Below are 239,260 nucleotides of genomic sequence, written 5' to 3'. Positions count from 1 at the left end.
GTTGAGAACTCAACCTGTTCCTGCTCGAAGGTGCAGAGGCCTTAACCCCCACCATACCTCTGCTTTTTAGCTGGGATTAAGGTTTTATTCACATGAACGTATACCGGACGATATACTCTACCACCTGCTGCATTGAATTCCAATGCATCAGATTACACAGGCGTATTCCCCTGCTGTAAAAGCGCCCGGCCGGGCAGGAAGGATAGTGCTGGAAGTATCTTCCTGGCCGGACTACGGCCGCTGCCCTAGACTCTTATGGGAGCCAATGACAGCGGCGGCAGAAGGGAGGTAGTTTAGCAGCGCGACTGCTCAACTCCGTCCCCCTTCTCCTCTCCGCCCTTTGCCGTTGTTTGCAATGGTGGTGGTGTGTGTGTGTGTGTGAAGGAGCATGGGTGGGGTTGAGAAGCTAAGCTCTGCCCCATCCCCTCCCGTTGCTGGCTGCCGAGAGTGGGTGGGAGCTTAGCTCCGCCCCTATCCCACCCCCTCCCATTGCAAACAGCCGAAGGGAAGGGGACAGGAGGTGAGCCCGCGAGAGGGAGCAAGCTTAGCAGAGCTAAACTATCTTGCCCCGCCCGACGGCATATACGCCGAGCCCATGCATCACATGATCACATGGTAGCTTATATCGGACGGCTGATATACACTCGTGTGAATAAGCCCTAAAGCCCAGGAGCAGGCGCCGTATATATTTACCGCTCTTGGTCTTTAAGTGGTTAATGAACCAGTGTCCTCCATGTGAATAGGATGGCTGCCACCTTACTTACAAACCTCGAACCGATGCAGAACAAGGTTTTCACACAGAAATGGACTTGCGGTGCAGATGCTTAGGTTACATCCACAAGGGCGGAAACACTACAGCATATCTACATGGGAAATCTACAGCTTCCCATTCTTGCTCCAGACTCTGCGCCGATTCCACAGCCAATCCACATCTCTTTACCTGCGCCGTCATCTATGCAGCGTTGAATTTTTTTAGCGTGTGGATTTTAGATCCACGGGCTGAAAAAGAAGTGACGTCCCTTTTTGCCCTCCGCACACAGACCTGTCTGTTGGAAAGAGATAAATCTACATGCGGATCTGCGCATATTTTCCACTGCTGATGTGTGGAGAATGCACAGTAAATCGGCTCCATGTGAACGTACCCTTACACTCACAGCAGACCAATTTATGTTGGGTGATCTTCTAGCTAAGGCCGGCTTCACACTGGTGATGGGCTAAGAGTAAGTGAAAACGCATGAAAATGAAACCAATGATTTTCAATGGTTTCATTCTCATTTGCCATGTCTTCACTTTACACTCATTGACCAATCACAGGCAGCACTCACCTGTCAATCAATGACGGCTGGGTGCTGCCCCTGATTGGTTAGAGTGCTCAGCCAATCAGGGGCAGCGTTTTCTGGAGGCGGGGATTTTTCAATACCCAGCCTCCAGAAGACAGAAGACGTCTGCCGGGGCCGGAGAGAATAATAATAATAATAATCTTTATTTGTATAGCGCCAACATATTCCGCAGCGCTTAGACAGGGGGAATACAGAAAGACAAAAATGACAGAACCACGGTTACATAGTAATCAGTTGATGGAAACAATAGGGGTGAGGGTCCTGCTCTAACGAGCTTACATACTACAAGTAGTGGAGTGATACAGAAGGTAAAGGGCTGGAGATGTGCACAGTATGGCGAGGTGGAGAGTGAGTGATGCTATACACATAGACAATGGTCAGACATTTAGCCGTGTGACAGCAGAAACGGTATGATTGCAGGAGCGGTTTATGATGGCTAGCAGGGATTGCAGTCAGTAGGTCAGGGAGCATGTTATCAGGCGGAGTACAGAGGGCTTTGTTTAGGATATGCGGTACGCCTCCCTGAAGAGGTGCGTTTTTAGAGCACGCCTGAAGTTCTGCGAGTCCTGGATTGCTCGGGTAGCCTTTTGTAGTGCGTTCCAGAGGACTGGTGCTGCTCTGGAGAAGTCTTGGAGGCGGGAATGAGAAGTTCGAATTAAAGGGGCACTCAGTCTGGTTTCGTTAGCAGAGCGGAGAGCCTGGGCTGGGTGATGGATTGACATGAGGGAGGCAATATAGGGGGGCGCTGCACTGTGGAGGGCTTTGTGGATGAAGGTAGTGAGTTTAAATTGAATTCTGTATTTAACGGGCAGCCAGTGCAGTGATTGGCACAGGGCAGAGGCGTGCGAGTAGCAGCTGGACAGGAAGATGAGCCTGGCTGCCGCATTCAGGATGAATTGGAGGGGGTAGAGTCTGGTGCAGGGGAGGCCGATCAGCAACGAGTTGCAATAATTGAGCCGAGAGTGGATGAGGGCAACAGTGAGTGTTTAAGCGTGTCTACAGTGAGAAAAGAGCGGATTCTTGCTATGTTCTTGAGGTGCAGCTGACATGTTCGGGCCAGAGATTGGATGTAGGGGGTAAAGGATAGATCAGAGTCGAATATGACCCCAAGAGAATAGACCTAAAAAACTGGCAGTGAAGAAGGCGCAACACTCAAGGTTAAAGCAAAATAGGAAGTGACCAAAGGTTTGGGAAACTTCTCCTTTTATTTAATAAAGTACGTGATCAGCTTATGAAAACGCGTTTCCGGGATAACCCCTTCGTTAGATCACCTGGTGTTTAAAACATACAAGCAATTGGTGGGTCCCAAAAGGGTTAATGATTAGATCTGTTTGCCTGTGGGGTGCGGGTCAGCCAGGGCAGGAGCAGGAGAAGTTCTTTCGTCACTTCCTATTTTGCTTTAACCTAGAGTGTTGCGCCTTCTCCACTGCCAGTTTTTTAGTCCTATTCTCTTACTCTATCACGCCCACCCAGGTGGGGCATCATCTGGTCAGGCAGCACCTCCACTATTGAAGTTACCACTTCACTCTTTTCACCACTTTTACAGTATCATTTTTCACAACAAACACAACTGTACGGGTTTTGCTCCACCCCTCTTTTTCCTCCTCGAATATGACCCCAAGGCAGCGGGCATGGTCTTTGGGAGTTATGGCACCACACACTGAGGTGGAGATGTCAGGATGAGGTCGGTTAGTGGAGGGTGGAAATACCAGTAAGTCAGTTTTAGAGAGGTTTAGTTTTAGGTAGAGAAAGGACATAGTATTAGAGACAGCGGACAGACAGTCGGTGATGTTTTGGAGGAATGGTGCAGAGATGTCACGGGAAGAGGTGTAGAGCTAGGTGTTGTCAGCATACAGGTGGTATTGGAGGCCAAAACTCCTGATGGTTTGTCCAATAGGGGCTGTGTAGATAGAGAAAAGAAGGGGGCTGAGGACCGAGCCCTGGGGGACCCCAACAGCAAGGGGAAGAAGAGGGAAGGTAGAGCCAGCAAAGGAGACACTGAAAGAGCGGTCAGATAGGTAGGAGGAGAACCAGGAGAGAGCAGTGGCCTTTAGGCCGATGGAGTAAAGCAGACTTAGGAGGACTTTGTGGTCAACAGTGTCAAATGCTGTGGAGAGGTCAAGGAGGATCAGTAGAGAGTAATTGCCCCTCGATTTGGCTGTCAGTAGGTCATTGGATACCCTTGTAAGGGCAGTTTCTGTCGAGTGTTGGGTTCGGAAGCCAGACTGTAGGGGGTCTAGAAGAGAGTTCTCTGATAGGTATCTTACAAGGTGGGAGTAAACTAGGCGTTCTAGTAGTTTGGAGATGAAGGGGAGATTAGAGATGGGTCCGTAGTTGGCAGCATTGGTCGCGTCCAGAGTCGGCTTCTTTAGCAGTGGGGATATGATGCCGTGTTTGAAAGAAGAGGGAAAGATGCCAGAGGTCAGAGAGAGGTTGAATATAGTGGTGAGATGAGAGATGACCACTGGGGAGAGGGATCGGAGGAGGTGTGAGGGGAGGGGGTCGCTAGCGCAGGTGGTGGGGCGAGCAGAGAAGAGCAATTTGGAGACTTCTTCCTCTGTCGCTGGTCTGAGTACAGACAGTGAGCAGGAGTTAGATGCAGTGCTGACAAGACTAGGGTCAGGGCTAGTCTGGGATTGGGAGGTTATTTCCTGACGGATGTCATTAATTTTCATTTTGAAGTAAGCAGCCAACTCTCCAGCACTGAGATCTGTCACCGGGGGCTGCAGTTTAGGGCTGAGAAGGGAGTGAAAAGTATCAAAGAGCCGTTTAGGGTTGTGTGATAGTGAGGAGACTAGAGAGGGGAAGTAGACTTGTTTGGCATGATGGAGGGCGAGGTTGTAGGTTCTGAGCATGAATTTGTAGTGGAGGAAGTCTGCGGCGATTTCCTCCACAGCCGTTCAGCACTTCTAGAGCACCGCCGGATGAAGTGTGTTTGAGGCGTGAGCCAGGGTTGCCGCGTTCTACATCGGATGGCTTGGTCATGGTGGCGCCGTTTCATCCAGGGCATGTTTAAGAGTGGTGTTGTAGTGAGCGGCAGCCAGGTTGGGGCAGGAGATGAGAGAGATAGGGGACAAAGAGGACTGTAGTGATTCAGCAAAGTCCTGGGTGTGAGTGGCCTTAAGGTTCCTGTAGGTACGGTAGGTAGGTCTGGAGAGATGTTAGGGAGTGTGACAGAGAAAGGGAGGAGGCTCTTCTAGGTGAGTTAATTTTTTTTTTTCCACTTTTTTTTACAGCTAGAGAGGATTTTCAGGGAAGGGCTTATAGTTCAAGCCCTTCTCCGAAAATCATTGCTGCTGTGATTGCCTGTAACCCACTGTTTTCAATGGGGCTGCAGCAGCTGTGACAGGGGAGCGCAATGTACTGCCTAGGTTTTCAATGAGGCTAGCGCTGCTGCCACCGGTCCTATTAAAAAAGCAATGGTCGATAGCGCTGCTTTTTCTTAGCGCTGCAAGTGTGCAATGAAGGCATCACAAATGAGAATGAAAGCATTGAAAATCATTGGTTGCATTTTCATGCGTTTTCACTCACTCTCGCAACGCAAAATAGCCCATCACCAGTGTGAAGCCGGCCTAAGGGCTCCAGCAGACGAGCGTGACATAATTGCACTCTGAATGGAGCCCTATCACATCCTCTCGCGAGCGGATCCACGCTCTTCACTGTACTTTTTTCTACCGCTGGGCCTATTCACATCGGCGTGGGACACACACACGCCATGCTTGTACAGGCGGAGCAGCCTACTTAGTCCCAGGTGTAATCAATCTGCTCAGTAAAACTGCACATTTTACTGTGCGATTTTGTGCAGACGGGGTGCACATTTGCACAACCCCCATAGACTTATACTGAGCACAAAAATAGCGCATGTCGCGTATTTTGTCGCCCGCAAAAAGAGAAAACAATGGAACGCATGTTTTTTTGGGATGTGGCTTGCACAAGCAATTTTGCATGCATGAAAAAAAACATGCGCAAAATCATCTGTGTGAAGGAGCTTAAAAACAGGCTGCCCATGTGGAAAAATGTAAAAATAACAAACATCTCATACTCCTCTCTCCTGGCTGCCCGCTTTTCCAGCACCACCGCTCCGGGCCTCAACCATGACATATTGTTTATTGGTTGCAGCAGACTCCGTAGGGGACGTCACAGGATGCTGTAGCCAATCTCAGTGATTGCCGTGGGGAAGCCCACAAGCTGAGCGCCAGACACGGCGGGGAGCCAGGAGAGAAAAGGACTAGCTGCTTTATTACTTTTACATTTTATTCCATGAGTGGTCTGTTTAGCTAAAAAATAAAATACGTCGGAATACCAAGAAAACATCAAATCCCACTGCAATCCGGACATTACTACCATGTAAAGTTCAAAAAATACCCCAATAGAGTACTAACCTCCCTAATGCAGTACAAACCCCCCATGCAGTACTCAAATAATATCCCTCTAGAGTATCCAATCTATACAAAACACAGTTTATTGGTACCGTATTATGGGGTGTACCGGCTACAAACTGCAGCTCGTCACGAAAAAGAAAAACCCTCACAGAGCGCTGTCTATGGAAAAATAAAAAAGTTATGGGATTTGGAATGCAGTGATGTAAAAAAATTAAAAAAAATTATATAATTTTGGTTTTGTTGTAAACTCTGATATAATTTATGCTGTATGATTAACGCTGTAAAAAACAATTGTGGTATTGCTGTGTTTTTCTCCATGCCCTCCCAATAAAACTTATAGAAGTTTTGTGATACATTATATGTACCCCAAAAAATGGTACCAAAAGAAACTACACATAAAAAAATAAGCCCTCCTACGGCCATGTGGATGGAAAAATGAAAAAGCTACGGCTTTTGAAAAGTGGAGATGAAAATCCCCCCAAAATTGTCACATACTTCTGCCCAAAATTGGCCTTTCACTAAAGGGTTAAAAAGAATGTTCCACAATATTAAAGAGTACTTACTTTTTTTATTTCGGAGCTCTCTTGCTTTGTCAACCATTTTCGTGTCCTTTCGGCAGCTAAAGATGGCCCCACAGCGCATTATATTGGGGGCCACCTTCAGCTGCTGGAAGGAGTCAAAAATGGACAATGGAGCAGGAGCGCTCTGAAGTGAGAGAATATTTAGGCTATTTATCAGATAGGGCTGACTGGCGGAGATTCGGCGGCGGCTCCTGCTCCCGGGCGGAGATCTGCCATGGGACTTCGCAACGCCCGTGGACAGGGGGCCGTACTCTGTAAGCAAGTCGCAATCCTCATGCAATATGGGGAGGAAGAAAGACCTTCCTGAAGATGAAAAGTGTGAAATAATCCAATGTCTTGCAAAAGGCATGAAAACTAAAGCGAGGGCATCAAACAGTGAAAAGATATGTGAGTGATTCACAGCACGGGCGAATAAGATCTGATAAAGGCCGCCTGCAGACATCTGGGTCGGATCCCATTGCGAAAATTCTCACAGAGGGACCCGACCCGCGCCCCTGCAGGGACCAGTGCGGGTCTCACCTGCTCCCATAGCTCCGGCTTTCTGATGTACTGGCTGCTGTCCAGCTGGTGTATGCGCAGAGCGGAGTCGGCGGACCAGGAGTGACATTTCTGTGCGGGCCTCTGCGAGACCTGCACAGAAATAGAACATGCCACGATTTGTTTTCAGTGTGTTATTTCACGCGGACAAATCGCGGCCGTCTGCCTAGGATTGCGTTTTCTAATGTAATCCTACGGCAGCTTCCACGGGCGGAAATTCTGCAGGAAATCCCGTCGTGGAATTTCCGCCCGTGTGCACGGGGCCAAAGGCTTAAAGGGGTTGTCCCGAGGCAGCAAGTGGGTCTATACACTTCTGCATGGCCATAATAATGCACTTTGTAATGTACATTGTGCATTAATTATGAGCCATACAGAAGTTATAAAAAGTTTTATACTTACCTGCTCCGTTGCTAGCGTCCTCGTCTCCATGGTGCCGACTAATTTTCGCCCTCCGATGGCCAAATTAGCCGCGCTTGCGCAGTCCGGGTCTTCTCCTCTTCTCTATGGGGCTCCGTGTAGCTCCGCCCCGTCACGTGCCGATTCCAGCCAATCAGGAGGCTGGAATCGGCAATGGACCGCACAGAAGCCCTGCGGTCCATGAAGATAGAGGATCCCGGCGGCCATCTTCAGCAGGTGAGTATGAAGACGCCGGACCGCCGGGATTCAGGTAAGCGCTGTGCGGGTGGTTTTTTTAACCCCTGCATCGGGGTTGTCTCGCGCCGAACGGGGGGGGGGTTTAAAAAAAAAAAAAAAACCCGTTTCGGCGCGGGACATCTCCTTTAATAAGGAACGTTTCTGGCAGACCAATTAATCTTACTAGATTGACCCGATGTTCGCTATGTGAACATAAAATGTTTGGAAAAATGGTTGTAAATGTTTTAAGAACCGTCGAAGCCTCAGAACTGAGTTTATGACATGAATACAGCACCAGAATGAAGCTCATAACATAAATACAGCACCAGAGTCAAGCTCAGTACATACAGACAGTACCAGAACCAAACTCATAACATGAATACAGCACAAGAACCAAGCGTATAAACAAATACAGCACAAACCAACCTCAGTACATAGATACAATACCAGAACCAAGCCTGGTACATAAATACAGCATCAAAATCCCTTTAAAAAAATTTAACTATATTCTACAAGATGCCCCCCCCCCCTATAATGCGACAGGCTTAGATATAGCAGCTTAGCTCTAGTTACCATATAATGTACTAAAATACTGTCTCTACACAGTAATAATGATCGCAGCGGTTACCTCCAGTGATCGCAGGCGATGGGGTCTGTTTCTGAAGTTGTCCGCATTCAGTTTTCTTCTCTCTGGGCTCAAACTGCCAGTAAGACTTCTAAGACCCATGACTCGCCTCTGCAGCCTTTTTAGTGCCTTTTCCATGTGCCCGCTGTGATCTAGATCATTAACCCTTAGTGACTGGCCTTAATTTTGCACCTTAAAGGGGTTTTCCAGGGACAATATTATTGATGGCAAATCATCAGGATAGGTCATCAATAGTTGATCGGCTGGGGTCCGTCGCCGTGAATCCCGCCCCCATATCACGCTCGCCATCCATGTGAAAGCCCTGAGGATGCGTGGCACTTTCTTGTGAAAATAGCCCTGCATCATTTTGGGGATGTAAGGAACCCCATAGTTTTCAATGTGAGACTTCGCATTGCGTGCACTTTGCACGTGGCGTAATTGGAAACAATGAGCGATGCGGGAGCATGCACAAGACAGGGCGTGCCGCGATTGGATTCCCACATTGCATTGCAGTGCCGTGTGTGTGTGGGGGGGAAATCGCTCATGGGGTTCATATTTGTGCATCTCGCAAAGCACAAATCTTGCATGATTTTCTCACGCGGGTGAAGACAGCCTTAGGCTAATTTTACACGGGTGAGTGCGATAGCGGGCCACGAAACTGGGCCCAATATCACACTCGGGAACGTGTGATGAAGGCCTCACATCACCTCAGGGAAGTGGCAGTTCTCCAGCGTCGCAGACAGCGTGCGATGCTTTTGCCGGCCCCATTGAAAAAAATGGGCAAGGTGTTCTGAGGCAGCGCCAAAAGATATGCTGGGATTTTTGTGTCATCCCTTCAGCACAGTTGCGATTTTCAGCCACAATGGCGGACCGGCAAGTGTTTCCCATTGTTTTCAAAAAGCGCTCATGTGTGCAGATCACAAAACACAAATCTCGCACGATTTTCTCGGCCGTGTAAAAGCGACTTTAGACTACATTCACACAAGCGAGCGCAATATCTCGCATGTCAGCGTGCGTTTTACCTTCGAGGTGTTTTTCATGCAAAAACGCCTTACATCACTTCGGTAAAATTGCGATCCCCCGGCGCTTGAAGCCTATTCAGGTCAGATAGGCTGACAGACATGGCAGATAGAGGCTTTTCTCCGGCTTCCATGGGAACCTATTGGCACCTCGCACTCACATCATGGGGAGCCCTTCTCCTTCATTAACCGCTTCCATATCATGTTCACTATTGATTGCGGCGTGGAAGTGGTTAAACAGTTGGCAACGGAGCTCTTCACCGATACAGCAGGAACCTGGCTGTCAATAAGCAGCCAACCTACTTCTGTCAAGATAGGAGGAGCTTACGGGCGCCTTCAGACGACCGTATATCGGCCAAGTTTTCATGCCCGGCCGATATACGGTCATCTGAATAAGCCCTATAACCCGTATCAGGTATTTACGATGGGGCAGGTTTAAAGCCCAGGACCAAGCGCCATATATTATACATACAGAGCTTGGTCACAAAAAAGTTAATAGCGCCCCCTATGTGATCCCATTTAGTAATAGAAGCTCCCTGGTTGCCCACATTTAAGGGCCTTTTACACGGAACGATTGGCGTTCAAAAAAATAATTCAAACGAGCGAAAGTGAATGATAATCGTTCGGTGTAAACACGGCCAACGATTAAATGACAAACTATAAATAGTTCGCTTTTCGTTGGCTCGTTCACTAATCGGTCGGCTTAAATAGCGATCATTCAATCGTTTTCAGTCACTTATACAGTGAATGTGAATGACTGAACGATTTGTTTGAATGAGCCAACGATGTTAAACAGGCTGTCCGCGGAAACTCTGAAATTGTTCAAATGGGCAGGTCTAAACGGACCCTTGGTTATAAGACCCCCTCGATGCCCCCACTTAGTAACAGGACCTCTTCTGTGGCCCCAAATAGAAAGTGACCTCCCCTGTGGCCCCACTTAGTAATAGGACCAGGTCAGTGGCCGCACTTAGTAGGATCCCCCTCAGTGCCCCCATGCACGATTAGGGCCTCCGCTCCTAATGCTCAGCCAGCTGGAGAGGGTTACACTCTTGAACACTCTCACACTTGGACTGCTGTATGCTCGGAGACTCTGTAGCTCGCATAGCAGCTTCTTCATTCCTCCCCCAGCCAGCACCAGCGCTCCGAGTACAGAGAGCCCTGAGGAAAGAAGCTGCTATGCAAGATACAGGAGCGCAGAGTCTCAGAGCAGAGGGCAGCCCAAGTGTCAGATTGTTCAAGAGCTTAACCCTTTCAAGCAGGCAGAGTTTCAGAAGTGGGCCGGGCGGCCCTGGATCAGTACAGGGCACCTGCTGGTGCTCCCTTTACCTAGGTGGTGTCATGCACCCTGTGCGCTCGCACAGGTCACCCACCCCAAAGGATTGCCCTGGGCATTAGTATACCTCAAAACAGCAGCTCTGGGTGACAATGAATACAAGGAAATACAAGCAGGAACTATACGTGGACTTACAATTCCAATGGCTAAGAGAGTTGTAAAAGTCATTTCATAGAAGAGCTCATATATCAATGTGTAACTTGATCTGGAAATATAAACTTTAGGTATAAGGCCCCCTTCACACGAGCGGAAGCACATTTACGCACACACGTATTTTACTGTACTTTCTCCACCAGAAAGGTATATTCATTTGCACTCGGCACACAAAGACGCACCAAATGAAACGGCTACTTCGTCTAATGAGTTCCAGATGTGTTGTCTCTCCAGCGGAATTACGCAGCGTATCATGCATCTCCTTGAGTATTTGCGCACCTCCCATTGACTTCTATGGGGACCTTCAGTATGCGCAGGAAAGTAGAGCGTGCAGCTTTTTTTTGCAACACCGAAATGTGCAAAAAATATGCGCATGTAAACGAACCCATTGAAATCAAAAGGGTTGTATTCTCTGCATATTGCGCATGCACATTTTGCAAGGGCATATACGCAGACGGGAAGGGGGCCTTAAGAGGGGTTTGTTTTTTGCTAAATTACCTGTGCAGGCAGCAAATAACAGATTCAGGGCTTATTTAGATGACCGTATATCGGCTCGGTTTTCAAGCCGAGCAGATATACAGTGTCCTTGTCTGCAGGGGGGGGGGGGGATGGAAGAGCCAGGAGAAGGAACTGAGCTCCCGCCCCTTCCCACAATTTGCAAATAGGAGGGGCGGGGCTAAGCGGTGTTACTTAGCTCCGCCCCTTCTATTGCAAATAGTGGAGGGGCGGAGACGGGGCGGGAGCTCAGTGCACCGCTCCCAGCTCTTCTAGCCTCCTCCCCCTGCAGAGAGGGACACCGTATATCGGCTCAGCGTGAAAACCGAGCCGATATACGGTCGTCTGAAATAGCCCTCATGTTGGAAATGATATGCATGTCATTAGGTGTTCAAAAACGGAATTCTGCATAATAATTTGGAACAACATATTTTGTGGTCATTTCAAAATATGAATAACGCCATCACCATTATCAGGACTTCCACTAATAACATCCACATTGTAATAAACCTGCGGAGGATAAATAAACTCCTTGCACATACTGTCCATTTTTGAAGAATAAACAAAAATGGCGTGCACAATAATTAGGAACACAGGGCAATGTGCACCAGTTTTTGGCCTACATTATCCTAAACCTCTCCGTCTGTGACTGCCCCCCCCCCCCCCCCCACTGGACCCAGCCTACATTTATCACAAGTAGCAAGAGAGGCATTAAATAGCAAAAAAGTCAAGAATTATTGCACAAATGTGGCTTTTCGATGCCAGAGTTGAGGCTCAAATCTTCAATTTCCCCTTTTTCACAGATGAGAGAAAGTTACAAGTTACATCACAGGTAGTCAAAGAATATGTTTAATAAAAAATAATTAAACTTCCATTTGCTCTATAGAACATCATAGAAAGTAATTCAATAAATTACAAAGGACTTTTCTTTGAAGACGCATGTTGAACTACAAGCCGATTCAGACCACACAGAACACGACCGGCATATTGCAGGTATCTGGAAACATAATAGACACGCAGATCGTAAAGCCGGAAACATGGGCTATAAATACGAGTCGTAAAACAGCTAACATTCTCATACTACCTACCGACACACATTGTAAAAATATCCGGGGACAGAGACTTGCTACTGCTAGTGGGGTTCATTTATTCCTTAAGAAAAGTGCATCGCCGATCCTCCCGATAGATCCTGCCCTTCCTGTGCTTCCCTAGAAAAGCAGGTGGAATGCCCGCTGTAGTGTCACCTTTTTGCAAGTGCTTCAAGTTCTCCAATTTCATTCCTACGGGTGAAGTTTCAATGCCGACAATGTGATGCAAACACTTTCTAAAACATAAAAGTTGGTTAAGGCGAGAGTTTCGTTTAGGCGTCTAACAAACCATAGAATATCTGAATATGTAAGGCGAAAAGAAATCCTAGGAAGCTCAAAACTTATTACCCACTGACAACCAGTAGGAGGCCTGTTCACTAATGTCAATGTGATGCGTAGAAAGCCAGTGACTTCACTAACATAGCCCTGCTGGAAAACTGCATGAAACAAATGTGATTGCGGCTTCCCATTACACCAGCTCCATATCCTAGTACAGCAATAGCTACTTCTCTAATATGTGATAAGAACGCAGCTCTGTGGATGCAATGTATGGGAGAAGAATTCTGCAGCCCCCCCGGTAGCTGTGACACCCAAGATCAACCCTCAATGACAAAAAGGGGAAAGAATATTATAGCTTGCCGCGCCCTGTGCCATGATCAAGGAGGTTTTCGGAGATTAATAAACTGTAAAACACAAAAAAAAAACTAATATTGAACTCAATATTTGAAATGTTTCTGCTGCTTCGGTTCCAGAGGTTCCATGAAGGATGAACATGCCGTCCGTCAGTCATGTGACCGCTGCAGGGGCTTCCGGGACCGCAGCAGTGAAGACCAAACTGCCAGAACATTTAGAATTCAGGTTGGCAATCTTTTTTTACATCTTGGAAAACTCCTTTAAAACCGAGAAATACTGTTTAGATTTCCTTCACACAAACATTTTTGTAGGCTTCTCTATTGCCTAATCCATTACAAGGCGGCGCTTCTGCATGGTGCAGAGTACAGGTCTCCAGTATGTGCTCAGGGATCGCCATGTGGTAGGAAGGCTCCATGGCACCATATTGATGCACCAGAATGAGTATGTGGTTGTACAACAATATACGGGTGTGACCGACATTACCGTCATCTCACTGCACACCAACACTTTGGGAAATTACTAGTGAGGTTGTTTCTACATGGCGTTCCCATAGAATAAACCTCCGCACTGATGAGGGCGACACCTAGGGGGGACACTGATGTAGGTTTAGCCTTTGTATATTTTTGGGGGAATGGGTCAAAGATGTATATAGAACTAGAACATGAAGTGTGGACACAAGAAAGTAGCTATTAAGTCTCAACTATCAAAATTAGGAGCTTAGCTTTTCTTTATTGTGAAACTCCAGTCCTGGACAAACAAAGCTGGCCGAACTAGCTTCCCCGAGTACATGATGCACACAGTGGATTAAGAAGCAGCGTTAGGGCTTGTGTACACAAGTGTATTTGCACCACAGTGAATAGAACCCATTGCGTTCACTGGTTTTCTTCACGAGTGTACTTTTTCTTGCGATGTGCGATCGCGTGAAAAAATACACATAACATGATCTATATTGGTGCACAACTGCAAGAGGCCATTGAAATTAATGGGCATGTGTAAATGTCCATGACATGCGCAGAAAACCAGTGGAAACTGGCCTATACACATAAAATCAACGTGATTTTGTGCGTATGTTATTGTGTGTGCACACACTTGGTGCCTTTGCGCATACAAAAACACACTGGGGTGGACAAAAATACGTGGGCGTAAGCACATTTGGTTGTGCAAACACATGGCGTATTTGCATGGCCAAAATGTGCTTATGTCTATGTCAACAAGCCCTTAGTCTAAAACACTTTACCTACTTTGCTTAACTAGGGCTGCACACTTCAGCATCAGAGCAGCATGTACTAATGACGCACACTTAGGGCTCAGTCAGACGAGCGTTTTTTCGCGCGTTTTGCGCATGCGCATGCGTTTCGCGCATATATGGAACCAATGGTTCGCTATGGCATCGGTCACATGTCCGCTTTTGCGAAAAATTATAGGACACGGCGATTCGCAAATCGCGCCTATCGGCGTTTTGCGATTAATGTGCGCACCAAAATCATTTTTTTCGTCGGTCAGACGAAGTTTCATGCGCATTTTGATGCGCACGGCGATTTTTTTCCGGTCAGACGGGCATTTTTCTGCGACGATTAACGCGGCTAGGTGCAGATTTTTCCCGCGATTTTTCGCCTCCGGTCACGCGATTTGCGCATGCGACATGCGATGCGCAAAACGCGCGAAAAAACGCCCGTCTGACTGAGGCCTAATGGCTCATTGTGCGATTTTGCACGGCTAAGTTGCACGCGTAAAAAAATCACAAGTAATAGAACCAATGGTTTTCTATGATACAAATGTTCAGATGAACAATTTTAAGCCACGCCCAAAAATAAAAAAAAATCGCACCTAGAAAGATAGGACATCAGCAACTGAACTCCCCGACCGCAATTCCCTGCTGTGCAAAAAGATAGGTCTTGAGCTGTCTTTTGACTGTAAAATGCAACTACTTGACAAAGTACTATAGAAGTGTATGTGAGGGGAGTGAGATTAAACATTCCATTGTTTAGCAAACACTGCTAAACAATGGCAATGGGAGGGGTAGTGAGATTAGCAGCAGGGAGTGATGATACAGAATGTCAGATGAGTGTTTATAGTGAGTAACAGGTTTGTGTTGCCAGGAGGAAATAAAAATCTTTCAGCATCGCATTTTTCTGGCAACATGCCGCCCCCCAATTGTGTGAATGGGTGATTTTAATGCTAATGAGGCTTGGGACTTTATCACAGAAAATCGTCCATTTGTACGATTTTCGGGTGATTTTGTGCAAATTTTATTGCGCGGCAACCTTCTGCAAGATTTTGATGCCCATGTGAACGAGCCCTAATACACAGTGCACATCCTGTAGTCAGAGAAGCGGCTCAGGCATCTCTGTTTATCCAGGCCTGAAGGTTGCTTTAAATCAGCAGCCACTAGAATAGAAAGCCGGTATAAAACAGAAATGACCCTTGTGGAATAAACAATGGGAGGCTTCATCTTTCATGTCAAAGTGAGAGCCAGTATGATCAGGACTAAAGATCAATTTAGGAGTCAATTTGGCTTTTGTTTTAGTGGCCAAAGAACAGAGGGGGAGGGTATATTACCTGCTGTTGTTCTTCTATGTCCCGCTGCTCTTGGATTGGCCAGTGCTGATCATGTGATCAGTGCTAGCTAATCAGAGAGTAGGTTAGTGAATTGGCGATTTACCACTACTAACACACTGTGGGGATTAGGTAGTCTGAAGATTGCGTGACTTTTTATGGGGGAACATTGATTATTTTTCTTTTTGGGATTCAGGAACTGCAAGAAGAAAAAGGTGGCCTGATCCAAGACATTGCATATTACAGAGATATCCTCCCCTGGAAGCGGAGCTTGTAGAGCAGAATACCGTGCCTCACGGAGGCACCTTACAACGGTGAGTGCCCACGGCTCTGTAATCCTTAGGCACTATGGGGGAAATTTACTAGAACCGGCGTTTCCTGCACCAGGCTTAGTATAATTCTCCCTGATGCACAGAATACATGAAGGGTCAAAGGCATCTTCATGTATTCAATGCATTCTGGCAGGTCCATGCTCCTTTTCAGAAATGTACACCAGGTCTGACCAGACGTATATGTATGGTATAATTTACATCACCTTCTGGCATAAATTATAGATAAAGCTGTCGGTCTGGGGTGGCCACGCCCCTTCCAACAAGCCTCGCCCAGTTAAAAAAAAAAAATGGCAGGAATGGTGCAGAATGAAGAAAAAAACACATTTTTTGTGCAAACACCCTGATATGCAAAGATTTGTTACTTTGTGATGCCAGAAACGGGCGCAAAAGAGTTTATAAAGGTGTCCTTATGTGTGCCACCCCACAGAGGATGTGACTTCGCTGTGTGCAAGGACACATCCTGTGCCACACACGGTCACAGAATACCTCTCTGCAGCCAAATGATCTACAATTAAATACACTTCCATAGTAAACATATGCACATTCCCACAAAACCCAATATAAACCAAAACTGATGGACCATGCAACGTTTACAAGCTGGTAGGCCTAAGGACTGAATCAACCTGGAGTGGCCACATGATAATAGTCTTTTCCAGTTGTGTATTAACTAATATATATATGCATGACAAAACTTTCATGACCAGGTATTAATGTATTTTTTTTAATATGTAAATGTACTATTGCTGATTAAAGACGACCTGTCATGTCCTCTGGTCAGCGGGACGCGTTTCATACCTTTATAACAGTGTCCCCTCTGACTCCAACACCATTTTTTTTCTATGCCCCATCCACTGGCAACCATTATAGAGCCAGGCACTAGTCTTCTGTTAAGTGGGCAGGCATGATGTCTGACAACAAAAACCACCCACTTGAAAGAGAGCTAGTGCCGGGCTCCATATATGTAACTGGGTGAGCCTAGAAGAAAACCAGTGCAGAGTCATTGGGGATGTGGCTGTAGAGGCATGCAGCCAGCCCAGTGATCAGAGGTCCTCTTTAAACACTACGGTCATAGTGTTTAGATCAGCTCTTTCACTCGATCATATGTGTACAGCAAATTAAATGCAGATCATTCTGATTAAGAAACTTTCTTACAACGTATTCACTTTTAATGACCACTAGAGATGAGCGAGCCTACTCAGTAAGGCAGTTACTCGAGCGAGCATCGCTCTTCTGGAGTAACTGCTTAGTGATCCTAGCAGGCTCGGGTGGGCTGCGGGGGTAAGAGAGAGAGAAAGCGAGATCTCTCTCTCTTTCTCCCGCTCCGCTCCTCCCGCCCCACGCAGCCCACCCGAGCCTGCTCGGATCACTAAGCAGTTACTCCAGAAGAGCGATGCTCGCTCGAGTAACTGCCTTACCGAGAAGGCTCGCTCATCTCTAATGACCAGCATCACAATAGTGAAAACGAGTGAGGAAACCGAAACAGTCCAATCCCGTTTCAAGTCACACTTTGCGAAAAGTTCAGTGCGAACCTGAACCTCGGGTGCATCGTCTTGACCGAACCCACTAAAATTTCTCCTCATCCTCAAATGTGGCTCACTGGTTAGATTGCCGCTTTGCATCACTGAGGTCTTAGCCTGCTAGGTTCAAATCCGGCGGAGAAGAAGAAGAAAGCAAAGAAACACAAACGCAGGAAGAATACAAAAGCTCCATGCTGATGCTGTTCTTGGTCACATGTAACCTAGGATCCCAACACTGCAAGGCAACAGTGCTAACCACTGAGCCACCGTACGTCTTCGAGGAAGAGGAGGAAAAGAAGAAAGTTTTCAAAAGTTTGCTTAACAGTAGTGAAAACTATCAGAATGCTGCATGGATCATACAAACCACAGCCGTTTTGTGCTGTGGTTTGCATGGTTGTTACCCTGCAAAGTGTCAAAACGCTGCGTTTGGGTTTACAAATATCGGATGTAGTTATTAAAAAAATCCCAAAGTAGTGACAGAAAACTGACATCCATTATAAGGTACTGCACTACAAAAATGAAGGGACTAGTGTCAAACAAATGTAAGGGCATATCTGAGGCACGCCAGTGCGCTGGCAAACACATATTCAGACCGTCACTATAACTGCACACTACAGAAGGGGACGGCTGCTTTTTCTTCCGCCGGGCCATAAGGGGGCTTTTGGTTTTAAAATATAATACTGGAAAAAAGAACACAAAAAAAATTGTCTGGATAGCAAATTTAATAAATAAGGTTAAATAAAACTGCTGTACGTTTATCAGTTGGGTGATAAATATGGCCGTCTGCAAACAGAACAACAGAACGCCGCGGTACCTGAGAGTGCATCTTCCATACTGACAGTAATGATCGTGTAAAGGGAGGCAGCATACACATTGGCACCTGGTATATACACTGACGTTTGGAGATGCCAACCTTGTGGAGGACTCACTGTTTAAATACTGATAGTGAACGGGACTCATGATTGTATCAATTCTTATACTGATCTGCATTAAAGGGGTTGTCCAACTGTAAACTACTGGTGGCCTACCCACAGCATAGGTGATCAGTAGCAGATCAAGGGAAATCTGCTGCCCGGTTTGTAGCGCTGCTGTGCTTGTGCACGTAACTGATTTCTACAGGAAGCAGACAGCTCTGTTCCCACCCCAGTGGCCAGTCTTGGTATTACAGGCAAGTGAATGGCATGCAATACCAAGTCTGACCACTACCGTGAGAAAGGGGCTGCCTGTAGAAATCAGCTCAGGGCATGAGCAGACTGGTCCGACGCACAGCAGATCAGTGGCGGGCCCCTGCTGATTTACTATTGACAGCCTATCCTGCAGATTGGTCATCAATAGTTTACAACTGGATAACCCCCTTTAATAGTTTTTAATGCTGAAATGCATTTTCTTACTGCTTTACTGCACCAGTGATCTAATTGGCGCCAACAACTGATGGCACCGAGAGGTAAAAGAAAAAAAAAAAAAGAAGTAGCCGTACAAGATGCGGGAATAATCTCTAGCTAACACCCTTTCTGCACACACCGCACAATATTCTCCTAAAATGTAAAGGGTGATATCGGGAAGATACGGAGGAATTGCGCAAGACACCCTGTTCGGTGATTTTCACATGATGTAGCCCAAATCTTATGTCCAGCTTCCCGTTATGGGGCTCTTTGTACTCTGTGGAGGAGAGGGTAAAATAGAATGAACTAGTAGGGCATCGGGTAGCTTTCATCACTTGTGCTTTCACATGGGCGAGGCATAAACAAGGCTCTCACAGAGTCAAAAAGTATCTGAAAACTCTTGAAATAAATACTGGTGTTCCTTATTTCATGTACCAGTAGACTACATGATGCGGTCAGAACTTACAAAAATAAAATAAAATCCTATTTTCATGATCCTTTCCCTTTAAAAGGTGAAATAAAAACAGGGCCGCTGAAACAACATTCGGAAATTGCCCCAAATTATTGCTGAGTTCTGTAAATGATGCGCATGAGTAAATCGTAAAAAACTAAAGGCAGAAATGAAAACCACAATATACTTAGAGGATTCTGTGTTTCACTGCAAATATATTATTTATATACAGCTCTTAGAGAGCAGGTTTTTTATTTTCCTTTTTTTTCGGTTTGTTTTTTTTTCTATTTTTTCCATAAAATTACCCCCCTCCCGACTTCCCTCAAACAAAATTAATGCCTTTTGCTGTAATTTCCTTACAGTGCGATGTCTATTTTCTCATATTACATACAAGTTCATCTCTGCGAGAGCATGACATGCAAAACGTTTTCTTAAAACGCTGCTTGCATCTTCAGAACAAATACTGAAATGTCCGCCGGTCCGGAAAATCCTTTGATGCGGTAATTACACAGATATTTACAATTAAAATTATTTTAGGCAGGAGGATCCAAAAGGTTTTTTTGTTTTTTTAAATATAATTTAAGTGCAGGTTCAGTAAGGTTTAGTCTTCTTCTGAAGAGTCCGAGTCTTCAGATGAAGACGACGAAGGGCTGTTTGATCCTGATGAAGGGTCTGCCTTCTCAGATCCTTCGTCTGTGCTGTTCTCGTTATGGGAGGCCACCTCGTTTCCAGGTTTTTCTTCTTTACTTTGGGCAGGCGGAGGTGGTTCTGCTGCAGGATCCGAGGCCGGAACGGGATCGGGGTTCTTATTGTTATTTGTATTTTGTACATCAAAAACGTTATGCTGGGGCACAGCTGGGATGTGAAGATTAAGGCTTGGAGTGAGGAGCATCCCTGGGTAGAGTATGTTGGGTAACAACAATGGGTTAATAGCTAGCGAGCCTGTTTGTAGCGCAGCTCCCATGGATGTGGATGGAGGGCTCGAGTTCTGCTTGGTTTTGGGACCGCTGGGAGATATCGTCCTCTCTTTGTTATCAGCTTTTTTGCTATTCTTTGTGCAGTTCTTCTCCTTCCCTTCGGCGCCGGGGTCTGAGGACTTATTCAAGAGGCTTCCCATACCCAGTAGATTGGGCAATCCAGCCATACCAGACAGCAACATAGGGAACATGGCAGCCATGTTCTTTGCATCGCCACCAGTTGTGGAGAGGCCAGCAGGTAAACCAATTAATCCAGTAGTTAACTGCAGAGACTGGAGGTTCTGGAAGTTCTGCTGTAGGGCCTGGTAGCTGCTTAGATCCATACTCTGGATCAGCCCATTAGCTAGCAGTGGGTTGACATTCACGGAGTTGCCTGCAGATACCGCAGCAGCGGCTGTGGCTTTGGCAATCTCGCTTTTTGGCCTCCTCCCTCTCCTACTCACTTCTTCCCGCACCACGGGGCCCGTTAGGATACGGTCAAACATGCTATCTGGGAGAAAGCCCTGCAAGAGAGAGAAGAGCGCGGAGCATTTAGTTCAACTGGTCGGTCACTTTCAGGGGTAACAATCAAGTACTGTATTTGGATTGCTTTCAGATCACCTTTTTTCATTTCTCAGCAACTATATACAATATGGTATAAACTGTCCGACTTAAAGCGGAAAGGTCAGCAACCCTTTAGAGATAGCGAGGGCACCACCAAACGCAACACTTGGGTAAATAGAGCTTCTTACTGAAATTGATTGCAGTATACAGTCAAATAGGGACAACTATTTTTTACTAGAGGGGTGTTTAGTATAAACCGCTCAGAGAGGACTTTTGATTAAACTTGTGACTATGAGGCCTTAGTCAGACGGGCGTTTTTTCGCGCGATTTGCGCATGCGATTCGCGCATATATAGAACCAATGGTTCGCTATGGTATCGGTCACATGTCCGCTTTTTATGCGGATATGCGATAAATTATAGGACACGACGATTCGCAGATCGCGCCTATCTGCGTTCGGCGTTTTATGTGCGCACCAAAATCATTTTTTTCGCCGGCCAGTCTAAGTTTTTATGCGCATTTTGATGCGCACGGCGATTTTTCTCCGGTCAGACGGGCGTTTTGCTGCGACGATTAACGAGGCTAGGTGCAGATTTTTCCCGCGATTTTTCGCCCCCGGTCACGTGATTTGCGCATGCGACGCGCAAATCGCGCGAAAAAACGCCCGTCTGACTAAGGCCTGACAGTGTTACGTGATACGCATGTTTGACGTGCTGGCAAGGACCAGAGCCCATGATCACGCAACACTGGTCTGGAGAGGAAGATGGCATATGTGCTACTCATTGCTCCATGTAGAATACCGGGCAGGTATTTAATTAGTTATTTCAAGCACACAGGGAATCAATCTTTTAAAGTGGTTGTATCAAAACCTAAAAGTGATTCCCTGCCCACAGGATAGGGGATGACTTCATGATCCCAAGAACGGAGATCCTGGCGGTCACTACATGAATACAGTGAAGGATACGCATGTGCGCTGCCACTCCGTGTATTCCAATGACAGCGCTAGAGATTACCGAGCACTTCTACTTGTCATTAAAATGAATGTAATTGCAGCATTCCACCACTCTATTCATACGAGGACCGTCAGGACCCCTTTCTCAGGATTGGTGGGGGTCCCTGTGGTCAGACCCCCACCGATCATAAAGTTATCCCCTATTGTGTCGTTAGGGAATAACTTTTGGTTTTGGCACAACCTCATCAATTGGTTACTATGGTGGTTTTGTAATGAGATGACAAAATCTAGCTTATACCTGATAAAGGGCATCGAACCGAAATATGTGTTGGGGGTAGACACCATCCTGGTGGTCTGAAGATGTGGGTTTGTTACTGCATAAAGCCAACTTTTTGGGGATGTTACATCTTGGTTTATTTTATATGCACTTAATCATCTGGAATGTAAAGTGACTTACCGTATATGTAAAAGGGGCCATGTGCAGCACGCTATCCTGTATATTAATCATTACTATGTACTGGCCCTGCAGTCCCATCTTTTTTTCTGTGGGACTATTCTTTTTTCATGTAGTATCCCAAGTCTAATATTAATAAAGATTTGTCTTATTTTTTTGACCCTTTGGCTTTTTGGCATATTTTTAATGGATGATTTTGTCAAGCATAATAAAGATTTTAGTTCACTTATTAGACTATCAGGTTTGATCTTAGAATGGATTTTATTGGCTTAAAAGGGCTTCTGTGGTTTAGATCCATTTTCATACATATTATTAGGGAGCTCTGAGGTAATAGAGGGCATCCCCTAGTCAGGACTATCATCTCTTGACAAAGTAGAGGGAGGTTACGAAGAGTGTCTGTTGCTCTGGAGGACCTGCCCTGTCCTGCGTTACATAGACAACCCATTGATTCTTATGGGCATTGTGCAATGTTTCATTTCTCCTGTGGTGGCGCTGCAGGGAAACTAAACAATTACTGCAAAATGTCTGCACAAATATCAGAATATTACTAGGGGATCAGTTTACGGTTAATGTAGTTTTGTAATAAGCCGAGAACTACTTTAATAAGCATTAATAGAGGATGTCCAAGCTGTATGCCCTGCTAGGTACACTGAAATAGAGGCTTAGAACCCCCTTTTATTAGCTAAAGTGTAGAGCAGCAGCAAAGACTGGCTGTCATTCTAGAGGGCTTTGTAACAGGCATGTTTATTATACGTTGCAAGAGGGTCCATTTTCAGTAAATAATAGTATTCAGGGTCTTATTTTTGCAGACGCAGTCACCTGAAGTTTACGTTACACAACCCAACTAGATATTATAATAGGACACTCACATTGCAGCAGCTCAGTTAGGTACTACAGGCACAAGCCCCATTGAATTCGATGGCAGACGAGCTTGCAGTACTAAACTGGGCTGCAGCAATACGGGCAGCGCTATCTGCTTTCAGCACAGCCCACCTCAATAGTGGGCCTGGCAATCAACTGACTGGCGGGGGATCCAGAGTGGCAGATCTCTTTCAATCAACGATTGAGGATATATCTCGAGGATACTCAAGTAAAAGTCTTGGATAGTCCTTTTAATTACTTGACTCCGATGATGCACTTTGTTCATGATCACGTATGTTTATAATGCGAGCAGTAAAAGTGGCATTGGATGATCTATCAATTGTCCAACACTACCATCAGTTTCCACTTCATGTCTGTGGCTTACTGTAGGCTATGTTTACATCTGTGTCATGGCTTCCGATCATGACAGATCCGATGTACAATAAATAGCAATGGGATGTATTGGACCCCACTGACTTATATTGTGGTCTGTTGGAAAGCCACTGTGGTCCCTGTCATTTTGACAGTAAGAATAGTGCTGCCTATTCCTGCCATCAAATCTGATGGATCTGCCGCCGAAGGCTCCGAGCATAGCCTCTAACACAGGTATAAGTAAAGCATTAGTATCATTGGCACAATGTGCTCTTCGCCTGCGAAGGGTGCCAAACTGCACAACAGTATTGCATATAATTCATTACTACTGAAGATTTAATGCTGGGACCTCCACCCTGTGCCTCGCCAGATGTTGCAAGAACATAAGGCCCAGCCATAGGGTATATAGAGTATATCAAGAATATCAGTACTTACGGATTGCTTTACAACATCTCCCCACTCAGGAGCCACGCCATACTCTGGATTTTCCTTCAGGAAACGGCACAGGTCCTTCAGAGGAGGAGCAAATGCACCTCCAACCTAAACAGACATAAGGGTTAATGCATGCACTACAAATGCAAAAAGGATCCAATTATGTCAGGTGTGAAGCAAATACATCATTCTACAGAAGGATCATCAGACTAAGAATAAAATATGGCGCTGCTGGTTTGGTTTCATCACAGACAGCTCCTTTGATGCGCTGATCTGTTGGTATAACAAGTCAGACTCCTGACACCCTGAATGGTTTTACTGGTTTTGTCAGATGGAGAATCACTCTTCGTGAGCGTCCCTCTGCCCCGGCTCAAAAGGAGTGTATAGTCTTGAGTCAAAGTCACCAATTTATGGCAGATGGAAAGGGGCAACGAAAACCCTTATAACTGTATGAATTTACACATTTCTGCACAGATTGGTAGACACAGTGGACTAAAACACATCAACAGCAGCATTAAAGTGTGATATAAAATTATATTATAGCTCCTCTTTTAGCATCAAGATTAACAACCACTTATTAGCTGTGCATTCTTAAAGTAATGTATTATATTTTTTGGACTATAAGACACACTTTTGCTAAAGCATTTGTGCAATATACAGACAAAGTTAGGAGGGTCCAGCAATGCCAGACTCCCCTCACCACTGCTTTACTAATTGGGGGAGAACTCTGATAAAGTGCCTGCAGACTAATCTATGTGATCTGTGCTGGGAAGGTGAGGAAGCCAGCCAACTAGCTAAATCAAACTTGCTCACTAATAGAGAAGTAAGAGAAGTTAATCCCCTGCTGCACACAAAGAGCAAGAAAAACTGAGACTAACAGGGACCCTGAATTAAAAACCTATAACAGCCCCCCGACAAGATGTCATCAGAAGCCCCTGGGGCTACAGTTAACTCACTACCTTATCAAACATGGTCAGACATGTGCTAATAAACATTTAGACTTCCAGAATGACCCTGTTATTTCTATTTGAGCCTTGTAAGAGGTTATTATTTATGAATAAAGGTTACATTTTATATATTTTTTCTTTGTAGGAATATATATTATTTGGTTTGCCTTTTTGGCAAATTAGGTGTTTGGTCTAAGAGGGTGCCCTTCATCCTATGGTTTATATTTGGATCTGGCCTGGAAGCTCTGAATGGAGCCTCTATTGCAGAGATGGATGAAGTCTAAACAAAACAGAATAAAGCAGGATAAGCAGACAAAAGAAGAATCAAGTGACAGGAGAAACATTTATGTGGCTAGCTGAACATCATGCAGTATCTACATGCGCCACTGAAATTTGTTTTGAAGGTTAAAATAATGAGGACACAGCAAGTTTAACAGGACTGAACTCTTAGCTACTAACTGCTTCACCTACTGCCGAATTCCAAACATGGAAGATCTACCCTAAACCGCCTTATAACATTGAACCCTCCACCTGCTTTTTCCCCTATTTTTTTTTGTTTAGGCCTTGGGTCTACGTCTTATAGTCCGAACAATACGGGTATATGCACAGAGCTGAGACGCTTGCCTTCCTGGCGTTCCTCTTGTTGATGAGCTGCACACGCTCCTCTCCCGTAAGGCTGTTCACGTCCAGCTTGGTAGGATTCCTGCACCGATGCCTCTTCTGCTTAGGCCTGCCATCATGAAGCGGCATTCTCTATGCAGGGACACAAATAATAAGGCAGCGATATATTAAATAATGCTACATCGCTGACATTCGCTGCTATAAAGCTGGTGCTTACACTAATTACACATCAGACACAAGTCCATAGGATATAGAAGACATCTTACAGGAATGAATGCTCCCAAGTCTTTCACATATCCAGGGTGGGCCTTCAGCCAGTTTTCCAGATCCTTTCTTTTTGGAGCATCGTCTCCTGCAAGCCTTGTGCCATCTTTCAAATTAATGACGGGGACCGGGCTGTCGGCATCTGGTGCTCCGTGAAGTTGGGGGGCAGATTGCAACAGCGGGCAAGATGCAGGTTGTGACAGGGAGGGAGTCACAGCTTGGTTAACCTGGAATAAAGGGAATGCCATGAATTACTTTCACACCAAAAGCCCTGAACGGTCCCTAATATTCGGTTTACGTTTACAGTGTCTCCAGCATAAAATACACCTTTTTCATCATTCTTCACTTCCCTGCGTCTCCCTTGGTGCTGCTGTTAATCTGTGCCTACACTGCAGCATCTTGGTTTGGTACTACAGACACAGCTGCCATTGAATTCAATGCCTGCACTGACAAAACGGGCCAGGGCAATAGGCCGGACGTCCGCTTCAATGGTCAGGGCCAGAGGCGTAATATAAGGCATATATCTCTCTGATTTCTATGGCAGTGAAGTCATCTATTACACTTCTGGGTTTGACCTCTGATCTAGATGAGGATCGGCTGATCAGTGGGGATCACAAGTGGCAGATCCTCGCTGATGGGTTACTGATGGCTTATCCTGAGGATAGGTCATCATTAGTAAAAAGTGAGAAAATATTCTTCATTATTTCTGGTCTGTGAATATGGGAATGAATAAATGAATGAGATTTATTAATGTGACAACCCATTTAAAATTGTTTCTAATAGCGAATTACCAAATAAACAGTAAAATGATATTTAGAGTTCATTTAAGCAATGAAAAGCAGAGAACGGACCCTCCTATCCTCCAGCCTGTATCCTGCATGTATGATAATATGGCAACAATCACTGCTGAATCAACTCATAAAACATCCCCAAGCATTATTCTGCCACCAGACTGAAAGCTCGGTGGAACGGATACTGATGCCAACCACCATCTGAATATCTCAATATCCCAAATCCATTAATGCCCCCCCCCCCCCCCCCAAAAAAAACCCCAAACAACACAAAAAAAAACAGCGATCTTCTAGGACTTACATGATTGAGTAGCTTATTCCTGTTCATATAAAGGATATCAACACCCTCCACGTTCTTCCTTCGTCCCCTTCTTCTCTTGATGACAGGCTGTGCATCTGTTCCCATGCCGTTCACATTGGCACTTTGCACCGTATTGGGCGTACCTTATATGAATTAAGCTTCTATTAGAGTGCATCATAGGTCACAGTACAGAATACTTCATGTCAGCTACTACCTTTAAAGTGATTCCATGCACTGTACAAATATATTACAGCTTACTTACTATTGAACATTTGACAGCGTTCAAATGCAAGTTGCGCGAAAAAACCTGTTAAAAATGCTTTATACCAACTTTACTATGTGTTTTGGACACTTTTGGAAACTTTTTGCTGTATCTGTCAAAGAGGCGTTCCTTTGAAAAATGGAATGACCTGAATTGTGCAAACCTTTTGGTGCAATTTTTAGTGTTAGCCAAGCCAAGTAAAATGTAGCCTAAACTTAGACTAGACAGTCTTAAAATTCAACAGCTATCATTCAGCATAGTTACTGCGATAGATAGGGCACATTTTAAGACTGTCTAGTCTACGTTTGCGCTGTCTAACCTTGAGACAGTATTGTTAAATAACCCTCACTGCATCTTTGTGATTCAAAGGCCTGTGATGTTCTAGTAGAAAAGGTTCTCTGAAGTGCGAGATCCTCTGAGGTCATTGTCATCTTCTCTGTAATTCTACACTGCAAGGTGCTGCATTGCACCCTACTATGGTCTGTTTAAAGGAATCTGTCAGCTCAAACATGCTTTCCAAACTACGGACATCATGTTCTAGAGCAGGAGGAGCCGAGCAGACTGATATATAGTTTATGGGGAAAGATTCAGTGTAACTTGTGTTTTACTCATTTATATATCTGTTCGTTCTGAGCTGAACAGTCCAATGGGTGGAGCCATCAGTGATTGACAGCTACCTGTATATGACTGTACATACAGGGAAGGCTGCCAATCACTGATAGGACCGCCCATTGGACTGTTTAGCTCAGAATGAGCAAAGGTTTAAATGCATAAAATACAAGTTATACTGAATCTTTCCCCATAAAACTACATACATTAATGTGTTCAGCTCCTCCTGCTCTTGCCTTTGATAGACCAGTTCTTGTTCAGCCAGACCTTCTGCTCTCCTTGTATTACTGAATGGTCATCCTGTAATCCTACATAATGCCTGGCTAATCAGCTGTTGCTGGGAACAAGACCTGGGGTGATCAGCTATTCACTTTGGGCCCAGAATTTAGAAAGGGGTTGTGTATCTTTGCACAACCCCTTTAAATCACTGCAGAAACAAGTCAACGAGAGCTGAAGTAGCCTCTTGCACAGGATGGTGCGGTCTCAGAGCCTGGGTCTCCACTGAAGAAAACTTCTTTTCTATGACACATAAGACATTTCCTAGAACCGGTGATACTCTTTACAATATTTATGTATTGTAAAATACTGTTACCCTCTAGTAAATTCACAACTACCACGTTTCTCAAAAATAAAACCTAGCCCTAAAATAAACCCTAGTCCGATTTTCGGGGAGGCCTTGAAATATAAACCCTACCCCAAAAATAAGCCCTAGCTATACTACATGGGGAAAAAAAGCAATACATTACCTAGCAGGTGCCGTCTGGGTCCCTCACGCTGGTCTCTGCAGTTTCGGCAGGCTTCCTTGTAGTTCTCAGTCACCGCCAGAAGATCGCTTGCTGGTTACGGGGTTTGTAAACCCCACCTCCAGCAATCAATTGCTCTGATTGGTTCATCGAGCGCTGCAGTGATTGGCTGAGACGCGGTGCTCGAGAACCAATCATAGCCATCGCATTTGTTCATCGAGCGTTGCATTGATTGGTTCTCGAGCGCAGTGTCCCATCTAATCAGAGCAATTGCTTGCTGGAGGCAGGGTTTACAAACCCCGTTACCACCAAGCGATGATCTTTTAGCGGCTGAGAACTGCAAGGAAGCCTGCCGGAACTGTGGAGACCAGCGGGAGGGACCCGGACGGCGCCTGCTAGGCAAGTATTATGCCTCTTTTTGGGTTGGAATTATATATATATATATATATATATATATATATATATATATATATATATATAATTTTTTTTTTGCCCTCGGAAAAACATGGTAGTGGAAAATATTCTGTAGGCTGGGAAGACTATGGTCCAAGCACTATTTCTGTTAATATCCTGACACGTAACTCTTGCATTCATGAAATACATCTCCAGTGACCCAGCTAGAAGTTCAGAAGGTTCCCATTTGACGACTTACCTGACGCTGCAGTAGACTTGGGGAAAGTTACAAGACTGGCCTCTGAAGCATTCTGGAGATCTTGCAGTCGAGCCAAATACTGCTGCTGCCCCATTCCTTCTTCACTGTCCAGCGGCCGCTTCTGAGGTATCCCTTGTTTCTGAAATGTCAATTTCAAGCCGCCTTCCTGAAAAGGGAACGGGTCTATGTTATCAGAAGGCTACACAAAAGGCGGCATCATATCATCCATCCATCATATTAATCCCTGTGACAAAACCTCAAGCTGGAAGCTCCACAATACTCCACAGATAACAAGCAGGAAGCAAGGACTTCTCCAAACACAAGTGTTACTCCCCCTCGCCTCTTCATATCACCCTACCACTACACACTTCACAACCAGTTTTAGGTTACGCTACCAATTCTTTCAGTTAGGACTGAGAGGTTCTCCAGTTTTATGTAAATACAATGGTAGATAAAAACACTGCTTCCTGTCAGTGAACAGAAGCATTCTTGTTTACACCCAGAGCCTGAGAAAAAACCTGATTATGTCCAATTCCTATGTGTCCATAGCTTGTTAAAGGGATTGCACCCAAATCAGAAGTTATCCCCTATCCACAGGACAGGGAATAGTTTGTTGATCAGCGTGGGATCTCACCGCTGAGACCTTCCCCGATCCCAAAAATGGGGGGCCCGTTTCCTATATCCTTCTCAATGTGGACTTAATGGAGAGCGGCATTCTATTTATTTCCAATGTAACTTTCAGAGATGGCTGAGTGGCAAGCACTCTGTTATTTCCGTCAGCCCCATTGAAATGAGTGGAGTGCCAACCGCACGTGCTCAGCCTGCGCTCCATTCATTCTGACGTCCCTGTGGGGGGTAAAGCAACCCTGTAGTGACAGGCAGAGGGGAACACTAGTCTCCTATTCTGGATCTCAGCGGTGAGACCCCCACCAATCAGCAAGTTATCCCATACTATGGATAGGGGATAACTTGTGATTTTGGTGCAACCCCTTTAGGAGTACCCGCGCTTTGTCTTGTACTGGAGTCAAACTGTGTTCACCAGGGGCGATTTACCTGTACGAGTTCCGTCCGATTCCAAGGTGGACAGAACTGGTACGAGAAAAGAACTCATTCCTTTGAATGGGTTAATTCATACAAGTGAGTTTTCTCTCTGACCAATAGGCTGAGTTGGAAAACTCGCTGCGTGGGTACCACATGTAAAAAGAACCAGGGGGCGCAGAGCGGAAAAAAACACGTGAAAAAAAACACGCAAGAAAGAAAACTGCACGAAAATGGTATCTAAAATGGTCAGTCTTTGAATAGTCGAAATCACAGTCGCCCGTGTAATTACAGCCTAAGCTACACTTGTCAGGAAAGGTTTTCACTCTCTGGATGTAAACATGGCAGCAAGCAGAGATCTTAAAAATGTTAAGGAATTAAAACTAAATATTTGCTTATTTTACCTTTAATTATACAATTAAGTAGCCAGAAAACACCTCCTAAATAGCGCTGGTGCCCACGCCATCACCAGGTGTTTTCTGGTGCCACTCATGCTTGTACAAGGCCTTACCACAAACACCAGGGGCCTTTAGAATGGAGCGGCCACTTAAGGAAGGCTTTGGAATTGGGATGAGCACCCCAACTTAGGACAAGCATGCTGCAGTCTTCTTCACTTGCGTACCTCCACACAGCGAATACACGTTAATGTCAATGGATCCATGAAAATCAATGTGCTTTCAATGACTCCATTCACCACGTATCACGTGGGCGTGATATGTGGTCAAATCACGGTTGTGTGAATGAGCCCTTAGCCTTGGAGCTCAACTTCTCTCATTCCCACCTATGGGAGGCAAGCAGCCGGATAACCATTGGGTGGTTCCTACTTTTAACCCTTGTGTTACTGACCTAGGTAAAACCAATCCTTGATTGTAGTGGAATCAAGGATGGCAGAATCTTGAGCCATCTGCACCTACTTGTCAGTGGGTGGACTTGGTATCATTTTTTATTTAAGCTGGCACTACTTTGTTTCCCCCTACTACTGTATGTAAGGTATAATCAGAGTATCTGGGTATAACATGGGTGCTATACAGCATGCACTCCCTGGACAGCCTTCACTGAAGGATTCCTGCTTGTTAATTAGTAAAACACAGGTCACTGCAAAGCATGTGGATGCGCACGCCAAAAATAGTCAGAACAGCCAAATGTAGGAAAGGAAAACACACAAAAAACATTTTTTTTAACTTGAGCCAGTGCAATAAAAAAGCACCTTACGAAAGCACAAAATTACCAGCAGATCCAAAAGAGCTGGAGAAGTAGCCTTAATTTTTGCATTTTATATATTAATATTTGGCAAGTCCAAAGCGCAATGAGCTTAAAATTGGCAAAAAAAAAAAAATCTGCAAGATCCGCCTTGAAAAATAGGTGTTAAATAGGAAGAAAGAGCAGCCAGCCAATCTGAGAATGAGCATGCTGCACACAGCAACCAGGTCCCAGGGCAAGAAAAAAGGAAAAATAAACATACGTCATTGATTTTCACTGTAAACTCCTTTTCTTGTACATGCTTCTTCACCTTTGACATCTGCTGCGGCTGGCTGTTTTCTTCCTTGATGGCAGCACACGTGGGCGGCTGTGTTCCTGGGTCATTGTACTCGGTGGCGGCCCCAGGACTATCTAGTAGTTTGGTGGTATAGAAGGACGCCACACTGGTGCCATCATAGTTCCTTCGGGTAGTGGGCCATTTTCCTTTCAATACTACCTGGCAGATGCTGTCCAGCCTGTTGATTATCACCCGGTCCTGCAAGAAGAATGGCTGTTAGCATAGAAGTTAGTCAAAGTACAAATACCCGCAAGCCAAATACCCAAAGCATGGTGGTCACGCTCTGACAGGTCACCCTGTGGAGGGGGTAACGTGATCACCTATTGGAAATGGTGTAGGTAGTTTGTGTGAGGCCAGCCGTGCCGTGTGCATATCCCTTGCAATGACAAGCATACTTGCTGCGTGCCAACCAATCCCCATACACTATCTTTGGCGTAATACGTGCATGCTGCCATTTTTTTGCATGCGTATTTCCTGCGGCTCCTGCGAGCGGCACAATTAAGGTGTATGGGAGATTGCTACTGCATAATATATGCGCAAAAACTGTGCGGGTAATATGCGATGAGCATATGGCAGTGTGAGCCCATCGTAATGACCCATTCACATTAGTGTTATGTATCAGTTTTTAAAAGAGTCGTTATAAAATTAACCCCTTAAGGACCAGATACTTTTAGGGATTTTACCCATGTGGTGGTTTAACTGCCCTATTTTTTTTCCTTTTGCTACCAAAATTATTTTTGCTGCGTTTTTTTTTCTGGTGACATATAGGGAAATTTTTTAAAAATATCTTTTTCACTGACTTTTTTTTCATGTTTTTTTAGTTTTATTGGGGGTAAAAAGTTTTAAAAATAAACTTTTTTTTAACATTTGCAGATGCGGCTAGGTTGCGGCAAATCCGCAACAGAAAAACCACAATAAATACGCGGTAAATACGCCCTGTGTGAACCCAGCCTTATAGTTATTTTTTAAAAATTAGTATCTTTATGCTCAAATAAAGTATGGGAATGGGTTCTTCATGCTCTTTCGGGCGTTTTGATATATAATGTGTATGGTTTTGGATTACAGGACGCATACGGCGACGGTTTGGGGTTATTTTTTTTTTTATGTATACTGTATATTTTTATTTTATTCTTACTATCTATGTCCCCATGATATCATACAAGACCTCTAGGGGACATTCACACATCTTTTTTTTTAGTTTCTTAATTTGAAACTTTCCCACTGTAGCATCCATAGGAGCCCCAGAGAGAACATCCCCTGTAGTGACATTAGTCACTGGCAGAGCTGATCAGGGTCTGCTATGACCCTGCAGCTCTGCTGTAGCACGGGATCCCGGCGGTCATGTGACTGGCGGCTCGTGTAGTGGAAGTTATACTTCCACTTTCACTCTTTAGTACATAGTGCTCATTGAGCGCTGTGTACTCAAGAAAGGAGAAGACAGAAAGGGTTAAAAAACCCCTCCTGTCTTCTCCTCCCAATTATCTGCTGTTACTAACAGCTGACAACCTGATATGCTTCTCATCGATTGCAGAAGCTGGAGGCTTTAAACCCCTACACCCTGTATTGACATTAGTCCTAGTGAAAGCTGATCTGGCGTCTGCTAAAACCATGCAGCTCTGTGAGGGTTAGCCAGTGATCATGTGATCCCATGCAGGAAAGGACATTGCCGCTTCCTGCATTCTTAACATAGCGCTTATTGAGTGCTATATAGTCTGTAAAAGAGAAGGCAGAAGAGGCTAAAAAACGATTTTACCTTCTCTTTCAGGTCTGCAGCGATGTCTGACAGCCGAGCATCTGACCTACTCTTGATCGATTGCTTTAATCCCACACCGTATTTTTACTATGGTGGAGGAGTAAAGCCCAGGACCACGCACCTTATAGTCATAGCGCTTGGTCCTTAGGGGGTTCATCTTATTAATTTATAACTTATCACTTGAAGACCTTTTAGAAGACTACAGGCTACATTTTTGGTTTATTATCTACCACTTTATACCAGTCCAAGAACACTTCCACTACCCGTACCTCTGTAACAGCAGTGTAATATATCAGTCACCTTAGGCCAATGGGCGGCAGCAGCAAACATGTATCCTCCTGGTAACAGATAGTTGGAGTTTGGGGTTCCATTATCTAGCTGGAAGCTGTCCTGAGTTTCGTCCTGCAGCGTGCTCATAGAGGCCACACTCTCCTCGTCATAGGCCTTCACGTGGGCCACCAGCTCTGTAGGGAAAGCAATACAATGAGAACGGCCAGCACTGGATCAACAGGGCAAACAAAAACTACAGAAATTGTCATTCAACTTTAACCTTTAAAATCCCTATCCCGTATCTGTAGGATCTATCCCATAAATGTATGATCTACAGGCGTCTGACTACTGGGACCCTCAGGCCTCATGTCCACAGAATAATTGTCATTTAAAATCCGCAGCGTTTTTCCCGCACGTGGATCCGCGCCCCATAGGGATGCATTGGACACCCGCAGGTAGTTAAATACCTGTGGATGTCATTTTCCCTTCAGGCGCGGATTGCGTGTGCGGGAAAAATAGCAACATGCTCCATTTTCGTGCGGGTCTCCCGCAGGCTTCTATTTAAGCCTATGGAAGCCGTCCAGATCCGCGGAACACCCGTACCTGAATTAAAACTTACCTATCCAGACGCTGCGGATCTTCCCTCCGTCGCGGACGGATCTTCTTTCTTCGGCCCGGCGGATGTGCCTGGCGTGTGCGCGCGGCACGCTGCCGGCGCGCCAAGCACATCCGCCGGGCTGAAGAAAGAAGATCCGGCCGCGACGGAGGGAAGATCCGCAGCGTCCGGACAGGTAAGTTTAATCTTATTTTCAGCCTCATGTCCCCGGGAAAGGAGGGACCCGCTGGGGGATTCTGCATGGAGAATCCACGACGGGCCTTATTTTCCCCGTGGACATGAGGCCTCAATGGTCATAAAACCTGCGCTACCTGTCAACAGGGGACAAGTGGTCGGCACATAGTAACCCATGCAGAGCACTGTCAACAGGAGCCAAATGTGTAAGCGCCGCCGTCCCTCCATTTATATGATTGGTGGGGTCTGAGAAGTCAACCCCTTCACGGATGATACATTATAGCTAAAGATGAGCGAGCATACTCGCTAAGGACAATTACTCGAGCGAGTATTGTACTTAGTGAGTACCTGCCCGCTCGGAAGAAAAGATTCGTGTGCCGGCGCGGGTGAGCGGTGAGTTGCAGGAGTGAGCAGGGGGGAGCGGGAAGGGGGGGAGAGAGATATCTCCCCTTCGTTCCCCCCTGCTCTCCCCCGCCGCTCCCCAAATGTTTTCTTCCGAGCGGGCAGGTACTCACTAAGGACAATTAGTCGTATCTCTAATTATAGCATTTCCTAGGAAAAAAATAGGCAAATTTGGCTACTTTCACATTTTTCATTTTCTTGCTCCACTATGGGAATCCCCCGTCTTGTGATGGAACCAAACAGCATCAAACGGACCTCACTGACTATAACGGGGGTCACTTTAGTTTCTGCTCAGCTGCCCAGCATTTTACTGGACAAAGAAGTCCTGCATGCAGGACTTTTCTTCCAGTATTTTGTGCCAAATCGGCGACAGAACTGCCAAACGGAGTTAGCAGCGCAAATGTGAGAGCAGCCTTTCTGACTTAAGCACAAATGTACTTTCTTCACAACGTTGTTGCAGTTAACCCTTTGCTTCGGGTTGGGGCTGCAGGTTGCACATAACTAGCGGTGAGCTGCACAATGCGCTGACGGCGAACAACCCGCAAGAGATAATTTCACTTCTCATCTCGAATAGCTGGAGAGAAGAGAGATATCCGTTTCCCCTTACTACAGACAGCAGACATCAGTCCCAACACGATCAATTATAGAGAAGTCCTAATGTTATACCATCTGCCATTTATCTCCTGTATTAACCCTTTCCAATCCGATTTCCCTCCCCAGCTCTTATTTATTTTGGGTGGGAAAGCGCTTTGTGGATTACTTGGAATTATTCAACAAAAACACATAAAATAATGCATGATTTTATTGGAAATTTAATGAAACTTATATGTGAGTTATGAGTGTTTCACGTCAGGAAGATCATTTGCAATAATCCTAAAAATATACGTATATTAATATAATATGCATCTATACTAAAAGACTCTATTCATTTCTCAGATTGGAAAGGGTTAAAGGGTAATGCCCACTAATGTACATGCAACGTATGAGAACAGTTGATATTTTTTTAGTTTGTTTGCTTCAATGTACAGAACCAAGACCTTGCAGTTGCATCTCAGTCAGGTCCTCATGACAACACTTCTTGTTCTGCGCTCTGGACTTGTTCAAACCTATTATAGGGTCATTATGTGGATCCAACTCGCCATCCACGTAAACGTCCTCCAGACTGGCTTGTATAGTGGTAGTTACTGTATATTTGTATACATATGGATTTGGATTCACACAATGCCCCTATGAGCAAGGCCAAAGGATAGACAAGAAATATATTTGTGGCAGTAGAAGCGCACATCTGTTCTGTAACTCGTATTCACGCAGGCAATTTTTAAGTGCGAGTCATTTGAATGGGTAAATTCACACATGCGATTTTTCACTCAGTTCAATAGTCAACCAGTACTCCAAACGTCCTCCTTTTGAGCCATTTGTAAAACTTTCCAAAGGTTTTATTTGTTCATGGGTTCTTACCCAGCAGGGTGGTTACTCACTATTTTGCACTTTTAGAGAGGTGGAGACATATATATCGATCACCTCTTTTACGCTGCCAGAAACAAGTCCACACTGGCACCGTAGTGATTATTACATAGGTGCAGGGGAGAGTTCTGTAGGCTATTGTCAGCACCTTTAGGGCTCCAGCACACTTGCGTTTTTTTCACGCGATATCGCTGCTTTTTTTTTCACGCAATTGTCAATGGGACTTTCTAATGTTAAAATCGCACCAACTTGCAAAGCTTTTTTAACATTAGAAAGTCCCATTGACAATTGCGTGAAAAAAAAGCAGCGATATCGCTTGAAAAAAAAAGCCAGCTATAACACATGAAAAAAACGCAAGTGTGCAGGAGCCCTTATTGTAGGAGCTCAAGATAGTACATAGCCTACCGCTAGTGTATATGCACGTGGGGGATGCAATTTTCTTGCATCAGCTTCACTTGATACATGTTTGTTGGTCTTTTGCTACTGGTCCTAAAAAAACATATATAAAGTTTTTAAATTGTATTTAATGAAGGTTATATTTTAAAGGGATCCTCTCCCGTGACACCGGAACAATAGTCCTATTTTTTGTGAGATTCTTTATAGAAGAATCGCCCATTATGATGCCATGCAATAGCGATCAGTTATTAAAGCAGGAAGCGAAAAGCAGTGAAAAATACGCAGGAAAAAAACATAGCAAAAGTTAGAAAAATCACATGGAAAACAGTCAAATTTTCCATGACCAGAATCGTACTTGCCCATATGAATAAAGCCTTAAAGCGCTACTAAAAGTGGGTATCCCACCAAAAACATCTATAGGACAAGTGATGTGTTCTCTGAGGGTCCAATCGTTGGTACCCTCAAGAATCATTCGAATGGCACAATCCAAGTTCTCCTAGTGAAAGGAGCAGTGGTCATGCATACACACAGCTGCTCCGTTCACTAGGGGGCGCCATTCTTACGATCCTGTGTGTCCAAGGGATCACACCCCAGCGATCACATATTTACTGCTTATCCTGTGCACAGTGTAATGGTCGGATAACCTTTTTTAAGGTGGTTTCACATGGGACAACTATCGTTGATCGATGCTTAATAGAGCGAATGTAAGCAACAGTTATTTCATGAAACTTCTACCACCAACCAGGTGATGAGTGAGAATTCATTCACTAGTCGCTTAGTTTCAGGTGAAAATATTAAGTGGTTGATTAATTATTGCCCGATGTAAACGGGCAAACATTGTTTTTCCAACAACTAGCCAACAACTTTGCAAGGAGGTAAGCGCTTGTTCAGTGTGCACCTCCCACCAAATACTAATTGGCCACAGTAGCGAGTGTTCACTCAAAGACCACATACTCTATGTATGTGCATTCTGTAACCAATGAGCATTTATTGGAGAGGGGTCGAAATTTCAAATACATGCCGGCAAAGAATCTCACGTGTTCTAACCAGTCGAAGAACGATATTTCCGATCCGGTAAATCTCCCCCCCACCAACAATTCATTGTGAAACTGAGCAACAAATCACTCAAAGAAGAGTCATCCGTAAGCTTACCGACCAACTATTCAGATGATAGTTGACCTGTGTAAAAACACCCTAACTGAGCCCAGAAATAAGCCATTGACCCGTTTTTCAAGCACATCGGAGGATCATTCGTATTTTTTCTGGTAATTACACTCTAAGACGGGACTGGAAAAACAATGCATCATAATTAAAAACTGGAAATAAAAAAGAGTAACTATGAAGCTCAGAATAGCAACTTTCGAGCCTTGTACGTACCGCATTTTTGTCCATCCCCATCATCACTGTCACTGTCCTCAGATGAAGACGATGAAGATGAAGAAGAGGAAGAAGACGACGAGGATGATGATGAACATGAAGAGGAAGAGGAGGAAGAAGAGCTGGATCCTGAGCGAGAGCAAGAGGAGGACGACGAAGATGATGAAGAGGAAGATCTGGATGAGCAAGAAGATCGATTCGTGTCAGAATCAGAGTCCGAACTGGAGGCTGACCCTCGCTTGCCGGTTCTCGGCTTCTTGGAAGTTAGATTGGGTGTTAGCGGCTCAGTCCTCGCTGCTACCATACGCCTGTCTGTCTCAGGCTTACCAACTGGCTTATGCTCTCCAGGGAGAGACAATGGGCCATTAGCAAGACTTACTGCCTCCAACTTTAGTTTCACAGACTCTACAGCCGGTAAAAGAGTTTCATCCTTTCCTTCTTCATCTTTCACTTTGACCTCTTCATTGGGGCTGCCTTTTAGATCTTGAGTCCGAGACTGAGGAGTAAGAGGGGATGCAGATAATAGCAGCTGGCTTTGTGGTGCTGAGAGTGGAGTAGAAGGGGTCCCTTTATTCTGGTTATAATTTTTCTGAGATGCCATAAAAGAAAGTTCTGGATCCCGCAGAATGTGATAATCTGTTCTGCTTACACCATGCTTAGCAGCTCCGATTAACAAATCCCTATCATGGTTACCGCATTCCCACCACACTGGTAAATCTGGGTTTGGCTGGCAGAGCTTAAGGCGCTCAAACAGCTGCGGGTGGTGGATCGCCTGCTCGCGAATCTTTCTCAGAAGCTCAATACGATACAAGGTTCTGGAAGCTCTCTCTTCTGTGATTGGCTGGATGGAGATGGATGAGTCCGCAAGGTCTGCTTAAATAAAACAGCTGTGTTAGTTATATTATTCCCTAAAAGCAAGAATTTCCAGAAAAACAGTAATTTAAAAATCAATACAAAATAAGTAAAATATTCAACTTTTGGATAATATAATGGTTTAATTTAACTCATTTGTGAACCTGTCATCACCTTTGAGTCCTATAAAGTACAATATGGGGCTCACAGGTAGGAGAATAGGGAGTCCAGGGAGCAGTGTTTCACACTCACCAAGTCCTGCACTGTGTCACGGTGAAGTTGGCACACAGAGTACCACTCTTGTCAGACAGCTCTGTGCAATGCTCTGCCATTCATCTCTATGGAAGAGAGTGCGCACAGAGTGGTCTGCAAAGTCACTGTGCAGGAATGGGGCATCTAGTGAGTACGAAACACAGTCTGGAATTCCCTTTCCTCACCGTTGAGCTCATAACAGTGTATGTGGCTCAAAGGTGATGACAGTTTCCTTCTATATAGGGTTCGTCACGCGATAAAATCAGTAAAGCCATGGAGCAGACTCTCTTTAAGGATTGTCCAGGCATTCTCTTCTTCCAACCTGACATGAGGCATGGAGATAAGCAACAGCACGCGGTCTCCATTCTAATTTACACGACCCATAAGTCATGCTCTCTGGTCCTTTGATGGTTGCTTTAGCATGCAATTATTCCTCTGTACACGTGATGTCAGATTGGGTGGTACAGTATGCCTGGACAACCCATTTAACTCTGCTCATTTATAAGGCCCTGTTATCAGAGGTAACAGACAGGATATTACTAAAACACAAGTTGTACAGGATTTAGAAAAGTCCTCAGAAAACTCCTAGTACCCACCTTCTTTAGAAGGCAATCGACACACCCTTCGGCACATTGCTATAAAGGCATAAAGGTACTTCTCAAGGCTCTCGTCTGTCTTCTTATGGAGTCTTGCCATAGCTCGAAACTTGGTCCAATCAAACTGTCCCCTTCCTGGATCAAACACAACTCCGAAAGTGGAAACTACGCGGTAAAAGTCAGCTTCCTCCCTTCGAGTCCATCTGTACGAGAATGTATGTACAATGAAGAAAGGATAAGGTAACCACATAACTTCTCACACGGATTACTCTTTGGATCACTTTAGTAACACTGGGGTGACTCAGAGGCTAAAGGGATCCTCCAGCTACAGAAAACTTCCAAGATGTTAGAGGGAATTTACTTAGAGTACGCAGCCTGCATTTTCTCAGGAGGGTCTTGATGCACAGACCCCCACTAGAAACATCTGAAATTTATCAAACACAATTTAGGAAATATTTAATATTTATATATCCTTGTGCTGTAATGAACTTGGCCTGCCTGACCAATTAAAAACTTCTCTGTGTTGCATCCGCAAAAAAATATGAGATCTTTGTACATACTGTAAAAACTTTTTCTTGCCTCATTCATTGGGGCACACAGCTTGGACCAGGGGTATAGCTACTGCCACTAGAAGGTGGACACGGAGCAGAAAAAGTGTTCACTCCTCCTATCAGCTATACCCCTCCTGCAGGCACCAAGCTCGTCAGTTTGTATGCAAGCAGTAGGAGCTGAAAAGGAGGATATTAAAAAAAGGTACAACAGGTAGTGTAACATATAAACCATTAAGAATTAAAACATAACACAGTGAAGAACTCAGAGGAAAACGCTCCAACAAGGAGGGAGATAGCAAACAATTCTCAAAATAGAAAAAAACTGGGTGGGTGCAGTGTTCCCCAATGAACACAACAAGAAAAAAATTTTATGGCAAGTATAAAAAATCTCATATTTTTGTCCGTGTCATTGGAAAACACAGCTTAGACCGTTTGGTTGTTCTAGAGCAGTCCCCCAGGGGTGGGAAAAATATGTAAAAAGACATGCAGTCAGTTATATGGCTGTCTGTAAAATGCGCTGACGGAGAGAGGAGTCAGTGAATGTCAAATTGTGAACCTTGTAAAATTTTGTAAATGTGTGTAAAGAGGTCCACATGGATCTGAATGGCAGAAGCGCCATTACACACTGCCCGAATCAAATGTGCATTAATGTGAAGGGAGGATCTCTGCCCTTTGCACAGTATGCTTCTACCACTGCTGACCTGATCCAACGTGAAATGATCACCTCATAAGCCACGAATCTGCAGGGTACAAAGATGGTAGTACAATGTCCTCATTGATGTGGAATGATGCTACCACCCTCGGTCAGAAGGAAGCTACAGGAACAACTTGTCCTGGTGTACTACAGTGAAGAGAGGCTTGGCTGACAGAGCTGCGAGCTCTGAGACTCAGTGAATGGAGGTGACAGTCACCAAAAGCGCCACGTGGACGTGATTGAGGTTAAGGTCCTATGGTGGAATTGGCGAACGATAGGAAGGAGCTGTATGGGTAACTCCCTGTATGAAGGTGTGAACAGCTGCTTTCGACACTAAAGAGTGATAGAAAAGAATGGACAGGGCTAATACTTGTCCTTTCAGGGAGCTGAGGCCCAAGCCCATGTCTAGACCTGCCTGGAGAAAAGAGTAGCCAAGAAAGGGAAAAACACATGGGGTGAAAACCACGCTGTTCACACCAGAGGAAGAAAGCTTTCCACACTTGGTTGCAATCCCAAGAGGAGGAGGATTTCCTAGCTTTCATCATGGTCTTGATGACAGGTTCAATAAGACCCTAATATGTGAGCCTGTGGACAGGGACGCCAGGAGGGTTGGGGTCTGAAGGAAGGCTTCTTTCAGGGTGTTTTCCTTGGTATCCGTGGTACGCTGAGTGGAGCACTGAAAGGAATTAAATTGAGGGCGCCTCTTCTGATGTTGGGCTAGACCTGTTCTGAGGTAGGTGGGAAATCTTACCACCCGTGGTTACGAAACAATCCTGTCTTGCTGAGCGTTGAAGAGGCAGAAACCTACAAGTGGAAGTCCAGCTAAGGACCTTTTAGACGCTGCATCAGCGTCCTTTGTGTTGCTATAAAGGCCACCAAAGTTTGAGCTACTAGTCTGGCCACATCCAGGGAGGCCTTGCAGAGGTATTTGCCTGCATGGCCAATTTGTTGCGCAGTATTTGTGAGTTCTTCTGGGAAAGAACCAGAGAGAATACTGTGGCACAATTGCTTAGCCTACTCAGAAGTAGCCCTGCTGACCTTAGAAGCAAAGGGAGGTCATAGGGCAGAACCTACCACCTCAAAAGACGTTTTGGCCAGTGATTCTAGTTTCTTATTGCTGGTGTCCGCAAAAGAAGAGGAGTCCGCCATAAGCAGAGTGGTGTGTTTTGCCATGCCTGACATTGTAAGGTCTACCGACGGAGATAATGCCCATTTCTTTATGGACTCCTCCGGAAAGGGGTACATAATGTCTAAGTGCTTCTGTTTAGTGAAACGTTTGGCAGGGAGATTCCATTCCTTGGTCAAGACGTCTTTAAATTCCTTATGGGAAGGAAAGGCCTAAGGGGAACGTCTTGTGGATGCTTCTGGCTCCAGATCTTTTACCTGCAGGGTGTCCTTTACTGCAGTTATCAAACTATAGTTTGAACGATTGTTCCTCGTTCAGATCTAATTTAGAGAGAGACTCAGACACCTCCCCACGTCCCACGGGGGAGTGGCGACTAAGGATTGTTGCAAATGAGATGGCCTACTACGCTTACTGGTTCTTCCACGGGAGAGGCCATGGGCTAGGGAACAGGTGATGGGAAGACCTATCAACAATAGTCTTGGAACCTTTAGTGAGGTCCAGGGCTGAACGAAACAGAGAGTATGCTGATTCCTTGTCAGTGGTCGATGGGGTTGTAGCTGGGAGGGGGCCGGTAGGCAGATCGTTGGGAACCTGTGTCAATGGGAGGTGATCAGCGCAGAGTGGTTCAGACCGCATGCATGAAAGTTTGGTACAACGTCCAAAGAATGCAAAAGGTGTGACTCTGACTCCAGCCTGTCTGGAGCATTCTGCCCTAGGGTCAGACATGGTGACCAGGCCCAATTTGCTTGCTGCTATGGGTGCAATGGGGAGGGCACCCGGATATATACTAGGGTCCTCTTGATATGCAGTCTAATGCTCTTCCGCCTCCTGAAGAAGGAGCACAAGTGAAAAGGAGCGAGCCACCAGGCAGAGCTTACCCTACTCTGTGCTGGTCGTCCCAGGCCTTGCTGCTGTGAGAAGAAGATCCACAAGAGGTATCACAGGTCTCAGTCGAGGAGAGGATGCCGAGATCAGGAGGAAAAGGACATGAAGAAAAGGGCCAGAGAGCGGGCTTTAAGCCCTGGGAAGCGCAAGAATCAATGGGAGCGCCGGAATTGGGCCCCCAGAGCAGTGATTGGAGGATTCTCCCACAAGCAAATGTTCCCTGTAGGGGCACCCTAATAGGCTGAAGAGAGCCCGTGAGCCCACTCCTAAAAGTATAACCACCAATCGGGTGACTAAAAGAGTAGGTCGCCCCCTAAGGTCCGAGTAATATTACTGCTGACAACCTGTCCCCAGGGAGGACCGAGTGGAGGTCCTGCATTGCCTGCAGTGAACAAAGTTCTGCTGGGGTAGGAGGGAGAGAGGTTTCTGTCTAGCCCCCAGCAGCAGGCACCCGAGGGAGAAAGTAGTAAAGAGGCACCGATGGGGTAACAGTCCCCCATTGGTGTAAAATAAAAAGAAAATACGCAGTGGAGCACCAGGAAGGGAGCGCTGAAGAGGGGATAAACTGAGAAGGAGAGCCTCGAGCAGGTATGATGGGGGTTGTAGTAGAGGCCTTATCAGGAGAGGTGGGCAGACTCCCATCCAGTGGGTGAGAGGTTAGGAGTGAGGAGGTGGAGAATACTTACCTCAAAGTGAAGTATACTCACCCATCCATAGATTGACTCCTATACTCCAGCAGCCTGCACCCTAGCGCTTGCCTACTCTTTGTGGAGGGAGGGTGCAAGCTACGACTGGCTGTTCACAGTCAAAATGGTGTAAGACTGTATCTCCTTTTCGAATGAGGGGTGGGCATACAATAGGGTGGTTGACTCCATGATGTGAGCCCTCCTTGGTAGAGCATCCAGGGAGAGTCTAGTGCCTGCATTGTATTCTCAAAAGCAGTCGTAAAAAAGGAGCGAAGACCGGTAACTGAGAGGCAACTAAAACGGATTAGCTTGGTGCCTGCAGGAGGGGTATAGTTGGTAGGAGAAGCTAACACTTTTTTTGCTTAGTGTCCGCCTCCTAGTGGTGGTAGCTATACCCACGGTCCAAGCTGTGTCCCCCAGTAACATGGACTAGAAGGGGTATTTGTCCATCAGTTAGCAGTTCTATATGGCATCCGTATGTCCATTTTTTTGTAAAAACTCTTGCATGTAATCTGTTTTCACATCCTCAAAAAAACAGAAACAGGCTCCAGTCCTTTTATTGCCATCTCTTAGTAAAAGACCTGTGAAATATGGATAGCACACAGATGGTGTCTACGTGCTGTCTCTATTGAAAAGAATGAGGAAAATCGGATCAGGATAGGGCATGCTCCGATTTCTTACACATAATCCATGTGAAAATAATGGATGTGTGAATTGACACTTGACACTTCTTTGGGTTTGTGTGCTGTCCGAGCCTGGTCCATTGTAGACTTGGACAGCACACGGACCAAAAGTATACTCATGTGAATTAACTCTTGGTTTGCTTCCCTGGCCTCTGTACTTGTGCATTACTACTCTGATCCATTAGGTCCCTGACTACTACCGAATTATCCTGTGTACTGCAGACTTGTTTCTGCTGCATGGTTTACCAAACCCTGGCTTACCCGATTGCTCCCCTGACCTTAGTCTACTAACCTTTGTTGTCGTTCAATCTTTGCAGCTACTTTTGGATTCAGAGAAACATCTTCATAAGGTGTTTGCGTCACAGTTGCATGAACGGGAAACATGTGCGGGATTTGTTGAACCTGCCTAAATTTCGAAGTACGCTGGAATGTTGTTATAAGTCGTCGGAGGCGGGTGGTTAGTGCCGACTGTGTAGGCCAGTAGACTTTGTCTCCTTCAAGCACCTGTCCATCTGGTTAAACATGAAAAATTAGGGATTTACATATATTTGTAAATCATAGCAAGAATAAAAGATTGAAGTGAAGCTCCAGCTTCACCATCATCTCTAATTACACATTGTAGAATTACATTAATAGCTATGGACCAAGTGGCTTTATATGATGGAAAAACTGCAGCAAAACAGTCCAATTTTAAAAATGACAGCATACAGAACAGGGTCATGTATTTAATTTCACGACATATTCCTGTTTTTAAACCTAAGTCACAGGGAATCACACTTGGAAACTACTTCACACCCAAGTACTTGACCTAACCAGTATTCCAAGGCAAGGCCTACAATATGTTCCTAAAAGTGTCAACGGGGTGGAGCTTCTCTTTAGGAAGTTGAGTTGATGGCTATTTTGGTTAGTTTTTGCCATTAGCGTTAGTATAAATAAAGACAGGAATTTCTTACCTCCATCTGCTATAACCAGGTCACCGGGGGAGGATGCATCATCCTGCAGCGAGGGCATAAGATAACATCCAATGAAATAAAGGTCACATTTCAATACCATCCTGTTAAAATGGATCTGTCCTATTGCACACATTGCACTACCTGCTGGCAGCTGCTTTCTGATCAAAAACTGCACTGACGTGGGGTTTTATTGCAAATTGGCGCAGTCTTGAATGCTTTTTAATTGGATGCATTTCCAATAAAGCTGGATATTGGCGTAGTGTAGACATTGCATTGCAGATGCTGCATGTGGCCTTAATCTATAAATTCCTTGTACTCTATAGAGGTATTCCCATCTCAAGCATTTATGACATATACACAGGACTTGTTATAAACCCCTGATAAGTGGGACTGCTACCTCTAGGACCCCCCACCTACAGGGAGAGCGTGCGCCCCCCGACTCTCATTTTCCAATGCAAAGTGGCCACTTGCAAGCTGCTCTCTCTGCTTTTGTCTATGGAAGTTACAGGAAGAGTCAAGTGTAGCATGATTGTCTGGGGATATGGCAATATCACTAGGGGATAAGCAGCAGGACAGATGGACAGGAATCCTTGTAACTGCACAATTCAAACATTTAGCTTTCTTACTTCCATATCATCTTTAAATAGGGCAGGGGCAGGCTTGTACTCCGGATCTTCAACATCGCTGTCGAGAACAAAAGGATTGACCATTATTAGGACATGGGCTTTCAGTGATAGGCTTACTGCAGTAACTGTCGTGGGTCCTGTAACCTACCCATCCATGTAATCATTGGCTCTCTGTTCTGCTGCAACAGCTTTTTCATCTGGCTTTCCAGCTCGTTCAAGAAAACAAAAAGCCGGATCTGCTCGGATTGTGTTGTATTTTTCATACCCTGAGAGGAAACGAACAATGTTTCCGTAAATAAATAACAGCGCTGTTTTCTGCCACTGTTACATAAACCATCGCTGTCTGCATAATCAAAAAGGTTGTTTAAAATGAAAGTGGCAAATGTTACAAAAGTGAGTGGTGATGCTAGCAGTATGGCACGGGGCTACTAAGGCTACTGATTGGCTGCAGCGGTTACATAAAGCCATGGTACATCATTGCTGGCAGCCTGTAAATAAAGACCTGCAGGGAACCGACAGGATATCTGCACAGGATCGGTACAGTTTTAAGAGATAATGCTTTTTGTACTTGATTTATAACATTTTCAACACCTTTTAAACAGCTGGATTCTATGGAATTCCTCAACACAAACACATAAAAATGACCCGTCATGATGGTTTTATTAGCAGTTTTTTGAAAATTAAGCATGAGTTATGAGTGTTTCACATTGAGAAGATCATTTGTAATAATCCTGTAAATATATGTATATTGATATAACATACATCTATATAATAAAACTATTAGTTTTTAATTCCTCTAACGATCGATAGTCATTAGAGAAATTAGAAATGAATAAAGTATGCAGGACAGAGCTCCGATGTCAATGGATGTTCTAGACATGTATACAATACTATGCAAAACAGCGCTGCTCTGACATCGGACCCTGTTCTGCATATGTATATTACACTTGACAGGACAGTTCTCTGATGTAGGAGTTGTGCTGTCCTGCATAGTGTAATATTCATATGCAGAACAGCCTCCGCCATCAGAGCTGCACTGTCCTGCATAGTGTAATATATATATGCTGAACAGCCTCTGACTTCGGAGCGCTGTCCTGCCTAGTGTAAGAAACAAGTCAAACCTCACTCAATATGCAGGGAAATCAGATGAGGTCCAACACGGCATTAGAAAGGGTTAAATGAAGTAGCAAATAGAAAAAAGATACACAAAGGACCACATTTGTTCTTTATCAACCTCTCACAATTGAGTTAAACCTTGGTGTTGGTGGGTGCACATACCAAACCTCAAGAGCTTTCTCTACTCACCATGCTTGTACACTCCAATTAAAAGTGACTTGTCCGCATCTGCATCCCACCAATCCACTGGTAATTCAGAGTGATCGGGCTCAGGAATCCATAAATCAATTTCACTAAAAAGCAAACAAAAATGACATAAGGACTCTATATATTAACCCCTTAGTGACGGAGCTTTTTTGCTTTTTTCCATTTTTGTTTTTTCCTACTCCCTTTTAAAAAATCGTAGCTCCTTTATTTATCCATCGTCGTCGCTGTATGAGGGCTTGTTTTTTGCGGGACGAGTTGTATTTTTTAATGGCACTATTTATTATGGTACCATTTATCCATCGTCGTCGCTGTATGAGGGCTTGTTTTTTGCGGGACGAGTTGAATTTTTTAATGGCACTATTTATTATGGTACCATATAATTTACTGAAAAACTTTTTAAAAATTCTTAGCAGAGAGAAATGGAAAAAACCCCGACATTCCACCATCTTTCGGTGCGTCCTGTTTCTACGGCGCACAAACTGCAACAAAAACGACCTGATATTTTTATTCTATGGGTCAGTACGATTACTACGATACCAAACTTATATAGTATTTTTTTTGCTGTAGTACTTGTATTTTTTTTAAAGATATTTAATTTTTTTCAATTATTTTCTGCCGTCATTTTGTGCGCGCAATAACTTTTTTATTTTTTTGTCGACGTAGTTGTGCAAGGGCTCATTTTTTGCGGGATGTCCTGTAGTTTCCGATAGTATCAATTTGGAATACATACGACTTTTTGATCGCTTTTTATTGCATTTTTTCTGGAAGACAGGGTAACTAAAAAAGTGTAATTCTGGCGTTCTTTATTTTTTTTTTTTGGACGACGTTCACCTTGCAGGAAAAATAATGCACTACTTTGATAGATCGGACTTTTACGGACGCGGCGATACCAAATACATATTTTTATTTTATGATTTAGATTTTTTAGTAATTGATATGGCAAAAGGGGGGTGATTTAAACTTTTATAACTTTTTTTTTTTTTACAATTTAAAAAACTTTATTGATCTTTTTCTTACTTTACTTTGAAGACTTTAACATGCGATGCTTTGATCGCTCCTGCAGTATGACGTAATGCTATAGCATTACGTCATACTGCTTTTTTACAGGCAGTCTTTCAAGCCACCCTGTTAGGCCCCCCAGCTGCCATGACACCTGCACAGCTCCCCCGATCTCACCGCGGGGGGGCCGTGCGGGACCCCCAAACAGCGTTCGGGGGATTTAAATGCCGCTGTCAGAATTGACAGCGGCATTTAAAGGGTTAATAGCCGCGATTGGCCGAACAGTGCGGCTATTGCCCGCGGGTGTCAGCTGTAATAAACAGCTGACGCCCGCGCTGTATGGAGGGAGATAGCGGCTCTACCTCCCTCCATACACGTCCTGCAACAGCAGGACGTAGTTTTACGATAGCGCCGTCACTAAGGGGTTAATAATACTATTAAGAAAATCACTTTGCAGAATGCAACACTGGGAGAGGTTCATACGGTGAGCCTTGCCTATTTGTAGCATGCCGAGGAATCTGCACACAGATTAGCCCCAACCCCAATGTGCGTGTGGCTGCCCACCCCGGCTTTAGCAGTTTCTGTATGGAAACCTCGCCAAGAAATGACATGGTGCTTCTAATTTTTCTGCACTGCAGATTTCAAATCAGCACTGCATAAACTTTGCAGCTGATATCCATGCAGACAATCCGCCACGTGAATATGCCATAAGAAAGAAAATATACGAGAAAACAGTTACCTGGCATCCACTCCTTCCAGAACTCTCTTGCTGTGGGCCCCAATTACTTCTTGCTTGAGATAGTACAACATTCTCACTCTGAGCAACACCCTGAAAGGAGCACATTAGACCGTAAGAAGAAGAAATGGCTTGAGAAGTCTACTGGTAATTCCAGAAAACTGACATTCTAAATATACAATGGAATGTTTGGACCAATGAATGATAGTGAAGCAGACTCTTACTTGTTGCAGTGATGTTTTAAGTGCTTTTTATACCCGTCGTCTTGTAGAAGATGTTCTGGGTTATATTTACGCAACCAATCGGCCTTGTGGATGTCAAAAGTGCTAGCCTGAGTCTTCACCTTCTTCCCCTTGCGGCCTCGTGGCACTGGAGCAGATAAACCTAAAACAGAGTGCATACACGAATATAAAATAAGGAAACCAATGCAGATCTGTACTTGTAGTATATCCTAGTTAGTGGTTGTCGTGAAGAGAGAATACTGTAAGCAGAGAGGATGTTGGGAAGAGTTAGGTCTGTAGCCTGCAGACTCGTAAAAGGGCCTCTGGAGTATATTATGAGCTGAGACTCAGGATCAGCACAAAAGAAAATATATAATCAAAATACTAACGACCGCCTGTCCGTCCGTGAGTGAGTTACATGCTCATGATGTCATCACAGATCCTTCATCCCGAGTAAGTTACATGCTCCACCCCTGATCACATGACTTTGATGTCATCACAGGTCCTGGTAGCACACGGCTACTGTCCAGCTAGGTGTTTGTTAGTATTCCATAGCAACTGAGGCCGCAGGGGGTTTGTAGGGGATGTAGTCCACTCTTAATCTGCAAAGGGATGAAGAAGCTGTGATGATGTCACCATAATGTGATCAGGGGAGGAGCATGTAACTCACTCAGGATGAAGGACCTGTCATGTCACTGTCATGTGATCAGGGGCGGAGCATGACTGATTTCATCACGGGTCCTCTATTCCAAGTGCTGTGCTGCTTGTGATCCTGTTGTATGGGATGAAGAATGTATGTAGCTATGCTGTATGTGATGTACATGTATTAGAGCTGTGTATGTAACGTGCATGTAGCAGAGTTGTGTGGCACATTGTGCCACCAGATACACTGGTACTATAATTTCCTAATAATACTACTATATACAAATGCAACACATTTTACCTTCCTTGCGATATCATGTCGCAGGACTTTGTCTAATCTTAATCCATTAAAAAGGTACTGTTCTCTTATCCTAACACAACAAAATCCATTGTAAAGTAATTCGAATTGTAAATAAGCCAACTTGATAGCACAGCACACCATGAAATGCCGTTGCATTATGGCCCTTTTACACGGTCTGAGTTGTTAAAACTACTGCATGAGTGCTGACGTCACCGCTAAGGTAGTCAGCATTTGTGCAGAGCGTTTAGACTGAAAGAAATTATTGGCTTCTCACTTACGCTTCATCACAACGAGAAGCCAGTGATCCAGCGAATGAATAGTGAGCGATTTTTTGCATTTACACTGAACAATTATCGCTTAAATTCGTTACGTCTAAATGGGCCTTAAAGTGTGGTTTTTCCACAAAGCGAGAAATCGTTCACCCGAGCTAACGAGCAAACAATGATGCCACAGTTTGCTCATTCACTGGGGGGAGTCAGTTTAAACACACAGATACATTATTTATTTTTATTTTTTAAACATGATCGCTCAGCCGTTCCCTGTACCTGTGAATGAGAACGACTAAACAATCGTGTTTAAACCGAACGATACTGAACAAGCCAACGATGATCTTTAGGCTTGCATAAAATAAATGATGAACGATAAGTGAACACACTATCAGTCAACGTTCAATTTGAACGATCCAGCAATTTTTTGAGCGATAATCATCCAGTGTAAAAACACAAAGTCAGGCTAAAGAAAGTCCCATCTTTTAGACAGTCTGTAATACGCTGGCCGATCCAGCCTGGTATGGTCCAGTCCATACACCAGCCAATATTACACACACACACACATATATACAAGTGAAAGGACAGTAAACTGATGATCCCATTGTGGACACTTCATATGACAGCAGCTTGCATGGTTTGGTGTCAAGTCCAAAGGGGCTCATACACCTTCAAGAGCCATTGGCTAAACGCTTGTTTGGCTGAACGCTAATTCTCCCGAGCCCCCCACATACATGTACACTTGCGTTGACCAAGTATTCAAGTGACTTCATGGAGACAGTTTAGAAAGTCACCGCCAAACTCTCCAAGGATTGGATGATGAAATTCCATATTTCCGATCCTCCTTCCCCGCAACATCATGTCTGGGGAAAGTCAGGAGGCCACCATACATATTCGACAATCGGCTGGTTCACCGAAATTGACACATTTGGATAACTAATGTATTTAGGGGCCTCTAATTTCCAATCCTAATGGCTACAACAGCACTGCTTGACACCTACCTTGTGGATGCCGCAGGGTCATGATAGAGGGAATTATATTTAGGAACGTTACGATTAAAGATCTACTTCCTCTGGAAAACCTGGCAGCCAAAGTCATTCCCATGACATACAATATTTCAGTTATGTATAATTTTGTAAAGCATAAGGACATGTAATCTTCAAATACATAACATAAAGACAAAACGTCTCTATATCCTTAAAAGAGGTTTAGATGACAGGATTAAAGTTTACATTCTTCGTCAATATGTAATATTTCCAATTTCCAGATAAGCATGGATCAAACATCCAACACAAAACGTCCAGAATTTCAACACTACTCCAAGGGTTTAACATAGATTTTATGGTTAACCTGTGACTTAATGCAAACATAATTAATTTTTGTAAAATTCTCTTTTTAGTATCTCAGAACCAGTGCAGAAAAATGTAAGGCCATACACATACCGAGATGGTTCTGCAGCTCCCGTGTCCTCCCGTCCTCCGTTGGAGTGATGAGGTCCCAGATGAAGCTCTTGATCTTCTCATCTCCTCTGTAGTGCACTAGGCAGTAAGCCAGCAATGCTCGGCAGATTATTTCCACGTCCTGCTCATTAAGCTGTCTCTTGAATCGGCCGTGTGATAATATGTCTCGCCACCTTCCCCACCTACAATGGATGACAGACAACAGATGTCCAATACAATATTGCAATGTTTATTTCATTCTAGGATACATTAACTCCATCCTGCTTCTTACCCGTAAACCAGAAGATTCTTTTCGACTCGGAAGCATTCCGTTCTACCATATCCATTTAACCGGTCATAGGGTCTTCGCAGCTTAGGCTTATCATCTCCTTCACTTTCTGCTTCCGAAAGCTCCGCAAGTTCATCTTTGGTGGCACTAAAAGGTCGGGTTTGCTTACGAATCCTTGGTGTATCAATGACCAGGCTGTTCTGCAGGTGGATGTAAAGCATGGCCGAGCTCTGAATACAATGCTTGGACAGTAACATTCAACTAAATGTTTTTTAACTGTGTAGATTGATAAAAAATGAACTGATTTCTCTTGTTTACATATAGGTTTCAGTTTACTATTTAACCTCTCAGTGACCAAGCCTGTTTGTGCTTTAGTGACGGAGCCAAACTTTGGAAATCTGGTATGTGTCACCTTAACATAGAATAACTCTGTAAAGGTTTTCGGACATTGTGTTGTTTTTTTTGCCACATATTATAATTCATTTAGGTGGTAAAAATAGACCGATGGAATTTGCGTATATTTATTAAAAGTACCAAAATTGTGGAGAATTTTTTACAAATTGTCATTTTTTCATATTTTCAACTGCAATATGTCAAATATGTGCAAACATACTGTACAAAGTTTTGATTAAATACATATTTCCATCTGTTAACTTTATTCTAGAAGCACACTTAAAAAGCTTTACGTTTTTCTATGCAATATAGGAGACGTGTAAAATTTAACATTTAATTAAATTTCATATATTTTAAAGACATTTTTCTAAAAGTGCAAATGAAAATGAGCATGTGCACCAGAATTGATACCTCCTGTCTGCCCTGTGTTCAGAAAAATGCCCATTGTGGCCCTAATCTTATGTCTGAATGCATACCAGGGCCCAAAAAGGAAAGGAGCAGCCGGTGGCTTTCAGAACAGACATTTTGCTTGTGTGCCCTTGAGATGCCAAAATGATGGAAATCCCCCACAAATTACCCCATTTAGAAAACTAGGGGTGGACAAGCACTACACTATTAGAAAGCCTGTTTGAGACAGGCTGTCCACACCAGATGTGTCCTACATCTTCACAGTTTTCTTGTTTTTATTCACCTTCTCTGGGTGCTGTCCTGAACTGATTTGTGTGTCTCAGTCAGTCAGTCAATCTGATGTCACTGTGGGTGGGAGAAGCAACCTCGCAGTGACAAGAAGAGGGGAATATGGGTCTCCCATTCTCGGGATTAGTAGGGGTCTCAGTGATGAGACTCCTACCTATCAGACTTTTATTACCTATTGTGGGAGTGAAGTACACAGAAGGGCCTGTAGAGGGCTGCAGACAGGACTTCTGGGACTGCAGTGAAAGGGTTAACGCCTATGGGTGTGGCAGGAAGCTACATAAAAGTCTGCTCCTGTCACACTCAAAGGGGGAATGCTGACTGCTAGCCAGAGAAGCTGTAGGAGCAGCCATCAGGACTGTGAGCCTGAGATCCGTGTGGACCAGTTTGGGGACAGTCAGAGGAGGACGTCCTCTAGACATCTCAGGTGGGGTAGTGATGGTGGCACTATGGTTATATGGACTGAAATGAATGCGCTATTTATATAGAATGTTTCCCATTGAACTATATATTAGAGTGCTTTTATATTCCGTTACATGAACACATTCAGCCTATGAACCTGGAAGGCTCCCATCAAATACACGGAACGTAGACACAGGCTCCCACTGACAAGTGTTCTTTGGCCCTTTGTCAAGCAGGTATACCCTTTATCTTTTTACCATATAGAAAGTACAACACACGTTGCTCTCCTATAGACTGTCCCACCTAAAAAAGTATAGTGGGCAGTATGCATTTTTATACCACTGTGCCCAATAGAGGACAAGTGCCACAGTATGGCATTGCTCCAGAGTAATACCACTTTAGCTGACATTTGGTACAATATATGGTAATCTCAGGCTTGTGAGTTGAAGCTGTACTCTAATATACGAACATCATAACACTTAAGTGATGAAAGAATATACTTACTCTGCCGCTCACTGAATCTATATCAATTTCAGCCTTTTTAGCCCATTTTTGCCAGAAGTTGGGATCATCCAATGAGATGTCAGTTCTGTTACCAGAAGCCACAAAACTCGCCTGGAAGAAGGATACCAAATTTTAGAAAAACACATATTTTCTGGTCCATGTGAGGCAGGTTTTAATTACCTTAAAGAAGTTATCCAGGACTTTTACCAGTGATGATCTATCCTCAACTGTTGATCAGCAGTGGTCCCACCAATCGGCTAATTCCCAGCAGTGCAGACAGCACTGGAAGCAGACAGTGTTGTCAACATTGGAGGGGAAGCTGTGCCTGCGTTGTCAAACCATGCCGCTTCAATATTGACAGCATATTTGCTTCCGGCACCATCTGTACTAAAATCTACCCTGGAGATCAGCAGGAATGCCAAGCGGTGGACCCACACCAACAAACTCTTGATAGCCTATATGAGGATACATGATCAACAGTAAAAGTTCTGGACAACCCCTTTAATAGGATTACAGTACAACACATGCTTTAGACATGGCTCTCTATTAGATACTGCACTTCTTGCATACCTTGGCAAACGTTGACCCTCTTCCTTCAGACTCTATAGTTATGGTCTTTGTCCTCCTCTGAAGGATTTGGTCAATGTCTTCCTCACAGAACTTTGAGCCCTCATCTTCCTCATCCATGATTGCTCCATAAGCCCCCCGTCTGAGAAGGTCTTCTATCTCTTTCTTTGAGAGCTGCTGAATCTGTCCAGGAAGGGAAAATAATCATACCATTAAATGTAGAGCATGCAAAGAACTGAACATCCCAAACGCTGCATTATTATGGACTGCAATGTGGTATGGCGGGGTTCTCAACTCCTATTTCTACACTATGTATGTTATAACTATCTGTGTATGTCAGTAATTTTATGGCTTTCCATTTCAGAACTAGAACTGTCAATTACACTGTGCAATACAATTTTTGTAACTTTAGTGCGCTGAATTCAAATATGATATCTATTTTTTTCTGCCACGTAAGGTTTTCCGATTATGGGGAATAATGTAATCCAATTGCCGTATTGTATTTTTTGGAAATATGCTTATACAATTAATCCAGCAGGCTCGCCATTAACCTTGCTTAATAAAAAGAACAGAAGTGATTGCGCAACTATTTCGCAATCACCGTTACACACCGCGCGCTGACTGAACACTATAAGGGTAGGTTTATGCAACATATAGGATATGTTTCCACGTGGCATAAATACTGCGGATCATCCACCAGTAAGTTGTAATTAATGAACTGTTTTTTTACAGGTCATTGGTTAGACTAAATAAAGGAATCAAAATCATAAAACAAAAATACATGTTTTGTATTGCCGCGTCCATAAAAGTCTGATCTATCAAAGTAATGCATTATTTACCCTGCGCGGTGAATGTCACCTGAAAAATAAAATTAAGAACGCCAGAATCTCGCTTTTTTCAGTCATTCTATCTCCAAGAAAAAAAAGCAATAAAAAGTGATCAAAAAGTTGTATGTATTCCAAAATGGTAATAACGCAAACTACAGGACGTCCAGCAAGAAATGAGCCCTTGGACGAAAAAAGTTATTGTGCACAGAAGATGGCGGCAAAAAAGAATTTTAAAAAAATTAACGTCTTTGAAAAGAAATAAAAGTAGTACAGCAAAAAAAAAAAAAAAAAAAACTACATAAGTTTGGTATCGTAGTAATCGTAGTGACCCATAAATTGATGTCATTTTTGTTACAGTTTGTGCGCCGTAGAAAGAAGACGCACTGAAAGATGGCAGATTTTTTCTTTTCCCATTTTACTCCACTTAGAACTTTTTAAATGTTTTTCAGTACATTATATGGTACATTAAATAGTGCCATTGAAAAATACAACTCGGCGCGCAAAAAACAGCCCTGATACAGCGACGTCGATGGATAAATAAAGGAGTTACGATTTTTTTAAATGAAAAAAAAAGCTTGGTCACTAAGGGGTTAAATAACTTGAAAATGAGACGTGCTGCTATTATTCCATTTTACCAGTGTAATCAGCATGTTTAATTTTACAGAAACATGTCAATTACTTTCTGTTACGAAATGTAACACATTTGTTATCAATGCAGATATCAGTTATCAGGAATACTTCACTACATCATATCTGAAAATGTGAACATGTTAATAGGGAAGCTAAGAGATAAATGTCCCTTACCCCTCCAACGCTATTTTCTCTTCCACTCATACTCTGTAGAACGGCTTTGTCTAAACCCAATTTGAGGCTCGCTCGGTCAAACATCTCTCGCTCATAGGAGTTTCTTGTTATTAATCGATAAACCTTCACAGCTTTGTTCTGACCGATTCGGTGACATCGGGCTTGAGCCTATGAAGAAAATACACAACCGGTAAAATCAAAATGACGAACCAATCATAATAGCTATAATGCGGTCATGCTAGAAGTCATTATAAAAATGTATTCCCAAAGAACCACAAGAGCTCCTCCCACTTGTCTCTAATACAACGAGCCACATTCAACAGCACTGACAGGACCACTGAACAATCCCAATGGTTTCAGTAGCCACATCGTCATACACTGCTGCAACTACTTTGCAAATAACACTCAGGCGAACCTTCCGTATGAGAAGGGGGCTGTACAACGGGGTAACCTCTTTAAAAGGGTTATCCCATGAAATTAAGTTATGTCGTATCCACAGGATAGGGGAGAACTAGCAGACTATTGGGGGCCTGACCTCTGGATCCCCACTGATCCCAAGTTTGGTGGTCCAGATCATCCTCGAATGAATGAAAAGATGATCGCACATGCACAGCAATGCTCCATACTCCATTTATTTTAATGACACAACTGGAGATAATGGAGCGCTTGAAACAAATGGAGTGGTGGCATGTATAAGTGACCATGGCTCCAGTCATTCGGTGATGTTCCAGACTCTTAATGGGTGGGGTTCTCTGCTGTCAGTTAGTTATCAACAATCAGTTATCTACTATCCCGTGGATAAGGTATAACAGGATTTTGTACTTACCGTAAAATCTTTCTTGTCACAATAATTGGGGGACACAGCTTAGACCATGGGTATAGCTACCACCATTAGTAGGCGAACACTAAGCAAAAAAAATGTTAGCTCTTCCTACTAGCTATACCCCTCCTGCAGGCACCAAGCCAGTCAGTTTGTATGCAAGCCGTAGGATATGAGAGAAAAAACAATCAATCAATGGAAAGAATAAAATGTTAAGAACATTTTAAACTGCTGTTTCGAGCCTTTAGAATCATGTGAACCTCCAGAGAGAAAGTCTCAACAAGGCTAAAAATCATGAAAATGTCAGTCAAAGTACTTGGGTGCTGTGTCCCCAATGAAAGCGATGAGAAAGAAATGCTACGGTAAGTACAAAAATCTTTTTGCATTGGGGGACATAACTTAGACCGCAGAGATGTTCCCAGGGTTTGGGAAAGGTATACAGTGACGATGCAGCCAGTTGATGGCCATCTGCAAAACTCTTCGACCGAGAGAAGCATCTGTAGATGCAAAAGTGTACACACGATAGAATTTGGAGAAGGTGTGTAGAGAGGCCCAAGTGGCTGTCTTACACACTTAAAGGGTGGGAGCACACATCAGCCACCCCACTGCTTCAGTCAAACGAGCAGTAATCCAGAACCTTTGCTACTATTGATCTGATCCAGTGAGAAATAACTGCTTTGGAAGCCGCCAGGCCGCATCTCAAACCATCTGGGATCACACACAAAGAGTCATCTCGTCTAAAGGCAGACGTCTAGGAGATGTATATTCTCAAGGCTTGAACCAAATCCAAATTTGTGAATAAAGTATGAGTGGCTAATGGGCAGAATGAAGGTAAAACAGGGTCCTTGGTAATGTGGTAGGTCAACACCACCGTAGGAAAAAAGAATGGCACAGGACGCAGGACCACCAACTTCTATGTCCTGATGGAAGATGGTTAATGAAGGTTTAGCTGACAATGCTGCCAATTCAAGAGACAGAGTATCTAGAGTGATGTAAATGCTTCTCAAATTGTCCAACTGAGTCGTGGCCTTCACCAAGACGATATCGAGATAGGGGATGGCTACTATCTCCTTGAACTAGAGGAAAGCCATCACTGATGCCAGAACCTTCATGAAGACTCAGAAGGTCATGGCCAACCCGAACAGAAGGGCTGTGACTTGGTAGTGTTCCAAGTGAATGGCAAAGCCTAGGGATTGCTGATGCACTGGACATATGGGGATATAAAGATTTGCATCCTTGGTGTCGATTAATGACAGGAACTCCCCCAGTTCAATGGACGCACTGACGGATCTCGACTACTCCATGGGGCAGTGTTGAACCATGACATATTGATTCAACCGCTTCAGATACAGAACGGGTCAGACAATGCCGGCCTTCTTGTGCACCACGAAGAGATTGGAATAGAAACTGAGACCATTACACCCTGGGAGGTTAGAACATAAATCGCATGAGCCAAAGCATTGGCCTTTTGAGGAAACACCGGAATTCTTGAGCTGAAAAAACAATCCATCAGACGGCCGGAAAACCTCTATGACCTAACTCGAAGAGGTGACTTCCCGAGTCCAGGGCTTCTGGGGCAAGGGCAAGCCAAGATTCCCTGGATAGGGAAAGAGACCCCCCACCCTGAATAGCTTGGGTGGGAACAACTCTTCATAGGGAGGATTTAGTAGAGGCAGACCTGGAGGATTGTGGTGGTAGATGCTAGGGAGTTTTTAGGAAGGCCTTTGGATTTGGTCCTGCAAAGATATTCGAGGACTGGAATCTGGAGTGTCAAAAGGAACAAAACTGAGGTGGCGTCTTCTGCACAGAACTTGCACATCTGCCTGCGTTTTGTGGTAAATGAGAACTTTTTCCACCAGTGGCCTCAGAAATAATCTCGTTCAGTTTAGCACCGAAGTGGCGCGGGACAATTAAGGATGAAAGGAACACGTGTTAAAGACTGCTTAGAGGTGGACTCTGAGGCCACAAAGTCCGGAGACATAACCAAAGAGGCTGATGCACAAGCTATTAGCCTGGCTGCATCTAGAAAGGCTTCACAGAGAAACTTTCCCACTTTGCCTATCTCCCACTTTGCCTATCTGTTGCGCTATGTCTGATAGTTTTCCCAGAGAAGAGTCAGAAAGAATGCTGTGAAGTTATTGTTTAGCCCATTTAGAAGTAACACTACTGACCCAAGTAGAAGCAAAGACAGGGTGAAGTATTGAACCCACTGCTTCAAAGGGAGTTTTGTCTAGGGATTCTGTTTTTTTCTCCTGTACATCTCTAAAGGATGAGGCATCTGCCATTAGCAGGCTGGTGGTATTCGATAAACAGGGTACTGGGGGTTCCAATACTGGGGAAGACTACCACTTCTTAACTAAGTCTTCAGAAAAAGAGTACATGATGTCCAAACACTTTCGTATGGTTAAGTGTTTGTCGGGAAGGTTCCATTCTTTGACTAACACCTCTTCGAATTCTGAATGAGACCTTTGAAGAACTATTTGGGCATTTGAAAGAAAAGGCTTCCATAGTTGAAGAGGGTGCCTGATCCTTTACCTGAAGTGTCTTTCACCACCACTATTAGCTTTGCTGTCTGGTCGATAGTCTTATATGCCTGTTCCGCATCCTGGTCAGAATTTGAGAGAGATGCCGAAAGTTCCTCTCTAAAGAGCTCCGAACACGTTGTTACAGGGACTAAAGGAGATGATTATGCAGGGGAGCTAGAAGATTGCCTCGAATGAGAGGACTAGCCCATTTCCTGGACCTACCCGAGAGACATCAGGCGTGGCAAATTTGCCATCGTCAGACACATAGATCGGTTCAGCCTGTCTATGATAGCGGTGGACGCTTTAGTAAAGTACAACACCACTCGAAAGGCAGAGCATGCCGTTCTGGTTTAGCAGTCGACGAGGGCTGGATAGGAGCAACGTCTGTAGGCGGTTCACCAGTGGCTGATCTCAAGGGAAGACAGTTGTAGCACAACAGCTCAGGCTGCCTAGTATGGGAACTTGGTACTGAAGCAAGAGCACACCAAATATGTGGCTCTGGCTGGGTCTTGTCTGGAGCCTTCAGCTCTGGAGTTAGACATGATACCGAGGGCCTGCTGACAGCAGTCAGTAAAGCTACTACTAGGGGCACTGCAGAAGGAGCAATAGAGAAGGGGAGCTAACCGCCAGGTAGAGCTTACCCGGTCCAGAGCTGCTCCTGAACTGCCAGTTGGTAGATGTGTGAGAAGCATGTCAGAACAACACTGATCTCAGGAGGTGAGCAGAGAAATATGCAGGAAGGAAGAAGTAAGGCCGGGAGGTGGGAACCAATAGGAAGTCCGATCTAGAAGCGTTTGAGGAGAATAGGAGGAAAAGCAGAAGGAATTCTCTCTTCCAGAAAAAACTGCGAATAGACCCCAGTGTAGCCTGCACTACTAGAAGTGCCGCGGCTAGGCTGAAGGCTCAATTAGTGATGGAGCCTGGAAAATTTCAGTGGCGGTGAAACCCGCAAGCAAGTGCAGGAGCAACTGCTCAGTCTCCCTCTCTGTGCCACAAGTTCCGCATGGGTGAGCCTGCAACACGCCGGCACCTTCAACTCACATCAGCAGGCCGCGAGCAAGCAGTGACAAAACAGCACCGCCTGGGTGTAAGACCCAGAAGACATTCTCCAGCTAACCAAGGGCTCTCCGCAAGAAACACCACTAGAACACCCCCCTCCGAGTCGGAAAGCAGCAGTGGGATGCTTAAGGTAAAAGACCAGCAAGGAAGTGTGTGGGTCTGACTCCCAAAAGGAAGCCCCCTTCAAGTTATGCTGCTGAAAGAACATCTGCCAGGAGGTGCTCAGGAGAGTAGAGGGCTCCCTGTGGCGGAGGGGGGAAAGAGCAAACATGGAAGGGAGTTGTAGTGCCAATGGTGGTGGTGGGAAGAAAGGATTTTTACCTGAAGAAGTAATACTTAACTTTCTGCTATGGACCACAGAGCTTCTGGACGCCTCAGTGATCGCCTGGTTTTTTGAAAAGGAAGGAAGTGCTCCAACAGAGGGGTCACTATAGCTGGCAGTTCAGGGTCAAACTGAAATGGACCATGCCCCCTTGTCTTCTGAGCTTAAATACCAATGGTTCAGTCGTTCTCCTTTACTAACAGACTGAATGTGACCGACTGAACGATTTCTCGTTTGAACGAGCCAACAGAGTGAACTCTGACATTGTTGGTGCGTTCACATACTTTCTGAGTGGAAGGGCTCTCTATGCAATAGTTAACCCCTTCCTCTCCTATTTTTGATCTAACTCTATTGGTTAACTAGAATTTTGGAGTTACTTCAAGGAAGAAGATACTTAACTAGGAGAGAAAAACCAGCTCATTCTTTGTATTCATCGCTGGTCTTTCCTATCCACTCTTCTATGGCACTATTTAACCCCTTGCTAACTGGACCTTCTAAATCTTAAACTGGGCCTCACATCGCACATCTACACTGGTATTTTAAGTGGAGGATTTCAATCACTCCACCTTGATTAATACCAGTTATTGGCTCTTTTTGTTGGTCCTTTCTTGACACTTAACCCTTTCCTTCCCTCTAGTGGTGAATAACCGCTATTTACCACACTTGAATAAAGGGATATTTAAGGAGCATTAAAATACTGTGCTCACAACTTAATCCTCCTTCTTTTATATCCTAAGGAGGGTCTCAACTGAACTCTATAAAAGCACAGCTTTGTGTCTAAGCAACACGTATAACACCTCTTCTTCTATCTGGAACTTCTGTCTGATCTGGGGACCCAACATAAGGGCAACCCCATAATTTATTTATCAGCAGGAGGAGGGTTAAACCCCACTCATTTCAATGACCATACCACACTAATAAAGGAAGGTTGTCATCCCATGTACTCTATAAACTTGCACATGAGAACTGAGACACCTAATAGTTACTAGTGGGGTCATTGTTAAGAGACCTACTTGGAATCAGAGAAGTGAAGGGTTTTCCCTAACACCTCAACTAAAGATATATGTTTTGTTCTGTCCAGTTTGATTTTAATCCTTATTAATAAAGTTAGTTTTTTAATTAATTCTTCTTCAGTGATTACCCTTATACTTGTTTGTGAAGACTTTCTGCCTCGGTGACGTGCGTTTAAAAGAGAAATCATTTGGTGTAAATGGACCCTTAGTCAAGTTGCAATAAACTGCAAAAAGTATTCCAACCAAAAGCATTTATGGTACATTAACAGGATACCATATGTTTGAATGTGACCATTGGACACTTGACTAATCTGAAGAACTGGTTCCGTTTTTCACATAGGAATAGTCATGGCATTATTCTCCATGGGAAAAACAGCTGTAAAGACTCCAGTGTTTCCCTATTAAGGCCGCTATGGACACAGCTGGGAAGCAACAATTGCTGCCTTACAAACGTGCATCTTAATAGTCGTAAATGGTGTGCAGCTCAGGTCTAAGGAACCTTTCCAATAATGCCATATCAGCTACTAACCTGGAGGTCATTCTGTGGATTCCAGTCTGAGTCAAAGATAATACAGGTGTCAGCAGCAGTCAGATTTATCCCCAGACCTCCCGCTCGGGTACAAAGGAGGAACACAAACCGATCAGAATCTGGTTTACTGAAGCGATCAATGGCTGCTTGCCGGAGATTCCCTCGGACTCGACCATCAATGCGTTCATACAGATATCTGAGAAGGATTGAAGTACCAGAATGGGTAAAACATGACTATATAGAGGTTTTAGAGAGACTTGGGTAGTGACATACACTAACAGCAATATTAACACACTGAAGGCCAAAATAACCAATCAACTTTATTACAGATGGCGTATATGTGTTATTTATATATGAATCTCATTTTCTGTGGATGGTATTGACTTCTGTAGGGTCATTAAGCTAAGGTCTATCAATTACAATCACCTCTGGTGTCGGGTTATCTCCTCCTCTTGGATAAACATGTCTTTTTTCAACTTTACTATCTAAATATGTCAAATAGTAATAGCATCTTGTACCCCATTTTAAGAATACAAAGAATGACCTATTGCTAATTGCAGATTAGCAAGAGTCATGCAGTTAGAAATCTAGGTGTATCTGCATTTTTATGCCTGGAAATAAAAGGCATTATTACGAGCCTGCTAAAAAAAAATCAAAGACCCCTGTCCTGGAAAAGCATTTATGCCTCTTCATTGGTCACCAATCATTTGTACCAAATGCCAATCTAAACCAACACAGGCCATATCTTCAATTGATGACAGGATTCTATATAATTCTTTGTGTGCAGTTCATTAAAGGGGTTTGATGAATGCGTGATTGGTGGTGGGCGTTCAATTCATCTGGCGCCCAACGGTCAGACTGATATACTGACATGTCACCGCTGCCGCCATGTAAACAAAGAGCAGAGAAGAAAAGCGAAGCAACGACACTGGAGCGGAGTGGGATTTAATGCGTAAGTAATGGTTCCTTTATTCCTTTCTCACCCCCCCTCCCCTCTCCATTAGCTAAGTTTTTGAACAACCCTTTTAAAGTAGTGAGGAGTAAGCAATACTGCAGTTATGGCTCCTTCTACAATGACAGTGCGTCAAATACATGTCCTCACCTCTTGTGCATGAGATAGTCCTCCAATATGTCCAAACAACGCACCATCTGGGAGAAGATGAGCACCTTGTGGCCTCCAGCTTTCATTTTTGGCAATAACTTATCAATGAGGACGAGCTTCCCAGCAGACTGGATCATGCCCTGGAGGTAGAAGTCTGCAGCCATTGGGTTGTGCGTCTCTCTGAACTCTCCAAGGATCTTTTCTTCGGCCCCTGCATGATCATTTAATGCAAAGTTTAAGAACGCATCTAAATATTTATTTTGTTCCAAAGAACGGATTATTACATTACCTGTATATGGATAAATGCCAACATACAAAGTACTTTGCTCCTACTAGAACTATTTTCTCAGAGGCGACGTGTAATAAATGTTATGAAGCTTGAACGCAGGGCTGCACTTGTTTGCTACTTAGCTTTCACCTCCTCACAAGCAGTCTCTCTTGGTTTAGTGTTCATATAGAGCATACCCTGCGGCACTTCATTCTGGTTTATATACAGCTCACCCTCTCTATATGTTCATTCAGCACATGTGATGAACAGCAAAAAATGCCCACTCTTAATTTGTGATCTTTTCTTCAGGAATCGCAAATAAAAGCTCCCACTGTGGCAGAATTGGACATGTATTACATAATCACCCATTAATTTGAACAGGTCCCCGATTCCCTCTATTCACTATTGATGACCTATCCTGAGAATAGGATCCACCATGGAATCTGCTGTAGTGAATCCCTAATCACAACCGGATTGCCTTGCCCGGCTGTCAGTGCAGTGGGCCGGACATGTGTCACAGTAGATGGGGCCGGAAGTAGCCTTAAAATCAATGGGAGCTGAAGCGGCTTATACACTTCTGCGCCTGTTCTTGTGTTGGAAGTAAAAGGGTAATAGCTGCTTCAGCTACCATTAATTTCAATGGGAGTGATGTCAGCTAGGCCACTTCTGGTTCCATCTCCTATGATGCATATCCGACCTGCTGTACTTACAAGCCTGACCAGGCAATCAGGCAATTACTGGGAATCCCAAGCGGCAGGTCCCTGGTGATTATTGATGACCTATCCTGAGGATAGGTCATCAATTTTTGCCAGAAAAACTCCTTTAATCATGGCATAGTTAAAAGCCCTACAGCATTCTTGGTATGGCACGCCAGTATTGTCAGATCACAACCGGAGTATGTAACGTCACGCCATCAACCACTGTCTACGTGATCCACACACCATGCGCAGTGTCATTCTGGTTTTGGACACTTCTCTGCTGGTGTGTGAAGGGATTGGTTGGTTTGAAGGCATGTGTTCCAGCCTACCAATCAGCCCTCGTCACATTTACTCCAGCTCATTGAGGATGCCAGTTAAACTCCTACTCCGAAGGTGTATTTGCTCAAGTCGATGGCTCCTGTCCTGCTCCACTGTCAGATATGTCAGTTTGGTGTTAAGGATATTTGGTGTGTTTTAAAATCTATCTCGCAATTGATTATTCTGTATTGGTATTTCATCTGCTTCATTATGTGCTTGTTTTACATCAATGCAGTCTATGTTGTTATTAAACATTTTCCAACTACAGAGAGTCAGGGCTGCCCCAGGTTCCTGACATGGGTTCACTCTCATCGGGGTGAGTGCTCCACTTTTAGGTAGGGTTCTTAACTCATTAGTAGGTTACAGCTAGATTTCCTGTTCCTTGTGTTATAAATATTATGTATATATCTGTCCATTTAGGACAACAAATTCCGTCCGATCTGGACAAGGTGTTTTCTGCCCAGCTAGGAAGTAACATTTTTAATGTTTCAAATGCTTCCCATTCTCAAAGTCTCTATTTCAATAGACTGTCAATGAATGGGAACAATCTTTAATATATAGAGCTTGAGCATCTATAAAGGAGAGTTCATACAGAGCGGAGTTGATGCATAGTTTTGGCCGTGGCATGTGAGCCCAAATTCAGCAGCAGTCTACAGTACAGTGTAAGGGACTGGGGTTTTAATAAACCACATTCACTTACAGTTGAAAGCATTCAAAGTGGAAAATAGTTATGCTGCGGATTTTAAAATCCACATCATGCTCCACTTGTTGCAGAAATGCAGTGGATTTTCACCACGGAATTCATTCACTGCAGTGCAATTAGTGAATTCCACAGTGAAAAGCTGAACCAAAACCCGTATCAAAATCCGACGTGCAGATCTTGGTGCGGATTTACTCCCTGATGTGTGATCACACTGTAACAGACCTAATACTTGTCACTTGTGAGAGTTTCTAACAATTTCATCCAGTCTGGACAATCCACAGAGAACTAAACAGCCTGAAGATTCTCCATCCTACCTCCACTGAGTTATGGTGGAAGCTATTAGAACAGGAGACAGATTTGTGCCGATTAGTATTTAGCTCACATATTTACTTAACTGGGCATAACTGTAGCAAAGTCAGCTGTGAAAAGTATTAGACCCGTAGAAGTTTTCATCCTCTACATGTGAACAAATGTTTCAATTCACTGACAGCAATCAGATATTCAAAATAAGGAACTGAAGCATAAACTATTTAAAAATTAAAAAAAAGTTTTATTTACATTGAGCAGAAAACTCCTTTGCTGCAATCGTGTTTGTCTAATTGTTTAAGCATGTTGCAAAGCCTGCCCCGCTGTGTGTGGCACACAATGCACAGTTCATCTTACCTTTGATAAGGTATGGATGGTTACAGCACTTGCGGAGCTCCATCATTGTGTTTACTAGGTTGGGGACGTTTGCTTGGCCGGCCCCTTTAGATAAAAAGGCAAAATTCTTTTCCAAGATGGCTCTATAATATTTCTTCTGGATGTTGGTCAGTTCCACTTCTATGATCGTTTCTTCCTTAGGTGCTAGTTTTTTTTCCACATCTTCTTTCAGCCTTCGTAGCATCATGGGCTTTAGGATAGCCTGCAGTTTTTGGACCTGAATTAAAAGAAACAGAAAGACATGAATGCAAAAAGCACAGAAAAGTCAACAATACCAACTACAAGCAATAATGTGTATTCATCACTTTGCTGGTATAATACATGTGGGAAGCTGAATACGTATCTCTCAGCAACGCTGTCACTTATCTGAATTGCTGTATAGGCATTTTCTATGACAAATGTACAGAATAGGCTGATAAAACATATTAACACGGTAGGTTTATCCAAAAAAAGACATGTCAATCCTGTTTAGCCCCCCCCCCCCTTCAATGTTGATCCAAAGGAAGACAAAAAACAAAAACAAAATGAGGTAGAAGCGAATTTTTCCTATTTCAGGGAAAATAAATTAGTTCCTGATTCCAATCTGGCAATCAGAATAATCCCCAGATGACCGACGCTTCTGAAGTAATCAGTGGCTATAACATGTAATATTGATAGATTCAAGAAAGGTGTCCAGGCCCCTATTAAAAACTTTTATCTAGTTCGCCATCACTACATCCTCAGGCAGAGAGTTCCTTAGTCTCACTGCTCTTACAGTAAAGAACTCCCTTCTATGTTGGTGTAGAAACCTTCTTTCTACACCCTGTTTGCCCCTGTTTGTTCCTGCCCCACCCTGTTTGCCTTCTAATAAATGATCTGTACATGAAATTTCCTATTGCCTGTATTCCTCAACCCCTGCACCTCCTGTACCACCCTCAACCCATTTGTGTCTTTGTTGTATTGTTTTGCATTTATCCATGCCTGAAAGCGCTGCGGAATAAGTTGGCGCTATACAAATAAAAGATTATTATTATTATCTTTCCTCTAGACATAGAGGGCGCTCCCTTGTTACAGTCACAGTCCTGGGTATAAATAGATGGGAGAGATCTCTGTATTGTCCCTGATATATTTATACATAGTTATTAGGTTGCCCCTCAGACGGCTTTTTTCTAAACTAAATGACCCCAATTTTGATAGCCTCTCTGGGTATAGTAGTTCCATTTATTACTTTAGTTTGCCCACCTTTGTACCCGCTTAAGCTCTGATATGTCCTTCTTGAGAATCGGTGCCCAAAACTGTACACAATATTCCATGTGTGGTCTGACCAGTGACTTGCAAAAATGCTTATTATCACCTATTCTCTACAGTATAGTTAATATAAAGTGTGGTCACTCTTGAAATGTGAAGGCTGATGACGGTGCGGAGCATTCTGCTTATACGTATATATGATCTCATTCATATACTGTAGATAATACACCAATGTCCCCAATCTACACATGTAAACTAGGCCTTCTTCTAGGTCAGGGCTTCTAAGTATTCATACTGCACCCAGGACTATTAGTGAGTGAATCCAGTACCTGCTCCTCCGTCTTCAGGTCCCCAAATTCCTGCATGAATGTAGACTCGGAGGGGAAGCGCAGAGGCTCCAGAAAGTGTAGCAGGCTGAAAAGCTCCTCCACTGTGTTCTGCAGAGGAGTTCCTGTTAGTAGCACCTTGTGTTCCTGTGGGATGGAGAACATGACGATCACACCACTGCAGCAAGACAACATTAACCCATTACAGACCACTGTGTTTTGGTCCTAAAGGATTTTACCCATGTGGTGGTTTTAAGGCCCTTTTTCTTCAGCTACCAAAACTATTTTTGTTGTGAAATATGGGGCTTTTTTAATATATTTTTCATAGATTGTTTTCTTTCCATATTTTGCGTAGGCGTAAAAAGCAAAAATAAATAAATATATACACATACATACACACCGTATATACTAGAGTATAAGCAAAGTTTTTCATCACTTTTTTATGCTGAAAAACCCCACCTCGGGTTATACTCAAGTGAGGTAAGAAAAAGTTCTGCAGTGTCAGGGGCACCCGGCGATCATGTGATCACAAGTCGAATTGCGGAAGCAGCACTTCTGCTTTCCTTATTTCCTTACTTTGGTGCAGGACCGACGCCGTATATTTACTACACTTGGTCCATATTGGGTTAAAAGAAGACAAGTTATGTTAAACTAAACCTAAAACAAAAAGTTAACATGCAGATTTTATTACAAAGTGGCATTTCCTTGGGAGTGCAGCGACAACTGAATAGTGCGTTCACAGACATGCCCGGGTTCTTCTGCCAAGGAAACAGCATGTTTCACACTACTTATGATTATCTGCCAAACTCGTGCTTATAATGGAAAATGTCAGCATCGCATGTGCCACATAATCAGAGGCGTAAATAGGAGGCCTATATTTAGTGCCAATGTGGGTACAACTTGTCAGGCAGAACAAGACTACGGCTCTGTTCATGCTAGTGTTCAGCTCCGTCCCGTTTAGTATCTATCGCTTTGTGACAGTAAGAATAGCAAATGCCACCTGACGGATCTATTACAAGTGAATGTAATTTGTAATGATTCATTAGTCAAAGCTGTCATGTTCCACTGATGATGCACACCATAACACATCCTATCTTAATGACACCATGTGGCCAACCATCCCCATCACTTCAAGTATATGTATAGGGCTCCTACTATCCATGGCCGTTTAGAGGGAATTGGTCACTTAGTTTTAGCCGCATGAGCTAAGCTTATGGGCTGAAAGTAGGTGACGGATACGTCCTGGGATGTAAGTGCTATACTTACTTCCCCCATTACTACTCCAGTGTCAGCGCTTATGAGATGGAGACCTAAGACGTCTTATATGTTCACCCCTATGATGCCATCCAGGTTCTGTTCCTGGTTTCTATGTAAAAGATGTAAACCAAGACAGATCCAGCATCGGATTTACAAAATGCAATGTGAAACCTGCCTGATGGCTCCCTTAACACGGGCCAATTACTGGGCCTGAGTATTCTTCACACGACAATTGTGCCGTGTAAAAGGAGTCAACGATCAGCCAACAGATTCCATTATGCAAACATAAAAATGCCCGCTACTTGGTGCACATCTACCCATGTAAATGGGAGACATGCAAATCAGTGACAGCTGTATGGTAATGAATTATGGTAACGAGTGCTGACCAGCATGCTCATTGTGTGTCAGTGGTCATTAGCACAAGCAGATTACTTGCTCATGAGGCTCCTGTTCCTAAAGGTGTCAAAGCTTCTACTTTCTCCAGTATCACAAATCTATCATGATCAGTTTCTTTTTTGCCATCATTAATCTAACAGATTTTTCGGATATCCATTTCTTTTTACTGGGCAGGAAACATCATGCTACGCTAATCTGACCTTCAAAGCAGCAAAAACCTGAAAGACAGGACTAAACTAAGTGCAAACAGAACACACCCAAAATGTCCCATAGTATACAGCTGTGGGGTTGCAATGGTGATATCGAACCTCTGTGGATAGAGCGGAGATATGCATGTAATAGGGGGTTGGGATGTTTCACCCGTAGTGTTAAACATAATAAAACCTTTGTAAAAGAAAGGACTATGGTGGCTAGAACCCGTCATCAGCTATAAGCACCATAAACTAAGTTTAGATGATGTAGAACTGTGCCTCATACTCACCCGGTCCCCCGGAAGAGTCAGCTCACCCAGCAGCTTGACTTTCAGAAGGCTTTGTGAGCACACTCCCATTCATCTCTATAAAGGGGCACGCACAGACTTTTGAACAGTCACGTTGCTATACGAACGCCGATTCTGCCGCAGGAGTGGGAAAATCGGGTGAATATGAGAAAAAAACTCCCCATCACCTAGACTATAAGCACCATGATTTAGTTTCTGGCGCCTACAGTTGATGACAGGTTCCCTTTAACACTAAATATAATTAATGTGACTTCACCTGTGTCCGGACTCTGTACCTACCAAGTTCATGAGTTTCAATCCCTCCAGTAGTTTGCAGTTCTTGTTCTTCAGCCTATGTGCTTCATCAATGATAACACACCTCCACTCAATGGCGTTGAGCTCTGGGCAGCCCCCCAAAATCATCTCAAAGGTGGTGATGATGGCATGAAACTTGTATGTCCCTCGGATAACACGACCCTGTCAATTTAATAATGTCTTCATTATCCTATTCATGTAATCTGAACCAGTGAGATATTAAAAAAGAGAGTATGTTTTACACACCTATCAGGCCCCAAGCAAATGTTAAAATGTCTCATAAAATCCCTTTAAAAGGAGTCTGTCACCATTGAACCCCTTCCATTGAACAAGGTTTTTTTTGTACTTACCGTAAAATCTCTTCCTCGTCTCGTTCATTAGGGTTGAGGGGGGTGGAAGGACAGCTAAATATCGTGGGTATAGCTACTGCCTCTAGGAGGTGGACACTAAGCAGAAAGTGCGTTAGCTCCTCCTCCTGCAGGCACCAAGCTAACCAGTTTATATGCAAAGAGTATGAGCAGCCAAGTAGCATATGAAAAAAACAGTCAATAAAAAAAAATATGACAAACTATTAAAACTGAGTAGCACCAATGTGCAACTTTAAAAAGAACTCTCCAATAAGGAGGAATATATGCGAAAGTACTGAAAACACACTGGGTGGGTGCTGTGTCCTCCAATGAATGTGTCGGGAAAGAGATTTTATGGCAAGTACAAAAATATAAGGTTTTCTCATCTGTATCATTGGAGGACACAGCTGAAGACCGTGGGACGTTCCAGGGCAGTCCCTTGGAGGTGGGTAGAGTATAGTAGGACACATAGGTCAGTTTATAGATGTCTGTTAGACTCTTTGACTAAGAGAGGCAGCCACAGATGCAAGCACCCTGTAAAACTCTGAAAATGCCTTGTACGATGAGATTTCGCAGAATACCTCCCTAGCCAAAGAGGCTAGCATCTGTAGTGAGCCATTGGAGGATGAGAAAGGATCGTCCCATATGGATCTGTAGGGAATCCAGCAACCAACGAAGCGAGTACTAAAGATACAGGGGTATTCGGAGATTTCAATCAAGAGAATCCATAGATTTGTCCTACCTCGAGAAAATGATTCACTGACGAGGGAGAGAGTGAAATTGGCTCAAAAGGAGGATGCCATCAGCAATAGCACTCTTACGCAGTGAGGACATCTGCCCGAGTTGCGTCAAATCATAGCCCCAGAAAGTCTAGATGTTGCGACGGTGTGAGGGAAGACTTGGGTTGGTTGATGATCCATCCGAACCTGGAAAGGGTGTCCAGAGTGATGTAGAGACTCTCCAAGTTGGCCGACTGGGTGGGAGCTTTTACCTTCATGTCATCAAGATTGATAGTGATGGGACCAGATGCCGAAGCAAGGAAAATGCTGATGCGCTTGACAAGGAGGAGCAGAAAATTCTGTGCCATAGCCAGAAGAAACAACCTTCTGAACTTAGGCATCTGAGATGTGTGCTAGCCAAGTCTCCTTGAATAAGAAAAGTCGTCCCCGCACCCTGCATAAATTGGGTGGGGACCACTCTTCATGCAGAAGATTTAGTAGAAGCTGACTTAGAGGGCTGTGGTCAGAGTGCTAGGAGTGTCTGGTTTACAAGAGGGCCTTCATTTTTGTTTCTGTGTGGGTTTTCTTACTATCAGAGCTCCGTGGGTGGGAGCGTCAAAAGGCGCGAAATTCAGGTCTTTTAGTCGGCGGGGCTCTCGAGCGCTTGGATCTGTTCTGTGGTAGGTTAAAAACTCTTCCCAGCACTAACCTCAGAGATGATCTCAGTCTGGCACCAAAGAGTCTTGAACCAACAGAAGGAAGGCTTATTAAGGACCCTTTAGAGGAGGCAATTGTGTCCCAAGATTTCAGCCACAGGGTGCGGTGTGTGGCTACGGAGGGCACCGCAGTGCAAACTAGGAGTTTAGCTGTAACTAGGGAAGCTTCACAAAAAAACATCCCTGCCTGGCTTATCTGATGAACAATGCCTGTCAATTCTTCAAGAAGAGAGTTGAAGAGAAAACATCTATGTTGTTGCTTAGCCCATTCACTAATGACCAAAGTAGAGGCGAAAACAGACCTAAATGAAGAATCCGCTGCTTTAAAGGAGGTTTTAGCTAGAGATTCCATTTTTCTATTACACGCGTCTTGAAAAAGAGTAAGTGTTTACCATAGGAAGTGTGGTGTGTTACCAAACAACACACTGGTAGATCTATTGCTGGTGAAGACGCTCACTTTTTCAATAATTCCTCTAGAAAAGGATACAAGAGGTCCAGAGACTTAGGTTTAGAGAAGCGTTTGTCAGGAATATTCCATCCCCTGTTCAAGACGTCGCTGAACTCTTCATGAGGAGGGAAGGCCTTTGGAGAACGTTTTTGGGAAGAGCCGCTGATGACATAGTAGGTTTCTGATCCAATACATGAAGGGTATTCTTTGTGGCGACTATCAGGCTATCTACCATAGAGGAGATTTTAGAGGCTAATTCTTCAATCAGATAATAATCAGAAAGGGACTCCGACAATTCATCTGTGACTATTGTCTCTGGATGGAGGCTTGAAAGTGTCCCAGGAAAGGCTGGACAGGATGACGATGCCAGGAATATGGATGACTGCCTTGAAAGAGAAGGCCTAGTTCACTTCCGTGGTCTACCAGAGGACACAAATAGAAACGTTTGACTGGAAAAAGGTCTAGCCTATCTAGAATTGCAGTAAATGCCCTAATAAGGTCAGAGATCGGCATTTTGTGTGGAATGGGTGGGTGGGGTACCAGTAGTCGGATCTATGGCCGTTTGCCATACTAAAATGCAGATAGAACAAAACTGCTCGCATGTAAACGTAAGTGTTTTTAGCGAGCGCACGCATTGTATGTGGCTCTGGTTGCTCTCTGTCTGGAGTCGAACATGGCTTTATAAAAAGGCTGCAGACAGTAAATAAAATACTTCTGTATAGGCCTATTGCTAGGGGTACTGCGGGAGGAGCAATATAACAGGGGAGCTAGCCACCAGGAAGAGCTTACCTGGTCCTAAGCAGTCTGGGGAATGATGGATCAATAGATTGCTGTTGTGGAATCATCTATGACAAAGGACGTTCTGTGAAATGTAAAAGAGGTCCTCAATAGAGATGCGTAGCCTGAGCAACAGAAAAAGAGGAAGCAGGGGTGGTCCTAGGTAAAAAAAAAAGGTGTGCTGGGCCGTGATTTGTGGAAAGCGGTAAGGAAACCCTCCCCTCTACAGAGAACTGGTACTCAGACTGGCGTGACTGGCCTGGGGAAGTGGCCTGACAAGGCCTAAATTCGGCGACTCAATTTCGCTGGTGGTTCGCTGCCACAGGAGTCTCTCTCCACACTGGAAGAATATAGAGGCAGAGGGAGAAAGGCCGGCGGCGGTCAACGTGTGGGAAACGGCTATAGGACTGGGAGTACCCATGCAGCACACGGTACACACAGCATACTATTCCAAGCAGAAGAAACAACAGCGGCAGGCGCACATCTCTTGGTGGCTGCCGATTGAGCTTGGGTTATCCGAGAAAAAAAAATGCTGAGGGAGTGCATTTACCAATTCCATCACCTGGAGTCGAGCTTTCACCCACCGTGGGGTTCACTTTACAAATAGATGCCCATGCGGCAGCCGATGGAAGCACTGTGAAAGAGGTAAAACGGGGGTTGTAGTGAGTGGGGAATTGTAGTTACCCACCCCGAAAAGGGATCCCATACTTTTCTCACTGTAGATTGTGGGAAATACGTACTCTTACTTCGAGAGAAAAAAGTTCTCTCCACTTCTAGAAGTGTAAACCCCTGTACTCGCCTGCCTTTAATGAGGAAGGGAATGCTCCTGAAATGGGGAACACTAATGCTAGGGCTTGAAAGTGCCTCTTTTACTTTTGAGGTTAGGGCAGGCAACAGAACAGTTAACTCCGTTCTGTTCTTCCTCCAAGGTGGGGAAACAGGAGAACCCTGTCCATGTGTTTAGGCCCTTTTGGACCACTGCACGAGTGCTGACGTCCCCGCTAAGGTCATCAGCGCTCATGCTGGGCATTCAAACAAATAGTTGCTGGTGGCTTGCTGGCTTCTCGCTCAGCGCTTCATCTTCTATAGGAAGCACTGATCGAGAAACATTTAAACGGAACGACAAGCCATCGAGCTAACAAGGTTTTTTAGGCTGACTGAAAAGTCAACTTGAACAACCGCTAACGACAAGTGAGTGATTTTTTTTTTCCGGCTTCACACTGAACGATTATCGCGCAAATTCATTTGTTTGAACGAATTTTGAATGATAATCGTTACGTGTAAATGGGCCTTTTCTGGAAGATGATAAAAACAGGTCTGCCTCCTATGGACACTAAGCTAAAACTGGTTAGCCTGGTGTGTGCAGAAGAAGTATAGCTAGCAGGATGAGCTAAAACTCTTTCAGCTTAATGTTCGCCTCCTAGTTGCAGTAGCTATACCCATGGTCTTCAGCTGTGTCACTAATGTTACAGACGAGAAAACTGAAATTGCAGGATAGGTGAAAACACAGATTCAAAATATATAACCATTTTTACATAAGCCTGCAAACAATCTCTGTGCCATATGTATCTATGTACAGAGGATTTCCAATCTTTGGTATATTAGACAAAACTCCTCAGAGCTTCACTGCAGGATTACAGCAGGGGAATGTTAGAGAGTACTCGAACAATGGATTGCATAATCTTAATCAGCACTTTTTTGCTTATCGGCCACCAAAGCAGTTTATGAAGATTTCAGTGGTCACAAAATTCCCTTTAACCCTTTCCAATCCAATTTGTATCCTGGTTTTCCTAGGGGGCTTACTCTTTTTCTGCCATTATACAACGGCGCTATCTGCTGGCTAAAGCAAGTACTGCATGAGGTGACATGTTGGATAGGCTCCGACAGCAGAGAGGCTGGCAATATACAGTAAGAGAACCCCGATGGCCATCTTTCAACATCGGAGCTGTACAGCCTGAAATCATAATGTCTTTAGACGTCAGACAGTGGATTGGAAAGGGTTAAAACATTAGTGTTATTAGCCATTCCATTATTAGACAAAATAGCTTTTTGACTGAATTCATTTTTTATTATTTATTGCTGTTGTTTTTGTGCATAAAAGCAAATCAAATGATTCACAGCAAAACTTCTCATTTCAATGCACTGTTTGTTGCTTTTCAATAGAAAACTCATACCTGAGAATCCCGAAAATACATCTCATACTGCTGGATCATCTGCCGGCTGATCATGCTGCCATGGTACACAACCACATTGAGATCTGTCCAGTTACGAAATTCTCGCTCCCAGTTGGTGATCGTGGAGAGAGGAGCAATGATGAGGAAAGGGCTATGGATCCCGGAGAGGTATATCTCATGCAGAAAAGTGATGCTCTGAATTGTTTTACCTAAACCCATTTCATCTGCCAAAATACAGTTCCGCCTGTGAATTTGGGGATGGAGAGAAGAAAGAAAAATCTGTGAAAATAATGCTAGAGAAGTCATACATTTGGTTTTCAAATACTTTTTATACAAGGGCTAGTAAAGGATTTGATCGTTCTTCACTTTGCCTCTCGCAGTTATTTAAAGGGAATGTGTCATGTATTCAAAAAGCTAAGGAACCCTGTTTTTCTTACTTAAAGCATACCTGACTCTTTATCGTATGTGTGCATGAGGAATAACACCATTTCTGGGCATTACATGACTCGTTTCCTGCAGTGATCACAATTTTTCCCTTCTACAGGGTGTATATTTGATTCTCAGTTCTCTAAGTGGGGAATGCCTGCCTGGCAAAAATGGCACTCTGCTCTCTAATTCTCTATAGCACACACACTGAGGCATAACAAAATCATGAAGAGACTAGAGAAATATTGAGCAGTGTACATGTGAGTTCAGTAGCTAAAGCACAACAAACAATCACTTACTAATAGCTGCAGGCAGTGTCTGTGCAAGTCTCTGCTTGTTTCCTCCTCCCTCTCCTCTGCTCTCTATACATGTCAGTGAGCAAGAGGACTCATCAACCTTGCCTGCTTCTGTGGTCTGATGTGTCCAAGAACAGAGATAACATCACAGGCAGTGGATAGCAAGGAAGGAGGAAAGGAGACCCTTAGTAGCCAGCACTTGAATTTTAGGTGAATGAAGTGATTTGCACTTTAGCTAGTTATCATACTGGCTATCATATTTGCACAAGTTGCTTGAAAAGTTAGTGACTATTTAAATTTAGGGCTGAAAATTATTTTTGCCACAGGGTTTTCTTCTATATATTATTGTATATAGCAACCTGCAGAAAGCATCTCCCTTCACATCAGTCATTGAGGCTGGACTGATGGTTTTCAGCTTTTATCTCCCCCTCCTGGACACTCTTTTGAGCTAACATATGACCATAAATGTGATCATAATTAGCTGATGAGATCTTTCTGGAGAGGAGAGAGAAACTAAAGCTGTTCCTAAACAATCGGGTGTATTCACATGGGTGATGCTCCCATGAGGTGCTGTCCAATTACAAGATAGACAGAACTTGCACAGGTAAAGAACTCTTTCATTAGAATGGGTTAAGTCACACCAGCGATTTTTCTCTCAGGCCGATAGTTTGAGCGGGGGTGCAGGGAAGGCGAGTACGTATTGTTATTACAGCAGACTGAGCAGGTTTGTGAAAGTAATTTGTCCTCAGATAACCCTGATGTGTAAAGTCCATTTATCTACGTTGCAATTTACACAATCTTTGTAGAATTTCTATACAAATAGTGCAACAGAAATTTTGCAACAAATGCACTGTGTGTGACCACAGAAATCTCCAGGAAAAGATGAAGTACAGTTCCTCCTTCAGAGACGAGGGACTGACAGAGACTATTTGTGTGTATAGTATTATTCTGCCCCATCTAGGCCTCTAGCAGTACAATACAGAAGTCCCTCTGCTGGCCCTGTCCCAGTCTTACACAGCAAAGCTGTGAAAACGTAAAACTGCAATTTCTCGTCCGTATCATTGGGGGATGTAGTGAAGACCTTGGGTATAGCTTCTGCCACTAAGAAGCAATTCTAGGTAGAAAGTGTTAACTCCTCCTACTAGCTATACCCCATAAGCACCACGACGGGGGTTTCAGCGGTCCCCGTGACCATTGGGGACTCCTGCTGCTGTATGGGGGGCCATGGCACTGTCCGGACGGCGTGGCAATGTACTCCAGGCCCGGCCTCCTCTCGGCACCCTGGCCCTCTTCTAGAGTAACCGCTGCGGTCAGGGACTGGTCTCGGCCGGCGTGGCTGTAAATTTAGGCGGCAGCTTATCAGGCATAACTCTTCTGAAGCGGCAGTCTGGGGAGTTTGCAGCAGCCAGCGTGGCCCTAGAGAGTACGCTTGGCGCCCTCCTGCAGTGAGAGTGGGGTGGCCGGCTTCACATAAATTTAGGTCCCAGCTAAGGACACGAGAAACTTGGCAGAAGAGCCCTTGCAGTTCAAGGCCGTCCAACCCCCCCTTCCATGTGCTGGCTGGTGCCAGCCTCTCCCCCGTCCTCTCCTCACCCTTCCTCTTTGGCTGTTATTGTTCTCCGCTTTCTGCTCCACTCGGACGTGTGTGAGCAGAGCTGCTGCATTTGAGAAGCACTGATTCAGAAGCTCCAGCTATGATCTGTGGGTCCACGTGGATTGGGTAAGCCCTGCCTGAGGCAACTTCCCCTGCGTTGTATCTCTCCTGCAGTTACCCTCGCGCCAATACTACCTAGCAACTCTGTGCGCAATATTGTGCTAACGTCATCTCCGATCCCAGACCGGAAGGTTTTGGACAAGCTACAGTCAGAGCCAAGTTTTACGCCTGTGGTTGATGTAATGAAAAATTTCCATGGGGTCATGGCAGACTGCCTCCCATCTTGGCAGGCTCCAGTAGGGACGATCTCTGCTCCTCCTGCCGCTCCAGTTGGCCAAACCTGAATGGGAACGCTCGCTTGCTGTGGCAGTCTCGGGCCTTGCTAGCACGTCAGCTACCAACTGGATAGGGATGGTGACGATTCCCCAACTCAAAGTTAGTCTCGTGGCAGATCACACAAGAGACGTAGAACCCAGCTGTCCAGGGGGTGCTCGCCTAGCGTTTCATGTAGGAGAACTAGATCCTCTCAGTCCCGCCATTCATCCGCCTGCCAGCCCTTTACCTACAGGGCTCATGGGTATCTGGCTATGACGTCTAGGGACAGCAGCTGGTTGGAAGGGGAACGGTCTTGCTCCACATCCTCCTCGGACATAGATGAGGAGCAAGCCTCTAAGCCATCCAGTCTCGTGGACAGCCTGATTGTCGAACTCAGAGAGTCTCTCCACGTGGTGGAGGGTGTTCCGGTAGCCCCAGCCGTGACGGTATCTTTTAGACGGCATAGGCGCCCATATCAGCTATTCCCTTCTCAAGAGAAATTGGAGGGCATTCTGGATAAGGAGTGGGAATGTCCCGACAAGCGCTACAGGGGACCTGGCAAAGTCTGGCAGGTGATGTATCCCTTTCCGTAAGAACTTGTTAAAAAGTGATCATACAGTTGTACTATTTGCGGTCTCTCCTGCGGTAGATCCCCCAATGTCCCGATTGTCTAAACACACCCCTCTTCCCATGGCTGATGCTGCATCGCTTTCCGATCCACAGGATATGAAAAGATAGACTCTCTATCGAAATCAAGCGGTAAAGGCTGCGCTACGCCCCATATTTGCCTCTAATTGGGTCAGTAAGGCCTCCATGGCATGGGCGAAGCAGTTACGCCGAGACATTCTTGCGAGTGCTCTACCAGAAGAATTGGCAGACGTGGCAGAGAACATTATTCAGGCTGGAAAATTTTGGTGTGCGGCCTCTTTGCATCTGGAGAAGTTCCTGGGCCGGGCGTCCACAGTATCCGTGGTTTATCATCATACACTCTGGCTGAAGAACTGGAATGGTGATGCGGCTTCTAAAAAGGTGCTAACGAAGCTTCCCTTTGTTGGTAACAGACTCTTCAGGGCCAGACTAGACAAGATCATTAAGGAAGTGATGGGCGGAAAAAGCACGCTTCTTCCCCCAGAGCAGAGCTAAAAGGGAAAAAGCTCCAATACGGAATAAATCCTCGTTCCAGCCTTTTCGCCACTACAGCCCACGTGGGTGATACAGGACATGGACACAAGGCAAGAAGACTTTGCAGGAGCACAAGAGGGGACCCTCTTTCAAGACTAGGACATTCTGGCGACTCCATCCTCAGTTGTCCAAGTCTGCAGGTGCGAAGTCTTCCGCATGAAGATCAGCTCCCACCCGATCTCACCAGGGCGGGGGCGGCTCTCCCTGTTCAGGGACACGTGCCTAGCTCACGTGTCCGATTTTTGGGTATGAGAGCTTGTTTCCCTTAGGCTTTTTTTTCAGGTCAAAGTTCCCCAAGGCGCCAGAAAGGGCATCACAGCTTCTTCTGTCGACTACCTGCTCGCTCAGAGTCGTCGTACGAGTACCTCATTCTCAGCATGGTCAGTGTTTTTATTCAAACTTGTTCGTGGTACCCAAAAAGGACGGCACAGTCAGACCAGTTCTCGACTTGAAGCGCCCAAATTGCTGTGTGGTGGCAAGACATTTTCGCATGGAATCCCTGAGATCGGTCATCGCATCCATAGAGCCGGGAGATTTTTCCTCGATCGATATCAAGGACGCTTATCTTCACATTCCTATATATGGGGCTCATCAGAGGTTTCTCCGTTTCGTGATACAGGACAACCATTATCAGTTTGCCGCTCTGCCTTTTGGTTTGGCCACGGCACCCCGAGTGTTAACATAGGTACTTGCGACAGTGATGGCTCTCCTCCATGCCAGAGGTATCGTCGCCATCCTGAACCTGGATGACATATACTCGTAACAGCCCAGTCTCGAGCAGACAACTAGTAGAGCCTCCAGATTACACTATAGACATCTGCCAGCAATTTCGGCACTTTACATACCATGAGTGGAGAACTGGATCACAAATTTTCTCAGCCAAGAAAGGATCTTGGAGAATGGGAGTTGCATCCTGAAGTGTTCCAGGCGATCTGTCAGTGGTGGGGACAACTAGATGTGGACATGATGCCATTCATATTCAACTACAAGATGCAGCGATTTGTGGCCAGGTCTCAAGATCCTCGAGCTCTGGTGGTGGATGCACTGGTAACTCAGTGGACTGCATCCCACTTCCTGCATCCCGTACAGCTTTCCTCACATTTCCACTCCTATCGAGAGTGCTCAAGAAAATCAGGATGGAGGGTCGTTCGGTAATCCTGATAGAACCAGACTGGCTGCGCAGAGCTTGGTACGTGAACCTTATAGACCTACTTGTCGATGCTCTGTGGCGTTTGCCGCAGAGAGTGGATCTGCTCTGGCAGAGTCCACTCTTCCACCTGAATTTAGCGTTGATTCATTTGACGGCATGGCTGTTGAAGCCGCGGTTCTGAGGGCACATGGGTTTGCGGAGCTGGTCATTCAAACAATGATCAAGGCCAGAAAACCCTTATCTTCTAGGATTTACCATCGGTTTTGGAAACGGTTTTTCGTTTGGTGCGAGTAATGTAGTTTATATCCAATCCGTTTCTCCCTGATCCATGTTTTAGCCTTCCTGGAAACGGGATTGGACATGGGGTTGTTTGAGCTCCTTGAAAGGTGAAGTATCGGCTTTGTCTGTTCTCTTCCAGAGACCACTAGCCACCAAGTCAGCTGTCCGTACTATTCTTCAGGGGTCTCTCATTCTACTCCACTGTACTGTTCGACGAACCCTAATTGGGATCTGAATCTCGTGCTGGACCCTCTTCAGTCTCATCCATTTGAACCGCTGAGCGAGGTACCGCTGCACCTGTTTTCCTGGAAAGTGGCCTTCCTGGTGGCAATCAAATCTATATGGAGGCTTTCTGAGCTGGCTGCGCTGTCAGTCAAATCCTCTTTTATTGCTTTCCATCAGGACAAAGTGGTGTTGCGTCCGGTATAGTCGTTCCTGCCGAAGGTGATGTCCTCGTTCCACCTCAATAAGGACATTGTCCTTCCCTCGTTCTGCCCTTCTTCGGCTCATCCGAGGAAACGGGCTTTGCACAAGTGGAACCTGGTGCGGGTTTAGAGGACATACGTCTCAGGAAGACATGAGCTGCGTCAGGTTGATGTTTGCAGTTCCTAAGGGACCGCGGCGGGGATCCTGGGCATCCAAGGTGACCATCTCCAGATAGATCGGTATGGCGGTGGTCGAAGCCTATCATACCAAGGGTAAAGCACCCCCTTTCTGTGTGACTGCACACTTGATAAGGGCAGTGGGGGCTTTCTTGGCGATTCACCATGGGGCTTTTGCCCTCCAGGTGTGCAAGGCAGCAAATTGGTCGTCCCTGCATACATTTTCTAGGTTTTATAGAGTGCATATTTTTGCATTGGTGGGCGCCTTCCTTGGTTGGAGGGTCTTGCAGGCGGCCATTCTCTGTTTGCATAGGTTCTATTATAGGTAACCAACCCCCTTTTGGGTGACTGCTCTAGAATGGCCCAAGTTCTTTGCTGTGTCCCCTAATGATACGGATGAGAAATCAGGATTTTTGGTATAACTTACGGTAAAATCACTTTTTTGTCATGTTCATTGAGGGATACAGCACCCACCCATTTTGCGGTTACCTATTTTTCCTGTTGGAACTTTCGTTTTCTGTGGTCGCATATGGCCTTAATATACATGCCATACAGTTTATGCTCCTTGCATATTGCTAATTTAACTCTTTCCAATCCAATTTGTATCCTGATTTTCCTAGGGGGCTTTCTCTTTTTCTGCTGTTATACAACGGCGCTATCTGCTGGCTAGAGCCAGTACTGCATAAGGTGACACGTTGGATAGACTCCGACAGCAGAGAGGCTGGCAATATACAGTAAGAGAACCCCGACGGACGACTTCCAACATCAAAGCTGTACAGCTTAAATAATAATGTCTTCAGAGGTCAGACAGTGGATTGGAAAGGGTTAATGTTATGTTGTATCCTACTGGACAGCATCTACTGCTTGCATACAAAACTGATCAGCATGGTATAGCTAGTAGGAGGAGCTAACACTTTCTACTAGTGTCGCCTCCTAGTAGCAGAAGCTATACCCAAGGTCTTTGCTGTTTCCCCCAATGAACGTGACGAGAAAGTGATTTTACAGTAAGTTATACCAAAAATCCTGTTATTTCATTACTGGGTTTAATATGGATAATAAGTTAAAAACTTTCTATAAATCTGTTTGTAATAAAACTCAGATTTAAATCATTTATCATTTTCCTTTGAATTCTGTTTCAAGACATCACAGCAGCTATTAGCTCCCCTCACAGAATACAGAAGTTGTTGATAATCTGACTTTCCTATGTCCCCAATGTAGAGCCTTCATTGGCAATGAGTACAACTCCAATGGCGGTGATGTCAGGGGTGATGGGGCTGTAAAGGCAAGCCGCCCATCCTGTTGATCAAGGGCCGTGACTGGTCCTCTTTAACTCACCTATTATACCAGTTGAAAAGCAGCCAATTCAGTCCTTCCAGTTGGTATTCTCGGAGCTGATTACCAGTCTTATATTCTCGTGACTGATTGATTTTCTTCCAATTGTTAGGCGGTGGTCGATCCTAATAAAGAAAACATGAAACGATGAAATCTTTTGCTGGGCACTGCTGAAATTGCTGAGACTTTTTGTGCCAGACCACCAGTTGCTCATGTTGTCTGCATAGAGTGAGCTATTTTACAGTAACTATAAAGGGGTTGTGTGAATACATTAAGTTATCCCTTATCCACCGGATAAGGGAAACCTTTATGATTGTTGAGTGTCTGACCACTGATCACCCACCGATCCCAAAAGGTACCAGCATGAATGGAGCAGAGGTTACACAGCAATTTTCGGCACTTCCATTAAAATGAATGGAGCAGCAGCACTCATGCGTGACCTCTGCTCCATTCATTTGGGGACCTTTAAGACCCCTGTTCTCGGGATCAATGTGGGGTCCTAGTAGTATGACCATAACGTTGTCCCCTAGCCTGTGGATAGGTGATAGCTTTATAACTTGGCACAACCGTGTTAAGGGTATATTCAAACATGGCAGATTTGTAGTAGAAATTCCTGTGACAATTTCTACAACAATTCTGCCACGTTTAAATATAACCTAAGGTTTTCTATGTAATAAAATGAGGCTCTACTTTTGGAGCATTTCATCTCCATAGCTGATATTATGTTGCAGATGGCTTATAGAGGACTTACCAGTCGCCTAGTATCAGGTCTAAGAGCCTGCAGTTGCTCAAATTCCTCTATTTTTGCCTGGTCAACATCTTCCTTCAGTTCCCATGTACTGTCTTCGTATGGCAGTGAGCACCACTTCACTAAATAATAAATAACAGGCTGAAAAGGCGAAAAACACACAGCATTAAATCAAGGCTTAATACGTCTAATATACAAAGTCTGTTCAATGCTAAATGCGTAAACTATCTTTAGAGTTACCTCCCCGGTGTCATTATCTTCACAGAAGGAAACTTCTAACACGCGATCCACCTCCACATAGTCTGGGTTAAACATTTCTTCTTCCATCTACAATTCAGCAGAAAAGAATTAGAATCAGAATTCAGATGTGACCGTGGCAGGTACGAAGTAACGGCTGCTTGACGGATGTCCAGGTTGACAAAGTTTAAAACGGTAAAACAGGGTCAGCAAGCGGAACAATTCTTTCTATAAGAAAAAGTTATACAATTTTCCAAAATAATTCCTGTATCAAATCCAAACAGTTTTTCCAAGATCTCAGCTTGCAGTGATTAACCCTTTCCAATCCACTGTCTGACGTCTTCCAACATTCTGATTGAAGCCTGTACAGCTCTGATTTCGGAAGACGTCCGGCAGGGTATTCTTACTGTACATTACTGGCCGCTCTGTTGTCAGGGGCCTCTCCGGCATGTCACATACTTCAGTACTGGCTGTAGCCAGCAGATGGCGCCATGGTAAAATGACAGAAAAAGAAAGCCCCCTAGGAAACCCTGAATTTAAAATTAGATTGCAAAGGGTTAATACGATCCAGTCAACAAAAATCAGCTCTCATCAGGTGAGACGCAGGTACCCAGGATAGGGTAGCTGCTCAGTTTAAGGCCCTTTACACAGAACGACTATCATGAAAATGAGCAATAATTGTTCGATCAAACAACAAATCATTCGCTTTTCGTGCATCGTTCATGTTATGAAGGCATAAAAATGATCATTGGCTCATTCATTAATTGTTCAGTTTAAACAGTGATTGTTCAGTTGTTCTCATTCACTTATACAGTTAAGGTGAATGACTGAACTATTACTTGTTTGAACGAGCCATCAATGTATCTACCTATTTAAACAGGCTGCCCAAGTGAACACTGACATTGTTTGATGTACACTGCCCCTTACTGGTGACCAAGTCCTACAGTACTGCAGAATATGTGGGCCCTGTACAAATAACACGTACTTAAGGGGTTGTAGCACAATTGACTTTTATCACTTATCCATAGGACAGATGATAAAAGTCTGATCCGTCGGGGGTCTCATCTCTGACACCCCACACATCCCAACAACAGGGGGTCCATGACCCCTCTCCACCCACTACAGCTATATACACCCACCCACGGTGGGTGAGCAGATTTAATGGAGATGCAGTCATTTCTATGGGGCTAACTGAAAAAGCAGTGCACAAAAGCAAAGATATCTCTGGTAGCCCCATTGAAAATTAATGGAGCGGCGCCATTCAATCTCCTCCCCACTGGAGGGAGGGCCTTTAAAGAGGACATATCCACTCCTCTGACATTTTGGGGCATATAAGTAAAGAAAACCTTATTTCTTCTGAAAATATATAAATACATGGATAACTCGGTGTCACCATTCCCCTTGTCTAATCAAGGCTGACAGTGTTAAATATGTAGGGATACACCCTAATGACAATGATAACACCCAATTGTCAATTTATTTACACATTTCCAGGAAGAACTAAAGAGGAAACCAAATGATAATCCCAAATTGTTATTTCACAGGGAATACAAATATTTACTAAAACAGACATGTTAGCAGAGCGGACTGCTTCTCTTTGAGAGTTCAATCATCCGATGTTTTGTTTACTCACATCAGCAAAGAAGTGTGCCCTCTGCGCCTGTCTGATCTTGAAACGCTTGATCTTCTGCTGAATCCTCTTGTCCTTCAGCAGCTGCTGCTCGTTGGCCCATTCACAGTGCAGGTAAGAGCTTCGAGAGGGAAGAAAGGCACGGCTCAGTGGTGAACAACTATTCTAGGGACAATGACGTATAACTGGATGGGGGGGGGTCAAACGCATTAATGAACAAGAGGACTTAGAGATCCTTTTACATGGAACTATGATTGTTGAAAACATCATTCAAACGAGTGAAAATGAACTGTAGGCACGGTTCTCATTGAAAGCAACGCGAGCTATGTCTACAGTTACCACTACACAAAGGTTGGTGCGGAGAGTTCAGCTCTGACCTCTGTGTATTTGTGGCGCTGACAGCATGCGCCCGCTCGGCTGAGGTCCTGAGCAACGGACCCCAATCAACTATTGATGACTTATTCTGAGGATAGGTCATCAATAGTATTCTCCCTGGAAAACCCCTTTAATGGACTTGTCCCATCACACAACACCACCTTTCAAAATGTGTCCCCCAGGGGTTCAGTCCCCAGCAACCAGACAATTTTTCCAGATGAAGTCCTAACCAGCCAGTTCCTCTGCAGAAAGTGTAGTATTACATGGTAGCCATTCCCATCACAATCCATACACCTTAATAGGATGTCTGGGATGATTTAGTGAATCCTGCACTGAGAAGGGGGTTGGACCCGATGACCCTGGAGGTCCCTTCCAACTCTACCAGTCTATGATTCTATGATAATAGGGCACACGGGTGGAGGTTGTCTTCATGAGTCAATCCTTCTAACTAAATTCAACTAAATGGGGTTATTCTCAGTCCACAGGATAAGTCATAACTATGTGATCGTGGGGGTACGACCACTAGGACCCCACCAATCCAAAGCACAGGGGTCCCTAAAAATGAAGGGAGCGGTGGTTGATCATTCACACGGTCGCTGCATTCATTTCAATACAACTGGCAGAAATAGCAGAGTTCAGGCGCTTGGGAATCTCCAATGGCCTCACTGAAATGAACGGAGAGGCAGTGTGCAAGCTCGACCAATGCTCCATTCATTCAGGCACCTCCGGATCCTCGTGATCCCTTATCGGACCCCACTGAGCAGACAGTTATCGCCTATACTGTGGGTACGGAATAACCTCATTGGGTGGGACATCCCTTTAAGTGCATCTTTAATAAATTAAAGTAATGTTTTTTTACTCACACATCTATAAGGGCTTTAGTTTGGTTAAGTATATAACATTTTATTAAATGGAACACGCTAGAAAAAAATAAGGGAAAAGGCCTGTGCCATGTCCAGGGAGCGGTGATAGTTATTCCAAGACAGAATCCCCATTTTATGCACCATCTTCCCAGATCCTGCCTCAGACATAACAGTCTATTCTCTCCGAATGTTGGCCTTGGACCCCAGAAAGGGAAGGAATAAAGAAGATACCGTTTCTGTTTTACTTACTAGTTTTTGTACTTCACATAAAATTCTTCTACTTCAACTAACATCCCAGATGTAGTCTGAAATCACAAAAAATAAGGTATATGATGGCATCTTGTATATTTATGATGGAGATTATCATACACTGAATGGCCACTTTATTACAGGCATCGGCCCTTTGGAACTTCCCTGTATGATTAGACCCCGGAGTGCGGCATAAAATCAAATGAGCACGTTTGCTGTGGATCAGTTTCAGTGTGAATCCACATTAGAATGGGAAAAATCGAGCGATCTGATTGACGTCCAACAAGGACCATAAAGTGTGGCCATGATTGCTAGACTAGCTGGGGTCAGGATTTCATACACGGCCAGGCTTGTGGGGGTGTTCTCATGGGACAATGTGGAGAGTAGACTGAGAAGTTTCCTTGCAGTCTTGTGAACTGAACCGGCTGAACTGAATTAAGAAGAGTGGGAGTCTGTTTGATATAATCTAGTATATTGCAGCGGAATACAATGCTGGAGCACCAACTAATCATGTCTGGATTCTTCTTCTTTGTACAGATGGGCTATAACAGCAGATGACCGGTTCCAGCGCCACTGCTGTCTAAGGTACAGAAACATAAAACTCTTAGTATCTAAAAGAAGACAAGAACTGGATCACTGAGCAGTGGAAAACCATAGTTTGGTCAGATGAATCCAGATTTCTGCTACATCATGCTGATGGGAGGTCAGAATTTGGAGAAAGCAGAATTAATCCATGAACCCTTACAGTCAGGCGTCAATAGTTTAGGTTGGTGGAGGTGAAGTAATGGTGGGGAGAATGTTTTCTTAGCAAACCCTGGGTCCAAATTTCCTGCAGAATGGTATCATCACCTCAGTGAATCTATGCGATTCGGAAGGCCAAAGAAGGTCCAACGTTCTACTAGATGGGTGTCTCTGATAAACTGGCTATTCCAGGTATAGCTGAAGATTTGACTATTTCTCACCTCCTTCTTTACAATCCTCGAGGATAAGATTTTGTCTACAATGGCAGCATCCTCTTCACTTGGGTTTTCCTGCAGAAAAAAAAAATATGATTCTTGGTTATACCTGCTCTTCTGCTGGTCACTAGTGGAAATATGTCTTTTCCGAGGTCTTTTCCGGCCCAATGATTGCTGTGGGGACGGCAGATATTATCGTTGGGAGAACTAGCATCATGCTATACATCAAATGAACAGCTGCCCATGTAATACATGATTATCCAAGAACCCCCCAAATGGAAGACCCTCAGGTAGCAGCTCTCCAATGTGGCTCATAGTGAGGGTACTGAATGGAACCCACTATATATGTTGTATTTGGAAATCAACCCCATTTCCCCTTTAGCTATCAGGCCAATTTTCCCACTTTTCACAAACAAAACTAAAACCTCAAATGTTATACAAAAAACCTATTATACACCAATATCCAGATATTTTATGAAAGTAGACACACGCCACATTGTAAAAATGACACCCAGCACTTTATAATCATGGGGGCCTTCATGGAATATTACACCAAAATGCAAAAGGGCACAAAACCTTTAAGCAAAGCTCTGTATCCAGCACCCTGACTTCAACTTGGTGCTGCACCTAAATATTGCACCAAGAGTACCGAGCCTGGCATCATCTAAAAGATTGTACAATGGTCTTTAACCCCTTAGTGACGGAGCTTTTTTGCTTTTTTCCATTTTTGTTTTTTCCTACTCTCTTTTAAAAAATCGTAGCTCCTTAATTTATCCATTGACGTCGCTGTATGTGGGCTTGCAGGATGAGTTGTATTTTTCAATGGCACTATTTATTGCACCATATAATTTACTGAAAAACTTTTTAAAAATTCTTAGCGGAGAGAAATGGAAAAAAAACGACATTCCACCATCTTTCGGTGCGTCCCGTTTCTACAGCACACAAATTGCAACAAAAACGACCTGATATTTTTATTCTATGGGTCAGTACGATTACTACGATACCAAACTTGTATAGTATTTTTTTTGCTGTAGTACTTTTATATTTTTTTCAATTATTTTCTGCCGTCATTTTGTGCGCGCGATAACTTTTTTATTTTTCCGTCGATGTAGTTGAGCAAGGGCTCATTTTTTGCGGGATGTCCTGAAGTTTCCGATAGTATCAATTTGGAATACATACACTTTTTGATCACTTTTTATTGAGTTTTTTCTGGGAGACAGGGTAACTAAAAAAGTGTATTTCTGGCGTTCTTTTTTTTTTTTTTTTTCAGACGACGTTCACCATGCGGAAAAAATAATGTGCTACTTTGATAGATCGGACTTTTACGGACGCGGCGATATCAAATACATATTTTTATTTTATGATTTTGATTTTTTAGTAATTGATATGGCAAAAGGGGGGTGATTTAAACTTTTATAACTTTTTTTTTTTTTTAACAATTAAAAAAACTTCATTGATTATTTTTTTTACATTACTTTGAAGTCCCCCTGGGGGACTTTAACATGCGATGCTTTGATCGCTCCTGCAGTATGACGTAATGCTATAGCATTACGTCATACTGCTTTTTTACAGGCAGTCTTTCAAGCCACCCTGTGTGGATGGCTTGATAGGCAGTCTGCTAAGGCAGCCCTGGGGCCATTCATTAGGCCCCCGGCTGCCATGACACCTGCACGGCTCCCCCAATCTCACCGCGGGGGGGCCGTGCGGGACCCCCGAACAGCGTTTGGGGGATTTAAATGCCGCTGTCAGAATTGCCAGCGGCATTTAAAGGGTTAATAGCCGCGATCGGCCGAGCGCAGCTATTGCCCGCGGGTGTCAGCTGTAATAAACAGCTGATGCCCGCGCTGTATGGAGGGAGATAGCGCCGCTACCTCCCTCCATACACGTCCTGCGACAGCAGGACGTAGTTTTACGATAGGGCTGTCACTAAGGGGTTAAAGAATAGGTCATCAATAGTTGATTGGCAAGTGTAATCTGCTTGGGACCCCCAGGGACATTACCAAGTCAGGGCGCTGCAACGTGGGTGATGTAGGTGGAGCAGTTAGCCTCCGGCTCCATCCGCGCTGACAGAAATCTGAACAGCTGAATGCTGGGGATGACGAGCGTCAGAACCCTCCAGCCGATCAACTATTGATAACCTATCCTGAAGATAGCTCGTCAATAGTTCACACCTGGAATACCCCTTTAACAAGAGCTAATTGCAGCCCTAGCATTTTTGCAACAGCAATCTTTAAAAGTCATAATGTATGGATATATGTCCTTGGTAGTGGAAGGGTTAAAGGAGAACTCCTCTCTCATGGCTCGTTAGGGAGTTCTTAAAATAAAGTTTTATGAATGATTGAAATTACAGGTTCAATATCTACTGATAACATGTCCTCTTCTAATTTACATCAAGCACAGGGTTACCATAAAGACCTTCTCTCAATCAAATCTCACAAGACCAATGCGCAGAAGTCCCATCAGACGCTACACAGACAGCACTGCTCATCTCACCGTCACTACTGCACACACATACAAGGGGTGGACAAAAATATGGAAACGCTGTACGAAATGCATGCCTTAAATTACATGGGATTATCAATCATATTTCAATAAGACATATACAGACGGATTTTAAGTGGAGGTAGTAAGACACAGATGCTGCCGGGCAGAAGTGAACATCTGCCTGAGCCACAAGGTTCCATTAGTCAGGGGTTTGAACCACTCAGCTGCTGTTAGCAAAACCACCCAGAGCAGGGCAAGAGGTGAAGTAAACACAAATTTGGTGGGAAAGCTCTTAGCCAAGCAGGGGTCAAAAGAGCAGCTCAGTGCTAATGATTACAATCCATGCATTTTGTATGTTGTTTCCAAATTTTTGTCCACCCTATGTATGTTACAAAGGATGCCAAATTATTATTAGCAGGCTACTAGTTCTGCAAGGCAGGACGCATACACATTGGTAAAGAAAATCTGTTTGGTTTGATCCCCAAAAACTACTTTATGGGGCTCAAAAGTAAGGGATCGGGGAGTCTGGGGAGCTGTGTTTAACACTCATTGGCTCCCCGATCCAGCATTGTATTCCTGTGCACACACAGCAGGGCACTTTTCAGCCAGCTATCCCATTCATCTCTACGGCAGTGTACGCACAGCCAGCTCAAAAGTCATGCTGTGCGAGTGCGCAAACTTCGCAGGGACACCGTGCCGGAATCGGGGACCCGGTGAGTATCCAACACAGATAGCTCCCTGTGTTCCCCTCACTTTTGAGTGATATAATGAAGTTTTTGGGGCTCAAACATGATGACAGGTTCCCTTCAACAATGTTTTTGCATCCTGCTGCAGAACTAGTTTGCTGCTAGTAATACTTTTGCGTCCCGTGTTGCTCAGGTTCCCATTATCCTCAGGACGAAGGCGATGTCATAAGGCCAGAGAAGAGGCTGCAGCACTACAGGGCCCTTCATTGGTGGGGATGCCGTAAGTCGGCCCCTCGACGATCTGATACGAATGACGTATCCTGAGGATACATCACTTATGTTTTAGTCCCAAATAACCCTTTAAATGCTGTACAATATGCAGTCAGCCCGCACTGGTAGACATACCACAAACAGTTGCAGAGGCTGCTCTGCCGGCAGGGAGGTGGCACTCTTTTTGTTTTTAACACTGGCCTTTGGTTCTTCCTCGCTTTGCTTCCCTTCTCCCTCCTCTACATACTTCTTCCGCTTTACTTGCCGATTTGATCTTCGTTTCTACAAAACATAAATCAAATAAAACTGTAACTCATAAGAGGTGAAATCAGATTTCAGAAACCGGCCAACATCTTAGACGGAGAAGTCATGGTGTCGCTCAAAGTTCAGCACGCTTCAGCTGCAGATTGCCTTCACAGATTACTCTGAAAATTTACAGATTTCCTCAATGCAAAACCTGCATGGGCCTCTGATTAGGGGTATTTGTTGCACTATTGTTTATGGGCTACTATGGTGATTGCAGTTCAGCGAGACGTGGGAGGTCCGGTTGTGAAAGAAGTTGAAGGCCACGTTGGGGAGTCGCGGATGTTTGGTGCGGATTCTGCTTTTTATGGCTTGTAACAGAAATCTGCATTTAACACGAGACTCCGGAAGATGAAGATGAATAGTGGTAGAAGTAAGACCCATTTACGCTGACAGATGATCGCTCAAAAGTCGCTCAAACGATAGTTTAAATGACAGTTTTGAGCGATCATCTTTTCATAGACTATAGTTACTAAGTAGCTACTTAAGAGCTATGCAAGTGGAGTGGGACACTGCCGCTATCACTAGGTGAACAATACAGCTGTTCTGCATAAGCAAACAGCTGTATTGTTCTCTGCGATTACAGCTGACGTACCTCTGTGAACTTTCAGTGGGACACTGGCTGTAAGAATCTTATCAGCGCTGCCGACTGTGATAACAACCTGCACCACTGATAAGAGTTCATCACTTAATTCAAGAAAACTAGAACTGAGCGAGGAACAACGTGTGCATAAAAACTGCACGATGTCCGTGCATTTAGACCCAACGATTCTCGCACAAAAGACAGCTTTGAGCGAATTTTGAGAGAGAATAATTGTGTCTAAATGGGCCATTACTCAATAACTCCCAGATATTATTAAATTCCTTTGTGACACATAAACACTGACACTGATAGTCAACTGATAGTCAACTGCAACTAGACAAACTCTTTAAAGTTACCAAACTATTAACGGCCGGGCCATCATTAGTAGATCGGCAGTGCTCTGTTGCCTGGGATCTCTGTGAATCAGCTGTTCACCAAGCCTTTGTGCTCATGCACTGAACTGATTTCTGTAGGAAGCAGACTGCTCTGTTTCCGCTGCAGTGGCCAGATGTGGTATTGCAGGCAGTGTTACCATTCATTTTAATGTGGACTTTGACTGTGAAACCAACACCGCCTGCAATACCACATGTGGCCACTGCAGTGGAGACAGAGTTGCCTGCTTCCTGCAGAAATCAGTTCAGTGCATGAGCACAAAGGCTCGGTGAACAACTGATTCATGGAGATCCCACGCAGCAGAGCACTGCCAATCTACTACTAATGGCCTATCATTAGACCGTCAATAGTTTGCAACCAGACAAAGCCTTTAATCAAGTGGTGGATTATACCAAGGATTGAACACAGAATCCACGTTGATTTAGTGCGAATGTAACATCCAGTCTGCATCGTTGAATAGCCCATTCATCTGAATAGGAATCTGCATGGTAGTTTATACGGAACAAATTTTTTTACTAATGCCTGCCAGCAGAAAACGTAAATGAGTCACATGTCACTTCTTGGTGCAGAATCAGCGTTGGGGTTTTCTAAGGATGGATTAGCTGCACTCAGCATGCGGATCCTTGGCAGTAAATAAGTCATCGAAATCCACACCCGAATTTTCTGCGGCCGATCTCATTGTATGGACATGCCCTAATAGGTGATTCCTGTAAACATGCATAAATGCATTCCAGAGCTACACCGTTGCCAGCGGAGTCTTACTGGAAATGTGAGAGTACATTTGTCAGTCCACAGCTGCCATCCCCAGATCCTCAGAACCATCCATTATAATGACGGATGTCAAAGAACACAAAAGAGGCAGGTATCCCATTGTACTCGTTAACGGGTGCTATTTTACTGCTCATTTCCAGCCCCGCTCAGGACTTCCAGGTTCTTCTATGCGTGGGTAGACTCTGACAGGTGTCAGAAATTAGGCCATTATTCTTAGAAAATTACTGTTACAAATGACACAAGAGGCAAAAAGAGATGAAAGAACGATCCCCAGCGTGGTGGCGGCACTGCCGAGTGCAAGTCACCAAAGCCTTTTGCATAAAGTATAATGTCCCGCTTACACCAAATAAGTTCAGAAAACTACGAAGGAGAAGCGAATTGTCGGGCTGCAGGGAAAACGGACTAGTACTAGACTGCGGTGGGGTCGGCAGAAGGAGATGTGGAGATGTAAGGCACATTAAGTTTGACAAAAGCTTAAAATACATGTGAAAAGTCCAGTTCTTATACTTGAAGAGCCAATAGATTGGCATCTGGGGAGAGAAGGAAATAGAGAGGGCTGAACATAAAGGATAAGGCTGCCGGTCCACGGGCGATTTTGCATTGCGTTCCCTGCGGCGATAATTCGGCCGCGGGAACTGCAGTGCACGCTTTCCATAGCGTTGCTATGGAAAGCGCAGCCCCCCCTGTCCACGAGGGGAGAATTATAGCGATTCTCTGCTCACAGTCGGCAAATTGCAGCATGCTGCGAATTGCCACAATTCTCCACGGTGAGCCTATCTGTCGGATAGGCTCACCGCGGAGATCCGTATGCTGGCTCCTGGTCCCTGGCGGCGGCTACCGCGGCAGATACCGCAAGGCCCGTGGACAGGCAGCCTAAAGCACCAATGGTGTCACCAGCTCTATAGGTGACCGGAGGACTCCTCAAGCATAGGGCTGGGTGTAAGAGGATGGCTTTACAATGGGGCATGAAATATGCAGACGGTACCAAGATACACTACATGCCTTTACATGGACCCTGGCACATCCCCTAAACTAAGTTATGGTGGTGTTAGCGGATATGACAAGGAACCGGGTGATTTATTTTCTATACCCACCTGCTCTCGCGATCCATCGGTGCCCACCTCTGAAGTTGGCACATGGCACAAAAATCTGGCTCTTTCCAGAATCCCATGCTTGCGTTCTCCTATACAAGCCTATGGGACAGCACATGCATAGGACTCGGAAAAAAGCCAGATTTTCGTGTCGTGCACCAACTTCAGAGGGGGACACCACTGGATCCCAGGAGTGGGGGAGTAGAACAAAAATATATCACCCGGCTCCCTGTCATGTCCCCTAACAGCACCGTAACTTAGTTAGACAGGTTCCTTTTAAAGCAATTATCCAAAACCTATAATACATAGCGGTATTGAGTCCATCTGAGATTGGCACAAAACACTTTGTCCATGATCTAACACAATATAGTATCACAGAGAACACAAAATATATGTATGTATAATATTATATTATATATCGGAACCCAAAAGTGGGCAATGGGAAATCTGACCCTAAACTACAATAGAGAACAATATGTACGGTATCCATGTTAGACCAGTGCATAATGACCCTGGTGAAAGAACAATCGCGAAATAGCAACAGTCAGGAGATAGATGCCAAAACACCCCAAATATCCTTAAAGGGGTTGTCCCGCGGCAGCAAGTGGGTCTATACACTTCTGTATGGCCATATTAATGCACTTTGTAATGTACATTGTGCATTAATTATGAGCCATACAGAAGTTATAAAAAGTTTTTTACTTACCTGCTCCGTTGCTAGCGTCCTCGTTCCCATGGAGCCGACTAATTTTCGCCCTCCGATGGCCAAATTAGCCGCGCTTGCGCAGTCCGGGTCTTCTCCTGTCTTCAATGGGGCCGTTCGTGCAGAATGCCGGCTCCGTGTAGCTCCGCCCCGTCACGTGCCGATTCCAGCCAATCAGGAGGCTGGAATCGGCAATGGACCGCACAGAAGAGCTGCGGTCCACGGAGGAAGAGGATCCCGGCGGCCATCTTCAGCCGGTAAGTATAGAAGTCATCGGAGCGCGGGGATTAAGGTAAGCGCTGAGCGGTTTTTTTTTTTTACGTCCCTGCATCGGGGTTGTCTCGCGCCGAACGGGGGGGGGGTTTGAAAAAAAAAAAAACCCGTTTCGGCGCAGGACAACCCCTTTAAAACCAAACAGACCAATCTGACAGTTTGACAGGACAGGAGCTGCCAAATTGACCGCCTAGAAGTATAATCAGGTTCATCAAGAAGGAGGAGCCGGAATGAATATGAACAGACGAGTGCTGATTGGTCGGCTGGGACACGCACCTCTTAACCGACCAATCCATCCACACACCAACAGAGAAGTGCTCATGTCGGCGTCGCACCACAGAATGACACCGAGCATGCACCGGCATGTGGATGTCCAACTGCTAATGTCTAACGCCTCTATCTAGCTTAAAGGGACACTAACCGAGTATTGTTTCCTACTTCTGAATTCATCATCATCACTGGAATAGTCAATGACAGGTAATGACTCCACACTTTCTCCACCAGTCCTCTGCCTCTGGGAAGCCTTTGATTCTGCCCTGTTTTACAAAGCACCCATTCAAGCCCTCAGCTGAATACTGGGTTAAATTATTCCCCAGGATTTATGCATGAATGGGAGGTGTGAGACATTTATTGCACAGATAAGACCCCCATCAACAGTAATTCAGGGACCATAAACGTTCACTCCCTTATTAGTGTTTAGCTAAAAATGTTTGTGCACCTCTTGTAGCATTTCTAGCCTGACGACCTTCCCCCCCCAACAGTAATTTAGGGACCATAAAACTTTCACTCCGCTATCAGTGCCTAGACAAAAAAAGTTTGTTTGTTGTTGCAGAATTCTTTTTAAGTGCGAACCAATCACATCCATATCTGTGCCTTGTCATAAGTATGTATGTTATAAGTGTGTATAAATATCCATGCCTCTTCAGATCCAATCCATAAGCCTGAAGAAGAACCCTGCGTTGGTTCGCAAGCTCGCTATTATTACATCATGTATTTTTGTTAGCCATTAAAAGGTATCATATCTACAAGATTACGTCGTTTCTCTTGCTGAGAACAATCACATTTTGTGTCATAATTGTCGCGCACCTACGGTATGTGATTAGCCAGGCAGATAATAGACTAAAATGAGCTACACAAATGGCGTAAGGTGCTGAAAAGATATCCGGCGTGCCAAGTGCAGAACATCTGTTTGGCAAAGGATACATCTGTACTCCTCCTTGGCCTGCTACCCAACCCTCTTGAGCCCCTCCAGTCCACCCTCAACTCTGCTGCCTGACTAATCCACCTCTCCCCTCGTTCCACCTCTGTTTCTCCCCTACAATCTCTTCATTGGCATCCCATTCTTCAATGCCTTCAGTTCAAACTATTCGGCGTGGTCATGTTTATTGTACTTGTTTTCATCATATGTAATGTTCTTAAACCTCTTTTTTCACATGCACAGTTCCTGGAATTAATGGTACTTTAAGATAATAATCTTTATTTCCAGTCTGCACTTTAGCACATCTAGATACAGCTTTAAATCATGTTTACCAGAAGCGCAACTGATGGAGTGAGGGATCCGGTGAGGCTTTAGCTCCATATGCCGGGTGCCAGTAGGTGCCAGTAAGTCAGGGCAGTGAACTGAATCTTAGTCCCAGGTAAAAGAAAACCTTCTTACAACCACTGAGATATATTTGTGACTTTATTACCCATAGATAATGACTATGCAAAGAACTTACTATGGAAATAGCACACACCTGAGCGTCTTCGTCTTTTAGAATCCGTGAAGCAGTTTCAGAATCGGAGATTTCATCTGAGGATTCAATCTTTCGTTTTTGCTTTTTGCCTAGAGTAATAATTAATTTGCTGTTGAAAAGAAGGAAATCCAACAGTTAGAAAAGGAAATTTGTGAGAAAATTGAAAAAGAACTCGACATTTTTATAAAATGATCTGGGAGGAGGGAATTGAGAGGAAATTGATCAATTATGCCGACGATACAAATCTAGGAGCGATAGCTAACACTAGAGATGAGAGCAAGAGAATTCAAAAAGGTCTAGGCAGGCTTAAATAATGGGCGGCGACTAACAGAACGATATTTAACAAGGAGAAATGCAAAGCCCTACAACTGGGCAAGAAAAAAGGCACATACAGAATGGGAGGAATTGAGCTAAGCAGCAGTACATGTGAAAAAGACTTTTGGGGTATACATATCAATCACAGACTGAACATGAGTCAACAGTGTGATGTAGCAGCAAAAAAAGGTAAACACAATTCTGGGATGTATTAAAGGGGTTGTCTCGCGAAATCAAGTGGGTCTATACACTTCTGTATGGCCATATTAATGCACTTTGTAATATACATCGTGCATTAAATATGAGCCATACAGAAGTTATTCACTTACCTGCTCCGTTGCTAGCGTCCCCGTCGCCATGGTTCCGTCTAATTTCGGTGTCTTCTTGCCTTTTTAGACGCGCTTGCGCAGATCCTTCTTCTCCCTTCGGCTCCGCTCGGCAGCATCGGCATTTTGGCTCCGCCCCTTGTACGCATCGTCGCGTAGCTCCGCCCCCGTCACGTGCCGATTCCAGCCAATCAGGAGGCTGGAACCGGCACACATCATGGGGCGGAGCTACGCGACGATGCGTACAAGGGGGCGGAGCCAAAATGCTGATGCTGCCGAGCGGAGCCGAAGGGAGAAGAAGGATCTGCGCAAGCGCGTCTAAAAAGGCAAGAAGACACCGAAATTAGACGGATCCATGGCGACGGGGACGCTAGCAACGGAGCAGGTAAGTGAATAACTTCTGTATGGCTCATATTCAATGCACGATGTATATTACAAAGTGCATTAATATGGCCATACAGAAGTGTATAACCCCACTTGCTGCCGCGAGACAACCCCTTTAAAAGAAGCATAGAGTCTAGATCACATGAGGTCATTATCCCCCTCTACTCTTCCTTCTTCAGACCTCATCTGGAATACTGTGTCCAGTTCTGGGCACCCCACTTTAAAAAAAGACATAGACAAACTGGAGCAAGTTCAGAGAGGAGTTACCAAGACGGTGAGCCATCTGCAAATCATCTCCTATGAGGAACGGTTAAAGGATCTGGGAATGTTTAGCTCGTAAAAAAGAAGGCTGAGAGGAGACTTAATAGCCGTCTACAAATATCTGAAGGGATGTCACAGTGCAGAGGGATCAGTCCTATTCTCATTTGCATAAGGGAAGACTAGAAGCAATGGGATGAAACAAAAAGGGAGGAGACACAAATTAGATATTAGAATAAACTTGGGGTCCTTTTACACAGGAGAACAGTGCGACACTTGTCCCAACAATTATCTACCATTTGTTTACACACACTCACTCAATGGAGGCAGAGCAAACTGGAGATCTCTTCAGGCCACCCATGTCCATTCAGAAAAACAGTCAGTCATTCAAACATGAACAACTGCCTGTTTACACGGGCCGATTATCATCAGGCTTTTATGCCTGCATAAACTGAACAACGAAAGAAAAGTGAATGAATTCTTGGTCAGTGTAAACATGTCCAACGATTGAACGCCAAACAATTATCGTTCACATTCGCATAACCCAGCAAATAATGAATGATAATCTAATTGTTCCATAAAAGGGCCCTTAGTCTAAGAACAATGGCAGAATGCAGAGCATAGGTAGGGTTGTAGACAGAGATGAGGGACAAGATATAGGGTGGTGCAGCACTATAGAGAGCTGTATGGATGCGAATGAGTTTAAAGCGTACCTAACCTTTCAGATGACTTGTTAGGATGAACTGCCATGTATGTATGGGTATTGATGTATCTTGTCGACACCGGAAGCAAGGGGCTGACCAGCCTTAGATGGAGTTGACACCCCTAGATTCCAATTGGCTGATGGTTTGTGTGGATGGTCTTTCTGAATTTATCCCTCTGCAATCCTTCTCCGCTCGTGGCTCCTGCACTGACACTCACCCCTGCAGCCACTCTCCCTTCTTCCCTCCCGGCTCCTGCGCTAATAGTGACCCCCCTGGAATGCCATATAAGCTGAAATGCGTGTTGGGGGTAGTATTCCGCCACTAAAGGTGACTGCGCGCTGTCTCTCTCTTCCCATTCCCCGCCGGCTGTGACATGTCCCCATCGCCCTGCGCCTAGCAGCGGTACTAACTCGGACACAGCGGGGAGCACGCTCCTCCACAGTGGTAAGCGGACAGCATCCTGACAGCGGGGTCCAGAGAAACACCGTTGGTGGAGAAAATAGGGTAAGTGTTTTGGACTAAGTAGTCCAGCGGGACAAGGAAAAGGAGGAACATTCCCTAATTGCCAGAGGTTAGCAGAGCGGGACCCAGAAAAGAACCTTATCAAAATATCGTCAGCAGCTCAGGGAAGGTGTGTAGCCGGCATCCAATCCAGAGCTGTGGGTGTGAGCTGTAGCTACGGCAAGCCAGTCTATGTCTCCACCCATAAGTTTGGTGGAGACAAGATACACCAGTACTGTATGTATGTACATGAAGAGTAACACTATTATGCCCATCATATGTCTTGTATCCTATATTTGTCCCCATTTTCCCCTCTGCAGTTGTGCGTCTGATTCTCAATCACCCAGAACTAGTTGAAGTGGCCTGGCTTCTGTGTTGCGTTTTTATAGACCGCATACAAAGAACTGCAGATCCTGGTCTCTAAAGTTCTGTAACACAGACATAAAATCATCAGTGTACAGCAAGAGTGAGCAGTGGAGCTGTGGTTTCTGTGGCTAAAACAGACTGCCACAGATACTGCCTGCAGTGTCTGTTGGAGTCTGTTCTTCCCTCCTCCCCTATAAAATTCAATGAGCATTGTGAGTCACCCCCCTTCCCTACCCTGTTCTACCATCATTGTGCCTCCTATCAAGCATTTAACAGCAAGCTAGGAGGAAGAGAGACCCCTAGTGGCCATCACTTTAAAAAAAATGAACAAATACTCCATTTTAATAGGTAACTATCAATATGTGGATATATGGGGGTCCCAGCAGTCAGATCTCAACTGACGAGCAAGTTATCCCCTATCCTATGGCTAGAGGATAACTTGTCAACTTGCTCAGATGGAAATATCCTTTAACCCCTTGAGTGGCGGGTTTCCTACCACCCTGTCGTGCCCACCAGGGCAGGTTTTTTAAAATGGTCTAATCATTGAATTTCAACTAGTTTTGCAGTTGCGTCTCAAGAGCCATAACTTTTTCATTTTTCCATTGACATGGCCATATAAGGGCTTGTTTTTTGCGGGGCAAGTTGTGATTTTTTAAACAGGGGGGAGGAAAAAAAGAAATGGGGAAAAAAGAAAAAAAGGGGCCATGTCATTAAGGGGTTAAATAATGTATTAACTTCCTTCTCTGTGTCATTATGACGCACGGATACCACATGTGTGATTGTATTTTTGATTTTTTACAAAGTAAAGGGAGACAAGTGTTTTTTTTATTTTTTTAATAATTTTTTTACTTTTTTTTTTTTTAATTTTTTTTTTAATTTTTTTTTTTTTTGTCCCTTTAGGGGACTTCCACAGGGACCCATCAGGACCCCTGATCACATTCCAGGGGTCCGATGGTGACAGCCCTTTACATGCTGCAGTGACAGCCCTTTACATGCTGCAGTCACATAGACTGCAGCATGTAAAGGGTTAACACAGCAGAGATCGGAGGTTTTCTCTGATCTCTGCTGTAAGAGCTGGTACCTAGGTGTCCTCTCACAGCCAAGCACCAAGCTCTCCCTGTCACAGAGACCATCGGCTTGCTTCTGACAAGCCGATGGTCTCTATGGCAACCTGTAAACAAAGCAGGACATTGCCGACATGTCGGCAATATCTTCTGCTGGTTTTTCAAAGCCCTTGCTTTGTTCTCTGTGGGTCTGTGCAGGCAGAGCACACTGCCACAGCTTGTGGCATTGTGCTCTGCAGCTCCCATAGTGATACATAGCCCGGAAATCTTCCGGGGTATATCACTATGGGCAGTGGAGCTCGTCACGGAACTTTTCCGGGCGTGCCACTCAAGGGGTTAAATGAGGAGAAGACCGATTAGTAATGAGTTAAGAGTAGTCAAATGAGACTGGATCAGAGCAACAAGAAGGGTTTTTGCCATCTCCACATTCAGTAAATTCGGGAGATCTATCCTAGGCGTAGGTGACATGGGCATGCAAGGGACTGAATACAGGGAGTGAAGGAATGGAACATACATGCAATTAGTTCTCCTATGGGGAGAAAGTGCTCATTTTAGATGGCGCTAGATGAGCACTGATTGAGAAGACCAAGTATCCTCTACCGGACCTTTAAACTGGCCGATTCAGACCCTATTAGGGAATGAACGATCCTTCATACGATTGGTTGTCTCCATAGGGCATGGATATGATCAGCAGAACATCCCCAGTCACTGATCATTTTTATGTGCTGCATTAGTAATATCCTTGGTTGCAAAGTATATTGTGATCAAATGATAGCGGAATGGAAAAAGGAAGAAGAGGAATGTAAACTAAAAAGACCAACAGAGATCTGCGTGAACCTTGATGTTCTCGAGTCTACATAATAAATGGATGGGATGTCCTTGTGACTCCATCTCTATAACAAAGAGCGTGCATCTATACATAACTGAACACAAGCCAGGAAGCAGGCACGTTGGGTGCGCCTAATGAAGATGCGACACTCCGACGGACTGTCACTACTCTAATCTAACAGCCCCCCTGCAGTGTTGTGGCGGGCAGGGAAAGGAGAGGTTAACCCAATCGCTACAAAATAGCTTCTGATCCTCTCGGGAAAAAGACGGAAGACTTAAGAGGATAATCACAGGACTACCATTCTAGGGAACCTGAGGAAATCACGGGAGCGGGCCGCTCACACATTGCAGATTCGTTAATTACCAGCTGCAATAGGAATCTGAAAAGGCTGCCCGGATACAAATGGCTGAGCTACGCCCGCCTGTTCACATGAGAGCGGGGAGGCTGGCGTTCTTGTGTAGACGAGGCAATTAGTTTACATCAATGCAGCGACTCTGGCACTGCGGGCACCTGAACGGATCACCCCCCTCCTCTTGGAGGCATTATCAATCTTCTAACTGCATTGCTGTGTGCGGAGATAATATGAAGCCGCCGACGAAGGAAGGTCTATTTCTGCTCTGCAATCTGCTCCCGGCACTCACACATTTCGGAATCTACAAGACGCCTTAATAGACGGATGAAGATTCCCCTAAATAGACCGGCACCCCGTGTACGTCTGCCCTGGCCCTTACCGCATGGGGATATGTTCATTACATGGGGGAACTGAAAAATAATTCACAGTATTGTATAATAATGCACATCCATTCCCCAAATATCTACCGTCAACATCCAAGTGCTCTTTTTTTTAATTATCATTACCATCAGGTCATATTAATACCGTTAAATGGGAAAACCCTGCTGCCCACTTACATGCCACAATTAAAGGGGTATTCTCATGGGCAGCATACTTTAGGATTGGAGTGAGAACAGAGGAGGGGGGGACAGCGTAGAGTTAGCCCTTTAAACACCGTATACTAGCCTCTGTGTCACGAGGAGTACCATTCACATTTACTTAACCCTTTAATGACCACAGTATTTCAGTCCTACAGGAACAGGCACTTTTCAGTGATTTTATGGCCGTAGTTTTTTTTTCTTGGACTACTAAAATTATTCTTGCTGCTTTTTTTCATGACCTATTGCTGTTTTTTAAATAACAAAAAAAGTTAAAACAATGTTTTTAAAATTAGTACATTAAGGCCCGATGTCCACGGGCAGATTTGATTTACGGAATCCACATGGGGCACCTGATTCGCAAATCAAACCGCCCATAGGGAAGCATGGGCGTCCGCACCTCAATTAAAACATGCGGATTTGTTTTCTGGATTCCACATGCGGAAAACAAATAGCACCATGCTCCATTTTAAGGCGGATTCCGTGCGGACGGCTCCCATTGAAGTCAATGGAAGCTGTATGATCCGCGACCCATCCGCAATTGACATTGCAGATGGGCAGTGGAATCCACAGGAAAGAAGTAGTTTAAAAAAAAAAAATTGTACTGCGTGTGTGCCGGGGCTTATGCACACATTTGCAGTACGAAAAATAGAAGACCTGGACAGGCATGCAGGGTCACCGCCCGCAGGCAGGGTCGGATTCCGTTGTGGGCTCCTGCATGCAGAATCCGTGCCGTCCGTGTACATGAGGCCTAATGCTAAAATAAGGTACAGGAATGGGTTCCTCATTTTGTCATGTGAGTGATGTCCCCTTTCAGCAGGGACCGGAGGGGACTGGGTAGGTGGCACTGGACTGGAGGCATAGTAAGCGGGTGAATACTGGCCTTCAATTTTTTTTTTTAACGCCATTGCCTACCCTAGTACAAGTTGTTTTTTGTCTTTTTTTTGTTAAAGGTCAAAAAGCCCTTTAAGGTGATATTAATATTTACAATACAGTGTATGTTCTTCATCCACATTGGCCAATTATTATAACGATAGGTGAAAAACAAGAGGCGGTGATAATGATTGGTCCTCACAGGGATAATGACCCAATTTCTCAATCTAAACTATTCTGTATAAACGGCCAATTTAATCTGACTGCAATCTATCATCGGTAAAACATTTATTCAACATGCTCAAGTACATGTCTGACATCGCATCATCATCACATCTGTAGCACGTAAACATCGAGATGAAAGCCGATAATATGGTGGGAAACAGGAGAGTTTTATTCTTCTCAGCATAAAAAAAGATGGGAATCAACATTTCCTTGGCTCAGTTCCAGGATCTGTCTGTGAATGGCCTGTCAGTGACTGATATTCAGCTGAGCGGCCTTATAGAGGACCCAACAGGGCCGGCTGCGTGACCTTACAGACGCATCCCCACCGGCTCCAACGCTGGTTTCCTTTTCTTTCTACCTCGCCAGTTAGCCGGAAGCAGCTGCCAGGAGCTACAGGGCCTGGCACTAATATGTGTTATGTGGGCAGCCTCCACATCAGCCATTGATACCCAACTGTGGAAACCGTCCACATGACAATATTAGTGCTGGGCTCTTTATCTAATAGTAACTAGTGAGGTGAATGGAGGGGGTATAGAAGAAAAGAAAACCGGCACTGGAGTCATAGTCTTAAAAAAGCGTCATTGGAGTCATAGTCATAGGAAAGCAGCATTGGAGTCCTGGAAAAGCAGCATTGGAGTCCTAGAAAAGCAGCATTTGAGTCATAGTCCTAGAAAAGTGGCATTGGAGTCATAGAAAAGCAGCATTGGAGTCCTAGAAAAGTGCCACTAGAGTCATAGTCCTAGAAAAGCGTCATTGGCGTCCTAGAAAAGCATCATCGGAGTCCTAGAAAACCGGCATTGGAGTCCTAGAAAACAGGCATTGGAGTCCTAGAAAACAGTCAGCTAAAGATCATGTTAAAACCAGTTTGTGTAAACTTAGTCCAAAGCTGCCCATACACAGACTCTGATCACCCAAAATTGCCATTTTGGCCTACCATCATTTTGAGAGAAAGAAAATGCAAACCATTGCTGGCGACAGCCTTTCAAAAATGTGATTTACTAAGGTTGGGAAATTTTGGGCACAGTCGGCTAAAAACAGAAGTGTACAGCATGATCGGCTGAATTTAGCCAACCTTTTGCCACTTTGTGCAAGTCCATTTTTTTTTTCAGAACTTCTTAGTCCCTTCTTAGTCAGCTTAAAGGGGTTGTCTCACGCCGAAACGTTTTTTTTTTTATTCAATAGGCCCCCCGTTCGGCGCGAGACAAACCCAAGAGATGGGTTAAAAAAAAAAAAAAAAGTTTATTACTTACCCGAATCCCCGCGCTGCGGCGACTTCTTTCTTCCTTTACCAAGATGGCCACCGGGATCTTCACCCACGATGCACCGCGGGTCTTCTCCCATGGTGCACCGTGGGCTCTGTGCGGTCCATTGCCGATTCCAGCCTCCTGATTGGCTGGAATCGGCACACGTGACGGGGCGGAGCTACGAGGACCAGCTCTCCGGCACGAGCGGCCCCATTCACCAGGGAGAAGACCGGACTGCGCAAGCGCGTCTAAAAACGCCAGAAGACAGCGAATTTAGACGGATCCATGGCGACGGGGACGCTAGCAACGGAGCAGGTAAGTGAATAACTTCTGTATGGCTCATAATTAATGCACGATGTATATTACTTGTCAGGCCTCACATGGAATACTGCGTACAATTCTGGTCACCGGTGCTCAGGAAAGATGTCACAGTGCTTGAGGGGGTTCAAAGAAGGGCAACTAAACTAATACATGGAATGACGGGACTGGAATACCCAGAGAGGCTATCCAAATTGGGACCATTTACTCTAGAAAAAAGAAGGTTAAGAGGCGACCAAATAACCATGTATAAGTACATGAGGGGACAACACATGGATCTCTCCCGCGATCTGTTTACACCCAGGACCACGACGGTAACAAGAGGACATCCGCTACGATTAGAGGAAAGTAGGTTTCATCACCAACATAGAAGGGGATTCTTTACTGTAAGAGCAGTTAGACTGTGGAACTCTCTACCAGAGGAAGTGGTGATGGCAAAATCCATAGAGGAGTTTAAAAGGGGGCTTGATGTCTGTCTGGAGAGGAAGGATATTACAGGATATAAATCTTGGGTTAATTGTCAATCTGGGTATACAGGCAGGTAGGAACTATTAGGGGTTGATCCAGGGATTAGTCTGATTGCCATTAGGGAGTCGGGAAGGAATTTTTTCCCCAAAAGGGCTAATTGGCTTCTGGCCTTGGGGTTTTTTGCCTTCCTCTGGATCAACTCAGTAGGATAGACAGGCTGGACTAGATGGACATTGTCTTCATTCAGCCTTACATACTATGTTACTATGTTACTATGTATTACAAAGTGCATTAATATGGCCATACAGAAGTGCTGAACCCCACTTGATTTCACAAGACGACCCCTTTAAAGGGGTTGTCCAGTTACAGGACAACAGTCCCCTAAATCTACCAACTTTGCTAAAATAAAATCAACTGTACTTCCTGGTCCTCTTCCGCCACGATCCAGCACTGTAGCCCTGCTGTCCTCCCCGTGTTTGTTGCTCAGGTGATGTCACGTGACCGCTGAAGTCAGAGGCGCAAATATATTATATGTATGACAGTTTTAGGCAGGAACCACATATTTAAGTTTTGGGCAATTTTCTGAGCCACACACACGAAGAGATCCAAAATCAAAGAACGGAAAGACTGATACGCTTCCTCTTTTTCGTATTTACCCCTGTTTTTGGCACAAAAAACTGCCACAAAACTACAGGTATGATTGCAGCCTAAGCTTGGTCATATAATGACGATTTCAGACTGCCCTCAACATGGTTGGTCTTTGAAGTTTGTCACTTTGGATGTTAATGCCATAAGTTAAGAACAAATCGATGCTTCATCTCTGCCATGATTGGTGGCCTTGTCTGAGATTCAAGGGCATGAACAACTTTCAAAGAGCCGTTGCTGACAACTACTTCAAAATCCAAGATGGCAGGTCAACTTTCCAACTGATATCTACTCTCAGTTTCCATTTGTCACCCTTGTTCGAATCCTTAAAAGGCACAGTCAACAATTGTCTAAATCATCCTTTTCTGCCATCCCAACTCTCTAGTATACGGCCAGCTTCAGCATAATGTAATCAACCAAAGATAATAGTAAAACACAGAGGCACTTTACGGGTGTCAAAATGCATCGATACTACAAGCATCGGAAACTAGCCCGATCCAGGTTTACTTCCCCTTGCTGTAGAAAAATCCACAGTGTCACATATTGTTGGCATTGTACTTTTTTCATCAATACAAAAAGAAGAGGAAAAGTGGAGAAAGAGGAAGAATGGAAAGAAGGAAGGAAGCAAGGGGGAAGTGGGGGCTAGTGCCAACAAAAACTCTTCTAGAAAGGGTGGACAAGTTTTAGGTCTATCAGTCACTATCCAGTGTCTACTAAATATTATTACTGCACAACCTCCTTCCATTCACTTGGGAACCAACCGGACCCCTGTTCTTAGGATCAGTGGGGATCCCAGCATTCAAATCCTCATCGATCATACAGTTATTCCCTATCCTGTGGCCAGGGAATAACTTTATAACTTGGCCCAAGGGCTTTAAACCCAGCACAGACTTTATGGTATATCCACAGGTTTCTGCAACCTGCATCTATGTCAAAAATGGAGTCCCTCAATCGCTTGCTTGACTGTTTCCATAAGAAAACATCAGTCCATTCATCTTTGGCATGGACGCAGTGGCAGGTTGTACTTCACAGAAGATCCCTGTTCTCCACATGCTGTGGAAATGTCATGATCATCTATCATGGGAATAACGTGTTGGTGAGAATACAATTACTGTAGATCTCTTACCCAATTTTCTTCTTCTCTTTGAGTTTGGAGGTCAGTCCAGCTTTGGTTTTCTTGCTCTCCTTTTCCTTGGGTTTGGACTTTGCTTTTCTTCCCCGTTTTTCCTCTTTACCCTCTGAAGAGGACACACTAGGGAAGTTCTCAGGGCTCATGACCCGAGGAATGTTCCTCTCGCCCCTTTCCTTAGCTTTGGCAATTGCTTCAGAAATAATCCGATTAGCCTTCTCCTGCTTGCTCTCCGAATCAGCCTTTTTTTTGGGACGCTTCTCGGATGCGGACCTCACCTTAGAATTCGGCAGCTTGTGGTAGGTCCGAGAACCATCAAGCTTTTTAGAGGAGGGAGGCTGAAAAAAAAACAGTGAATGACAATATATTAATATGTAACATCAGTAAAGCAGCACTTATGTAGAAAAATCACAAACCAACCAATGTGATCAATGTGAGGGTGCAAGGGTAAGTTCGTGCGAGGCAGAAATTTTAAGAAATTGCAAATGGCAATACGTTTAAGCCGTGTTTGCGGCACATTTTTGTCCTCTGTTTAGCGGTTTTCAATAGCTCTTCATGACGTATATGTTAAACATGCCATTATACCCGATGGGTAACGGATGTCACATTTAGGTCGTCACCTATATGTTGTAATGCTATATGCTTAAAGGGGTATTTTGATGACATTGTTATCCCCTATCTGCAAAATTAGGGATAACTTGCTGACTTGTGGGGTTCCAACTGCTAGGACCCCTACCGATCTCCAGAATGCTCTCCCATAGACTTGTATAAGAGAGTGTGCGTACGGGACTCTGAAAAAGGTCTCATTTTCGTGCCGCGGCAACCTCAGATGGGAACACCACTGGCTCGCAAGAGTGGGCAAGTAAGAAAAAATAGTTTATGGTGCTATGAAGACGTGACCAATTCCCTATAAACTAACAGAGCCCACACACCTTCAACAGCTGTCGACAGCCATTTCTTCTGACTTCCCTATCAACATGCAATTCAGAACAAAAGTATTGGATGTTGAAATTCGTCACGCCAAAGGTTTCTTTCCTTTGTCATCTTCGGAATAAAGTGGGAAGTCTCTCATACACATATGATCGTAAACCAGGCTCAATGAAACTGTTGGGTTTAGACTATTTTGCCTAATGTGCATGGGGGTCTTAACTATCTCAGCTGGAAACGAAACCTCTTGTCCATATTGGATGTAATCTGTTGTCTTAAAAGGACGGCTATACATATAATATTTTGCGCTCTCTGCGTTAGTCTATTGTAACAAAACCAAAAGTGGGGAAAACAGGAAATCTGACCCTAATCTACTAGTGCAATGAAACCCTACCTAAAAGTAGATAGAGCACTTACCCTGATAAGGGCAACCCCACGTAAGGAACCTGAAGCAACCCTGACTCTCCCTAGTTGGACTACAGGTACAATAATTGCTACAATGAACAAATAGATGTTACACAAGCACACAATGAACCAAATGTAATACAAGTGCTAAAATAACAATTAATCAGGAGATCGATGTTACAACACTCCCAAATAGCCTCAACACCAAACAGACCTATCTGACAGTGCAACAGGACAGGAGCCGCCAACTTGACCCAGATGAGTTAGTGGCGATCTCTATCTACAGGTAAGTGCTGATTGGCCAGTGGGACACATGCCTGCCAGCCAACAAATCCATCCACATACCAGCAGAGAAGTGCCCATGCTGGTATCCAATGGCAAAATGACACTGACCATGGGTCATGTGGGCCAAGGCCATTGCTGGTCCTGGTTTGACCAGGCTGGTGAGTCGTTACACTAGGAAAAATATCTTTGTACCGTGTCAGCCAGTAGATAGGGAAGATAAAAATTGGCATTCCTTGGTTGTTAACACACTTTAATGGATAACTGAAAAGATGATGAGAAATAGCAAGCTTCGGAGACTACTTAGAATTGTTCATCCAGCATGGATGCAACCCTGGTAGTGTTGAAAGATTGTTACCTGCCATTATCTTGGATAGGTAGAATGTTTTTTTCTAAGAATTCTATTCTAATGGTTTTTATGCATTTTTCAGTAACGGCAATGTTCGTGTTGTCTGCATTCTCTACCCAACTTGCTACCTTGTACAGTAAAGGCGGAGGATGGAGACTATTAAACCCATTAATCCACAATTTTCTACCAGAGCCTCAGTGTGTAAACTACTGCATTCTCCGCCAGTTTTCTTATCTTCTATGAAAGAGAGAAAAAAACCTATATTAAAACCATTAATTAATAATTTTATTGCAACGTTGCACTGCAAATATATTTGAGCGCATTCATTCAAAGCCTCTGGGACACATAAATCATGGAATAGCATTTGCCAGTGTTTGGCAAGTTTATCACATCAGCATGTGCCTACATGAAATAGGGATAATGTAAAAGCCAACCGCAGTCTAAGAACTACTGGATGTCTGGGAGGGAACACACAAATGCATTGCAGTCATCTGCAGTCCAAATGATGGAAGGCCAAAATAGCCCTGGGGCACTTTAATGTCCTTTGAGTAGATTCACCTGACTTCTTCATATCTTCGTCATCTCTTAACTTGGTCCTTTTCAGAATAAGCTGCCATATGTGTACATGAGGAGAGACATTATGTGTCTTGTATATAACATTTTTGCAGTTTCTCCTTTGTAGGCTCCAACACTAATTCTCAGTTGGTGGGTGTAGACTGGCTGCTATGATGTCTCCCATACACAGCACATAGAGAAGAGAATATCCTGCTCTCTTATCACTATCTCTCTTGGGGATAGAAGATGCAAAATATAAAGAAGTACTAAGAACTGTAGATGTGATTCCAGTGGCTGTGAGACAGTAAAACACTTACTAATAGCTACTGCAGCAGCGTCTGTGTGTGGGGCTTCCTGTGCCTCTCTTAATTGGCTCCTCCCTACCCCCTCTATAGACATCTATGGTCAGCATGCAATCTGATCTGTCAGGAACCCGATAGCTTATCTCACCTATGAAGTTGAATTTAGAAGTGACTGAACAGTTTAGGAGGGAGGGGCAGAGGAAAAGAAGCCTGATTAGTGGAAAAAGAAGCAATTTCCTCTAATTAGATATATTACAAAGTTTCTTTGCTTTCATTATTGATTTATGCAACATTTGCTGAAAGTAAAGTGACTATTTAAAGTGAACCTCTGGTCCTGGACAAACCAAGAAGCTTGTACTGCTTCTCTGACTACCTGATGCACAGTGTGCATTAGTATATAATTAGTATATATATCATTAGTCTAAATCACTGCGATTGGCCGGTGCTGCCCATGTGAGCAGTACTGGCCAATCAGAGCAGCATGTAACGTCTTAGACTACTAAGTAGTTAGAGACCTGATACTGTCATCTTTGTTTATGCAAGATCAGAGGGTCACTTTAAAGGGAACCTATCATGTCTCCACAACACCCAAACTAAGTTATGATTCTGTTAGGAGAGGTGACAGGGAGCCGGGTGATATAAATTTTATACTCCCCGCTCTCGCAATCCAGTGGTGTCCCTCTCCGAAATCGTCGAGAGTAATGAAAATCTGACTCTTTCACAGTCCTGTGTGCGTACAAGTCTACGGGGAAGTGCGGGCACAGAACTCTGAGAGGAGTCAGATTTTTGGCCAGCCCATGGACTTCGCAGGCGGGCACTGTATATTAAAAATGCAGCTCCCGCCTCCCTGTCACCTCACCTAACAGTGCTAGGAGTTATTTTACGGTGCATTAGGCAGGTGACAGTTTCCCTTTAACACAACATTTTTTGCTCCTTTATTAGCAGGAAAGGAAAATCACCTGACCAAATAGATCCGTCTTATGATGGAATCAAAAAGCACTAAAGGACCCCATTGACTATAAAGGGGTCCATTTGGTTTCTCTTCAGTAGTCCGGCATTTTGCCGAACTTTTTCCTCAGGTATGTCTTTCGGATCTGCAACGGTACCTCTGAGCGGAGGTTCCAACGCAGATGTGACAGCAGCCAAACACATACTTTTTTTTTTACTGGATATCTATCACAGATGCCTTCAAAATATAGCATGTGTTGGGCATCCTTCACCCCTAGGCCTCTACATAGAAAGAAAAATTGTGTACATTAAATGCGTCTTTACTGGACGTACCAAGAATGTATCATTTTTATAGCACAGGAAATCTGAATCCTTAAACCTCATGTCCACGGGGACAGATCCGCAGCGGGTCCCCCACATGAGTGATCCGCACCCCATAGGGATGCATTGGACACCCGCAGGTAGTTAAATACCTGCAGATGTCATTTTTCCTTGAGGCGCGGATTGCGTGTGCGGGAAACCACCTGCAGCATACTCCATTTTAGTGCAGGTCTCCCGCAGGCTTCTATTGAAGCCTATGGAAGCCGTCGGGATCCGCGGCACACCGGCAGCTGAATTCCTGCTCTCCGGCGCGGGTGAGCAGGAGTTCAAAAAAAAGAAAGGAAAGAGTGCACGGCGCATGCGCGCGGCACGCTGCCGGCGTGCCGAGCACATCCACCGGGCCGAAGAAAGAAGATCCGGCCGCGACGGAGGGCAGATCCGCAGCGTCCGAACAGGTAAGTAATTCTTATTTTCAGGCCTCATGTCCGCGGGAAAGGAAGGACCCGCTGTGGGATTCTGCATGAAGAATCCGCGGCGGGCCTGATTTTCCCCGTGGACATGAGGCCTTAAAGGGCTATTCTGCATTGATATGTCTGACATTGGCATTTACGCCCAATTCTAGAATGGGGGTCCCCATGCTCCGTGCCTGAAGGTGGCCAGGACTGCAGAAACAGCCGTGTACACCGTGCTGTGCGGTTTTCGTAAACCCTATTCCCTTCTATAGGAGATTTCTCCCCCACAGCCAGCAATAAGAGCCTTCATCGATTTAAAAGATAAAAGGCAGTAGCAAAGGTTTACCCTTATTTAAACCCGTCCTTTGAGGAGAGGTTAGTAAAATGTAGGGATCTTTCCTTAATAAAGGCATATTCACACGTCAGTATTCTTCATCAGTGTTTTCTAAGCCAAAACCAGAAGCGGGTCCAAAATACGGAAAAAATACAATTCTCCCAGTATACTTTCTCTCTCTGCGCTCCACTCCTGGTTTTGGCTCGCAAACTCCTGATGTGTGAATACGCTCCAAGGGTACAATCACACACAGCGGAATTGGTACAGATGCGCACGGAAATCCGCACCATTGGTGTGAACTTTGACGCAAACCCGCAGCGGACTTTTAGCCCTGCAATTGAAAGGGTGAAATATGCTGTGGAAATGCATTGTGAACTGCGACAAAACTCACATCAAAAGCTGTGAACGTACTTTATAACACACAAATTACATTACTGAGGGGGTTTTCGCCACATATAAAGCTTTTAGGAGAACAGGCTACTTTTTTTGCTGGCTTTCTTATCATTTTTCCCAGCAAATAAGGGTATATTTACATGGAGCAACTGCTGAAAGATCAGTCACCCAGAAAAACGTTGTTGGAGCCGGTGAACTATAGTGGGCAGAAAGAGAGCGAGGGCGCAGAAAGAGAGCGAGGGCGCAGAAAGAGAGCGAGGGCGCAGAAAGAGAGCGGGGGCGCAGAAAGAGAGCGGGGGAGCAGAAAGAGAGCGGGGGCGCAGAAAGAGAGCGGGGGCGCAGAAAGAGAGCGGGGACGGAGAAAGAGAGCGGGGACGGAGAAAGAGAGCGGGGACGGAGAAAGAGAGCGGGGACGGAGAAAGAGAGCGGGGACGGAGAAAGAGAGCGGGGACGGAGAAAGAGAGCGGGGACGGAGAAAGAGAGCGGAGACGGAGAAAGAGAGCGGGGACGGAGAAAGAGAGCGGGGACGGAGAAAGAGAGCGGGGACGGAGAAAGAGAGCGGGGACGTAGAAAGAGAGCGGGGACGTAGAAAGAGAGCGGGGACGGAGAAAGAGAGCGAGGACGGAGAAAGAGAGCGAGGACGGAGAAAGAGAGCGAGGACGGAGAAAGAGAGCGGGGACGGAGAAAGAGAGCGGGGACGGAGAAAGAGAGCGGGGACGGAGAAAGAGAGCGGGGACGGAGAAAGAGAGCGAGGGCGCAGAAAGAGAGCGAGGGCGCAGAAAGAGAGCGGGGACGGAGAAAGAGAGCGGGGACGGAGAAAGAGAGCGGGGACGGAGAAAGAGAGCGGGGACGGAGAAAGAGAGCGAGGGCGCAGAAAGAGAGCGAGGGCGCAGAAAGAGAGCGGGGACGGAGAAAGAGCGGGGACGGAGAAAGAGAGCGGGGGTCGCAGAAAGAGAGCGGGGTCGCAAAAAGAGAGCGGGGCCGCAGAAAGAGAGCGGGGCCGCAGAAAGAGAGCGGGGCCGCAGAAAGAGAGCGGGGCCGCAGAAAGAGCGAGGACGCAGAAAGAGAGCGAGGACGCAGAAAGAGAGCGAGGACGCAGAAAGAGAGCGAGGACGCAGAAAGAGAGCGAGGACGCAGAAAGAGAGCGAGGACCCAGAAAGAGAGCGAGGACCCAGAAAGAGAGCGAGGACCCAGAAAGAGAGCGAGGACCCAGAAAGAGAGCGAGGACCCAGAAAGAGAGCGAGGACCCAGAAAGAGAGCGAGGACCCAGAAAGAGAGCGAGGACCCAGAGAGAGAGCGAGGACCCAGAGAGAGAGCGAGGACCCAGAGAGAGAGCGAGGACCCAGAGAGAGAGCGAGGACCCAGAGAGAGAGCGAGGACCCAGAGAGAGAGCGAGGACCCAGAGAGAGAGCGAGGACCCAGAAAGAGAGCGAAGATGCAGAAAGAAAGAGAGCGAAGACGCAGAAAGAAAGAGAGCGAAGACGAAGACGCAGAAAGAGCGCGAGGACGCAGTAAGTTGGAATGAAACAAGGAATGAATTCTCGCTTGTCCCCTGGTTGGTGGCGGGTTGGTGTTTACATGGGACAACTGTGTGATTGTTCGCAGCAAGAGAAACCAAGTAATCTTGTAGATATGATACCTTTTAATGGCTAACAAATATATGATGTTAGCCATTTGTTTTCCGTTTTACCTAATGGGACAACTGTCATTTGCATTCGCTCATTCGAGTGATTATTCAGTTGATAGTTCCTAGAGATGAGTGAGCACCCAAATGCTCGGGTCCTCGCTATTTGAGTCGAGCTTTTTGTAAAATTTGAGAGCTGTATTCAAGTAACGAACCCCATTCACTTCAATGGGAGACTCAAGCATTTTTGTATGTGGGACGCCGGTTGCCGAGCTTTTTTCCCCCCTGTGTTCGTGTCCTCTCCTCCTCTCCCTCTGCCTGCAAAAACGGGTGAAATTTATGGCAATTTGTTTTACTCAAAAGTCATAACAGAACATAGAGGTTTTCTACAGCAATACATTGTACCCCGCGCATAGGATCACAGACCCCGGGCGGATGGCTCTGTAGAGACTCTGCACATGCCTTCTGGGTTTCATGCAATTCATGCAGAGGTCTTCGCCAAGAAAAGGGTGAAAACAAAAACATAGAGCTCTACAAGTTTGCACAATTTATGTTGAACGGCGCGCCACGTGGGGCTGAGCTCCACCAAACCCTCAACTCCAACATGCAACAAAGTGAAGTGTGTTTGAAGATTTATTTGAGAAGCGTAAAAAAGCAAAACTTCTCAGCACACTGGCCTTCTTCAGATTGTGTAGAAGGTTACGTCTGGGGCTACATGGTGACCAAAACGTCACCATTATAGGCTCTGCTCACATTTGTGTCGATCACTCCATTTTTCTGCTCTATCATAGGAAGACAAAAACGGAATACAAGCTAGGGGAGGAAAGGCGTCGCATGACGGACACGAACAGAACCCGACGGACTCCTAGTAACGTAGCATAGTATGTAAGGCCGAAAAAAAACACGTCCAGCCAGTTCAGCCTATTACCCCCCAATGCTGACTCCACAGACTAGAAGGATTTCCATCATTTTATTGGAAAAATATAACAGCAAGCTGCGCTACTTTTTCCTGCTTTTTATTTTTGAATTCCCAACAGCGGCTTCTAACAGCCTCCAATGCTCTTAAACAGTTTTTAAAAATAACGTTGATGCAGCAACACTTTACGTACATTTCCCAGTGTACTACGCCATTATCGTAGCGCCTACATGATTTGTGCCGCCCAACAGTCATTATCCATTAGTGGCTACGGATAGTGTTAGGCACCAGGCAAATGTTCAGCACATTAAACAGATGTAGCGTACTAAACATTCGCTTTGCACCGGCTACATCTTTATGGCTTTTTTTTAAATCTGGGAAACGCCTAGGGAACTACAATACATTTTTTGCCGATTTACGGTATCCGATAGGGGCGTATTTTGCATCTATGTGTTGTATGGGTATTATTTCATGGACAACATTAACGCCTACAACATTATACGCACACGTGATTTTTTCACAGTGGTCCTATGGGGAAAAAAAATTTGTTGCAGGATAGCAATGTCTGCACGGATCAGACAGTTGGAGTGTCCGTGTCTCCCGCGTTACTTATGTGCGCTCGTCTGTAGGCGGATCCGTTTGGAATATTAAAAAAACAATATTTCAACAATTTACATAAATGCGATATGAAAAGGCCCTTTAAGGTGCTCCGGCATGTGCAGAAGTGACAATGACATTTATCAAGACAGGCCAGGAGCCCTTCCAAGTGATCACCACCACCGCGGAGAGATGACGTCATTACCCAGAGTCCGAGTTGTATGTGTCGATAAACTATCTCTTGGGCATAAAAATAGTTTAACGCATCTCTATGTCGTTCGGATGACTTCCACCAAATCTTTCTGGATGGTGGAAGGGGGGGAGGGGGTTGGGAAGAGGGCGTCACATCCACGTAAAACATTTAGACGGGTTTCGCACAGGCGACAAAATCATTCGATTTTCACATGTATGTGAAGCCCATGTTTGTCTATGGTTTCTTTCACATTAGTGATGTTTTGTAGGCTGCTATTGCGAGACAATTTGCGCTGTTTTGTAGCCCATGTTTCCCTATGGATGTGGTTTTCATGCAATGCGATACAACTTTTAGAGTAAGAAATCCTACTGTAAAAGCCCTAAAATAAGGCCTATCTGCATAAAAAAACAATAGATCACCTGACAGCTGCTGTCTGCTCCGCCGCGCGTCTCCTCTGCAGTTTTGCCCCAGCGCTTCCTAGTTTGGAGGTTCAAAAATCGACGCCTCTAGGATCGCTGGCTGTGATTGGTTTTCGAGTGCCGCGGCTCAGCCAATCACTGCAGCGTTCGATGAACCAATCACAGGCATTGTGTGCCAGCGCTTCCTGGAGTCGGTGATTTTGAACCTCTGACCAGGAAGTGCTGGGTGAAAACTACAAGCGAGTCTGCCGGAGGTGCAGAGGAGTCGCGCGTCGGAGAAAACAGCGACTGTTAGGTGATATATTGTTGTTTGGGTTTTTTTTATGCAGCCAGGACTTATTTTCGGGGTAGGACTTATATTTCAAGACACCTTAAAAAATCCGGGCAAAAGAGTGCTACAAATTCACGCATCTTTGTAGCGACACAAAAACGCGATACTGCCGCGAGACAACGCAGTGATATCACACAGAACACAGATGCGATATTGCTGCCGTTCTCTCGCTGCAATATCCCTGTTGCCCGTGTAAAACAGGCCTTAAAGACCTCTAAGAAATGGTTATCCCATGCAATCCTGCATATCATCCTTCCCTTGGGGAATATTTCCCTGTATCCATCACACAACACTACACCGGGGAAGGAGATAATGACGAGGTTCTTAAAGAGTCCCGGCGATTCCTTAGTCAAGGAACCATAATAAGGGCTCGTGTGACTTTACGGCCGTCGGTCCTGTGACAACGTCTTATGTATAGCGGGTCATCGGACGCACGCTCTATTTTTAACTACATGAAAATGACGCTAACGATCTCCTGATTCTTGCTGGAATCCGGATTTCCATAAATCTATATATAAAAGCCATGTAGACCCCCCCCCCCCACACACACACACACACACTGACGGGTTACAGACTGGCATCACATTTCTGCTTATCCCGGCACAATTATTTCACGGACAATGCCCGCCGTCTATTTATTCCTGACGGAGAAGCGTAATCTACGCAGCGTAATGTACAAAATGATGATTAACGGCCGCCTCTGCAATGAAGGCTCCTTCCGAAACTTGTGCTATACCGTATATACCTACGGAGACACACAAAGACACGCAGACAAAAACACTGATATCCGGACGCCTGACTTGTGCCGGCCATCCCACTGACCAGATTAGGACGGAGCTGGGAGGGGGCAGGATCCCTCTTTGCACTTTCTCACCTAGCCCTGAGCTCCCATGGGCAGTCGGTAGGGGTATCCACCAGCATCCTGACTCCCTACGGCAGTGAGCGCCACCGAGTCTTGCGGCAAGGATAAGAACGAGTGTGCTCCTCCGTCTCAGGGGCCTGAGAACTACGGCAGCACCACCGGCTTAAGATGGCGATGGAGCAAGGCCAGTTCCAAGGGAGGTTAGGCAGCCCCCCCTCGTTCACTCTCATTCAGCCTCTCACTTACCCTTCCTCTTGGCCTCTTCGCTGAAGACATTCTTAATCTCCAAGGATTTTTTTTTTCTCTCTGCACCCCCTTCCTTCCAAAAGTAACCCCCCCCTCGCCACAAAGCAGCCGTCAGACGCCGGCCAGAATCAGGCTTCTCCCATTCAGGAGCATCAACCTTACACAGCAACTATACATTGTGGATCCTGAATGTTATTATATTTTTTTCTTCCTCCTGATGAAGCTGGAAGGGGGGATGGAAGAAAGGAGGGAGAGGGGGGATTCCGCTCCGCAGCTCCGTACGGAAGGGTCGAAAACAACAAGAAACAAGGAAAGCCGAGGAAAATGAAAGCTCGCTTGCATCAAAATGCATCAGCATGAATATTAGAGATGCCGATAAAAAAAAGAAAAAATATACACACAGAGCACAGCACAACGCCAGCGGCCAGCAGAGGGCGCCGAGCGACATCATTTTATTCTGCGAGGAACTGACGTTTAACGCCTTCACTGCCGCTCTGCTTTTTATACAGCCCTATTTAAAGGCATACCGGCTAAAAGCAGAAGTCAAAAATAGAGCCGCACGGCGACAGACTTGCATGTTTTTAGATTTACGGTCCCATATTTGGCGCCGCAGTACGAACATCGCAATCAGGCAGCGGCCACACTGCATTTTCTGTTTTCCCTAAACAGTTTTACGTTGTTAAAAAAAAATAATTATACTTTGACGTAAACACAGAGCTTTATAGGAAAACTGTAGACCGCTGTATGGTTCGCTGGTCTGCGTTTCACAGGTTTGCGCTTTGGTGTATTTTGCGGTACATTGTGGCGTAGTTGATGAGGTTCTCCTATACTGTAAGTGAAGTGGAAACAAATGGAAACCTCGTAAAGGAAAGAGCTTCCGTTTCCTTTTGTTTCTGTTCAGGAATCCCGTCGCATCTGCGCAAGGGGCGTTGCGTATTTACAAGTGCATGTGCTCCCTTTTATTAAAATGGGCAATTAAGTTAATTAGTTGCATATTGTTGTGCATGTGTAAAATACGTAAATGATCCCATTCAAGTCAATGGGTTCAATTTGTTGGGTAATGTGCGTGCAAAATGCTGCGCAAATACGTTCGTGAGATGCAGGCCAAAGGCCCCTCTCACACATGCCGCTTTTTACTGTGATTAGCGCGGTATCCCGAGCGCTGTGCTAACCGCAGTACAACGCTACCGTTAATTTGAATGGGGCCTCGCAGACATGCGCTCCAACGCGGCGATTTTTGAGCGGTCTGTTTTATTTCCGTGCTTCTTAGCACTTTTTAACGCACCTCATTACCCATCGCAATGATGGGGTGTTAAAAAGCGCTGTCAAATGCTGTGACATGCATTCAAAAATGGCACGATTTCGAGCAGCGTTTTCCGAACGCATGTGTGAAAGCGGCCTTACGCAGTCACTCCCCACCGCTGATGCCGACAATCTAATTTTCTAATTAGTGGTAAAATCAGCTCTCGATAGGTTTCTGGAGCGACGCCAATGCTGGAAGGTATTGCTGACGGAGCTACTCTAGGGCGTCTGGACGTGATGCAGGCTCTTCTGCTCAGGACCCCGTTTATGAACCATAGTGTAAGCAGGGTTGTGGAGTTAGAGTCGTGAAGTTGAGGTCAGTTTTGGGCGGAGTTGGAGTCTGCGGAAATGTACTAAATAAAAATAATAATTTTAAAGGGTTTTCTGGGACTCCAAAAAACAAAATATTATGGCCACAGAATGGTGTAACAAAGAAATAGGCCATCCTCACGTCTTCATGCGGCACCCAGTCCCTGCTGCTCTCCACCTCAAAGACGTTGGCAGCGATCATATGACGTTCACTGACTATGTAACCAGTCAGCCAATCACAGCCTACAGTAGTGATACCGCCATGAACCGCATGTGACCACCGAAGCCTGTGATTGGCTGCTGCACAATGAACGTCACATGATCATTACCAACTTCTCCCAGGTTCAGATGGGTGGAGATAGGGGCCACATAAGGAGGTGAATAGAACTGGTGTCTTTATTTTACAACATTCCATGACTGTAGAATTCTTTATGTGCATCTCGGAAAACCCCTGAAGATATGTTCACACCAGATTTTAGTGCAGATCCGAATCGGCCTTTACCCCGTCAAAATGGGAGTCAGAATTCATACCAAATATTGCAGATTTTCACATGGATTTTGCTGCGAAACCGAACCAAAATCTGCTACATGTGAGCGTACCGTCAGAATCACTTTTTGATACAGAAATGCATGGAAATAAGATTTTTCGCTTCAAAGTTACACATGCGGTTTTCCATTGAAGGCGCAAAAGATACCGATTTAATAGGTGGAACTCTTCCATGCTGATCTCCACAATATGATTCTACGCGAATGCCTCTGTCATGCGGGCGTATGCGCAGTTATTTTTGCATTTATGCTGAATGGGCGCTGCGTATTTCCGTGCACAAGTGTGGTTTTTACTGCACTTTTTGAGTACGCAAAAAAACACGCACCGATGCTCTCCGCCACTGAAATGCCCAATTAGTTTAATGAGTTCAATATGCTTTCTTTCTCTGTACAAATGCTGGAAAAATAGAGCATGATGCGTATTTTTGGGGGCAGCTGAAATGTGCATGCAAAATACACGCATGTGAACCTACCCATTGAAATCAATGGCTTCTATTCTCTACGTACTCTCATGCAAATATTCCCATGGGACACAGACCTTAGGGCGCCTTTCACACGAGTGTAAGCGCAATTGCGCACTGAACGAGGCTTTTTTGTGTGCGTATTGGCGTATTCTGCTGCACTTTTTTTGTCCACAGGGCATGTTCTTTTGCGCAGAACAAACATACCAATTGAAATGGCTGAATAGTTCCAGATGTGAATTATCTGCGTATTGCGTTTGCACATCCGCCCGTGTAAAGCGAGCCTTGGAGTGCGTTCACAGAACTGGGATTTGCTGCAGATTTTGGGGCCGATTTCACCCTTTCAAATTCAATTCAAACTGAATGGGTGAAATCTGCTGCAGATCTGCGCCAAATCCTGTAACAAAATCCGCAGCAAATGAGCACATGTGATCGCACGCTAAACAGAAATGGTGTGAATTTTCAGCAGCGGAAAAACTGTACTAAAAACCGCATCAAAACAGTCAAAATCCACACAATTGGTGTGTATTTTGCTGCAGCTTTTGATGCGGATCCACAGCAGATTTCACCACTTGAATTGCAAGAGTGCTGGGGATCTGCGCAAATCTGCATCCATTGTGTGGATTCTAACATTGTTTTGATATGGAAAAATCTGCACCATTTCATTGTGTGAACAGACTCTTATCGAGGTTTTCCAAGAACGGTCGATGATCAGCTAATATGATGGAACAACAGCCAGCTGGAACTCAAAATGCCACCGGTCGTGCAGTGGCCATGTTTGGCTGCCTCTCATTCATGGATGGCGTATTGAGAGTTCATGGCGCCTCCCCAGCTTATAGATGGTTGGGGATCTGCCGAAATTAGAGCTGGTTTTGGAATGTGGAAAAAAAAATCAGTTCGGGTTACAGCCGAAGTGGGGATTTTCGCTTACCGACTCCACAACCCTGTCTGTTAGAGTAGCTCCGACTCTGGCGCACATGGCACATCTCCGCATCACATGACCGTTCTGTGTAACGCTACACTCCCCTTCCTCTACAGGTCATAACCCTTATAAAATATTGCCATATTTAAATCATCCTATATTGTATATGCTGTGCCCACGTTACCATATGCCGCTATGTATAGTCTGGGAATGGAAATCCTCACTATGGCTATACAGCCTACACAGTCCCTGCCAGGAGAGGCGGCCATCTTGTAGGCTAAAGTTAAATCCAACATATCCGTTTACTGGTGGATGTGATAGGACTGTGGCTTTGATTCAGGCGGGGTCAATCTAGATAAAGTGAGATGCCCACAAACATCAACCAGGTCGCTGCGAACATTAATCATGTAATCTACTGGTCACTATAGACTGCTTCATAAAGGACCAGTCCTATCACTTATAATGGGGGGCAGTGGTTCTGATGTGGTGTCCATTGTTCTGACAGGAAGAAGAGCGCGGTCTGCTGCACCATTCTTTAAAGGGGTTTTCCACGCAAAATATTAATTGTTCACCTAACCTCGGGTTAGTTAATCAATAGCGGATCGGCCGGGTTCGCCGCTTGGGATCCTGACCAATCAGCTGCCTGTTGTCATCGTCTGCATATACAGGGGTTGATGTGGAAGCAGTTGCTCCGACCCCTGTGTAGTGGCCGACGCTTGTAGCTGCAGGTGCAGTTCCCACTGATTTCATTAAGAACTTTGGCTGCAGTTACCAGCCCCGGCCATCAAACAGGGATCGGAGCAGTGGCTTCTGCTGGGTACATTTGACAGTGGGCACCCAGTAATCTGATCAGCCAGAGTCTCAAGAAAAAACCCAGCCAATCAACTATTCTATTAATGAGCTGTGCTGAGAATAGATCATCAACAGTATTTTGCATAGACAAGCCCTTTAAGGACAGGGTCACACAGGATGTAAATGCTGCGGAATTTCCATACGACACAAAATCTGCAGCAGAATTCACATGTTTGCAAATTTTAGATCCACAGCATGCCAATATATGTTACCCATTTGCAGTGCGAACTCCACTTCTTCAAAGGGGGGGGGGGGGGGGGGAATCTGTATCAAAATCCACAGCTAAGGCTACAGCTACACTCACACCGACGCCATGCATTTTTTCTGGTAAAAACACCTCCCATCACTTCTGTGAAGTAGCGATTCTCCGGCGCAGCTTTCAGTTGCGTTAGAGGTTCGGCAAGTGCTTCGCAGTCGGTGCGCACCGCACGCCGTGTGATGTGTGTTACTGTCTCATTGAAAACAATGGGTGACGAGTTCCAAGGAATGGGAAAAGATAGGACATGTTACGATTTTTTCCCGCATTGCTCATGTATAGGACTCCATTCAAAAGAATGGGGTTCATATTCACGTGAGATATGGGACCTGTGTAAAATCTCCAGCAAATCCGCTCTTTACACGCTTTGGTAATTTGGGCAGATTTGACAAGAAGAATAGCACAAAACAACAGGCACCAAGATGGACTCCACTGTAAGCCCACAGGATCCGCGCGGGATGGCCGGCTCTGACAGAACATGGCGGATTAGGTTACACGTCTGACATAACATTTTTGTAATCCCCTCTCCTGTACAAACCGTCCCATGTAAATAAACAGCTTCCATACACCTCTGTCCGCGCTATAGAGGCGAGACGGACAGTAGAAAGAAATGTATGAGGCCGGGCTCACAATTACCATGTTGTCATACGAGCACATTAGCGTGTAAGCATTGCGTAATAAAAGAACGTCGCATTTTTTATTTTGTGTATTATGCATGAGAGAGCCCATTATCCACTATCGGTGCGTAATCTACGCCCCAGCACGGGAAATTAAAAAAAAAACACAGGAAGACTGCGCATGAGAGAGTGTGTGAGATACGCCGCCATGCGCAGTACAATACCGCTGCCATACGCACTGATAGTCCGCCTCATACAGCGGTAAAGCCAGCGTGACCCACACAGGGTTTTACACATACGGTCGCACGCACCGGCCTTAAACACGGACCCCTGTAGTGTCATTACATTAAATATTACACTCTTCCATCTGTGTCTGAGAAGACGGGACAATCACCACAAGTTTCTGTGCGGCCATCTGGGATTCTGGAGAAGAAGGTTGACAACCTTCACGGAATCCAACATGGCAGCCATATTGATTGTTACGTTCGCAGCCAATAAGACAAGAATACAACGGATTCCTTTATGTTGGTGGAAACGCTCAGTGAGACATGGCAAACTAGGCCTTCACTGGAGGCCGCAGTGCCGGGGCCCGTACTGGTGGCATCTCCTTCGTACAGTGGGCACTTTGGCTTCCAGGTTCTACAGATCGGCCACAGAACTGAGCCCGGAACCACAGTGTTATGAAAGCAGTCTAGAGGAAAATCTGCCCTTGTTGCCCATAGCAACCAATCACAGCGCAGCTTTTATTTCCTATAGTGCTGAGGTAAAATGAAAGCTGTGCTGTGATTGGTTGCTATGGGCAACAAGGACAGAGACGGCTTTCAGAAGTGTAGTGCCGGGCTAATTTTTCGTGGCCCACCCTGTAGATCAGATCCCCAAACATGTCAACAGGCTTTCCTATTGAAATGAACAGCAGTGTTCACATGGTGCTCATGGCTTCCATCATTACGGCAGCCATGACGTTTGTTGTGTATCAAATATGAATAGGCCCATTGGCTTCAATCAAGTCTAGTTTATTTTAATTATTTAAAGGGGCCGCCCAAGATATAAAAACAATTATTGTGAGGGAAGCAAATAAGATAAAAACAGAATCTATATTCCTCAGTTTGACCCCCGCTGCTCCGTCCTCTTCGGCAGGCTTTGTTTACATGACTGCAGCGGTAAGGCATCTATTACCCATGTGACCACTGTAGCCAATCAGCATCCTCAGAAGTGTTCAGCACAAGATTAAGGCCAGTGTGTGGCTACAGCAGTCATATGAGTACATCAGTAAAAAAAAGCATGGTGGGGGCGACCAGTGCGGTGGCGGTTCAAACCGAGGAGTATATCTTTTTCTAATTTTACCATATCTCCTTCCCTTTAAAAAATGACAATATCTTGGACTACGGCTTTAACAGGAAAGAATAGAGGAGCAGAAACCTGGCGAGCTCACAGTTACACAATAACATCAAGTAAAGTAAATTATCACTCATTTGCCCTTCACGTGACAGCCGCACTGACCGCCGCCGTGTCCTGGCATGTGACCACCAACACACCTGCTCACATCTAAACCATATGCCAGCCTTCCTCCTGAATCCACAATCCCTAACCTCTGCACCATCACTGGCCAAACGCCAAGACCGGGGGCCAAAAATAGGCAGTTGACTCCTATAAAATGACCATGAAAGTTCCTATTGCCAGGCAATGAAAAATGTATGTGGCGGAATATAACAAACTGCGAAAGTCTTTGCAGCATTGTGTCTCGCCTGCCGGTGGCTGGCAGTGCTTGTAGTGGTCCAGCACCAATATATAATTCTAGTCCAAGCTGGTTGCCCTCACATCAACAGGTAAGGTATACAGAGAATTAGGCGGGCAAGCGCATGGCCCTCATCTTACTGGTATGGGGGATACGCTTGCTCGGGCCGCTTCTATAACTTCTATAGAAATTAATGGAGAGCTCCAGCCACCTCGCCATTCGTTCCCTGCCTGGATGTGGCAGCCACCGGCCGTCTCATGGTCATATCTACACGGCCCGATTATTGGGCACAAACTTTTTTTTTTCTTTCGAAAGTTTGCCCTATAATCGGTTCCTCTAAAAAAAATCCAATGATCAGCCTACAAATGAGGCCACCCTCAACGATGATACAAATACTTGCTGATGAACTGTACTTCTTCCTGGGTAAATAGGGAGATGCCCAATGGGACAAATGATCACACTAACGATAGTAACGGTCAACGTGCATGCCGATCGGAGTTCATTGACATCAGGCCAAGAATCAGTAGATGTAAAGTGACCCTAACCCACCAGCATCCACTACAGAAATAGCAAGCCTAACTGGCTTAGCCATACTACAAGTTAGTGAGCCCATCAGTGTGATCGCCAAACTATCATCGTACTGTTTAGACAGCTTTACTTTCTAAGACTTAGGCCGCCTGCACACGGGCGGAAATCCCGCGGCGCGATTTCCCGCCACTGAAAGCCTGCATAGGAGTGCATTACAATACGCACTCCTAAGCAAATGTCGCGCGGCAAACAAACCGCGACATGTCCTATTTCTGTGCGGGGCTCGCAGAGCCTCGCACAGAAACGTCACTCACCCGGCCGCCGGCTCTAGTCTGCGCATGTGCCGGCTGCCCGGCAGCAGGCACATGAAAGAGCCGGGTGCGCCGGGCACGGGTGAGTACGCGCTCGTCCCTGCAGGCGCTCGGGTCAGATCCCGCGGCGAGAATTCTCGCCGCCAGATCCGACCCGCCCGTCTGCAGGCGGCCTTAGGCCAAATGCCAACTAACGGATTTGTACCATGGTTCCCATGGTGGAATTCTGCAGCTATTAGGTTGTACTGACCCTAATAGCTTTTCTGCCAGCCAATGCAGACATGCAGAATTTTACCTCGGTTTTACAGTAGTGTGGTAAAAAAATGGGAGGTCTCAATTAATATAGTATTAATGGAGACCGCGGAAAAACCTGATGCCTCCACTCAGTACCAGTCACTACTACACTGATGCCTCCACTCTGCACCAGTCCCTACTACACTGATGCCCCCACCCTGCGCCAGTCCCTACTACACTGATGCCTCCACCCTGCGCCAGTCCCTACTACACGGATGCCTCCACCCTGCGCCAGTCCCTACTACACTGATGCCTCCACCCTGCGCCAGTCCCTACTACACGGATGCCTCCACCCTGCGCCAGTCCCTACTACACTGATGCCTCCACCCTGCGCCAGTCCCTACTACACTGATGCCTCCACCCTGCGCCAGTCCCTACACAGATGCCTCCACCCTGTGCCAGTCCCTACACAGATGCCTCCACCATGCGCCAGTCCCTACACAGATGCCTCCACCCTGCGCCAGTCCCTACACAGATGCCTCCACCAGTCCCTACACAGATGCCTCCACCCTGCGCCAGTCCCTACACAGATGCCTCCACCCTGCGCCAGTCCCTACACAGATGCCTCCACCCTGTGCCAGTCACTGCCCATTAAATACAGAATACAAGTTAAACCCATCACTCCTCCCTCTTCTCATTCGTCATTCAGTCGTTGGCTTGAGTTCAGACCAAACGATTATCGTTCACTTTTGTGCATTTGAACGCTTTTTCAACGACAAACGTTCTGTCTAAAAGCGCCTTGAGCTCTCGCCAGCAGGGCCTTCACCCCTATTGTTCAAGTACCGCTTTGGTTTATTACTGGATGCTATGACCCATTTTGTGTATGTTTTCCCCAATTTGCGGAATATGTTGGTGCTATATAAAGATTATTTATTAAAATGGCTTTAATTCCCAGCTCTACCGTATGTCCTGGAAACCACTAGATACCGTGGGGACACGGCACTCACATAGGGCTCTGTTCAGACCTGGTTTTAATGTAGCCTAGTTGACGCTATTTTGTCTTGCAGAAACTAATGGAAACCCAACAGAAACCTCTCTGCTCTCCATCTCAGCAAGGAAGGCCTATGGTTCCATTTCGAGTCCCATTTTCGGGGTTCAGGTAGAATAAAGCCGATTTGCAATAATACCCGCAGAACGTTTTTTGTTTGTGATACTGGGCAAGCCCCTATATTGTGTCTCTAATATGGCTGCCCTTGCGGAAGTTTTTAAAACTAAAAAAAGCTTAAAAAATTAATAAGAACCTTCAATATTTAAAGAAATATTAACCATGATTTCTCTACGAGATTCTTTTAATTTCATTAATTTAAATATAATACGTTGGACACTTTTTTTAAAGAACGTCTGAGGACTTATGAGCTCCATGAGACGAGGAGCAATTTCAGAAGTATGATGGCAACAACTTTATATGTACTCTGCTAGCAAGTTATGGCCAGAACACATAGCGCTTCTGGAGACAATCTGATGACTTTTGTAAGGTCTCCCGACACTAACAACTTTAAGACAAATCTCTAGGATGGCAGCTAAGTATCAATGGCGATGGCAGGAATTCTACTCGAGGACCATTTACTCATCGTGATTATGGCAGATGGAAGGTATTGTGACAACAAACCCTACAGCCCATAAATCAGTCATCCCGTCCCGAGGAGAAGCAGATGGATGGGCAGATCTGGTCAGGGGAAGCCTGACGATACACAATGTCTGCCAGCTCAGAGGATTTGTGCTGGCCGGTCAGACGGCTCTTATCAGTCCTTTCATCACCCTGCTGAGTGGGAACTTTATTTCAGCCTGTGGGCTCTGAGCTGTGACCCACAGCACTGTTACATAAGAGGACTCCATCACTCACAGCGCATGGGGCAGAGGTCACCATGGCGGAGAATTTAAAGCACCACTTTGACTAGACATGGGGATGTGCTCAGTATAGGAGGTCGGGTAGGAGTTCTAGCAAGCTAGAGTAGTCAGAGACCCCGGCTAAATGCAAATAAGGGAGATGGAATAAATCCTCCACAGTGCCACCTATTGAAAGGCAGCATTCCTTCAAGTCAAAGTCAGACTTTTTATACAAGCCTTGTTACAATGACTGGGAATTACAAGCAAAGCCAGACTCCATGTATATACAGCTGTTTTAGGGTTTTTGCCCTTCATCAGTGACTTTGACTTGAAGGAATGCTGCCTTTCAATAGGTGGCACTGTGGAGGATTTATTCCATCTCCCTTATTTGCATATTACCCAGAGTATATAGTATATATAGTATATAGTTGCTCTCCATAAGGAGAAAAGAGCGTTTCTGACCCCAGACCCCGACTATTAACGGGGCTCCCCACTACACCCTCACCGCTGTGCAAACCCCCTTATGGTCACAATGTATCTGAAAGACACCTGAATACCATACCTCAACGCCTGCGAACTGAGCCTAAAAGATACAAGGTATCTGTCGGTTTAACCCCTTAGTTACCAGCCTGCTTTGTGACTGAAGATCAAGTGACTTTCATTGTGACATTGAACAAGATGTATTTTTTCATGGCAGCACTCTGGGGTCCATATGATGCGTTGTAGAACTTTTATTACATTATTGGGGGGATAAATGAAAACACCCCCTGGAAACTTTGCCAGTGTTTTTTGGGTTTTGTTCTCACAGTGTTCATCATTTGGTAAAAATAACAACTTTCTTTTAAATTCTTAAAAAGGGTTTTCCAGAGAAATATTACTGATGACCCATCATCAGGATAGGTCATCAATAGTCGATTGGCTTGGGTCTGTCGCCAGCGACCCCATGCAATCAGCTGAGCGGGCACATGCTGTCAGCACCACAAATACACAGGGGTCGGACAGAATCTTCCGCGCCGACCTCTGTATAGTGGCCGTTGCTTGTAACTGCAGGCACGGCTCTCATTAAAATCAACGCGAGCTGTACCTGCAGTTACAAGCGCTGGCCACAACACAGAGGTCGGTGTGAGGCTTCCACTCCAACCCGTGTGTTATTGCGGCACTGACAGTATGCGCCCAATCAGCTGATTGGTTGACGGACCCAAGCCGATCCACTATTGATGAGAGTAATATTTCACTGGAAAACCCCTTTAAAGAAAAACTGTTGAATCCGCATCGCCTCATTTTAAGACCCACAACATTTTTATTTTTCTGGCGAAGGAGCTATGTAAGGTCTTGGTTTTTGCGGGAAGAGCTGTGGTTTTTACTGCCAGTGGTTTGGAGATACAAGTGACTTTGTACTGCTTTTTATTGCAGTTCGAAAAAAAATAGCAATTCTGGAACTATCATTTTTAAGTTATGTTTATGGCATTCTGCAGGCAAGAGAAAAAAACTAAAACTTTTCATTGCCTGGGTGATTGTGGTAATACCTATTATGTGTTGCTGTTTACCCATTTTAAAGGGTTTTGTGTGTGTGTGTGCATGTATGTATGTATGTATGTATGTATGTATGTATGTGTGTGTGTGTGTGTGTGTATGTATGTATGTGCGCAGGGGATACATTTTTATTTTTTTTTACACAATGCTTTAGTCCCTCAGGAGGATTTGAAGATATGCTTGTTCGATCGCTAGCATAGTACGCTGCATATGTAGTGCATTCTGCAATGCCTATATCATCATCCTATTAGACCGCCAGAGGCAGGGTTTAATATACTGAGTTACATACACAGGGAGGCCTCTGTCAAGCCTCTGGCTGCCATGAGAACCCATTGGTTCCTTGTGATGGCATTGCGGGGTGCTGATGGGTAACAGGAAGAGCCCCATCCCTGTCATCTGCTTACATACTGCACTTTCTTTAGATTGTGGCATGTAAGGTGTAAGACTGCCAGGATCATAGGTCTCTCCGCTCCTGGCAGTTACAGCAGGAGCCTGGCTGTCAATAGTTAGTCAAGCTAATGCCTTAAGATATATGTGCACGTTTAAAGCCCATTAGTAACCGCCGTAAAAAGGCATGTTAACGGTCACTAATGAGTTAAAGCGGTTCTCCAAGATTAGAAAGCAAACTTCAGAAGGCAGATAATGGTATTAAATTAAAAACAAAAAAACTATACTCCTCCTTAAATGTCCCTTTGATCCAATACTCCAGTCTTCCCATAAACACTGGAGCCAATCACAGGCAGTGCGATACAACTTTTACAGTAGGAAATCCTACGCGATGGCTGTGATTGGTTCATCAAACGCTGCAGTGATTGGTTCTCGAGTGCCATGGCTCAGCCAATTAGAGCCAGCGTTTCCTGGAGGCGGGATTTTTGAACCCCCTGACCAGGAAGCGGTGGGTGAAGACTGCAGACAAGTGTGTCGCAGCTTCGGAGGAAAAGTACGGTGGAGCAGACAGCGCCTGTTAGGTGATGTTTTTAATACAGCTAGGGCTTATATTTCAAGCCCCTCCCACACCTCCCAACCCTGAAATTCCAGCAAAAGAGCACTACACAGTCACGTGACTTTGTAGCGCCACAAAATCGCAATATCGCACAAAACACAGCAGCGATATTACTGCAATTTTCTTGCAGCGATATCCCCGTCGCCTGTATGAAAGGGGCCTAAAGCGGAGGAGTACAGTCCGGCGGGACAGACAATCGCGCTGCTTGAGATTCAACTTACAATAAGTCACTAGTTTTCAACCAAAGTTCCATAATCCAAATCTGCTGAGGGGATTCATGGAAGGCAGCAGCGGTCGTCGCTGTTCTATAAGGACTTTGGGTACTTGTACGCGGGATAAGTGTTGGGCGCCTAAGCACCTGAAAATTGTCTCAAGTATTATTAGTCCTGCGCTCTCACACAGCAGAGCGCTGGAGATCTCTTCCAGCCGCCGACCTCTATTGAGAATAACAGGCAGTCGTTGATAGATGAGCGACTGCCTGTTTACACAGGCCGACAGTCACTTGATTGGTAGGTGAACTGAAAACCAAGAGACTCCAGCAAGTGACTGACTCTCTCACTTACCCTGTCGGGTCCCATGTTTAGTGGGATGACAGTCGTGCTTAAATCACTCTCGAGTGACTATTTAGGTGACCATTAGGTATCCTTATTCACACAAGAGTGTCCGATTTTGGTGCAGAAAAACGGACCGATTTTAATGTGTGTGTACGTCCGTGTGCCCTGTGCCCGTCTGTGTGACATCCGTGTGCCCTGTACCCATCTGTTTTTTACGTCCAGGTGGAATCTAGGATCCATTTTTTTTAATCAAGTGCAAAAAAAAAAACCTGAAAGGGACAAATTAATGTATACCCACATTGACTGTAATGGGTCTGTGTGCGGTCTAAGAAGATTCATTTAAAGGAAACCTGTCACGTCCCGCAGCCGATAGGGAGATGGATTTTCTGTATTTGGATGTAATGCTGGATATGGATGTAATGTAAAAAAAACGTATACTCGAACCCAGGTTAGTTTTTTTTGGAAGGCCAGTAAAGCACGGTACACCGCGCTATTCTATGCAAATAATGAAGATGGAGTAACACCTCCATTTTGGAGGTATTATTCCATCTCCCTTATTTGCATATTACCCAGAGGAGCATGAATGGCCTTCGGAGTCTCCTCACTCACCGTCTAGGTGCTCTCCCTAAGGAGAAAAGATAGCTCTATTCTATGAAACTGGAAACATCGTACACAAAATGTAAGAGGGGTCCGACGTAGTCAAAAATTCGACTTACATATGACCAACTGCAGTCTCTGGGTGCATCACGCCAGAGGTTTAAATAACAAAAAAAAAAAAAAAAAAAGGTATTCAAAAATATGCGCTCAACGATTAGCTAAAGCAATGTGAGCAGCCCCCAATAGAGAGACCTGAACTACCCAGGAGACAGCGATTCTGCTCAGTAAAAAACTGACACTTTTCCGTGCAATTTTCATGGGTTTGTGATATGTTACTATTAGAGATGAGCGAATGTACTCGGTAAGGGCGATTTCGCAATCGAGCACCGCGATTTTCGAGTACTTCACTACTCGGGGGAAAAGTACTCGGGTGCGCTGTGGGTGAGCGGGGGGTTGCAGCGGGGAGTGGGGGGGAGAGGGAGAGAGAGAGGGCTCCCCCCTGTTCCCCGCTGCTACCTCCCACTGCAACCCCCCGCCCCACAGCGCACCCGAGTACTTTTCACCCGAGTAGTGAAGTACTCGAAAATCGCGGTGCTCGATTGCGAAATCGCCCTTACCGAGTACGTTCGCTCATCTCTAGTTACTATGTAAATCACAAAAACCTAGTATTTAAGGCTAAAAAAAGACATATGTCCATCCAATTCAGCTTATTACCCCCAGTGTTGATCCAGAGGAAGGCAACCCCCCCCCCCCCAAAAAAAAAACAATACATCCTGTTTTTCTATGTAGCCCTCATAATAAGGTCAAAAACACATGGAGGCATGCACTAATACACTCGCCGCTACGGGGATTATTAGCACATGACCTGGCAGTGTTTTTGTTTTTTTCAGACTATTCAAATTCCGCGCTAATAGTATTAGCTATGTGCAAGAAAGATAGGGCAAGTCTTATCTTTTCTCGCTCGTACTATTAAACCCGCAAGCCTCCTGCTAGTGGTAACGCAACCATTGAAATCAATGGTTTTGTTTTGTCCTGTTAGGAGGCCATAATTTTCACAGCCGCATAAGAGCACAGAATCGCGCCAATCTGTTTAAGCCCACGGGCTACGTGCACACGGGTGTTTTGAAGGTTGCGGTTGAGATTCTCGGGTACAATTTGCATCGGACATCGGTTGTGCTGAACATCATACAGTGACAAATGTTAATCTAATCCGAAAACCGGACAAGAATGTGACATGCTGCAATTTGTTTTTACTCAAATTATCAACCCGAGTAAAAAAAAAAGCCCGTGCGCGCGTACCCCAATGTGCGCTAAAGATGCCGCGATTGAACTTGCTTGCAAATTCACATGTCACTGTGTTTTTTTTACACTTCCATACAAAATAATGGGCAATTCTAGAAGAATCGCTGCACAAAAATATGACAGTCGGAGTTAGACAAATTGCACCATCAGAGAGAAAAATCTCTCATGTGAGTTAAAGGGGTGTTCCAGGGAATTATGAATGACCTATCCTCAAAGCAATGACGGATGTAATGCAACTACCAGCGCCAGCCACAACGCCGGTGTCGGAGCGGCGGATCCTCACAGTACTCCTGTGTATATCGGGCCCCCTGATCAGCTGATCGACCCAACATCCGACACACTTAATGGCCTATCCCGATGATGGGTCTTCAGTAGTATTTAGCTAAAAACCCTTTTAACCACTTTCAAACGAATGGGTTCTTTTCCTGTGCGAAATCTGTCTGATTCCAAGATGGACAGAACTCGCAGGGAAACTTTAGGGTAAGTCCACATCTCGCTGCAGTATTTGGCCTGGTAAAATCATGGCCGCCACGATGGAAACATGCCAGACTATTATGTCAGTGGGGTCCGGCGGGCGCCATTAGGCTGGTCCACACAGGGCTGATTTCCAGCGTTATGTCCACAGCGGGCAGAGCAGCAGCGGAAAGCCTGCCTCCAAACCTGAACCGTTTGGTGCGGGTTTTATCGCAAATTCCTGTGCAGAATTCTCGCCCTCATTGAGACCGCGATAAAATGGACGTGCCGCAGATTTGAATTCCATGATGCAAGTCAATTTCCGCAGCAGATTTTAAAAACTCGTCCACTTGGCTGCTATTGTAAGGGCAGAGAAATGTTCGCGTGGAACATTCCGCTCCGTGTGAACCCCCTTAGTGTCCGTCACACGGTAGACAGCGCTGTCTGTCTTTTTCAGGGGTCTGCTCCTATGACGAACCAGAAAACCGGAAATGTTTGGTGGAGATGTGATCGCAGCCTAAGGCCTTACGGCAGAGCCCGATTCCACATGCGTGTTCCCGCAGCGGATTCCGCCTCTGATCGCGGCCGACAACCCTGCGTACCTCTTTTTTCCGTACTGCAGTTGTCGCGGTGAGCCACCGTCGGACATGCGCAGTACAGATTTTTTTCAACTGTTTATTTTTTCTGCGCCGTCACTAGGCGATGAGGCGCAATCCGTGACCTGCCCGCAATGTTATTTGGGAATAGTCGGGTATCTGTGCGGAATCCACGTAAAAATGGAGCATGCTACGATTTTTCCTCTGCGAGCGGAAATCACAATTTATTTCCGCTCGTGTGCAGAAAAAAAGCGATTTCCAATAGCGAATTCCGCAGCAAAGATCCGTTCGTGTGCGGGCGGCCTTACCTTCATACACTTACTACTTGCGGCACATTTATGAGCAGCCAATGTAAAACCAGTCTATAAACTATCGGAAACTGTCCACACGTGAATTGGGCATCTATAGATAACGACCGGCGAGGAGAGCCAGCTACGGGTAATCGTCCTGACGGTTGGGTGTAAACCCCGCTGAATTGTACAGAAGTCATACAGATATAAGCGCAGGCATACAAAGGCTTGGCTGCAGATTTAACCGTTCCTCTGCCAGAACAAGCGCTAACAAAGAAACTGGTTTAGTCACAATGATGCTGCTTGGAAAACGCGCGCTGCGGAATATGTTGACACGCCATAAATAAATAATCACAATAATGAAGATGATACGAGGACCCCTCAGAGACCTCCCTTCATAAATCACTGAAAAGGGTCTGGCAGCCATATTTTTATTACCGCTTAGTAATGACTATTACAGGGAGAGAAGATTATTAACCTGTTCCCCGCTGGAAGGCCCAGGAGTTTCCCTGAAGACGACTGGAGTTCCAGATGTAGCAGTGCTCACTCTGTCATTCAACCTTCCCGCTTCTCGGCCCTGTGGTAATGCGATAGGGTGACCTGCAGTCCTATGTAACGCCACACAGCAGAGGGGGGCTGTGCTAAATGACAAACTCTGCTCTGCTACATCTATGGGATACAAGTCGGACACGAGGCATCCTCTGGCTTTCTGCTATTTTGTCCCAAGGCCTTTTAAGGTTGTGCCAGTGTGAAGATCCAACTTACAGCTGTGAGCGGAGGGGATCAGGCATGGTCACTGCATCCCTGGATGTGGGCACCTCTTCCTGTTCACCCTTCACCCTGGTGAGGCTCCAGTAATAGTTTCCTGCAGTCTGTCCCCCTCCCTCTGTGCACCAGCGTAATAACTGGGATCATATTACATGGCTGCATGAGGAGGAGGAGGAGATCAGGCTGACACGGAAGTATTGCCTGCCTTCCTCTACAACTTTACAAGTAGCGTGCGCACACTGATGCAGCAGGGCTGTGTTTGTCATGTGCCAAAGCAATGCCTGTGGAGTGATTTAAGGTTACGCAGTAACCGGCAGTCCTATGTAAAACCATGGGCACATTTATCACCAAGCGTTGTGGACGATGAGCCCTGCTAGACCTGTGTGTAAAGATAACTTAGTTACACATAGTGGAAATGCTGCAGATTTTTCTGCGTTAAAGCCCACACCATTGGCGCAGATTTCAGCCCGCAACATCCATCACTCGACAGCCACTACTGAGCAGCAACGGGCAGGTAATGCGGAAGCGGGCATAGCACTGGACCAGCGATGGCAAATGAGTGGTTGCTGGGTGAGAGATGTGCGCTGCAATGAGGGCTCAGTACTTTGGGGTGAGAAGAGCAGAGTTGCAGACTGACATTCTGCAGCGTTTCTGCTATGTGCAGTACCCTACAGCCCGATGCCCACCGGCGGGTCTGATTTGCAGAATCCGCAGAGAAGATCCGCAAATTAAGCCGCTCGAAGGGATACATGGGCGTCCGCAAGTGAAATAAAGCATGCAGATTTGATTTACAGACCTTCTGGTCCGGATAACAAATCGCAGCAATTTCACGGCCGGCTTCACTCCTTCAATTAAATGTAAACATGAAGTCTGCGGCAGATCTACGCCAAAATCCACATCCCATGTTGGGCACTTGGGCGCAGGTATGACGTGGATTTCTTCAGCCACAGAAACTCTTGTGAACGCCTCTGTAAATCTGCACCGTGTGATGTGGATTTTGGTGCAGATCCAGAGCAGATTTCAGGCTTCCGATTGAATTTAAATTGAAGGGATCGGCACCAAAATCTGATCCCAAATCCACTCCATACTGACAGATTTTAGTGCAGACTTACTGTGGATTTTTTCAGCTATGGAGAATCCACAATGAATCATCGTGCGAACACAGGCTTAAAGAGACCGTCACCTACCTTATCCCTATAAGCTTATGGGGGTGTTAAAGGGGTTGTCCCGCGCCGAAACGGGTTTTTTTTTTTTCAACAGCCCCCCCGTTCGGCGCGAGACAAACCCGATGCAGGGACTTAAAAAAAAAAACGCACAGCGCTTACCTGAATCCCCACGGTCCGGCGTCTTCATACTTACCTTGTGAAGATGGCCGCCGGGATCTTCTCCCTCGGTGGACCGCAGGGCTTCTGTGCGGTCCATTGCCGATTCCAGCCTCCTGATTGGCTGGAATCGGCACGTGACAGGGCGGAGCTACACGGAGCCGCTCTCCGGCACGAGCGGCCCCATTCAGAAAAGAAGAAGACCCGGACTGCGCAAGCGCGTCTAATCTGGCGATTAGACGCTGAAAATTAGACGGCACCATGGAAACGAGGACGCTAGCAACGGAACAGGTAAGTGAATAACTTCTGATAACTTCTGTATGGCTCATAATTAATGTACAATGTACATTACAAAGTGCATTAATATGGCCATACAGAAGTGTATAGACCCACTTGCTTTCGCGGGACAACCCCTTTAAGTGTCGGCAGCACGGCTCAATATACCAAGTAGTCCGCCCAATTACTTAGCAGCGCGGCTCAATGCACTTAGCAGCAGCTTCCAGCGCCGACACCGGAGGAGGTAGATCTAACAGATACTTGGACTCAGCAGGTCACCTAGTTTTAGCCCATAAGCTTAAGCTTTCAAATGTGCAAAAATCCCATACGTGAAAAACCTGCGGCTATTAGAACCAATAGTTTCCTATGGGAATGTTCAAATGTTTTTTGCGCATCTAGAATTCCCTCACCTTAATGTTCCCATAGGAAACGATTGGTTCTAATAGCAGCAATTTTTTTGCGTGCGTGATTTTTGCGCATGTAGAGGCCTAAGGTCCATTTACACGGGACGAGTGTGGGGCTAACGATGCCTGACACTCGTCCCCGTATTAACTTGCTCCCACGCTGTTGCACAGGAGTGAGTATCACTGGGTCACTGACAGCGAGGCCAGCGGGGAGGAGAGTTTCCCCCCCGACCACCTCCCTTCACTGTCAGCAGCGGCCGTTCAGTACTGAACGGCTGCGGTTTACACTGAACAGCGTTTAGGTTTCAGCATGCAGAGGCTGAACGACTAAACAACTCTCGCTCAGTCGTTCGGTTTTTGCATGCTTCACACAGGATGACTATCGTTCAAAACCCGGGGTTTTGAACAACTAGTAACGATTAACGTCCCGTGTTGAAGGGCTGTTAGCTTACAGGGATAAAAGTAGGTGAGAGACTCCCTTTAAGGTACCTTTATAAGGGATGACCATTAGGCACCAATAGATCATGCCAGGGTGGCCTGAGTGCACTTTTACGTACACCGGCCGGCTAAATTCCCACAGGGTAAATTTGCTGCAGATTTTCCACTTGGAATATCTTCAGCGTTTACAGTGACAGCAATGTGGATGAGTTTTTTTAAAAATCTAATCCATACGCTGCGGAAACAATCCTCACTAAATCCGTGCTGAAATTTACATCTGCAGCAAGTCTATTTTAGTAGCGGATTCTGTCCTGGACCCCAATGGAGAGGCCGAACCTGGCACCAAGGCTGCCGCTAATCCGCAGCAGCAGCTACAAATAGTGGAGTTGATTTCTGTAGATTCTCCACGTATGAAATGCAAAGATGCAGCAAAATACACAACAAATCCGCAACAGTAGCTGCAGACCGTCTAGTGTTAAAAAAGCATTGCACAAAAATCGCAAGTTTGTGCTTTGCGATTTTTCGTGCGATGCATTTTTGATATTAGAAAGTCCTATTGACATTCGCATTACAAACCCGCCAGTGTGCGGGGGCCCTCAGGGTGTGTTCACACAACGGAACTCAGCGTGGAATTTTCAGCGTGAATTTTGCCTCTAAGATCCACATCAAAATATGCGTTTTTCTGTCACAATGTTTGGCGCAGATCTGAGCGTAGACAAAGAGAATATGCAGCATATACAATAGCATCACAATGGATCAGAGATAAAAAAATCTTATCCAAAAAAAAAAGTGTACATAAAGTTTGTATACAATTGGTTTGCGGGTCAACCAGTCACCACGTTCATGCTGCCCCAACTACGAGCAGCAAGCACCCAGCAGAGGGATGCCTATTGCCCCCGTGTAGGGTCATTCTGAAACACTGAGGAGTTTAAGAATCAGCACACTTTGAGGTTCAACTTGGACTAGAGCTCCAAGTCAAGGAGATGGGCCGTGCCGGCTGACCGCTCCCTCCACTTCTGTGTACAGGGAGGAAGGCGAAGGGGTGCAGGCGCAGCCCCCACTGTTACTCAAACTTCTGAAACTACTAGAATAAAAATGAAAAGCGCCTTATGTATGGGGGACTATTCAGCCAAAATGTGATAAAGAGGCGTAAGAAGCTGCTCACCTGGAGCTCCTGAAGATTCTTGGTAGAGGAAGATCAATCCATCTGCTGGCTGCCAGGTCCCTTTTTTTCACAGCTGGATGCTGTTAAATGAATGAGGCTATGAAACACATTGTCAGGACCAGGGGGCAGTGGGGCAACTATAAATCCTTGTATTCCAGCTCCCAGGTCAAAAGACCAGGCAAGAATAAGGCAACGCGTTTGTCTGCCATGGACCGTGTTTGTCTGCCATGAACCGGCAGCTTTGTCAGGCCATTACAATGCAAAGCAGTGGAGGGACATTTAAACTCTGGTGGACAGATGTGGTACTACAGAGGGTCATAGGTCAGCCACGCCCCCAATTGTCTCATTTTATACACAAATATCAACTTATTTTTAGCAGAGTCCACAATTAAAATCCTTTAATACAGAAATGATTGAAAAATAGACAAATATTAATAAAAGAAGGATTCTGTTCTTTTTGCACATTCATAAATAAAATTAATTATCATCGTGCAGATGTGTTATTTTTTTACATGAATTAAAAGAAATAAGCTATTCCTTCCCCAAAAGTCATCATGGAGTAATATATATATGTTCAATTCCATTCAGACTCTATATCAGATGTAATAGCACTTTCTCACCAGTAGATGTCCCTCCATTATTATAGTCAACACTATGTATCAATTGTTTCTAATCTATCCATTATGTGCTTACCTAGTAAATAAAATGAGTAATGACGAGCTGGAACAGATTTGGCTGCAAAAGATGGATATTTCGGGTTTGAAAACAATAAATGAACTCTGTTCTAAAACAATTAATAAATGCATTAATACAATTTACCATGAATTTGTTATGATTATATATGAGGGGCTATGGGATTATAAATTAATTACATCCTTTTAAGGGCTCATGCCCACGAGCGTTGTGGAATTCTGCAGCGGATTTCCACTGCGGGAGTATCGCGCTTAATAACGGGAGTGATCGCGGATTTCCGCATTCTCCTGTAATACTATAGTAGGGCTAATGCCCACGGACGGATTTTTGCTGCGTTTCTCGCAGCTGTTAGGTTTTAGGCCGGCTGTCCACGGGCAATGCGGTATCCCACGGTGAAGCTCCGCCGCGGGAGCCGCTGCCCGGGAGCAGGAGCCGCCGCCGAATCTCCGCCGGTCAGCCCTATCTAATAGAGGCAATTGGGGCAATTCGCAGCAAGCTCCACGAGTGGAGAAACGCAACGATTCTCCGCTCGAGGACAGGTGCCGACGCTTTCTATAGCAAAGCTATGGGAAGCGTCGGCCGGCGTGATTCGCTGGCGTGGTTTACCGCCGGCGAATACACTGCCGTGGACAGGGGGCCTTATTGAGCCAAATAGCTTTCCTGCTGCCAATGCTCACACTAATATAGTATTAATGGAGACCGCGGAAATCCGTGACGGAATTCTGCTATCACTCGCGTTTTTTTAATGCAATAGTCCCACAGCAGAAATGCATGGCAAAATTCCGCAACGCTCGTGGGCATGAGCCCTAATGGAGACCTCTCGCTGCAGAAATCCGCGGTAAAATAGAACATGCAGTGTTTTTTTTTCCCGCAGCGGAAACCTGCGGCAGAATTCTGCATGTAAGCACTGACAGCAGGAAAGCTATTAAGCCCAATAGAACCTAATAGCTGCAGATTTCCGCTGCGGAAAAACGCAGCAAAAATCTGTTCATGGTCATTAGCACTAAAATGTAGATATATAATAAAATTTATTATATACAGTTTTCCCAGAAATGATTCATAAAAAAAATTATATATGTAGTGCAGAGAATGCAGTCCTAAGCTCTCACTCATAAAGGTTGCGGGTTCAATCCCCACATGGTTCATCTAGCCGGCTCAAGGTTGACTCAGCCTTCCATCCTTCTGAGGTCGGTAAAATGAGTACCCGGCTTGGTGGGGGGTAAAAAATAAATTACCTGAAAGCGCTGCGGAATAAGTTGGCGCTATACAAATAACAAGTTCCTTCCTCCCCTCCCTATAGAACATATATAGTTCTATAAAAATATATACATGATTATGCAAAAAAAGAGAAAAAAATTATACATGAAGATAACATAAATCCATTCTCCTGGTTTACTATTTACAACACTGTGTACGTGATGTCATGAAGGCCATCCGGTCGCTGGGATTGTAATTTATAAATAGGGTAACAAGTTGATATTTGTATATACAATGAGACAGAGGGCGGCGTGGCTGACCTATGACCCTCTGTAGTACCGCATCTGTCCACCAGAGTTTAAATGTCCCTCTGCTTTGCATTGTAATGGCCTGATGAAGCCGCCGATGCATGGCGGACAAACGCGTTGTCTGATTCTTGCCTGGTCTTCTGACCTGTGAGCTGGAATACAAGGATTTATAGTTGCCAGCTGCCCCCTGGTCCCGGCGATGTGTTCCATAGCCTCATTCATTTATTCTGAAACTCTGCAGGGTTACACGAGGGCACTGAGCCCACCTGGCCGGGGTTCGGGCAGCATCAACCTGGCGACAGCATGGCAATTTGCACTACAGACTTGCATTGCAGATTTCACTTCTTGCCAAGCAAATCCACAGCATTTTTACAGATTTTCTGCCCTCTGTGGCCAACCTATGTGTGCATAGGATTGCGTTTTTCAATGCAATCCTTTGCAGGCGGACATGGGTGGAAATTCTGCAGGTAATCCCGCTGCAGAATTTCCACCTGTGTGCAGGGGGCCTTAAAGTGATTCGCTGATTTGGACAATCCCTACTTGTTAGAAGTCACAGTAGGGACTGACTACCAGGATGCCGTGGCGCTGCCGGTGACAAAGCCAAGTAATAAGACAGCACTGTAAATTTGATGACGTGTTTCAACATCATATTGACACCTTCATCAGTTCATTAGCATGATCCGATGAGTGTCAATCTGATGTTGAAACTGCCGACATGGAGGTTTGTAATCATTGCTGTCCCCAGGAAGGCAGCAGCCACTATATGTTCTCTGTCAGCACAACCCCACGAAAATAGATTAGCTATAACCTAAACAATACCTTTAACCCCTTAGGGAAGCTGCCTTTTTTTCATTTTCAATTTTTCCTTTCCACTTTCAAAAATTCATAACTCCTTTATTTATCCATCGACGTCGCTGTATGAGGGCTTGTTTTTTGCGGGACGAGTTGTATTTTTCACTGGTGCCATTTAATGTACCATATAATGTACTGAAAAACTTTTACAAAGTTCTAAGTGAAGTGAAATGAGAAAACAAAAAGGCAAATTCTGCCATATTTCGGGGAACTCGCTTCTACGGTGTACACGCTGCAGCAATAATGACCGGACATTATTCTGGGGGTCAGTACGATTGCACAGACACAGCATTTATACAGTTTATTTGGTTGTGCCACTTTTAAAAAGAATAAAATATCTTTGGGGGAAAAAATCTAATTATTTTCTCCCGCCATCTTCCGACAGCCTAATATATAGTCAATATAGTTGTGTGAGGGCTCGCTTTTTGTGGGACATTCTGTGGTTTCTATTTTTTGATTGATTTTTATTACATTTTTTTTGGAGACAGGTTGACCAAAAAAGCGCAATGCTGACGTGTTATTTTTTCTTTGCCATGCAGATGTTGAATGCATTACTTTGACAAATCAGACTTTTATGGATGCAGTGATACTAAACAGTTTTTTTTTTTACTTTTTTTACTTTTTATTTTAATAATTACTAAAACTTATTTTTACATTCTTTTTTTAGCCCCCGTAGGGGACTTGAACTTGCATTCATTTGATTGCGCCTGCAGTAGGATTCATTATATTATATGATGATCTGACAGCCAGTAATTCTGCAGCATTTCTGGTCCGTGTGAAGGCGGCCTTACAGTCTATGGCGCTATACAGGCGTGCGTTTGTGGGGTTTTATTACATAATGGCGCACACTTAACCTAGAGTATTCCACCTGACCCGCCGGAGTTTGTTAAAGGCCCATTTAGACCCAACGGTTATCTCTCTAAATTCGCTCAAAGCCGTCTTTTGAGCGATAACCGTTGCGTCTAAATGCACGGACATTGTGCAGTTTTCGTGCACAATTCGCTCCTCGCTCAATTCTAGTTTTCTTGAATTGAGTGATGAACTCTTATCAGCAGTGCAGGCTGTTATCACAGTCAGCAGTGCGGATAACAGTCTTACAGCTTGCGTCCCGCTGGTAGTTCACAGCGGGATGCGAGCTGTAATCATGGAGAAGAATACAGCTGTTTGCTTATGCAAAGCAGCTGTATTGTTTGCCGAGTGATAGCAGTGGTGTCCCACTCCGCCTGCATAGCCCTTTAGTAGCTACTTAGCTACTATAGACTATGCAAAGATGATCGCTCAAAACTGTCACTCAAACTATGGTAAATGGGGTCTAACACAACGGTAGGCATGACATCAATGTGAACGGAGTCGAATAGTATTTTAAAGAGGTTGACAGCCTTACATTTTTTAATATAGTTTTGAGTCCGCCATGCCCGAAACTCTATAAAAGTAATATACTCCCCGTGGTGCCGGCTCCAGCATCTGACAGGTGAACCACTATATTTTCTGGCTTGGTGATGCCCCGTAAACCTGTCAAATAGCCTTCTTTTTGGTTTAAGGGTCATCACTGGAAGAACTTTTTTTTTGTAGCCACTAATGTAATGATTACTCGAAAAACCTCTGTAGGGAGCAGCAATAACCACAGTGGTTTTATAGATTGGTTTAGTGAGCAAATACCGTTTCCACGTATTTCTAATGTTTATTACCCTGCCGCTTTTCACCGTTCTCTTCTGCAGTTCTGCCTTCTGGCCTGCAGGTGTCAGTGGAGCTGTTCCCATTTGCAGGGACTGTCATGTCCTCCAGTAGAGCACAGCATGATCTAGTAAGGGAACTCTAAAGTATCTGAATTGTTCCATAGATTAAAATTCAGGCCTTCAGCGACAATTTTTTATGGACTCACTTTTGACCGTCCTTATTAAACAGTCAGTTTATTTTTAGTCACATATTTGCGGTCAAGTACCTCTTCAACCGCGTTCAGACCTGCAGATTACGCCACAAATACGGCAAAAATAAGTTTACGCAAGCACAGTGCTAATTATTTCTGGCAAAATGCCAGACACCATGACGGCACGCCACGGGCTGCACTACGGTGAATTGCTTCACCCTGCCATCGCAAGCCGCCACAGAGCAGCATCAGGCAACAGTCAGCTGTGGGCACAGTCTGGGGGCAAACTGGGCACTTTGTGTTGCCGGGTATTGGCAGCGCAGTGTACATTATAATTAGAGCTGTAACAACCAATCAGAGCGCAGCTTTCACTTTACCACAGCACTCTCAGACATGAAGGCTACGCTCTGACTGGTTGCTACGGACGACAAGAACAGTCTTACTTTTATGCTGGCCAACTAATCGCCGAGAAATTGCTCAAAAAAGCTCAGCAGTCGCCAGTCACTTGACTTCAGCTCACCGTAAGGGCTCATGTCCACGGGCAGGTGTGGATTGCGGAATCCGCGTGGTGTACCCATGTAGATGATCCGCAGTTCAAGTTGCCCATAAACAATCATGGTTGCCCACAGCTAATTAAAGGATGCGGATGTGTTTTGTGGACCTTCTGGGCCGGAAAACAAATCGCAGCATGCTCTATTTTGCTGGGGATTCCACAGGGATGGCTTCCATTGAAATTAATGGAAGCCGTCCGATCTGCGGCACACCTGCAGCTGTCACTGCAGGCATGCTGCAAAACCTGCAGGAAAGCAGGAGGTTAAGGCCTCATGTCCACGGGGACAGATCCGCAGCGGGTCACCCACACGCGTGATCCGCGCCCCATAGGGATGCATTGGACACCCGCAGGTAATTAAATACCTGCGGATGTCATTTTTTCTTCAGGCGCGGATTGCGGGTGGGAAACACCCGCAGCATGCTCCATTTTAGTGCGAGTCTCCCGCAGCTGAATTTCTGCTTTCCGGCATGGGAGCGCAGGAGAGCAGGAGTTCAAAAATAAAAAAAAGAAGAGAGTGCACGGCGCTTGCGTGCGGCATGCTGCCGGCGTGCCGAGCACATCCGCCGGGCCGAGGAAAAAAGGTCAGGCTGCGATGGAGGGAAGATCCGCAGCGGGCGGACAGGTAAGTAATTCTTTTTAGGCCTCATGTCCGTGGGAAAGGAGGGACCCGCTGCGGGATTCTGCATGAAGAATCCGTGGCAGGCCTGATTTTCCCCGTGAATATGAGGCCTAAAAGAAAAAAGTCACCACTGCGCATGTGTGGGGGCATCCTGGCCAGCCCACATGCTGGTGCGCACGCCCACATCCACGGAGGAGAAGACGAACGACCTGCAGAGGACCCACGCAGAGGATCCGGAATGGTAAGTAATGTGCTCATTCTGCGGGCAGGGTGGGATTCAGCGGCAGGGCTCTCGCCCACAGCATCCGACCCGCCTCTGGACATGAGGCCAAACAAGGCAGCCAAGCAGCGACTTCTTTCGTTATAAACAGGTAGTCGTTCATCTATGAATGACGGCCTGTTCACACTAAATGGAGGCGTATGGCCAGAAGAAACCTCCGCCGCATTCTGCCTCCATTCACCGAATGACTAATCGCTCTGGTGTGAAAGCAGAGGAGCGAGTCTTTTGGACGACTGTCAGGCCTCACGAGCCACATTCAGCCTGAAGAACCCTCAGACCGTTTTGATAAATGAGGCCCTTTGTTTTCAGACTTATAGACCTGTCCTTGTTGCCCATTGCAACCAATCACAGCGCAGCTTTCATATTTCCACAGCAGTGTAGAAAGTGAGAGCTGATCTCTGACTGGTTGCTCAGAGTAGTCTTACTTAATTAATGAGGCCCGTTGTGTCCGTTTTATTATAGTAATGTGTGGAATTAATGGTGGCCCTACAATTAAACATTAAATTCTGCTGTGGGAGGCCAATTAAAAAATATATATATATGTATTTGTCACGGCACCAGCCAGTGCGCTCTTTATTCTCCCTGCAGGCCACCTAATGTGTCCAGTACAGGTGAGAAGAAGCCACTTTTAAGCCTCCTTCACTCGTGGCGTACTCGCGGTAGGCTTTTGTAGTAAAACTACACCAAATCCACACCTAAATGGTGCTGTGTTTTCAATTGCGGATCTGCTGTGGGATTTAACCCTTATATTTCAAGGGTTAAATTCTGCAGCATAAACATACAGATTCTGGGGATTTAAGATCTGCAGCATTTTTGAAAAATGCTGTGGATTCATAACGGCAATTTTTTCCGCCGTGTGAATGAGATTTTTTTAAATCCCCCCCCCCCCCCCCATGGCTCGTACTGTAAATGCTGCAGAATTTCTACCATGAGTGAAGACAGCTTTAGTGCCTACATTGCCCCGCTGCCCATGTACAAGAGGCTGACTGAGATACTGAGCATGTGCGACCACGAACACTGGACATGTGGTGGATGTCCTGAGAGGGAATCAAAACAATATGAAATGGCGCCATACTAAGTGTGTAGAACCTCTGTATAGGGGTGCTGGTGCCCCTCAGATGTGGTCACACAGGACTCATGATCGGTCTATATAGATTGCGATTATATTCTCATCCTTGGCCTAATATTCACACAGTCGAGAAAAATCGCCTGATTTTGAATAGGGTCATACACATGAGCGACACGTCCTATCTTTGGGCATGCCCTCGCATCACCCTTTGTTTTCAATGGGGCTGGTGGCAGCATCGCACCACGTGCTGGGTGCATGCAGTACGATGCGAGGTTACCCACTGAAAACAATTAGAGAATCTCTGCGTTCCTGAAAGCCTTGGCGGGGAATAGCTACTTCCCCGAAGTGATCTGGTTTTAATAAATAAAAACACCTCGCTTCTGCAGGTATATCGCATGTTGGCGAGCGCGAAATAGATCCGTGATTCAGAGCCCGGTATCGCACTCGCCGGTGTGAAGGTAGCCTAATACAGTACTAGCAAAGGAGATGAGATTTAACAAATCTATTGCACACACTGCGTATATTTCCCCTGCGTAAACTGTACTGTAGCTGATGTTAAAATTTGCTTTCACCCGTTGCAATGCGTAGGGTTCAATTAGTGAGAAAATTAGCATAGAACACAGATTTTGCTGCAGAAAACCAACAGAAATTTCACCCCATGTGTAGGTAACCTTAAAGGGTTTATCATGGACTCACGATAGGACATCAATAGTTGATTGGCAGGGTTTCACCGCTTCAGATCCCCCAACCCCAATTAGCTGATCGACAGGCCCACAGTTAGTGCAGACAGAGTCAAAGGTAAACAGCTCCATCCGTAGTGCAGTGGCCCAGGTCAGTATTGCAGGCGTAGCTCTCATTGTTCACAATGACATCTGGCCTTATATCAGCTGATTAGAGGTAATCCCAATCTACGGACCCCCCCACCAATCAACTATTGAGGACCTATGCTGGTAGATCTTCCGCCAGGAGCAAGTCCCAACAGACATTTTTCCAAGACGATCAGGTGCGTTCAGCTTTATTTACTTGAAGCAATTAGCACTAGTGTGTGCTGAGCCGTTGTTACTATGATCATTCAGGCGCACCGTTGCTTTGTAGTTGGCAGTCTATTGCTGCTTACACAGGGTGATGTGATGCCCACAACAGAAGACTTTTGGTGCCACATAAAAGATACAATCACTGGATAAATGAGACTCTGCTACCCTGCCAGCTGATCGCTGGCACCTTCCCACGTCTAGTGATCACGCAAACTAACCAACAATGAAGATGGACTGCATCATAAAGGGCACAAGAGCCACCTTGGAATGGGATTGTATGTAAATATTTTAGTTTTTACTAATAATTGTCTTTGTCGTGCATTCACATGTGGCAATTTTGCTGCAGATCTAGGAATCTGCAGTGCAAATCTGCAGCAAGCTGAAGCATAAAACAAGTGGATGTGGATTTGAGAAGGCCATTCACACGTGGCAGAAATCGGCACGGAGAACGGAGCACGCTGTAAATGGTTCAATCCTCACCATGCTCATTCTGTTGCAGAGATGCCGCATATCTTCACCATGTATTTCACGCCTTTGATGTATAGTGACTGCAGATTGGCTGTGGAAATGCCAAAGCTTCACTATAGATTTCCATTAAAATCCACCGCAGAAACTTTCCACCCCGTCTGAATGTACACTTAATGGCCATGCAATAAAACAAAATACAATGCAATTTACCTTTCCTGGTGAAGCCACGTACTGCCGGTCATGGACGTTGAGGTGGTTGGATATCAGTGGATTCCACGGATTCAGTTGTTGGCCTTGATGCTGAGAATGGAGAAGATCATTTGAGATATTTATGTGTTGTTGCTCAATGTTAGTCTCTGCGCCGGGATGACTTAGGACAGCATGACCGGAACTAGAGCCATCTTGGGAATATGTTGTATCATCAAAATGTGGTAAGAGATCTTCCTGCAACAAATCCACTGGATCAAGCCCGGTAAACGGTTCTGATTGGGAATCCACTTGTTGCAACAGGTTGTCTTCCAAAGGTGAAAAGCCATTGCTCTCTAAATGATCATTAAAATGGCTCAACCGCACAGAAGGACCATCTTGCGCTGGGAAGCTAATGCTCATAGGAGACATTTTTGTTCGGTTGTAGTTACCCTGAGGATGTGAAGAATGCACCATCTGGAAATCACTAGAATGAAGTTGCTCACTAGGGTTCAGAACATGGTGACTAGGTTCCTGCTTGGTGGCCAAATCTGAAAACCCTGGACTTTCGGTGAAGTCAGATAGAGAATGTGTGGCATGGTTTAGGTGGTTGTTGGAGAAGGGATAATGAGATGAAAAGGTCGGCGTAGCATTCACAGAACATGGCGCCGGAGAGTGGCCATCAAATGCACCATCATGCTGAGCTACAACCGGATTGCCACAGAAGTGCAAGGATGTGGATGTTGATTGAGAAAACTGTTGTAAAGGCAAAGAATCTTGTGGATTTGTGTTATTGATCATAGGGATTTGTTGGGCATTAGAAGTCCTATGGGGTAAAGACACATTAACATCCATGAAAGTTTTTGGTTGATTTAAAGTTTCCTGACCTGTGTTCAAACTGTTCCTATTGTGCTGCTGTTGGATTGAGACCTGCTGTTGCTCGCCGGCCTGAAACAAGGCAAAATCATGGTGCGTTACAAATCCTTTACTTTGCTGCATAGTCTGAGAGTGTCCGTGCTGTTGGCTGAACGGGGAACCATTCTGGTTTGGGATAGCGGTGGCAGTTTGGTGACCCCACATGGGGCTTCCGTCGTCAGCAAACATGCCATTGCCTTGGCTTGGCGGATGTATTGGAGAGCAGCTGAACTGTGATCGCGGGGACAAAACGCTTTCAACTGGGCTGCTGTATGACCGGCTGACTTGGTGCAACTTAAGGGAATCAAACTGATTAAGCGTGTCAAACTCATTGAGCTTTTGGTGCGTTTGAGTGTCCGGCACATGGTTTAATGAGTCGACATGGAGGGGTTCGAACTCCGCACCAAGGTTCAATTCATCAACCAAGGACACGGGATCATGTTGAGCAAAGGCATCATCAGAAAGACCCAAAGTTTCATCAAAGAGGTGAGTATCATCAAAAAAATCCATCATGGGATCAGTCATATTGATCGTCTTCACTGCTTGGAGAGCTTCATTAAGGGCTGCTTATGTCAGGACCCAAGCCATGGCGGAGTGAATCCTCCAAAGGGGATGTTAAACATGATTACATTATGAGATAATTAGCCTGAAGGAGAGAAAGAAGAAAATAATTAGTACAGAATCTATTTAAAAGGAGATTTACATTATGCTTCAGCTCCACGGTGTCACTAGTAAGTCAGACGTTTTCACCCTTAGACCTCTTTCACACGGGCGTTGTGATTTTCATCCGCCCGCATCGTGGCCAAATCTCCCATTTTCTCACCCGATCACATGGCCAAGCTACGGTGTATATGAGCCTGGAATTCCGTGGGACACCAAGGTGTCTCCCCCTCCCCTTGCCGACTGATAGCGGCAATAGAAGCCTATGGGAGCTGCCGGCAAGGGGAGGGGGAGGGACTTTAGCAATGTGACCCGCTGCTAATCTCCCTCCTACCTCCCTTTTCCGGAAACTCCCACAAGCTCCCATAGGAGTCTATGGGACAGCCGATTTCACGCACCAGAAAATCGCTCATCTGAACAAATGCATTGGAGTCCAATGCTTCAGACGGTCGCAATTTTCAGTCGGCGTTTTATTGCGGCAAAATAGACGCAATAAAACGCTTGTGTGAAACAGGCCTTTGGGCTCTTTCACACAAGCGTTGTTTTGAGCATGGCTATCTGAGTAATAAATCGGGTGAATTAATAGCAGCCACGAGCACGTCGCGGCTGCTATTGGCGAGCATGCTCCCTTTGCTCCCCCTCCCTTTGCTGGACGGCTCCCACAGGAGTCTATAGGAGCCGCTGGCACTGTTCTGACAAAAAATAGAACATGTGCTTTCTTCTGACGAAGAGAAATCTTAGCGTAAAAAAAACGCACCTTGACGTGCAATTTTTTTCGGCTCATCAAAAAAATCCAAATCCAAAGGAAATCATGGGTTCTTTTTGATGCACCTACTCAGCGTCAAAAAGTTGTGGCATGGATGCTCCAATATCGAGATTCCATATACCCATGAGCAAGACCGTGGAGCCACTGAACTTCACTTCTCAACATTTTAGGATGGAATCACCTGCAGTTTTCACAGCGGATTTACACCATGTATTTCTAACCAAAGTATCTGCAAAGACGTTCCTCAGTTTATGTAGCTGAGGGAGATCTTCTACAGTGGAGTTCTTAGGAGAAGGAATGAAGGCCATAGGGAAGTAGAATTACAAGAGATTAAAGAAGCAAAGCCATTTCACCTGAAACAGGAAAAAAGGATATCTTAAAGGGAGGAGCAGACAACAGACCGCGCCCGACCACAGCAGAGACAGACTGGAGATATGTCACAACGTCTTATGTAGAGTCTAAGGCCGGCTTCACGCGCAGCTGTGGAAATTGCGCAGCATTGACAGTACAAGCGTGGGACGGGCATTTCTAAAATCTGCTTCACAAGAAGTGGAAATTTTCTACAACGAATCCGAAATGTTTTTTTTTAAAACGCTATGGATTCTAAATCTGCAGTGGGTCTACTTATGCTGCGGACCTGCACCCTTTAACCACAAGTTAAAGTCTGAGGCAGAGCCACAATTAAAAATATAGCCAAAGACACACCATTTAGGTATAGATTTGGCCACTGCGGTTTTCCAGATATGCTAAATGTGGAGGTACCCATAGGGGCCTTTTACACGGGGCAGAATTAGGCTTCTGCTGTGGAGATCTGCTCCAAAATGCGCATATTTACATATGGATTTTGATGTGAAATTGTCAGTAAAATTAAGCCATTTTCAATTCTGCAACAAAATCCACACAAAAGAATGAAGATTTCGGTGACTTTCCGCATGTTGCGGTGCGTTCTGCGGACAAATTCCACCTGTGTCAAAGCTACCTTACAGTATCTTTTCCTTATTAAAGACCATTTTTTACCTAAATAAGACCTAAAAAATTCAATTTTCTCAGATCCAGTAACAAATAAGAGCACCCTGTGTATCTGGCCAAAAAATGAAGCTAAGCATTAAAAAAATAATAATTTGCTTTTAAAAACGTGCAGATCAAAAAGTAAGAAACTTTGCTCTGGTCTAAAACACTTTTGAGGATGAAAATGTGTATTCTAGGCTTTTTGAGCTGATGATCTGTTCTTCGAATAGGTCTTTAGTAGCTGTCGGACGAGGGTCTGCCACTCAGGATCCTTGTCCATCAGCTGATCGTACTGTCAGTGCAGCGGGCCAAATCTCTTCATCAGAGGTTACGGCAGGAAGTGGAAGCGCTTGCTTCACTCCCATTAAAATCAATGGGAGCGCAGCTCTACTCTTACACTTTCTGCTTCTCTTATGGTCACTCCTATACCTATGGGGGAGCAAAAAACAAAAAAACAAAACTTGAATCTAGTTAAGGAGTATTCCCATCTTGAGGCCTTACCACGCCCTGCCGCCCTTGCCCCACTGGGTGGCGCATCCAGGATCGCAGGGGTCCCGGGATTAAGGCAAACAGCCAGGCAGCATATCTCCTATAGAAGTGAATGAGCTTTACAGACAGCAGGTTACACCGTGTCCGTGAGGTCATGCTGTCCTAAATCACCCTGGCACAGACACTTACATTGAGCAACAGCAAATAATTATCCCAAACGATCTACTCAATTTTCAGCATCCAATCACCTCCAAGCCTATGACAGGCCGTGCGTGGCTTCACAAGGAAGGGTAAACTGCATTGACAAGCATTAAAGGGAACCTGCCATCACCTTTATGGCCTGCATGCAGCCTGTAAGCACTGCATTACAGGGGAGACCAGAGGGCGTGGAGCTGAACATAGCGGGCAGCCGGAATAATCATTATTTTTAGGCATGGAGAGCCAAAATAACAAGAAATAATTTAAATCATCACCTAAAGTTGGGCTACACCAAGACTTTGGCCCCTTTAACATGTCCCATTGCCTCCTGGAACGATTCATATAAAAACACAATATATATTATGAATAGAAGTTAAACATTTCCAAAATGTATTATACATCCACTCATTGTACAAAAAAAATAATAATAATAAAATTACAAGCACCTACGAGAAGCCATCATTTTGCTGCAAAACTCGGCATGCAGTTACATCTCAAGCAGATATGCAAATAATAAGAGTTGTGGCGCGATTTGATAAATGGCCTCGTCACCTGAGGCCCTAAAAGTGGTTCCCCCCATAGCCTATAAAATGCCCGGTTGACAAATTTATCACCAAGAGAACATGATCAGGACCATTTTTGACGACTACTTCAACAGCCAATGCATTTGCACAAGCCAGAGGCTCAGTTACAACAAATGTGGAGCAATGTGCCGCAGGATACCATACGGAACCTGCAATGCTCCATGCCCGCCCATATCACATCTTGCATCTAAGCTAGAGGAAGCCTAACATGGGGCTAGAGTCTCCATGCCCACCCGTATCACATCTTGTATCTAAGCTATAGAGAGTACAACAGGGTACTAGAGCCTCCATGCCCACCTGTATCACATCTTGTATCCAAGCTATAGAGAATACAACAGGGTACTAGAGCCTCCATGCCCGCCCATATCACATCTTGTATCCAAGCTAGAGGCGGTACAAGAGGGTACTAGAGCCTCCATGCTCGCCCGTATTACATCTTGTATCCAAGCTAGATATGGTACAAGGTACTAGAGCATCTATGCCCACCCATATCACATCTTACATCCAAGCTAGTGGCGGTACAACAGGGTTCTATAGCCTCCAGGTCTATCCATATCACATCTTGTATACAAGCTAGAGGTGGTACAACAGGATGCTAGAGCCTCCGTGCCCTCCTGTATCACATCTTACATCCAAGCTAGCTAGCGGTGGTACAATAGGGTATTAAAGCCTCCATGCCTGCCTATATCACATCTTGTATCCAAGCTATAGACAGTACAACAGGGTACTAGAGGCTCTGTGCCCGCCTGTATCACATCTTACATTTGAGCTAGAGGTGGGTGGTACAACAGGGTACTGGAGCCTCCATGCCTGCCCATATCACATCTTGCATCCAAGCTAGAGGAGATGCAACTGGGTACTAGAACCGCCATGCCCACCCGTATCACATCTTGTATCCAAGCTAGAGGTGGTACAACAGGGTACTGGAGCCTCCATGCCCACCTGTATCACATCTTGTATCCAAGCTAGAGGCGGTACAACAGGGTACTAGAGCGTCCATGCCCGCCTATATCACATCTTGTAGCCAAGCTAAAGGCGGTACAACAGGGTACTAGAGCCTCCATGCCTGTCCATATCACATCTTGTATCTAAGCTAGAGGCGGTACAACAGGGTACTAGAGCCTCCATGCCTGTCCATATCACATCTTGTATCCAAGCTAGAGGCGGTACAACAGGGTACTAGCGCCTCCATGCCCACCTGTATCACATCTTGTATCCAAGCTAAAGGCAGTACAACAGGGTACTAGAGCCTCCATGCCCACCTGTATCACATCTTGTATCCAAGCTAAAGGCAGTACAACAGGGTACTAGCGCCTCCATGCCCACCTGTATCACATCTTGTATCCAAGCTAAAGGCAGTACAACAGGGTACTAGAGCCTCCATGCCCACCTGTATCACATCTTGTATCCAAGCTAGAGGCGGTACAACAGGGTACTAGCGCCTCCATGCCCACCTGTATCACATCTTGTATCCAAGCTAGAGGCAGTACAACAGGGTACTAGAGCCTCATTTTAAGTGTTCAGTTTTCTGCAATAAATTACCATTTTGCTCTGATATTGTTTTCACTTACTTATACCAACGTTAGAATCGAACACAGAAAGTTTAATTTGATTCTGACAACTTCTTTTAGGGAATGTTTTTTGTTTTTTTTCCACAAAATCTACCCGGCACTGCACAGTATATACATGTTTATATGCTAAAATGTACAAGTTATCTTTCAAAGTTTACTGACCAGCTGTAGAAGATCATGGGGAATGTTCAGAGAAGATAAAGACAAGCAGTCACATCCCATGACGGGGCACTACCAAGTTAGGTTTAAAATAAACTCATTGAAAATGAGGACTGTAAGATGCTGAAGACGGTAACGTGTTATAAGCTAGCCCACATTTATAGTAAGGCTTCATATATGTCTAATATGGCCACATGGATCCACTGGCTCCCGATTCACTGAACGGAGTACAGGTGTGTAGAAAAGAGCCCTTCTGGCCCACGCTCGGCTGGTGCAGTATATGTCGACGGTACCATCACTAGGTTGCGCCTGTAGTTTGAACATTAACATGGCAGCTTTTCTTTAGGAAATTCTTTATAGACGACCACCTCGGATGCACACTACAGAATGCAGTGGGAAAGAAGCCTTCGCTGTATTCCAGCTACTGCTTGAATATCTAGCATTGCCCAGCTCAGTTTTCCCTGCAGCGCCTCCGCAGCGTAAATGAAGCATTACATTGTTAGAAATTGTCGGGCTGTGTAATGCATGCTCAACAAGTATTAAGTTCAATGAAGCCCACCATGTATTCAGCTATAAACATGTATACCGGGTGCTGAAGTTTTGTATAAAGATTCTCCAAAGGACAATAATAATGACGGATAGCTTGTAATACTAGATTTTCTCCTTAGGGGGAGCAACACAGAGAAAGTATGGCAATAAAAGCCGACCGTAGGGCAGTAAAGAGGATGAACCCAAACAGCAGTGTTACGACCGAGCTGGACACAAAATACATCGTTCAGGTAGAGCGTAGTGTGAAGTCCAAAAAGGACGGATATGCACACAACATTCTAACGCAGAGAACACAAAAAGTTTATAATGAACTCAAGAAGTCGGCGATGGGAAAGTAGGAGCCTAAACTAATAATGCGATGAGACCCTACCTAAAAGTGGAGCACTCGCTCTGATGAGAGCAACCCCACGGCAGGAACCTGGGGCAACCCTGACTCTCCCTAGTTGGGTAATAGGGACACAGCAAACAACAATATCTATAAGGTTCAGATGTAACAAGCATGTAATGAACCAGATGTAACACCAATGCAGCAATAGCATAAAAAGTCAGGAGATAGTGGTTATAACACCCCCGAATATCCTGAACACCAATCAGACTTATCGGACAGTGGAACAGAACAGGAGCTGCTGATTTGACCACAGACACCTTCAGACGAGAAGCATAACAGGCGTCTTCAATGGGGAGGAGCCGCATGAACTTGTCTAGACAGGAGCTGATTGGATGGCTGACAGCCAACAAATCCATCCACTCATCAGCAGGGCAGTGATCAGATCGGTGGCCAACACCAAACTAACACTGAGCACGTGCCAGCATGTGGATCACTGCGACATCACTCCGGTCCCGATTCGGCACAACCAGCAAGATGCAACAAGCTGATCCCTACGCCGGCTTTAATCCTTCTTGTAAAAAATGGTTGTCTACCCATCCCCACATGAAGCAGAATGATGATGGAAACTAAACATTACCGCTGAGAAAACTCCAATACTAAACCTGTGTGTCTGGGTAATCCTGACGCCTTGTACAGCCTTCAGGCCTATACACACACCCGGTGACAGACTGTACTGTGTACTTACCAGCTTGTGATAGGGCTGCAAACTAATGAGTACAGCCTGCGAAGCTGCAATTAGTAGTGGAAGTGACTGCATGTCAGAGCACTAATCTTTCCCCTTCGTCAGCGCCAATCCTCCTTTATTCTTCATTAATAAAATGGCTATAAGGATAGGTCATCAATAATAAATGCTCGGTAAAACCCAGATTGAGAAATCATCCATAATTCTGGGAGAAGAAAAGTGAGTGAACTTCTGTAGAGTTTCAGTTAAAGAGTTTCAGTTAAAGGAGTTTTCCAGTGCAATACTACTGATGACCTATCATCAGGATAGGTTATCAATAGTTGATCGGCCAGACTCCGACCGATCAGCTGAGCGGGTGCATGCTGTCAGTGCTGCAATAACACAGAGGTCAGAGCGGAAGCAGTGGAAGTCTCCGCGTCGACCTCCATGTAGTGGCCGGTGCTTGTAACTGCAGGCACGGCTCTCATTGAAAGTTACAAGGCCCAGCCACTACATGGGAGGTCGGCACGGAGTCTTCCGCTCCAAATACACAGAAGTCGCTGCGGAAGCCTCCGTGCCGACCTCCTTTTAGTGGCTGGCGCTTGTAAATGCAGATACAGCTCCGATTGATTTCAATGAGAGCAGTGCCTGCAGTTACAAGCACCGGCCACTACATGGAGGTCACGCGGAGACTTTACTGCTTCCACTGCCGGCCCCTTTAAGAAGGTTGGCACGGAAGGCTTCCGCTCCGACTTCTGTGTTATTGTGGCGCTGACAGCATGTACCCACTCAGCTGATTGGTCCAGGTCCCAAGTGACAGATCCCGATGATCAACTATTGATGACCTATCCTGAAGATAGTATTTCACTGGAAAACCCCTTTAAGGAGAGATTAGATGTGAGAGTTTCACAGGTGGTTTGCCCATTAAAAGAAGGCACACAATGCCTGATTACCGACAAGTCTTTTCTTCACAAGAAAGACTGGTTAGTATGAACTATGCCTCGATGCAAATAACTTGGGGATAACTGTCAATCTTGGTACAGCCGCTTCAAGACCTCATGCACACGGGCAGATTTTTGCTGTGGAATCCATTCTGTAAAAAATCTGTACTGTGCATGTCTAACGGCGAGCCGCGCGGACCATCCGCAGCACAGAGAAGCCGGAAGACGACAACAGGTACGCAGAGTCACCCGCCGCAGTCAGGGCCTGATTCTGTGCGGGATTCCGCAGCCGGAATCTGGACCTGCTGTGTGAGCCCGGCCTTAGGCCTCATGTCCACTTGAGAAATACAGTCCGCGCAGAATCTGATCAGATTTGCTTCAAATGGTATTTTTTTTTGCATGCAGATATCCGCACACATTGCTATCAATGTGATAGTAATGTTGCTGATCCGCGCGGAATCCGCGGCAGAATGGAGCATGCCGCGTTTTTTCTCCCACGCGTGAAAAACGCAATTCTTTTAAAATGCCATCCGCGGGTGCAAAAATCAATTTAATGGACCCGCGGATGGCCAATGATTCCCTATGGGCAAAATCCGCGGCGGAAATCTGCTGCGGAATCCGCAATTTCATTTAGCTAGTGGACATGAGGCCTAAGAGAGGATTTTTCTCCCTTTGTTCTTCACCGAAACTATGATTTCAGAGAGTTGACATTCATGCAGTTTCCAACAGTCTTAATGTAGATTGTGACTTTAAATGAGCCCAGGAGACAGAAGGGTCGTCGAATATTCATGACAGCATGTTCTATGGGCACTACACCAGCCTCCCAAACAGAATGTGACAGGTGTAATAAATCAGTATTTATTGGAAGAGCAAATCTCTTCGCTCTGCTATCCACAGACAGGACTGACCTATTAGCATGGGTTATAATCAACATTTAGAATTACTGTAAAAATTACATTATGCATCTTCTGTTAGTTTTTGCATCAGTGCATAACAAACACTTCAAAATCGTAAGTAGGCCTACCCCAATACGCCCCGGCAGGTGTACACATAGCGGATGTTTCTGCTGCTAATCTGGCAGTGGATTTCACCTCTCTGTACAATCCTCCGTACAAATCCACAGCAGAAACTGACATGCAGGGGATTTAAAAATCCTGAGTGCAGGGTAGTCTCCCTGTGGATGAGATTTGTTCGCGTCTCACCTACACGGCAGGTACAGCATCCACTGTGGGTTTTCAAGGTGCAAATCCAGGCCAAAAATTCACAGCAATTCCCATATATGTTTTTTTGATTAATGTTAGATCATTTTTAAGTGATATGTATTAAATCAAATCCCTTCCTTTCTAAACCCTCTATAGAACAGAGTTCTGTCAACTTTCTCCAGAATGGCAAAGATACCTTGTTACACATCAATTCATCCCTCCGTTCCTGTACGGCTACGCAGGGTGTATTAAAAAGACTGACCCAGTGCTATATCTCAATATTAGGCTGCCTGCAGACGGGCGGAAATTCCGCGGCGGGATTTCCGCTGCTGGAAGCCTGCATAGGATTGCGTTAACAAACGCAATCCTATGCAGACGGCCGCGGTTTGGGCGCGCGAAATCTCACGCGGCAAACCGCGGCATGCTTTATTTCACTGCCCGTCCGCTGGCACATCAAACAGCCGGAGCCGCAGGTGAGTACGCGCCGCTCTTTGCAGGCGCTCAGGTCGAGTCCCGCGGTGAGAATCCTCGCCACCGGATCCAGCCCGCCCGTCTGCAGGCGGCCTTAGTGTATGATATTCTAATAACAATAGCGCACCTGAAAAGGAAGACATGGATGTATTAAACAATAGTATGGCGCACGAACTCCGGAACATGGATATAAATTTTGTATTGTGTCCTCTGTAAGAGACAGAGAGTAAAACCCAACTGCAAAGTTAAAGAGTAGTATGTGCTATGGCTGAAATAAAGAAAGTACTCGAAGTGGCCTCCTTCTGCTACTATAGGGGCAGATCATCCAGGAAGTCATCCATCATCGTCTGCCAGAGATACCGTCTGCGTTGTACTCTTACTAGGAATTTGATTGCAACTGCACTGAATTGGCACATCACCGGTCACTAACGCAGTCCCACAATGATATTGTCAGCCCTGGATTGCATTGCCAAATGGCTCCATGCATGTATCGTACCACAAGGAGGACACTTAGAATATGCTTTCCTTACTTCAGTCATAGCTGCGGTCCCACTGGACTTAGAGAGATGCAGAAAGCAGATTTCTGCTTTTCACATGCTACTCTTCAACTTTGCATTTGGGTTTTACTCTCTACAAGGGCCACAAACAAAACTGAAACCAATGTTCTGGGGTCCCCAGGGGCCCGTGTGCCATACCATCATGTAGTACATTCATGCCTTCTTACTCAGGTACGCAATTTTGTCCGGTAATAGGACAGACATCATAACAGAAACCTAACAGACCCCATTACAGTCAATGGGGTCTATGAGGCATGGCTAATGTCCAGCATATTACAGTCCAGCCCTGCCATTAATTTCTTGTCTAACGAAGCAGAACAACAGAAGACGTAATGGCGTGCAAATACCGATGGGAATGAGGCCTTAGATACATATCACATTACAGCGGTGTGAGAAGGACGCGGCCTGTACTGTACTTGACCAGGGCTCTGAATGTAAGGATATACTGTAGCATGGAGGGAACAGCTGGTTATTATGAAGACCAGTCCTGGTACAGACCCAGGTTCATTGGCATTCACCACGGACATACACTGATGGATTAGCTCTGCTGTGTTTGCATTACGGGTCTCAGGAATACGGCTGAAACTAAGAAACACCAAAACGTTCTATATCTTTTAATCAATGAGGATCAAATAACAGAGCAGAAGACAAATTGGAACAGTGTAATAGTCCCCGAGCGCCATGGAAAGGATACGTACAGATATACAGCCATTTATTCTATACACGCTGCTCTGGGTGTAGAATGTGTAATCAAACAATATCTCTTCTTGTTGGGAACCAAAGCATAGAAAAAAAAAAAGTTACAAAAAAAAGTATCTATAAAGTCAGAACACGTCTATGGTTGGGTTTGGGTACATAGTATAGAAATCAAACAGCCTGAAGTAAAGAAGCACACGGTAGGCTCTGATCAAATCTGGGTTATCCGGGTGTCAGTACGTTTGAAGACAGTAATAGACAGTCTGCAGAGCGATTCACATGTGCTGCTGCAAAAGGGGGTCCGCCACCAATAGGTGTTATATATATATCCAATCACACTAGCAAAATTACTTACTATACTATATCCAATCACACTAGCAAAATTACTTACTATACTCTGTCAATAAAAACCAGGCTCTAAGAGGAGTTGTCGTATTACTGCGATACTCGGCATGCAGTTACATCTCAGATATGGAAAGGATTAGAGCTGCGGCATGATTACATGACCGGTCTTACTCCCCTCATGAGGCCTTGCTACACTCATCAGGAGAGCTTTAAACTAGAACTGTATGAGAATTAAAAGGCTAGACAAAAATATATAACCAATGAAAACAACATAGAATCTTAATATTAGAAGTAGAAAGAAAGAACAAAGACAAAAAATTCAGAAGTAAAGTAGAGGAGCAAGAGACACTGATCACAAACTAAGGCTGAGCCGCGGCACTGATTGGCAAATTCATAAATCCTGCCCCTACAACATGATTGGTTCTTCAAACTCTGCTCAGCCAGCCAATCAATGCAGAGCTGGATGAACTAATCACAGCCCTTGCATTGGTTCCTAGAGTGCTGCATTGATTGACTGAGTAGCCCTGGATGAACCAATCAGTAGTAACCCAGAGCTAGGAAGTGATCTTCTGTGGGCAAACGAGGACTGCAGAACGCACAGCAGAGCTCCAGAGAGCAGCAGGAGGACTCGGGTCGAGCCTGCTAGGTAAATAATTTTTTTTTTCAGGTAATGCAGCTAGGGCTTATTTTAGGGGTAGCGAATTGTATCGCATCGCATGAAAATCGCTAGTTAGTGAGATGCGATGTGATAAACAAGGAGGCTCTATAGGGAAACATGGGTTACAACCACCACCACCACTGCAAATCGCTCAAATATTGAGCATGCCACAATTTCTTTTGTCTCACAATAAAGCATCAGAGAAAACATTGCAAATGTGAAGTTACGCATTGGAAAGCATGGGCTTCACATACATGCAATTTGCAGCACTGTCGCATTGCGAGAAAGTCGCACAATTTTGGCGCCCATGTGAAGGGGCGGAAATGGTTGAGGAAGAACGGGTGGCTGGGAACTTAGTAGGCAGTGATCATGTCATCATTGAACTTTGGATAACAAGGAGAGGAAGACCTGAGGAGACTCAAACATCAAGGTTGGATTTCAGAAAGGCAGATTTTAATGAACTCAGAAAGAGAGTAGGAAGAATCCAATGACTGGATGTTCTTAAGGACAGAAATGTCCAAGAAGGTTGGGAAATATTGTGAAATAAGATTCTCAAAGCACAACCATTAAAGGGGTTGTCCCACGCCGAAACGGGTTTTGTTTTTTTTCAATAGCCCCCCCGTTCGGCGCGAGACAAACCCGATGCAGGGGCTTAAAAAAAAAAAACCGCACAGTACTTACCCGAATCCCCGCGCTCCGGTGACTTCTTACTTACCGTGCGAAGATGGCCGCCAGGATCTTCACCCTCGGTGGACCGCAGGCCTTCTGTGCGGTCCATTGCCGATTGCAGTCTCCTGATTGGCTGGAATTGGCACACGTGACGGGGCGGAGCTACGAGGGCAGCTCTCCAGCACAAGCAGCCCCATTCAAAACGGAGAAGACCGGACTGCGCAAGCGCGTCTAATCGCGTCTAATGCTGTTCGAATTAATCCAGGAAACAATTAAAGCATAGACTTTCATTGAGGCCAAGTGGATTCAGACTGTTCATACGAAAAATCCATGCCGCTTCTTTTTGTAACAGCCGCTGGTCCACATTGCCCCTTCTCCCATGTGTGCGTAACAATTCTATGCCTTGAAATTTTAGCGTATTTGCATCACCATTATGCGTTGACCAAATATGGTCCGCTAAAGGTGTAGATTCTCGTCTTTCTATGTTTCCTATGTGGCCAAGTATCCTGCGCCGGAACTGCTGTATCGTCTTCCCTATGTAGTTTTTTGGGCAGGGGCAGGTGGCCATGTAAATGATATTACGAGTCTTGCAGTTAATAAAGTCTTGGCACTGGAAAGTCTGGTTGGAAACAGCACACGTGAAAGAATTAGCTTTTAGAATGAAGGGGCAAGCGGCACAGGTATGGCATGGAAAAGTGCCTACTGGTCTGTTTTGACCTAACCAGGTCAGTCTGGATTCGTCAGGATGTAAATGACTTTTGACCAGATGATCTTTTAAATTGTGGCCTCGTCTGTAAGTGATGCATGGTTTCATAGGTATGTGATCTCTGATATCCGGATCATTTTTGAGAATGTCCCAATAATGAGATACAATCTCTCGTATCTGCACCGAAGCTGTATCAAAGGTGCCTATCACTCGTGGAGAATGTTCAACAGCCCGTACTCGTGGTGTTAGTAATGGAGTGCGAGGCTGTTGAGATGCATATTGATAGGCTTTCATGACTACGTCCTCAGGGTACCCCCTTGTTGTAAAGCGTTTTATTAGTTTTTTACTTTCTTGGAAGAAGGAAGCTTCATCTGAACAATTGCGGCGTAGACGAAGGAACTGGCCCTTAGGAATACCGCGTTTCAAGGGTGTAGGATGGTAACTCTGCCAGCCCAATAGACTATTGGTAGCAGTCTGCTTCCGGTGCAAAGTTGACGAGATGGTGCCATCCTCGTTCTTAGAGATCCGAAGATCAAGGAAGGGTAATGATGTCGGGTGGATGTCACTAGTGACACGTAGGTTTAAAGTGTTCACATTTAGTGCATCCACGAAGGTCTCCAAGGATGAGGGAGTCCCCTTCCATAGAACGAGGATGTCGTCTATATAGCGTAACCAGAGGATGATATTGTCGGACCAGAGTGGATTATTGTAAATGACCCTTTCCTCCCACCAGCCCAGGTACAGATTAGCATAAGATGGGGCACATGGCGTCCCCATCGCTGTACCCCTGAGCTGGTGGAAGTACTCGGAGTCAAACACAAAATAATTGTGCTTCAAGATGAATTCCAGTAGGTCAACGACACACTGGTTGTGGCTATTGTAATGTGCACCCCTTTGTTGGAGAAAGGAAGACACTGCTGTCAAACCGCCGTCATGAGGGATGGAGCTGTACAATGCTTCGATGTCTAGTGATGCTAAGATGACATCGGGTTCGATTGTAATGCCATCAAGAATACGCAGGACGTCCATCGTATCTCTAACATACGATCTCAATGAGAGAACGTATGGGCGCAAGATCTTATCAATGTAAATGCTAACATTCTGGGTGAGATTGTTTACCCCCGATACGATAGGACGTCCCTTGATAGGGTTAGTACCCTTATGCACCTTTGGCAGTGCATAAAACGTAGCGATGGTTGGAGTTGGAGGGTACATAAAGCGGTATTCATTGGTATCAATATTCCCAGCAGCCAGTTCCCGTTGTAAAAGATCACGCAGTAGGACCAAAAATGAATTTGTTGGGTCATATGAGAGAGTACCATAGGTGGAGGGATCATTCAAAAGTCGGCGGCACATGTCAATATATTGTGATCTATTAAGAATCACAATATTGCCGCCTTTATCAGCTGGCTTTATAATAATCGCAGAATTTTTTTCGAGATTTTTGAGTGCCTTAGTTTCCCCTTGTGTCAGATTGGAATGTGGACCTAAAGAGGTTTTCAAGGTTTTAAGATCGTTTTTTACCAATCTCTCGAAGATGTCTATTTCCGGACTATGCAGTGCCGGGGGATTGTATCTACAGGAAGGTTTAAGGTCCGTAAAAGGACCCATGCCTTCAATTCTCATATTCTCATTCTCGAGATCCTGCAGAATCTGAAGGCCCTGAAGATCTGCCAAATCCAGGCCCATTGCTCTGAGTCGTTCTAGAACGACTCAGAGCAATGGGCCTGGATTTGGCAGATCTTCAGGGCCTTCAGATTCTGCAGGATCTCGAGAATGAGAATATGAGAATTGAAGGCATGGGTCCTTTTACGGACCTTAAACCTTCCTGTAGATACAATCCCCCGGCACTGCATAGTCCGGAAATAGACATCTTCGAGAGATTGGTAAAAAACGATCTTAAAACCTTGAAAACCTCTTTAGGTCCACATTCCAATCTGACACAAGGGGAAACTAAGGCACTCAAAAATCTCGAAAAAAATTCTGCGATTATTATAAAGCCAGCTGATAAAGGCGGCAATATTGTGATTCTTAATAGATCACAATATATTGACATGTGCCGCCGACTTTTGAATGATCCCTCCACCTATGGTACTCTCTCATATGACCCAACAAATTCATTTTTGGTCCTACTGCGTGATCTTTTACAACGGGAACTGGCTGCTGGGAATATTGATACCAATGAATACCGCTTTATGTACCCTCCAACTCCAACCATCGCTACGTTTTATGCACTGCCAAAGGTGCATAAGGGTACTAACCCTATCAAGGGACGTCCTATCGTATCGGGGGTAAACAATCTCACCCAGAATGTTAGCATTTACATTGATAAGATCTTGCGCCCATACGTTCTCTCATTGAGATCGTATGTTAGAGATACGATGGACGTCCTGCGTATTCTTGATGGCATTACAATCGAACCCGATGTCATCTTAGCATCACTAGACATCGAAGCATTGTACAGCTCCATCCCTCATGACGGCGGTTTGACAGCAGTGTCTTCCTTTCTCCAACAAAGGGGTGCACATTACAATAGCCACAACCAGTGTGTCGTTGACCTACTGGAATTCATCTTGAAGCACAATTATTTTGTGTTTGACTCCGAGTACTTCCACCAGCTCAGGGGTACAGCGATGGGGACGCCATGTGCCCCATCTTATGCTAATCTGTACCTGGGCTGGTGGGAGGAAAGGGTCATTTACAATAATCCACTCTGGTCCGACAATATCATCCTCTGGTTACGCTATATAGACGACATCCTCGTTCTATGGAAGGGGACTCCCTCATCCTTGGAGACCTTCGTGGATGCACTAAATGTGAACACTTTAAACCTACGTGTCACTAGTGACATCCACCCGACATCATTACCCTTCCTTGATCTTCGGATCTCTAAGAACGAGGATGGCACCATCTCGTCAACTTTGCACCGGAAGCAGACTGCTACCAATAGTCTATTGGGCTGGCAGAGTTACCATCCTACACCCTTGAAACGCGGTATTCCTAAGGGCCAGTTCCTTCGTCTACGCCGCAATTGTTCAGATGAAGCTTCCTTCTTCCAAGAAAGTAAAAAACTAATAAAACGCTTTACAACAAGGGGGTACCCTGAGGACGTAGTCATGAAAGCCTATCAATATGCATCTCAACAGCCTCGCACTCCATTACTAACACCACGAGTACGGGCTGTTGAACATTCTCCACGAGTGATAGGCACCTTTGATACAGCTTCGGTGCAGATACGAGAGATTGTATCTCATTATTGGGACATTCTCAAAAATGATCCGGATATCAGAGATCACATACCTATGAAACCATGCATCACTTACAGACGAGGCCACAATTTAAAAGATCATCTGGTCAAAAGTCATTTACATCCTGACGAATCCAGACTGACCTGGTTAGGTCAAAACAGACCAGTAGGCACTTTTCCATGCCATACCTGTGCCGCTTGCCCCTTCATTCTAAAAGCTAATTCTTTCACGTGTGCTGTTTCCAACCAGACTTTCCAGTGCCAAGACTTTATTAACTGCAAGACTCGTAATATCATTTACATGGCCACCTGCCCCTGCCCAAAAAACTACATAGGGAAGACGATACAGCAGTTCCGGCGCAGGATACTTGGCCACATAGGAAACATAGAAAGACGAGAATCTACACCTTTAGCGGACCATATTTGGTCAACGCATAATGGTGATGCAAATACGCTAAAATTTCAAGGCATAGAATTGTTACGCACACATGGGAGAAGGGGCAATGTGGACCAGCGGCTGTTACAAAAAGAAGCGGCATGGATTTTTCGTATGAACAGTCTGAATCCACTTGGCCTCAATGAAAGTCTATGCTTTAATTGTTTCCTGGATTAATTCGAACAGCATTTGTGCTTTTTTTTCCCCGGATAAGATCTATTAATATGTTCTCCTCCGAATAGACCGTTCCATGTTCTCCTTCAGCCTGTATTTCCTATTATGGTGTACATATTTGATATTAGATCATCTAAACATTTATTTGTGTGGCATCATATTTATTCTGCATTTGAGTACCATTATATACTACTGGATGTGTATATTTACCTGAAAGAACATCTTCATAATGGGTACCATCTATAATTGTCCTTTACAAACAATAATATATAAAGGAAAGTACAGACATTGCAAATACACCTTTATTCAGCAGCTCTAAATTTTTAATCCTGGCTCAGGTCGCTGTGGTTGCCCTCCGGTTCATATAGGGCTTGCATTCCATCTCTGTTGCCACCAGGACCTTCCTGGCGGTCATGTGACCATTCTGGCGATCACGTGACCATTCTGGCGATCACGTGACCATTCTGGCGATCACGTGACCATTCTGGCGATCACGTGACCATGTGATGACATCACACACATGTGCAGTAGCCTCCTATGCTGGTAGGAGCTACTAGCATAATTTCTGAATAATCTGGCATAGCGGTGAGCGATCAGACACCGCTATGCACTGGTCTATCTAACCCCCTTGCCGGCAATATGCTGATAAGCATGTTGCAACTGTGGATTCTCATCTTAAACATTCTGATTAGAGCTGCAGCATGGATATTTGCATAGTTGGGTCCCCTTTATTTTTGTGAGCCGCTGATTGGCTCACCTATTACTCTCCTCCCATCAAGGCGGTCCAGTAATCAGTATATGAGAGGCTGACACATACACTCCTGCATTACCCCTGTGGCTCACCATCAGAGCCACAGGCTTTACCTCTTTATTTATTTATTTATTTTTGGTGCTTTTTGACTTTTTGATGCATAGGCATAACAGCTATCTTCTGTAGGAAGGAGTAGATCAGAGAAACCTGCTGCTGCTCTATATCTGGTAGCATGCAGGGAGGCTCTTGATACTATTTAAAATTAAGCCTATAGTTTCAGCCTGGGTCTGAAGTCTATTTTGGTTATAGAGGCGGCCACACTTATATGGTGACCACCTCCTATATACCTAACATCCTCCCCTTATCTCCGTTATATCATCTAGACGAGACAGTCCTGATGACACTGGGCTATTATTTAAACTGCCAAGCTGATGCTGCATCCAGATTTTCAGCTTTATAGCTCTGTTACCCAGGGAGCCTATACTTTGGCTGCAGTTTTCATAATATATTGAGCCAATATCTCTCAGACCTCCTACTGATAAGCTCCCATCAACTAAGATCAAGCATAGAGACCATACTCTGCATACTAATGCTGGGAGTGCACGTGTATTTCTTTAGTTGATGCCTGAATACGCAATTTTGCTTCTATGCATCTGAGATACTGAGCAATCATACAGATTGCCTCTAAGTCACTGCACTATCTGTAGCATCTGACTTCATTTTAAAAAATTGTTTGCTAATTCATTACTACAAACAGTGCTATACGAATGCCTGTCGAATCCATCTGAGCTCCTGATGAACCACAATTTTCCATTGTGGGGAAACGCGTCGAGCACAATTCATTCTAACACTCTGACTATGAGTGTCCGACTGTGAAAAATCCTTATTATAGGGAAAACTCTTTCTCTTTGCCCGTGATTGATGCCAAAGAGTTTGAGATACTGACACGTCCCTATGTTGGATACTGTCTAAGACAGCAATCACTCTGGTGGATCACTGCAGCATCTCAATATCAAGTTGGAGGAGCATCTTACCTCCAAATCTTGATGCTGCATGATCTTTACCAGTTTTGGAAGTGACTAAGTTCTTTCTATCACTTACCTGTAGCACTGATCTGCTATCTGGCCCCACACACATATCCGGTCTTTGAGTGGAGGCCAGTGATATACCAAAAAATAACTGACTTTTTTGGTTTATATATATTTTTTTCTGTTTGTGTGTTAGCCCATTTATGTTTTTTAATATACCCCTAATAAAGAATTTATATTTTAGTCTGTTACTATGCAACAGGGAGAAATTCAAAGCCCTACATTTGGGCAAGAAAAATATGAGTAATTGAGCCAAGCAGCAGTACACGTGAAAAGACGAGTATACTAATAAATCACAAATTGAATATGAGTCAACAATGTGATGCAGAAACAAAAAAGGCAAACACAATTCTGAAATGCATCAAGAGAAGCCTAGAGTCTACAGCAATTTCAATTCAATTCTATCCTTTCAGTCGTGTCCAGTTCTAGGCACCCCAAGAAAAAAAAAAGGACAAACTGGAGCAAGTTCAGTGAGAAGCTACCAGGATGGTGAGTGGTCTGTAAATCATGTCCTATGAGGAAGGGTTAAATGATCTGGGAATGTTTAACTTGCAAAAGAGAAGGCTGAGAGAAGACTTAATAGTTGTCTACAAATACCCGAAGGGCTGTCACGGTGCAGAGGGATCAGCCCTATTCTCATTTGCACAAAGAAAGACTAGAAGCAATGGGATGAAAATGAAAAGCAGGCGATACAGATTAAATATTAGAAAAAAACTTTTTGACAATGAGTTGAACAGGTTGCCACGGGAGGCAGCAAATTCTCCTTCAATAAAAGTCTTCAAAAAGGGGCTAGACAGACATCTGTCTGGGATAATTTAGTGAGTCCTACATTGAGCATTGGGTTGGACCCGATGACCCTGGAGGTTCCTTCTAACGCTACCATTCTATTACTCTTGGATATTCTGTAGGCCAATCTCCTCCATGCTTCTCTATTCTCTATGGCTGCTTTCAATTGCATAATATCCACTCCCATGTCCTTCTTGATAGTGTCCATTCAACGTGTATTGTGTCTTCCCCATTGTCTTTTACCACTAATCATTCCAAGTAGTAGGTCTTTTCCAAGCAAATTCCTCCTCATCACGGGTCCAAAGTAAGTCAGTCTCTATCTCGTGATTGCCAGGCTGTGCTGCTGGGATCTGTTGTTCTATATGGGTATCCAGCAGCACAGCTTCACAGATGTGGGTTAATTGAGCTGGATTGGTGTGGATTTCTACTGACAGCCAATCACCACTGGTCTGCTGCTGATATATACCAGCCCCTTTGGCTAGAGGATGTTGGTTGCCCAACACCTTGGTGTTTGCTGCATAAATGGTGTTTGTGTGCATTTGTGTGAACAGTGTCGTGTTGATGCATTCCTTTATAATTTGGAGTGAACTGTGTTCTGTTATGCGTGGATAGTTTACCATCTAGGGTGCTAGGTTCTTAGGTTTCAGTGTGGGGCCGTCCCTATCGGGATGATCGCCCCGCATGCTGGCAGGATTTATGTGGAAGTTGTCTCGTTAAGAGTAGGGACCCACGAGACGAGGACCCTTGTCGGTGGGTTCATGGGCTTAAGTATCTTGGCCAATATGCAAATTAATACCTCGTACTGTAGCTATTCCATCTGGTTGCATGCAGGTATGCTTGGTAAGAGTTTTGGTCGTTTGTCAGTTCAATAGAGGAGTGGTCAGTGCAGGTTGAACTTCTTTCCAGGATGAAAGCTTCCTACATTCAGCTAAGTACTGGTGATCTTTCCTTCTGTTTTTTGTCAGTGCCTCTCACCAGGTATCCTGTAAGGGATAGTCAGGTCCTAGATGAAGCCCACGGGGCTGTACACCAACTGCACTTTTAGGCAGGGGTTCCCCATTCTCCACTTTTGTAAAGGGACATGTATTTTTTCATCCTATTGTGATTGGAGTGGTGTTTTCTGTTCTGCCTTGAATTGTGTGTGCTTTCTGCATGAACGCCACCCTGCATCTGTGTTGGGCGTGGCACTCTTGTGTCGCACAAAAGTGACAGTGATCTTGCCTTCAGCGAGACCTCTGGGTTGATAGAGTTCAGGAAACTCTGGTGGTGACTCTAGCTGTCCAGGGGATTTGTGTCGCACAAAAGTGACAGTGATCTTGCCTTCAGCGAGACCTCTGGGTTGATAGAGTTCAGGAAACTCTGGTGGTGACTCTAGCTGTCCAGGGGATTTGTGTCGCACAAAAGTGACAGTGATCTTGCCTTCAGCGAGACCTCTGGGTTGATAGAGTTCAGGAAACTCTGGTGGTGACCCTAGCTGTCCAGGGGATTTGTTGAAGTTTTCTCCAACACTATAGTTCAAAAGCGTCAAATATTTTTCTGGCTGCTATCCTCAGTGTCCATGTTTAACAGCCATATGTTGCAATCGGGAAACCGATGGCTGAGATTGACCTTCGTTTGATGGTGACTGAGACATCCTTGCACTTCCACATTGAGTCCATGGTCATCATGTACGCCCCAGTGCTAATCGACGTTTTATCTCACCTGTAGAGCTGCCATTGTGATTGATGAGGGACCCAAAAAAATATGAAACTATTTGCCCCTTCCATTTACATGTTGTTGACCTTTTCATGGATTTCCTTGTTGGCAGTGGTAATGATATTTGTCTTCTTGATGTTCAGGTGTAGTCGTATCTTCTAATTTTCTTCTCTTAGCTTCCGGATCAGTGCCTTCAGATGCTTCACAGTCTCTGCTACTAGGGTCATATTATTTGTGTATCTAAAAGATTACAGTTCACTTATTTTCAACCCAATACCTTAATAATTTAAGTCCAGCTGCCTCATGATCACTTCCGCATAGAGGTTGAAAAGAAAAAGAAGGAGGATGTATCCTTGTTTTGTGTCCTTTTTTTTATCTTGAACCATTCTGAATCCCAATACATGGTTCTCATGTGGCTTCTTGATTGCTGTAGAGGGACTTGATCAATGTGCTCAGTTGCGCTGGTACTCCTACCTCCCTCAGTGCTTCTCAAAGCTTATGCTCAACACAGTGATAAAACTTGGTGTAATCAATAAAACACAGGTAGAGCTTCTTCTGATACTCTTTTACCTTTTCCATTATCCACCTCAGGATTGCAATGGGGTCACAGGCCCCTCTGCCCTTGCGGAATCCAGCTTGCACATCAGGAAGTTCCTGGTCAAAGATATTGCCCAAGCATTTCTGGATGATTTTCAGAAGCACCTTGCTGGCATGGGAAATCAGAGCAATTGTTCTATAGCTTCCACAATCCTTGACATCACCCTTCTTTGGTAGTGGGATGAAAACTGATATTTTCCAATCCTTTGGCCACGTGCAGGTTCTCCAGATGGCCTGACATAGTGTTGCAAGTGCAGCTCTTGGGACTGACTTGAGCAACTCTGCAGGGATTGCTTTGCTGTTTGGTAGCAGTCTCATCGCCCACTCCACTTCACTTTCCAGAAAGTCTGGTTTCACATCCTCTTGGCCCCATGTTCCTCTGGGTTGTCACTGCTGGCACCATGGTATAGTTTTTCTGTATATTGTTTTAATCTCTTCTTGATGTCTTGCTGGTCACAGATTTAAATTCTGTCATGGTCCTTAATGGCTGCTTGATGGGTGGAGAAAGGCTTCTTCACCCGTTTCATGGTGCCAAAAAATTCCCTGGTGTTTAGGTCAATTCAAGGTTTACGTATCGGGAGTTCAGGAAGTCGTTTTGGTCTTTCCTAGCTTCTCTTTGGAATTTGACATGGAGTTGCCGCGCCTGATGCAGCCTTCCCTTAAAGCCCTTTTCACACAACGATTATCGCTCAAAAGCCATCTTTTGAGCGATAATCATTGCTTGTAAATGTGTGCCCATTGTGCACTTTTCGTCTATCGCCAAGCTCAGCTCAACTTAAAATCTGTTGTCTGTGAAAAGAGGGACTGCACACCGAGTTCTCCACGAGCAGCGCTGATAACATTCTTTCAGCTGCTGTCCTGCTGGAAAACAATAGTTATGTATTTAGAGAACAGACCACCCGCTCTTCTCTAAATACATGCAAATTAAGCTAGTTAGCTACTAATGGACTGATTAGCCTATTCGTAGGGAATGCAACACGATTGCTCAAAATTGTCAGTTTCTGACAAATTTTGAGGGATCATTTGTGTGTGTAGATGGGGCTTATGCCTCTCTTCTTTTATCAGTAACTAGAGTACCCGTCGCGCGTTGCTGCGAAGACAGACATACATACATACATTCGTTTTTATATATCTAGATAGCAGCTTTCAAGTTACCTCAGCGGTATAATATATAACAACCAATCACAGCACAGCAGCTTTCATGTTACCTCAGCAGTATAATATATAGCAACCAATCACAGCGCAGCTTTCATGTTACCTCAGCAGTATAATATATAGCAACCAATCACAGCACAGCTTTCATGTTACCTCAGCGGTATAATATATAGCAACCAATCACAGCACAGCTTTCATGTTACCTCAGCAGTATAAGAAATAGCAACCAATCACAGCACAGCTTTCATTTTACCTCAGCAGTATAAGAAATTGCAACCAATCACAGCACAACTTTCATTTTACCTCAGCATTCTCAATATCCAGCAATTGTCTTGCGAAACGTTCAGCGGATGCATCATTTTGTAGTTGAACACGCATCCCGTTACTCGTAATGCCTTTTGCTTTTTCGCTTGAGATGGAGATCAAACGATCTTTGTCTGGGGGTCATAACTGTCGACGATGCTCGCAGGATAGGTGTACTATGCCAGTAATCTTCCCAGGAGTGTACTCAACAACTTTCCAAAGTTTCATGGCGATTAGATGAATGGTGTAGTAGCGCAAAAAGGACAGACAGACAGACATACATTCCTTTTTATATATATAGATGACATCAGGAAGTGAGAGAATTAGATTCCGTACGTAAAATTTGGACGCTAATTCTTTGGCGCTTAGAATTGAATAATCGAGTTGGGACCCATTAACTTTTCCTATTTATGACAAAATCAGTGCTCCTGCCAAATTTCATGTTTCTATTACATTGGGAAGTGAGAGAATTAGATTCCGTACGTAAAAATTGAACGCTAATTCTTTGGCGCTTAGAATTGAATAATCGAGTTGGTACCCATTATCTTTTCCTATTTATGACATAATCAATGCTCGTGCCAAATATCAAGTTTCTATGACATTGGGAAGTGAGAGAATTAGATTCCGTACGTAAAATTTGGACGCTAATTCTTTTGCGCTTAGAATTGAATAATCGAGTTGGTACCCATTATCTTTTCCTATTTATGACATAATCAATGCTCATGCCAAATTTCAAGTTTCTATGACATTGGGAGGTGAGAAAATTAGATTCCATACGTAAAATTTGGACGCTAATTCTTTGGCGCTTAGAATTGAATAATCGAGCTGGGACCCATTAACTTTTCCTATTTATGACATAATCAATGCTCGTGGCAAATTTCATGTTTCTACAATATCGGGAAGTGAGAGAATTAGTGGCAATGATGGAAATCGAACAATCTACCGTGTTTCCCCGAAAGTAAGACAGTGTCTTACTTTCTTTTTATCCCCAAAAGCCAGACTATGTCTTACTTTCGGGGTATGTCTTATAATAAAAAAAAATCATTACTCACCTCCCTCGGCATTCTGTCGCGCTCCGGCAGGATGTCGCTCGCTCCTCGTCCCCGGCGCAGCATTGCTTTCTGAATGCGGGGCTTGAAATCCCCGCCTCCAGAAAGCTAATACACACGCCGTCAGCCAGTTACAGCCATTCAATGACAGCATTGAATGGCTGTGATTGGCTGAAGGCGCACGTGGCTTCAGCCAATCACACTATTCAATGACATCATTGAATGGGTGTGATTGGCTGAAGCCACGTGCGCCTTCAGCCAATCACAGCCATTCAATGATGTCATTGAATAGTGTGATTGGCTGAAGCCACGTGCGCCTTCAGCCAATCACAGCCATTCTGTAACTGGCTGACGGCGTGTGTATTAGCTTTCTGGAGGCGGGGATTTCAAGCCCCCGCATTCAGAAAGCAATGCTGCGCCGGGGACGAGGAGCGAGCGACATCCTGCCGGAGCGCGACAGAACGCCGGGGGAGGTGAGTAATGATTTTTTTTTTTCTACGGTATGTCTTACTTTCGGGGTACGGCTTACATTGGCCGACCCCCCCTGACACCCCCGATACGTCTTACAATCGGGGGTGTCTTACTATCGGGGAAACACGGTACGTGGGGGGGTCGTAACTGTCGACGACGCTTTTGCACGCGCCATTTATCACAGAATATTTGTACTATGCCTATAATCTTCCCAGGAGTGTACTCAACAACTTCCCAAAGTTTCATGGCGATCGGATGAATGGTGTAGTAGCGCATAAAGGACAAACAGACAGACACGCACACAGACAGACAGACACACAGACAGACATACATTCAATTTTATATATATAGATCTGGAGGTTGGTTGCAATTAGCCAGCTCCCACTGTAAACTGGTTTCTTTCATGTATGGCATGTGTTCTTCAGTGATTTCAGTGAGATTTCCCTTTATCTATGCCCGCAGTTCATTTGAGTTCCCATTTTCCTGCCTGAGCAAGTCAAACCTGTTCCTCACCTTCACTGCACATTCTGCAAGGATCTTGCTGACATCAAATTTCCTCTGTATGGCAAGACCCTTGCATAGTCTGACCCTGACTTGAGATATAAGGAGTTGGTGGTTGACCCCACAGTTTGCACCTGTAGTGTCTTTGTGGAAAATTAAACTTTTCCATTTCTGCTGGCAGAGCATATAGTCGATTTGTTTGCAATGCCCCTTTGTGGATGTCCAAGCGTAGAGGCGTCATTTCAACTGGGTAAAGTCTAGCTCATATGAGGTAATTATCCCCTTCTACTCTTCCTTGGTCACACCGCATTTGGAATAGCAGCTGGGCCGCTTCCACATGGGCGACTTTATCGCACAATTTTGTAACAGTGCTACAACATTGCGCCATGCTCTTTACAGCCGCGATTTTCAATTTTGTTGCAGCATGTTTCCCCTTGGAGCCTTTCTTTCTCGTGCATCGCCCCAAAACATGGTTTTTGTGTGGTACGATGTAACTTTTACAGTAGGCTCTAAACTAGCCCTAGCTTAGCCCTAAACTAAGCCCTAGCTGCATAAAAATAACAATAAATCACCTAAGAAGCGCTGTCATCTCCGGTGGGTCTCCTCTTCACCTCCAGCCCTCGTCTTTAGTCTTCTGCCAGCCCTTCCAGGATTGGAGACTTAAAATCCCTGCCTATTGGAAGGGCTGGTTGTGACTGGCCATGAGCTCCGTGGCTCAGCCAAATCAGAGCCAGGACTCGATGAACCAATTACAGCCATTCAATGAATGGCTGTGATTGATTCATCGAGTGTTGGCTTTGAATGGCTGAGCCATGGCGCTCGTGAACCAATCACAGCCAGCCCTTCCTGGAGGTGGGGATTTTGATCCACCAACCCAGGAAGGGCTGGAAGAAGAAAACTTTATGCAGGTGTCGGGGAGCTTCAGGGAAGAAGACGCGCAGGAGAGGACAGTGCCTCTTAGGTGATGTATTATTTTAGGGGTTTTTTTACTGCAGCTAGGGCTTATTTTTGGAGTAGGACTTATATTTCAAGCCCTACCCCTCTGAAAATCCTTGCACATGGCACTACAAAGTCGCATGACCTTTGCGGACAGCAAACAAAGACGTACCGACTGAAATGGCTAGTTAGTCTGCAGGGTTCCAGATGTGTTCTTTTTCCTGTGCAATTATGCAGTGTTTCACGCATCTCCTACTGTATTTGTCCCGCATTCCTATTTACTTCTATGGGGACTTTGGGTGCGCAAATGTGCAGGAAAATAAAGCATGCTGTTTTTTCTGCGACGGAAATATGCAGTAAAATACGAGCATCTGAAAGAACCCATTGAAATCAATGTGTTATATTACCTGCGTAGTGCGTGAACAAATTTTACGTGTGCAAATACGCCCGCGTGAAGGAGGCCTAAAGGTATTCTCTCACATAGCTCCGCAACCGAAAATACGCATCATATTCCACATCCCAACCACAACATTAACCCCTTCCCGCTCCATGACGTACCGGTACATCATGGAGCGGCGGGGTATGTATGAAGAGAGGTTGCGTGGCAACCTCTCTTCATACAGTGCGGGCGTCAGCTGTTTATAACAACTGACACCCGCGGGCAATAGCCGCCATCGGCCGATCGCGGCTATTAACCATTTAAATGCCACTGTCAATTCTGACAGCGGCATTTAAATCCCTCGAACATCGTGGTGAGATCGGGGGAGCCATGCAGGTGTCATGGCAGCCGGGGGCCTAATGAAAGGCCCCAGGACTGCCTTACCAGACTGTCTATCAAGCCATCCCGTGGGGTGGCTTGATAGACTGCCTGTTAAATTGCAGTATGACGTAATGCTATAGCATTACGTCATACTGCAGGAGCGATCAAAGTTAAGTAAACAAAAAAAAAAAAGTTTTTTTAATTGCAAAAAAAAAAAGTTATAAAAAGTTTAAATCACCCCCTTTTGCCATATCTATTATAAAAAAATCTAAATTATTAAATAAAAATATGTATTTGATATCGCCGCGTCCGTAAAAGTCCGATCTATCAAAGTAGCGCATTATTTTTCCCACACGGTGAACGGCGTTCGAAAAGAAAAAAAAGAACGCCAGAAATGCACTTTTTTAGTTACCCTGTCTCCCAAAAAAAACGCAATAAAAAGCAATCAAAAAGTCGTATGTATTCCAAATTGATACTATCGGAAACTACAGGACATCCTGCAAAAAAATGAGCCCTTGCTCAACTACGTCGATGGAAAAATAAAGAAGTTATTGCGCGCACAAAATGACCACAGAAAATAATTGAAAAAAATTAAATGTCTTTGAAAAAAACAAAGTAGTATAGTAAGAAAAAACCTATACAAGTTTGGTATCATAGTAATCGTACCGACCCATAGAATGAAGTTATCATGTCGCTTTTGTTGCCGTTTGTGCGCCGTAGAAACAAGACGCACTAAAAGATGGCGAAACATCGTTTTTTTTTTCATTTTACTCCACTTCAAATTTTTTAAAAGTTTTTCAGTACATTATATGGTACTTTAAATAGCACCATTGAAAAATACAACTCGTCCCACAAAAACCAAGCCCTCATACAGCGACGTCCATGGATAAATAACAGAGTTACAAATTGTTTGAAGGGGGGGGGGGGGAGGAAAAAACGAAAATGGAAAAAGAAAAAGGGGCCGCGTCATTAAGGGGTTAAACCTGTCAAAATCAGATTTTGACAGTTTTTGATGTAGATCAGCAACAGATTCCCCCCTTTAGGCTGGATTCACACGAGCGTATGTTGGCCGCCGTTTTCAAGATATACTCTACCATCTAATGCACTGGATTCCAATGCATCAGATCACACAGGCGTATTCCCATGGCATAAAAGCGCCCAGCTGGCCAATATAGCGCCGGGCAGGAAAGATAGTCCTGGAACTATGTTCCTGGCTGGAATACGTCGGCGGCTGCCATAGACTCCTATGGGAGCCTATGACAGCTGCAGGAGAAGGGAGGTAGAAGGGAGTTTAGCAACGTGACTGCTAAACTTTCTCTGCCTTCTCTTCTTCGCCCCTTGCAATGCGAGGGGTGGGACAGGGCAGAGCTAGTTGCTAAGCTCCCGCGTCGCTTCCTGCCATTGCTGGCTGCTGACAAGGGGCGGAGAGGGAACGGGAGCTTAGCGCACTAGCTCCCGCCCCGTCCTGCCTCCTCCCCGTGCAGAGAGCCGGCAAGGGGGAGGGAAGAGGGAGACAGCGTAGCAGTGCTAAACTAACTCCCCCCACCTGATGGCAAACGTTAGATTTGTGCGCCCCTTCACGCGCTTTTATGGCATCAGCGGGTGCACATAAAAACGCCTCCTGCCATGTGAATAAGCCCTTATGTTGTAAAATACGGCCATGTTAAAATACACATAGATTTACATAGCTGCCATAGGACATAACGCGCGATTATTGAACAAGAATCACCCAAAAATAAGACATGCTGCGATTTGTCTCTTGGACTACTGGTCTGAGAGAAAGAATTGCTGATGTGTTTTAACCCATTGAAATCAATTGGTTCTTTTTACATGTGCGCTCCGTCCTCACAGTCGGACAGATCTTGCGCCTAAAATCGCTCAGGACATTACATTTGCCTTCATATTTACTGTCCTGGGTAAATACTGATCTGTATTTGCCATATAGAAAATAACACCAACATGGAGGCAAAAATGGACAAAAATAAGTCCTGCGAATAGATTTATATCCCCTCCGTATAAAGGTCCCAGACAAATCCAGTTAGAATACGCAGGTCTGCAGGGCCACTTCATGTCATGTAGTCCGTGTCTCCGGCCGGCCTCCCCAGCTGCTGCTTGTTGGCTCCAGGTACTACGGATCAGATTTCCCTCCATGTCTGGGCTGCTGCTATTTACTTACTAGTCTCCTTGTAGGTTACAGCTGGAGTGTGGAGCGCCCCGACTGCAGCTGCTTCACAGAAAGGAGTCCTTGTCTACAAGCGAGAGAGGGGATGATCCACAGAGAGACATAGCAACACTGCAGCAAACCCCAAAATGGACCAAAAACGGCCTGTTGAGAAAGTCCCAATGTGGGGACGCTGCAGGGCATAGGCTTTAGAAATCGGCGGATTCAGACAAAACGTGGGTTTCTCCCATTATGGGGCTGCGATAATCACGGCGCATAATGGGGCAAAACAAAACCACGGATTCCAATAGGATTTCAGTAGTTTCATTTTCACTATCGGGATTCTCGTCCGTTAGACATAGGACCTGCACCATCGCTCCTGGATGTGTTGAATACTATGTGCCAGTAAGTTTGGGCAGCAACCATCTTCCTGCCTCTTTTTTCAAACTCCTGCGCTCTGGCACGGAGCTTGAAAAGTTTGTGAAGGGGAAGAAATTCCCCTCGTTCAGGTGCAGCTGCGCTCTGTGCCCAGTGAGCGTAGTTGCACCTATGCTCGTCTGAATCTACCACGAAGGTGCGTTCACAAGTCACTAATTTGCTGCGGATTTCCGTGCAGATCTGCAGCAGACTTCCCTGTTCAATTTGAATTCTATTGAAAGGTGAAATGTGCTGCAGATCCACACCTAGATCTGCCGTAAATCAGCGACTTGTGAACGCCCCCTGAAGGAGCTTGGGGGTATGTTCCTGCGGGGTGGAAATACTGTGAATCTCCACAGCATTTCCGTATCCAAAACATCAAAATCCACAGCATCGGTGAAATCAGCGCTATACTCACCTCCCAATTCTTTTTGAGCTATCCGTGCAGCCATTAACCCGGCGCCTCATCTGACCAGTGCGCTGCGCTCATCAGAGGCCGCCGGGTGCAAGGCTGAACTGATCATGTCAAAAATTGGGAGATGAGGGATGTGCTGTATATGCAGAAATCAGCTGTGAAAATGCAGCTGATTTAGAGTCAAAATCCGCATATTTTGCCGCAGGATTTTCTGCCATGAAACTTTGCAGCATTTTCGCTACGTGTGAATGTACCCAAAAGGAGTGACAGAATGGGGAATTGTGTGTTAAGCAATTGCCCAATTTATTGTAATTGGATAAATAGAATATATTCAACCGCGAACGAAATAAACCTAGGATGGAATCTTTTTAGGCTTCCACTAGTTGAAAAAACATAAAATACATACTTATACGCGAATCCATTTAAATCAATGGGTTTTATTTGCTGCTTATTGCACGCGCAACATTTTCCTGCGCACATACGTTCTTGTAACACAGGCCTAAGGGTATGTTCATACAGCAGATCCACTTCCCACTGCTGTGCCATAGTCTACACTTATACTTCAAGTATGTACCATCTTAAGGACATCTTGGAAAGGCATCCTCCGCTTGAGACCCCCTCTATCAGCCAAAGCAGACAGCAAGGAAAAGTGTCTGGCCAGATAAATCTCCCCTACCAAAATCAGCCATGTGCCGGTGGTGCCGGAGGCGAGACCGCTTTCATTTACACCGGTTGATCGACAAGCAATTTCCTAAATCGCTCAGACCTATAGAAAAATGGTATAGTAAAGGAAAACCCCAGCAGACACATGAAGCCCCCCACCCCTAACCGGGCCAACATGAACCTGTAACATGCTTTTTTACAAGTGAATATCCAACATCCGTCCACCATCCTGATCTGCGCCCATTGACACCGATGACTACATGGCCAACGAAGCTCTGCCAAGGAATCACATAAAGGGATTGTTCAAGATTAGAGAGTTACTGCCAACCAGGTCCTACTGAGGCAAAAAAACGGATGGAGCAGAATGAGATCCAACTGCCCGATTCTTATCTCCCCCAACATCTGCCATCAGGGGAGAGTCAAATAGGCCTTCATACACGACAGATGATTGGCCAATCCGGTTGGTATTGATAAGTGCGGCCAAACTAGATGTAATGTCCATCACTACTCTTAGGGCTCCTTCGCACGAATTACACGCGAGATCCTCGCACACACAATCTGCCGTAGGCTCCCATATTGCTGCTCTCACATATTGCGCAAAATATGAACACAAAAAAATGACAGCATCTTCCATCTTGGCGGGTATTCTGCACGTACATACGCCAAGATAGTGTACTGCAGTCAGCGGTAAGTAGCAAGTACGTAATGTCATTGTGTACTTGGCACGCGACGGTGTCATGCGGGTGAAGCCGCCCTTACTCTACAGGAGCCTGGAGGAGATTCAGTAACAACATCGAAACACGGAGCGATTATCGTTTAAAAATAATTAAATCGTTGGTCCGTTCGTACTCAAACGATAATTATTCGGTGTAAGACAGTCAACGATCAAACAATGAATGATAATTCATTCACTTATCATTCATTTATGCAAGCGTGAAAATCATCGTCTGGCTGGTTCGCTAATGGCTCGGTTTAAATAGCGATCGTTACAGCGGTCCAGCGAGCCGAATGACTGAACAATCTATGTGTTTAGAATGAACGCCCGAGGGAACTGTGACATCATTTACTTGTCGGCACAGGCGAGTACATTTCTCGTTTCGTCTGTAAGCGCCCTAAGGCTGCATTCAGACGAACGTATATCGGCTCGGTTTTCACGCCGAGCCGATATACGTTGTCCTCATGTGCAGGGGGGGGGGGGAGAGGATGGAAGAGCCAGGAGCAGGAACTGAGCTCCCGCCCCCTCTCTGCCTCCTCTCCGCCCCTCTGCACTATTTGCAATGAAAGGTGGTGGGCCAGGGGCGGGGCTAAGTTCTGAGAATTAGTCCCGCCCCCGTTCCGCCTCTCCCCATTGCAAATAGTGCAGAGGGGCGGAGAGGAGGCAGAGAGGGGGCGGGAGCTCAGTTCTTGCTCCTGGCTCTTCCATCCTCACCCCCCCCCCCCCCGCCACACGAGGACAACGTATATCGGCTCGGTGTGAAAACCGAGCCGATATACGTTCGTCTGAATGCAGCCTAAGGGCTTATTCCCATGTCAGTGTTTTTCATCAATATTTTGTAAGCCAAAACCAGAAGTGGGTCCAAAATACGGAAGAAATGGAAATCTCCTATTATACTTTCTCTCTCTATGCTCCACTCCGGGTTTTGGCTCACAAAATCGTGATGTGTAAATAAGCTCCAAGGCTCCGTTTACACGCAGTGATAAATAGTTTGCACGACCGTACAATGGCAGAGTTCACTCGTGCAGCTTGCTTATACAGGCAGAAAAATCGTTCGCACTTGCGTTTGTATATCGTCCTGTTGTTCACATTCTCCGTACCAGTAAAGCCGGCTACACACGGCATTGCGGAACCCTAAACTGTGGTCCGCCTCCAGATTCCGCAGCAAATACTTTCCATAGAATGCTACGGAAAAGCACTTTTTCCTGCCCACGAGTGGAAATCAATTGCAATTTTCCGCTCGCGGGGTCATCGACCAGGCACAGAGTCCGATTCCTCTGCGGGATCCCGAATGCGGAATCCGACCCGGTCCCATGCAGGGGGCCTAGATGTGAAGGACTAAACGTTCGCTGTTCACACGCAACGACAAGTGAATGATTATTTTATGCTTGCATAAAATGAACGACGGACCAGGAACAAATGAATTCTTGATTGCCGGTTACTCATTGGCCGTGTTTATACTGAATGATTAGCGTTTGAGTTTGCACGAGCCAACGATGTTTTGAACAAGAATCGTTCCGTGTAAGAGGGCCCTTAGAGAATTTGGAGTGGTCCCCAATGCATTCTTGTATTGTTGGGAGGTTGAAGCCCAAGGAGGTTCTGTCTGAAAGTGACATTAGACATGAAAACTCCAAGTGTGAAGCCACATGGGAAGCCATAGTCTTCAGGGGAGATGCCCTTTAGCTGTACAGGGTGGGACTGTGGCATCCAATAGGCCTCAGATAAAAAGGCTGCGCCATCAGGCATAACCCCTTTTAAAATGCAGGGACCAGGGCAAACATCCTGCTCTTGGCTCCCCTGGCCACATCAGCTATTTACAAGGGGTTCCGATGTCAACCATCTACATACTTGAGATTAATGTACTAATGCAGGACTATCCTTGTAATATAAGGACGGCACAAAGCCTCGCTTACTGACTGATTTTCTGTTCCAGCAGTAGAGTGGTCCCAAGAAAGTGACCCCACTCGATGGCTTTCTGAGGGCCTATGAACCCGAGGTTGTCTTCTTAGGACAACACCTTTAGGCCTCATGTCCACAGGCACGCATGGATTCCGCATGGGGAATCTTGGACAAAATCCGCCCATGCCCCACGACCCTGCGCACCTGTCTGTGCCTTCTTTTTTTGCGGATGTGTGTGGAAGTGGCAGCTGGCGTGCATGCGCAGAACTTTTTTTTTTTTTAAACTTCTGCTCTACCAACGGCACACTGAGCACTGGCTGTGATTGGCTAAACGTCAGCCAATGACAGCCAGCGCTTCCACCAGCCAGGGATTTTTCTATCCCCGGACAAAAGATGAAGAAGATGATCAGTGCCGGTACCCGGGGAGAAGCTTCAGCAGCACCCCAGACAGCATGGGAGAGGTGATGCATACTTTTTCCCCCCTTCTTCAGCTACAGCTTATTTTCAGGGTAGGGCTTACATTTCAAGCCCCCCTCCGCCCCAAATCCTCGCATGTGATCCGCTACAAAGAGCTACAAAAATCACAGTATTGCCATGGGAAAACGCAGCGATATTGCACGATGCCATGTCGCCCGTGTGAAGGAGGCCTTAAGCTATTTTTATGCAGCATTAATATGTTGGTAAGGCCTGAAATGACCAAAGGAGGATTTTGACAGTTGGAAAATTGCTCTATCAGGTCAGATTCAGGCAAGCATAGACACAACTACGCTCGCTGGGCACAAAGCATAGTTGTGCCTGAATAAGGGAAATCTCTTCCCCTGCGCCGGCTATTCAAACTCCGCACCAGAGTGCAAAAGTTTAAAAAAAGTGGCGGGGAGACAAGTGGAAATGGGAAACGGTCTTCAGCCGGCATCAAGGTAGGCAATCGCCACTGAAGCCGGCCCCGCTCTGTGTACCCATCCCTTGCCGGATGTCAGGCGCTGTCTTCAGCCGCCGTGAAGGTAGGCAATCGGCAGCTGTGGGCGTTCCCTATAACTCTATCAGGATAAAACCCATGACTCCACCCATAGTTCCGGTGGAGACAAGATACCCCAGTACCGACAAGTGCCGCCCTATCTTTTCCCGGCCTTACAAGTAAACAAGAGAGAATCCTGTTAGTGAAAACGAAACAACTGAAATCCTACTGAAATCAGTGGTTTCCTTTTGTCCCATAAGGGGAGAAAACCACGTTCATCTGAATCCGCCCTTATGTTACAGTTTTTATAGGTACAAAACCATCAGATGAAGCTGCAAAATCATTTGTAACTCTTAACGTCACATTTGCACTTTAACCTTCCTTTTTTTCCCCATTTCCGTTTTTTTCTCACTTTCAAAAAGTCATAACTCTTATTTATCCATCGACATGGTTGTCTGAAGGCTTGTTTTGCCTTCTTCAATGGTACTCTTTAATGTAGCATATAATGTACTGAAAAATCCTTTAAAAATTTCTAAAACGAGTGAAATGGGGGGAAAAAATGTAATTCCACCATATTCGAGCGGGTTTTGTTTTTACACACTGCGGAAAAAAATGACATAACTTTATTCTGTGGGTCAGTATGATTATGACAACACCAAATTTATATTTTCCTTTGCTGAACTACTTTTAAAAAACAAAATATCTTCAGAAAAAAATAAAAATATTTTCTGCTGCCATCTGACTGCCATAAGTTTTTTATTTTTCCGAGAGCTCGTTTTTTGCAGGACGTCCTGCAGTTTCTATTGGTATCATTATGGAGTATATACAGTTTTTGATCACTTTGTATTACATTTTTTCTTGAAGATGAGGTAAGTAAAAAAAGAAAGAAAAAAAAAAGCGCAATTCTTGTTTTTTTATTCATTTTTATATTTTTTAGTCCCCATGGGGTACTTCAGTTTGCGATCGTTCATGCAGTTTGATCACTCATGCTGTATAATGCAATACCATATTATTGCATTACACCGCTATCTGACAGACATACTACTAAGCCAAGTCCCAGACATTGCTTAATACGTAATCAGCCATGACAGCCCTGGTGGCCATCAGAAGGCCCAGGCTGCCATTGCAACCAAACAGCACTTCGCAATTACCGCCGCTGGTCAGGTGACGGCACTTCTGCATCATCTGATCGTTGGTACTGTGTTTACTAAAGGCCCGCCAGATGAAAGGAGAGCACTGTATCTGCCAAAATCAGCTGCGGATGGGGATTTGAACCTGATCGCTGGGCCGCTACCGCCCCCTCCACCGCTGTTCAAGAGGGACAATTTAGAGTCCAAATTTTTCTTCTACTAATTTGGATGCAAATTGGAATTAGGAGTCTCGATTCACAATTATTTTTTAGAAACAGGTCAGTCACTCCCAACCCCGTTATTTCAATAATCGCTCAACACTATCTAATACCAATGTGAATAACAGGCTGATTCAGACCAGATATTATTATTAACTGATGCCCTTGTGAGGAGGAGATGAAATAAAGGCACACAAAATAATGCCAATTGATTGGCTGGGTTGCCCACCTCTCAACCAACCGGTCTGCCCACCCATAGGAGGATAGTATTACTGTTGGCGTCCAATGCTGAAATGACAGAGACCATGCACCAGCATAATAGTGATGTCTCCCCATTCCCAATCCTCTGTTGTGCCCGCCGTGCTGTGACAGGCCCCCTTTTGCACCCGTAGAGGTGCATGGTACCTTACTTGGATGCCTCTGATCGCATATGGAATCACCCAAAAGATTTACTATTGGATTTCATACAAATTAGGGAAATAGACCTGTGCCGTACACCATCGGATGTCCTTGTGACTCCGTGTGTGCCACGACTCTGCCTTGCGACGCCAAAGGCGTATTTCCCGGCAGAGACACTTTAAAGGAGGAAGCATATGGAGCAGACAGAATCAAATGCTTATTAACACAGCAAGAGGAAGCAAACAGCGTGTGATACTGATCCAGAGAGCCGAGCGAGATGAGGCATCTACTATCTGCGAGAAGGAAGCGCACAGCGAGGAGAAGAGAGTATGCCGCTGATTCCGGAGGGGGAGGAGGAGCACGAGGCACAGTCCTCGTCCTCTTACATATACCAGCAATTGTAGAGCGGCTAAAATGTACCGATGAATGTTACATCAGAAAACTAAACATCCGATTGGCTGTGGTGTAAAGAATAGTATCTAACGGGGAATCCACCTGGTTGTCCTCCGGCACCGGTCGTGGCCTACAGGCCTCTAAAAATGTCATCTGGAAGATAGAAAAATGTGGAATTCCCCGCTGCCCACAAAACGCTTTAAGTTCTCTCTCTAAAGGTATCTTTACAAGGAACGACCCAACATCCATGACTCCTGGGCTTTTACACCAAAGCGAGTCCTTCGGGGAATGGAGGCGGAGCGTTTACACGGAGTGAGAATTCGCTCGCTAGTCGCTTTGTCTCAGCGGGTTGGAGCAAAGCAACTAGTAGTAACTAGTGAGTGGTTTCTCGCTCATGCCATGTCGGTGTCGGTTAGTACATAGGACTATGGTCGTCGAAAATCACAGTTTCAAGGGATTACTCGGGTGATAATTGCCCCGTGAGGGTACCTGCCCATCAACTACTGATTACCTATCCCAAGTCTTGACCAACCCCTTTAAATAAAAAAAAATCTAGTTGCCACGTTGATAGAAACATTTCAAAGTAACATTCTGACAGCGTGTTCTATGACAGGAGTGGTTGCCCACGATATTTTTTTACCCAAGGGTAGGAAATGTACAATTAAAAGAGAGGCTATACTCATCCCGCTCTCCCCACCATTTTTGTTTCTCCAGCAGTGATGTGCCCGTATACACACTTGATTGCTATAGCCAATCAGGGGCCTCAGCAGTCTTGTGCCATACACAACTGAGGCCAGTGATTGGCCGCTGCTGTCACGTGGGTATCCAGGCACGTTGCAGGTGTAGTCTCGTAAACCGTACCAGTAGGACAGGAGCGAAGGCACTGGAGCAGCAGGTGGTAGAACCTGGGAGTACAGCTACTCTTTCTAGAAAAAAATATCCCTTCTGCAGCCCCTTAAAGCTATTTTAGCAGCCCAGCAGTAAGAACTTTCATGGACTAGTAGAGTAAAAAGCAACTCAAAAAATAAAGTTTGGTCTGGACTGTTCATCAATCACAGAACTGCTGTAGTCAATCACCGGCCTCAGTGGTCACGTGCCATTCATGTGTACATGATCGATAATGCCAGTGATTGACCACAGCGGTCACATATGGCACAAGACCACTGGAAGAGCTTCTGGGACCGGAAATACTGGTTAGTTTTTTATTGTAACCCATTCTCTGCGAGAATTAAAACTTCTGGAAACACCTCGCCAATCCAACATTGACAGCCTATATGTACGAAGAGTGGGCCATCAGTTTTAAAGTGAACCCACCATCACTATGAGCACCATAAAGTTATGGTGCTGATAGGACAGGTCCCAGAGGGTCCAGGAATGTGCTCTGCCCACTTACCTGGCTCCCCACTGTCACCCAGTCTGGCCACACCATCTATGGGAGTATATAGCCTGCAGAGAGGAGTCTGGTGACAACGGGGAGAAAGGTACCTATGCACAGCCTGGACTCCTCGGGGGCTGTCCTATGAGCACCTTAACTTAGTTGATGGTGCTCTGCAATAATGACAGGTTCCCTTTAAAACTGATCACCTATTCCTAATAAAGGCCATTAATATTAGTTCAGTGGGGTCCAACTCTCGCCTCCCCCCAGTTTTTTGAAGGGGCCACAGCTACATTCTCCTCATTTACCAGTGCACCCCTGTACTTTTTGTGGTTGTGTTTGGTATTACAGCTTACTACAACGTTGCTCCATTCAAGTGAATAAGACTGAGCAATATTACCAGGCAAACCAAATGTCAAATAGCCATCAAAATCAAGGTCCTGGATAACCCCTTTAATTGTTTACATGCGGCCACCATAAATTTCAAGAAATTCGGACCGATATTGCACTTGCAAACTCACAATTTCTATGTGAGTGCGGTGCATATTGCGAGAAAAATCACACTTGCATCGCTGTACTGGCGGTCTAGCTGTGGCCAACGCTGGGAAAAGATGACAGCTGGCCCTTTTTAAGCATTAGCAGTCGTTCCAAGGATTTCTGCGACAAAGATTTTGTGTATTTTTTTCCGATACGCTGCAGCCGCCCGCAGCTAAAGATCGTGATTGGATCGCAGCTATTCTTCATTGATGCGATTTTACAGTGTGTATGAGTGACCGTAAAAACGCATACGGTCATGTGAAAGAGCCCTGAGAATGTAGGGGCACTGGGGCTTATATACTATAGGCTTGTATAGCAGAACACAGGTACGGGATTTTTGGGCCTCGCACCAACTTTACAGGTAACAGCGCTGGATCTCACGAGCAGGCGAGTAAAAAGAAAAAACCATCACCCGGCTAGCTGTCACCTCCCCAAACAAGACCAGAACTTAGATTATAGTGTTGTGGGGACGTAACAGCTTTAATTCTGTATCCTGCACACAGTATAGTAAATAACCCCCAATAGGTTTCACAAGGGAATGGTAACACCCGGCTGCATAATCCTTCATGTATTTCCAAGAGGAATAACTGAGGAAAAGCATATTTCTGTGAAGCTGCGGCCTAGCGTCTGATAAGAGGTCACGCCACCATAATGACTGCGAGATGGAGAGCCGGACGTTCACCTTTCCCCGGATGACCTCCGTGTTACACAACTAGCAGTGCATGACAGAAGACGGCGGACTGATGGCCGCTTCTTGCTAGAATGCTTTAACATCCGCTACAATGTGCAAGAGTCATTTTGCAACCTCAAAATAATAGTGTGCCCCCAGGGAGGAGGTCCTGTAACCGAAGCGCCAGCTGCCAACATGTTGTTCTACCAGACCTTACAGCAGGAAGTATTAATCCTGACTAACTACCTCCTCGCCTGCCCGTGTTCGCAGGTCTACTACTGACGTGGGATTTGTCCTGATTCCACCCTGTACGATCGTTCATCCCCGTAGGCCAGCGGTCCATCTCTCCATTCACCTGAGAAGATGTATAGGTGATCAGCCTGTCAATCAGCCTGTGTAAAAGTACCCGTCGCTGAAACATGCAACCACCAAAAATCTTTTCTTTATGACTAGTAGCACACCAACATACTTTCAGGCCATGTCCGTAATTCCACAGACAGCACATGGCGCCATTATAGCCTATAAGGCTCTTCACATGGACCCCTGGTCTGAGCGGAAAAAAAAACTCATGGCATGTCTCATTCCTGCCCGTTTCAAGGATGACCAAGAAGACGTGTCAAAGTGTGAGTGTGCCATCTGATGCGAGCTCGGATGCAACTCGCAGTTTGCGCAAGTGTGCCACTAGCCTATATTGGCAACCCCCATCAATCTTGGTGGGATCATGCAGTCTAAAGTCAATGGAAGCCGTCCGACTCGTGACCATTCCACAATTGACATTGACGCGATGGCGCGGGAAAAGCAGGGATTTAAAAAAAATCTGTACTGCACATGTCCAGATGGAGAAGCTAAATGACAGGTATGCGCAGATGCCAGCCGGGCACAGGGTCGGATTGTAAGGCGGGCTCCCACATGCGGAATCCAACCAGTACGTGTGCAGGTAGCCTAACATGGCAGATTCAGAATGGCTGTCGAAGGTGCAGCATTGTGAACTGCAGGATTTTTGCTCCCAGGTTGCTCACTTTTAACAACCACATCATAGCTCTACAAGTCAGGCAACGGCCAGCTGCAGACCGAGCACACAAACTTTTTGGAAGTAAGACTTTTGAGATTTGATGTCACACGAAAGAGTCACGTGTGGCTCTAGCCTTAATGCTTTGTCACCACACATGCTTTGTTCATCATCTCCAGGTACACTGTCCAAACTTTAATAACTCTAAGGACACTGGAGAACTCACCCAACGGCATCCAGAGCTCTCAGTAACTAAGGCCATGTAGATATCTTTGCCCATTCCCTACTCCACTTTGGATCCCTTTTCTTGCCCGGCAGTGATGTCGGCATATGTGTGTGTGTATATATATATATACACACACACACACACACACACACACACACACACGCATGACCAGCACTTCGTCTGAATGTAGGTGACACATCCACCAGTGCGTGGAGACCTGGCTCGTAGCCAACAGCACAAACGTGTTCAGGCCAATGTCTGGCAAACAACACAATTATTCATTAAAGGCTCGTCCAAGATATTTGTCTACTAAATGCAGGGAATACTGTGAAATAGAAAGAAGGTGGTATACTCAGCCGTAAGTCCAGCGCCAACATGCCCATACACCCACCGCAGCCTATAACTGGCTGCAGCAGTCACGTGCCATACACTACTAGACCAGCGATTGGCTGCATCAGTCATGTGCCATACACTATTAGACCAGCGATTGGCTGCAGCAGTCACGTGCCATACACTACTAGACCAGCGATTGGCTGCATCAGTCATGTGCCATACACTATTAGACCAGCGATTGGCTGCAGCAGTCACGTGCCATACACTACTAGACCAGCGATTGGCCGCAGCAGTCACGTGCCATACACTACTAGACCAGCGATTGGCTACAGCAGTCACGTGCCATACACTACTAGAGCAGCGATTGGCTGCAGCAGTCACGTGTCATACACTTATAGACCAGCGATTGGCTTCAGCAGTCACATGCCATACACTACTAGACCAGCAATTGGCTTCAGCAGTCACGTGTCATACACTACTAGACCAGCGATTGGCTACAGCAGTCACGTGCCATACACTACTAGAGCAGCGATTGGCTACAGCAGTCACGTGCCATACACTACTAGAGCAGCGATTGGCTGCAGCAGTCACGTGTCATACACTTATAGACCAGCGATTGGCTTCAGCAGTCACATGCCATACACTACTAGACCAGCGATTGGCTTCAGCAGTCACGTGCCATACACTACTAGACCAGCGATTGGCCGCAGCAGTCACGTGCCATACACTACTAGACCAGCGATTGGCTGCAGCAGTCACGTGCCATACACTTATAGACCAGCGATTGGCTTCAGCAGTCACATGCCATACACTACTAGACCAGCAATTGGCTTCAGCAGTCACGTGCCATACACTACTAGACCAGCGATTGGCCGCAGCAGTCACGTGCCATACACTACTAGACCAGCGATTGGCTGCAGCAGTCACGTGCCATACACTTATAGACCAGCGATTGGCTGCAGCAGTCACGTGTCATACACTACTAAAACCAGCGATTGGCTGCAGCAGTCACGTGCCATACACTACTAAAACCAGCGATTGGCTGCAGCAGTCACGTGCCATACACTACTAAAACCAGCGATTGGCTGCAGCAGTCACGTGCCATACACTACTAGACCAGCGATTGGCTGCAGCAGTCACGTGTAGAGATGAGCGAGCACCAAAATGCTCGGGTGCTCGTTACTCGGAACGAAATTTTCGCGATGCTCGAGGGTTCGTTTCGAGTAACGAACCCCATTGAAGTCAATGGGCGACCCGAGCATTTTTGTATATCGCCGATGCTCGCTAAGGTTTTCATTTGTGAAAATCGGGGCAATTCAAGAAAGTGATGGGAACGACACAGCAACGGATAGGGCAGGCGAGGGGCTACATGTTGGGCTGCATCTCAAGTTCCCAGGTCCCACTATTAAGCCACAATAGCGGCAAGAGTGCCCCCCCCCCCCCCCCCCCACTGTCAGCATAAAGATCATTCTCCTCTGCCATAGCTGTAACAGCTGTGGCAGAGAAGAACGATGTTTGCCCATTGAATTCAATGGAGCCGGCAATACAGCAGGTTCCACTGAAAGCAATGGGCTGCCGGCGATCGCGGGATGAATTGTCGGGAAGGGGTTAAATATATAAGCCCTTCCCTGCAATTCATCCAGAAATGTGTTACAATAAAAATATATACCGGCGTATAAGACGACCCCCCAACTGTCACCTTATACGCCGGCAATACAGTGGAGCAAAGAATAAAAATCATTAGTCACTTCTCCTGGTGTTCTACGGCGCTGCTGCAGGCTGTCGCTCCCTCCTGGTCCCCGGCAGAGCATTGCTTTCTGGACGCAGTGGTTGAAATCCCCGCCTCCAGAAACACACGTGCCTTCAGCCAATCACAGCCATTCAATGACATCATTGTCATTGGCTGTGATTGGCTGAAGGCACGTGTGTTTCTGGAGGCGGGGATTTAAAGCCCTTCGTAGAGAAAGCAATGCTCTGCCGGGAACCAGGAGGGAGCGACAGCCTGCAGCAGCGGCGCAGAACGCCGGGGGAAGTGAGTAATGATTTTTATTCTTTGCTCCACTGTATTCCCGGCGTATAAGGTGACAGTTGGGGGGTCGTCTTATACGCCCCGTCGCCTTATACTCCGGTATATATTTTTATTGTAACACATTTCTGGATGAATTGCAGGGAAGGGCTTATATATTTAAGCCCTTCCCGACAATTCATCCCACGATCGCCGGCAGCCCATTGCTTTCAGTGGAACCTGCTGTATTGCCGGCTCCATTGAATTCAATGGGCAAACATCGTTCTTCTCTGCCACAGCTGTTACAGCTGTGGCAGAGAAGAATGATTTGTCTTCTATATGTTCTCAATGGGGTCGGCGCTGCTGCCGCCGGCCCCATTGAGTGCATATAGAGAAGAGAACAGAAATCGCAGATCGCACATAGGTGCGATCTGCGATTTCTATGCTATGGCCTAAGAAGGACCGTTGGGGTTCTTGAAGCCTAAAATCACTCCTAACGCTCTCCCTATAGCAGCTCCGGCATCAACAACACTTTCCCTAAACTATGTCAGAATGCATCTGTGGCGAGCCGCGGGCGGGCAGATTTTAATACTCGGGTGACACCTAATCTCCCCAGCCACTCACTGCAGGGGGGTGGTGTAGGGCTTGAACGTTGCAGGGGGAAGTTGTAATGCCTTCCCTGTCTTTCTATTGGCCAGAAAAGCGCGCAAATTTGTCAGGGAAGAAAATGAAAGTAACCCGAACATCACGTGGTGCTCGTCACGAGTAACGAGCATCTCGAACACCCTAATACTGGAACGAGTATCAAGCTCGGACGAGTACGCTCGCTCATCTCTAGTCACATGCCATACACTACTAAAACCAGCGATTGGCTGCAGCAGTCACGTACCATACACTACTAGACCCGTGATTGGCTGCAGCAGTCACGTGCCATACACTACTAGACCAGCGATTGGCTGCAGCAGTCACGTGCCGTACACTACTAGACCAGAGATTGGCTGCAGCAGTCACGTGCCGTACTACTAAGACCAGTGATTGGCTGCAGCAGTCACGTGCCATACACTACTAGACCAGCGATTGGCTGCAGCAGTCACGTGCCACACACTATTAGACCAGCGATTGGCTGCAGCAGTCACGTGCCATACACTATTAGACCAGCGATTGGCTGCAGCAGTCACGTGCCATACACTACTAGACCCGTGATTGGCTGCAGCAGTCACGTGCCGTACACTACTAGACCAGTGATTGGCTGCAGCAGTCACGTGCCATACACTACTAGACCAGTGATTGGCTGCAGCAGTCACGTGCCGTACTACTAAGACCAGTGATTGGCTGCAGCAGTCACGTGCCATACACTACTAGACCAGCGATTGGCTGCAGCAGTCACGTGCCATACACTTATAGACCAGCGATTGGCTTCAGCAGTCACGTGCCATACACTACTAGACCAGCGATTGGCTGCAGCAGTCACGTGCCATACACTACTAGACCAGCGATTGGCCGCAGCAGTCACGTGCCATACACTACTAGACCAGCGATTGGCCGCAGCAGTCACGTGCCATACACTACTAGACCAGCGATTGGCTGCAGCAGTCACGTGCCATACACTACTAAAACCAGCGATTGGCTGCAGCAGTCACGTGCCATACACTACTAGACCCGCGATTGGCCGCAGCAGTCACGTGCCATACACTACTAAGACCAGTGATTGGCTGCAGCAGTTACGGGTGTCTACAGCATGCCACTGCTGCAGCCATGTAGACCAAGCCGGCGGAGAGGACCAGAGCAGTGGTGTCACAGCAACAGGAAATCGAACTGGTAGCTATAGCTTTTATTTTTTAACGTTTCCTACATTAAAACAAAATAATTACATATCAGAAAAGCCTTTTATCTTTCTTTTTACAGGACTGATGTCTACGTGCAGCGCTATTCCTGCCATCAAGACCACTAGAGGTCTGCTGACCCTCAATAAAGTGGCCCTCTGGTCCTGGTGAAACGCTCCTCCGACTGCCTGATGTGCACTACTGGTATGCTTTGGTAGTCTAAGACGCTGCATACTGCTCTAATTGGCCAGTGCTGCTCACATGGTCGGCATTGGCCAATCAGAGCAGTGTGTAATTTCTTAGGCCCCTCTTGCACGGAGCGATTATCATTCAAATAATCTTTGAATCATTGGAAAATGAATTTTAATTAGTTTGCTAATTGTGCGTAAAAATCATCGTTCGTCGTGTCTAAAAGGCGATTGTTTAGTCATTCATAAACCAATCCCGATGGGCTAAACAAGCTGAACGTAACCAATTATCTGCCCGCGTAAATGGAAGGCAAATGACTTGTCTGCTCGTTCCAATGAATAATTGCTCCGTGTGAAGGACCCTTAGGCCGGTGTCACATGAGCGCAAGCGCAACTGCGCACGCCTGGGTGCAACTGTTTGGTGCTACCAATAAGGTCTTTTTGCGCGCCAGCGTACTTTACTGCACTTTTCTGCCCGCAGGGCACATTCTTCAATGCACGGGACACAAATGCACAGACTGAAATGGCTAATTAGTCTAACGAGTTCCAGAGGTGTTCTTTTTCCTTCACGATTACAGTGTCGCACGCATCTCCTAGCGTATTGCGCGCATGTTTGTGCACCCCCATTGACTTCTATGGGGGCTTTTGATGCACAAAGAGTTCGTTCTGCAAAAAGCAGTGCTGAGACGCGCGCAAATGTTCATACGCCTGTGTGAAGAAGCCTTCAGACTAATGATGCGTAGCGAGCAGCAGGTAGTCAGGGAAGCAGTTCAGCCATCTTCATTTGTCGAGGACTGGAGGGTCGCTTTAAAGGGATTCTCCAGACTATTAAAAATGCTCTGAAATCTGCTCTGACCGGTGGCGAAAAGAAGGCATAGTCACCTCTTCTGATCCCCCGTCCCACCAGCGCTCGGTCCCCCACTGCTCTCCACTTCCTGCCGCAGCAGCAGTGACGCCCCGACACAGGATTATGTGACCGCCACAGTTAAAGGGAACCAGTCACCTTTGAACAGCACTAAGTTATGATGCTGTAGAGGAAGGTGATGGGGAGCCGGGATATATTTTTTACACTCCCCCATTCTCCAGTGCCCGCATTCTCTACCAGTGAAGTGTGCAACATGAAAATATGACTCTACTCAGATGCCATGTGCGCTCTCCCAAAATTAGCTTATGGTGCTTTTCTGAGTCAACAGGTTCCCTTTAATCACTGGAGACAAGGATTGGCTGCAGTGGTCACGTCCCGGGTGTTGGTGACATCATCACTGTAGCAAGAAGTGGAAGCGGCGGGGGATCTGGAGAGGCGAGTACAGCTTTTTAGGTTTAGCCAGTATTCAAAACTTTTTGCACCCCTTGATAACTCCTTTAAAGTCCATGAGGTCAAGTGGTGAGCATCCGGATTAGTCCTGACACCAGTGTGAACAGAACCTGTTGCCAAACATCGCGCTGGAATATCTTGCGCCAAATATAACAAGTAAACAGTAAATCTACTATTAGGAAATACGAGTTGTCTATTCCCTATAGAAAACAGTAAAGCGAGTAAAGAACACACGTGTGGTTACCGGTCACGTCTGCACTCTCCACGGAGGACGGACACCAGGGGATGAAAACGTACAGCGCACGACGGCTGTGCGAATGGCACTGGATGCTCCGCTACAGAAAGCCGTCACACGAACGAATTACAACGGCCGCCGGGTCGCAGACGGCAGCCATAAATACAGGCTTCAACCCACTTATCATTTACAAGTGTCACAGCATCATCTTATCTCCGAACAGCCGCTGTCATTCTGTAGTCGCTGACTAGCCGGTACCGGGATAACGCTTATCTGCTCTAGCCTCTTTGCACTTTTAGCCCTGCTCCATTATTAGTTTACCTAATACAAGTCTATGGTAGTCTGGGCTTCTTGTGTCATCAGTGGATTAATCTGATGCTTTGTCCCTCCCCCATGCTTTACACTGCAGCTACTCACTAGGCAGTCAGCGCATGAAAAGTGTTACAGGAAAAAATGAATGATTATAAAACCACCAGACAGAAAAGTACAAAGACCAGAGAAGCCCGCGTTCACATCAGCGTTTCATCTTCCGTTTTCCTCCTGCGTTCTAAGAAGGGATCCAGTAAGATCCCCATTGATTTCAACGGCACGTATTTAGCTTCATTCTGCTTCCGTTCCGTCTGGTTTCCATTTTTTGGGCGGGACAAAAAAAAAAGATGACGACTGAAGTGCAGGTGCAGGACTTTTTTTTCCCATCCAAAAAAAGGGAAACCGGATGAAATGGGACTTTCCGTTCCTTCTATTTTTTGGAGGAAGGACATAAACGAAAAAGTATCCGTTTGTATCCGTCTAACAGATCCGTTTAATCACACGGCGCTTTGGCAGCGGTAAAAGTATAGCTGAAAGAAACAAAAAACGGATCCGTTAAAAACTGATCAGAATAGATAAGAAGCGGATGCAAACGGAACCCAACTTTACCTAGATCCGTTAAACGGACCCATCAGAATGGCGCATCTGTTGGCGCCAGACATCCGGTTTTTAAATTACAAAGGAGAAAAATTAAACAGATCCGTCGAAACCGGATAAAAGGCGACAGATGTACCGCCAGATGACCGGACAGGTAGGCAAAAAATGTAACAATAGCCATGCCCCAGCTCACTAAACGGCAGCACGCAAAGGGTTATATGGGCCTGGCGGGGAGTCTGTAGGAAGGAGGGGGTATTTTCTGGTGGGGAACCCCTTTATGCCTTCATTAAGCCATTAGTTGGTAGCCGTGTTGTCCCATTCGTTGGGCCTTTCTCCAGATCTGGTGCCATCCACAGGGCTAAATGATTTTGCACCCTACAAGATAAGTGATCAATACACGTCTCCCGTGCCATCCAGGACCCACATAACGCCAACTAAAAGGGGTATTCCGGGACATTTTGCACTTTTTTATTGCGCACCGAGCGCCCGTCGTCGATCCCGAACGATCAGCGGATTCCTGATGCCGCTGTCACTACAATCAGCACAGGAAGCAGAAAGTGCTGACCATAGCGTAGTGGCCAAGGTTGGTATTGCAGGTGCAGCTGCCAATGAAATCAACCTACAATACCAACCTGGGCCGTGGTGACGGCAGCCCCAGGAATCCCCGTCGGACATAAAAGTGCAAAATGTCCCGGAATACCTCTTTAAAGCTCTATGCGACTGGCATGGCCTCTACCCACCACTGTAAGCTGCCATCATCTTCAGCGCTGGTACCAAGCAGCCTTGTGACCAATGCCTTCCCCACCGTCACCTGCCAGTGCACATCCAGCCTTGTCTAGACCTGGCAATAAAGTGTTAATATATTTGGTATGGCACGGTTATAAGCATGGAAGTGACACGGGGAGGTGATGGGCATCAGCATGTGGCTATATGGGTATCACTACACCTGATATAGATCAGCAACATAATCTGCCTCTCCAACTGGAAATCACAGATGAGTGCCAAGAGATATGAGTGCCCGGTCGCCCCTTATAGCGGGCATCAGCTGTTCCCATACAGCGTTGTAAAAAGCGGAGTGCCCCTTTAACTGACTGGCACACAGCATGCTATAGGCCTCACTGCCAGGGGCATGTTGTCAGGCAGCAGCCCTATAAGGCACATGGCAGGGCTGAGGACACTGGCAGTGTGGGCACTGCTCCCTTCCATAGGATGTGCCATGCAGGGCTCCAGCCGTCCCCCGGCACAGAACAGGTGAGCTCTGCACCCAAGGTAAGGGGCATCACACATGCCGCCTCATGGTCTCCAGCCGACCATGTGATGCCCTGTGCCCACACCTAAGAGGCCACATGCCCAGCGCTGGCACCACAAGCAGGGGGCACCTCCCCAATGCCACCTCCTTGCCTACACTGCACCCTCGCCCCCTGCCCACTCCAGCCCCCATCCACCTGCCAACACATCACAAGTCTGAACTCTGCCCAAGTGATACCCACCACCCATCACCCAACTACAGAAGTGCCCCACCAACATGTGAGCTTACCCGGGATCCCGCCCGAGACACGACCGAACGGGGTGGAGTTGTAGGCGGGGACCCCCTCCCCAGAGCTGATCACCGATGGATCGATCCCAGTTATCGATCCCCCCCGGGGAAGGGCCGATGATGAGGAGGAGGGAGGGGGTCTCTCCCTGGTGCAGCTCTATCAGGCCAAGTTTCCCAATGGTGATAAAGCGGCCACTCCAACCCCTTACGGCGAGCGTGAGATCTTCCCCCGCCTCATTTGCATATCTGTGTCCCGGCCGCTGATTGGTTGGCCGGCTGAGCCCCCGGCTGCTGATCTGAGAGAAGTGCGCAGCTCGCTTTAGTGAGTGCGTGGAGGAGGAGGAGGCAGGACGTGTCTGCCGGGGGTTACCGCTGTCACAGCAGGGGCTACCCCCTCCCGCCTCCGTCTGCCCCGCGCCACATGTCACACACCATGGCCGCCCTCACCAGGGCTATAAGGCCTAGAGTCACAAGCTAATGTCCGCTCCTGCCGTGTGGGCGCCTTATATAACCTCCTCTCTAATATTAACCCCAGGCTACCTCTGCCAGGCTTCGTAAAGGAGAACCCCACCAGCATAGGTCACGTGTGCCAATGTGGGTGCCCAAGCCTTATGGGGTGCTTTGTGGCATAGTGTGCCCCCCTTGTGGTGCCACTACTTACTAAACACTACATTAGAATATTAAAGGGGTATTCCAGGCCTTTACTAATGATGACCCACCCTCAAATAGGTTATCTGCGGGGATCTGCCACTCGGGACCCTCACTTGTAGCTGATCCTGCGGCCGGGCCGGACGTGGTCATGGATTGTCAAGGCCGAAAGTGTGGTTGACGCCTTCAGTCCCCTCAAATCTAATCACAATGATGGAAGCGTAATAAGAGGCATCTCCCATTGAAGTGACGCTGACTATTACACTTCCACCGGTGATGACGTCCATGCCTGCTGCGCTACCTGCAGGCCGGGGGATCAGCTGATTACCGGGGATCCCGAGCGGTGGACACCCATAGATCTACCTACCTGAGGGTAGTTCATTAAGGGCTCCTGCCCACGGGTGGATATTTGCTGCAGGCGTCCGCACCGCAAATCCGCAGCAAATAGCGCCCATAGCATGTTATGGGAAATCGATTCTTCCTCCACGGACCCAACTGAGCATGCTCCATTTTTCCATAAATTCCGCCATGAATATTGCAGGCAGGTCGCGGATTCTGCGTCATCTGTACTGCGCATGTGCAATGGCGGGCCTCCGGGTTCATTCGCAGTACAGATTACCCGCCGACAGAGCAGATTTCACGTGCGGGATCCGGCTCCGCAGTGTACAGCGGGCCCCTTCAGAGGAGTTCACACGCCCTTATATATGATCCATGTGCTGTCTGTTTATTTCACAGAATTGCACTCGCCCATGTGAATATAGCCTTAAGGCCCAATGCCCACGGACGGATTATCGCTGCAGTATTTGCGGCCAGACGCCCGCCGCGAATTCCACAGCAATGTCGATCCATAGCATGCCATGTTAAAAGATTGTTCCATGCCCACGAGCGGAAATCAACTGTGATTTTCCGCTTGCAGGGACGAATCGCAGCATGCTCTATTATGTGCAGAAAATCGCACGGACGGCTTCCATTGCAGTCGATGGAAGCCGTCTGTCCTGCGGCGAGTTGTCGCGATTTCGCGTCATCACCGTCGTATCATGTCCTGCATTGAGCATGCGGGCCAGCCAAGACCCTCGCGGCGGATCTAGACAGGTTAGTAGGGGTCTCTGAGGGTCACTGCCTGGGGTACCGGGTTTGATTCCGCTGCAAGATTTCGCAGTTGGAGGCTGCATTCACACGAACGTATATCGGCTCGGTTTTCACGCCGAGCCGATATACGTCGTCCTCATGTGCAGGGGGGGGGGGGAGGATGGAAGAGCCAGGAGCAGGAACTGAGCTCCCGCCCCCTATCTGCCTCCTCTCCGCCCCTCTGCACTATTTGCAATGGGGAGAGGCGGGGCGGGGCTAATTCTCCCGACTTAGCCCCGCCCCGCCTCCTTTCATTGCAAATAGTGCAGAGGGGTGGAGAGTAGGCAGAGAGGGGGCAGGAGCTCAGTTCCTGCTCCTGGCTCTTCCATCCTCTCCCCCTGCACATGAGGACAGCGTATATCGGCTCGGCGTGAAAACCAAGCCAATATACGTTCATGTGAATGCAGCCGGAATCCGACCCAGTCGTGGGCATGAGGCCTAAAGGAGTTGATTGGTGGGTGTGCACCACACAGGATTCCCTCTGATCAGCTGATCACCAGGCCCACTGTCAGCACAGGTAGCGCTGGAGACAGATAGCACTGTCCAGTACTACAGTGGCCCAGGTTGGTACTGCAGGGGAGCTCCCATTGAAATCAGAGAGAGCTGTGTCTGTAGTACTAACCGGGGCTGCAGCAATTTTGACAGCGGTATCTGCTCCCAGCACTGTCTGCACTCACAGCGGGTCTAGCGATCAGTTGATCAGTGTGGATCCCGAGTGACTGATCTCCTCCAATCATCTATTGATAATCTATCCTGAGTATAGGAACTAAAGGGGTTGTCCAGACCTTTACTGCTTAGTACCCCTGTGTGTTGTTGCGCAGATTGCCAAGGGTCCTAAGGGGCAGACCCCAGCCAATCAATAGTATTTGTCTGGAGCCTGTTTACAGGATGCCGTACACACCAATAACAGAGCTAGGTGATTGAGCACTGCGCCCTGTTCTTGGCTGTTAAACATGTTTTTTTGAGAATTTGTAGTGATTTACTATCTATTTAATGCTTCCTGTCTATATTCTATATTCCCCCCCCCCCCCCAAAGAAAAAAAAATCCTGCAGTTTTCACTCTGACCACAAAGTTTAATAATAGTCTGGCACTTCCTCTTCTGTAGAGAAAACTTTTCAGCGGTTATGTCATTATCATCACAGGCAGGATTGCAATGAATTGTAACACCTATACATCGAAAACACAGGATCCAACATTCGCAATAGGTAATGGTCACAGCTCACCTCCTCTCCCTCCTTGCACAACGACCTCTGCAGAAGTCATAGAACATACCTGTAACATTCTCCAGTAGAAGTCAATGAGTCAGCTCCTGCCCATTGTGAATGGTCAATGAGTTCTGCTGTAAAGCATATCTCTAAATGCTGTGAACTGCAGCTTTGGCAAGATAGGCGCCCCCCATGGTCATGTACAGGCAATAACATAAAAAATCTACAATCAGAAAATAAAGACGGATCAGAAAATGGAAAACATTTCACTATCTGGTTTTCATTAGTACAAACATTATGGCTGATACATTCCTTTTAAAGTGTTCTGGCCACTAACATGTATCCACACTATGGATAATAACAGATTTGACACCCAGGCCTTCTGTAGAACAGGGAGCCCCTCCCCCCCCCCCCCCCCCAGAAGCCGCCAGGCGATATGCAGAGATGGATATTCTCAGGGATATATGGCTTGTATATCATGAGCCAATGGCTCTAGTAGCAGAATTAAGGCTGCCACTTACAGCAACTTGCATTCTGTTCATAGAGCCGCAGAGACAGACTAAAATAAAACAGGGAAAGTCAATTCATGAACCTTCTCTGCTTTAGGGCTTCACCACACGGGCGATATTCCTGCGCCAGTTCCATCCAATTGCAAAATGGAGAAAACTTTCATTTGAACGGATTCTTGCGCAAAAGCGATTTTTCACTCGTACTAATAGCCTGAGTTTGAAAAATAGCTCTATGTCCTATTCTTCTGCAAGTCTTGCCGGAGTATCGAACAACATATGGACGGAGTGTCAGCGTGCTGTGCCATGTGAACTTCGCCCGAGAATCTCTGATGCAACTTACTATCACATATACAACCTCATTATTATACCGCTTAGATGGGAAGTGCGGCTCCTTTACGCATTAGTATTGGTTCAACAAAAGTGTTACGGTAGTCCCAACCAGAACATTACTTCCATTATAGTCTGACGAGAGGTTATGATGAGGGTGAGCAGTATCCCAGTGCGATGCAGATACTTGCCTATATCTCAGCGGGGCATATCCATCATCTTCTCACAGTCATTTAGTATGCATGTAATGTAGGATTTTCTTTGAGGAACTGTGTTTGCACCTCTTGAACTTGAGCCCAATCCCATTTAACTGCAGTGTACAGAAGCGCCGTGGCCAAGTGCGGGTAAGGCGAGTAACAATGAATAATCACAGGTCTCTCTAGGGCACAAGGAAAGGCCATGAAGTGTTACAGGTTGTCTGTCAGTATGGGCAGTCAGGGCTGTCTGTGTCAGAGCGGATCAGCTCACTGACTGTCTCCTCCCACTGTGCTTTTCACCCAGGGCCTGCGCCAGGTTCTGCTGGAGAAGAGGATTCCTTTCCCACGCAAGCATCATGAGACAGTTCAGCTGCAAATCAGATGCAGTGTCAGCTCAGTGCAGCCTTCAGGAGCGCCAGACTGCAGGCCGTCCGAGCTGTGCCATACAGTTACTGCAGCATCTACATACCGGTACTTACCAGCATGTCCACCCAACATAGTCACTAGTAAATACCGCTTGTCCTCCTGTATGAAGCGTTTTTGGATCCTGTTCAGCCATGTCTTAAGTTCTAATTATCATGCAGATCGCTCATTAGATCGAGGTAGTTTGCATGATAATCGTGCTGTGTGAACACATGCAGTGAAAGCATCGTTCACTTTAAGGTAAGGTGACCAGATGTCCCGATTTAGGCGGGACAGTCCCGCTGTTTTCCGCTTTCCCTAGGGTCCTTAAGCAGGACAGACTTTTGTCCCGCTTTTGGGACGTCTGTACCTCTTTCGAGACGTCTGGTTACCATGAAGGTGATTACCAGCCAGGGTGCTGCGGCTCCCAGGCTGGTAATCGCTCAATGGCCATGACGTCATATAAGATAAGGTGACTGTCCCGATGTAGGCGGGACAGTCCCACTTTGGGATCTTGTGTCCCGCTTTACCCAGGGTCCTGAAGCAGCGAAGCTTTGGAACATCAGTACCACTTTTGGATGTCTGGTAATCACCTAGCGGTGCTGCCGCGGGATGCACAAACTGACGGCAGTCTGTGCACCCCTGATCTTCCACTGACCTCTCTTGCTTGATTCCGTAGTGTCCCTTATATCAGCCCCAGTAGTAATAGTGTTACTACTGAGGCCACTGTGGGGATCATTATTACTACTGGGGCCAATATAGGGGTCACTGTTGCTACGGAGGCCACTGTCGCGGTCACTATTACTACTGGGATCACTTTGGTGGTCACTATTACTACTGAGGCCACTGTGGGGGACACTATTACTACTGGGATGACTGATGGAAATTCCGTAGCATTTCCGTATCCAAAAAACAGTCAATATCCGTATCCTTGGTACAGATTTTGGCTGGAAATCAGACACGTATCCGCAGCTGACTTCATACTATGCAGAGCTCCCCCTCACCTCCTCTGAAGGCTTCCTGCTGTCAGTGCTCCCCAGCTTCTGGTTCCCAGGTACGGCACCGCTGGTCAGGTGAGGCCACTACAGGCCACTACGAACCTGAAGCCCGGGAGCGCTGACAGCGGGAAGCCTTCGGAGGAGGTGAGGGGGAGCGCCGCATTGTAATTCCAGTCAAAATCCACACCACTGTTAGGGATTTTGACTTTTTTCTGGATGTGGAAATGCTTCTGAATTTGCTCCCTGTCTTTTTTGAAATGGCCCTGTTCTTTTTATAATGACGGCCTCTTTAGGGTTCCATCACATGGGCATATTTCCGCAAAAAAAATTTGATGTCAATGGGTTCGTACACATTTCCAGATTTTGTGTGCACATTTCATGTGTGCGCTAAAAATAAAGCATGCTATATCTTTTTACATATTTGTGTACCAGAGCTTCCCATAGAAGTCTATGGGGTGTCTGCAAATGTGCAACGCAATGCGCTGAGCAATTACATGAAAAAAAGAACACATCTGGAACTCATTAGGCTAAATAGCCATTTAAACTGGGGCGTATCCATCTGCCATGCGCAAATGAATATGCCCTGTGAGCACAAAAAATGCAGTAAAATACGCTGATACGTGCACTGATATGCACGGAAAAACTTATATGCCCATGTGAAGCCGCCGTGACTGTAAATGGAGGCGGGCTGGCTAGAATGATCCCCGGCCCATTCTGCCTGCAGTCACTGAGTGCTGATCCTTCAGTGTGAAAGCATCGCTGGGACAGGCAGGTGCCCGAAAGTCGTCCCATGTGAAAAGGGCTTTAGTTATATCTGTTTCTGGGAAAGCTGGGTGACAACAAATATCACTACCATTGCAGCTCCCACATGTCTTGTCACCATTCCCATCACTAATATCATATTGTAGCTTGTGTGTGATGATAAAAATCGCGTTTACTACACAGTTAAAACTGCGTTTGAGTCATTTCCTCTGGTGAGCCAAAGGTTCCCCAATCTGAGACTAGCAGCAGACGTTCTTCTAGTAAATAGGGAATCTCAAACCGCACAAAATTCTAATTCCAAGTGTCCGGAACCTATCCTAATGCAAATAAAATAATTGGTTGCATCAAAAGGTAGATACCCCAAATAGCCAATACTAGAGATGAGCGAGCACCCAAATGCTCGGGTCCGCGTTATTCGAGTCAAGCTTTTCGGAAAATTCAAGAGCTCTACTCGAGTAACGAACCCCATTGACTACAATGGGAGACTCAAGCCAAAAACTGGGGCGGGGTCGAACACGGCGTGATGCTCGTTCGAGTAACGAGCACCATCGAGTACGCTAATACTCGAACGAGCATCAAGCTCTGCAGAGTACGTTCGCTCAACTCTAGCCATTACACTGACTGTTCTCTTACAATGGCACTAGTCAAGGGGTGGGATATATTAGGCAGAAGTGGTCAGAGGAAGGACAGCTGGTCAACCAGTGACTGGTCATCGGTGTCCAAGGCTTTGGATATGGGACTATGTAGCCGCAAATTGGGCAGAGTGCCCATGCTGATGCCTATCCATGGTGGGTGGAAAGCTCCTATAATGGGCCTGCAAGCATCAGAACTGTGTAATGGAGCAACGGAAGACGATGGCCTATTCAGATGAATGACATTTCCATTTACATCATAGCTGGGTGTGTGTGTGTCACTTTCCTTGGGGGGAAATGGCACCAACATGTGCTATGAGATGACAAGTTGGCGGAGGGAGCCGTGTAATGCCCTGGGCAATGTTCTGCTGGGAAAGTTTGTGTGTGACTCATACCACCAACCCGAACAGTGCTGCAAACCACGTACACATCCTTATGGCATCAGCAGTGGCCTCTTTCCCCAGGATAATGCATCCCGCCATACTGAAATGTTTTCCAGAAAGGTTTGACAAACATGACAGAGAACAAAGTGATGATTGGCCTCCAAATTTCCCAAATTAAGCATCTGTGGGATGTGCGAGAAAAACAGGTCTAATCCATGGAGGCCGCATCTCACAGTTTACTGGACTTCAAGGATGTGTTGTTCTGTTGACTATGCTATTCTGGGCACCTAAAATGTCAGAGACCACGCAAAATAGAGACCAAAGTTTTCACTTTCGGTCTTTACTTGACTTATCAAAGTCAATGCTACAATTTAGGGTTCCATCTAAATACAGATTTTAGCAATTCAGATAAAACCCTGGACAAAAAGGAACAGCTTACACCAAAACACTTTGTGAATGCAGTATTCGAATTCATTGTTCCATGAGTGACTGCAAGGCACACAGGCAGCCCCAAATCGTGATGCTTCCACCATGCTTTACAGTCAGGGCTCATTCATAGGGGCGTATGCATTTTTGCAGTTCATGGAGTTTTCTGTGGGTCTTTTGCTGTCAAATTTGGGTTCTTTTGCAACTCTTTATAGAGACTCGTCACCTTCTTTTTGCACCCCTGTGTGAGGACACCATAAGGTAGTGGCAGTCACACTGATTACAGTGAAATGTCTGCTCTGTAAATCTTTGCAGTAGTTTTGGAGAAAATTACATTTTTTTAGCAGCAGCACATGCATAAAGTAGTCCTGGATACTCATGATCTGAGAAGTTAGCTAAATCCACCCTGCCCTCCAGCCACTGATTGACTGCTCCCTGCTTATTACTGTGCATAGAGTAAGAGCTGCTAATCATTGGCTGGAGGGTGGTGGTAAGTGCGGTCAGCCTGCAGCTTATGAATATGCAGCACTATTTCAGCGTCTGGCTGCTACTGATAAACTGGAAGTTTCTCCCCAACTACTGCATAGATGTACACAGCAGGCTTATAATTGTAATCAGTGTGACAGGCCCTACTTTACGGTGCTCTCACTGAAGGCTGCAAAAAGATGATGACAGATTCCCTTTAAGGATTTCATGTTGTGTTCTTGGCATAATCTTAACAGAATCCCAACTCCTGGGAGAGCAGCAACACATAGTAGATAATTGTGGATTGATGTACACCCAAGTAGCTTTAGCAATGTTTTTAGCCTCTTCCAGCTTCATGCATTTCCATAACACATCTGAAATTTGTTTGAATTGAGTCATGGTTTACACTAACTAATCCTTTTAAGAAGGACAGATTTGTCAGTAACCAGGCTATGTATGCCTTTATTTAGCGACAAAGCACCTTACGATATAGTAGGAATAACGGAAACATGGCTTGATGATAATTGCGATTGGGCGGTGAACTTACAGGGTTAGAATTTCTTCAGAAGAGACCGTGGGAACCAGAAAGGGGGAGGGGTATATCTGTAATTTAAATCCTACTTAATGCAGTGACTAAGAGAAGATATAAGTGTAGGAGATGAGTATGTGGAATCTCTATGGGTAGAAATGCAAGGAAGAAAGACTAATAAAATCCTGATAGGAGTTTTCTATAGGCCATCAAAAATAACAGAAGAAACTGAAAACGTATTACTAAGACAAACCGCAATGAAGTAATTATTATGGGAAGCGTTAATTATCCAGATATAATATGGGTAGATGAAACCTGCGAATATCACAAGGGTGATAAGTTCTTGAGAACAATTAAAGATAACTACCTTACCCAACTTGTACAGGAGTCAACTATTAACTAACAAATCGGACAAATCACGGGGGTGTAGGTTGAGAGGCACTTGGGAAATAGTGACCATAATATAATTCATTTCCAGTTGTCATTCAATAGGAAGCCTTATTCTGGAGCGACAAAAACTGAATTTTAGTAAAGCAAAATTTGATCAGCTCAGAATTACTCTCGGCAACATTGATTGGGATAATGTCCTCAAAAATAGCAGTACAGTCGACAAATGGGAGACAGCACATGCACCTTAATGACCAGGCCAAATTGTGGAAATCTGTCATGTGTCACTTTAACATAGAATAACTCCGTAAAGGTTTTGCATATCCAAGTAATTCTGACATTTTTTTCACCACATATTGTACTTCCTTTAGGTGGTAAAAATAGACCGATGCAATTTGTGTATTTTTATTAGAAGCGTCAAACTTGGGAAAATTTTAAAAACATTTTCATTTTTCACATTTTCAACTGTAATATGTCAAATATGTGCAAACGTACTGTACTAATTTTTGATGATACTTCCAACTGTTTACTTTATTCTGGAAGCACATTGGAAAAACATTAGTTTTTTTTAACCATTTAGGAGATGTACAAATTTAACATTCCTTATTAACATTTTAAGGAACATTTTCTTTTCCTACACCAAGCCAAAATTACAAAGGCTCATAGGTATCTGAGCACAGGACAAACAGGGGTATCCATTTTGGGGTGCAAATCCTCATTTTCATGTGCACATAGAAAAAAAAACTGTCTTTAAAATGGGGTCATTTGTGGGGGTTGACCCCATTTTAAAGACAGTTTTTTTTCTATAGAGCACATGAAAATGAGAATTTGAACCCCAAAATGGATACGCCTGTTTGTCCTGCGTTCAGAAACATACCCATTGTGGCTTTTCTGTCTGTATGCACAACTGGGCCCAAACCGAAAGGAGAAGCCGGTGGCTTTCAGAGCAGACATTTTGCTTGAAGGTGTTTTAGGCCCCATTGCTCACTTGTAGAGCCCTTGAGCTGGCAAAACAACAGAGAACCCCCACAAATGACACCATTTTGAAAACTAGACCCCTTAAATTCATCTAGGGGTGTACTGCGTATTTTTACCCCACAGTTTTTGAATGAATCAAAGCAAAGCAGGAGGAAAAAATTAAGATTTTTTGGCAATTGTGTCATTTTAAAAAACGTTTTTTTGTACAGCACACATATGAATCAAAACTTACACCCCAAAATGGATACCTATGTATGTCCTGTGTTCAGAAACATACCCTTTGTGACCCTAATCTTATATCTGTACACACAAGGGGGCCAAAACCGAAACGAGCAGCCAGTGGCTTTCAGAACAGACATTTTGCTTGAAGGTGTTCCAGACCCCATTGCTCACTTTTAGAGCCCTTGAGAGACCAAAACAATGGAAAACCCCCGACAAATGACCCCATTATGAAAACAAGACCCATTAATGAATTCATCTAGGGGTGTACTGCGTATTTGACCAAACAGTTTTTAAATGAATCTAAGCAAAGCAGAAGGAAAAAACTATGATTTAAAAATTTTTGGCAATTGTCTCATTTTCAAAAGTGTCTTTTTTGTACAGCACACATATAAATGAAGACTTTCACCCCAAAATGGAACCCCTTGCTTGTCCTGTGTTCAGAAACATACCCATTGCAGCACCATTCTACTAACAGGACACATGGCTAGACCTATAATAGTGGGAACTCCCAGTGGATTTCAGGACACAACTGAATAAATTCCAGGCCCCATTGCTCACTTGTACAGAAAAAAATGGACTCCCTAAAAATAATCCCCTGCCCTTTTTGGTGTTCCCTAAATCTTAGATAAAAGTAATAATGTAAACTGTGTGATATGTCTGAAACCAGGGGTAATTAGGGGGGCCTGGCTGGGATGGGCACATGGGGCAACAAAACCGGGTATCCCTCCTCCTCCTATGCTTTTTTGGGGGTATTTCGTGACCTCAGCAGCAGGGATGGGGTGTAAAAAGTGGCGCTCTGTGAGGCTTCGTAATCTTGCTGAGGTGCGGCGGTCTCACACGGAAAGCGCTTAACAAGCTGCTCCTGAAACTGCATGAAGGTGAGCGTTCCCGGGGCTTCTTGTAAATTACGTATTACAGGTAGCGGTCTGAATAACGCCGGGCTCACACAGCCATACGTGGACTCCGCTTGCAGAGGCCCGCAGCAGATCCCTGCTGTGAGCCGGCCGTGACCCTGCGTACGGCCGCATAATCTACTGTGCATAACTGCGTACTCACACAGGCGATCATGCACAGTACCCCTTTTTTGGTTTATATTTCCCGCGCCGTCGCTTAACCCCTTAAGGACTCGGCCTATTTTGGCGTTGAGGACCAAGCGATTTTTGATACTTTTCCGTCTCCATTTTTCAAAAGCCATAACTTTTTTATTTTTCCGTCGACGCAGGGCTTGTTTTTTGCGTGGCGAACTGTAGTTTTTATCGGCGTCATTTTTGGGTACATAGACTATATCGTAAAACTTTTATTATTTGTTTTATGATAACAGAGAGATAACGGAGAGAAAACGACTCAAATGTGCCATAATTTTTTTTTTTTACAGCGTTAATCATGCAGCATAAATGACACACTAAATTTTTTCTGCGGGTCGGTACGGTTACAATGATACCAAAATTCTTATTTTTTTTTAGGTTTTTACACTTTTTTGCAATAAAACCCCTTTTTTGGAAATCTTTTTTTTTCTCTATAGCTGCATTCAAAGTCCTGTAGCTTTTTTATTTTTCTATGTACAGAGCTCTCTGAGGGCTTATTTTTTACGAGACGAGCTGTAGTTTTTATTGGTACCATTTAGGGGAATGTACGGCTTTTTTGATCACTTTTATTGCATTTTTTGGGAGGCATTTTGCCTCTGTTTTTTAGCGTTTTTTTAATGCTTTTTGCCGTAAAAAATAAAAAGCGTGTTCAACTTTTTGTACACGTCGTTACGGACGCGTCAATACCAAATATGTGGAGTTTTAATTTTTTTTAACCTTTTTTTATGCTAATATTAAAAAAAGCACAAAAAAAGGTATTTTTTTACTTTTTTTTTACATTTTTCTTTTTTTTTAAATTTTTCTTTTCTTTTTTTTACACTATTTGAGTCCTTCTGAGGGACTTACAGCCCTGTACCTATGATCGCTGCGATAAGGCATGGCAGAGCTACTGCCCTGCCATGCCTTATCGCTTATACAGCTATCATAGGCATCGAAAATACAGGACGCCAGTGTCTGGCGTCCTGTTGCCATGGCGACAGGCCGGGCTCTCGCGATAACATCGCGAGAGCCGACCGGAGACACAGAGGGAGCGCGCTCCCTCTGTGAACTCTTTCCCTGCCGCGATCTACTTAGATCGCGGCAGGGAAGGGGTTAACAGCAGGGGGCGCATCTCCGATGCCCCCCCCCCCCCCCGCTGTTGCAGCGGGACGCCGGCTGTGACTGACAGCCGGCTCCCGCTGCGGGATAGCGCGAGGTCAGTCATGATCTCGCGCTATCCCGATGACGTACCGGTACGTCATTTTGCGCGAAGTACCAACCCCCATGACGTACCGGTACGTCATATAGCGGGAAGGGGTTAACAATGACGTGGGCACCTGCAGCTTATACACAATGTAGTTGTATATGGGCTGCGGGTATATCCGGGACCATAGAGCACAATATCTGCGGTAAAATAGAACATGCTGCATTCTGTTTTCTGCGAGTGGATTACGTAATTCCGACCCGCAAATGTGAGCGGAAATGTGTAATACAATACATTTGATTGAGTTTGATTGCGAATCCACAATTTCTATCTGGTCGTGTGAGACCTGCCTAAGGTAGATCGGTACCTTTTTATCACGTGACCGTGGACCTTTCAACGAGGCCACCAGTCACTGTTCTAGGCTCTTGACTAAGGCCGCCTGCAGACGAGCGGGTCGGATCTGGCAGCGAGAATTCTCGCCGCGCGATCCAACCCGAGCGCCTGCAGGGACGAGCGCGTACTCACCCGCGCCTGGCGGCCCCGGCTCTTTCATGTGCCGGCTGCCGCGCAGCCGGCGCATGCGCAGACCGGAGCCGGCGGCCGGGTGAGTGCGTGCCCCGCAGAAAATTAGGACATGCCGCGGTTTGTTTGCCGCACGAGATTTCGCGCGGCCAAACCGCGGCCGTCTGCATAGGAGTGCGTATTTTAATGCACTCCTATGCAAACTTTCAGCGGCGGAAATCCCGCGGGAAATCCCGCGGCGGGATTTCCGCTCGTGTGCAGGCGGCCTATCTTTGGTAGCTGGGAGCAAGGAGATTTTTAATTTCCCGGGCCTTCCCCGGCTTCTGTGCATGTGTCCGTCTTTTTGTGATCATGTGACCGGTGATATCTCTCTGCTTTCGGCTACACATGCCGAGGTAGGGAGCTGTCAGCTGCAAAGACCCCAAGACTTTACCCCAGGGCCGTGTGGAATAAGGCCCAGCCAATGAGAGCGTCAAAAGGCTTATCCGTGGTCGTTAAGGGGTTAAAAAACACATGATGATGACTGAACAATGCTGTGGCAAAATACATAATTGTGACAGCTCACAAGGCAGGAATTGATTTCAATGGTTTTGTTTCCACTATCGGGATTCCCACGTGTTATTAATATGCGCGACAAAAGGATAGTTAATACTAAGAATGTTCAAGAAAGATACGGCAAAACCTAATCTTCCTGCTTTTTTTTTAAACTAATGCAGAGTTTTGAATAGTCCAGAAAAACAAAACCAGTTGATGCATTAATGCGCTCCGTAGCGGCGAGTGTATTAGCGCATGCCCCATGTGTTTTTGCCCTTGTGCACACAGTCACATCACAGCAGTGGAGTAATGTATATAGTGCTGGCGGGGCACAGGGATATTTCAATTATGAGGTTACACTAATATTATAAGAACCATCACACTGTGCCTTAACCTGTGTCACAGCAAACAGAAGGTAAGTGATGGCACTGCGTCAGCACAAGGCTACGAGCCATCGCAGGGTCGGCGGCCATCCAGTTTTATCAATATACCCTGATTGTTGAAGCCTCTACAACCCGCTCTACTAGGCTACAGATTTTCCTCCTACAGGCATCTCTGACTTTAGCAGCATGACTCTTTCTGAGTGTCTGGCCTAGACACATGGCTGATACCTGTGGAGAATAGCTGTAATGGCCATAATAAACAATGCAGCTAACCTTCAATATATGGAATCTGCTGTTCACAAATTGAGGGTTCCTTCACATGAGCTTATAAGTTTTGCGCACGCCTTAGTGCAACATATTTCCACATTGAACGAGGCTTTTTCGCATTCGTATCGGCACGTTTTACTGTACTTTTTGCGCTCGCATGTTCAAATAGCTATTTAGCCAGTGTTCCAAATGTTTTCTCCTTTTCACGGAACTACACAGCGTATTGCGCATCCTGCTGCACATTGCGTGCACACTCTCTCCACAGACTTCAGTGGGGACCTTTCATGCAGGAAGATAAAGCATGTTCCATTTTTTTGCACGTGCGCACGAAGTCGGGCAATGTGCGGGAACCCATTGATACCAAATACACCCATGAGAAGGAGCCTTAATGCTGGACATATACATGGGCGTAGTTTTAGACGGGATGATTGACGGGTGGTTAGTCATGCCAGCGATTGTCGCTTCTTTGCTTTCAAATAGGACCGCTGAGTTGTGGGATAATAACGGCTTAGTTGTATTCTCATTTTGATATTTTTGTCCTCAACTTCTAGGAGCTTCAACTGTGTTGTTCTTCCATCGGTCAGGCTCTGTGTTTTATATATGTTGTAGGACCTGTGAAGATGTCACCAGGGGTGGAGCATGAGAAGCACCCACACACAACCATACATACTCACGGTCAAGTGGTCAGTAGTAGTGTAGGCTTCACACAATCGGAGGCAGTGCTTAGCATTGAATGACAGCTCAGCGCTGCCTCTGATTGGCTGAGTGCTGTGACCAATCAGAGACAGCGCTTCAGGAGGCGGGGATTTTCAAACCCCGTCCAGAAGAGCAGCAGAAGAAGAGTGCCGGGACCTGCAGGAAGACGCGCCAGAGATGACAGCGCTTCCCAGGTGATGTATTCTTTTTTTTTTTTTTTACAGTTTTGATTATTTTCGGGGGAAACTTATATTTCAAACCTCCTTCCGAAAATCCTCGACGCAGAGAGTCCCCTGCCACTGCTGTGACAGCAGTGGCAGAGGATCGCAATCGTGCCCCATTGATTTCAACGGGGCCGGCGCTGCTGCCGCAGGCCACATTAAGATCAGTGGGAGAAGATCACCATCTCCTGCCAGGGCTGTAACAGCCACAGCAGGAGATTCCTTCCGCCCTGCAGGGATGGGAGGCTGTTTCCCTGCAGAAGCGCCTTGCATTCAGGGCTTCTGAAGGATTGCAAGAGCGATATCGGGGAGTCAATCATATCCGGATATCGCTCTCGCCAGTGTGCAAGAGCCCTTAGCCTAATATAGTCCAGATGTGTTCTTTTCCCAGTGGTTTTGCACTATATTTTGCTCATCCCCTTGCGTATAGACTTCTATGGGGCCTTTAGTGAGCATTTGAGCACAAAAATAGAACAGGTTTTCTTTTTTGCGCACACAAAAAAGGTAAATGATGATGAATCCATTGATATCAATGAGTTCTGTTCTGTGCAAATTGCGCACACAAATATGTTCGTGTGAAGCTGCCCTTGGGGCTCCGCCACACTGGCGTGTTTGCATGCGCAATATGTAGAGAATAGAACCTATTGATGTCAATGGGTTTATCCGCCGTTCCATATTGTGCACGCACATTTCTTTTGCGCGAAAAAAATAGAACCCGCTCTATTTTTGCGTGCATTTACGCACAAAAGGCCCCCATAGACGTCTGTGAGGGTGCGCAAATGCGTGTGTAATACGCAAGGAGATGCCTGAAACACTGCGCAATTTTGCTGGAAAAGAAGCATATCTAGACCTGCTACCCCATCCTACTCACTGCAGGCTTACTACACCCCCTGCAGTGAGGAGAATGAATGGAGCGCTGATCGTGCAAGCTAGATGCCTCTCCATTCACTTTCAATGGGACTGCTGGAGATAGCCGAGCGGCAAGCATTCGGGTATTTCTGTCACCGCTTTGAGAGGTATGTAGAGTCAGCCGCATATGCTCAGCAATGCTCCATTCAATCTAACATCAGTGAAGCAACCCCACAGTGACAGGCAGAGGGGGACAAAAGACCTCCATTCTGGAGATATGTGGGGGTCTCAGCGGTTAGATGTGTGCTATCTACAAGTTATCCCCTATCCTGTTGATAGGGAGGGAAGGACTTGTGATCCTGGTACAACCACTTCAGGTGTTATTGAGGTATACTCATGGGTGCATGTCTGGTATTGTTGACAAAGGTAGCGCTTACCACAAACCGCCCATTTCATGGTTTGTAAAAGGGGAAATAAACGTTGCAAACAAAGCAGAACACATGTGCAGTGTGCATTCTGTAATCTTACAATATGCATAGGGAATAGACCACAACATGACAAACAATCTTAACACTTTAAGGACCAAGTCTGTTTAGGCATGAAATACAGGACTTGTTTTCTTTTTGCTACACATATACTAGCTTTGTAATATAATTCTTGTTACTGCCATGTTTCCCCCAAAATAAGACCCTGTCTTATATTAATGTTTGCCCCAAAAGAGGCACTGGGTCTTATTTTCAAGGAATGTCTTATTTTATTTACCTCCAGGAAGAGATGGCTCTGATTGGTTCAGCGAGCGCTGCTCTCAGCCAATCAATGCAGGGCTCACTGAACCAACACGACGACTGTGATTGGCTGAGAGCAGCTCTTGCTAAACTAATCAGAGCCATTGTTTCCTCGAGGTGGGATTTATGAACCCCTCAACCAGGAAGTGATGTTCTGTCGGCTGCTGGGGAGTGAAGGACGCTCGGCGGAGCTACGGAACTTTGGAGAACAGTGGAAGAGACCCGGATGGCGGTGGCTAGGTAATGTATTCTTTTTTATGTAGTCTAGCTAGGGTTTATTTTTGGGGAAGAACTTATATTTCAAGCCTTCCCGAAAATAGTCAAAAATCAGAGTAGGGCTTATTTTCAGGGAAAGGCGGTAGTGATGACTGATTACTGGTATAATTGGTTCATATTGATAACAGGCCAATTTCACAAAAATCATTGTGAATCAGGATGGCTGATTTAGACTCCCATTAAAGTTGATGGGAATAAAAATCAGGTTCACTAATTTGCCCTCCAGAAGGTCCCTAATGCAGCCAAACCCCCGAAATTGCATGGAAATACAGCCACAAACCTAGGGAACACTGTTTCTCCAACAATTGCTCAAAATAGTGTACAGTGGTGTAGGGGGTCACTTGTAGCACAGGAGTGTCACTGAAAATAAAAGAAGCCCCAAATGGGGTCTTCTATCCTAAATCAAAAATTGTGACAAGGGGGACAGTAGGTGTGCTGCTTGTTTAAAAAGCAATAATATACATTTTGCAAAATTCTAATTCTACCAGGTGAACAGAACAGCCAAGAACGGACCTTCTCCAAGGAAAAGCCGTAGAGCTACAGCTGCTTCTTGTACTTTAGAAAATTTTCGTTTTGGGAGCAGGAGAAAACATAACAGAAGCAGGAGGAGAACAGCAGCAGTTCCCCCACCATCAGCAACAGTACCTTGAGGGTCTAGCGAGCAGTTGTTGGTAGATCAGCTTGGGTTCACAGTGGCTATGTACAGCATAGCGGATGGGAGTCAGGGCTCCTGCACACTTGCGTTTTTCTTGCGCGTTTTTTTCACGCGCTATCGCTGCGTTTTTTGCACGCGATTGTCAATGGGACTTTCTAATGTTAAAAACGCATCACAAGTTTGTGCTTTGCAATTTTTGTGCAATCTCATGAAAAAAGCACAGCGACATCACGTGAAAGAAAAAACGCGCAAGAAAAACGCAAGTGTGCAGGAGCCCTGATTCCCATCCGCTATGCTACAAATAAAAGGGTAATGGTGGATGATGGTGGTTGTCGGCAATGGCAGCTTGGTAGTTGCACCCCCCTCCCTTGTCATGCTACAAACAACGTTTATGCTTGATGGGGGTTGTGGTCCCTGCTCCTGGAGGGCAGTGTAGTATGTTAGGTAATGCAGATGTTTCCTAGTGGGAAGGAGCTCCAGGAGTCAGGGTGAGGCTGTACCCACACGGGCTACAAAATCTTGCTACAAAACGACGCTACAATGTGAAGCCCATGGTTTCCAATGGGTTTGCTTCACATGAGAAATGTTTTGTAGCCTGAAAGAACCCATTGGAAACCATGGGCTTCACATTGTAGCGATGATTTTGTAGCAAGATTTTGTAGCCCGTGCAGATGCAGCCTGAGCGTAGAACAGTTAAACTCACTTTTACTGCAGTTCCAAGTAAACAAAGCAACATCCAATAAAGTCTAATTCCCATGCATCAGAAACTGGAGCTTGGTGACTGGAGATACCGCCCTCTATATAAAGTGTTGTATCTGGCACTGGAGATACCGCCCTGAGTATAATGCGTCGTATCTGAAACTGTAGATACCACCCTGAGTAAAATGTGTGCTATCTACCACTGGAGATATTGCCCTGAGAATAATGTATCATATCTGGCACTGAAGTTACCGCTTTGAGTATAATGTGTCGTATCTAGCACTGGAGATACCAACCTTAGCATAATCTGTTGTATCTGGCACTGGAGATACCACCCTCAGCATAATGTGTCATAACTGGTACTGGAGATACTACTCTCAGTACAACGCATTGTTTATGGCACTGAAGAGACCGCCCTGAGTATAATGCGTTGTATGTGGTACTTGATATACCGCCCTGAGTATAATGCGTTGTCTCTTGCACTGGCGATAACGCCCTGAGTATAATATGTCATATCTGGTACTGTAGACACCACCCTCAGTATAATGCATCGTATCTGGCAATAGAGATACCACCCTCAGTATAATTCGTTGTATCTGGCAATGGAGATACCACCCTCAGGACAATATGTCGTATCTGGCACTAGAGATACCGCCTTTAGTAAAATGCGCCAAATTTGGCACTGGATATGCCACCTTCAGTATAATGCATTGTATCTCGCTGTGGAAATACCATCCTCAGTATATTGTGTCGTATCTGGCACTGGAGAGACTGCCCTGAGTATAATGCGTCATATCTGGCACTAACGATAACACCCTAGGTATAATGTGTTGTTTCTAGCACTAGAGATACTGTTCTGAGTATAATATGTCATGTCTGGTGCTGAAGATACCGCCCTTAGTATAATGCATCGTATCTGGAACTGGAGATACCACCCTTAGTATAATATATCGTTTCTGGCACTGGAGATACCGCCATCATTATTATGCATCGTATCTGGCACTGGAGATACCGCTTTCAGTATAATGCGTTATATCTGGAGCAGGAAATAACGCCCTCAGTATCATGCGTTGTATCTGGCTCCAGGACTCGGGGTAAGGGTACAACAGAAAACATCATTTTTATTGCAGTTCCAGGTAAACAAATCAATGTCCAATACACTCCAATTCCCATACAGCAGAAACTGGAGCTTGGTGACTGGAGATACCGCCCTCAATATAGTGTGTCCTATCTGGTACCGGAGATACCGCCCTCAGTATAATGTGTCGTATCTGGCACCGGAGATACCGCCCTCAGTATAATGTGTCCTATCTGGCACCGGAGATACCGCCCTCAGTATAATGTGTTGTATATGGCACCGGAGATGCCGCCCTCAGTATAATGGATCGTATGTGACACCTTACCTCAGATTTAAGGATTGACCTGTCTCTGGCTGCACTTTATCCAGCTTTCTTCTTCCCTGTTCTCCTGGCTTTCCTTATTCTAATCGTCTTGCTACACCTCTCCTTCTACACTGCACTATTGCTTCGTTACTTACTCTAATATTTTTTTAGCTCTACCTGTTACACAACTGATAACTCCTCTTGACTGATCTTTCTAGAATTGGGTGGGGCTATTTGTAGACTCTACATCCTCCCATGAGCAAAGAGCTCAGGGGCTAGACAGGGGTCTAGTCTACCCACTGATTGGGAATTGTTGGTTCCTCCAATCATCAACTCCTTTTTAGCACATATATTATTTTAATAAACTATATACATTATTAAAGGGAACATAACTATTTAAATGAACTATATACTAGTTTTGTAGTGACAACTTCAGGTCACTACAAGAGCAGAGTGTGCTACTTAACATAGTATGTAAGGCCGAATGAAGACATTGTCCATCTAGTCCAGCCTGTCTATCCTACTGTGTTGATCCAGAGGAAGGCAAAAAACCCCAAGGCCAGAAGTCAATTAGCCCTTTTGGGGAAAAAATTCCTTCCCGACTCCCTAATGGCAATCAGACTGTTCCCTGGATCAACCCCTAATAGTTCCTACCTGCCTATATACCAGGATTGACACTTAACCTAAAATTTATATCCTGTAATATCCTTCTCCAGAAAGACATCAAGTCCCCTTTTAAACTCCTCTATGGATTTTGCCATCACCACTTCCTCCGGTAGAGAGTTCCACAGTCTAACTGCTCTTACAGTAAAGAACCCCTTTCTGTGTTGGTGATGAAACCTACTTTCCTCTAATCGTAGCGGATGTCCTCTTGTTACCGTCGTGGTCCTGGGTGTAAACAGATCGCGGGAGAGATCCATGTGTTGTCCCCTCATGTACTTATACATGGTTATTTGGTCGCCTCTTAACCTTCTTTTTTCTAGAGTAAATAATCCCAATTTGGACAGCCTCTCTGGGTATTCCAGTCCCGTCATTCCATGTATTAGTTTAGTCGCTCTTCTTTGAACCCCCTCAAGCACTGTGACATCTTTCCTGAGCACCGGTGTCCAGAATTGTACGCAGTATTCCATGTGAGGTCTGACAAGTGCCTTATATAATGGAAGGATAATGTTCTCGTCCTTCGCCCCTATACCTCTTTTGATGCACCCCAAGACTTTATTTGCCTTTGCAGCGGCTGACTGGCATTGGTTACTCCAGTTTAGTCTATTATCCACTAATACCCCCAGATCCTTTTCCATATCACTTTTCCCTAGTGGTACCCCATTAAGTGAATATTTGTGACATCCGTTTCTCCTGCCCATGTGCATAGTCTTACATTTTTCAACATTGAACTTCATTTGCCATTTTTCTGCCCAAGCCCCCAGCTTATCCAGGTCCGTTTGTAGCCGCACATTGTCCTCCGTTGCATTAATTATATTGTATAATTTTGTGTCATCTGCAAATATTGATATTTTGCTGTGCAGCCCCTCTATCAGGTCATTAATAAATATGTTGAACAGAGTGGGGCCTAATACTGAACCCTGTGGCACCCCGCTAGCGACTGTGGTCCAATCAGAGTATGAGCCACTACTTGTGGAAACTTGAGACCTGTAGCTCTGTATTCCTGAGTGGGCTCTATGTCACAGGGTGCAATGGGGGCTGGCACATCTATTTCTACATCCCCCTGAGTACACATTGCCTTTGGAGGGTTGACCACATGCACTGACCCACCCTCATCTTCCTCTTTGGAGGAAAAATTGGTTGGGCATCAGTACATTCATGATCTTGGTCTTCTCCCTCTGGTTGTTTGGACTGCCCTGTTGACATCCATGACAATGAATCAAACAGTACCTTGGACTCCATTGTGGACTGCTTTGGTAGCTACGGATGTAACGCATGGTCAGAACTGTTTCTAAGGAATGGCTGCAGGCTTGCCTTGCCTCTTGCAGAATGTGGAGCTCTCGCTTTAGTGGAAGCCACTTTGTAGTGTGCAGAAAACCTCTGCTAGCTTCATAAGGCCTGCAAATAATTTGTAGTAGCCAGACTGGCGACTTTGAACAATGTTTTAGGGTGCTGACACATTCTGTGCATTTGTTGTTTCCCCATGTGGGTGCTAACTACCATAAATATAGTTGAGAACAGGCTACAGAGTATAGCTTGTAACTTTGTGAGTTGTACCTAGTTGCACATGGTCTGTGAATGATGTCTGAGGACACAGAGAACTTCACTATTGCCCATGCCAAAGTGTAGTTTGTTGGTCTGCTTTGCTGATATAAACATTGACCGCAGCAGGAATATCCTCTCTCCCAATGTACAGACCCCGTTTCCTATAGACATATAAACGTGATGCAGCAACTTTCTCTGCTCCCTCCAATAGAACCCCATTTAAGTTCTCAGCTGGTATACAAACGTTCACACCCAGCAGCAATATATCCTCTGTAGAATATCTGGCCCTAACAACAGACCACGTGCTATATAGGTATTTAAATGTGATGCAGCTTCTCTGTCTTGTGCTCTATTATAAAATGACCGCTACTTATACTGTGCCTATGTTATATATGGCTAGGTCATGTGATGCAGGCATCCTATATGCAAGCTGGATGACACATTTGGTGACGTCAGCCTGGCTGCTGATTGGCTGCACACTGAACTCTGCAGCAGGCATTATGGGAAATTCAATTTTTCAATATATTCTATTTGATTTTAATATAATCAAGGCGATTTTATCACCCGCTGATCAAGACAAGCAGCACTACTTGTAACACTATTGTATCTCTTTTTGAGTCCTGAGAGGTTCCGCGTGAGCCCACTACCCTTCTGCCTGGTTCTTGGCAGAGCATGTGCTTTTCATATTACATGAAGGCTGCTTTCACATAGCCAAAAAAATCCCACGAGATTTGTGAGGCGCACAAATCTCGCATGAATATGAACCCTATTCTTTTGAATGGAGTCATATACATGAGTGATTTTTTCCCCCCGCTTCGCATTGCAGTACAGGAAAAAATTGCAGCATGTCCTATCTTTGGCTATTGTTTTGGAATGCATGGCCCATTGTTTTCAATGGGGCCTGCAAAAGCCACATAAAGCGTGCGATATGAAGTTTCCCATTGAAAACAATGGGAAACACTTGAAGTGATGTGAGGCGATTCTAACACAAAAACACCTCAAATCCGTGGCAAGATCACATATGCTTGAGCGCAATATCAGGCTGTTTTCCACGAACCAATATCCCACTGATCTGTGTGAAATTAGCGCTAGGGTCCTTTTACAGAAAATGATTGTTGGGCGCTTAAGCAACTGTATGTTGTCCCAACAATTATCTCTCCTGTGCTTTCACATAGGTGCGATAATCTCTTAGTGAATGGAGGAAGAGCAGGCCGGATATCGTTTTCGGCTGCCTGCTTCCCTTAACAGTAAGTAGCCTGTCACTCATTAACCCTTTCTAATCCACTGTCTGACCTCTGAAGACATTATGGTTTAAGGCTGTACAGCCCCGATGTTGGAAGACATCCGTCGGGGTTCTCTTACTGTATATTGCCAGCCTCTCTGCTGTCGGAGCCTATCCAATGTGTCACCTCATGCAGTACTGGCTTTAGCCAGCATATAGCGCCGTTGAATAATGGCAGAAAAAGAGTAAGCCCCCTAGGAAAACCAGGATGCAAATTGGATTGGAAAGGGTTAATGAACGACTCCCTATTTACATGGGCCAATCATCGTTTGATTGTTATTCTTGCATAAACTGAACAATAAGTGAACAAATTATTGTTTGCTGTTCAGTTGCTGGCAGCGTTTACACTAAATAATAACACTGTGCAACACAATTTTTGTAACCCATAAGCAGATAGGTGGCTCAAATATGCGATCTGTTTTTTCTGCCACGTAAGGTTTTCCAATTATGGGGAATAATGTAATCCAATTGACGTTGTATTGTATTTTTTGAAAAAATACCTATACAATTAATCCATCAGGCTCGCCATTAATAAAAAGAATAGCAAAAGTGATTGCGCAACTATTTCGCAATCACTGTTACACTCCGCACGCTGACTGAACACTATAAGGGTAGGTTTATGTAACCTATAGGGTATTTTTCCATATGGCATAAACACTGCGAATCATCCACCAGTAAGTTTTAATTACTGAACTGTGTTTTTACAGGTCATGGGTTAGACTAAATAAAAGAATCAAAATCATAAAACAAAAATACATGTTTAGTATTGCTGCGTCCATAAAAGTCCGATCTATCAAAGTAATGCATTATTTACCCCGCACGATGAACGTTGTCCAAAAAAAAAATTAAGAACGCCAGAAATGCGCTTTTATTGGTCATTCTGTCTCCAAGACAAAATGCAATAAAAAGCGATCAAAAAGTTGTATGTATTCAAAAACAAACTACAGGATGTCCTGCAAGAAATGAGCCCTCGCACAACTATATAGACAGAATAATAACAAAGTTATTGCGCGCAGAAGATGGCAGAAGAAAATTATTAAAATAAAATTAAATGTCTTTGAAAAAAAATAAAAGTAGTACAGCAAAAAAAAACCCAAAAACTATATAAGTTCGGTATTATAGTAATCGTACTGACCCATAGAATAAAGTTTTCATGTCATTTTTGTTGCAGTTTGTGGCCCATAGAAACAAGACGCATTTTCTTCAGTTTACTCAACTTAGAACTTTTTAAGTTTTTCAGTACATTTTATGGTAGATTAAATAGTACCATTGAAAAATACAAGTAATGGTTTGGTGAAAAGGGGTCATAAGGCCCCCTCACACAGGCACTTTTTACCGCGATTAGAACGGCGATTTTAGCACCTTTCTAATCGCGGTACAATGCTACCATTGTTTTCAGTGGGACTGCTTACACAGGTGCAGACAGCCACTCGATCTAAAAAGCGTCATGATTTTCGAGCGGTACATGGTCCATTTTTGGTTGTTTCAGCATTTTTAAACGCTGTGCATCGCCCATTGAAATCAATGGGCAGAGTTGTCTCGCTAAATGCCCTAGCTACACTACCTGGAAAAAAAAGCAATACAAACATAGCAGGCACCATCCAGGTCCCTCCCGCTGCTCTCCGTGATTCCGAGCAGGCTTGCTTGCAGTTTTAGGCGCCGACAGAGCATCTCTTGCTGGTAACAGGGATTGAAAACCCTGCCGCCAGAAATCAGAGCCAGCACTCGAAGAACTAATCACAGCATTTCAATGAATGGCTGTGATTGCTGCATCGAGTGCTGGCTCTAATTGGCTGAGCCAGTGTTCAAAAACCAATCAAAACAATCTCTTGATGGAGGCAGGGTTTTCAACCTCGTTACCAGCAAGAGATGCTCTGTCGTCGGTGAGGACTGCATAGAAGCTTACTGGAGCGCCGGAGAGCAGCGGGAGGGACCCGGACGGCGCCTGCTAGTTGAGTATTTTTTATTTTTTCAGCTTCCTGAAAACGCAGCCAAGATGCTGGCAGAAGGCACGCTAACGCTGCTGAAACCGCACTTAATGCTGCATTTTTACAAACGCCTGTGTGAGGGAGGCCTTAGTTTGACCATAATTTCCCCAGCTGGTTACCACCTGTAATGTACCTGTGAACACCACTGGGTGGTTAAATGGCTGGGCTCAGGGGGGCGTGGCCAGCTAATGGAGGAGTGAGACGCACCTCGGCTCGGCTCCCGCATCCAGCCCCACTTAGCCCGTATGTGGAGGACCCAGACCCGGCACCTTACAACCATGGCGAAGGGGAAGAAAAAAGGAGCAGCACCAACCTCTCCGGACGACTCCAGGAGCAGCATCGCGCCCTTCCTGAGGAGAACAGCGGGAGCGGAGTCCCGGGAGCTCGCACCCAAGATGGCGCCCGCTCCACTTCCGGAGCGACAACCCAGCCCGGCAACGGGCAGCGATCAGCCGGCAAGAACGCGGGGAGGAAGCAGAAGCCTCGGCGGCCCGGCGGCAGACTCCGGCTACCACGCACAGCAGAGCAGAGGAAGCGGCACGGAGCTAGCGGCAGACGGCGGACCGCCGGCACCCGACGGCAGCGACCTAGAGGAAGGGGGAGGAGGAGCGGCAATCATAAAGGGGGCCACGGCAGCGGGAGCGGTGAGTGGGAATAAAGAGCCGGCCACAGAGACAAGGGGAGACCCCACCAGCCTAGAACCCGAGCCACAAACAGCCCAGGTAGCCCCCCCTCAGGCAGCCCCCCCTCAGGCAGCCCTGCAGCACCCAGCAGAGGAAAGGGAGCCAGAGAGGGCAGCACAAGAGAAGGGGAGAGCACAGCAACCACCCCCAGCAGGAGAGGCTAAAGTGGAGCAGGGTATAAGAGCCACAACGCATATTGGCAGCAAGCCCAACAAGGGGGTACAGCCATGCCAGAGACACCCATAGCACCCCGCAAGGTGGGGTGAATCCCCCCAACAAGAGGCAGCACTGGCCAGTGAACACCCCCCACCAGGAAACAGCCCCTCAAGGCAGAGCAGCACCCCACCTGCACCCAGCTCCCCAGAGCCACCCACATGGCAAGGAGACACTCCTAAGGGCCCTACATGTAGCCTGCACACCAAAACGCCGGAAGCCGACACAAGCCAGCCACGACTGAGCTCCCCTCAGACACAAAAGAATGTATTACAAAACAAGACCAGACCGGCTGACGAGCAGGCCACAATCACAAACAAGCCACCACAGAGGCCAAATAAACAGAACGAGCCCAGTAACTGGGCCAAGAATGCATCAACATCCCCTGCATCGCAGCCGGACCGGGCTCCTCAGCGGCCCAATCTCCCACTGACACACGACTCCCCAGAGCCACCTCTAGGACCCAGAGGCCCCCCTAAAGAATCCACAGACTACCAACAGCCCGAGACAGAGCCTGATACACCAGTACAGCCACATCATAACGCCCCGCTACCGCAAAGAAGCGCGGGACAGAGAAGATACACGCAGACTAATGCGCAAAGTGCAACCAAACCCAAAACCCCCGAGCCGCAAACCAGCAAACCGAACCTGGGGACTGGCAGCGCAGACAACTACGGCAACAGGACAGGACGAACAAACACCAGGGGTCCAAACCAGAGTGTATCCAATAACCAAACTCTCGAACCAGACGTAGGAGAAGACTGGGATTGGAAAAGCCATCTTAGGGCCTTACCGACACAGAATCACATCGATACCCTTTTCCAGCAACTCGAGGCTGCACGCAAGAAGGATGTCGCATCTCTCCAGCAGGAGATACGACAAATAGGCCAGAGAGTAGAGGCAGTAGAGGAGGCCCAGGAGAAGGTCACAGAAACGCTCGAGGCCCATGATCAAGAACTACACTTGCACTCTCAACAGATCTTGGATCTCTATACGCACCTCGATGACCTAGAAAACCGTCATCGGAGAAATAACATACGAGTAAGAGGACTTACTGAAGAAGTCGAACCATCACAACTTGAGGGCTGGGCCCAGTCATTTTTCAACAATATACTAAAAAGACCGGAGTCCTCCTTATTAGAAATCGACAGAATACACAGGTCACTCGGCCCGAAATCCCCAGACCCTAGCAGACCCAGAGATGTGGTCTGCCGAATCCACTTCTATAAAGATAAGGACTTAATTCTACAAAAAATACGAACTATTAAAGAATTGTCCTTCAAGGGTACCCAGATCCTGATTCTTCCAGATCTTTCCCGTCGAACCCTGCAGCTGCGCAGAGCATTGAGACCGCTGCTGACCATCCTCCAAGACAGGGAGATTCCCTATCGCTGGGGTTTCCCCTTCCAATTACATGCTTCTAGGAATGGCAAGACAGTAACATTCCGAGGACTGGGAGACTTACCACATTTCTTGGGAACGTTGGAATTACCTCCAGTCCGACTACCAGATTGGCCAACACCGTGCTCCCTTCCAGTGCCACCCCCAAGGAACACGTGGCAACCGGTACCTCCGAGATCCAGACGACGACGCAGAGACCAACGCCAGAGGGGAAATGAAGACCCAAGAAGTGGCGCAGCAGAGTGACCAGGACGCAGTCACTTCGAATCTATAACCTCATACTGTCCTACTTCTCCTCTTTTCACGCATACTTTCCTACTATACAATAACCCCCTTCCCCCCTCTCTTAAGTGCGCCCCTACAGGGTGAACAGGATACAAGATCTAATTAACAGGGGGGACGACTTTGACGTAGCCGGGTCTGGGAATGCCCACTTATCAGTTTAATGATCCCGGTTCCTATAGCCGGGATGTACTTTCTCGACGGGGTTGAGGGGCGGGAGGGAGCCCACCCTTTCTTGGCCTCCACACTCCCACATAGGGCTGACAGCTAACTTAAGCTGTTGTTTTTTTTGCCTAGTTTAGGCAAACCACTAGTTTTAGGGGACCACTAGCGGCCCCTTACCAGATGTTGTTTGTTCTGAAGTTACGTGTTTACCCCCTATATGGTCTTTCCCGATGTGTTGTTTCCTTTTGTGTCATCCTCCCCTATTCTTCCCCACCCCCAACCCTTCTGAGGAGAGATGGGAGATACGCGGACACTCTGATCTTTAAGCCCAAATGGCGAACCTAACATTTTGCACCCACAATACCAAGGGTCTAAACAGCCCACAGAAGAGACGGCAGCTCCTCTACCACCTCCATAAAAAAAGAGCGATGGTAGTCATGCTGCAAGAGACCCATTTCAGGGAGGGGAACGTACCATCTTGCACCTCCTCGTACTACCCCAAGTGGCTCCATAGTCCCGACCCTTTGAGAAAGGCGGGAGGGGTTTCCATTGCCCTACATAGGACACTCCAATACCAGCAAGTCGATTCTTTTATTGACCCAGGGGGCAGATATATTTTTCTTAAGATAGAAATACTGGGTACAGTGACCACGTTTGCTAATATTTATCTCCCCAATCAGAACCAAGTGCCTGCGGCGCTGAGAGTGCTGAACGTACTAGCCAAATTCGCGGACGGATCGAGAATAATCCTGGGAGGAGACCTTAACGTGGCAATGGACCCCTCAGTGGACACTTCATCGGGTAAGTCCTCCGTCTCCCGGGCAGCAATCAGGGCACTCAAAAAAAAACTAGACACATTACAATTAATAGATCTTTGGAGAACACTACACCCAGACACCCGGGATTACACGTTCCACTCAGCGGCTCACAACTCTTACAGTAGGATTGATTATCTTATGATCTCGCATAGCCTCCTAGATAGCTCCCCCTCATGCTCACATGGGGACCTGCTGTGGTCGGATCACGCCCCGGTCTTTGGAGGTCTAGCGGGATGGGGATCCACACTTAGAAGTCAGTCTTGGAGACTTAACGACAATCTCCTAAAAGATCCCCTGTGCGTTTCAACACTTAAAAAAGAAATTGAAATCTTTACGGAGACCCACCAAGCGGACCAGACCCCTGCACCAATAAAATGGGAAACCCTCAAGTGTATACTTAGGGGCGTGCTGATTTCACAGGGAACTAGGATTAAAAAAGAAAGAGCTGCCGCTTTGACGGGGCTATTAGCGACCCTGAGGGACAAAGAGAACGCAAACAAAAGACAACAAAAGGAAACACTGCGGGCGGAAATCTCGTTGGTCCGCCAGCAGATCCTAGAGATATTAGATCAGCGCTCCCTAGCCCTCAGGGACAAAATCAGAAAAGGGTCCTTTGAATACGGGGACAAATGTGGTTCGCATTTGGCTAGAACCCTCCACCCTAGGTCCCCCCAAACGTATATTCCTAAAATTCAATCCGCTAGAGGCCAAATAGTACACAACACCAAAGATATTCTGGAGGAATTTAAATCCTATTACAATAAACTTTACAACATCCCGATAGAGCCACATACCCCACATCAGACCCTCAAAAATGAGATAGATGCCTATCTCTCGGAATACGCACCGAAGAGCCTGACACCAACAGAGGCCGAGGCCTTGGAGCAAGACTTCTCACCCTTAGAACTGACCGACATAATTCAAAACCTGAAAGTAAATAAGAGTCCGGGCCCAGATGGCTACACAGCCAGATTTTATAAGTTATTTGCGGAAGAGCTGGTCCCAATAGCTTTAGACGCATTCAACGCGGTAAATAGAGGCCACCCGTTCCCCAAGCAGGCGTTGCAAGCCCACATCACAGTCATACTTAAACCAGGCAAGGACCCCTCGGCCTGCGGGAGTTACAGACCAATCTCACTGATAAACGTCGATCTCAAGATGTTTGCTAAATTGATAGCAAACAGAATACAAAATCAAATCCCCAAGCTGATCCATTTGGAGCAGGTTGGCTTTGTCCCTGGCAGAGAGGCAAGGGACAATACTATTAAAACAATGTCCCTAATAGCTAGGGCCAAAGCAACAAACACCCCCCTATGCCTCCTGTCGATTGACGCAGAGAAGGCTTTCGACAGGGTGAGCTGGACCTTCCTCTCTGCCATACTAGAGAAAATCGGACTGGGCCCACGGATGCTCCAGTGGATCATGGCGCTCTACCAGGATCCCACTGCGAGAATCAGAGTGAATGGGACGTTGTCCGACACGCTCAGAGTAAGCAACGGGACGAGACAGGGGTGCCCTCTCTCCCCCTTTCTCTATATTCTTACTATGGAAACCTTAGCGAACGCGATTCGCAGTAACGACTCAATAAAGGGTTACAGGATTAGCACCTCAGAACATAAAATGGCATTATTCGCCGATGATCTGCTGCTATACCTGTCCAACCCCCGAATCGGCATGCCTGTGCTCTTAAAGGAATTCGAGAAATTTGGGAGAATTAATAACTATAAAATCAATGCGCAGAAATCAGAAGCCCTGAACATATCACTCCCGCAGGCCGAGGTCTCCCATCTGAGGTCGGTACTCCCCTTTCGGTGGGTCGACTCACACTTAAAATATTTAGGAATATATATTTCAGCGGAGCCCACAGCAGCCTATAAATTAAACTTCATCCCATTTGCCGAAAGACTAGAGAAGGATTTGGGCAAATGGAACCCCCTTTACATTTCATGGAACGGACGAATTAATGCGGTAAAAATGGACGTGCTGCCCAGATTTTTATATATCAGTCAAACCGTTCCAATAGGACTCCCAAGAGTATTTTTCAAAAAAATTAGATCTTTGATCATAAAGTTCGTATGGAAGGGGTGCAAACCACGACTGCGCTACTCCATACTGACGAGGGAAAAAGAAAGGGGAGGCCTGGGCCTACCAGATTTCGCGTTATACCATAAAGCCAACATAGCAAACTGTGTCCTTGATATTATTAAAAGTCGAAGTTCAAGGCTATGGGTGGAAATAGAACACGCAGGAGAGACGGACGGCCTATACGGAGCCCCCTGGATACCAACCAGGCGGATAAAAGACATTCCTAATATCTCTCCCTTCAGTCTCCAATTGTTTACCACATGGGCGGGCTTTGCGCCTCGCATCGGCCTGGTAACAGTTCCGGGGCCACTAACACCACTTATTGCTAATCCATTATTTGAAATCACCAAAAATAGGACGGGCTTCATGTCCCTTCCGGCCACTCCAACACCCAGGATAAGAGATGTAGTGACAGAGTCAGGACTGAAACCCTTGACAGAGATTCTAGACCAGTCTCCACCACAGTCGGGTTATTGGCTACAATACCTACAGTTAAGGGGCTTTGTGAGCTCGCTGACGCCGAAAGTGAATTTAACAACACCCCTCACGGAGTTCGAACAAATTTGCCTATCAAGCCTGAACCAGAGACACATGATCTCCAAGCTATATAAAATGCTGCTGGGCCGGGAGACGGGGGACGAGGTCCTGAATTACAAGGAGTCCTGGGAGCGGGAGTTGGGGGACAACCTCACAGAGGAGGACTGGGGAAGGATCTGGAATCTGACCCATAAGGTCTCCACGGCAGGCAGAATTCAAGACCTTAACTACAAGATAGTTTCAAGGTGGTACAGAACCCCTGACCAGCTCCAGCGGATCTATCCCCAGGTCTCCTTGGATTGCTGGAGATGCAGCGGGAGCAGAGGCAACATGATACACATTTGGTGGGAATGTCAGCCAGTAGCCGAGCTCTGGAAAGAAGTGACAACCCTGTACAACCACGTCAACCATTCGGATGTTACGATGACACCCGGGCTGGCTCTGCTCTCGCTGTTCCCGGGCTCCGTGAGAGGAGCGAAAGCTAGTTTATTAAAACATTTCATAATAGCAATGAGAAGACTCATTCCAAGATTGTGGCGCTCAGCTACCGCTCCAACCAGGGGCATGTGGGTAGAAGAACTTCATGTCCTCATGAGATTCGATGAGCTGGGAGCAGACGAGCCTAAACTATGGGAAGTCTACTACAAGCTTTGGCAGCCGTGGGTTGCGTTCAGGGGAACAGATAGTCTCAGAAAATGGATAGAGCAAGGCTCTATAGATCAATGAGATCGTAGGATAGACCCCCGGAGCGCAACATACGCGGCCATACTTACCTTTAACTCTGCACATCTCATCTCCCCTCTTCACCCCTCCCCCCCCGCTCCCTCCTTCTTGCCTCCCTCCTTACCCTACTCTCCTACCCCCCGGACATCTCCCCCCCCTCCTTTTTTGTGTGTCTTAAGAGTAAGAAAAATTGAGTCAACAGCAGAGGAGAGGTCCATATCAGAATTATAAGATGGGACGAGACAGGACATTCAGTTTCGAAATATAGATCAAAACGGAGAGGAGAGCGGGGGAGGAAGCGCAATAAGGTGTCAACGTGTACCAGGTGCTTTGGGTTGACTGTGAGAAGCGCGACTTGAATCACCCACGATACTTTGTTTCCCGTTTTCTTGTCTCTGCTAACCCCCTGTTTATATAAGAAGTTTCTGAAGTAGACCCATCTACAATAGTATTCCAAGTTTATTTTACTACATGTTTCGATAATGTTGAAATGATTTCAAAATGTGACCAAACTGTTGATGTACAATAAAATCTATTTGAACATAAATGGCTGGGCTCAGAGTTATCTCCGATCTTGGCCGTTACAGTGGGAGCCAGGCTGTCAACTATTTCCAGACTCCTACAATCAGCACTCTGTAAATATCTGTCATGGAAGCTTAATCCCATCCAGTCTGTGAGGTATGTTTATATCACGGTGACATAGCGGGTAATGCACTCATATATTGCCTATACTATGAGCACTCAAGAAGGCGGATGTGAAATCATACAAAGTAGCTGCAAGCTCAGCCCACATTATGACTGGATTCTTCTTCTTTTTTTTAAGAGAATAGTCTGGCTACCGTCTTTTATTCTGGAGCATTTAGGGGCTTTCTAGGGGTTTGAGGTCCTGAAATCAAGAGTTGTTGTATTGTTTCCTGTCATTGCTGCAGGAGCCAGAAGTAGAATATCGCTCCTAGATTACTCCTCACTCAACAGGAAGAACAACAGGGAGAGAACAATAGCTGCATTGCATGTTTTCAGTGAACAGATACTAGCTAGTTGTAACCAAGTTTAAATAGTCATTGTAGCGTCATGACATAAGATCACCTGATGATATAAGGCTGGGTCCAGGGTAGCTATCTTAGAGGGAACATGTCACCTTATTTAACCCCTTAGTGACGACCAATACGCCTTTTTACTGACCTCGCTAATGGATTTTAAGCCTGCACATATGCAGCGTTCCATTGGGAGACCCCGGACACCTAACATACGTGGGAGCTGGGAGGGTGAAGTGTTGGCTTGTCACGGCGGCACTTACCAAACTCTTTCCTGGAGGAAACACACGCAACCATGTCCAGAGTATTGCTGCAGGCCACCGGGGAAACCCCTAGGAAAGGAATGCCCACTAAACAGGATAACAGGAGTTGTAGTTGTCACAGGTGATGCCACTGTTCCTTCACAAACCGATATGACCCTCGGCCGAGAATAAATGCAGCCACACACAGTCCTTGAGTACCATAGGTCTCTAGGAACTGTTAGAGCCAGGCATGAACTTTAATTTAGAAAAACTTCAAACAGATAATACAAAACAGTTCACTTTAAGTCTTTACAGTGCAGGCAAGAGAAAAGATTTTAGGTCATCGAGGAAACTCAGGATGACATCGGTCCTGCAGTCTACGTTATCTGCCAAGAACTGCTCCAGGTGGAGAACACTATGGAGGAGGAAAGGGGTAGGGTCACTCCGCAGACACTCAGGCAGCAATTATTAACTTAAAATACCTCCACCCAGCCTTGGAGATGTGTGGGTGTGACAATTAAAGGGTGTACCTCTACGCAGTGATCCTGGCTCTGGACGGCTGCATAGGAAAACTTTGAGAATTTAGAAACTTAGAGATTACTACTTGAGAAGAAGTAGTTACTTACAAATGCTCTCTCTTTCTGTTGGGGGCTCACTCCATTCACATCCAGAACACAATCTCTCCTCCTCTTCCATCTTCACCACAAGGAGGCTGAAGGTACCTCCATGTGGCTCTGTGTTAGGTGGAACTCAGGTGGCAGACAAGATGGAACTCCTCTTCCTGCTTTCAAGCACTCCTATTTATACCTTCTCTCATACCACATGACATGGCAGACTTGATACATTTACATGCAGGCTTTGGATTTTATTAAACATTTAACTCCTCGAGCGCTGCAGCTGTGCAACACTCACACTGGAAATGACAAGACAGGCTTGCATAGTGCATCCACATAAGACAAACATGTATGACAACTGTAGAGGGGACCAGGATAATGTACTGGGCCACTACACATACCTCTTTTTAAGGTGGTGGTTTGGCTGACTACTTACAGCTAAGCTACTCTTCTAACAGCCACTGGCAGAGAAACTTCAGATCCTGGCAGTTTAACCCCTTACATGCCACAAACAATAGGGGGACTAAAAAAAAAAGTAAAAATAAGCTCAATAAAGTTTTACTAATTGTAAAAAGAAAAGTAATAAAAGTTTTAATTAACCCCCCTTTTGCCATATGTATTTTAAAAGAATCTAAATTAAAAAAAAATGCATTTTTAGTATTGCCGCATCCCTAAAAGTCCAATCTATCAAAGTAACACATTATATACCCCATGCGGTGAACGTTGTCAGAAAAAAAAAGTATGGCAGAAATGCACTTTTTCAGTCACCCTGTCTCCCAGTAAAAAAATGTAATAAAAAGTCATTTGTATTTGAATATGGTACCAACATAAACTACAAGATGTCTCGCAAAAAAATGAACCCTCTTACAACTACGTCGATAGGAAAATAAAAAAGTTATTGCACGCATAAGATGGCGGCAGAAAGTAACTTAAAAAACTTAAATGTCTTTGAAAAAAAATAAAAGTAGTACAGCAAAAAAAAACGATATAAGTTTGGGATCATAGTAATTGTACTGACCCATAGTATAAAGTTATCATGTCATTTTTGTTGCAGTTTATGCGCCGTAGAAACAAGGTGCACTGAAAGATGGCGGAATGTTTTTTGTTTTTTTTTATTTTACTCCACTTAGAATTTTAAAAAAATTTTTTTGTACATTATATGGCACATTAAATAGCACCAGTGAAAAATACAACTCGTCCTGCAAAAAACAAGCCCTCATGCAGCTACGTTGATGGATAAATAAGGGAGTTACGATTTTTTTAAAATGGGGAGGAAAAAACGAAAATGGAAAAAAAAAGGTCCACGTCCTTAAGGGGTTAATTAGAAACAAATAAATGTTAACTTTTATTTCATAGAGAAGCAAGAATTGCCTGTTGTGGGCAATGTTTTTGTCACAACCTCATATAACCCCTCTGTGCCCACCTGCCCTCTAAACTCCAGCGATCACTCCTCGATAAATTTACTTCTTACTCATGCCGCCACCTGTCAAATTGCTCAGTGCACTGCAGCCAGCATGTATAGTGACGTTCCAACACCTATCCCAGTCTTTTGGCCCTTCAACACTCATACAGTACTCTGAGAGCCAGGAGACTGGGAGAGGTGTTGGGCTAAAGTGATTGCTAGAGTTTTGGGGATGGAAGGTCCTGCGATGGTAGCCATTATCCGAGGGGGGCCTCGAATAATATGCGCTTCCTAACAACCACTGACTGACAATGATGAGCATGTTAGAAGAGAGACATGACAGCATTCAAAGTGTAAAATGTAAAAGTCTTTATTCCTCCAAAGACATAATAGCAACATTTTGACCAGAAGGTCTTTGTTAAGCATACAGATACATAAGTGTCTCATATATATAGTTACTCATGAAATAATTAGTCATACATGATCTTTGGCCAGCCTTACCACAGCATACAAATCCAACATCTTTTGGCATCAAGACACTATCACTGCACAGCCACGTAAACACAATATCTAAATCCCGCTAGATGATATTCATAAAGCATCATTTTTAGTACATCAAACCATGGCACATAAACATATCATTCAGATGTTCGGGTTTGCAAAACAAATTTGCATAAATGATGAAGGGACATTGCAATCGTATGTCAAACCCTCACACCCAGGAGCCTGAGAGCAGGACAAAAGACAACAACTCTGTAGCACAGAGGTGAGGTCCCAACTGAGCTATATAGGAAGGAGAGAGCAAAAAACAGAGAAGCCCAGAAGCCATTAACCCTAGAAGTACTGGAAGAAGATAGATATGAGCTCTGGTCACACAGAGAGCAATAGACCTAACAATACCACTATGGAAAAATTGCATGTATAACCATTTAATCCGGACAGATAGTGTGTATTGTTACCTATATATAAAATCTCTCAAGTGACCATTTAGAAGTCCAAAAGGAACATCCACATGAATACTATATATGTATGTAACGCATATAAAACACACTGCATAAGAGTCACATATGAAATATCTGTAATATGTGAACACATAACATAAAATATCATATAACTATTCCCTTACTCCACTATTAACTCAAATCATAAATGTAAATCAGTCCAGTCCCTCGTTTGGTAGCAATCTTCCAAAATATCCATGGTCGCCATGTGGATGTGCAAGCAGAGTTATGGCTGGCCATCAAATATGACTAAAGAAATGTAACAACAACAATTAAAAACAATATAAAATAAATATATACAGATGTAATGTCGCAACAACGCTGGAACCTCATAAATATGGCTGAACATTATATTCCATGTTTAAGCCTTTTGCTGACATGTTTTCTAATAAAAAAAAATCCAGTTTAATTTATTTTCCTTAAGCAATCCAATACGATCACCGCTCCTGATAGAATTTGGTACAATGGCCAATAACCCTAAAACGTAATTGGTGTACAGAATGCCCTTTTTCCATAAAATATCTGGGAAACGGTGAATCAGTGGCCTCTGTGCAAATAGTACTTTTCTATTTGACAATTTGAGATCCAATCTCCATCGTTGTTTCACTTACATATATCAATCCCCAGGGCCCGTAATCACATATACTACATAAGATGAAGTACCGGTATTTATATATTTTTATATAAAAACATCCACAAGTGAAGGGTGAGTGAATTTATGACCTGTCAACAAATTGTTGGTGCAAGAATAATTAATTGGGTTTTGTCGTTATAAAAAAAAAATTAATACTTACCTATTCCTCCTCCATCAGTCTTCTTACCGCATCTCCTTCTTGCCGATCTTCTCCTTGCTCTTCCACTTCCCCTGGGTCACCTCACCTCCAGCCATCTGGATCCTCTTCTTCCTGTTATGGGGCGTCCATTCTCAGCAGTCTACTTCCGGAAGGCCAGTGAACATTACATCACTAGTGATGTAACATTCACTGCCTAGCAGGGAATGCCAGGCTATTGCCGAGACTGTGCATGCATGCTGTGAGTGTTTATGTACTATTGTTATGGGACAGCGTGCAGTCTCAGCAATAGCGCAGCATAAGAGTCAGCATTCTCTGCTAGGCACTGAACACTACATGACTAGTGACATAGCGTACATTGACCTGCAGGGGAAACTGCCTGTGAATGTATGCTTTGTCAACGGAAGAAAAATCAGCTGGCTGGAGGGAACGTGACCCAGGGGACTGCAGGAGCCAGGAGAAGATCAGTGAGGAGAAGATGCGGTAAGCAGACTGAGGGGGGACGATTAGGTAAGTATTGATTTTTTTTTATTTTAATGACCAAACCCCTTTAAGCCAAGGGAAATTGCCCACCATAGGCAGGAACAAAAGAGTTTGTTTTTGTGTACCAACTATCTTGTGCATGGATTTGAAGGCAGCAGAATGGGTTAATGCAGCTGCCAGGGACTGGAGGGCGGGTTTAGGGATAGATTAGGCGGGGGCACATCAAATTCTGCCACTTTAGTACAGCCGTTTGTTAATAGAGACCAATCACTCATCTCCTGTACATTCACTCTCTCCATGAACTTCGAGAACATCTGTTCAAGATGAGAGTCAATCTCATCATCATTTACAATTCTCCGCACTCTAAGTAACTGACTCCATGGTAAGGAATCCAAGACAACTCTGATAAACTAACAAGCTATTTCTGTCAGTTGGCTTCACAAACAAGTCTGTGATCAAATCATTATTCTTGTGAGACTCCAGGACATCCGAAAATTGGATGTTTTTTCAGAGATATGTCAAAGTAAATTGTAACCCTGGATAAACACCATTGATCTCCACTTGAAATGCCAAAAGATCTGAAAGTGAACCCTCCCAGATAATAAATATATCATCAATATAGCGCCACCAAGCCCCGAACCTCACACCAGTACAAAGAAGTATATACACGCTCACAAAACTGGATAATTTCTGATCTATATCATCATCCACTAGGGACTCCTCAAGCAGAATCTTAAGTCTAGTTTGAAAACATTCAGTAGGGTTCGCCTTCAGACCTTCATAGACATTCGTGTTACTATGTTGATACAAAATCTCCACCTGATATTTGATAGAATTCACCACCATCACCGTCCTGCCCTTGTCAGCCAGCTTGGTGTTGATGGATTCATTGTGAGCCAACTGCAACAATGCATCTCCCCACTTCAAATTATCACATTTAGGATAAAAACATACATTCCTTCTAAATTACTCAATATCATCTTGTACCAATGGAATGTATGAAATGCATGATTCAACAAAAAAGTCAGTCAGTGGAGGTTGAAGATCACTTTTATTATGCTGACTAACATCAACCAAGAAGAAACCCTCATGGATGTTGATCTAAACAACATCATCAGGTTTGGGCATCTGCTCAGAGAAGAACATCTTCAATCTGAGTCTCCTGAAAAAGCTACACAAGTCAAGATCAAGTTGGAACCGATCAATTTTAGGAACTGGGCAATAAGATAAACGCTTTGATCATAATGATATATATAGAGGTTTAGGTGATATATTCACCACTAAATCCTCTTTTTTTCCAAGGGGGTACGTCGAGCTCTAAATCTGATCACTCTGTGTGGAGCGTCTCTTGTATGTTCTTCTGTGCTTACAAGCCCCTTTCCGTGGACAACCACCTTTGTCCCTTACCCAAGTGATGTTAGTCTTTCTTGAAAAGAACCATCATTCGATTCTCTAGTGGATTTATCTGTAGAATCAGAGCCAGCTGTTGAAAACCTAAATTGCTGACGAATCTTGTTATTACATCTTCTTCATCTGCCCTTCTTTGATGCATTCAAATCCTGTGTATTATTTCTAAAAAGATTGCCAATTAAACACATATCCATTATTTTAATCCTCTATATCATGGAACCACTTTATTTGTTTAATTCCATCTGTAAATTGTTTCAGGACCACATACATTTTGTTCTTATACCTATCCCAGTCTCAGGGATTTATCATCTGTGTCAAATGTCCCTCAATCTCCTTCAATTTATCCATACACAGCCCAACTTCCAATTGCAAAAATTCAATATTTAAGAGCATAATATCAAATGCGCACTGCCAAGGATCTGGGGTCTGGGTACGGGAGTCCCTGAAAACAACCCGCAACCCCTGTCCTACCTACTTGCCCCCCTGGGCTAAGCCCCAGGGCAACAACTGGGCGCCGGTCCCTACACTTACTAGGGAAGCGGGGCACAGGGAGTGAAACAGACAAACACTGGAAACAAACAAACACAGAGGGGAGTCAGACAGTCCGAGTCAGCAACTGGAGGGTACAGAGGGGTCAGGCAAAGCAAGGTCAGGTCCGAAGTCCAAGGGTCGAGAGCCTGGAGCACAATCCAAATATGCGGGTGTAGCCTGGAGACAAACATACACTGGCAATGCTGGAAGGAAACAGACATGTTTAAATGCTGTCAAAACTCCCGCCCCAGCAGCTGATTGGGGCAGGAGCCTGGCAGCAACAGAAGCTAATCCAGTGTACAAGCAAGCCCGCCCCCAGCACTAGCTGGCCGGGTGGAGATAAAGGACGCGTGTCCGGCTGCCATGGCAATGGGGATGCGGCGTGGGACGGCGCCCGCTGCATCCCCAGCAACCTGGCGGTGACCAGGGGTGGCCACCAGCACTGGGTTTTCCTGCGCCGCACCCCAGATGCCCGGGTGATAGGACCAGCGGTGTGGGCACGGAGGCCCTGGGAGCCACTGGTCCTGACACACACTTAGAAAGGCTTTGAAATTTGAAACAAAATAAGGCATTATTAGAAATGGAAGGGGGTCAAAGATGTGGACGCAGTCTTCGAGGAATACTCCTCACTTTATAATGTTCAGTCTGCATAACCATATGCAAACTCAGAGATATGATACATTCCTATTCACCTTCCAATCTCCTTAGTAGCATGTTCATCATTGGAGAGCTCAAAAAGGCCCCATCCACCAAAGACCCAGCCAAAATTCTTGAGGCATCCACATCTGTATATGAAAAAGTCACAGAGAAGCATGTAGCACCCATTTCCAAGCCAATAGAAATCTTAGTGAAGTGCCATCTTCGGGTGCATGCTAGTTTGGATTCAACATTATGTATAGACTAATGACTTTTCCTTGGGTAACTATATATATGAGTTGCTTTTATATATTTATGCTCAACAAAGACCTTCTGGTTGAAACATTGCTATTATGTTTTTACAGCAATAAACACTTTTATTTTTTGCATCTTGAATGCCGTCACGTTCCTCTTCTATGATTCTAGATTGGATGCATAGTTTATAGTTCCAGGGGACTATGCATACATTGCCTCACTACTTAGTGCTCTGGATTGTGCTGCTGGAACAGTGTTTGTTTCTATATGTTTGATGTTGAATCTAAGCCAGCATGCAACTGAAGATGGCAAATTCACTGGGATTTTTCTTCTGGAATTTACCATCAGGAACAATTATTTTGTTTTTGGGTGTGTTTTTACAGACATTGAAAGGGAACCGCCATGGGGTCCAATGTGGCCTCGACTTATGCTAACATCTATATGCCAGTCTTTGAGGATGAATTCATGTACACTTCTTTGTACTGGCATGAGCTTCAGGCTTGGTGGTGCTATATTGATGATATATTTATTATCTGGGAGAGTTCAATTTCAGATCTGTTGGCATTTCAAGTGGAGATCAATGGTGATTATCCGGAATTGCAATTTACTTTGACACATTCCTGCAATAGCATCCAAGTTTTGGATGTCCTGGTGTCTCGCAAGAATAATGATTTGAACACAGACTTGTTTGTGAAACTGACTGACAGAATTAGCTTGTTAGTTTATCAGAGTTGTCATCCTCGTGGTATCTTGGATTCCTTTCCATGGATTCATTTACTTAGAGTGAGAAGAATTGTAAATGATGTGATTGACTCTCATCTAGAACAGATGTGCTCCAAGTTCATGGAGAGAGGTTATCCTGACACACTTGTTTTCAAATTCATGGATAGAGTGAAGGCACAGGAGAGGAGTAATTCGCTTGCGCCAAGAGTAAGGTCAGATAAGGTGGACCATGTTCCTTTTGTTTCCACATATACCTCACTGTGTGTGTGTGGGGGGGGGGGGGTCACAGGGCTGTACTAAAGTAGCAGAATTTGAGGTCACCCTGATGAATGCACTTCTCAAATCCATGCACAAGATGGTTGGTATACAAAACAATTGTTCCCTCCTAGGGTGGGCAATTTTCTCTTTCTTAATTATTCTTGCTGCAGCAATCTGTTGAGAGGTCATAAATTCACTCACCCTTCGCTGGTCGATGTTTTTATATTAAAAATATAAATACCGGTATTTCATCTTATGTAGTATATGTGATTAC

At 45.4% G+C, this 239,260-nt stretch overlaps 1 protein-coding gene across 9 annotated transcripts; it reads right to left on the bottom strand.

Moving 5' to 3' along the window:
- Positions 1-17,928: 17,928 nt before the first annotated feature.
- On the bottom strand, positions 17,929-197,709 carry CHD9 (chromodomain helicase DNA binding protein 9). 9 transcript variants are annotated; one of them, XM_066584027.1, is made up of 39 exons: positions 197,489-197,709; positions 147,847-149,383; positions 107,577-107,917; positions 96,983-97,109; positions 91,283-91,429; positions 87,714-87,782; positions 86,752-86,807; positions 85,268-85,385; positions 83,638-83,724; positions 83,401-83,538; positions 82,653-82,774; positions 75,414-75,657; positions 70,218-70,394; positions 67,790-67,933; positions 66,195-66,450; positions 63,545-63,755; positions 62,443-62,638; positions 56,175-56,342; positions 54,547-54,726; positions 53,977-54,087; positions 51,988-52,184; positions 51,699-51,898; positions 49,051-49,210; positions 48,830-48,919; positions 47,074-47,177; positions 45,917-46,034; positions 45,769-45,826; positions 45,143-45,185; positions 44,482-44,701; positions 39,565-39,767; positions 37,865-38,737; positions 33,466-33,629; positions 31,338-31,610; positions 28,838-29,003; positions 26,572-26,714; positions 25,482-25,706; positions 25,219-25,347; positions 23,651-23,755; positions 17,929-20,537 (listed from the first exon to the last, which is right to left on the bottom strand). In XM_066584027.1, the coding sequence occupies exons 2-39, from the start codon at positions 149,260-149,262 to the stop codon at positions 19,659-19,661; spliced, it is 8,658 nt and encodes a 2,885-aa protein (XP_066440124.1). In that variant the 5' UTR covers positions 149,263-149,383; positions 197,489-197,709; the 3' UTR covers positions 17,929-19,658. The 9 variants fall into 9 exon arrangements, with proteins under 9 accessions (XP_066440124.1, XP_066440128.1, XP_066440125.1 ...); XM_066584031.1 differs by having other exon boundaries at positions 31,386-31,610; XM_066584028.1 differs by having other exon boundaries at positions 37,865-38,734.
- Between the last annotated feature and the right edge of the window lie 41,551 nt (positions 197,710-239,260).

Source organism: Eleutherodactylus coqui, chromosome 11, assembly GCF_035609145.1.
Source record: "Eleutherodactylus coqui strain aEleCoq1 chromosome 11, aEleCoq1.hap1, whole genome shotgun sequence".
In the NCBI taxonomy this organism is placed as follows: Eukaryota; Metazoa; Chordata; class Amphibia; order Anura; family Eleutherodactylidae; genus Eleutherodactylus; species Eleutherodactylus coqui.
This window is presented reverse-complemented; position numbering and strand designations above follow the sequence as displayed.

Coding starts and splice junctions, on each gene's coding strand:
- CHD9 (XM_066584027.1), bottom strand. CDS start 149,262: ATGACTGATCCCATGATGGATTTTTTTGATGATACTCACCTCTTTGAT. Junction 47,178..48,829: donor CTGGAAGGAGTGGATGCCAG/GTAACTGTTTTC, acceptor TTTGCTTTTTAG/TGAAATTGATTTATGGATTC. Junction 25,707..26,571: donor GGAATAAGCTACTCAATCAT/GTAAGTCCTAGA, acceptor CCTTTATTCCAG/GTTAACCAAGCTGTGACTCC.